Here is a 204,106-nt window from a genome sequence, read left to right as displayed (position 1 = left end):
GCGGACGCAGACTCAGACAACGGTACAGATATAAGGAACGTGCGTGGACGCGCGTGAATGCCTGAGCGTGCCCGTGGGAATGGGTGTGTGCGCACACAGACGTGCGTGTGATCGAACTCTAGCGTCCGGGATGCGTGGCGTTCGCGCTCACCTGGGCAGGACAGTAGCTACGACTATGTGTATATGATAATACAAGTGTACGCACGAGCCTGCTGGGAGTGCGGGAGCGTGTTCGCGTGAGCAATGAGTGTGCGTGGGCACGGGGGTAACACACCGTGGGAGGGTGTGCGTGGATGTCTGCAGGGTGGTATGCGTGTGGCTGAGCATGTGTGAGCACGGCATTTGTGGGGAGACGCGTCCGCGAGTGTGCACGGGAGCGAGCGTGAGTGTGCGAGCCGGGGCTCCCGGGGCTGAGTGGGAAAGGGCACGGCGTGTGGAACGAGCGTGCGGAAGCTCCTCGAGGGCGGGAGAGCGCCCACGTGAAGGGCGCCTCCGTGTGCCCCGCTGCGCGTGCGCGTGAGCAGGCGAGTGTGCCGTTGGCGCCCCCAGCCCCGCGGTCCGGGCCGAGCCCGAGCACACCCGGTGAGGGAAGCACGGCCCAGGCTCCCACCTGAAGATTGGCCCAGTCCTCAGGTTTCACTCATGACCCTGTGACATCAGCGGCAGCAGCTGTCCCCGCCGGCCGGCCCCCCGGCCAAGTCCCCCAGAGTCCCAGCCCCAGCCCGAGGTGGGCACGGCGCTCCAGGCTCGGCCGCAAGCACTCCGCTCCTGTCCAGCGGTGAGTACCGCACCCCCGCCCCGGCCGGCGCCCCGAGGGCCGGCCACCCCGAGCGAGGAGCCGGGCACCCTGGCCCCACGCCCAGCCTGGCTTCAAGGAAGCCAGCGCTTCGCTCCGGGCACCGCTGTCCTCCTGCCCACGCCGGGCCCCGCTCTGCCCGGGCCGCGCCGAGCTCCTTGTGCCTTGACCCTCCCCGTCCCCAAACTCGCCTCGTGCGGGCCCCCCCATCAGCTGCCCTCGGTGCCCCGGGCTGCCCGTCTTTGCCCCCAGCAAGGGCCCTCGCCCTGGTCACCCATGGCCCGGTGGCGAAGGCTCGGCTCCAGGCGAGCGCAGGGTGACCCCGGGGACGGGACGGGGCTGAGTGTCTTCAGGACAGGAGAGCAGAGGAGCCAGAAGCCCGTTCCCAGGGCCCGTTCAGCCTGTTCCGTGGCTCCGTGGCTCGGCTCTCAGAAGGCAGGGCTGTGGGGGGAGGAGAGCGGCGGGAGGCCGGGTGGGGGGTGGCGGCGGCTCCTTTGCTCTGCTGAAACAGGAATCTTCCAGATGCCAGCAGAGGACACATCTCAGGCTGCACGGCCCAGGCTCTGCCCACCGCCCCGGCCTCTCCCCGGGCAGCTTGTGGCAAGGCCGGGCTCCTTTCCTGGATAAGTGGGGAAGGCAGGAAGCCTGGCCCGAGGGGCAGAAGATGGGCCCAGGGCCCTGAGGGGCCGCTGGGGGCTTCAGGAGGGGACTCGGGCCACGGTGTGGGGCCGGGAGCGCGGTGCCAGGGCAGAGCGCAGCCCCCCACCCCCTCCCTGCTGGCAGAGCCGGGTCCCCGGGGCCGGGGCTGGGGGCGGGTGGGGGGGGTCGGGCAGCGGCTAGGGCAAGAAGCCGAAAGGTCTGAGCGGAGGTAGGAGACGGGGTTTGGGAGGAGTGTGATGCCACTTATCAGAGGGAGGCATTTGTTCCAAAGATTGGGGAGTCCCCACCTAGAGGGCCCTGAGGGTGGGATGGGGGCTTCTGAGGCTTTCCAGGAAGGCACTGGTGTGGCACAGAGGGCCTGGGCGCCTTCCCACTCCGAGCGGAGAAGTACCCTGTCTCGCGGCCCCTCCCCCTGCCCGGGGCACAGGGCCCGGCTGAGAGGGCTCACACTGCCCCAGGGTGGGGAGGGGGCCCTCCAGGTGGACACTAAACATGTCCCCTCCCACCCATACCACCTGCAGCGGGGGACCGGCCTGGAAAGAAATCACCCCAGAGCCTGGGATGGGCAGAGCCTGAAGCAGCCTTGAAGGCCCTTGAGTTTAGCCTCGATGGAGGAGCCGGCTTGAGGAGAGTAGCTCCAGGCCAGTTTGGGGCCAGTCTGGCTAGTCTGGAGAGGGGAAGGGGCTGACGGAGAGGTAGGGAAGAGCCAATGGTGAGCACTGTTGTCATTCGTCTGTGACCAAGGCTGTGACTGCCCCTCAGGGCCCTGAGCTGAGCTAAGGAGACCCCAGGGGTGGCAGTCGGGGGGGGCACAGGAAGAGGACTGGTTCTCCCAGGACCCTCCCGATTCTTCTGGGCCGTCCCCAGTCCCCTGGCCGTGGCTGGCGGCCTCCCGCTGTGTGGCAGTGTTGTGGACCGTTGTGGTTAACACACACGTCTTTAGAGCCACATCATCTGTGCGGGCGATGCAGGGTCCCAGACATAACCCAAGGGCCCACTCCTGTGTCCATCCCAGGCATCTCTCAGGGGATCGGCTGAGATTTTTAGTGGGGTTTGGGAAGATAATTAAGGGCCCTTCCTAGGTGCCCCTGTTCTAGCCTGGCTCTGCTTGTCATTTCTGGTTGGGAACTTGCCTGACGTGGGGGCTCAGGACTCAGAATCATCTTCCCAGCTCTAGGCTGGCCTGAGCATCAAGGCCTGCCTATGGCTTCCCTCGCCAGGGCTTCTGGGTCCCACCGCCGGGCCCAGGCCACGGGGAAGCCCTGAGTTCAATGCTGAAAGCACACATCTCCTGGCCGGACAATGGGGGTGGTCCTGACAAGGTCCCTGCCTTCGGAGGCAATTCTGGCCCACAGGACAGAGAAAAGTGTAGAGAGTGGCAGGGACGGGGTAGGGGGGAGTCCAGCTGGGAATGGAGTTCAGAGAAGTCTCCCAGGGCCAGGCACAGCCAGAGAGGAGACAAGGGATTGGACCTTACCGAGAGGAGCGGAAAGGCTCTCTCCAGGTGACGGGAGAGAGATGCATTGACCGGAAATGAAAAATCTGAGGCCTGAGGTCCCAGAGAGCAAGTGGGGAGAAGGGAGGGGACGTCAACACCCAGGTTGTGCAAGCCTTCCGTTCCTTGACTCGTCTTAAGGGAGGGTTCAGGCTCCGAGGGTCCTGTCACTTGCCTGAGGCACACGGCTAGTGAGGGACGCTGATGCTGGTGCCGGGCTGGGTGGGGGGGCGGAGTTCGCCCCTGAGACTTGGGGGCGGCGGGGCAGGGGGTTCCCGTGGGCAGCCCGAGGGCTGGGGCAGGTGCCGGGCCTCCTGCAGGGGTCCCCAGCTCTGCAGCAGCAGAGACAGGCCATGGTTCCCAGGGGCTCCTTTGGGAGGTGCTTATGGGGCTGGGCAAACCCCAGGTTCCCTCTACCTCCACCACCCCTGCCCCAGGCCTTTCATGTGCTCTGGCCCCCCTTCTGCCTTGTCAGCAACAGCTATTTTTATTCCCGGAGGTTTTCAGTCAACAGCCATCGCTGGGGGGATGGGGCAGCGGGAGGAGCAGGAGGGGCTCAAGGAGCAGACAGGGAGGGGGTGGCAGAGAGCTGTGCCCCTCGAAGGGCAGGCTGCCCCTTCCCCTCAGGCCTTGCTGCCCTCTGCCAGGAGCCCTAGCATAAATGCAAAGTACAGAACCACAATGGTCACCAGACCCCACTCCGCCTGCCCCGTCCCCCCTCCACCCCCCACCCCCTGCCCGATAGGTGCTAGAAGGACATGGTCCATGTAGACTTGAGTGGTGGTATAGCTTAGTCCTTAAGTGCCAGGCGCTCTTTCGAGAGCCCCAAGGGCCGGGTTTCCAGCCCCAGTCTACTATATAAATCACCTCCAGCAAGTGACTTACCTTCTCTGTGCCTCAGTCTCCTTCTCTGTCAAATGGAGTGATAATACTAGGATCATGGGGAGGATTAAAAGAGCTCATGAATGTGAGGTGCCCAGAACAATGCTTGGCAAGTAGTCAGTTCTACGTAAGTGTTAACTAGTAGTTAATTATCGTGCCTCTTACCAGGCTGTGACTCTGAAATCAAGAGCTCATCTTGTGGGGGTAGGGGGGAGGGAGCGATGGAAGGAGGGAGAGGAGCTATAGAAGGAGGGTCTGCCTGGCAGGAAGCAGGACAAACTTATCCGGGCACCCTGCATATCTGGGAGGAGGGCTCTGTTTTTTTCCTGTCTGGTCTCCCTCAGGTGAGGGAGATCCTGGTATAAAGTGGATGGCAGACCCCTTCCACGAGGGTCCACGGTTGACACATGTTTGCTGTGAGGACAGTGACGCCAAAAGCCAAGCAGAGTCCCTCCGGCTTTCATTTCAGTAAGATCTGCTCGTGACCCCAGTGTCTTTTGAGGATTGTAAGTTCTTGATTGGCCTTAGTTGGGGAGAAAGACCTTTTACCGGGGTTGTTGGTAGGAAAACATCCCTGGAGCAGTTTCTGGGGTAGAGCGAAATTCTCGGAGGTAGTGGCAGGGCCCAGCTGGCTGAAGGGGCAGAAAGAGTCCGCCAGCCTCCCTTGTGGGTTCCCGGTGATGGGGCTGGGGCTCCACAGGCAGTAAGAGGGCCACTCTTCCTGGGGCTGGTGACGGTGATCCCCAGCTCCCAGGACCTGGCAGGCATGGGGGGCCCACGTGGGGAGGGCTCAAAGCCCACCTTACCTGGATGGTTGGGGGTTGATGGAGGAAACGGGGAGCCAGGTGGGCTCTGATGGGTTTTGAACAGACTTCCTGTCGCCTTCTTGGTGGACCCATGGCAGGAAAGAGCCTGTCTGCCATGGTCTGGGAGACCATAAGAAGAGCACAGAGGCAGCGGTATCTTCCAGGGCAGACTGGAGGTAGGAACAGGCAGGGCAGGGGAAGCAGCCCTGTGTGCAGGGGGTGGATCTGCCCAAAGGCAGGCCCAGATGTGTACAGGAGAGGGTGTGCATGCACAAGTTTGAGGGGTGGCATCCATAGAACCCTGGTGGTCATGCTTGGGGGCTCCTTAGAGAGAGCCGAGCTAGCAGAGGGCAGGAAGCCTCAGGCCTGCGTGGAACTAATCAGCCTCTCCACCCTCTGGAGCAGCTGGGAAATGACTCATAGAAGCAGTGTGTGTGTGTGTGTGTGTGTGTGTGTGTGTGTGTGTACCAGTGGGCTGCAGAGGGCCTTAGGGGGTACATGAGGGTCGACTGGTATAAAAGAAAGTCTCTTTACCAAGTTGTTGACCTGTAACCCCCACTCCCACGATTCTCAACACATACGGCCCCAGGAGGCCCAAGTCTAGTCCTGCCAGGGCCTGCCAGACTCCCACCCCAGCTGGTGTGTTTTAGGGGTTTGGCCCAAGGACCCTGGTCTGCCTTTTGAAGAGGACAGAGAGGTGAGGGTCAGGCCAGCCCAGTCCCCCAGAGGGCTGGCGGGGGAGGCAGCGTTTGTAGGAGTAGGCACATGGATTTGCCTCAGAGAGCTGCATTCGAATCCTGCCTCTGCTGCTTGTCAGCTGGGAGGCCGAGCCTGGAGCGGTGCCAGGCACTCAGTGAGCACCAAATGAACGTATCCATGACTGCTTTCTTCAAGAAATAATTCTTCAGCCTCCGCCTCAAGGGCCTATGCATGTCAGCATGCTGGGTGAAGGGGTGAAATTTGGGGGCCGGAGGAACCAACCTCCTTCTCTCCTAACAGACTCTTCCCCATGCTGACTGAGGTCGGAATTCCACATCTTAAGATGAATTCCTTTGATTTGAGGCTCAGTCTTGGGAGGGGAAAGCCACTCGTGGGCCTTTGCTTCTAGGGAGAAAAGGCTTCCAGGGCCGTCGACAGATGAGCTGAGAGGGGTTGGAAGGAAGGGGGCACAGTTCACAGAACCCAAACACAGCCCATTTGAGGATTTATTTCCCATTTGTGGGTTTTTTATTTCATCGGGCCCCAAGCCAACGAGAAACACTCTGGGTGAAGGCAAAGAGTCAGGTTTGAGAGGAGGAGGCAGGTTGGCAAAAACTAACTGATGTTTTTTGAGAGCCGTTGGGGGTTGGCAGAGAATGGATCTGATTGTGGGGGCAGGGGCTGCTGACATATCCTGAACAAGAAAACAAACTTGGCATACAGTAAGTACAAAATAAATGTGGTCACCACTATCATACTTAACCCTTGTGGCGGACACATTATTAGGCTGGTTGATTCAGGTGCCTAAAAAAGGGGAGGCATGTTTTGGTCCAGTGAGCCCCATATGGAAAGCGTGATCATCATTAGCCCACCCCTCACCCTGGAGCACCCCTCATGTGCCCCTGATTGTTTCCGGAACTCTTGGGGCTCCTGAATGTCCGGAGGTTTCCACTCCCAGCTCTAGGCCTCCCTCCAAGACCTCTTGGAGCAGATTTCCTCTGCAGAGTGTTAGATCAGGAGGGGAGGGCACCCGGGGTGACTTCCTCCAGGGCCCTGGCCTGCCAACACCTCAGCCCTAAGTGCTGGCAGAGAAACAACACAGCTACCCCTTTCCCATCCCCACCCCTAGACTGCCCCAGCTGAGAAAAAGCTGTGACTTGAGATTTATAACTAGGGGGCATGGGGATCCATTTTGCATTCTTGGAGCAGGGCCACAATGGGAATGCAGGAATTTGGGAAGTAGGCCACCCGGATGCCCGGTGCTGTCTTTGGCCAGGATAGAAAAGCTTTGGTCTCTTCCAGTCTCCCAGAAAGTTCTGAGTCTGAGCCCCCACTGCAGGTGAAGCTTAAGGAGGGGTCTCCACTGGCCACATGGAGCTCTGAAGTAATCTTGCTTCCAATCCACAGAGAACCAAAACAGCCTGACCCTGGACTGCAGCTCTGCTGCAGATGAATGGCATGCTTGGTTGGCAAGAGGCCCGATGATTGGGGCCTGAGCAAGGCCAGAAAGCTACCTCTGCGTCCAGAGGGATGGGCCCTAGAGTGAGCAAGGAAGGCTGCGAGGGACAGGTCACATCCATTCTCAATCTTCCAGGAGAGTTTCTCAAAGTGGCTTTTATATCTCGGGCTGGTAAGGCATGGCTGACATTTCTCGGAGGATTCCAGCCCCATGCAAGTGCAGTTAGGTGGGTTTCTGGATGTTTAAAGGACTGTCTTTGAAAGCATGGTTTCCTAGGAGAGAAGGTTCTAGAAGCATGTGGTGGTGGGGGATGGTGGTAGTGACATCTATCCTGAGCCATGTTTGGCCAATAATTTGGGACAGTCATGATTACAGACACCTAGCTGTGAGGGTGTTGAACTGAGAGGAAAAATCAAGATCCAACAGGCTTTCACAAAAGACTAGAAGTGAAGAGGTGCAATGAATAAGAGGAACTTGTAGAATGTAAAGTCCAACACCTGGATTTATATTAGCCTTGTATCCTGAAACCATTATTACTTTCAAGTTTGGTTTGTTTTTGTTTGTTTTTTTTTGTCAATTCTTTCGGATTTTGTACATAGATAATCATGTCATCTGTGAACAAAGACAGTTTTATTTCTTCCTTTCCAATCAGTATACCTTTTATTTCCTTTTCTTATCTTATTACATTAGCTAGGACTTCCAATACGATTTTGGAAAGGAGTGGTAAGAGGCAACATCCTTGCCTTGTTCCTGATCTTAGTGGAAAACTTCTAGTTTCTCATCATTAAGTACTATGTTAGCTGTAGGTTTTTTATAAATGTTCTTTATCAGGCTGAGGAAGCTCTCTACCAATCCTAGTTTACTGAGTTGTTGTTACTGTTGTTGTTTTATCATGAATGGGTATTGGATTTTGTCAAATTCTTTTTCTGCATCTCTTGATATGATCATATGATTTTTCTTCTTTAACCTTTTGATGTGATGGATTATGTTAACTGATTTTCTAATGTTGAACCTGCCTTGCATACTTGGGATAAATCCCACTTGGTTGTAGTTATACTGCTTTTTATACACTGCTAGATTTGATTTGCTAATATTTTGTTTGGGGTCCACCTGGATTTAAAAGGGAAAAATCAATTGCACAATTTATAGGATAGGGAAGATCTAATTTGACTATAGTTCATGAGGAAAAGATCCAGGAGTGATTGCAAATTTCATCTTATGAGTAGGCTGCTGAAAGAGTGAATACTATCTTGGGATGAATGAATACAAAGGGTGTCTAGGCCAGGGAGAAAAGGCCTCTCTCTGTGGTCAGACTATGTCTGGAATTGGGTGTTCCAATCTGGCAGCCCCACAGAGAAAGACAATGCTGGGCTGGACCTGCTCCAGAGAGGAGCTGCCTCACCCTCCAGCGTCCTTACTCTCGGCTCCCTGCCTATGGACAGCTGGCCCCAGCCTGGCTCCCCGACTCCTGACCCTCCTTCCCCCACCCTCATCTCTGTCTGCTCACCACTTCCAGGCCCCCAAGATGGCCTGACTTTACTCACCACTTCCGCCCCAAAGTTCCGTTTCAGTGCAGGTTCCGTTGGGGCTTCTCACTTACTAAATGGGCTCTGGCCCTGGTGCTCAGGGAGCTGGGTTTTATTCTTGGCATGGCCTCTCATTTATCACTCTCTAAAATTATCTTATTTGCTTCCCTATTTATGATCTCCCTCCTCCCTCTGGAATGCAAGCTCAGTGAGGACAGGGGGTTTGCCAGGGCTATATTGTGGCTCCTAGAACAGAGCCCAGCGCAGAGCAGATGCTCAAGAAATGTTTGTTGAATGAATAAATGTATGATCTGGGGTGAGTTGCTGCTCCTCTCTGGGCCTCAGGTTCCCCATCTGTGAAATGAGGGCGTTGGACTCCTTGATCTCTTGAGTCCCTGCAACTCCAACATTCTTCATTTCAGTGGGAAGAGTTTGCCTCAGTTGCCACATCTGAAGAACAGACTGAGGGTGGAGGCCAGAGTCTGATCTCACGCTGTCACGTTGGTCCCCATTACTCCAGGCTGTAGCTGGAAGAGCCACGTGGAGATGTACCAGCATGACACCTAACCCATGATATGGGGCATTGTTGTGCTTGTCCCTGCCAGGAAGCCACCATGCACACATCCCCGACAACCTTTCACTCCTCCACTGGTGTCCACTGCAAACAATATAGCTTGTCCTGTCTATTCTAAACACATTGAAAGGGTGGGCAGAAGGCACATACATGCCAGCTAACTGTGGTCTTATCTCAACCCACTGCCCCTGCAAGGGGCTCTCCAAGGCTGCAGGGTGAAGTCCAGACTCCCAGGCCTGCCAATCAAGGCTACAGCCAGCCCCCAGCCCACCTTCCCCAAATCCCTGAATAGATTCTGTGCCCCAGAAAGACTGTCATAACTGCAGCTCCCTATGTCCTGCCTCTGTCTTTGCTCTGGCTGCCCCCTCTCCCTGGAGTGTTCTTCCCCTCCATTTCTCTGTGTTTATAACTTAAGCATCCTTTGAGGCCCAACTGAAAAGCCACGTCTTTCCTTCTCTGACCTGGAAGTAGCCATTCATCCATCTGAACTCCCATAGCACAATGACCTCCCCTCTTTAGGGCAAGCATCGCTTTCTCCTCATATCATAGTTACGTGTGCCCATGTCCACCTTCCCCCAACCACCAGCTCTCAGAAAGCAGGATGACCAACTGGTGCATCTTTGTGTCCTATTCAGGGCTAGCTCAGCTTCTGGCTTATAAACAGGATGGATGAATGGATGGATGGATGGATGGATGGATGGATGGATGGATGGATGGATGGATGGATGATAATGTATAGGAATCCATTTTATGCCTGGAAAGGTCTGTATCCAAGTCTTTCTCCACTCATTCTTTCAGCAAACACGTATTGAGTGCCTACTGTGTGCCCAGGACTGGCTATAGTGAGCTAGACAGACAGCTCCTGCCCTCTTGGCATTTCAGTCTAGTGGAGGACACAGACAAATAAATTAGGCAAATTACTTGTTTAAGTAATTACCAATGATGACATATGATGTCGAGGAAAACACAGGGGACTGATAGAGAGTAAAGAAGGAGAAAGCCACTTGGAGAAGAGACATTTGAGCCTTGACTAGGGGGTGAGATGGAAGAGCCAGGTGAAGAGGGAGGAGAGCAGAGGGCCGGATAAAGGCCAAAGGCAGGCATGAGCCCAGTGGTCCAGGAGCTGGAAGGAGGTCAGCGGGCCTGGGGCAGAGGGAACAGGGAGGAATCAGGAGACAGGGGTGTAGAGGGCGGCAGGGACTGGATCGCCTGGGCCTTGTAGGTCACAGTAAGACATTTAGGTTTTGTTCTAAGCACAACAGGAAATTGCTGGAGAAATTTAAGCAGAAGAAACAACATGATTAGTTTCTTGTTTTTAAAAGATCACTGGCTGCTCTATGGAACGGATTTGCAGAGGGCAGGGCAAAAGCGGTTAGCAGGAAACAGGCTATTGCAAGAGATTATTGTGATATGGCCCAGGGGGAAAAGGTGGAGGTCATGTATATTTTGGAGATGGTATTAATGGAACTTTGGATGGGCTGGATGTAGAAGGTGAGGGAAAAAAGCACTCAGGGAGGCACCCTGATATTTGACTGGAGCAACCAGATGGATGGATGGACATTTTCTGGGTTGAGGAAGACTATGGGTTGGACCAGTTGAAGAGCACAAATGCTTCATCCCAGATACTGTAGGTTGGGATACCTCTTAGCTATCCACATGGAGTCGTCCAGTTGGCAATTGCATACATCAGTCTGGAGTTCAAAGGAGAAGTGATGCTATTCCTGTAACACTATTTACAGTCCTAGGAATGATGCCATCCAGACCCAGATTGAGCCCTGAGAAACTTTAGAGATTGGGCAGAGAAAGAGGAACAAGCAAAGAAATTGAGAAGCAGCAGCCAGAGAGGTAGGAGGGAAACCATGGACGTGCTCTCATGGAGGCTGAGCGAATAGAACCTTTCCAGAAGGGGGCTGCAGCCAACTGGGTTGAATGCTTCTGAGAGGTTGAGGGAGGTGAAGACAGAAACGTGTTCGGCAGACTTGGCAGCAAAGAGGGTGCCAGTGACTTGACAAAAGCCGTTTCAGTTGAGTGGGGGGATGGAAGCCAGGTTGGAATGGGCTGGAGAGTGAACAAAAGGTAAGGAAGTAAAGACAGCTGGTGTAGACACTTTCTAAGAAGTTTCTCCATGAAGGGAAACAGAAAATGGGGCAATAGATGAAGGGAGGAGTGAGGCTGGGAGGGCGGTTTCTGTCACGACCGCCATTATTATCACGATAGGAGAGCCTGGTCATAGACAGGAAGAAGTTCACGGTGGTAGAGAGACGATAACTAGAGAATGAGATCCTTGGGAAGGCAAGAGGGGTCGGGACCGAGCCCACGTGGAAGGCCTGGCCTTTGGTGATTCCCCGTCTTCTGTTTAGCAGGATGGCGGGGGCAGGGGGCAGCGAAGATGGTTTTGTCAGTGAAATGGGGTGTGATGCTATGTTCTTATTGAAGGCTGAGGCAAAGTCACTGGCTGGGAGCACCCTGGGGAGGAGTGTGGGGGGTTGGAGGAAAGAAGAGAAGGCATGGGATGGTTTTGTCACCAAGTGGAGAAGTGAAGCCTCCAGAGAAACCTGCACCCCAGGGCAAAAGTGAGGGCACACGTGGCGTTTGTAACCACGACGTCAACTGTGACCCCAGCCCGGCCCCGCCTTTGTTCCAGCAGCATCCAGCCGCGCAGGGGCTGACCCAGGAACGGCACAACTGGGATGGGCGGGCTGCGGTTTCCCCAGATGAGTGCAATGGAAGGAGAGAGGAGGCCGGAGTTGAGAGTATTTTCGAGGAGGGATTGTGATGATGGCACTTATACTTGAGCTGGGCAAGTCAGAGGGTTCTGTTGGAGAGGGAGAAAGTGCAGGGACAAGGGGTGAAGGCCAGAAGAAGCCCAAGGATCACAGCAACGGGCACTTGACTGTGAGCTGAGAGGTAGGAAGTGAGGAGAGGGGATATCAGAGGAGATGTGGTCTCTGGTCATGATTTAGATTCAGGGTGTGCTTACAGGAGAAAGGGGGCAAAGGTGGAGGGCTCCTCTCATTCATTCACTCATCCATTCACTCAACAACCTTTTATGGGGCATCTGGCTGGCTCAGTTGGTAGAGCGTGCGATTTGTGATCTCAGGGTTGTGAGTTCGAGCCCCACATTGGGGGTAAAGTTACTTAAAATCTTAAAACACACACACACACACAAAACCCTTTTGTTCAGTATTAGGCACTTGGGTGGTACAAAGGAGAAGTCCACTCAGCCAGGGTGCCCAGGGAGGGCTTCCTGGAAGTAGTGGTTCTTGTGTAGGTTGAGTCTAGAAAGACAAATTAAAGTTCTCTGGGGTGACAAAAAGGAGGGGTGCCCCAGGAGGCAAGCAGACCATAAGCAAAGGCCTGGGGGGGGGGTTGTAAAACAGCTTGGCCCATTTGTGAGGATGGAGATGGCACGGCCAGAGGGTGGGTACGTGCGGGGCAGGGGAGGGTGATAAGGTAGGGATGGGGTCATGGCGAGCCTGGGGAGCCAGGTGGAAGGGTGTGGACACGCTACTAAGCAGTAAGAAGCCACTGAAGGAGAACGCAGGTTTGATCAGATTTGTGATTTCAGAAATGTGGATGGTGGATTACCGGGGAGCCCAGTGGGAAGCAGGGAGGCAGGTGGGGGGGATCTGGACAGAGCGGGTGAGGGGCGATGAAGGAGCAAGAGCCTGAAGGATGGAGAGCCTTGTGGGTGATGGACCTGGGAATGGACCAGGTGTACCACCAGCCAAAACCATGCCTCAATTGGCCTAGCCAGGGACAGCACTTTCTCCCTCTCATGACAAGACAGCCAGACATGAAGGGCCTTCAAGGCCGGTAAAGAGGGTGGGAGAGGAATTTGGGAGGAAGTGCAGATTTTGAAGGGGGAGATGCAGAGTCTGCCTGGGGCCGGCTGGGTTCAGCAGGAGGAGTTCACACAGCCGGCTGTGCCGTCTGTGGGTCTGGAGCCCGGGGCGGGGAGAGCCCAGGGGAAGGAAGAGGCGGGGGCCAGGCAGCAATCTCTAAACAGACATGTGCCAACGTGCCAGGCACCAGATGCAGTGATGACCCCAAACCCCAGGCTGTGTGGAGTCTGGCGGGGGAGACGGATACCAACAGACCCTCGTGCAAGCAGGGCATGAATTACTGCTGACCTTAGAGCTTTGAAGACTTCGTGCGCTGGGGGCCTCCAGGGACTCCAGCCAGTGTAGCTTCCACGAGTGCTGTCTCTGGTTCTCCGTCGTCCCACCTGGGGCCCCGTGAAGGGCAGAGTGGGCAGCATCAGGCCAGAGGATTGTTGCCAAGCGAGGCCTGTGAACTGGGAGGGCGCCCAGCAGCCGTGGGGTCTCTGCAGGGCCATCTTGTGTATGGGCATGTCTGTGGGGCCGGGGATGGGATGAAGGCGGGAAGGTGTGTGGCCAGCGGCAGGGTAGGATGGGGGGGGTGTGGGTGTGTGTACATGTGTGCTCTCGCACACGCACGCTCCCACGCCCACGACGGGGCGGAGGAGCAGCTGAGGGATGGGCTCAGCAGGGATGAGCAGAGTCATCCCCCTGGAAACACGACTCCCTGGGTGATGGTAGGGAGCAGCTGGGCCGCCAGGCAGGGGGGCGTGGCCGGCTCCGCCCAATGGCTCTGGCCTCTCCCTGGGCCGCCCTCCCCACCTGTTGACCAAGCCCGGGGAAGTGCTGTGCTGGCCGGGGCAGGGACGCTGCACGCCGAGAAAGGGCCGCCCTCACGTGGAGCCCTGGGAGCCTCTGACGGGGTCTGCCTGAGCCCCCTTGGTGGAGAGCTGGCTCTGGGGTGTCCATGCGGGCAGGCCTTGCAGTGGCTCGGGTGACTGGGCTGCCGTGGTCCCCATGTGCCTGCCTGCTGATGTGGGTCATTCCCCAGGGCCTTGTGGATAAGTGACCCACCACCTCCACTGGGAATGGGCTCAGGAGGGCTGGGCAGCAGCGGGGCCATCAGGAGAGGCCAAGGGACAGTCCACACTGTTCTCACAGGCCTCTGAAGCTCCGGGTGGGTGCGCCTTTATCCACCCAGTCCACACAGGGACCACCAGCCAGAAACAGTCCCTGGAACCTCTAGCCCTGCCCCGCCATTGAAACTCCCATGCCTTTGTCCCCATGACCTTGCCTTTGTGTCCTCCTCTTCCTCAGTGGCATCTGTAGGCTCTCCTGACATGCCCCCACCCTCCCCCCTGCACACACACAGCTTGCATCCTTTTGCTCCAGCCCCTCTGCTTTCACACGGGTTAGATCCCACAAGTTCCGTGGGAGGGAGCTGGTGGGACCCTCTGCAGAGCCTGGGTCCCTTCCTTCTTCCCTCTCCTCGCCCAACATCATGCTTCCCCAAGGCTCAGGACAGGGTGGGCCGCCCCCCCATCTTTCTTTCCCCTTCCCTCCAGGCCAGGGATGGCAAATACAGGCAGATTGGCTACATTCTCCTTTCTCGATGGGGTCTGCCCGCAGTTCTAGGCAGCCCACAGCAGCCCTTAAGACGAAATCCACCTGCCCTTCCTGCTTTAGGCTGCTCCCACCAGGCCCTTCATCTTGAGCCATCCTTGGGGCCGCCTGCACTGTCACCTTTGAGTCCTGTCCGCCTCGCTGCCGGCCTCAGGCCGCTTGAGCGTAGCCAGCTGTGGTTCTCTCTGTCCCCACAGGCCGACGCCGCACAGTTCTGGAGCTTGGGCCCAGGAAGCGGTGGAGGGCACTGGGGCATTGGCCCCAAGTCCCCAGCACCGAAGAGGACCTGGTGGGTTTGCTGTGGGTCCCAAGGGCAGCCAACCCCCTGCTGGGGAGAGTGTGGTGCAGGCCCGGGGGTGATGCTCTTGTGTCCAGCACCCAGGCCCTGCAGGCACAGCTCCCAGTCCCGACAGGCCTTGCGCGCTGACCACCCCGGCCTGGCCCCGGGGCAGGCAGGAGGTGAGTAGCAGACAGCAGGCCCAGGGCGGGGGAGCCGCCAAGCACCCGGGGGGCGGCACACTGCAGCCGCCCCGGCGACCCGCCACCCTCCCAGCCGCCGAGCCCAGGATGCGAGAATGGCCAGCTCATCTCTGCCCACCCTGGTGCCTCTGGGCCCTGAGAGCCTGCGCCCCTTCACCCGGGAGTCCCTGGCAGCCATAGAGCGGCGGGTGCAGGAGGAGGAGGCCCGGCAGCAGCGGAACAAGCAGATGGAGATCGAGGAGTCTGAAAGAAAGCCGCGCAGCGACCTGGAGGCCGGCAAGAACCTGCCCCTCATCTACGGGGACCCCCCACCGGAGGTCATCGGCATCCCCCTGGAGGACCTGGACCCCTACTACAGCGACAAGAAGGTCTGGACCCGGTAGGGTTTCTTCTCCCTGCCTGTCCATCATCCGTCTGTCTGCCTGTCCCTAGACCTCACAGCACTCTCTCTGCCACAGACCTTCATCGTCCTTAACAAGGGCAAGGCCATCTTCCGCTTCTCTGCTACGCCCGCCCTCTACATGCTGAGCCCCTTCAGCATCATCAGACGCTGCGCCATCAAAGTGCTCATCCACTCATATCCTGCCCAAGTGGGGCGAGTGCAGGGGCAAGAAGGGGTTAGGGGCGGGCAAAGCCAGGTGCTGTAGGCGAGGAGGCCCTCCGCCCACCTCCCCTCCCCACCTGCTGCTCCCTCACTTTCCTTGACCCTCCCCCTGACGCTGTTCAGCATGTTCATCATGATCACCATCCTGACCAACTGTGTGTTCATGACCATGAGCAACCCGCCTTCCTGGTCCAAGCACGTGGAGTAAGTCTCCTCCTCCTCAGAGGCCCCCTCCCCCCACCCCGCCCGGGTCTGGGACACAGCCCACCCCAGGGGTCTGCACCCCAAGGATGCCCCAAGTGGCACTTCCAGGAAGACACACACTGCAACTGTCCCCCCCCACCAACACCGTAAGACCCTAGGGTGGTGCACACTGTCACTCTCACCAATATCCTCAACCCCCCGGGCGGCATATTTCATTGTTGTGACCTCCCTCCTGGGAGGTCCATCCTCACCACCCCTGGCCCTGGGCACACTCTCCCGACCAGGTACACATTCACGGGGATCTATACCTTTGAGTCCCTCATCAAGATGCTGGCCCGGGGCTTCTGCATTGACAACTTCACATTCCTCCGGGACCCCTGGAACTGGCTGGACTTCAGCGTCATCACCATGGCGTGAGCAGGGCCTGGAGGGCATCCTGAGGTGGAGGAGGGTGAGGGAAGGGTGCCAGGCCTCAAAGAGGGCAGCTGAGGGGGCTGACCCTCTGGGAGGGGCGGACTGCGGGGGTGACGGGCAGGGGTGCGGCGAGCTGCCATTGCTGGGGTCTGGCGGGGAGGCTCTCCTGATGCCCCCTCCGTGAGCCTCCACACGCCGTGTGCAGCCACAGGCAACAGGGCTGGACCCCAATCCCACAGGCCTCTACCCTTGCCACCCCCACGCCCAGAAAAACTCCTGCACTGTCTTCCCCAGCTCTCAGGACCCAAGAGGAACCTTGGGGGGTCTGACCTGACCTTCCCCCCCCAACCCCTGTGGTTACCCCAACCACAAGGATTCCTCAGCAATCCTCATTCCGGGCCTAGAGAAGCTGTGATTTCTGCCCTCACATCCACTCCCGACTCTGACACAGCCTTCACCCCAACCCCCCTGCCCAGGTACCTGACGGAGTTTGTGGACTTGGGCAACATCTCAGCCCTGAGAACCTTCCGGGTGCTGCGGGCCCTGAAAACCATCACGGTCATCCCAGGTACTGGGAAGGTGCAGGGACCCTCTGCCTGAGCCAGCGGGCCTCCCCCCACCAATGCCCAGGCCTGGAACCTGACACTCAGGTCCAGGAGCCTGACCCAGGGTCACAACACTCTCACACCAAAACCTGGACACAGTTGGGGGGACCCCATGGCCAGGGAGGAGCAGGGGCTGGAGGCTGGAGGATGGGCGTCCGAGAGGCAGCACAGCAAGGTGGTTAGAGCACAGACCCTGAGCCAGACTTCTTGAGCTCAAGTCTCATCTCCACCACTTCCTAACTTGGACTTCGGGCAAGTGGTTCAACCTGCCTATGACTCAGTTTCCTCCTCTATAAAATGTGCATAATAATAGTCCCACTCATTGGGCTGTTACGAGGATTAAATGTGCATGGATGTGTGTTAAATAAAATGAGCAGACTGGGCAGAGCAGAGAACTCCACTAGGGAGAGACAAAGGGAATGAGTGATGGAACGTGCCGGCCCCGAGGGCTCAATAAGGAACATGCCACATACCCACTGAGCAGTCAGGCCAGGGCAATTCCAAAGTAATGCAGCGAGAAACATGAAATAAATAGAATCCTGAAAACCCAGGTCCTCAAAAAAGCACATGGAGAAACCAGACAAGGTTCACGAAAGGAGAGAAAGACGGTCTGAAAAGAGATGGACCCTGGGAGGAGGGGGATTAGGTCTGAGTGCTAGAAAGTACCATAATTTTCCCCTAGTCCAATGCCCTCAAACTGTGGCTGAGGAAGGTGACACCCTGACAGGCCCTGGGAGAGGAAGTGCTTTCCGAAGGCCATATTGCTCTCTGGCCACCGAGTGAAGGCCACGGTCCTCAACACCACGCTTCCAGCATCCTCCCAGCTTGGAGGGTTTTGATAAGGCAGCTGCTGAGCCCCTGTTTTCCACATCAGGATAAGAAAAGGAAATGAACTGGGGTGCCTGGGTGGGCTCTGTCAGTTAAGTGTCTGCTTCGGCTCAGGTCATGGTCCCAGGGTCCTGGGATCGAGCCCCACATCGGGCTCCCGGCTCGGCGGGAAGCCTGATTCTCCCTCACCCGCTCCCCCTGCTTGTGTTCCCTCTCTCACTATGTCTCCCTCTGTCAAATAAATAAATAAAACCTTAAAAAAAAAGGAAAGGAAATGAACTGATATGGAAGGGAGAGACACTCTGATTAGGCCCAAAGAAAAAGTTACAGCTCTTCCATAAATGATGGGAATCCATCCCTGGAAGTCTTTAAGAGTTTCTATGCCTTTGTCTGTCCAAAGGGGCAGGTTGCAATAAGATCTCCAGCTCAGTCCAGAGCTGCTGTTCCTTGGGTGTTAATAGGCATTATAAGAAAAAGTGTTCTGTTGTCAAGTAAGTTAAGAAAATGTGGTATTAAAGTGTGTGTTTGTTTCTGCAGGACTTGTCAGAGCCTTTGATAGGCTAATCTACAGTCATGCTCCAAGAGCAGAATCTAGAACTGAGCCTTTCCCAAACATTTATCGAACCCCTTCTTTTAAGGGCACAGCTGGGGAGATCAGTGTTGTGTAGAACACAGTTTGGGAGTGTTGACCTGGTGACATTCAACTCCACCGTGGGCCTGTGTGTTACTCTACAAGTCAGGCAACAACCTGGAAAGTCCTTATAGCTTACTCTTCTAGTGGCCGAGATTCTGTGGCCATTCAAAGGCTCCACATCAAGGATGAGATGGGAGAGGGGTGGGCTCATTTGGGGAGGCTTCAGGGAAGTGGTGCCCCTCATATATCAAGCCTTGAAGGAGATGTGTAGGCAAAGGCTTGAGGGGATAGGAGAGGGAGCTCTCACCCTGCGAAACCCCTACCCTCACCCTCCCTCTGGTCAGGGCTGAAGACGATTGTGGGGGCCCTGATCCAGTCCGTGAAAAAGCTGTCGGACGTGATGATCCTCACCGTCTTCTGCCTGAGTGTCTTTGCGCTGGTGGGGCTGCAGCTCTTCATGGGAAACCTGAGGCAGAAGTGCGTGCGCTGGCCCCCGCCCTTCAATGACACCAACACCACGTGGTACGGCAACGACACGTGGAACGGCAACGACACGTGGAACGGCAACAACACGTGGAACGGCAATGACGCGTGGAACGGCAATGACACGTGGAACGGCAATGGCACGTGGAACAGCCATGAGAGCTGGGCCAGCAACTCGACCTTTGACTGGGATGCCTACATCAGTGACGAAGGTAAGAGCGCAGGCTGGGGAGGCCGGGGGGATCTGTCCCAGCCCCTAGGGCAGCCCCTCACACGGGATAAGCAGCAGGGGGCACCGAAGCTTAAATCCATCGCTTACCAGCTTGGGGAACCTCTGACAAGTCACGTGGTCTCCCTAACCCTCAGAACCCTCACCTCTAAAACTGAGGCAACAGTGCCTTTCTCGGGCGCCTGGGTGGCTCAGTCGGTGAAGCGTCTGCCTTCGGCTCAGGTCATGATCCCAGGGTCCTGGGATCGATTCCCGCATGGGGTGCCCTGCTCAGCAGGGAGTCCGCTTATACCCCTCTGTCTGCCACTCTCTCCCTCCTCCTCCCCTCTGCTTGTGCATGCTCCCGTGCACGCGCTCTCTTTCTCAAAAAAATAAATAAAATCTTTAACAAAAAAATGCCTTTCTCAAAGGGTGAGCGTGACAATGAATGCCCCATGGCTTTGAAAATCCTCCGGCTTTCTCTATGAAAAGCAGCGGCCCATCGTCCCCATTCCCTAACCAACACATCCCTTATTTTCCCCCATAACATGACCTCCTGGCACCCTGGCAGGGCCACCACCCGCCACCCATGGACTCACCTGGTCACACCCCATACTCCACAGGCACACACACAGCCACACGTTTTCACGCAGCCACCGTTAGTCCATACAAGGCCTTCTGGCTAATTAGGAAAGAGTACCCCTTCTTCAACCTGGCCCCTGGATTCCAGCTCTCCCCCCACCTGCTCACCCCTCAGTCGGGCGTCCCACACAGACGTGCAGTAGCCGCGTGCAAACGCACACGCCGGCGGGCCGGCCCTCTGTGCCCCTGCTGCGTCCCGACCGCCCAGCCACACACCCGAGGCACTGAGCCGACACAGCTTGCAGCTGGGCTCCCTGAAAGGCATCTACCCAAAGACCTTAAAGGAGGGACAGGGGCAGCCAGAGAGCCTCCATTTGCTGCATGTGATGCACACAGATGTGCCCCCAGGCGTGCAGTGAGTGCGAGGGTCCACAATGTGTCCACGTGGGTGACACGTCTCCTCTGTGGCCTCTGACTCCCAAAGGGAACTTCTATTTCCTGGAGGGTGCCAATGACGCCCTGCTCTGTGGGAACAGCAGCGATGCTGGGTGAGTGATACGGGCGGCTGGGAAGAGGTGTCCCAGGGGTGTCAGGAGTCGGGAGCTGACTAGGGACAAGGACGTGGGGTGGAGGGGAAGGTAAGGAAAACCCGTGGACGTGAATGGGACCCTTCCCTGTTTGGGGGACGTGGACAGAACTATAGGATTTTTCCTCTTGGGATTCCCCCCATCTTTTGCTCGGCTGGAGTTCTCTTCCCTCCCTAAAGCCAGCAGCCCGTTTTATCCACAGGCACTGCCCCGAGGGTTACGAGTGTATCAAGGCTGGGCGGAACCCCAACTACGGCTACACCAGCTACGACACGTTCAGCTGGGCCTTCCTGGCCCTCTTCCGCCTCATGACCCAGGACTACTGGGAGAACCTCTTCCAGCTGGTACGACTGCCCCCGCCCTGCTCGAAGCCCCCCCGCCACCTGGCCCCAGCCCCACAGCCTCCTCAGGGCATGGCCGGACCTGTAACAAGGCCCCCTCCTCCCTGAGACCCCCGTCAGCGCCCCTGCAGACAGCTTCTCGGAGGCCTCTGACACTGGGGACCTGCCCACATCTGGCCACAGCCTTCTCTTCCTTTGCCACCTTCGCCTTAAGCGCTGAGATCTGGGCCTGGCACAGACCCCCCAGGCCTCACAGCAACCAGGAGGGTAGCTTAGAAATTCAACCGTGCCCCTACACAATTATTTAGCTTCTACCGTTTGCATGGTAGGCAGGTTGCGTCTGGAGCCGCAGTGCCTTCTGGTCCCTGGTAATGTTTCTAACACTGATGATATTAATGATAATAATAATAATGGCAACTATTATTTGTTGAGCTCTTATTAGATGCCAGGCACGGTAGCAACGGTAGGATTCAAGTTGACCCCAAAGCCCGTGTTCACTTTTTTTTTTTTTTTTTTTTTTTAATCCTGGCTCTCTAATCTCAAGATGTCTGTCTCAGGTCCTAGGGCTCTCTGAGCCAGGAGACCAGGAAAGTCTGGGTCCCAAGTGTATATTTTGAAGCTCCCCAGAATGTGGCTTAGCCGGCCAAGGATGGCTATCCCCTGCCTCAAGGTCCTCAAATCGCCAGGCTCTGTGAGCGACCCTCCCTGTCTACCTATCTGGGCAGTGGGTGTGTGGCGAGGGGTGGTGGGTGAAAGCAGGCAGGGGGCCATGGGACGCTCCCTCTCCCTCTCCCCCTCCTCCCAGACCCTTCGAGCTGCTGGCAAGACCTACATGATCTTCTTCGTGGTCATCATTTTCCTGGGCTCCTTCTACCTCATTAACCTGATCCTGGCGGTAGTGGCCATGGCGTATGCAGAGCAGAACGAGGCCACCCTGGCCGAGGATCAGGAGAAAGAAGAAGAGTTTCAGCAGATGCTGGAGAAATTCAAAAAGCAGCAGGAGGAGCTGGGGAAGGTCTGCACTCAGGGAGAGGAGGCCCTCAGCCTGGGTTCTCCCGGGCAGGCTGAGGGTGAGGGAGAGGCATGGGGTAGGGGCTGCAAGGCAGGGTGAGCACAAGGCCCCAGGCTGGGGGCTTTGCGGGGATGGGAGGCATCCAGGCAGTAGAAAGAGTAATCCGCAGCTCTGTGCCTCAGTGTCCCGATAAACAACAAGGCATCTGGAGTAGTTAAACCTGAAGTGACCTTCCAGCTCAAATATCTATGGTCTTGTGATTCTTTCTGGGCGGGATATGGGCCCGTGCTGAGGGAGAGGTGGGTCCTGGGGAGGTCCTGGCGTGAAGCCGCCCATTTCCTCACCACCTCCTGGAGCGTAGGGTCAGTCCAGGCTTCCGAGAGCTGTGGGTCTTCAGGGATGAAGGTCTTCAGTCACTTTGGTCCCTACCCTGTCAGTCCCGTCACCCCCGAGGTCGCCCCCCGAACCGCACCAGGCTCAGGACTTGGAAAGAAGCTCTGAGGGTCCGTTAGTCCATCCACCGGGCTCCAGGATGGACTCCGTGCCCACCATCCTTGCTGATCCACAGGCCAAGCCTGCCCAGGCTCTGGAAGGCGGGGAGGCAGATGGGGACCCAGCCCACGGCAAAGACTGCAACGGCAGCCTAGACACATCGCTGGGGGAGAAGGGGCCTCCCCGGCAGAGCTGCAGTGCAGACAGCGCTATCTCAGACGCTATGGAAGGTGAGTGCTTGACACCCCTCTGGACATCCTCCTCTGCTCATCCTGCCCATCAGGCCACTCGGGCTCCTGGGCGGGGGGCGGGCAGGTGGGGCCTGGCTGGGCCCAGCTTCGGAAGGACAGTAACTTCATATAGGTATCGAAGAAATGGCCGTGAGGAATATAATGCTGGCTTAGCCCGGCCCAGTTCTGGCTGCAAGGCCAGGCTGCTATGGGAACTGGGGGCTTCCGGGGGAGGACCTCGGGGGCTGCCAAGGCAATGGGGAAGGACAGGAGGATCATACTAACCAGGAAGGCCCAGGGTTCTGGAAACTGGAAATCCTGCTCCTCAAATGTCTTCTGGACAGAAGTTAAAGGCCAAAGGTCAAACTCTGCCCAGGTAGAGTCCCAGATTCCCTCAAATCCCCATACTGCCCTACAAGTGCCAGGGAAAGAACAGGATAAGGTAACAAGGACAGGGTGGATAGACACAAACACGGATGGATGGATGGATGGATGGATGGATGGATGGATGGATGGGCTGAAAGATCAGTGAATGGGAAGAGACATGGGTGTGTGGATGGATGAGAGGAAAGGGGGGAGCGAGGGAAATAGGAGGAGGGAGGAGAAGGGGAGGAGGAAGCAAAGGAAGAAGGAAATCTGACATGGAAGAGATCTGGTCCCCTTCTCAGGTCCCCCTCCCCTTCCTTGTGCCAGGAAGGACTGGGAGGGCCTAGAGAACTTTGGAGACCTCTGGAGGAGGTCACTCAACGCTGCCCTGTGTTTCTACCCTACTCCCAGAGCTGGAAGAGGCCCACCAGAAGTGCCCACCGTGGTGGTACAAGTGTGCCCACAAAGTGCTCATATGGAACTGCTGCACCCCATGGATGAAGTTCAAGAGCATCATCCACCTGATTGTCATGGACCCCTTCGTGGACTTGGGCATTACCATCTGCATTGTGCTCAACACCCTCTTCATGGCCATGGAGCATTACCCCATGACAGAGCACTTTGACAACGTGCTCACTGTGGGCAACCTGGTAGGGAGGGGACAGGGAGAGGTGTCACTCCCAGGCAGGACAGGAGAGAGAAGGGCCACAGGGCCCTATGGGGCCATCTGGGCTGTGTGGAAATACGGGGCACTATTGGGGGGCATATGGGGACAAGCTGGGCTTATTCTCTCCCAGTATATGGGGGGCAGGAGTTGAGATACACGGGAGGTACATGGGGTGACCCATGGGATGTGGAATTTGGGTTTTAGGGTATTTGGAGGCAGAGAGAATGGGAATGAGGTGCTAGACATTTTAAAATTAGGACTCAGGAGGTCTGGGGTCCAGGCCAGGCCCTGGAGGCAGAGGTGGGGGAGTGGGGGCATGGGTGACAGGTCTCCACTTTCAGAGGTTGATGTGGGCCTAAGAGGGACCAAGGGACCTGAAAGTGGGGGCATATAGCCCTGGGCACCCAGGCCCAAGAGGCCCCCTGGGCATTGTCCCCCAACCCCAGCGCCCTGCCCACTACCATTTCTCGAGCGTGGCCAGGCCAGCTCTGGGCGGCGGCCTTTCCTGCCCAGCTATTGTTGACATGCACTGATCCGCCTGCTTATCCCTGCCCATTAGGAGCATTATCACCTCGTTTCCAGCCCCGCGGAGCCTGACAAAGGGAAAAAGCCGCCTCATCCTCCAGCCCTGCCCTGCCCTTCCCCATTCCCTTAGAAATGTTTCCAGATGGCAAATGGGCCAGATGCTCCCCCCACCACCCTGAGGGTGAGGAGAGCCCAAGGAGAATAAGATTTGGGGGCCTGCGGCAGGATGAGGATGATATGGGTGGTGTGGGCATCAGACCCTGGACTCCCAGCCTGTGAGGCAGGCACTTCTATCCCATGGAGATGTCTAAGGCAGCCATGCCAGGCTGGGCTGGAGGGACAAGCGTGTGCTCTGGACTCACAGTGCAGCTGCCGGGCTGTGCGTGATGGGCCCAGCCTGCCACCTGCCCACCGCCTGCCCACCCCTGCCCGCACTCTGCTGCCGTCTGGGCACCTGCTATGGCCAGGGACAGCTCCTGGGTGGGGTTCAGCATGTGCCCGGGCAAGCTGTGGACCAGGGCAGCTGGTGCCCGGCAGGAGGGGGGCTGTGCCCCGGGAGCTTTCACAGGCTAGGAAGCCCTTACACCCCTGCGCCCGGCTTGTGGAGGGCAGCTCTGGCCTTCTCCTGGATCCCTGATCTTGCCCCCTTTTGGCCCCTACCCTAGACTTCTGAGTCCACCAAGGTTTGCTGAGTTCTGCCAATCAGGGTAGAGAGGGTAGGGTGTAGAGACAGGAAGACTGAATTAAGCACCCCAAGACCTGGGTTTGAGGTCTGACTCATTCCCATATGGGTGGCGTGAGCAAGCACTTGCCGCTTACTCTCAGAGTCTCAACGTTCTCATCTCTGGGACAAGTGACCATCACTCCCAACTACGTAGAAATTGGCATTCCAGTGAGGTCATCACGTGAACCGCAAAGGGCTGTATGAGTGCTAAATATTATGACTGGGGGGAGGCCCCCAAGAAGTGAATGACTGGCCCATGGGCACAAGGCCAGAAGCGGATGGGTTCAGGCCTCCCTCAGGGTGGTACCCACTGTGCCCTGGGGCAGGGCCATTCCACTCACGCACGCACACATGTGGGCCACGGGTACCACTGCCTGACCCCGCTCAGGGCTCTGCCAGGAGGTGGGAGTTGGGGGGGGGGGGGGCGACCCTCAAGGCCCTGTGCTCCCTGAGGCTCTGCGATGTGGGGCGCCCCCCACCCTGCAGGTCTTCACCGGCATCTTCACAGCAGAGATGGTACTGAAGCTCATCGCCATGGACCCCTACGAGTACTTCCAGCAGGGCTGGAACATCTTCGACAGTATCATCGTCACCCTCAGCCTGGTGGAACTGGGCCTGGCCAACGTGCAAGGGCTGTCCGTGCTCCGCTCCTTCCGACTGGTGCGTGAGGCCCAGGGGCCAGGTTGAGGAGGGGCGGGGTGGGGGTACGCAGGAAGATGGGGGGAGAGATCGCCAGGAAGGCACTTGTGCATGCCACTCTGCCACTCCACCACTCAGAACCTTCCTTACTGGAAATGGGGAGGAAGAGAGCCCCCTCCCTTATCACATAGGGCAGCCGGGGGCCAAAATGAGAGCCCTGGGAGCTGACATTTGGGCTTGACTCCTTAGTAACCTTGGGTGAAAGTGGAGAAGGCACCATATTGCAGACCTGAAGGCTGGGGCTCAGGAAGCTCATTAGTAGTGGAATCAGGAGTCCGGTTTAGTATCCTTTCCACCACCCCATAGGAACACTTTTTTTTTTTAACTTTATTATGGGACCTGTCATTCATCCACAAACATATAAAGTATACTGAACCTCTGTGTACCTATCACCCATTCCAACAGCCATCAACATTCTGTGGTTCTTATTCCATCTGTCCTCTACTTTTTATGGGGGGGGGAGCATGTTAAAGCAAATCCTGAACATATAATGTCACTTGTAAAATACTTCAGTCTGTATCTTTAAGATATAAGGACTCTATTTCTTTTGAACACAGAAAGAGGATGAGGTGATCAGATAGGAGTATTCCCATTTAAAATCTTTTTTTTTTTATTAAATGTTTTATTTATGTATTCATGAAAGTCAGAGAGAGAGAGAGAGGCAGAGGCAGAGGGAGAAGCAGGCTCCCCGCCTAGCAGGGAGCCTGATGCGGGACTCGATCCCAGAACCCCGGGATCATGACCTGAGCCGAAGGCAGACGCTTAACCATCTGAGCCACCCAGGCGCCCCAGGAGTATTTCCATTTAACAGAGAGGAAGGCTGAGGCCTCAGATCACTCATGGGGCGGGGATTTGAGTTGTTCTGGAGAGTTCTTTCTCCTAAGGATGGGGCTCCCTCGGGTTGGACCGGGTGGTGGGAGGGGGAGGCTGGGCCTCATTGGAGGAGGGGGGCCTGGACCTCATTGGACCCTGCTTGGCCCCTACCCTCCCCCTGCCCCGCAGCTGCGGGTCTTCAAGCTGGCCAAGTCGTGGCCAACGCTGAACATGCTCATCAAGATCATCGGCAACTCGGTGGGCGCTCTGGGCAACCTGACGCTGGTGCTGGCCATCATCGTGTTCATCTTCGCCGTCGTGGGCATGCAGCTGTTTGGCAAGAGCTACAAGGAGTGCGTGTGCAAGATCGCGGCCGACTGCAGCCTGCCCCGTTGGCACATGCACGACTTCTTCCACTCCTTCCTCATCGTCTTCCGCATCCTGTGTGGGGAGTGGATCGAGACCATGTGGGACTGCATGGAGGTGGCCGGCCAGGCCATGTGCCTCACAGTCTTCCTCATGGTCATGGTCATCGGCAACCTAGTGGTGAGTTAGGCCGGCTGGGTGGCTCCCCCCGCCCCCACCGCCAGGAAACCCAAGCGTCCGAAACATGTGCATTCAGTTATGTCCTTTAAATTGGGCTGTCCTTCAAGGGCCTTTGCCGCATGTGGTTAAATGGGATGAAATCAATGATACTGTAACGTATTCTACTTCCCCCACCCAAAAGGGCAATTTTATATGGTTTAACCCAGGGGCTCTCCAATTTTAACCTGCTTAAGAAGCACCTGGGAGTTTCTTAAAACCCAGATAGATTCCTGGCCCCACGTCCGCAGAGTTTGATTCAGCAGCTTGGGGGCCAGGGCCTGGGACTCTGCATTTCTAACCAACGCAGCTGTCGCTGGTCCAGAGATGACGCTGTGAGTAGTACCGTTGAAACCTAGTGTTTGGGGTAAAGTAACATGATAACTGGAGTCAGACAGACCCACGTTCCAGGCCCAGCTCTGTGTGACCTTGAACAAGCGACTGCTCTGTGGTCAGCTGGGTGCGGGAAGGCGGCACGCGGGGTTGGCATCAGAACTCCCCAGCCTCCTGTCTCTCTCTCACCCTCTCACCCTCCTCCGTTCCTGGAATTGGGCCCCGGGAGAGGGGAGATGGCATAAACTGCTTTCATCCTACCACTTTCTGTGGCTCAGGGCTTCCCTGTGGGGCTGGTGCAGGGGAGGAGCTGCAGGGGGGCCCATGAGGAGCAGGGGTGCAGGCCGCCCTCATGCTGACCAGCATTTCTGTGGCTGGGGCCTGGGGTGGCGTGTCTCCACATCCTGACGCCCACAACTCCTGCCCTGCTCAGGGTGGGTGACACTTCTGCCAGGAGCCCTGTGCCCGGCTGCCCCCTGCCGTGGCCGACGCTGCCCTGAGCAACGGCGGGAGGGGGGGGCGGTGCTGGGAAGACGCACGTCCCCACGTTCCGCAAAGGCCGGTGGAATCCTTAGGCTGCTGGGTCAGCGCTTCTCAGATATCGCTGAGCTCTGGCTGGGGGTAGGAGTCGGCTGGAGGGGAGGGGTGTCACCTCCACTGAGGAAGAGACCCATGGATGAGGTCCATGCAGTCCCACATGGTCTCGATCCACTCCCCACTCCCCTGAGCCTCCAGAGACAGCTAGGCAGGAGAACCCCAGCTGGCTGTCCCTGGGAGAGGGCCTGGGGCCTGGGGAGAGAGAGAGAAGATGCCCCAGCAGAACTTTGGGGCGGGATTGGGATGGGTAGGTAGCTCTGAGTAGAAGGTAAGTTTAAGGGCCCAGCATGACTATAAAGGTCTGTTGGGTTTCCATCTGTACGTGTGTAAACTCAAAAGCATTGCAAGCCCCTGTTTTGCCACTTACTGACTGGGAAAACTTGAGACGTTATTTAACCTCTCTCTGGCCTTAATTTTTCTCATGAGGAAAATGGGGATGGTAATGGTGGTGACCCCCTTCAGCGTGTGGTCTGAGCACTCAGCAAAGCACTTGGTCTACAAGGCTGGGGCCAGGGGGTGGGGTGGAAAGTGACGTTCAGGTCCTCACCTTAGGTGTCACCCCACCCTCCGCAAGGACTGGGCTCCTGCCCTGCGCCCGTCCCCGTGCAAAGGGCTTTACATGCGTTATCCCTAATGCTCTCCCAACCCTGGGAGGGAGGTCAGGTCCGCGCCGCGCTCCGAGGAGCCCCTGCCCCAAACCACACAGCGAGGGTGAGACTGAGCCGGACTAGAACCTGGGTCTGCGTCACGCCAGTAACAGCATCAGTAATAGCAGCGGGGGTGAGAATGACGATGTCAACGGGGGCAGTAACAACGGCGACAGTTGACCTCTCTGTGCATTTGTCCAGCATTCTGAGAGCTTTCTGTGTATCCATCTCCCGATGCTCACACCGCCTGACCGCGACGTGCTGTTTCTTCTCTGGTTTGTAGATGAGGAAGCCAAGGCTCAGGGCAGGAAGCTAGTAACCTGCACAGGATTGGAACCCAAGCAGTCTGGCTCCAGAGTCTGGAACCCCTCCACTGCCTCTGTGTGCCTGTCACATGTGTGTCACTCCCCACACATGCATGCACACGCGTGTGAACACACACGTGCACGCACACACACCGCTGCTACTCCTTCCCAGCCCACTCTGCCGCTCTGCTCTCTTGCTTTGCTCAGAAGGACTGGAGCAGCCCGGGGAGGCAGCACTGGCAGCTCCTTGGGCGCTGTCCCCGCCCACTGCCCCCCCAGCCCAGGCCTCACGGAAGCTGGTGTCTGCCAGAGGGCACTGAGGCATCCTGCCAAGGAGTGTGGGGGCCCCATGATCCCTGCATGTGGCACTTGGGCACTTCCCCTGGGTTACTAGAAGAAGAGGAAATGACAAGGGCGTAGGTAACCCACCCCTCAGAGCCCCTGGGGGAACATGATGTCCATCCCCCTTCCCTCCAGGCCTCCTCCCTACGCCTTGCCTGAGACAGCTATTTCTGTCCCAGGCAGGAGCCGTGTGCAAACCCTGCTGACCCAGAGAGCAGTTAATTCCCATCTCAGATGTGTTTCTGGCAACTGGATGCCTCTCCCCCCCACCACCCCCGACAAAGGGAAAGAAAGACCAATAAATATTGGTTGGGAGCAAAGGCAGAAAAGTAGCTAGGGGGCAGAGAGATGGGGAGGAATCCCCCCAGCACCTTCTCCCCCAGTGTGTATATATAGATACACACACACTTTAAAGACATTATGCTAACACGGTAGGTAAGGCGATGGTAAAAAGACCTTGGAGGGCCCCCGGTAGAAGCCAGGCTGCGAGAGGCACGTAGAGAAGTTGGTCAAAGGTGGACACATATAGGCTCCCCTACTCCTTCATGTCCACTCACACACCCAGCCCTGTTCCAAGGTCCCCAGAGTAAGACCTGGCCCTGCCTCTGGCTGACAGGTGCCAGGACCCCCCACCCCAGCTGGGCTTCACCTTCCTCCTCGTTCCCTGGTAGAAGGTACAGCCACCGTACTGTACAACCTCTGGGGCTGCCATTCACATTGTAGTCTAAATGAATGATATCCTCTAAAGTTATGCAATGACTGGACACCTGGATTCTAGTCCTGATTGTGCTGGATGTCATAGGGCACGTCCCGCTACCTCGCTGGGACTCAGTTTCCTTATTAATAAAATGCTGAGCTGGCCTCAGAGTTAATCGTACTCTTTCCTGTACCTTGTACCTTCTGTCCTTGCACACGTAACAGCCAACATGTTTTGAGTGCCTACTGTGTGCTCTACTTATATTGATCTTTTAATCCTCACAACAATGCAAGGAGGTGGGTACTGGAATCATCCCCACTAATACCCATGAGGAAACGGAGGCATAGAGCAGCGATATGATTTGCCTCAGGACACATCGCTAGTAAACTGGGGTTCAAGGCCAAGCAGCATGTGCACCCCAGTGTCTACTGCCATGCAAACCCACTGCATTGTATCTGATCAAACGTCTGTCTCTACTAGGTTGGAGCTCCCTGACACCACAATGGGAGAGGCTCAGCAAACATCTGCCTCTGGAAAATAAGGCTGGAGACTGGAGGGGTAGACCAGTTACCTCCTAAGTCTTTCAGTAGGGAAATGGGAAGAAAACCAGGTGGAGCAGGGAATCCCGGGGAGAGAACAGGGGGTGAATAGCAGTAGGGTATGCCCTTCCCAGAGCAATGGGGTACATGCATCTGAGCACCGGGGAGCACAGGCTCTATTAACAGACAGGAAAAGAAGGCTCAGCTGATTCAGGGTCCCAATAAGTCCTGGGAACTCAAAGACGAGAGCCCTGTTCTTTGTTCTGCCTTCCCCAACAGTGGAGGTGGAAGACAGAGTCCTAGAAAGAGCCCCTGTCACCCAGTGGGCCTCCCCAAACCCTGCCTCTGCCATGGTCTTGCAGGCTCCTATCATGTGCCTAAGGCTCTACTTCTTTTTCTGCAAAGTGGGGGTGATAGTAACACTCCTCACCTCCCCGAGCAGTTGTGAGGATCCCAGTAGGTGATATCCTTTCAAATGCCCCACCTGTGGTAGGTCTGATCTGGAGACCTGAGGCCCCTGGTGCTGGCTGAAGGTGGCACCCTTGGGGGGGCCCCCGAGGCTGAGCTGAGGTTCCTCCCAACCCCTGTTCCCCAGGTCCTGAACCTCTTCCTGGCCCTGCTGTTGAGCTCCTTCAGTGCCGACAGCCTGGCCACCTCAGATGAGGATGGCGAGATGAACAACCTGCAGATCGCCATTGGGCGCATCAAGTGGGGCATTGGCTTTGCCAAAGCCTTTCTCCTGGGACTGCTGCACGGCAAGATCCTGAGCCCCAGGGAAATTATGCTCAGCCTTGGGGAGCCCGGGGAGCCCGGGGAGGCCGGGGAGAGCGCCCCAGAGGACGAGAAGAAGGAGCCGCCGCCCGATGAGGGCGACAAGGACCTGAAGAAGGACAATCACATCCTGAACCACGTGGGCCTGGTTGACGGCTCTCCCCCCAGCATCGAGCTGGACCACCTCAACTTCATCAATAACCCCTACCTGACCATTCACGTGCCCATCGCCTCCGAGGAGTCCGACCTGGAGATGCCAACGGAGGAGGAGACCGACACTTTCTCAGAGCCTGAGGATGGCAAGGTGAGCCCATCACAGGACCTGGCTTGAGGGGGCCAGGAGTCAGATAGACATGGCTTCGAGTTGTGACCCTAGAGAAGTCACAAATGCTCTCTGAGACTCAGTTTCTCCATCTGTAAAATTGGGGTAATGGCACCTACCTCAGAGCATGGTCAGGAGCATCAGGTGAGATGCTGTGTGTAAGCACATAGAAGGCTCTCTGTGCATGGTGACTGACGATTATTATTCCGATGGGCCCTGCCTGTCCTTCCCCAGTGTCCCTTCGCTCTGGTTCCGCACCTCCACCTGGGTTCCTGCTCACCAGCAGGTGGTGCTCTTGGACAGGATGTTCCTACCTGTGGCACCTTAGCTCCAGGGTGGGGACCCAAGAGGCCTCTCTTAACCCCGCTCCGAACTTGAAGTCGCTCCCACAATCCCACTGGGGCTGGTCCCAACCTCCTAGTGTGGGCCAAAGTGCTGGGTCTGGGCTGGGGACTCTGAGAGGTGGAGGGGCTTGGGGGGCCAAGGGGTTGGGTACAAGGAGAGCAGAGAGCTGGGCATCTCAGCAGTAGCCCTGACCCACCCACACAGGAGATGCCCCCTCCTCCTGCCCCTTCCCTGCGAGGGTGACGGAGGCACTGGGAGTCACCCCCAGAAGCTCAGGCTGAGGCCAGACCTTGCCTGAGCCTCTCAGGGGGGGCGGACTCTGAGCCGCAAAGCCTATCCTCCAGCTCTGGCAGAAGAAGGACTAGCACCTCAGGTAGGGCAGGGCCCCCTTCCATCTCTACCCTATCGGCCCTGGGCCTGGCTGGGCACTGGAGTCTCAAAGAACTTTGCTCTGAAAGCTCTTGACTCCTTATTCCCCCCAGATATGTGTCACGCTGACTTACCAAGGGGCCGAGTGCCTGCCAAGCTATAAATACCCAGGGAAATGTGGCACTGACCTCGGTATGAGGAGCGGAGGTGGGGGAGGGCTGGAGAGCACCCAGGGCCAAGGCTCTGGGGACTCTCAGGGGGGCAAACAAGGCTCCAAGGGGGACTGTGGGAGTTGGGACACGCAGGCAGGGCAAGTGGCTTAGTGGGTGCCCTGGCTGACCTAATGTCTGCCTCGGTTTCCCTTTCTGTCAGCTGGGCACAAGGGGACCTCCGTAATTTTCTGGTGACCATTCTGGATCCAGAGGCTGCCCCCCAAGCTGTCCTCTCCATCTTCCCCTTCAGGGACCTCAACTCCAGCCACGAAGGGGTCCCCTTGAGGAGGGGGGCTAGGGCCAGGAACCTGGCTTGGGACAGCACCAGCTGAGGTGGGGGAGGCCTGGCCAGGCCAGAGCCCCAGCCTACCCACCCTGCCCCCCTCCCATCGGCTTTCCTTGGCCCCAGGCTGGAGCTTCTGCAGGGGAAAGTTTTCCATTCCTTCCGGGCTCCTCAGCCCAGCAGCCCCTGGGCATGGGAAGGCTCAGAACTTGACCCTGCACACCATCCCCTGTGGGCTATGGCAGCCCTGGCTCCATTCTGACCCCTTTCACGCTCCCTCAAAAGTCCCTTCAGGCCTCTTATTCCTCCGCTGCCCCCACCCCACGCTTCCCAGGGCCCCCAGCCCAGCTCAGCCACGCCCAGCCTCCTCCCTCACCTGAGGCCCTCACCTGCCTCCTTGTGTCCTCACATCCCTTCCCAGGCCTCGGCCTGCCCTGCTCCAAATCGAAGCCCCGCGAGGGCAGAACCATAGCTGCCTTGGTCACTGTGGTTCTCCTGCAGAGGCCACAGTGCGGGCTCCATAATCCGGGGCTCAGGGAATGAATGAATGATGAATGAACGAGTCGGTCAGCTCCACCCCCTCTTTCTCCTCTCCCATCTGGTCTCCCATCCTGCCCTCTGCTGGTTCACCTGGTGGGAGGACCCAGGGCTCACGTGACCCCGTGGTCCCCTGCAGAAGCCACCGCAGCGCCTCGATGGGAACTCCTCCGTCTGCAGTACCGCCGACTATAAGCCCCCTGAGGAGGACCCCGAGGAGCAGGCTGAAGAGAACCCCGATGGGGAGCAGCCTGAGGAGTGCTTTACGGAGGGTGAGGGCGAGCCCATGTGCGTGTACCCCCACCACCTCGCCTGGTGCCTCCCCCAGCCCAGCAGCCCCTGGAAGGGACAGACCAGGCCAGGGCCTTTGGGGCCCAACAGCCCTGACCCAGCCCCAGCCAAGTGCCTCCTCGAGGACATCTCAGGATCATGTGCATCACCGAAAGCATGCAGAACTTCCCGTCCCCCCCCACCTCCCCACCCCGCACCAACATGCTGCCCTGCCCTGACACAGCCTGGGGGAGATACAGCCCCAGGGAGGGGCGCCAGAGCCCGGATGCCTCCCAGCCCCTGAGCCCCTGAGCCTCAAGCATGTGCGGTGGGTGCACACCCGCCCCTGAGGACTGCCGTGCGGAATCCCCACGGGGCCCTGAGTGTGACCCCGTGCTTGGGGATGGCCAGTGCTTGGGAACGGCTGCTCGAAGACCGTTACCCTCCTCGGCTTCATCTGCAGAGAGAGGCCAGCCCAGCCCTTCAGGAGAGAGCCCTGCGGACACACTGTTGCCCCCAGGGCCTGGGCTGGGCAGCATGAAGGCCATCAGGGAGAGGTGGGGAGGATGGGATCAGCCGATCCCCGGCAAGGCGGTGGGCACACGCTGGCTGCACGTCCTGAGGCAGCCCCCAGTCCTGTGATGTGGTGCCCTGGCCCCTTCCCTCCCCCAGCCTGCGTGCAACGCTGCCCTATCCTCTACGTGGACATCTCCCAGGGCCGTGGGAAGATGTGGTGGACACTCCGCAGGGCCTGCTTCAAGATTGTCGAGCACAATTGGTTCGAGACCTTCATCGTGTTCATGATCCTGCTCAGCAGCGGAGCCTTGGTAAGCACCGCCCTGGGGGACGGGCGTGGGCAGAGGCAGGTGCCAGGCCCAAAGGAGGCCCTCCCAGGCTCCCTCCTTCCCACATCATGGGAGGGACAAGGCCCGGGCAGTCTGGACCCCAGAGAATCCTAAATGGACTCACTTGTGGTTGCCGGATATGACGTAGAAAATGTTCATTTTCTTAAAGCGACAGGCGGGGTCCCACTCTGTGTGCACCCCCAGTGATAGGTGCCAGCCAGGGCAGAAGTGGGAAGGCCCTGGGAATGTTGAGGTGCTTGGGTGGGGGGCGGTCAGGGTTGAAGATGTGTCATGGTGCTGGCCCCCAAGCAGATGACTGTCACCCCTGGGGAAGGGCTGCTGAGGGGTTTCTCCCCAGGGGTCTGGCACCCGTGGGCCCTGGGGAGTCTGGGAGAAGCCAGCCGCCTGCCCCTGGCCTGGACCCAGTGCCAGACCCCTGGGAAGCCCCAACAGCAGGCAGGGTGGGGGACGTGGTTGCTGCCCCGGCCTCCCGGGCCCCGGCCACCCCGGCCATGCTGGCGTCCCCAGGCCTTCGAGGACATCTACATCGAGCAGCGGCGAGTCATCCGCACCATCCTGGAGTACGCGGACAAGGTCTTCACCTACATCTTCATCCTGGAGATGCTGCTCAAGTGGGTGGCCTACGGCTTCAAGGTGTACTTCACCAATGCCTGGTGCTGGCTCGATTTCCTCATTGTGGATGTGAGTCTGCCCCGGGGGATGTGAGCCAGATCCAGAGGTGGCCCTGAGGCCGAGGGGCTTAGAAAGCCCTGGCCTTGAGGCCCTTCCTGCCCTGACCAGCCCACCCTCCCTCTGCAGGTCTCCATCATCAGTCTGGTGGCCAACTGGCTGGGCTACTCGGAGCTGGGTCCCATCAAATCCCTGCGGACGCTGCGGGCCCTGCGTCCCCTGAGGGCGCTGTCCCGATTTGAGGGCATGAGGGTGGGTGCCGAGGGCGGGCTCTGAGGAGGGCTAGGGGTTGGGGGAGCAGCCTCCGCAGAGCAAGGTGCAGGGGGCGCAGGTCTGTACTCCAGCCACCACGGGGGGGAGGAGAGGCCTCAGACTCTGGGCCCCGCTGAAGGCAAGATCTGAGGGCCCCCAGACATCCTCCCACACCACCCAAGGGCCCCTTCCGGCCCTCAGCCCCTCCGGAGCTCCTCCCTGCCACCGCTGGGGGACAGCAGAGGCTGCATCAGCTCCCAGGGGGGAGCTGTGAGGGCACGGGGGTAGGGAGGGAGGAAGGGAGGCAGGTCGATGGGTGTATAGGCATTCCTCCCCAGCCTCACACCAGGGCCGCCAGGGCTCTGAGACCTGGGTGAGCCGGTGGGTCCTGTGCCTGGCCTCTGAGCCTGCCCACCCTTCCCTCAGGCCCTTGAGAACAGAAGTGACGGTAAATAATAGAAGCTTTGGCTGAAACAATTGGGACCTCCCCAGCCAAGAGAGGTCTGTTGGGAACAAGACCCACTTGGAGGGACAGCTGGTCACAAGCCAACAGGGCACTCAGCCAGAGGGGCTCCCTCCTATTCATGCAAGGGGCCAGCCAATGCTGGGTCCTCCTGCCCCCAGAACCAGGGACCCCTCCTCCCCGAGGGGAAATGACCTGCCCATGCAGCTGGTTGGTGCCCCAGCCAAGAATAGAGCTACCCCGGGCCTTACCAGGTCTGTGCCACCCACTCTGTCTGGAGGTCATGAAACAGCATCTCCTTGAAAAAGCACAATTCTCAGATTTGGCCCAGCCTGACAGAGTGAAGTTGGCCTGTGCAGCCAGGGCTGGGGAGTGGGGCACAGGGTCCTGCCGCTTTGAAGACCCACGATGGCTTCTTTTCGGTCTCTGTGTCTCTAATACTGGGAGCAGATGAGGAGGGGGCCGGGTCACAGGGGCTGAGTTTCCTATGGGGGCCGAGATAGGAGTGTTTGTCTCCTGCCTAGTGACCCGTGGCCAAGCTGCTTCCAGAGAAGCCTAGTGCCCCGACTCTGGGCTGATGGCTCCAGCCAAGCAGAGAGCTCTCTTCAACCATAGGCCAGCAGCACCCCCAACCCTACTCCTCACTTCCCCACCCCCACCCCCCAACCTAGAGCCCAGCAGACTTCTCCCCCAGGCCTGGCTCAGAGTGACCCTCCTCCAGGAAGCCTTCCCTGAATAACAATGCCCAGCCTTGTCTGGTGCCCTGGTTAGTGTAGGTGGGGAGCCCTGTCCCAAAGGGGCCTGGGTAAAGACCTGGGAATGACCCCCCCCCGCCCCCCAGGTGGTAGTGAATGCCCTCTTGGGAGCCATCCCCTCCATCATGAATGTGCTGCTTGTCTGCCTCATCTTCTGGCTCATCTTCAGCATCATGGGTGTCAACCTGTTCGCCGGCAAGTTCTACTACTGCATCAATACCACCACCTCTGAGAGGTTTGACATCTCCGAGGTCAACAACAAGTCCGAGTGTGAGAACCTGATGCACACAGGCCAGGTCCGCTGGCTCAACGTCAAAGTCAACTATGACAACGTGGGTCTAGGCTACCTCTCCCTCCTGCAGGTGGTAAGTGTGACCTGCTGCCCTCGCACAAAACTGGGAGCACTCCCAGATTTGTGTTGTACCTGAACCCACCGTTACTCCTTGTTAGGAGGCCCCCACCTGCTCCCAGTGCTGGGTAGTATCTAGACCTCTCTGGTCTCTGTGTGACGCCTGCCCCGTGGGGCCCTGGGGAGGCCCAGGCTGGGGTGAGGAGGGAGACTCATGGATGGTGGAAACGGCAAACAGCCCCTCTCCTCACACCCAACCACACTCTCCCAGGCCACCTTCAAGGGCTGGATGGACATCATGTATGCGGCCGTGGACTCCCGGGAGGTGAGTGGGCCTCACCAAGACGTGGCCGGTGAGTGAGCCCGGGGAGAGGACGCAACCAGAGACACAGTGGCAATTCTGCCCATCCCCGGCCCCACGCCACCTCCTCAGAAGCCCCCAGACTCGGCAGCCTAGGGGTGGAAGGGCCCACCTCTGGGCCCCAGGCCCTCCTTGCCCACAGTGAGATGGGGAGCAGGGGGCAGCCAACATGCCCCCCCCAACCTCCCCATCCCACCCCGTCCCAGCCTGTCCTGTCCTGTGGCCTCTGCAGAAGGAAGAACAGCCCCAGTATGAGGTGAACATCTACATGTACCTCTATTTTGTCATCTTCATCATCTTTGGGTCCTTCTTCACCCTCAACCTCTTTATCGGCGTCATTATCGACAACTTCAACCAGCAGAAGAAGAAGATGAGTATCCCACCTTCCCTGGGCTCCATCCTCCCTCCTTCGCTCACCCGTCCCCTGGGATAGTCCCACGTGCCGCCTCAGCAGCTACTGTGGCGTGACTGAGGCAGCAAGCCCGGGTTCAGACCCTCCCCGGCGACCGTGAGAGAGGGACTAGGCCTCTGTGAGCCTTGGTTACCTTGTTAAGAAACGAGGCTGATGCTCCCTACCCAGCCGGGTCATTCAGAGGACCCATCGAGATACGATGGCGAGTGTCTGGCCCCAAACAGGCGATGAGCCGGTGCTGGTCCTCTTCCAGACTCTGTCACCCCGCACCCCTCCCTCCTTTCTCTGGACCCCGCAGACCCCCATCCCCTTCCTCCCTCCCTCAGCCCCCATCTCTGGCCCCTCCGGGTCCCCTGCTGGGGTGCGGGCTGCTTTAAGGGTGGGGCCTGAGGTGGGGAGGCCCTGGAGGCCGAGAAGAGGGGCCTCTGGCCTTACAGACACCATCCTACTATACTTCGGAGGGAAAGACATCTTCATGACGGAGGAACAGAAGAAATACTACAATGCCATGAAGAAGCTTGGCTCCAAGAAGCCTCAGAAGCCAATTCCCCGGCCCCAGGTACCGGCCCTCTGAGCCCCTCCTCCTGCGGCCTGGATGAACCTTCTGCCCAAGGGGGCCCCTGGGGGCAAAATGCAGGCTGTCCTCCGCCCACCAGGTGGTGTCCCTGGCGTGAGGCTGGGTCCCCATGCTGGAGAGCTTGCTTCTTTGTAACCGCCCTGAGGCACTGCGTGGGGGGGCAGCAGCAACCTGATAAACCCCAGTCGCTGGTTCGCCCCCAGTGTCGGCCCACCCCTTCAGCGGGTGGCCTCTGGGGCAAGGGCCCCTGGAAGCGGGAGGAAGAGGATGTCCAGACACCCTCCCTCGTGAGCAATGACTTCGGGAGAAGGATGAGAGGTTGCCGGGGGACCTTGAGAGGAGGAAGCGTCCTAGAGTGAGGAGGAAGCCCACGGACCCCCCAGAATGGCTTGTCCGGATGGGTCTCCCCTCCCTGCCGTGGCCGACTCTGCCACAAGCCCTAACACCTCCTCCCCCCCGTCTCTGTCTCTCTCTCATGCTGTTGTGTCATCCTGTGTCTCCTGCCTGTCCACATCCTGTGTGGGTCCTGACCACTGACCCCCCAAAATCCACCCACCTGCACCCCCGCACCCCTCCCACGCTGCAGAACAAGCTCCAGGGCATGGTGTACGACTGCGTGACCAAGCAGGCATTCGACATCACGATCATGATCCTGATCTGCCTCAACATGGTCACCATGATGGTGGAGACGGACGACCAGAGTCAACTCAAAGTGGACATCCTGTACAACATCAATATGGTCTTCATCATCATCTTCACCGGCGAGTGCATGCTCAAGATGCTCGCCCTGCGCCAATATTACTTCACCGTCGGCTGGAACATCTTCGACTTCGTGGTCGTCATCCTGTCCATCGTGGGTGAGCGGGGCCGGGCCGGGCAGACTCACTCAGGGAGGCCTACCGCTCCCGTCCTTGCGTTCACGCACCTGCTCTTGCACGTGGAAAGCTCACACATGCATGTACAAGGACACACGGGCTGCCTATGCACATCACACCTAATGCACAAAAGGCACATGGGCCGGGCTCACAGGCAGTCTGTCACCTGCACACCCACGCATACACTTCTAGAAACCAGTAGATGCACACTCGGGTGCCCGTGAGCCCAGTGGAAGACAGAAGATGGTTCCAGTCTCCATACACACAGAAGTGCACAGACGTGTGTAATCATGATAGCAACTAACCACCATTTACTGACCATTTACTATTTGCCTGACACTGTGCTATCCCAGGAGGTAGGCACTGTTACCACCTCTGCTTTACAGATGAGGAAACTGAGTCACAAACAAGTCACGCTCCGAGTCACACACACAGCTGTCCTCCCTCTCTGTCTCATCTGGGGCATCTACAAACAGCCTTGGGGGTCGGCTTACCCTGAACCCCATCAACTTGGGCACATCTCACCTCCTTCCGGCTGTGTCAGGGCAGAGCAGAGCCCCTGGCCCCAGGACCCTGGGGGAGCCCAGCCTCATGGGTCAGGCCATTTGGACTGTGCTTCTCTTGCTCGCTTCTGGGGAGGAGCATACCAGGCCAGGCCCCCTTGAGCCCTGCATTCGCCCCACCCCCCGCTCCCTGACCCCGCCTCCTACCCCACGGACAGTGCTCCTCACACTTGCTCCCTGCAGGCCTCGCGCTCTCCGATCTGATCCAGAAATACTTCGTGTCCCCCACACTGTTCCGAGTGATCCGCCTGGCCCGGATTGGGCGTGTCCTGCGGCTGATCCGTGGGGCCAAGGGCATCCGGACTCTGCTCTTCGCCCTCATGATGTCCCTGCCGGCCCTCTTCAACATCGGCCTCCTCCTCTTCCTGGTCATGTTTATCTACTCCATCTTCGGCATGTCCAACTTTGCCTACGTCAAGAAGGAGTCGGGCATCGATGACATGTTCAACTTTGAGACTTTTGGCAATAGCATCATCTGCCTCTTCGAGATCACCACGTCGGCTGGCTGGGACGGGCTCCTCAACCCGATCCTCAACAGCGGGCCCCCCGACTGTGACCCGACACTCGAGAACCCGGGCACCAGCGTCAGGGGTGACTGTGGCAACCCCTCCATCGGCATCTGCTTCTTCTGCAGCTACATCATCATCTCCTTCCTCATCGTGGTCAACATGTACATCGCCATCATCCTGGAGAACTTCAATGTGGCCACCGAGGAGAGCAGCGAGCCCCTCGGCGAGGACGACTTCGAGATGTTCTACGAGACATGGGAGAAGTTCGACCCCGACGCCACGCAGTTCATTGCCTACAGCCGCCTCTCAGACTTCGTGGACACCCTGCAGGAGCCGCTGAGGATCGCCAAGCCCAACAAGATCAAGCTCATCACGCTGGACCTGCCCATGGTGCCGGGGGACAAAATCCACTGCCTGGACATCCTCTTTGCCCTCACCAAGGAGGTCCTGGGCGACTCTGGGGAAATGGACGCTCTCAAGGAGACCATGGAGGAGAAGTTCATGGCCGCCAACCCCTCCAAGGTCTCCTACGAGCCCATCACCACCACCCTCAAGAGGAAGCACGAGGAGGTGTGTGCCATCAAGATCCAGAGGGCCTATCGCCAGCACCTGCTCAAGCGCACGGTGAAGCAGGCGTCCTACATGTACCGTCACAGCCAGGACGGTAGTGGGGACAGTGGCCCAGAGAAGGAGGGCCTGATCGCCACCACCATGAGCAAGATGTACGGCCACGGGAATGGGAACAGCGGCGTGCCGAGCACGGGTGAGGAAAGGGGCTGGACAGGGGACACCGGACCTGCCATTGGGTTCACGCCCATGAGCCCCTCGGATGCTGCCCTCCCTCCCTCCCCACCCCTGGGGCAGACAGTGCGCCCGGGGGTCAAAGAGTCTCTTGTCTAGTAGCAGCAGCGAGGTAGCCAGCTGAGCCTGGCACAGCCCCCCAAAACTCACTCATGGTACCTGCTTGCTGAGGGAGCAGGCTTTGAGTCTACCGCTGACCGGCTCCCTGTCGGGGACAGGTTGTGGCCACGCTGGGGCTGACACCCAGGCCATGGAAAATGGGAATTGCCCTCGGAGGCTCCACCCTGGGCCTGAGGCTCCCCCCACCTCCCCCCTGCTTCCCTGGTTTCTCACTTCAAGTTGCTCTCACCCCCTCACGGGCCTCTCCTCTTGGGGGAGGTTGGAACACCAGAGATCTCTGCCCCCCACGCGGGGGAGGAGCCAGCCTACAGTGGAGGGATGAGCTGTCGTCTTGCCACCAGAGTCTTAAGGGCTACAGGCCCCCCCAGGCCTCTCCCGGATAAAGATGTCTTAACTCAGTGAGAGCGGACACCTGACCCAGGGCCTGCCAAGCCTCCCCTGACTGGGATACAGCTTCGTCCTGCCAGCCCACGAATTTCCTGGAGAAGAGAAACGTCACTGGTCCACAAGTGGCTCCCCGAGTCCGATTGGCCACTGGATCCTGATGCATCTGGCGGGGCTTGTGGCCCCTGAAACCACATCCCGCTTTGTCCATTGTGCAGCCCCTGGCTCCCTGGCTGGCCCCTGGGGGAAGAGCTGGAGGGAGGAGTCCACTCAAGAACCATCTTCTTCTAGGAAGCATGGCGGGTTGATAGAGGTGGGGTCCCGCCAGCCGCATCACTGCACAGGAGGCTTCCTTGGCCAGAGCGCCCAGACCTGGGGCGGGGGCAGGGACCCTGGAGCTCAGGAGGTAGATTTCCCCGATCAGCACCACAGGGCTCTCTGTAGCCTCACCCAGCCTCATCCCCCACCACACCCATCTCTTCCTCCCTCCTCATCCTTCTCTCCCCCTCCTCAAAGTGGTCCCAAGAGTGTTGTCGCCGAGCCCATGTTAGACATTTCAACCCTGGGACATGCACAGCTCACCTGGCTCCGGTCCCGCTGCCTGGCACGCCAGGCAGCATCTTTGTTGGTACCACTGGTCTGGGTGTGGCCGTGCCAGGCCTCTTCTGTCGCTCAGAGAACGGACGGAGGCCGAGCCCAGAGGGGGCAGTGAGACACCTGCTCAGGCGTCACTGGATTTACTCACGTGCGCGTGTGCCTTGTGTCTGCTTCACGCCTGTGTGTACAGCTGCGTGTGTGCTCAAGCCCACGAAGCACTGTGTCCCGCCTGTGTGTGTGTGTATTGTGTCAATGTGCCTCTGTAGTCTGGTGTGTGTGTGTGTGTGTGTCCTAGGCAAGTGTGCCTGTGCTGTGTGGATGAGTGTGAACGTGTCTGGTAAGGCTTGCACGTTGAGTCCCCGTTGCCCTTAGTTCCTCTTCTCTCTCTTGTTTCTTGTGAACAGTTTGATTAAAACTCAGGAAGCAGCGAAACCTCCAAAACAACGTGGGTGTGTGGGTGTGGGTGTGTGTGGGTGTGTGCCTGTGTGCGTGCGTGTGCCCACAGGCTGGAGCCTTCCTTTCTGTCTGCCCTACTCTCTGGCCTCCTTGCCACCCATTGTCCCTTCTTCCTATTCCGTTCATCACACCCATTGCCCCAGCCCCACTCCCCGTCTCTTGCCTGTGTCCTCCGTGGAAAGGAGGCCCTACTCCTTCTACCTTCCTGCAACCGTCTGTCTCTTGCTTCAGAAGATGCGCCCTAGAGAGGGCAGCCTCCTCCCTGACCAGCACCCTGCCCCCTGCCCTTCCCTCAAACTGGGGCCCCAAACTGGGGTGGCCCAAAGAGCCTCTGCATCTGTTGGACTGGATACTCACCACTGGACTTCATACAGACTGCAGAGCCTCCCCTGCCTATGGCCCCCTCCCCTGCACACCCACACCCATTCCCACTCTGTCTGGGTGGGAACAGACCCAAGCCAGGCTGGCAGGCAGGCTCCTTTGTACAGTTCTTATAATAAACCTTCCCCGCCCACCCCCCTCCCCGGGTGCCTCTCATGTGCAGGCTTCTTCCTTCTGCACCTCCTTGTGTGGACGTTGACAGGGTCTGAGGGCTGCTAGAAGCAAGAAGGGCTGGTGGGGATTGGAGCCAAATGGGGAAGACTTGGGGGACCTCAGGGTGGGTAGAGGGCAAGATAAGGAGGGCCCCAACTCCCTTTCTGGCCCAGTCCAGCTCTCTCCTGCCCCCCCCCTCCAAAAGGAGACTTGGGTTTTGAAAATTAATAAAGGGAAGCCTCACTAAAACGGAGTTGGGAGGTTCAGCTGGGGGAGCTGTCAGGCTCCACCGCTCCTCATCAATTGCAGACCCAAGAGGAGGAGGTGGACCTTGCAGTGGCTACCACTTTACTATCTGGCAGGGAGAGGAAAGGCTTTCCTCCTGCCCTGGCAACAGCCCAGCCAATGAGAGACACTCAGAACTCAGCCAATGAGAAGCCACCACACTCCCTACTCCCACTTTCCTCCAATAGACTTTGTGTTTACAACAGCCTTCCCAAAGTCCCCCTTTCCTCTATAAAGGAGCCGGTTCTCCCCTTCGTGGCGGTGCCTCTAGTTTTGCCTAGCTTGCTTCTTTGGTCTTGCAATTCTCTGCTCTTCCCGAATTAACCCGTCTTTTGCCGGTAAGATAAGTGGCAGTTTTATTTTTAAGGTTACAGCTCCAACCTCTTAGCTGGAGTCCAAGACGCCAGGTGAGGTTAGGGGTCGTGGCCCCCTCCCCAACGGGCAGTGCCACGCTCCCCCCCCCCCCCCCCCGCTCCATGATGGTGCCCAGGAAATGGCGTTGGGACCGAGTGGCCCCAGCACCTCCTCTCTAAAAGCCTCCTTCGCTTCTCTGCGTCCCCCAGGGGCCTCGAGGTGCCTAAGGGACACCCCTCCTCACAGATACTGTCCCCCTAAGGACCCTACCTCTGGCCTCTGACCTCAGAGAGCCCAGGGTCCCGTGGACCTGTGACAATGAGTAGTATGATGTCGTGAGCTAAGTCCACAGTCCTGGTGGGTGAAATAGCTTTATATATACTTTTGTTTTCTACAACTTGATTTCTGACTCCCAGGGCTGTATTTGTCCAAACTAGGAAACACTTCGTCCTATACAAGATTTCTACACCCTCTTTTCCTGGCTCATAGCACCTGTGCGGGCGCGGGAGGGCCACCACAGGCTACCCTGACGTCCTTCAGCCATATTCCTGAGGCCCCTTCCCTCCTTGCTGTTCTCTATGCGTGGGGAGAGGGATCCAGCATCCCTGCAGGGTTCTGAGCTCTCCCACCGGGGTGCTGACCTCCCTCCCTGGGGCGGGGGGCTCCTTCTCACTCTGTTTCTCCACACTGCGCCTGGGGCTTCTCCAGCTCCAAGGACAGGAGAGCTTGCAGGGTGCCCTGGCCCACCCTTCCTCTGAGCCTTGACTAGTGCAGGAAGAGAGGCAAAATACTAGATGAAAAACAAAAGCCAATATTTCAAAATCATCCCCCCCATCAGCTATCAGCTGGCCCCAGTGCCTTTGCCAATGCCCCGGGGGTGGGGTGGGACCACTCCTCACTGAGAACCACCAGGTAACTTGGGGCGGCTTTCTGGCTGCTGCACTACAGGGCCAGGAATCAAGCCTACCTCCTTCTTAGCCAGCGGGCCTCCACCCTCCGCCACAGAACAGCAAGCCCAGCAGGGCCAGGCAGAGTGGATTGGGGGAGGGGCGGAGGTCTGAGCCCCTCCTTCCAAACTGAGGTTCTGCCCTCTCCCACCCTCCCCTGGGGTGCTGGGGGTTCCTGACCTCCTGCTTCCTCAAACTCCTAAGCCCCTTGTCCCCTCTCCCTCCACCCCCATCTCTTGTCTTGAAAGCTGCCTTCCTGGAAAGGGGAGGTGGAGGCTGCCAAATGTTGGGGTGTGCAGCCCAGGGTAGCCGGGGGCAGAGGCGGGAGCGGGCTTATGGGGCCTCCTGTTCCAGGAAAGAAAAGGCGTCACAACCCGAGACAGAACTCTGTGCTGTTGTCACCGGAGAAGGAACAGCACAGCCCCAGCTGTGACAAATAACCCTGCAGGCGGTGGGGGCCCCACTGCTTCCACCCACTCCTGAAAATGGATCCCTGCCAGGCATGAATGGGAATGAAGTCCAAAGACCACATCTGCATGCCTGCCCACAGGGGATGTGGGTGTGTGGGTGTGTTTGGAAGATGCCATCTGCCCCCCAACCTCCGTGCCCCCTGTAGTCACCCTGGGCCCCGGGCCCAGCTCCTGAGCAGGACCCACACCACGCAGCCGAGGCAACACATCGTGTGAGCATACACGTGCGTGGGCGCGCGCGCACACACACACAGATGTGTGTGCCCCAAGTCTTCCCCAATTATCTTCCCAACTTTGGGGGGACACTAGCTCCAAAGCTAACCAAGGTCTCCATCATGAGGAAGTACTTTGCTAAAGGAAGAAACCCCTGGATTTTCCCCCCATTCCTCTGGGGGTTCTCCTATCACCCCCCAACCCCAGCACAAGGGGCCTGTGGTCCCCAGGCTGACCTCAGGTGATGTTTATATTCCTGGGTTGTTTGTTCTGTGAACTGAACATCTGACGCCTTTTCAGAGAAATGTTTTTTTTTTTTTTCATTTGGAACATCTGGAAACAGCAAGAACATCTGGGACTGCCAGGAACGAGCTGTTCCTTGGGTGAAACCTAAACCCTCCTGTCACTGTTTTCTATAGCTCTGGTCCTGGCCCGCACTCCTTGGCGGTGGCCCCTACCATCCAGGTGAGGCCTGTGTCCACAAGGATTGAGGGGGTACCACCCAGACCCCTGCCTTTCTCATTGCCAACCCTGGCATGGAGCAGGTCCACGTCTCTCTAAACCCAAACAGACCCACCACTAATGTAGGCTGTTTGAAAAATGGAGGGTGGCAGGGAGAACGAGATATAGGCAGAAGACACATAGGATTCAGCATCCTTCTTGCCCTCCTGGGAGTTGGGAGAAAAGAGGGATTGAGGGGACAAGAGAGAAAAAGGGGGAAACATAAAACTCAGAGTGGGCTTGGCTGTGGGGCTGAGGTATGCAAGCCTGCCATGTGTGGTTGTGCAGGTTGTGCACTGCACAAGGGCAGCCCTGACAACCGCCCCCCCCCCCGGCCCCGGCCAAAGGTGCAAAAGTTATGTCTGACTCAGGGACACAGACAGGAACTCAGACAAGTTTCTGGACGCTATGATTCCATCCACTGCTCTACTGACTGGCAAGATAAAGCCAGAGAGCTTTTGAGTGTCAGAACCTGGAGGTTTCCCCGCACTAGGCTCCTGTCCCCTACCCAAGACCTGGGAGCTATGGACAACTCCCTGGAAGTCCCCTGATTCCTGAGTGGTGGGTTTTTTCTAAGCTGTCTCTACCTAAGTCCACCCCCTTTGGCAGCTTCTAGCAAATTCTCTCACCAAGTGAGGGAGGGAGGCCTCTTGCCAGGGTCTGGCCAAGTAGCTGCCACATCTGGCTCTTGCTCAAGAACTTCTGTGGCTCCCGGCCTCCACAGGGACAAATCATCAAGCCCCAACATGGCTGCCTGCGCTCCAGCCAAGAGGCTGCCCGCTGGGCCCCTCCAGGTGCCAGGCCTGGGCCCAGTATAAGTACCCCCACCATCCCCAGCACCCCTGCACCACCCTTCCTTGGTGCCTCTCTTCCTGCAGAGTGCAAGCCGGCCCAGAGCCGAGGAGCTGGGCTCGCATTCACCCCCAGGACCCGGGTGTCTTCAGCTAAGGGCCTGGGAACCTAGACTGCGCCATGGAAGCCTGGGGACCCCAGGACAGGACCGTCAGTGGGGTGGGGGTGCGGGGAGGGGAGCACAAGATGCCCTCGGATGACCCAGTGGCCCTTGCCTCCCAGAGTCATCCACTGTGGTGCCCTGTGAGCCTTAGCTGCACAGCTGACAAGAGAGCCCGCCCTCCCCAGGGTCCCAGGAGAGCTGGTGCCTCCCCTGGGTCCCAATTTGCATGGCAGGAAGGGGCCTGGTGGGGAAGAGGCAGGGAGGGGACGGGCTGCAGCCCAGGCAGTTACACGTTTCCCCCCAGGAGCCTCTGTCCTAGCCACCAGCTTGGGGTCCAGGACGGAGCGGTGAGCATGGCCGGGCTGCTGCGCCCTGCGCCTGGCACCTGGCTGGTACTGTTGCTACTTTCAGGTACGCCGCCCCCCTGAAGCGGGCCCCCACCCCACCCCCCACCCCCACCCCCGGGGGCTGTTCGGCCTTTCTGTTCTGTGTCCCCCTCTCTCCAGCCCCCGCCTTCTGTCTCTCCCACTTTCTGCCTCCTGTCTCCCTCGGACCGCCCTGGGGCCTGGGTCTGTGGGTGTCACCCCGCTCAGTAGCTCTGGCCTGTGGGGCCCCGGCCCCTCTTCTGCTTAGAGGGTGTCCGGCTGAGCTGGGGGCGAGGGGCTGGTGTCTAGGACGGGGACGGAAGAAAGGAGTATGGTTTACCCCAGTCCCTCGGGGGCTGTGTGTGTGTGTGTGTGTGTGTGTGTGGTGGGGGGGGCGGGGGACATGGGAGAGAGGCTGCCCCCAACCAGACCCTGGGATGTGCATGTTCCAGAAATGGTCCCCTGGTCTGGAAGACAGTTGTGACCTTCCTCCCATCTCATCCCGGTGTCTGCTCAAGGCCAGCCGACAGGCCCAAGGCAGGAGGGGGACTGGGAGGTGGATTTCTGGTGACTCTTCCCCACTCCAGTCTCTCCAGAGCAGTGCCAGGGAGGGCTGAGGTCTCTTGACCTTGATGTCCCTGGAGGAGGAAGTGGGTCTAGGAATGTAGGGGCCGCAGGGGTGGGGCAGCCAGTTTCCAGTGGAGAGCCCTGGCCCAGTCCCGCCTACTTCCTCCCACCCAGCAGGTGTGCCTGCAGCCAAAACAGAAGACAAGTACCCGGATCCCAAAGGTCAGCAACTTCCCCTGCCCCTTCTGGGGGCAAGTATGTGTGTGTCCAATGCTGGTCCTGGTCCCAGGGGCTGTCCCATGGTGGCCCCTGTGCTCTTGTTCCCCCGGATGTCCCCAGCCAGGACACCCATCTCTAGGCTTCCTTAGGGTCTCCATCTCAGAGGCCTGGTTCCGAGGCCCCCCCCAGCACCCCTCCTGCCAGCTGTCACCCTCATTAGACATAAGCGCTCCAGTCCCAGCAACTAAGGGGTGTGGCTCAACCCGGGGTGGGAGGGGGGAAGCCAGAGGGAATTGCACCGAGGACTCAGGCTGGGTCTGTCTAGCTGGGTCAGACTCAGCCTCGGAAGGAGCCTGTAACCCTAGGGGCTCCGACAGGCCACAGGGCCTCAGAGATTCCCAGGGGTCTCTCACTGGGAATGCTGGGAACAATGCAGGAAGGGGGCTTCTTGGAGCAGGTGGGTGGGAAGAGCTCGCCAAGCTGAGAAAGAAGGTTTAGGAATCAAAAAGTGGGAGCACCAGGCCAGGTGGGAGGCTGCCCTATGGGCAGAGGCCCCAGTGGGTGAGGCCTAGATCACGCAGCTGTATGGGCATGGAAAGGAATTGGAAGGTTCCAGAGGCCTTCTACAGGAAAATCAAATGTTGGGGTGGGGGCAGTCGGCAAGGGGCAGGACACAGTGGTTTGGCCTGCGGCCACTCATGGGGCTCAGCTCCCACACACCTCTGCCTCATGACTGTCCCATGCCCAGGAGCAAGGACAGACGAAGGGGGCAGAGCTGGGGTAGCGGCACGAGGGGAGGGGCCCACGGCGGGGCAGGCAGTCAGGAAGATGCTCCGCGGGATGCTGATCCCGGCCTTGGCGCCCACAGGAAGCGCTTGCTCCAGCATCTGGCAGAACCCACGCTTCATAGCCCGGAAAAGAGGCGCCACAGTGGAAATCAGGTGCCACGCAAAGGAGTTGGGAACCGTGAGCTGGCTCTGGAAGCAGAAGATGGAGTTGGAGCCCAAGCCGCTGCTGGACGAGGGCCGCATCCTACAGAGCCAGAACGGCTCCATCTTCACCCTCACCATCAAAGGCATCCAGTTCCAGGACAACGGCATCTACTTCTGCCAACAGAAGTGCCCGGAGGGGTCCCTCAGCAAGGGCTGCGGGACTGAGCTGCGAGTCATGGGTGGGTTTGGGACCTGCCTTCCAGCCGGGCTGGGGGGCAAGGGCGACGGGGCCACGGAGCCTTTGTAGAGCCATCTGCACCCCACCCGGCCCAGCTTGCCGCCTGAGGGGGGGGCCACACTGTGAAGGTGGCCGCGGCCGCAGATGGCCCAGGAGAGCCGCTGAGGAGGTCCGGAGGGGCGCAGGCCTGGAGGGGGCCCCCAGCCTCACCGCCCCTCGCCGCCTCCCCACAGGGTTAAGCACCTTGGCACAGCTGAAGCGAAGGAACACACTAAAAGATGGCATCATCATGATCCAGACCCTGCTCATCATCCTTTTCATCATCGTGCCCATCTTCCTGCTGTTGGACAAGGTGACCGCGGCAGCCAGCGAGGCGGCCATGGGGCAGGCCAGATGGGGGCAGGGTCTCCATCTCCCCGGCCCCAGAGCCCACCCATTGACTCACCTATGCAGTCTCTCCTTCATCCATTCAGTTGTTCTGAGTGCTCCTCACCCCCTGACGCCTGACCCCTTGCCCCCAATCCCTCTCCCCGGCCCAGTCTCCCCGGCGCTCCCCAGCCTGGCCCAGCAGTGGATGGGGTGGCGGGAGCTAACACTCTGCTCTCCATCCCCTGCCCCGCCAGGATGACAGCAAGGCTGGGATGGATGAAGATCACACCTACGAGGTAAGGAAGAGGGGGGCCCCACAGCGCTGAGGGCTGTGGGGTGGTCGGCGGCTATCCGCTGGTGTGGTCAGAGAGGAGCCAAGGCCTGAGCGCCATCCCGTGTCTCCAGGGCCTGAACATCGACCAGACGGCCACCTATGAGGACATAGTGACTCTGCGGACAGGAGAGGTGAAGTGGTCAGTCGGGGAGCACCCAGGTCAAGAGTGAGGGGCCGGCCCTCCCCATGCCCCTGGGCCCAGCCAGCCGGGCCCTCATTGGCTGTGTGAGAGCCGCCTCCAGCTCCCAGCTCATCCCCACTTCCCTGGACCTCGGTCAGCCTCTGAAGCTGGCCTGCCACATCTGCCTGCCGCCCCCCCGGCCCCTGGTCCCCAGCTCTTGGCGCAGAGACTGGAGTGGAAGGGCCGCAGGGCAGGGCAGTGATTTGGAGTGGGGACTTCTCTGGGGATAGACTGGACCCAGACTTCTGGGGGTGCTATGTGGGGATGCAGCCCATGTTCGGGACGGGGAAGGCAGAGGCTTGTCTGGAACCTGCAAAGGGACTCAAGCAGACCAGCTTCCTGCAGAGCCCGGGAAAAGCCGTGGTCCATCCCACTTGGCCACAGATGGGCCACAGAGGGCTACATGCCTCTCCCACCCTCTCCCACCCTCTTCCACCCTCTCCCACCCTCTCTCATCCTCTCCCACCCCAGGGGGCTCCTAGCCTTGATCCCATTCTCCCATGGAATAAACAGTGTGTCGAGAAACCACACACAGGCTTGTGACATCTATGGGTATGGGGTGGGTCAGAGTATCTCTCTGGGCACAAATGTTTGGACCTCTGTGGGCCCGGAGGGTGTGGGAGAGGATCACTGCCATGGATCTCATGGGCTTCTCCTGGGCTCACTAGGGCTTCTCTCTGAAAGCCTGGCTGGGATCTGTGGTTACGCCCTTCGGGTTTTCCCTGGCTGGGCCCAGATCAGAGAAAGGCTGGTAGCCCTTTTTAGCAGGAAGCCTTCATCCTGCATTCCCTTTAGCCCACAAGCAGTACTTGGGTCCTGCTCTGTAGGGCAGGGGTCTCAGCCTTGAAGGAGCTTGCCCTTGCCCACCCATTCCCAATCCTTCTGTCCCTGAAGGCCCTCCATCTGCAAGAAGCCCTCCCAAATATCCCCAGTCCCTGCCCAAGCCCCGTTCCTGCCTTGTGCTGCCCATGCTGGCCTTTGTCTCCAGTTAAACTACTCCCCACCATGCCTGACCCAGAGCCACGCAAGAAAGAGATTCCTAAAGAAGGAGGCTTTGCAGTGGTGAAGTTTGGGGGTCCTTAGGTGACTCCCTTCAGCCTTTCCCAGCACCACATTGGAGGCCCCCTAGAGCCCCAACATCCCCACAAAATGATCCCTAGGGCCCTACAAATTAGGCCCCAGTGTGCCGGCTGCAGGAGGGACAGGAGCAGTTCCCAGCTGGGAGCTTAAGGGCAATGAACCTCCGTGTGCAAAGCCAGGCCTCGCTCCACTTCCTATGGACCTTGGGGGGGGGGGCGCCCTGAAACACCTCTTTGCCACTCATGCTCTAGATTCAGGCCAGAGAAATCCCTGCCCCCAGGGAAGGGCCAATTTAACTGGAGAAGCAAGACCAGCGTGTGGGGACCAGTAAGAACAGCCACCAGTTGTTACCAGCTTCCCCGCTGGACCAGCAGGTGGGGTGGGGCAGGGGGCTAAGCTTCCTGCGCCTGGGGTTTCCAACAGTCCATGTGTGCGTGGCTCAGTGGCGCTCACCGGGAGCCAGGCTGGGCAGGCCAGGCAGGGCCCGCTCCCTCCGTGGCCTCCGTGGCCTCCGGGTGGCCCTGAGGAAACTGGTTTGTTTTGGCATCTGCCTCCACTGAGCTGGAGCCCTTCCTCTCCTGCTGCTTTGCATAGTGGCGCTAATTCTGTCCTCCTACCTCCGCCAGGGACCCTAGCAGCCGGGCTGGGGGTGGGAGGGTGTCTTCACTTCTCCCCCCAGCAGGGTCTCCCCTGACCTGGGGCTGCCCTGAGTCTAGAGAAGCCCTGGCTTTACCAAAAGACTAATACTTTTGGATCACTGAGTTTTCCTAGCGCTTCGCAGTGCTGTTGGCCGAGACTTACTTGAGCCGCAAGCCCTGCCTCCTACCCTGGACACCCCTAGAGGGTATTTGCCCTCATGGTCATGATGTAGAAGCCCTCCCTGGTCTGTTTGTCTTTTTTTTTCCTTTGTTTTTGTTTTTGTTTTTCTGTTTTAGGGGCTTATGCTCTGGTTATTGTCCTATCTATATTAGGGGCCCCTGGCCCCCAGAACTGACTGAGGCAATGCCGATGAAACTGCGTGATGCTGGTGGGGGTGATGAAAGTCTCAGGTCTCAGTTGCTTTATCTGTAGAATGGGAATCATAAAAACTTGTCTGAGGGAAGGGAGTTGAACCAGATGCTGTTCTTTTTCTTTTTTTGCCATACAGTAACATTGACTTTGTTTTCTTTCAGTATACAGTCTGATGAATTTTAGCACATGTGCAGATTTATATACCCCCCCCCACCAAAATCAGGATACAGAACATGAACCAAAATCTTTTATTGGGCCCCTAAAATACTTACATATTGAGCACCTCTGAAATGCCAATAAAACTGTATCGAACAGCCCCATATTCATGTACATAATCTTGCATAAGCCCCAGCATAACCCTGGAAGGGGGCAGCATCATCCCCATTTGATAAATGAGCAAATCAAGGCTCAGGAAGATAACAATGGGTCAAAGTCATAGCTTCTGGGGGATTGGACGCCTGCTGATGCCAAACCCAGCATTCTTCCCGGTACCTCGCCTCTGCCTCCCTCGGAGGACTCTGCAGCATGGAGACATTGAGGAGGAAGTAAAGAAGGAGGAGAACCAGGGAGGAGAGAATCCTGGGACAACACTGGCCATCTGCAAACATTTCCCATTGTTCCCAAGTCCCAACACACAAGGACACGAGTCCCAGCCTGGCTGGAGTTCGCGCCACGGGGCCATCCTTCTAGGGGTCCCGCTCTGGCCAACTCCCCCAGGCCTCCCCTTCCACAGAACACAGCCCTGAGGTGCCTTGGTGGGCACATGCCCCACTGCCCACTGGGGGAATCCAACCGGGTCCCTCGGGGCCCTGCTGTAAGCATAGGCTGGTTCCTTCTTTGTTCTAGCTTGACTTCCGGCCCCTTCGATGCAGGTGCTGCCAGGCCTGGGGTGCTCTCTGACCTGAGGGTTTGGGTGTTTTTTCCAGCAGAATCAGAGGTGACAGAAAAACAAAACAAAATGTCAAAAGCTGCCACTGTGTGGGTGTCACTGGTAGGTAGTGTTTGTCCCTTAGCAGGTGTCTGAGTCTTCTGCGAAGGGGCCGCAAAAGGCCCTCTTGGAACACAGGGTTTGGGATTCCCAGTTCTGTCTGCGAGCGTTCTGCTCTTTAGATGACCCTCAGGGCCGGATTCAGAGCCCACATCTGTGAAATTCCTGGGTGAGTCCGGCTCTCCACGGTGCTCCTGGTTCCGGCACCCTCAGAATCTGCCGGTGACTCAGCTGCAAACAAAAAAAAAAAACCACACCTTCTACTTGGGATACCTCAGCGACCTCTCCAAGTCCAAAGCCTCTACCTGGAAACTTAGATGACTCCACAGCACACAAAGATTAACTAGCGTTCAATCCTGAATTCAAAGTGTAGTTTGTTAAAGTACATTTAGATGGATCCTCGTGCGTTTCTTAAATTAAAAATAAATAAATAAAGACCTCTTTCTCTCCAACTGAACACCACTTTCTCTGGTGGTGAAAGCAGGGGGGAGGGGGGCGGTGCCAGACACCTCGGGAGGTCCCGCTTAGGGCTCAGGTTCTGCAAGTCATGAGTCCGTGTAGAATATTTGTGATCAGCATCTGCATACTGCCTTGTCTATTTTTTTTTTTCATTTAAATTTTTTTCATGCACGTAGTGCCGTGTATCGCAAGATCTTGTACTTTTTATGGTTTTTTGGGGGGTACTTCTCATTTTAAATTCATTCTCTGAGAAGGACATGGAGACACAAGGTGGCCTACCTTATCATTTCCGGGTGGGTGGGTATTTGAGTTCTTCCCTTGGCATCGTCCTCGCATTTGCTCACCCCACCTAGCACGTGCTGGTTGAGTTCCTGGCTCTGGGACTGGGCCTGCTGTCTGTCCCCCCGTCTTCCCAGGCTTTGCTCTCACCTCTCTATCTTAGCTGTTTCTTTCATGGCATTTTTGGCAACGTGAAATTTCCTTGTATATTTTGCCATTATGTATTTGTTTGCTCTTGTCTCTCTTCCCCGTAGACCGTAAGCTCCAGCAGAGAAAAGATGGTGTCTTTTTCATCTGGGTATGCCCATCTGCCGGGTACGATATCCGGCACATAGAAAGAGCAATGACTACTTCTAGAACCAGTTAATGCATGAAAAAGAGAATGAGTGAATGAATGAATCGATGAAAGGCATGAATCCAGCCTCGAAGGGTTTACAGTCCCACAAGGGGCATAAAATGTCCATAAATAAGCACAGAATTAGGTAAAAGGAGTCAGAGGTGATTTCCAATAAAGGGCACCAATCAGAAAAGCACCCCAGACTTCCCACAGCTGCTGGACACACCTGGGTACTCACTACTTCTTTTTCTTTTTCTTTTTTTTAAAGATTTTATTTATTTATTTATTTGAGAGAGAAAGAGAGAGACAGAGAGCAGGAGGAGGGGCAGAGGGAGAAGCAGACTCCTCGCTGAGAGGGAAGCCCCACTGACGGGGGTCTCGATCCCAGGACCCCAGGATCATGACCTGAGCCGAAGGCAGCCACCCAACCGACTGAGCCACCCAGGTGCCCCTCACTACTTCTTTATCCATGGGACTGTCTCCCTGGGGAATAATCCCCAAAGTGGAAATTAATAGGTCCAGTTATGGAGGCTGTTATGCACTTGTAGATGGTTCAGAGATTCTCAGCCAGGGTAAACAACACCCTTATCAACCCACAGGAGTGCCTACCCCTATGCTACCCCCCACCCCCAAGCCCTCCAAGGCCCTTCCTCCCTGCTTGAGCCCTGTGGCAAACCCAAGGGTCCAAAGAGATAAAGGAAGTGAAAACATGATGCACACTGAAACGTGCAATTCACATGTGAAGGATGATGTGATTTGGTTCATTAAATTGGGTTACATCGGGTTGTTTTTTCTGCAGCTTTTCTTGGTGTCCGTGGACCTCATTCTGGGGTGAAGCTCCTTCCGTTCAATTCCCCCCAGCTTCACTGAACATCTGAGCGGGGATTTGACCCTCCTCTGCTAGCTTTGTGCTGAGGAAAGTTCTGTCCATGCCCAACAGCGCCACTGTCTTTCCCGGATGAGGGTTCTAAAGAGTTCCATGTGGTGGGAAGATGGGGGCCTTGGGCAGCTATCACTTAGGAGCCAAGAGACTGTGGGCAAACTACTTTATTTCTTTGAGTCTGAGTGTCCTCCTCTGAAATGGGCCTCCCACCCCAATCAGCCGGGACGGAGCCTCGCACATGGTGGGCACTCAGAAATGTTGATCTCCTTCCCCACCTCCCCTGACGAAGCCTTTGGGAACCCCCACATAACATTCTCTAGAGACCTTGACCCAGTGCTGGATGATTGACGTGGTGCTCGGACTCCTGCTGGAAGCAAAGGGGAGGCGGAGTTATATCCCAGGGGTACCCAGCCTCGGGCCTCAAGGAAGACAGCACAGAGTTCGTGGTGGGAAATGTGAGCCTCAAGTGACCAAGGTGGGGGAAGTGGGAAGAACGGTTACCAGTCTCTCTGAGGCTGGCCCTAAGGCTGTGGTAAGTACGACTCCAAAATAAGTCGGCCCCAAACCCCGTGGATTGAACCTCAGAGGGGTTCCTGAAGCCTGAAAGAGGCCACTTTCTGATCAAGAGCAGATCCATGAGCTTCCATAATAGGTACAGAAAGCCCCAGATTTCAAATCTGAAAATATGAAGGGCTTCCAAACACACTGAACTTCATGGATTCCAAGATGAGGGGCAATTCATCTCGAGTCTTTTGAGGCTGACCCCAGACATGCTAATCACAGCCTCTTCCTACCGGCCACCATACGGAGGCCATGGTTTGACAATCTCTGAACCTGGAGAAGCCAGGGGTCTGGCCCTTTGGTGCCCCAAGAAAGCATGGATGACTCGCCAGCACCAGAGGGAAAATCCCAAGTCTACCTCCACACCCTTCCATTCTTGCTGCTACCATGGTAACCCCAAAGGGGTATCCTCAGGGACCTCCAGAGTCCCGTGAGCTGATCTAGTTCTGGGGTCAATGGAAGTGGGTTTGGTGAGGAGAGAAGAGCCCCTCCCCTGATCTGGCCAGTTCCATCTGTTCTTGGCAGTACCCTGCCTGTGGGGAACCTCAGCCACACTTCCCCCGTGCTCACCTTGCGTGGTTCTTAAGCAGTCCCCAACTTGGGCTCCTGTACCCTCAATCCTAGGGGAGGCCTGACGCTTCACCCGTGGTCCACAGTTCACATACAAGTCCCCCCACCATGAGCTAGAAACTGGTCATGAAGGGTTCCACATCAGTCCTCCTCCACAGGGTGGAAAGAGGGGGGCGAGGAGGTAGAAGGCTGTGTGGGCCTCAGAGAGCTTCCTCCATTTTGCTCCTGGCCCCTCCTCTGTGGTAGAGCTGCAGGGAAGAGAGGAAAGTCTTCCCCACGCTCCCCTTTTCCTCAGGCCTCCATCTTTAATGATAGCCCACTCTGATCCTCCCTCAGCCCTCCCTGGGGAACAGCTCCATGCGTCCAGTGCCTTCCCCAACAGATAGTGAATCAGGGCACAGTTGGGCAATGATTCCAGAATGATGGGAGAAAAGGAAGCTGTATCCTAAAAGTGGGAGGTGGCAAGACGCCAGTACTCCTGTCCTGGACCACGAGGGTGTGACTTTTCAACGTTGGTTGTCAACACCATAACCAATGACCTCTAGAAGGGTTTGCTGGTTCATTTGTTTGTTTTCCCACAGGGCAAGTGCTAAATGTTCTCAGACTCAAGGGGTGGAAGGTTTACACGGAGGGGAATGTGTTCTTTCCTGCTCTTAGCCCTGGGGGTGATCTGTTGCTGGTGGCCTGCAGATGCCACAATGTCCCCAAGCCTGGGCACCAGGAGGCTGGAGGGCGGCTGTCCTACCCAAGCCTTCCCGGCCCCCGCCTTGCAGGGCTACCTGATCTCCGACGTGCACCCTGTGTCTCTGGGCCAGTCTCGCCTCAGAAATGAGGAACAAAAGTCTGCCTCGTAGGGGAGGACAAAATGAGGCAAAGGGACCCTCGTGATGAGGGGGCAACACAAAATCCCTGTGTTGAGGGGGATTTAGAAGATGAAATGACCGAGTGGCCCACCCACTCTGCTCGGGAGAAAGAGTCTGGGATGATCAACAGGGGAAGAGCAGGGTTTTGGAGGTCAGCTTCAGCCGAGGTAGCTGGCGCGAGCAAGCCTCTCTGAGCCTCGGTCAGCTCCTCTGTAAAATGGGGAGTAATAATACTGCCTTCACGAGATGGTTGTGGGGGTCAAACGTGTCACAACGTGACGAGCTCTGTACGAATATTTAAAGGGGAAGAAAGACTGGGAGGAGACTAGGGTGACTGGAGAGAGCATCTGTGGGGGTGCTGTACCCGGAGTTCCAGTGCTGGGGACGAGACCCAAGCCCTCAAGGCCTCTTCCAATCTTGAGATCATCTGGCGGTGCCTGGGCTTGGGGGGCGGGGGGAAGCACTTGGGGCCTGGGTCTTTTCACTTCTCTCCTTGGTTTGCATCTCTGTAGCAGGTCCGAGGAGCAGGGGGGATGCCTCCAGTTTGGGTCCTTTGCCCCAGCCACCTGGGGGTGCCCCCACGTCAGGGAAAAGGGGGGGAGTTGGTGGGGAGTGGACAGTGTGGAGCTGGGGCCCCCTGGAGGTCAGCGTTCAGCACCAGCTGCCTCAGGCCCGACCAGGTGGTGGGATGGCAGGAAAGGGTGGGGGATGGTGACAGCAGCAGAAGCGGAATCTGGGGCTGAATTGTGCCCAGAAACCTCAGGATCCATGGCTGTTCTGGGCTCCCTTTCCCTAGACACACATTCTCTCTGGTGGACAGAGGGGAGCCGTGCGGGGCGGAGGATCGGGAACAGAGGGCGAGGAAAGGTGGCGCAGCCCTCCCAGCACAGCCGACCTGACACAGCCCCGCTTTGGGGGACCGGTTTGGGTCCTCCTCACCTGGGCGGACCACCCCATGACGGTACCCGAGCAGAGCGCGCCTGCCACCTCCCCCTTGAAATGAGGACCGATTGGGTGGTCCCTCAAGCTGAGACCCTGTGTGCAGGGCCGGTGACATCGGAGAGGGGAAGATGGCAGGGAAGGCCTGGGGGACATGACCCCAAGAAGAGCGGGAACAGGACAGGAGGGAGGAGGCTCTAAATTATCCATCAGTACAGACCGGCCAGTGGCCCGATGCATAAATGTATAGAGAAAATAGGGGGGGCGGAGGGGGAGAGAGAGAAGGGACCAGGGTATAAAAAGGGCCCACGAGGGACCAATTCCAGGATCCCAGCACCCAGCTCCCCAAAGCGCTCAAGGTCCTGTGGACAGCTCACCCGGCTGCGATGGCTGTAGGTAAGTCCCCTCGGGCTGGGCGAGGCGGGGGCCCTGCCAATGGATGGGGGCGCTAAGCCTGGGCTCTGGGGCTGCTGCAGGGGAGCACAGAGGTCTGTGCCCGGACGTTTGGCCAAGCGTTACATGTTCTCAGTCCTGGGGCGGGGGCAGGGGAAGGGCTGGGAAGAAACAGGCCTCTCTCCATCTGGGCCCCAGCCTTGCCCTCTATGTCCCTGTGTGTCCCTGTGTGTCCCTGTGTAGGCCCTCAGAACTCTGTGCTCCTGGCCTTCACCCTGCTCTGCCTGCCCTGGCCTCAGGAGGTGGGCGCCTTCCCGGCCATGCCCTTGTCCAGCCTGTTTGCCAACGCCGTGCTTCGGGCCCAGCACCTGCACCAGCTGGCCGCCGACACCTACAAAGAGTTTGTAAGCGTCCCAGGAATGGGTGCTGGGGGGGGGGTGCAGGAAGGGGTGAGGAGTTCAGGGTGATTTCATCAAAGCGAAGAGGCTGTCTGCTGAGCACAGCCTGAGGGGCTTCCGAGTCAAGCAGTGGGGCGGCCCTGGGCGGGTGTCCTTGTTGCAGGAGCGTGCGTACATCCCCGAGGGCCAGAGGTATTCCATCCAGAATGCGCAGGCCGCCTTCTGCTTCTCGGAGACCATCCCGGCCCCCACGGGCAAGGACGAGGCCCAGCAGAGATCCGTGAGTAGGCCAGGGCGGGCCGGCCCAGGGGCAGGGGCCTCCCCCCTTCCAAGAAGGCGGCCCCTCCTCTCCACAGGAGTCGGGCCCCTGGGGCGGGAGGGGCGCAGGGTGGCAGGGTGGCAGCGGGAGGCCCCCAGGCCCCCAGGCCCCCAGGCCGGTGCGCCCACCGCCCCCTCCGCCCGCAGGACATGGAGCTGCTCCGCTTCTCGCTGCTGCTCATCCAGTCGTGGCTCGGGCCCGTGCAGTTCCTCAGCAGGGTCTTCACCAACAGCCTGGTGTTTGGCACCTCGGACCGAGTCTACGAGAAGCTGAAGGACCTGGAGGAAGGCATCCAAGCGCTGATGCGGGTGGGGATGGCGCCCTGGGTCCCCTCCTGGGGGGCCGTGCCCGCCCTCTGCTGGGCCTGGTGGCCCCGCTGGCTCAGACGAGGGGTGGGGGGCTTCCAGGGGCGACGGTGCCCCTTCCTTTATAGTCAGCAGTCAGGCCTTGACCCCTGAGAGCGCTTCCTCGGTCCCCCCACCCCCCGTGAATCCTCCGTTCCCTTCCCTGAGCCCGGAGGGGAGGGCCGCACCCGCAGGGACCGGGAGGAGCAGCGGCCGAGGCCTGCGTCTCTCTCTCCCTCCCCGCCTTTTGCAGGAGCTGGAAGACGGCAGCCCCCGGGCCGGGCAGATCCTGAAGCAAACGTACGACAAGTTTGACACAAACCTGCGCAGTGACGACGCGCTGCTCAAGAACTACGGGCTGCTCTCCTGCTTCAAGAAGGACCTGCACAAGGCCGAGACGTACCTGCGGGTCATGAAGTGCCGCCGCTTCGTGGAAAGCAGCTGTGCCTTTTAGTGGCCGGGCCTCCCTTTCACCCCCTCCCCTGAGCCTCCCCTCACCCTGGAAAGGGCCACTCCCTGTCCACTGTGCTTTCCTAATAAAATAAAGTTGCATCACAGCATCTGAGTAGGTCTCATGCTGTTATGCGGGGCGAGGGCCAGGCCGGGAAGACCACCGCGGGCATCCCGTGGGATCTGCTGGGAAGGGTAACTGACACGATTCTTCCTGGGCTAGAAAGGAACGGACACACTCACTCCTGTCTGTCGCTCATCAAGTCCCCTGCCCAGGCCCCGGGTCGCAGCTCTCTGGGCAGCCGTAGGTCAGGCGCACCCCCATGAAGTCTCTGGAGGTGTTCCTTCCTCCCCCATGGGCCCCACAACACCAAATCTAGCCCCCAAGAGCGGGAAGAAGTGGAAAGCAAGACAAGCTAGTGAGTACAGAAGCCAAATGCCCCAACATGGGAGAAAACAATCAGAGAGATCAGAATTACTTTTGTGCAGAAAGTACACATTAGACGTGCCTGCTTTTGGAAAACAGGAACGATGCAAAAGGCTTTGGGACAAACAGACCCAGAATATTGGGGATCTGAACGGTCGCAAGGGAAGTGGAGGAAAGACACTAAATCGGGGTTGCAAATTCAGCACCAGCAGGTGCCAGGTAGATAATTAAGAAAGTAAGGAGGGCTGGGCGTGAAGGGATAAGTCCTGACTGACACGCCGCTTCCTCATCCGGGGTACAACCCAGAACATGGGGGCCAGAGTAACCTGGAGAACTCAGGCCTTGGCGCCATTCAGGACCACAGGGCAGGGCTTCCAAACCTCCTGATTTTTAAGACACGCAGGACATCCAGACTTTCACGTGAAATCTGATTTTTAAACATTGGTGACTAATTCACATTGAAAACATTTTAAAAAATATTGTACTTCTTTATTTATTTTAGAGAGAGAGAGAGAGCGAAAGTGGGGGAAGGAGCACAGAGAGAGACAGGATGGGGGAAAGCTCTCAAGCGGACTGGGCACTGAGCCCGAAGCCTGACACGGGGCTCGATCTCACGACCCTGAGATCATGACCTGAGCCGAAACTAAGAGTTGGACGCTTAACCCAATGAGCCACCTAGGCGCGCCCATATTGCAAACATTTTTAAGGTCAAAAATGAACCCAAACGCATTTGCTCTTCGAGTTGTCAGTGAGTGATTTGTTCTAAGGGCAGTGGATTGGAATAACTTGTGAGGGAAAGAATCAGAAATATTTGGACTTGAATTTAGGCTCAGGAGTAGATTACTTAACCTCTCCGGGACCCAGTTTCCTCACCCATAAAATGAGATGATAACATATCGCCTTGCAAGGCTAATGTCAGGATTAGATAAAATGGTGTTTCCGAGGTGTTTGACCCATTACAGCCCTCAAGAAATTGCAGCTCTTTTGCACTGAATTTTGGAGCGTCCCGTGTTTTCTGATGGAATGTTTAAATATTTGTTATTGAATCAAATTCTGTTTTGCTAATCGCTTCTCAATTGTTTCTTTCTTATTTCCACATAAACTTACAAGGGCAGTGGTTAACACTGTAGAATGAAGTCTTTGGTCACCCAAGCACCTTCGCTAAGTAGTGACCTATAAATCAATACTTAGATGCTCAGAGTAACTCTATTATCCAAACATGATTTTACAGAATCGATGATTCTTTTATAATACAAAAGTCAGTGTCCTAATTAATCTTGAAAAGTTCAAATTTGTATATGCTGTGATGAATTTTCTTTAAAACAAGACCCATCTGTATTCATTTTGGATACTTGACATTTAGTAAGTTCTTGGGGAGTGGTTGAGAGCTGGGATAATCAGAACCCAGAGCTCCATTTCTTAGCTCAGAAACCATTCGCCTGCCATAGATCATTCTTTTAGTGTCCGGCTTAAAATCATGGACTTTGGGGGTTAGAAGGGGCTCATGGGTCATCCTAATTCATTCTAATTTAGGAGTCTTACTCCATAGCATCGCCTAGAGATAGCACTCACTGTGTAGCACTAGTATGAGGGAGTTACTATTTCGCAAGGCAGCTCGCTCTATTACACCGCTCTGGTTTCAGAGAAGTATTTCTTACATTAAGCTGAAAAGCAATATTCCTGTATTATCCCTCATTGGATCTTAGAATTATTTGGAAAGTTCATATTCTTCAGAAGTTGAGGTAATGAGCATAAATAGAAGGATCTCTTAGCTTGGATAAGTGTTTTAGAAGGAAACGTGACCATTCTTTAAAAAGTACGGTGTTTGTTGAATGAATGTGGCAGAAGTGTGCCTTCCGAGCGGTGTTAACAGCTGCTAGGGAGAGGGTTCTACAGTGGGCTTGTCATGACAGCAGTAGCCTGCAGGGGGAGCCACAGGCCAGGGAGCATCCGCTCAGCTCCTTCTGGGTTTAGCAGAATCCACTCCACCAAAGCTTGTTGAGAAATTCAAAGATACTGGTTGATTTTGCAAAATTTTAGAATTTAAAAAGACCTTAAAGACCATCTCCCCTAAACTTTTTGATTTGACCAATGTTATTCTGCCTTTCAGCTTTTCAATTAAGCAGTGGAGACCACGCTCCATTGCAAATTAGAAACACCTGAAATGTTTTCTTTTTTTTTTTTTTTTAAGATTTTTATTTATTTATTTGACAGAGAAAGACACAGCGAGAGAGGGAACACAAGCAGGGGGAGTGGGAGAGGGAGAAGCAGACTCCCCGCCGAGCAGGAAGCCCGATGCGGGACTCGATCCAGGGACTCCAGGATCATGACCTGAGCCGAAGGCAGTCGCTTAACCAACTGAGCCACCCAGGCGCCCCCCTGAAATGTTTTCTAAACAACTCTGGCAGTAGCCTCCACTCTCTGCAGTTCTGATTTCATTGGTCTGGAAGGGATCCAGGAAGCAGTCATTTAAAAAACTCCCCAGGTGAGTCTAATGTACAAACAAAGTTGAGAACCAGTAAGTGAGGGACCACAAAGATGAGATATCCGGGTCCACCGGCGATGAAGACCTGGGTCAGTTGTGGCTCTGTCTGTTTCTAATTCTAAACAGTCCTCTAAAAATGTTCTAATAAGCCAGTAACAAAAGACAAGTATTGTATGATTTCTCTCTATGAGGTACTTAGCGTAGTTAAATTTATGAAGACAAGAAAGTGGAATGGTTGGTTACCAGGGCTGGGGGAAGAGGGAATGAGTTGTTGTTGAATGGGTGGAATATCAGTTTTGCAAAATGAAGAGTTCTGGAGACCGGTTGCACAGTGTGAATGTACTTGACACTTAAAAGTACTTAAAATGGTTAAGATGGGGGGTCCCCGTCTGGCTCAGTTGGTAGAGCATGGGACTCTTGATCTTGGGGTTGTGAGTTTGAGGCCCATGTTGGGTGTAGAGATTATTTAAAAATAAAATGCTTTTTTAAAAAAATGATTAAGATGGTAAATTTTATGTTCTGTATATTTTACAACAACTTTAAAAAAATTTTTTAAATTTCTAATGAAAAATCTTCCCAAAGGTGAGATTGGTGAGATTTGCCGAAGAAAGAGTTCAATAGCCAGAGCTCAGGTAATCTTGAACCCCCCTGGAATAACGTTTTTCGGACTCCATGTAATCTTTTAAATTTACTCTAACCTCAAATGACCTAAATTTACTCTAATCCGAATTTCTGTGAAAATTAATAAAAAGAAACCTAGTTTAGAATGGAGTGGGGAGGCCAGCAGGGGGAGCTCTCATGCCCTGCCACTTGGCGATTGCAGACCCAACAGGAAGAGATGGACCTTGCAGATACCACTTTACTATCAGGCAACTAGAGGCAAGACTTTCCTCCGCCCCAGCAACAGCCCAGCCAATGAGAGACACTCACAACTCAGCCAATGAGAAGCCCCCATACTTCCAACTCCCACTTTACTCCAATGGACTTTTTGTTTACAACAGTCTCCCCAACGTCCCCCCTTCCTCTATAGAAAAGGTGTCCTCTCCTTCGCCCTGCGGACTTGCCTATGGTTTTGGGGTAGCGTAGTTCCCCTAAATTGTGATTCTTCGTTATTCCCATATAAGCGCGTTTTTGCTGGTAAAATAACTGGCATTTTGTTTTTAAGGTTAACCTTAGTGATCATGAGTGGGATGCAGAGAAGCGCCCCAACAATTCTGGGCTGGGGAGCAAACAGGCGCTGGTACCCGCAGAGCCAGCCGGGCGCACGGACTCCTCCAGGACCTTGGCGTTGAAGGTAAGTTTTCTCCTGGATTTTGAGCTCTGCTCTGTGTTTGAGCTCTCCAGTCTTTATTCCGGATGTGTTTTCAGATCTCGTTTTTTTCTGAGAGTGTTCGCTTGGCCTTCCGTCTGACTCTTGTTCTGAACCGAACTGTTCCTTTTGGATTGGGCTGCCCTTCGGTCTGACTCCCATTTGGAACCAGACTGCTCCTGGTGGAACCGGGGCTGTTGAAAGTGTGTTGGCCTTTGGTGTGGCAGAAATCAGACTCACCACAGCAGAGTCGTATCGTTTGTTCCTCTCGGCCCAGCTACCATCCTCTTTATGAGCAACATCTGCAGGTGATACTGGCCGAATCCACAGTGCACCTCCCAGCAGGATTCAAATAGATCCCTCAAAATCTCTTCTCAGAATGAATCGGTACCGTATAAAGAAGCCCTTCAAGGCATCAAGGCTATAATAGAAGATTGCAAGGCTCGGAGCCTCATTATTCCCTGCACTCGTGCCTATAATACCACTGTTTTACCGGTGAGGAAGCCCCAGTAGCTCCTCAGCTCACAACTCAGGATGGGGGTTTGTCCCCGACCTCTGAGCAATAACAACATTGTTATCCCTTGGCACCTGTTGTTCCTAAGCCCCATATGCTACGGACATCCAGTCCCACTGAAGGCAAATTTTTTTTTTAAAGATTTTATTTCTTTGACAGAGAGAGAGTACAGATAGGCAGAGCGGGGGGGGGGGGGCGGGCAGAGGGAGAGGGAGAAACAGGCTCTCCGCAGAGCAGGGAGCCGACGCAGGTCTCGATCCCAGGACCCTGGGATCATGACCTAAGCCGAAGACAGCCGCTTAATCGACTGAGCCACCCAGGCGCCCCTGAAGGCAAATTTTTCACTGTATTTGATCTATGCAGTGCATTTTTACCATCCCGTTTGATAAAGATAGTGCCTTTTTGTTTTCACTTGGGAAGAATGGAAATGCACCTGGACAGTAAGCTCCAGGGTTGCATACACAGTCCTTTTTACTTTTCACCAACCTTAAAAGCTGATTTGGGTGATAGAAAGTTTTCTGCAGGCTCTATTTTGTTACAATTTGTATATGATTTACTTCTCTGCTCCCTTTCTCAAACCTCTTCACAGGAGACAGCATCCACCTGTTAAATTTTGGCCTTAAAGGGACATAAGGTCTCCAAAAAAAAAAAAAAAAAAAAGCCATTTGCTCAAACTGAGATGCAATACTTAGGGCATCTAATCTTGAAACAAGGACTACATTTAGACCCAGACAAAACCCCTCACGACTGCTTAACACTGACAGATAACCTTTTGACCCTCCCCCATGGAAATATACAGGAAACACCTCTAACCAATGCAGATTTTTCATGCTTTACTGATATTTCTTTTTTTTTTTTTTAAGATTTATTTATTTCAGAGAGAGAAAGTACACGTGAGCACAAGTTGGGGGGAGGGCAGGGGCAGAGAGAGAGGGAGAGAAGGTCCCAAGTAGACTCCATGCTAAGTGCAGAGCCTGATGTGGGGCTCGATCCCACGACACCAAGATCATGACCCGAGCTGAAATCATGAGTCAGACGCTTAACCAACTGTGCCACCCAGATGCCCCTTACTGATGGTTCTTATTTAAAGGATGGTAAATATTGTGCTGAGTATGCTATAGCAATTCCTTTTGAAGTCGTTGAGACAGGAGCTTTACCTTTACAATTCAGCCTTACTCCAGCTTGTAACTTAGCTGAGGATAAAATCGTTACCATTTACACTGATAGGCGGTATGCTTTGGGGGTAGCTCATGACTTTGGAATGTTATGGAAACAGCAAGGTGTCTTTACCTCCAATGGGAATAAAATTAAAAATGGCTTCTATGTCCAAAAATTTTTAGATGCCATACTTTGCTGGCTGCTCTGGCTATTACTAAGGGTCCTGGGCATTCTAGACTCAACTCACTGGAGGCCAAAGTAAACCACTTCACTTATATTTCTGCCAGAAACAGTGCTCCCAAGGAAACAAAAAGCTAAACCTCTGTCATGTTCCAAAGTGATGTTCTCCCAAATGATAACTTGGAAAAATTGACCAGAGATACCGAACAATTGGCCCCAGAGAGGGAAAAACACTATTGGAAATCTAGTCATTGTTGACTCAATAAAAAGGGGGACTTCTGGTTTGGACCAAATAACAATCCAGCCCTACCAGAAATTCTAAATTTTCCATTCCTTAGCGCTGCACATGCATTAAACATTGGTCCACTGAGAAATAATAGCATTCACGCACCAATATTGGTGGGGAAATATCAACAAGGTCACAAAAAGTACCTTCCTCTCTTGTCCCACCTGTCTAAAGTATAATCCAGGGAAACCTGTTTGTACAAATGGATTTGATACAGCTTCCCCTTCTCGTGGATATAAATGTTTTAGCCATGGTTTGTATGTTTCTCACTGGCACGATGCTTTCTCTTGTAGACAGGCCAATGCTGCTTCTGTGGCTAAAATTCCATTAGAAAAAAATATCCCTACCTGGGGAACCGCTCTCATGCTGCATAGTGATCAGAGAACCCATTTTGCCAGTCAGGTGCTCCAACGAGTCTGTGCCATTTGCTGGTTTCACAGCACTTTTCATTGTGCATACCATCCTGAGTTCTCAGGGTTCGTTGAACAGACTAATGGCACCGTTAAGACTCAACTGGCAAAATTTTAAGAAGTCCTTCAAATACACTGGCCAAAAGCACTGCCGTTAGTCCTAAATCTCAGATCTACCCTGGAACTCGTAGACTCTCACCGTTTGAGGTAGTCCCAGGACGTCCGATACCCTTGGCCCCTGCCTCCCCTGACCCCCAGTTGACAAAAGAAGATACACTTCAGTATTGCAAGGGCCTAACTGCTTCGTTAAAATAACCATGCTTTGGTACAGCTGTCTTTTCATGGTCCATTCCTGGGAGATGATAATCTTAAGCCTCACACCTTGCAACCTAGAGATTTATTTCATCTGTTGGAAAAGACACCTCCGGAAAGGCTCTCTTCAACCTCGCTGGAAAAGACTTTATCAGGAACTTCTAAACAACCCTTATGCCACCAAACTCCAGAGCATAGCCTCTTGAATTCACGTGACACATCTAAAGAAAGCACCAAACCCTGACTGGACCTGCATGCCCTCTGGTGACCTGAAGGTAAGATTGCCCAGAATCGAAGCAGGTGGCATCTGATGGGACCACTTTTCCAAGATGTCAGGGCAGGCCTGTAGATGTTTTTCTCACTGTTGCTTCTTTTTTGTGTGTGTGGAAAGATGATGCCCTTGTCTGCATTTTCTAAGTCCGTGCGAAAGGGGGAAACCTCTTTTGATTATGGGCTTTTGGAAACAGCCTCATGATGATCCCAGCACAAATTAATCTTACACTTGTTTTTTCTGAAGGATTAGAAGGTTCAGAATTCACAAAGGCTTCTTTCATCTGAACTGTTAACTGAATTTAGACTCTTAGCCAAATTCATGGTCTCTGAACTTCATGGTCTTTGCAACCTTAGAGGCTGTATTATCAATAACACGTTTGTTTCAAACAGTTCTTTTGAGATAACAATACTGTTTTTTGTTTTTTTGTTTTTTTAAAGATTTTATTTATTTATTTGAGAGAGAGAGAATGAGAGAGAGCATGAGAGGGGGGAGGGTCAGAGGGAGAAGCAGACTTCCCGCCGAGCAGGGAGCCCGATGCGGGACTCGATCCCGGGACTCCAGGATCATGACCTGAGCCGAAGGCAGTCACCCAACCAACTGAGCCACCCAGGCGCCCCAACAATACTGTTTTTAAACAGCTTTCAAAGTTTGCTGTTTTGCAAAAAGTTCATCAGCTGTTGCTCCATGCTTCTACCTGCACTGTCTCTTCCCCACCGCCCTGGGTTAATTCTCTCCGTGGGCTCTTGCAGAATCCACGATTCCTCTTTCATGGTTGCTTTAGGTGGAGACTTTGCCTTCACAGGGAGAACCTTTCTCCCCTAGGTCTGAATAAGTGCAAATAAATTTCTCAGTTAGCTACTTTCAGACCTAGAGTCCTGGTTTAGAACCATCATATGATGTGGAATTGTTAATGTTACTTTTTCTGTTTTGTATCATTATTTTGAGTTTTGTATTTTGTTGCCTATCAGACTTTTAAAAGCAATGTACCCAATAAGGTGATGCTGGCTCAACCCTTGGGGATGATCTCCAGTGCTTACAGTCTTGATAAATCTGGACGACAGGTGGGAAGTACCTGAGAGCTCTCCCTCTGAACCTTCCTTGTTACTCAAATGTGGCTTGAGTGGTTTCCAACTGCTAGGCACTTTCCCGCCAACTTAGAACATGACAACCGGGAAGGCCCTTCGTGGTACTGAGGGACAAAACCATGAAATGTGGAGAACCTGACTCTTGATCAGTGATGCTTTCAAAGAAAGATCTTGATCAAAAAGGGGAAATGTGAAAACTAATCAAAGAAAATCTTGTTTAGAAAGGAACTGGGAGACCGGCAGGGGGCGCGCTCATATCCTACCACCTGACGATGGCAGAGCCAACAGGAGACACACCGTGCACCTGGATATTGCTTTACCAACCGCTGAAGAAGAAAGGCTTTTCTCCTCCCCCAGCAACAGCCCAGCCAATGAGAAGCCACCATACTTCCAGCTCACACTCTACTCCAATGGGCCTTTTGTTTAGAACAGTCTTCCCAACGTCCCCCTTTCCTCTATAAAGTAACTGGTCCTCTCCTCTGTTCTACAGACTTGCCTAGGGTTTGGTACATGTAGCTTGCTTGTCCTGGGTTGCAATTCTCTGCTGTTCTCCAATAAACCTATTTTTGCTGTTAATATAACTGGCAGTTTTATTTTTAAGGTGAACACTCACATCAGCATTGCTGAAACACATATATTGTTTTGATACTTTATACACATTTGAGAACAAAACTGACACTTTCCCCTTTCTTCACAAGTCCTCAGAATGACAGGACCTGGTCATCTGGGTCAAACAAACATGACACTTTGCCTCGCAGCTTTAATTCAGGAGGCCCCAGCAAACATGAGAAATACTTCAACTAATACCAATATTAGGGTCATCAACTCCTCCCCATCTGCATGAGACGACTAATTTTAGCATCTCAGAACACCTCAGCTCAGCGCAAACTGGTACAACTGATCATCCTACTAGTAGTCCTACATCGTAGGGCACAAAAAAGGGGAAAAGTAGAGAAAGGAAAAGGGAAAGGAATAGAAGAGAGAACACAATGGAAAAGAGAAAGGTGTCCGTGGGGTATGTGACTTTTGATGGCCCTCCTTGGCTGCCATGGGTTTCTGACCCTTGCTTTGAGTTTATGATGATTACGGGTATGACTAGCACCAGCATTATTAGTGTAGTAAGAACTGATACTGTGTACACATGCACAACACCATGCTAGTGTCTTTTATAAGTACTATGTCATTTCTTTCCAACTATAATCCTGTAATAGGTAACTAGTATTATTATCCCTATAGTAAGAAGGCCCCACTGAAGAATTAACTTAGTTTCTCTCAGGTCTATAAAGACACCAGAAAGTCAACTTGACTTTCTTAAGAGGATCAATTTATGGAGTATTAAAGGTAGCTCTCATTCCCTGAAGATAATCAGGGTAGCTGCAGTTAAGTGTGAGCTAATTGTTCAGAAAAAGAGTATATGCAAACCTTTTAGGGGTGGGGCTCCCTGAAGACAAGGCAGCCACCCTCAGAAGAATGGGCAGAGACCAGCTTTATTATTCTGGAAAAGAGATGTAATGAGATCCTTTGTACTTTAAGAATTCACTAGGAGGGGCTGCCTGCCCCCTGGTTGTGTGGATCCCTGGGGAAGGAAAGAGAGGGAACAGATGTTCCAAGTCTACATAGGGAAAGGCCTACCAAAATCCGAAGAGCCTTACTAGACGGCTAATCTAAAGTAGTGAGGTCTGTAACCCTGGAAATTCATGCAAGGAATCACCCCTAGCTAGACCAAGCCCGAGGAAACGAATTATCCTCCCTGAAAGCTCCATGGCAGCGGACCCGGGAACCTGGATCGGGGGAAGCACGAGGTTTTATGGCCTGTGTAGGACTGTCAACAGTGACACCAAGTGGCAGTGAGAAGCAAAGGCAGGAGCCTCTAGGCTCTCCCTGGCACCTCCACTGTGCCTCAGGGTATGAGGGCCTTGAGGTGGGGTTTGCTCTGTGGGGTAACTACAGACCTGATGCAGCTGATCCCAAGACACTGAAAATGGCTGGAGATTCCTGGATTAGGCTGCTCTGTACTCTTTTCTTTTAAACCCACTTCCTTATTTCCCTAAGTGCTGAATTCAGAAAAGTGAGTAATTTTCTCACATGATGAGAGAGCAATGGCTATTGTATTTAGTGGAAAAATTGAGGCTGAGGTCATTTGATGCAAGGCAGGGGTGATGCTGTTCTGAAGATCAAACAAGGTATTTCAGTCTCCTCCCAGGAAGCCTCCCTTGATCCTGAGTTAGGCGTTTTCATAAGACCTGTGCTTTCCCTGTTATGGGAGTTAAGGTACAATTGTGATTTCCTGTTGACTTGCTCTGGATTCCCTCGTTGACCAGAAGCTTGTAGAAGGCAGGGACACTGTTTTGTTCACCACTGTATCCCTACTGCCTTGTATGTTTTGAAATCAAAGGGTTATTTTTATACCTGATCCATAACCCAGACTCAGGTTAAGGTCTGAAAAGAATGAGTTTTTTTCACTTTGGTGCCTGATGCTGTATTCTTTCTCATCATGTCTACAATTTGGAAGGCTGCAGACCTCTATCTGGAGGTCTCAACTTTAGTTTTAAGGGCAGGTCAAACAGGCTGCTGCCCTGAGCTAACGCACCACCTGCCCTGGGCTAGTTGTTCGCGCTACCAGCTTAACATTCTTTTCTTAGAAACTGTACTCAAAATGCAACCACGTGGCTTAATAAGAGTTTTCCAAAATGACACAGAAGAGAAATACTTTCAGATATCGTAAAATCACTTTTATTTTTTTACTATATACAACATTTCAGTGACCCATACATGACTGATTTGGGGGAAAAGATCTGGTTTTATGACTCCTCATATCTTCTGTATGGGTGAATATATATTTTCCAAAGAACAGAGAAGGAAGCTGAATCATAAGATCTATGGTAAACATTGTCACAGGAGGAGTTGTTCTGAAGCTTAAAGGACATAGTTTGCAGACATATGAAAATAAATACTTCTTTATGGAAAGGGAGAATAAACACTGGAACTCTATCCTAAGAGCCTGCGTAGATTAAAAAATTAGTATGTCAAATGTGAACTCACAGATGATTACTTTATAGTTGATTATGAAAAGGAATTCATAGATGTTTGGCGCCCATAACCTATGAGGCCAGTTTAATGGAAGAACTCTAATGTCCACTTCAGGGACAGAACATGGGGTTAGGGAAGCTGCTTGTCTGACCCAATATGGAATTTATGACTTTTACACTCCTCCAAGGCACACAATAGGTGGTTAGTGAGTTGAAGCCTAACCACCCACGGACCCTTAATGGTGTTATCAAATTCAGCTCTGGGAGCCAGCACTCCAAAACCTCAGGTTAGGGGAGCAGGGGAATGTGTAGGCAGGAATAAGCTTCTGATTCCTATCTCTTTGGTATTCACTCCCTTTGAAGTCCTGTCTGTGGACTAAGAAACTGGTTCCCACCTACTCATAAGGAAACCAAGAGAAATGAGTTGCATTTCTGAGATCTTTTCTTACTATCTCTTTAGTCTGATGTTTGGGAGCAAAGGTAGGGATCTTTTTTGAGTCTAAGAGCGAGTGGACTGATTAAGCACACAGTAAGGAGCAAGAGGCCCTCTCATCAGCTGGACACTGTGAGTGAAATTCCTAGTGACTAGAGTGACTTCAGAGGAGCTGAGCTTGCGGATGATGAGATACAAGGGACGCGGGGTCTGAAACACCTGTTTTATGGGACTGCAGAACACAAAGGGTAATGTCTCCTCCTTTCTCCTCCCCCCCCCCTTTCCTCCCTTAGGAAACCCCAGTAGTAGAGGTTGCCTTCAACCAAATAGCTGTTTCCATTTAACAATTATGTGCATTGCACTTTTCTGCTTGCTGAACAGCAAACTGGCTTTTCTCCTCTTTTGTTCTTCTCTTTCTGCCTATAGGGCAATTTCCGCCTCTCTATTTTGCAAGGCCGGTAGTTCAGATACAGTGCTATGGTGATTACACCCACTCCAAGGGCGACAATAACGATGACGAAGATGGTGGAGCTGATTCCTTCATCCAGTCCTGCCCAAGCACAGAAGACAAATTTCGGGAGGGTTACAGGGCAGAGAGAGTCCCTGCCTCTCCCAGCCTACCACACCCACCTCTCAGTTTCACCCTCCCTCCGCCCACTGGAAGTTTTCTTCTTTCCAGGTTTGGATAAGAATCCCAAACCCCTGGGGGATTTCCGTCCTGGGCCTGGCAGCAGGGGAGAGCCACAGTCACCTTGAACGATGACAGCAATGTCTTTGCTGACGGAGCCCAGCTGGTTAGTGGCTGTGCAGCAGTAGGTTCCCGTGTGGTTCTGGGTTGCCTTCTGTGGCACCTCAAGGTGGAAGATCACTCCATTCCAGGTACACACCAAGGTTGGAGTTGGGTTTCCCTTTGGGACGCATGCAAGCATCTGCTCTGTCCCTTTGACCCATGTCTGGTTGCCAGGGCAGTCAGATTCCTCTAACCGAGGCTTGTCTGGAAGACAGTCCCCCAGAGAACTGAGCTCAGTGTGCCACATTCCTTCCTCACCCAGAGGCTCAGCTCCCCCTCCTCCCCTAATCCAAATACTGTGTCCCTTTGACCCAACAGCTTTCCTTCCTGAGGGAAGGACCACTGTTCCCTGCTTTGGGCCATGTTTGTCTTTCCTTCCCTAGGGGTGAGGAGTCTGAGACACATCAAAGGCATTCTAATGGATTCAGACTAAATGATCTGGGTTGTTCTATCAATGGTGGCTTCCTACTTCCCATCTTTGCTTCTCAGTGAGTGAGGAGATGGGTAGGGACGACCCCAGAGATGAGAGATTTTCTACTTTTCCAAAATACAGATTTTTATATGAAAATTTCCCTCCTCAGCATAAACTCCCAACTATCACTTTCTGTGTCCTCAGCCATCAACCCTCAACTAATACCACTTGATCACCTTGTATTCTCTTTTCCATTCCCAGTTCCCCCTCATGTTTCTCCCAGCTCATTTTCCTGGGGCTAAGGTAAGCTTGGGAAGCTTTAATGTTATTTCCTTCTTTGATTTTTTTATTTTAATGAGAAAAATGTGGTAACTCTAATAATGAAGTTGCTGGCCAAGACCTCTGGAAATGAGAGACTAATAATAATCCTTGTTTGACCAGAAAGATCAGTCTTCTACTCACATAAGACATGGAGCTGCATTGCAGTGGTTTTGATCAACCGTTGACCCTGAAGCTCCAAAGAGGCCTCACAGGAGAAATTTCGGCCATTATCTTCCTCCCTGGTGGTAAGTAAAAGCCAGGCAGGCTCCCCAGGGGCAGGGAGGTCTGGGGCTCCCTTCAGCCGAAGAGTAGGGCTGGGTGATGTTAATACATGCCCTGAACAGGTCACATTAATGTCTGTCCCTGCCAATGGGTATAATTCTTCTATCTCCAGGATTGGTGGAGGGAAGCCTATAAGAAAAGGAAAAAGAGAACCAAACATATTTCTCAAAACTCACAGCCACTTCTGTACTCTTGCTGCTGAAGGTGTGGTATCTAGGCAGACAAGACAGGAAAGACTTTAGATACCCTCCTGCCTCTGTGCTGAATGGCAGGAGCAATGAGATTTGGGAATTTGAGAGCTCTTCTTACAACAAATGCAGGGTGCATACATTTGGCTATGCCTCTGTGGCAAGGACAGCAAGATGGCTTTTCATCTTACAGATTCTTCCTCTTTACCTCAAAAGTTGTTCTAGAAACAAGTTGAAGGACCCACAATCACTCTGTAAGTAGGATGGCCTAGGGAAACAGGGTGAAGGCTGAAGAGAACTACTGTCCCAATGCGTGTCTCCAACCTGCCTGCACTCATCAGAGAAAACTCACTTGAGAGTATACCTGGGAAAGGTTAGTAGGGATATTTACTGTCGAATCACCAAGACTTTACTGTGGAAGATTTCAGTGGCAGAGAAACCCGTTGCGGAAGGGAAGAGGCAGGTCACTTACTATAGACACGCACTGGCTCTCTTGTTTTCTGTTCCATTGGACCCAGAGATACAAGGCAAGACAGCTCCTGATCACCAGTCTCCATGGCCCGAACGGTGGCATTGGCCCATGCTGTGTCTCCTTTCCAGGAGACAAAAGGGCTCAGCTCCTGGTCTCCCAGGAACATGTGGAACATGACCTCTCTGGCTGGAAACACCCTAGACAACTCACAGCTCACAGCCTCTGCCATCCCAATCTCCAAAAGTGGGGAGACCCAGATTTTGGGGCTCTGAGAGAATTCTGCCAAGAAATGAAGAAAAGGAAAGAAAGGAGGAAAACCAGGATAAATCATGTGCTATGTAGAACTCCACAATGTAGGAAGGAAGTGTGGCTAAAAGCACTCTGTCCCCCAGGGTAAGTTTAAGGCCCAAGTAGAGGTAGAGCTCAATTACCCTCAAACCCTCATCTTAAACTTTGTGGGAACTTAGTCCCAAGGGCCAAGGTAAGACAAGGAAAATGAGCCTCAGGATCCTTCCACACCTGGGCTCTGACTCACCAAATATCCGGAGTACCTTGATGGCTGAACTACTGTGAAAGAGCCCTCCACCATGTGAACTCAAGTCCAGTTCTGCACGGCATGAGAAATTACACCTGTCATCTTCCCTTTGGGCTTTGACATTGATGGTGACCTCAGCTCTTTGGGAGGCCACAGCCAAGCTCATAAAGTTCCTTCTATGTAGTTCCTGGTTACCCTGGAGAAGGGTAAGGGTGAGGTTTTCCAGGGGTGCTACACTGGGCACATGGCACTTCACTGTAAAGGCTTCATCCATGGCTACCCATGCAGGCTGCAGCTCCAGGATCACCTGCTCTGGTGGCTCTTTAAGACAAAAAGGTGGGCTTGATGAGAGAAGGCTACTCACTTCTCCAGAAAGAAATGACACAGGAACAGGCAGCTTGTGATACAAGGTGACTGTTACCCTTGAACCGTCTGATCAGCAGTGTCAGCTTTCTGCCAACCCTGCCCTACATGGAACGAGTCAGTCTTCTGACTCGTCTGCTCATGAAAGGTGGCCAAAGTCACAGCCAAGAAATATGACTGCTGAGGGGGAGTCCCTTGGGTTGACTGTTGCTGCCATTCTGGAGAACTTTCTCTCTTCCAGAGGTGCTTCAGAGGGACGAGCAGCTTCTGAGGAGCTCCTCAGCATCACACAAAAACTACACCCTAGTCTACCAAGCTTTTACCCCACCGAGGTCACACTTACTCTTATGGCCGTATCCATGCTGGTGCTATTTTCCCACCTGTAAGACCTTCCTCACCCATCCCCATCACTTCAAATCCTTACCATTCTGCAGCAGGGAAGCTCAAGAGCCTCCTTTTCCATGGAGACTTCTCCAACTATCCCGGTCCATAAAGACCCTCCTTTCTCCAAACCCTATTTATTCTAAGAATTTGTGTCAAATAATTTAGCACTAATTGTATACTTTTTTGATCATTTATTAGCTAGCATTACTGGCATACGCCTTCTGTATCTGAACATATGCTCAAGCACAATGTCTGGATGCCCTCTGTGGTCTGCTCCTAATTTAAAATCCTACACCAAAGGGAAATAGAAGTAATTAGCCCTAGAATTCCTACAGTATAACAGAAATCTCTATTAAGGTCCTAATTCTCTCCCCTAAAAGAAATCTCTAATTTTTCCCTAAATAAGGCCTCGTCCTGTTCCTCTACTCTTCCCTTCCTCCTCAGCCCTACTCACGATACACAGTGATGCCAAGGCTTGTGTCCTTTTGGATCCCTGCACAAGAGAAGAAGCACTGCAGAAGAGAATTCTCTGTGACATCCTCCAGGAGAAACTCCTTCCACTGAGGTCCTTTGTCCACCTGGGTTTTCTTTAATAAAGTCTCAATTCCACTGGGTCCGGGGTCTGGACAGGTAGTGCTGCAGTTGACCATTAGAGAATGTCCAAGCTTTACCAGGGCCTGATCTGGCCAAACAGAAACCTCAAATGTCTCTTCAGTAGCCCCTGAAATGATCAACCACATAGGCCAAAGACTTTGGTGAGGAACACATGACCCAAATAAAATACAAAGCTGATTCTATTTGATGGTTAGAAATAGGAAACCTAGGGGCGTCTGGGTGGCTCAGTTGTTAAGCAACTGCCTTTGGCTCAGGTCATAATCCCAGGGTCCTGGGATTGAGCACCACATTGGGCTCCCTGCTCAGTGGGAAGCCTTCTTCTCCCTCTCCCTCTCCCCCTGCTTGTGTTCCCTCTCTCACTGTCTCTCTCTCTGCCAAATAAATAAATAAAATCTTACAAAAAAAAAAAAAAAAGAAAGAAATAGGAAACTTAACCTGAAGAAAAAGTTACAAGGAACTAGACAAGAAAAAGACCCTTAATAAACAAATTAAAACCCTGATTCCACCACCATTCCCTCCACTCATCATCTTTCTAGGGATCTTGATTTCCCTAATAGTGTCATCTTGGAAACTATGGAGTTCTTAAAACTCATGCCCAGGAAACCATTCTCCTCCTGAGCTTCCAGAGGTCTTGGAAGCTCCCAGGATTGGCTGCTGAGGGCTCTCAAGGTCTTATCAGGCCCTGGAGAAAAGAGCTTTGTTACTTCTACCTCAAAGCAGTGTTTCTTTGAAATTATGGTCTAAGGACTGCCTTCACCAGAATCACCTGGGGTCCTTGTAAAACTGCAGATTCTAGCTTTACCTCAGACTGAATGATTAAGAACTTGTGAAAGTGGGACCTGGAAGTAATGCAAGTGAGCAGAACGAGCATTCCTGATGACCCATATGCATACCAAATCAGAAGAACCACTAGCCTGAAGGTGACTCCTAGGGTCATTCATTTCCCAGAGAGCTTTTCACCTCTTCTCAACATGAGACTATTCCTTTTTGCTTTGGTACTAAGGCAACAGATGTTTTTGGATGCTTAAGAGTTTAGTCTGTTAGGGAAATCTCAGGTGCAATGAGAGAGACATCAGGTAAATTTTAGATGCCTGACATAGGTGAGAGGCAGTCTTCTGAAAGCTTCCCTACAGGTCCCTTTTAGCTACTCCATGTCCACCATCTGCTTCGTCTCCCAATACCAGTCCCATCTAGGAATACACAACTCATGAGGCCGAGTTACCTACTAAGGCTCCAGTTCCTTTCTTGCCATCCAGAGAACTCACTCCTCATAACTGAGCTATAGATAGGCCCTCTCCTATCGAGACCCTATTGTAGCTTTTCATGACATAGAAGGTGGCAACAATGAAGCAAAAATATTCTCAAGAGTGGAAAAATAAGACAGTCCTGGGGCAGCAGGGAGCCAAGGAGACAAGGCATATTTCTTAAGGAGAGTTCTCTCTAATGGTCTATTATCCTGTCCCTCAATTCGCGTTCCCCAATTATAAGCCAGAGATACCTACAGATTCTGTGTCCTAATGATCCCAAAATAGGAATCTCTCCCTAGGGTCCAGACAAGTGTCAATTTTTGCCCTGAAGTACTTCTTATCCTCTTTCTCCTTGGCCATCCATCTGCACCCAGGTACATACTGACTAAAGAAACTGTCCCCAAATAGCCTCACCTGGGAAAGGGATCAAGGCCAGCAGGGCCCAGACACGAAAGAGCAGCACTTCCATCCTTGTGAGAAGGGCCAAAAGCTGGAGAGAAAGGAGAAAACAATGCTGGAGAAAGTGATCAAAGAAAAGCAAAAGGATATAGAAAATTATTTCTTTGATATTATTAAAGGTCAGCCCCTTTCCTAAAACCTTGCATAGTCTGGAGAAATTGTAGCAAGAGTAACAGTGGTATGGTGTGGGTGTACTAAAAGGACATAGGAAAATAATAGAGGATATTAGATTGAGACTCTTGTAAAGCTTGTATTGCATTTATCTGTTTACCTATTTGCCTCCATCTATTTGATCAATAGAAGGCTGTTAGCATGAAAACAAAAAATGAAGTTTAGAGAGATGAGATCGGCCAATGTATATCTAGCATTGTTCAATGGAAAGTGACCCTGAATCTAGAAAACATGGTCGCTAGAGTCCCATTCTCTGATATAAGGGAGAAATGTTTTATCACGGCTCTCTCCTCATGACCTCTTTGAAATATCCCTCAAGACAATCCATCTCTTTCTGATCTGCCTCCATGTTCACCAAGCAACCTTTGGATTATTAATTTGGCTAAGTGTAAAGTGTCTACTTCTCTTTTCTCCACACCAAGTTTTTTTCTTTCAAAACCCCATTCAAGTTAATTTCTTCTAAGAAAGTTTCTTGACTAACCCTGTCCCACTTCACAATCCCTTACTTACTACACGTGGTACCTCACTTTATGCCAAACACGATTTCTGAAGCTATGTATATTAAAATGCAATTCACTTTAGTGAATTATTTTTAATGATGAAATTATTACTATGCTAGGAGTTCCCTAAGGACAAGAGACTATAATTTATTTATCTTGCATCTCCACCTAGCACAGTGCCTGGCATGTTATGGGTATTCCATTAAATGAATGATTACCCTCTAATTCTGTATTTGAATGTTCATGCATTGGGTTTTACACAGGTGTACCTTTACGTGTATGCTGGTCTGAAAGAGGTTGTTTTCTTGGGGGGGGGGTGTCTTTTTTTATACATGCATAATAGGCATATCAAGATTTATAATCCCAAGTGAATGTTACTCTTCAAATACTTTGGGAAAGCAATACATTTATTCCAGTAATGACACCATTATTCAAAACTTTTTTTGGAAGTGATTTAGAACTGGCTTTTAAGCTACATAAGAAATATCAGTCTCTTTCTTAAACTATTTTATTATTCTTTGAGCAAAAATGATATGACTCAGACACCTTATTCACCAGACTTAGCTCTGAGTCTCTTTCCAAGGAGGGTCTCCTATCATTGAAGATATTCTAAAGTTACCCTAGACTCTGAAGTTTTAAGAGTTTTAAGTAATAACAGCTCTGTTTGAAAAAGTATAAAAGCCCCGAGTGGAATTGCTTATATTCATACATTATTCCAGCAAACAATTATTGAGCATCTATAGTATTCCAGGCTTTTAGTGAGGTGCTGAAGTTACCAAGATTCATCCAATGACAGTAGGAATTCCTGGAAGTTACTAGGAAGGACAAATATAAATAAAAATAAGAATATTATGTCAAGTGTTATTTTAAAAATTCCCAGGGGGGAGGGAGTAAAGTGAGAATTAAATGACTTAATTCAAGCCAGTGTTTAGCTCAGTTCCTGCTAAGATTTCAATAAGTTAGTGTTGATGCTCATTGTGTCACTGTTGCTGATGCTGTCAATAATGACAAATTGATCAAGGAGCATTGAGGAGGAAATCATTACTTCTCTCTGAAGGAGTTGAGGTTTCTCAGAGACACCTCCTTTGAACTGGTTTTCTATTATGACTGGAAGTTTATTAAGGAATGAAGTGATATGGAGAAGAGGTCAGGCCAGACTTAACAGAAAATTCAAGAAGTTCAATATGGGTAGAGGGTAGCTTATAGGGAAAAGAATTTGGGTAAAGTTAAGAGAAGTAGGTATACAATTAAGTAGGCAAGTAGGAATTTACAGAGTTTTTAAAGCATGGGGGTGGGATGATCAGCTTTATTTTTCAAGATGACAACACTGGCAGTGTGTGGAAAAAAGAAAGATGACGAGAAGATTGGTGGCCATGAGATCTGTTAGAAGGCTACTACAGGGCGCCTGGGTGGCTCAGTTGGTTAAGCGACTGCCTTCGGCTCAGGTCATGATCCTGGAGTCCCTGGATCGAGTCCCGCATCGGGCTCCCTGCTCGGCAGGGAGTCTGCTTCGTCCTCTGACCCTCCTCCCTCTCATGCTCTCTGTCTCTCATTCTCTCTCTCTCAAATAAATAAATAAAATCTTTTAAAAAAAGAAGAAGGCTACTACAGTAATCCAAGGGAGATATGAGAGGACCTGAAGGCAGTGATGGCTGCAAAATTTCTATACAGATGACGTTCAGGGGGTCTCAGTCTGGTTGGAAATAGAGGCTAGAGGTTGTGTTTACATAGTACACATACTGGATTTACTTAAAATGTATCTTACAGATCAATAAAAATAGCATTCGAAATATTTTTTCACATATTTAGAAAATATCAATTATTCATATCTAGTATTTTGAAAGTGGCATGGAAAAGGCGGAGGAAAATGGCATTCCCACTGTTTGAAGGGCATGTATAACATTCATTCAGCTATATAATTTTTTAAAAATATCAGTCACATTAACTTGGACACTGCAGAATTCCCATTTATTCTTGTATTTCTTTTTTTTTTTTTTTTTTAAAGATTTTATTTATTTATTTGAGAGAGAGAATGAGATAGAGAGAGCATGAGAGGGAGGAGGGTCAGAGGGAGAAGCAGACTCCCTGCTGAGCAGGGAGCCCGATGTGGGACTCGATCCCGGGACTCCAGGATCATGACCTGAGCCGAAGGCAGTCGCTTAACCAACTGAGCCACCCAGGCGCCCCTATTCTTGTATTTCTTGAGGTAAACTGCTCTCTTCCTAACACCCACTCCAAGGTAGGCACTCACGACTGATCTGTATCTCACTTCAATGACTCTTTCTCAATCACATCTTGTCTAACAGCTTTTAACATTAGTAACCATATACTATGTTCCAGGCTATGGAACTATGCTGAGGGGTTTACTTCAGTTATCTCATAACAATCCTATGATTATTGCTAGTTTTATAGATGAAGAGATGGAAGCTAAGAGAGGTAAAGTACCTTACCTCAAGTCACACAACTAATTAAGAGGTAAAGCCGCGATTCAAACCCAGACATCTTGACTACAGGGCAGTGCTTACTATTTCACTGCCTTTTTATATTCAGTGCATCTAGATGATCTGTGCTTTGATGGGGTCACAGTGCCACAAATAATACCCCATAGAGGTTAATCCAAGAGCTCCTTCTATTTTAGTCATCTCTCCTTAGCTTACTCCTGCTGCCTTTCTCTGCAAGCCTAATCTTGCTGTGAATGAATCTCATGATTATATTCTGCTCCTAGAGCCTTAGCTAAAAGGCTTCCCATCTTTGATGTCTACAAGCCAAGCCAGTTGGTTTTCCCTTGTGGTTGCCACTAGCATATGCCACACAGATGAAAGAAAATGGGGTGGGGAGAGTTGATTTTTTTGTTTTAATACTCCTACACTGACCATACCTTGTTCTGTGTTAAGTGCCCCAGTGCCCCTCCCCCCAACTCTACCCACAGCTCTACCCTTTCATCCCTGTTTTCACGTGGCATGTTATGATCAGGTACTGAAACGTGCACTTTTACATTCATTCATTTTCTTAAGAGAGAAAGCAGCATCCCTAAGGGGAGATGATTTTTAAATCTTTTTTAAATTCCTTTGGCTTACTTGCTCCGTAGATGATATCCCCAAATTCCAGGTTTAAAGCGGCTGAAGTCCTAGACCTATAATCAGCCACTAAAGGGTTGCAGGGGAGAGCGCAGGCAGTTGGGCGAGGGCCACAAACACTGATCGGCTGCTGGGACTGCCCTGGCGCTGTAGCCAACCTGGACTTCCAGTCCAAGTCTGGGGCTCTTCCAGCGTTTCTGGCACTATCTTACACACATGTGAGTCCCACCCCACCCTCCGTGCTCTTTTCCCTCGAATTCCCTGGAATTCGCTTCCTGCTCTGGGGACACCCCCTTTCCCCCCGCCCCGGTTCAGGATACCTTGGCGAGGGGGGCCCAGCACCCCCTCCCTGCCTCCCACCCCCAGTGCCCAGGCCGCAGCCCGCGCTCCCGCTTTCTCGTCTCGCAGGCCGCTCTCACTCCCTTCTCAGGCCTGCTAGTCGACCCCCCCCCCCCGCCGGCTCTGTTCGCCCCGGGAGGGCAGGGCATCGCCAGCTCCAAGGGACGGAAGGACGAGGCGGATACAGTAGTTACAGATGTCGGAGGGCGGGCGGGCGCCCGGCGCTCGGACACGGCGCGCGAGGCCCGCTCCCGCTCGGAAGGAGCCTCCGGTCTCGCGTGCACACAGTGTGGCTCCCACGCTCTCGGCCCGACAGGCCCGGAGGCCTTTGACGGCAGACGATATTGAAAACATGAAAAACACGCGGGGGAAAAAAGTACTTCAGCGAGTGCTCCTCGCGGGTTTGCGGGCCGCTACCGCGTGAGAAGGCGAAGCCCGCCACACGAGGTCAGACCTCCGCAGACTTGACGGAAAAGCCGGGCGGAGACACCGGCACGAACCGAAGCACACAAAGCCAGACCTAAATCCTCACTGAGGGCCGCTGCTCGCTGCTCCGGTCACTCCTCGGGTGGCTCGACCGCCTCGCCTTCTCCGCTGCCTCGCCCGCGCCGCTCTCAGAAACCCGGCACGCGCTCAGACCGTTTGGGAGGCACCGCCAGGAGGGGGCGCGCGAGGGAGCGCCTGGCGGGAGGATTTCCTGATCTGCCTAGAAACTCGTGACGTCACGCAGAAACTTAGCAAGGGTTGGCTGGGACAGGTGGGGGCGGGCCAGGAAGCTAAAACCACAGGAGGGGTTTGCGGGGAAGATACGGGTAGAGAAGCCTGTATCTTGCTTGGTAGAGAGCGCATGTTTGACCCAAGATAATAGCTACCTGGCGAAACAAAGTGAAAAGAAAGAGAAAGGGTTATTGTAGCAAGTAATGGCACTATAAGAAAAACAAAGGGTGGTGCGCCCCTGTGCCTGTTTGTCATGTGGTACGGCCTGAACACGTGAGGCGCCGCGCGCGGGAAAGGGCTGCGCGCGCAGGGGTCGCGCAGCTTCTTGGGTGTCGGATCTCGGTGCCTCCCTCGGTTGGCGAGTGAGGATCTAGCTGGCGTGGGCGCCTGGGTGGCTCAGTCGTTAAGCGTCTGCCTTTGGCTCAGGTCATGATCCCAGGGTCCTGGGATCGAGTCCTGCATCGGGCTCCCTGCTCGGCAGGAGGCCTGCTTCTCCCTCTCCCACTCCCCCTGCTTGTGTTCCTGCTCTCGCTCTCTCTCTGTCAAATAAATAAAATCTTTAAAAAAAAAAAAAAAGAATCTAGCTGGCGTCACTACGGGTTCTTCCTGGGTGACCTGGGAAATGGGTTCCACGGGACTTTTTGGCAATATCCGAAAAGACCTTTTTGTGCCCCGCCCCCCCTTTCTCCAAATACAAATAACACTCTTGAGTGAACGAGCATTCCCTTCCTCACTTCCTACCAAACGTGCCCGCGCTCTCGCTCCCGCGCCCAGGAACTATCAATAAGCCGTAAAAATGGGGATGAGTAAATCCTCTGTTGCATCTCTCCACCCGAGACCCTTTTCCTCCGCTTTTATGTCAGACGTCTTCCGAGGCTCGTTTCTCAAGAACACTCTCCTGCGTCCAAATTGGGCCGTTCTCAGGGGCGCCCTGCGGTGTCCTTGGCTCTCCCGCAGTCCTTGTCCGATCGTGAGCCATGGGCTGAGTGAGTTCCTTGGTGCAGTGAACTTTGAGGATTTGGGAGTTTGTTTTCCGGGGACCAATTTCAACGTGCAGTCCCTGTCTCATTTACTTAACTCCTTTGAGGGAGGCACTATTAGCAACTCCATTTTATGGATGAAGGCTTATTTCTTTGGTATTATGAGTGAGCGGCGTCTTGTCCAAGAAGGGCAGCCGCCTTTCGTGTGCCCTAGTTGTACCAACGCTTTGCCTCCTTCCATACTGACAGTTTGAGGGAGAATGTCCCGAGAAATAGAAGCTCTGGGGCCAGACAAGCCTGTCTATGAATTCCTCTTCGATGTCTTACTAGCTTTGGGACTATGGGGAAATGACATAACTTCTAGTTCCTCTACTGTCAAAAGGAATGACAATTGGTTTATGTATGTGAAAGTGCCTACCATTGCTTTTGACACTAAATAGGTGTTCAATAAATGGTAGTCTGTTTTCCGTTTGCAATCACAGAAAGGCCTTTCCTGACTACCCACCCTAAAACGGTCAGGGTTTATTCAAGGCTGGTTTGTAAGACCTATCATAGGCACCCCTTCAAGCTACCCTCATTTCTCTTTTATGGCTTTGAATGGGTTTTGCTCATTCGTGTTAAATATTTCTGCAGAGTGCTACCAAATCAACATCATAATCACCCCTTGCTAGAAACCAGTCTCTGCCCTTATACTTAGCAGGATTTTTCTCAGCTGCTTATTTTTATAAGGTACTTTGGAATGTTGTATTCTATTTTGTCATATGCTTACATTTTTATTGTCCTTTCCCCAATTCCTCAATGGCATTATCAACCTTAACTTTCATTTCTTTGATTAAAATCTTAAATTTTAGGGCGCCTGGGTGGCTCAGTTGGTTAAGCGACTGCCTTCGGCTCAGGTCATGATCCTGGAGTCCCGGGATCGAGTCCCGCATCGGGCTCCCTGCTCGGCAGGGAGTCTGCTTCTCCCTCTGACCCTCCTCCCTCTCGTGCTCTCTGTCTCTCATTCTCTCTGTCTCAAGTAAATAAATAAAATCTTTAAAAAAAAATAAAATCTTAAATTTTAATATTTTAAGGCTGTTAATATAATCCCATCTAATAAAAATAGGTGTATTGTATAAAAATAGTTCTTAAAAAATTATAGTACTTTTATAAATTGGTCCATAGTGAATTGAATTTTGACAAGTGGGCTTGCTCCAATTGACCCATTTCTTTATGTGAAGGTACTTTCCCAGGGAAGCAGAGAAATCATTCCTTCAAATGGATAATTGCTTTGGCCTGGGTGGTCATGGTTGTGGGAATGGGTTATAGAAGCAGTAGGTTTGAACCTGACAAAAATGGGAAACCACAGCTAGAGGAATGTCCTCTTCTGAAGTGGCATTTCCCTTTTGACTATTTTACTTTGTTTCTGGGCTCCCCAAATCTGCTGCTTCCCTGATCCCTCAAGATTATTTCTCCCTTACCTGTTTGTTATTCCTGGGGCTGTCAATGCCTGGCTCATAGGCATATTGTTTATAGAAGCTACATGGTTGTTTAGGGTCAGTACAGTCTTCACCAGAATTAGAAGAACAGAAAATTAAGGGCTCAAATCAGGAGTTAGGGGGCACCTGGGTGGCTCAGTCATTAAGTGTCTGCCTTCGGCTCAGGTCATGATCCGGGGGTCCTGGGATCAAGCCCCGCATTGGGCTCCCTGCTCAGCTGGAAGCCTGCTTCTCCCTCTCCCACTCCCCCTGCTTGTGTTCCCTCTCTCACTGTGTCTCTCTCTGTCAAATAAATAAAATCTTAAATAAATAGATAAATAATAAATAAATAAATAAATAAAATCAGGAGTTAGTATTAAGTGAATCAACCTTGGCCAGACCATTAGAGTCAGGGTGAGGATAAGATCTGGGCTAAGAAGTAAACAAAGAAAAATCCAAGAATCCAGGTGGAAGGTCACAAATCAATAAAGTTTAAGAAAGCAAGAGCATAAAGCTTGAGAAAGATTTGGGTGCCAAAGTTAACTGTTACAGCTAAGCTGGTTTTAGCCTTCTGCCCTGATGGGTTAAGTCCTAATCAGGACTGACTTGGAACAGAGTTCTGGCATGGGGAAGCGGAGGTAACTTTTATCAGAGCTATTTCCTGAGCAGGCATTGTTTCTGCACTGTCCTTGTCCTCCTAGAGTTCACACTGGAGGGGTGTGTGAATAGAGGCAGAGCCCTAAACAAAAGCCACAGCACAATATGATGATTACTCTTACAGAAATTTAGACTGAGTATTATGGAAAGCAGAAAACCAACAAATTGATGATGGCAGTTGGAAGGTTGGGATAGAAAGTCATGGAAAATTCCAGAGGCAGTGACATTTGAGTTGGCCTTGAAGAATAAACAGACACTTGCTTAGCAGGGAACTGGGGAGGAACACTTACTCTTTTAATCAATATGAATTGAGTACTTAACTTTGTGCCAGAACTATTGTTCTAGGTAGTGGGGACACAGCAGCAAACAAAGCTCCAGCCTTGAAGGAGCTTACATTCTAGTGTTGTCATAGGCAGAAGAATCACAGCATGGAAGAGCTTGGTATGTTCAGGGAAGGGTGAGTTCAGTTGGGATGTTGGTGGAAAATAAAGCTGGAGAGGTAGGAGGAGGACAGAGTAAGAGCCACTTACGCCATGCTGAAAAGTTTAGAGACAGACTCTTCTGCAAGCCCTTGCCTTTTCAACGTGTCAGAGCTGTGGAAACCTTTCCACCAAGGAATCCTGCAAGGTCACTTAATATATAAAACAATAAAAGCAGAACTCCTTGTTGAAGCAGGGATGAGAGGTGGGGGAGGGTGGGAGAGGATCTCTCAGTGCTTCCCTCCCTTCTCACTCTCAGGTCATCGCAACAGCTCGGAGAAACCCAAAGGACCACAGTGGGTTTAAAGCCCACTGCTGAACATAATGGAGGGCAAATATAGGAAAATGGAGAGATGTGATCACATTTGCTGCCTTGGGACAAAATTGCCAGGGAGGATGGGGTAGGACGGCTTATAAGGAGAGAAACTAGTTGGGTGGATTACGGAAGAGATGCTGACGACCTGACCTATGGTGGGTAGGATAGATCCAAAAAAGATTTAGGAGGTAAAACCAACAGAACTTGAAGACTAAGACTGAAGGGGAACAAGAGTCAGAGGAGTGAAAGATGATTTCAAGATCACAGAATAGAGGTCCTTAAGGCTTTCTCTGTTCTGTTCACCTCTTTGATTGCAGGTGTCCTGGGCATCTGGTTGGGTCACTCCATCTTTGGCTTTCATCTGCTAACAAGACCGGTTTGAAATGTCTCAGCAAGGCAGGGTTGGCCCTACACCATGTCCTCATGCCCTAAGTCAGGATAGATACAGGAGAGAAGACTGGGAGGGAGGACAATGAGACCTTGATTTTGGACAGATGGGTATAAATGACCTATGGAGCATCCAGCAGTGAATTGGAAATATGGATCTGAACCTTAGGAGAGAGGTGGTAATTGGAGTTAGAGATATAGGCTCATCAGAAAGTAGACAGTAACTGATGGGATGGGAATAGATGAGTATGCCTGGGTAGGTCACATATACAGAAAAGAGCTAAAGATAGAACCCCAGAGGGCGCCTGGGTGGCTCAGTTGGTTAAGCGACTGCCTTCGGCTCAGGTCATGATCCTGGAGTCCCAGGATCGAGTCCCGCATCGGGCTCCCTGCTCGGCAGGGAGCCTGCTTCTCCCTCTGACCCTCCCCCCTCTCATGTGCTCTCTGTCTCTCTCATTCTCTCTCTCAAATAAATAAATAAAATCTTTAAAAAATAAATAAATAAAGATAGAACCCCAGAGGACAAGCACATTTATGGACCCAGTGGAGACGCTTACCTTATCTTTCCTCTGTCTTAGTGGTCTTTTTTTCGGTTATACTGGTGGATCTGAGTCCAAATTCAGGAGCCAGGAGGTCACCTCTGAGAAGGTCTGGGAAGTGACCAGGGAGAAGACTCAGACCACAGTGCCACCCAGGTCTCTGAATGCGCTATAACCCTCTACCTTGCATGGGGAGAGAACAACTGGTAGAATCATGCCCTAGACCATGGCTCCATAGATTTCAGGAGTGTCACCTGGGCTGTAGACCTGAAGCTCACCTCTTGAATCCTGGTATCTACTCCCACTACTGGAAGACATTATTCTTAAGGTTTACCTGCTAGACTGTGTTGACTATGAAAATACGTGTATTGAGAACTGTGACTATGTTATGCACATAGAGAAGGAGCTTCCATACACTTGATGATCCAGCAAAATCGATGCTGATTCTCTTCACCCTGTACTGTTTCATGCCTTTGAGCCTTATTCTGTTTTCTTTGCCTAACTCGTCCGTAGCCTTTTTTGCATACCGTCCTCCAAGAAGTCTTCACTAATCCCTTTCCTTTGTTAAAGGCCCCTCCTCTGTTTCCCCATGGTACCTTATGAATACCTTTTACCTTAGCAATTGTCGCATGGAGAAATGGTCTATTTCTGCATCGATCTTTACTAGAAGATGTCAGAGACTGGCACATAGAAGCTGCTCAGTAAGTGCTTCTCAAATGGAGACTACAGCAGCTGCTGCTTTGCCATCCAGGCTTTGCGCTGCTCTGACTGGGCAGTGCCCCAGGCCTACCTCACCACCACATCCATTTGGAAGTCGGATACGTCGCTGCTTGGGGTCCCACCTAGGACAGGCTCCTGGTACAGCCCCAGCAGTGCTGCCATTGTGGTAAATGTTTCCCCACCAAGACCTGACTATCCACATTGCTTCTTCTGAAATTCCAACCTTCTGAGGGCCATCATAGTGAGAAGTGATCCTTTGCTGGCCTGCTTTAGGGGAAGCCCTTTCTCCTAGGAACTCCTTGGGAGCTGTTTTGCCCACCACACAGCTGGGTGAGGAAGCATAGAGCCCACACTGGGAATTGTCTTTTTGGCTCAGGTTTATTAAATACTTTTAAAGTACTTTAATAGGGGCGCCTGGGTGGCTCAGTCGGTTAAGCGGCAGCCTTCGGCTCAGGTCATGATCTCAGGGTCCTGGGATCGAGCCCCACATCTGGCTCCCTGCTTAGTGGGGAGCCTGCTTCTTGCTGTCCCTCTGCCTGCCCCTCTGCCTACTTATGCTCTCGATCCCTCTGTCAAATAAATAAATAAAACCTTTAAAAATAAAATAAAGTACTTTAATAAATACTTTAGTTCCATTAAGTCTCTGAGTGTCTGTAGATGCAAAAGGGTCAGAGGTTATAGGAAAGTCCCTCTTCTGAGACCAAAGAACGTTTCAGAATGAAATTCTGAAAAGTGGTCAGTGAGTAAATATCAAGGGAAGAAGAGAGGAAGAGAAAAAGGCATTCCAAGTCAAGGGAATAAAGGCATGGGAATGCTGCCTCCATGACTGCAAGTCCTGTATTTGGCTATAGCATTAGGTCCTATGAGGGTGGCAGTAGGAATGGCCTCCCCTCCCCTCATCTCTTTCAATTCTTGAGCATTAACTCAGTGTTCTCTTTTACAAGGTCTTGAATTGCCCCTAGTGATATATCAAATCCTATTTGCCTATTGTGTGACCACCAGTGGTATATCCTTCAAATCAAAATGCTCCAGAAAACCTTTTTTTTTAAAGATTTTATTTATTTTATTTTTGAGAGGGGGGAGGGGCAGAGGCAGAGGGAGAGAGAGAATCTCAAGCAGACTCCCCACTGAGTGCAGAGCCCGATGCGGAGCTCGACCCCACAACCCTGAAATCATGACCTGAGCAGAAACCAAGAGTCAGAGGCTCAACCAACTGAGCCACCCAGGCGCCCCTCTAGGAAATCTTTCTAATTAATCAGGTTCTGCCAATTAACCTCCTTTTCTCTGAGTCCCCACAGAACTTGCTTTTCAGTTTGAAAGCTTTCTTTCCAAGTAAAAACAGACCAGAGGTAATAACAGAGAAATAACAGCAATGAACAAGAAGTCACATATAGTAGTTAAGTGTCTGGATTGTGGATTCCAAAACCAGGTCAGAACCAGGTTTGAAGCCTAGCACCATCACAGTGAGAGTAGGGGAAGTAACTGAATCTCGCTGCCTTGATTTCTAAAATAGAAGTAAAATTAGTATTTACCTCATATGCGTTGTGAGAGATAAAAGAGGTAATACATACGTAAATACTTAATAAATGTTAGCTATTTTCTACCTTCTGTATAGGAAATCTTTATCCCTTAGATAGCTCTATTTCCTCCCTAATATCTTGAGGATATTTTTTCACAGCAATTAACTCATTGTTGATACTTTGTTTATCATTCTCTCTCACTACACTTAAAGATCATTCACTTATTTAAACACATTTATCAAGTAGGTTATGACAATGATTGAGTGACACAATATATCCTAAATAATTGAAAACAGGTACTCAAACACACATACATGCACATTCACAGCACAGCACTCCTTACAATAACTAAGAGATGAAAACAACCTAAATGTCTATGAACTGATAAATGGGTAAGCAAATTATGGCATATTCATACAGTGGAATATTACTCAGCCATAAAAAGAAATGACATACTGGTACATGCTATAACACGCATAAACCGTGAAAACATTATGCTAATTTTTAAACATTATGCTAATTGAAAAAAGCCAGACACAGAAGTCACATGTTATATGATTCCATTTATATGAAATAATTGGAATAGGTAAATCCATAGGGACAGAATGCAGACTGGTAGTTACCAGGGGATAGAAGTAGGAGTGAATGGGAAGCAACTGCTTAATGGGTATGGAATTTTCTTTTGGAGTGATGAAAATGTTTTAAAATTAGGTAGAGGTGTTGGTTGTACAACACTGTGAATGTATTAAATGCCAATGAATTGTTTGCTTTAAAATGGTTAATTTTACATTATGTGAATCTCACCCCAATAAAAAAAAATAATAAAGAGAGAAAGTTCCTGCCTTCATAGAATTTGTATTTTAGCAAAGGAGCCAGATCAGACAGTAACCCAGTTCACATATAAACAAGCAATTATATATTGTGATAATCACTTGATAGGAAGTAAAGTAAGGGGAGAGGGTGGAAAAGCTAAGAAAGAGCTGGAAGTAGAGAGGCTCTGAGGTTGGAAGGGGCTTAGCAGTTTGAGAAATTGCCAGGAGAACCTCTGGACTGACTCTTAAAGAACCAAAGGCAGTGATCTGAAAATGAGCCCAAGGAGATAAGCAGGAGCCAGGTCCTGTAGAAACTTACATGTCATGAGAGGGAGTACGACATTCAATCTAAGAGCAATGGGAAGCTGTGGAGGGATTTAAGCAAGGGATAAAGAAGACCTGAATTACATTTAACTTTTATCTTTTTTTTTTTTTTTAATGCACTTATTAGCTTGTCTGTTTTCTAGAGGAAAGGTTCTCAACAAGGCAGGTTGTATCAGAATTCCCTGGGGGGCTTATTCTGTTATGTTTTTAAATTTTAATTCTAGTATAATTAACATACAGTGTTATATTAGTTTCAGGTGTAAAATACTGGGAGGCTTATTAAAATATAACACTGGAAGCCATTGTATTTGTGTGTGTGTCTGTGTGTGTGTGTTGTGTAGGGGATTGGCTGGCAGGGATATTTTGAAATAGCTCCCCAGGGGATTTGCCCCTACTACTTCCTCTAGAACTCTAGAGTTGCTCTAGGAGCTTGAAAGGCTTGAAATAGACATTAATTGCATTATCATGAATTCTTTACCCACTTTTCAGGGGTGGGAAGGGTCCCTGGTTCAATGACTGTAACAATTCCAGTGGCCTACTCTCAGACTGGCAGGTAACGCACTTTTAGGCAGAAAGAGGAGAGTGAGCTCTGTGAAGACTAAGGCAGGAAAGCAACAGCAGAGCAGGGTTCATCACTGGAGGAAAAATACCAGGAAGTACAGGTGAGCAGAACTGATTTCCAAAAAGGGTTGGAGGACTGAACTATAAACAGGATCTGGGGTGCTACGGTGCAAGACTAGGTTAGGGATGAAAACAAAGCAGGGAAGTTATATAGTGAAAATCAATCTAGGCTACTCAAAATTGTTGTCTGAGTAGCAACAGCATTGCTTTGGAGCTCTAGAAGCAATTGCACTACTAGGTGTTTATCCAAAGGATACAAAAGAGTGGGGCACCTGGGTGGCTCAGATGGTTAAGCATCTGCCTTCGGCTCAGGTCATGATCCCAGAGTCCTGGGATCGAGTCCCGCATCGGGCTCCCTGCTCCTTGGGAGGCTGCTTCTCCCTCTGCCTCTCTCTCTCTTTCTCATGAATAAATAAAATCTTAAAAAAAAAAAAAAGATACAAAAAGAGTGGCTGGAAGGGCCACATGCACCCCAGTGTTTATAGTAGCAATGTCCATAACTGCCAAAATATGGAAAGAGCCCAGATGTCCATCGAGGGATGACTGGATAAAGAAGATGTTATATGATATATATCTCAAATGGAATATTACTCAGCCATCAAAAAGAATGAAATCTTGCCATCTGCAACAATGTGGATGGAACTAGAGTGTATTATGCTAAGTGAAATAAGTCAGAGAAAGAAAAATACCATATGATTTCACTCATGTTAAATTTAAGAAACAAAACAGATGAACACAGGGGGAGGGAAAGAAAAATAAGATGAAAACTGAGAGGGAGGCAAACCATAAGAGACTCTTAACTCTAGGGAACAAACTAGGGTTGCTGGAGGGGAGGTGGGTGGGAGGATGGGGTAACCGGGTGATGGGCATTAAGGAGGGCACTTGATAAAATGAGTACTGGGTGTTCTATGCAACTGATGAATCACTAAACTCTACCCTGAACCTAATAATACACTATATGTTAACTAACTTTAATTTTAAATAAATAAATAAATAAAAGAAATGCAGAAGCTTGAGCCCTGCCCCAGACCCCAGGCCTACTGAATCATAATCTGCATTTTATTTTTTATTTTTATTTTTTTTAAAGATTTTATTTATTTATTTGAGAGAGAGAATGAGAGAGAGAGAGCATGAGAGGGGGGAGGGTCAGAGAGAGAAGCAGACTCCCTGCTGAGCAGGGAGCCCAAAGCGGGACTCGGTCCCGGGACTCCAGGATCATGACCTGAGCCGAAGGCAGTCGCTTAACCAACTGAGCTACCCAGGCGCCCCCATAATCTGCATTTTAAATAAGAGCCCCAGATGTTTCTTATGCTCATTAAAGTTTAAGAAGCACTGGTCTGTATGATGGGGAGAAAACCCCAGATGACCAGAATGTAGGCTTTGTGAAACAGCTGAAGCACTTTATTTTGAATTCCTTATGATACAGGACAGTGGTTTCTGAAAAGGTATTGAGTTTTTTTTCAATTAAGTACTATAAATCCTGGAGAAAGACCTTATTTAACTGCAGGGAGTTTTCTCATAATGCAAAATTCCTCCCCCTAGAATCATTTCCTGTGGAGTAAAGCACTGGGCTTCCTTAAAGTGAGGCAAAGCCACTTTAAAAATATGCGATAAGAACTCGGCGCTTGGCCAAGTCAGCCCTTCACACAGCTGGATCGGGTCTGGGGCAGCTGATGTCCCTTGGCAGCTCTGAGCCACCAGGATGCGCTTTTAAACAAAGTCAAGTTGGCGGCTTTTCTGCCTCAGGGAACAGCTCTCTGTTGAGTCTTTAATGCTGAAAATGTAGAAAGGAGACTTAAGAAAACTACTTTCAGGGAGCGTACCTGGGAGACTCGGGGAGTTGGCTACAATAGGGAGAGATCAGCAACCACCCATTCCCTGTTGAAGCCCTAAGTGACCTTCAACCTCTGACCCCGCGCCTTGCACAGCGCTTCCTGCGCAGCTTTCCGCCCCCGCCCCTCCGGCCAAGGGCTGGTCCAAGGGGTGTGGGCGTGGCTCTGGGGGCTGGCGGTTAGGGGTGCTGCCTGTTAGGGGCGGGTCTCGCGAGGGGCGGGATTTGAGTAGGCATCCTGGCATTGGGCTGCTGGTTCTAGGCGGGGCCTAGCGCTGGGCTTGTTTGGGCGGGGCAGGGAGTTAGTTGCCGCCTCCCGGTAACTGGACTCCGGCGGCCAAACCTCCGGAGGCCGCGGGCGGCAGGCGAGCCTGCAGCAGATCCCGGATCCGGAATTCCCCGCTCAGGACCGGAATCAGGATCGGCCCTGCCCCAAACCGAGGCTGCGAGGAAGTCGAGAACTTGGATTGGGAAATCCCGGAACCCGGATCAACAAACCCTAGAACCCGGAATTTAGATCGGAAAATCCCGGAGCACGGATCGCGGAGCGGACTCGACACGGAGTCCGGAGCCCGGATCGCGACAGCGCCGGACGGGAGGGAGCGATGTCGGGCCGTGGCGCGGGCGGGTTCCCGCTGCCTCCGCTGAGTCCTGGTGGCGGCGCCGTTGCCGCGGCCCTGGGAGCGCCGCCTCCGCCAGCGGGACCCGGCATGCTGCCCGGACCGGCGCTCAGGGGGCCGGGGCCGCCTGGAGGCGTGGGGGGCCCCGGGGCCGCCGCCTTCCGCCCCATGGGCCCCGCGGGCCCCGCCGCGCAGTACCAGGTGAGCGGCGCGGATGGGCGGGCGGCGCCGCGAGCACGCCCGGGGCTGGGGGCGATGGGGGGCCTCGAGTGAGGGCCCCGGGGCAGCCACCTGGACACAGGGCACAGGGGCCCTGCGTGCGGGGTGCGCGGGACACGGTGGAGGGCAAGGCCGGGTGGTGGGGCAGTTGGGGGAGAGGGTACCAGCGACTCGGGTGGAGGGTTTGAAGCGGTTGGGAGGGTCTGGAGGCTTTCTTGGAACCGGGATTCTGAGTAACTGAGAGATGGAGGAATCGGAGCTAGTGAGTTGTGAGCGAGTGGGTTGAGAAGTCTGGTGTAGATCTCAGGGTAGGGGGTTCAGGGAAGCACTGAGAAAGTTTTGCAAAAGGCCCTCACTGAGAAACCAGGGTTACCCTGCATTGGCCTTGGTCCCACTCTTGGTCTGCGCTGGGTTTTGTTTTTTTTTTTTTCTAGTTGGGAACTGGCAGAGCTCTAGCTGTCTGAGATGGCTCCCAGCTGCTGAGGAGGAAGAAGGGCCTGGCTTCCCACGGCATGGGAGGTCGAGCATAGAGCAAGGGGATCCCAGCCTTTGCCGGGCAGGGTCTACTCCAGGTCAGGCCCAGGAGCCCTCGCATGGGGTGGCTCTGGGTTCGACCAGAGGTGGTGATGGCCAGGCCTGAGGGAGGCGGAAAGCCCAGCCCACTCTGGGCAGACTCTCTTTTTGGCGCTTGGCCTGGTGTCCTAGTGCCCAGGAGTTGATTAGTCTGCAGGAGCGGAGAGGCTCCACCGAGCCCTGCTGGTCTGGGGCTGGAGGAGCCTGCGAGAGTTGCTTCGAAGAGTTCTGTCCTGACCCCTTTGGAGTTTGGCTTCGGAGAGAGAGCTCAGGTTGCAGCTTCAAAGGCCATTGAGAGCCCCCCCCCCCCCCGCCCCGTCCATTATTTCTGGTTGCCCCAGAATGATTGGGAATGGTCCCCATCCTTTTTCCCACTCCCTCTCCACTTTTATTTAGCCTTTAGGTTGTTTCTAACAATGCCATATCCCACCCAACCCATGTGACCCAGCATTTGGCGCACTGGCTTCTTTGCTCATCTCCCAGGGAAGCTGGGCCTTACTCTGTTCCCTGAACTTCATGTCTCCACTAAGATCCTCATAGCATAGGGTATGCATATCTGTCCCCCACCCCAGTTCTGGTCCCTCACTTTCTAAACAGATGCTTAACTGGGGACAGTGATTTTTTTCCTCTTACTCCTCATTCTCCCTCCTCCCTGTAAAAAAAAAAAAAAGTGTCTGAGTATTGACAGAGATAGACCTGGTCGCAAGGGCTCCATCTTTCCCATCTTGCTTCCCCCTTTGGGGATTCATGGGTCCAAAATGATGCTGAGGGGCCCCTGGGCCGGCTAGCTGAGGACTGGCCTTGGAGTCTCCCTGTGGGTCTTTGGCCTGAGAAGGATCTAAGGAAGAGATAGGAGCCTCTCCAGTGTCCTCTGCTCGAAACCCGTGGGCAGTGTGGCCTGGGGAAAGCCCCCGGAGAGACCAGGTTCCACAGCCCTGTGTAGGGAGTGCTCTAGGGCCGGTGGCAAGGTCCAGCTGACCGGCTGGGTAGCCCCCGGCTGCTAGGTTGGGGACCAAAGGGAAGGCACTGAGCCTCTGCTGCCGCAGGCTTCCTGTCCCACCAGCTTTACATCACCTCCTCCTGCTCTTCCAGGGAGGGGGGCGGTGGAGGTCGAAGGGGAGAGGGAGGACCCAGTTCACTCTGGTCGAGTTCAAGGAAGATCCTGCTTGGCCTCTGCAAGTCCAGTTGTGTGACTTCCAGGAGATGGGACTTGAGATCTGAGGGGCAAAGGGGTTCCTGTCCGTTAGGGCACATGAGGTGAGCTAGAAGAGCGAGGGTTTCGGGGCCCAAGCTGGGTAAGTAGGGGAGCCCCTGGAAAGAAGGGAAGTGATGACCCACCTCCCGCCACACCATGCTTCTAGCCGTGGATCCTACAACAGAGGAGCTTAAGGAAAACAAGAAATGAAAAAAACAGAACCCAAAGAAACACAGAAATTGTTGGGTTCACTCCAGAGTTCAAAACAGGTTCTGCTCGCGGTGGGGTATGTTCTCTTCGCTCAGGCCGGGCCAGCGGCTCGGAGGCGGGGCGCCGCGTGCTCTCTGGAGGTGGTGGCCTCAGGCCCGGCCACGTGCCCCTGCTGTCCTGGGTGGGAGGTAGAGGCCCACTTAGGACGTGGGCTGGTGCCGGGCTGGGGGGAGGGCGCCCTCGCACACTTCCGAGGTTCAGGGCGCTGAGCCAGGCCTACCTAGTTCTGCGGGCAGGAACTCAGAGCCTGGGAAGACCCGACCTGGGTTTGTTTGGTTTTTTTTCCCCCCTCTTGGGTTTTTTATTTTGAAGTGGAGTTACTGGTGCTTCAAAGAGCAGGTGTGGAGCTTGGCAGGACCAAGCTGGGACTTCGTGAGCTGTAACCAACCTTCCCCTGGGCCCCTTCTCTCTCTTGGGGGGGGCCTGGGGCCTGGGCGAGCCGGGGGCTCTGTGCCTGGGAAGCGGGAGCAGATGTCTGGGAGGAGCCCGTTCCAGGCCCTGCCTGTACCGCGTTGACTTGGGCTTCCTGCTGCCGGAGCACCTGCCTGCCAGGGGTGGGTGGCGACCAGGAGGTTTTGGGGACCGCCCTAGTGAGTAGCTTCCCGGGGACCACAGGAACCTAGCTCGCTCTCTGCACATCCCCCTGCTTCAGTTGTTCCTCCGCTCAGGCTCAGGCTCAGGGGGGGGAAAATCGGTCCGGGATGTCTGGGGCCTGGACTTGAGGCTGTGGCCACACTGAGTTTTTTTTCTGTAATTTGGCCATGGCTCATTAAGGCTGAGGAACAGGCTTCCACCTTTCAACAGCTCAGATGAATCTTTTCCTGGTGAGGAGAAATTGCAGCAGGGCTCCTGAGGCCCCGGAGCCCCCTGCCTTTAACTCCATTCTCCCAGATGCTTCTACCACCTCTTCCTCCTTTGCCCTTGCCTACATCTCTGGGTCATTTTTCTCCATCTCTGCCTCTGGTCAGGAGTCTGGCCCCCTGTGCTGAGACCATGAGTTCAGTGCCAGATGAAAAAGTAGGGGAAGCATCTCATCTCCACGATACTGGGCCCGGGTGGGAGGGGGGGGGGTCCTCTGATTTGGTGCAAGTCCCCACCCAGCCTGGCTTGGTCGGGTAGTTGTGTGGGTTGCATAATCTGGGCCCTGGGGCCAGCCCCGTGGAGCTGCCAGGGACAGCGTGTGCGTCGCAGAGCTGCCCGACAGGCTTTGCTGAGGGGAGGGGGGCACGGGGCCGGGGGGGCTCCCAGAAATGTTGGGGAGCTGGACCTCGGTGGAAAATCCTTCTGCGGGCTTCTAGAGAAGCCGTTTCTGTCACCCAGATTCCTGGTGACCCTATGACTGACCTTGTATCGCAGGATCATCTTACCTCCGTTCTCCAGTTTGGGACTGTGCGGGCTCAGTTAAGGCCCAGGGGGCCCCAGCGGCCAGGTGGTGTGTGGAGCACAGACAGAGGCCACCCAGGGGCCGCAGCTTTCCTCTTGGGGTCTTCTGGCATCGGGCTGGGGAGCAGGGCAGTAGGGAGGTAGAGAGAAGGGTCCAGGTCTGGGTTGTAAGTAGGGGCCATATGGTGACCAGATGGTCTCTGGACTCTGCCTGAGGCCACCGCCACCAGTCGGGACATGCTCCTGCTGGGGCTTGCTCACCTGCGGGCCCGCTGCCTGACGGGCATGCCAGCCCCTCGGCCCGTCTTCCTCCCCTCGGTCACACCGCTGGGCTGGTGCCCAGAGATGGATGTTGGCGTTTTGCCTACTCCTGTCACCCTGCCTCCGTCCACCCGGCTGTGACCCTGCCCCCGTGCCGTGCTTTTCTCTCTCACTGGGTGGGAGAGCTTGGTGGGGCCACGGGAGCCCGTCCGGAGTGCCTCGTAGCCGGCTGGCCCCAGGGAGCGGGGCATGGCGTGCGGGGGCTGGAAGGCGGTGTGGGGCGCCGAGACACTCCCGCAGGGCAGGCCGTTCCCTCGCGGCAGGCCTCTCCTCCCACCCCCGGGACTCCGGCAGGCCTCATTTGCTGGCCCCGATGCCAGGGCGGGTGAAGGGGGCAGGGCAGGTGTGGTTTGCATTTCTGCTCTCAGGCATCTGCGCCCCTTTGTTCCCGGCCCTCCGACCTGGCCTCTGCGGTGTGCTTCTTCGGGCCGACCTGGCCCAGGAGAAGGATGGAGAGAATGGGCTATGGGCCCCGTGGGGCCCTGCCGCTGACCTGTGCACCCCCATTGCCTTGCCTCCCCCAGCGGCCTGGTATGTCACCAGGGAGCCGGATGCCCATGGCTGGCTTGCAGGTGGGGCCCCCCGCCGGCTCCCCATTCGGCACAGCTGCTCCCCTGCGACCTGGCATGCCACCCACCATGATGGACCCATTCCGCAAACGCCTGCTTGTGCCCCAGGCCCAGCCCCCAATGCCCACCCAGCGCCGGGGGTAAGACCGTCCTGTTTCTCCTCCCTCCACCCAGCCCAGCTGTAGTGGTAACAGAGCAGTTCCTTCTGTCCTAAGAGCTCTGATGATTGAGGGGCACTCCTGGTTCTTCTGGGGGCGGGTCCTAGGGGCTGGAGGGGTGGGTGGGGGGTGGTATGTTTGGACCACTGACATCTTAAGTGAGTTTTCGTCTTCCCTAGATTAAAGAGGAGGAAGATGGCAGATAAGGTTCTACCTCAGCGAGTGAGTATGTTGGGCAGGGGCCTAGGAGGCCTGCCCAGTGGCTGGTGGACTGTGGGTGCAGTCAGGCTCCCCCAGTCCTGGGATGGGGGAGCAGGGAGCCTGAGCTGCAGCAGAAACAAGCCGAATTCCTCCCTTCCTCCAGATTCGGGAGCTTGTCCCAGAGTCTCAGGCGTACATGGATCTCTTGGCTTTTGAGCGGAAGCTGGACCAGACCATTGCCCGAAAGCGGATGGAGATCCAAGAGGCCATCAAAAAGCCTCTGACGGTGTGTGTGCAGCCCTGGCCAGCCCTGGGCCTTCCCAGACTTCTCTGCCTCTCCTTGGCCTTGTTTTCTGGAGGCCAAGCATGGGGCTGCGATTTCTCACACTGCAGGATGCAGCCCATTAGTGGAGCATGAACTCAATTCAATGTGGTGGGGTGGTGGGGCCAGCATGGTTTTTTTTTTTTTAAGATTTTATTTATTTATTTGACAGAGAGAGACACAGCGAGAGAGGGAACAGAAGCAGGGGGAGTGGGAGAGGGAGAAGCAGGCTTCCCACTGAGCAGAGAGCCTGATGTGGGACTTGATCCCAGGACCCTGAGATCATGACCTGAGCCGAAGGCAGGCGCTTAACGACTGAGCCACCCAGGCGCCCCTGGGGCCAGCATGTTTTTAACAAAATATAAAATAGAAATTATAATACTTCACAGTAGGGTAGTACTTACCATAGAGGTATCATTTAATGACATTTTGTTTCAGATGTTTATATATGTATGTGGATCGTGGGTTGTGATTTAAAATGTAAACGTTATAGATCGTTATAGATCACGGTCAGAAGTTTGCAGGGCAAGACTAGAGGATAGATAGGGGTAGTTCCTATCTCCCCCCACACCTTTTTAAAAATAATAATCCAGAACAGTCCCCTGAATGATGAAAGCTTCCAGAGACAAGGATACTTTGGGGCCACGATGGGTGTCTGAGTTGCGTTTAAAGTGTGAGCTGGAGACTTCTGATTTGCCCGACAGCACCCTCCATGTCCCTGTCACACCACCAATCCCACTGTGTTGGAATTGTCGGTAGTCCATGTGTCTCCCCCATAACTGTGAGTTCTTCAGAGTCTGGGACCGGGATTTCTGACTCCTGATTTCCCGTGCCTGACAAGGTGCCTGGCCCCTTGTCTACCCTCAGTATTGATGTGGGAAGATTGGGTAGCATTGTCTTCCAACTTGTCGGCCCACCTCTAGCTGGCTGTCTTTCTCGCTCTTCAGCAAAAACGAAAGCTGCGGATCTATATTTCCAATACGTTCAGTCCCAGCAAGGCAGAAGGCGATACTGCGGGGACCACAGGGCCCCCCGGGGGAACCCCCACAGGGGACAAGGTGGCTTCCTGGGAACTCCGAGTGGAGGGAAAACTGCTGGATGATGTGAGTTGGGAAAGGTGGTGTCTGGAGGGGAGGTGGCCTGTGTGGGGTTGAGACTGGGGTGAGACACGGGGGCACTTCTGGAGAAGTCCTGCCTGAGGGAGAGGGCTCTGCTCAGGCTCACAGCTCCAAGCCAGTTAGAGGTTGGAGATTGAAGATTTGTTTGCTTGTCACCATAGTTATCCTGAAGGTGGCCGTGAAGCATCTTAAGGAAGGAAGGGGGTACCCCTTTCTAATTCAGTCCTATTGGCTACCAGCGGGGTTGCACCCAGAGCCCTTTCCTGGCCCCCAGTCTCATTGCTTCCTTCAGGGCCCCCGTCTTCAGTACCCCGAGCTTCAGAGTTGAAATAGCCCTCTTGTCGGGGGCTTAGCCTGGGTTAGGTTTGAGAGCCCAGCAGCACCCCCAGCTCACAGCCATGACTGTTCCCCAGCCTAGCAAACAGAAGAGGAAGTTTTCTTCGTTCTTCAAGAGCCTCGTCATTGAGCTGGACAAGGAACTGTACGGGCCTGACAACCACCTGGTGGAGGTGAGAGGCCCCGGGGCACAGGGAGTGCAGGCTGACACGCCGGGGGGGACAGAGGAGGGGCCTTGGTCCCTTGGAGGGCCCAGTGTGTACACCCCTGCCCGCTCCCTTGGTGACGAGGTCTGCTCCCCGCCTCCCTGCCAGTGGCACCGGATGCCCACCACCCAGGAGACTGATGGCTTCCAGGTGAAACGGCCCGGAGACCTCAACGTCAAGTGCACCCTCCTGCTCATGCTGGATCATCAGGTGACATGTGTCTGGGGGAGGGGGGCAGGTTCCTGTTGTAAACCCTCCCTGTCCTGCCCCGTCCTTCCACTTTGGTTTCTCACATGAACACAACCCCACCCCCAACCCCCCCGTCAATTTCCAGCCTCCCCAGTACAAGTTGGACCCCCGACTGGCAAGGCTGCTGGGGGTGCACACACAGACCAGGGCGGCCATCATGCAGGCCCTGTGGCTTTACATCAAACACAACCAACTGCAGGACGGGCACGAGCGCGAGTACATCAACTGCAACCGGTACTTCCGCCAGGTGAGCTGGCCGTCCTCCCCACGTCCTCCCCACGCCTCGCCACCCGGGCCCTACCCTCTGCTCTACAGCCCCGCGGGGCAGGTTCCTGGCCACGTTCTCCACACTGACCCTGGGGTGGTCCACTTCCCTCTGTGCCCTCAAAGGCATCACCAAGCCTTTGGTACTCTCTAGATCTTCAGTTGCGGCCGACTTCGTTTCTCCGAGATTCCCATGAAGCTGGCTGGGTTGCTGCAGCATCCAGACCCCATTGTCATCAACCACGTCATTAGGTAAAAGAGCCTGCCGTGCCCCCCCTTTCCATTTCAGAGCCATTTACCTTTGGCTTGATCTAAAAGCCAAAGAGAAGTAGCCAGTTTGGTTTCTTGCTCCCTGAGCGTGTGCAGGTTCGGCCCAGGTGGGTGGGATGAAAGTAGCTGTGTGCTTACCCTTCTCCTGTGTCCTGCCTATAGCGTAGACCCTAACGATCAGAAGAAGACGGCATGTTATGACATTGATGTGGAGGTAGACGACCCACTCAAGGCCCAGATGAGCAATTTTTTGGCCTCTACCACCAATCAGCAGGAGATTGCCTCCCTTGATGTCAAGGTGGGCCCTCTGCCTCTGCAACCTTCTCTGGGACCCAAGGTGGGGGTGGACAGGCTCTGTTGGGCATTTCTGTACGTGTAACACCTTGGGATGGGATCTGTGAGTCCTTTGGGGTTAGGCCTGGAAATAGGGCTCCCTAAGAGTGGGGTCCAGTCTGACAACATGGACTCCCTTCTCCAGATCCATGAGACCATTGAGTCCATCAACCAGCTGAAGACCCAGAGGGATTTCATGCTCAGCTTTAGCACTGACCCTCAGGACTTCATCCAGGAATGGCTCCGTTCCCAGCGCCGAGACCTCAAGGTGTGGTCCTCATCCTGAGGTTGATCCCATCCTAGGCCCTAGGGGATTTTTACCCCCGTCACTACGTCCACTTCCTGGGGCCCCTTGCGCTGCCTACAGCTCTCCTCCTGGCTCTCTGCAGATCATCACTGATGTGATTGGGAATCCCGAGGAGGAGAGACGAGCTGCTTTCTACCACCAGCCCTGGGCCCAGGAAGCAGTGGGGAGGCACATTTTTGCCAAGGTGAGGCTCTGCCCTGTGTGCTCTCTTGAGCTTGTGAGCAGAGGCCTGAGTCACTAGTCTCTCCTCACTCTCTCTCTCCAGGTGCAGCAGCGAAGGCAAGAACTGGAACAGGTGCTGGGAATCCGCTTGACCTAACTGCTCAGGGACCCCCTCCTCTGCCTGGAAGGGGACCACCCTCTGGGGCCAGAGACACACAGGCTAAGGATGGGGTGAGGGGTGTCTCCTGTCACCCTCTGCTCCCCAGCTATAGTTTCATAAATGTAGCGATAGGATTCCTTGTTGCTTGGTCCCCCCAAAGCCTTATACTTATTTTCTACTTCGGCTTTAACTGGGTTCACAAGAGATGCCTCCTCTGCTCCCTGCAGGCCCAAGTCGGTCCGCCGGAGGCTGTTCTTTGACATTGTCACGGAGACCTTTCAGAACCGGGCCCGCTGGCTTGGCTTGTTTACAGACTCCCTTGGGGCCAGTGTCCGACCTGGCTCTGGGGCGCTGGGTCAGGAAGAGGAGCACAGCTCAGGCTCTTCCTAGCCTTTCTAAACCAAAGTTCTTGGCCATTCCTACCAGCCCAGCCTTGCTGCTGGTTTTTCCTTTTCTTTGGGTATTTGCACTATGTGGGAAGCAGGTTTTTCTATGCGGGAACCACTTTTTTTGTACAGGGGTAAGTTGGGGTTTTCAGGGAGCCCTGTTTGGTGCCTCCTTCTGTTTTTTTCTTTCCTCAATCTATGCAAGCGGCTCTGGCCGCCATCTCCTTGGACACCAGGGGGCTGCACCCCAGCTCTTGAGCCCAGGGTGGGAGAGCCTCCTTGGAGGGGACTCCAGTTCTCTAGCAGGGCCTGAGGTACGGGTGTGCGTGCTTGGTGGAGGGCGGGGGGATGGGAGGGGGAGTGGTGGGGAGGACCATTATTGCCCTTTGGAGCTTGGAGGAGGGTGGACCCCAGGGCTTGGCAAGGGCCACTTCTGGCAGGTTTGGAAATTTCCAAATAAATCCTTGTTTATTGGTGGTACCTGGATCTGGTCATTCAACAGTGTGGCCACGCAGTAACACACTAAAGTCCTTCAGGGCTCGTCCCGCAGAGCTTTATTTGAGGGATCCACCCAAAAGACAAGCACCTCACTTCCAAAGCTTCTTGATAGACATATTTTTCTCACTATCCTTCTGCATGACCTGGAGAGAGAAAGCATTAAGTTACAAACGGAACAACGAACACACACTCTACCCCCCCAGTCGAGAGTCCGTCAGCAAGGGCAGAAAGACAAGCCTCTACCTTGGCTACCGCCATCTCGAAGTCCTCCTGGGTGACGTGGACACGCCGCTCCCGCAGGGCGTACATGCCGGCTTCAGTGCACACCCCCTGGGCAGAGAAAGGAAGCCAGGCACTGTTGCTGTGTCCTGGAACCCACACCTTTCTGCCGTGGCCCCCTTCTCCTTGGGCCCTCCGATTACCTTCACTTCGGCACCTGATGCCCCAGGCATGAGCTCAGCAATTTTCCGCAGGTTGATCCCCCGGGTCAGGTTCATTTTCCGAGAATGAATCTTCAAAATATCTAGCCGGGCCTAGAGAGGGGACAGAGAGGAAAAGCTTGAGCCCTGTGGCCTACCTCCACAGCCAGAGTCATCCGCAGCTCGGCCCCTCACAAACCTCCTCATTGGGGGGTGGGAATTCAATTTTTCTGTCGATGCGCCCGGGGCGAAGCAGCGCAGAGTCCAGGATGTCAATCCTATTAGTAGCCATGATAACCTGAGTGGAGAAAGGGGGTGGTGGCGGCATCAGCCAAGCCCTTCCTTGGGCTGCACCTCGCCCAGGGCCTTCCCTTGGATGCCACCTCACCTTGATATTCTTGGTGGCCTCAAAGCCATCCAGCTGGTTGAGCAGCTCCAGCATTGTCCGCTGCACCTCACTGTCCCCCCCAGAACCCCCCTCCAGCCGTGAGGAGCCAATGGAGTCAATTTCATCCATGAAGATGATAGATGGAGCGTGTTCTCGTGCCATGACAAACAGCTCCCTCACCATTCTTGCCCCTGTGCAGAGGCCAAGCTGGCGTTAAGGGGGCAATGAGCTCCATACCCTCACCTCCACCCCCTCACTTCTGCTTGGTTTTCAGGTTTCTAGCCAGAGTTACCTTCCCCAATGAATTTCTGTACCAATTCAGAGCCGGAGACACGAATAAAGGTGCAGTCTGTGTGATGAGCCACAGCCCGGGCCAACAGTGTCTTCCCAGTGCCTGGGGGTCCATATAGCAGCACCCCCTAGAAAGAAACAGCAGGACTCAGGGCAGAAACCAGTCCCCACCTTACACTAGGGAACATTTACCAAGTGCTCGCTTTGGGCTAGGCCCTGTGCTAGATGCTGGGGTATAAGTAACGAACGTCGAGGTCCTTCCTAACGCTTTTCTCAGAGCCACCTCCGTGCCCTGGCAGCACTACCCCCGGCCCCTCTTCCGTGGGGAGGGCCAGTGTAAGTGGCGTCTAGAATGTCCTGACACCTCCCCTGAGCCCCGTACTCACTTGGGCTGGGGCAGAATGTGCCAGTAACAGCATGACCCTTACACAGAAATCTTGCTTCTCACCTTGGGCTGCGCAATGCCCAGCGCTTCAAAGAGCTCAGGATGCTTGACAGGCAGCTCGATCACTTCTTTGATCTCCTTAATCTGCTTGTCCAGTCCACCGATCATCTCATAGGTTGAATCTGGCACCTTCTCCACCATCATCAGTGACACTAGTGGGTCTACCTTGTTGGGCAAGATCTTGTGCAGAGTGTAGCTGTCGTTTCTTAGAGCCACCCGGCAGTTGGGTGTCACCTGGCCGAGGGGAGAGTTTCAGGAAGTGGTGTGGTGAGAGCTAAGCCCAACCTCCCACCTCACCTGCTGCACTCACGTCGTTGATGTCGATGTTCTTGTCCACATCTACGACAAACTTGCCTTCAGGATGCACCTAAAGAAACGAGGGCTCATTACCTTTCCTGACAGCCACTGAACCACCCACCTCGCCCAGAAAGACCCATGAGCCCTAAAATAACAGAACAGTGTCCCGGCAAGACTACACACAGATGCATGGGAACGCACCAGGCATTAGGCTGCTCCCTGGGGGTCATGGTGCCTTTACCTTAACCAACACTTTTTTCTTATCCATGGCCCGGACTACTTCCCCCACATAGGAGCCCTGCTCCTGCAGCAGCTGTAGCTCTTCCCGCAGTAGGCGAACTGGATGGGAAAGAGACAAAACGGTCACCCAGCTTCTTTGGTGTCCCCTCTCCTACGACTCAATTCAATAGGCATGAATGAAGCACCATTCTGAAGTTTTAGAAGACCACAAAAATAAAGTCAGAATTTAGGTCTCTAAAGGGATAACAATGCAGCTCGGGAGAGGCATGCATGTGAACAACCATGTAACAGTGCAAAGCATAACCTTAGACTCTGAGAAATAAGCACCAAACATGAAGTCTCAATTTAGGGAGATTCGAACAGTCAGACCTCGGACAGACTGCCCAAATGCAGCCTTCCCATCTTTCCCTCCTCACCTTTTGCATTAAGCTCATTCCTCTGTGCCTGCAGCCTCCGGAGATTTTGGCTCTTATCATTTACAATCAGCTATGGAGGACAAGAAACAGAGCAGAAAACACTAGGAGGTTAAGCTCTTGGCCAAGATCCTCACAGGCTGGTATGAGCTGAGTGACAGAAGAGCAGAGGGCACCTGCATGTTCCAGATTGTGCAATAGGATTCTAAAGACCCTGTCCTTTCTTCTAAGAGTCCCTCTGGGGCCTAGGGCAGCCATCAAAAAAGGCTAGTTGTCCTAACACACTGGTCCAGAAATAACAAGCCCTAATGGAGAAAAGTTACCGCTGCCTCACATAGTCAATTTCTTTCGAGACAATGACACGGTAGAGTGGGAAGATCACTGAGTCAAAAGCCTAAGTTCTAACCCCACTGCTGCCAATTAACAGGTAGGTGAAACTAAGGAAAGCCTTTAAAAGGTCAAGATCTCTTACCAAACCATAAGTAGATACAGCGTCACCTACCCTGCCTCTTTTCTGGACTCTTGTGAAGAACAAATGACATCACTTATAAGAGCACTTCAAAGATGATAAACCTAATATGATAGCTACAAATGTACCAGGAGTTTAGAAATCACTCTTGTGACTTTCCTTCATCCAATTTACATATTTTCCTTATTGCTGGGGTCCCTGCTCCCTCTTTAGGCTAGAGGACTAGATTGCCCAATTCCTTTTCATTCAGTCCCATGGAATCATTGTGCAGACCCGGCAATTCTGTCTGCCCTCCCACTCTCACCCTGCCCCAGCCCCAGTGTGCTAAATCTCATCTGAACCTTCGTGTTCCCTTATAAAACAAACCCTCACATTCAGACTTCTAGACGAATGGCATTTGGCTAAGAGTACCTTTTAGGTTAAAATTTGACTCTTCAGAATGGGTAATAAACTCTGAATACTGATTACCTTCAAAGCAGTAGGAGTTGAGAGAAACAAGAGACTTAACTTCACATACTTCCTATGGGTGACCGGTTACTTCTACTGCACCCCCAATGGAATAATGTGGATTTATAGAAACATACTCATTCAATCCTTCATCCCTCTTCTAGCTGCCTCTGGACCTCTGGAGTCCGTCCTCACCTGGAGTTCTTCAATCTTGGACAGATAATACTGGCGGAGTCCACTGCCTGCCTTCCCCTCTTCCAGCTCCATCTGAAAACACAGTGTAATTATTAAACAGGCCAAAAAAACCGCAAGGGAAATACCCACTTCCAGCTTGGACTTTGGAGGAATAAGATTTGGGTTCGAATGCCCCAGTCCATCTCTTTAGAACCCTCCGCTTCCCCGTGACTAAACTAAAAGCAGAATGAGAGGCGCCTGGGTGGCTCAGTTGGTTAAGCGACTGCCTTCGGCTCAGGTCATGATCCTGGAGTCCCGGGATCGAGTCCCGCATTGGGCTCCCTGCTCGGCGGGGGGTCTGCTTCTCCCTCTGACCCTCCCCCCTCTCGTGTGCTTGCTCTCTCTCATTCTCTCTCTCTCTCAAATAAATAAATAAAATCTTTTAAAAAAATAAAAAATAAAAATAAAAGCAGAATGAGAATGCCGCCTACCTCCTAAGACTTTCAGGAGAATCAAGAGACAATATACACGGGAGCGCTTTGTCGCGAGTCAAGCGATGTAAAAACCCGAGGTATCATTACTCGAGGTGGAGCCACCATTAGGGACCGGGCCCTACCTCCTGCGACTCGCGGACGGGCCGGTTCCCGCTCCCATCGTTCCCCTCACTCTCTCCGCTTCCACGGTGTCTTCCCCCCTCGGCCCTGCTCTGACCCGCCAGGGGCGGCGCTGACACAGCAGATCCGGTCCCAGGCAGGGCCCAGTCTGGATTGGCCCACCCACCCCCGACCCACCCAACCCACCCGACCCTCTTGCCCCGGCCAGCGGCCCACCTCAGATCACGCCTGATTGTCATCGAGCCCCCGTTCCCGCCCGGCCGCCGCAGGCGCCATACCTGCTCCGGCCCGTCAAGCGCCATCTTCCTTCTCTCACGGAGACCGCCGGCATCCGAGCCGCCTTGGCGCGCAGGCGCAAAAGCAAGGGCTTAGGGTCCAGCGACACTAGCAGAGAAGAATTCCGGGTCAATGGGCGGGGTGTGCGTCGAGACAATTACAAAAACAGAGGCCATGATAGGAAGGTGGCTGCGCGAGGTCAGGAGCTTGGAAAGGGATGAAGAGACCACAGAACGCCTACATGTTACTCTCTAGAAACTCGGTTTTAGTTCCGGTAATCGGCTCACCTGGCCCCAACTTCTAACTTATAATACTTGAGAACATAGAGAAGAATTTGCGGCCACGCTCAAAATGGCGGACACTTGGAGCCGGGGACGCAAGCGACGCAAGCGGAAGCGGAAGTACGTATGCTGCCCACACGTGCTTCTCCTAGAGTGGTGAAAAAGGCGCTGGTTACGGGTAATTGCAGAAGCAGGTAGGGAACGGAAAGCGGAGTTTAGTGATCTGGGAAGAGACGTTCCAGTTTTTACTCTGTCCGCAGATTGACACTCCCCCCGTTTCACCATGGGCAAGAAGGGCAAAGTCGGGAAGAGCCGGCGAGACAAGTTCTATCACCTGGCGAAGGAGACCGGTGAGTCAGGGTACGCGCCGTCTGCGAGCGAACGAATGGCCTTTTCGATTTGCTCCCACCTTTCCGAATATTGAGTTCCTGTTCCCCAGAAGGGGTGGTGGTTTGTGAAGCCGCACAAATCCCCATGGGAAAGCGCCCCGCCGAGTTTAACATTTTGTCGGTGCCCCCAGGTTACCGCTCCCGCTCTGCTTTCAAGCTGATCCAGTTGAATCGCCGCTTTCAGTTCCTGCAGAAAGCGCGAGCCTTGCTGGACCTGTGTGCTGCCCCAGGGGGATGGTGGGTAACACCCGGCACCTCTGGCTCTTAATGGCTGCTTTCTGGGTTCGCCTTGGATGACTGAGAGTTGCGTTGGGGGGAGGGAGGGAGGGGGGGAGGGAGAGATACAGTAATACCGGTCTCAAAATTCTCCCTAGACATAGATCGCAGAAAAAAGGTTGGAAACGTGTACGTTACATGTTCCGGCCACTGCACTTGGTAGCGGCTCTTAACACGCATGGTGAGAGAGCCTATTGCCAACGGAGGGGAAAGAACGGTCCTGGGTTATCTTAATCGGTATTACTCTCTTATAGGCTGCAGGTGGCTGCTAAGTTTATGCCTGTATCCAGCCTTATTGTAGGTGAGTAACAGGTGGGCCGCCCCTGAATGTTAAAAGGATGGGAGAGTGAGGTACTAATTGTGTTCTACATTTCCTTTCTCCTTGCTTGAGGCGATCTTTCGGAACTCTGACCTGATTTCTTCCAGGAGTGGACCTGGTTCCAATCAAGCCTCTTCCCAATGTGGTGACACTCCAGGAGGACATCACAACAGAACGGTGTAGGCAGGTAATAGGAATCTTTTTTTTTTTTTTTTTTGGTCTCCTTTATATGCAGACACACACGTCTCCGTCTCACCACCCAAATCCTCCAGAGGCAAGCTTTCTCAGTTTAACACGCCTTGAGCAGTGCCTGCCATAGTCTGTATGACAAGGCCCATGACGCCCTTAGTCTCTACTCCAGGCTTTATTTAATCAGGAATGAGGTGTTTGGAATTGGAAGAAGTGCAGAGATATTGTTGAAATCTTTTCCAGTGGGCTCACTAGTAGACTGTAAGCTCCGTGAAGATAGACGTGTGTTGTTGTTTTTTAATTGTTGTATTCCGTGCCTGGCACAGGATTTGGCCCATTGTGGGTATTCAGCAAGTGACTGGGTGGACAAATGGCTGAATGAGGGATTGCTTTTATAGCCATATTTGTGTTTCTGCTGCTATGATTGCTTTTCTTTTGTATAGGCCCTGAGAAAGGAACTGAAGACCTGGAAGGTTGATGTTGTGCTCAATGATGGGGCCCCCAACGTTGGGGCTAGCTGGGTCCATGATGCTTACTCACAAGGTGCTGGGAGCGGGGGGCATGGAGATGAGGGTGGAGGTGGCCTTGCCCGCTCAGGCTGCAGAGGTCCTCAGCTAATTGTTTTCTCCCACAGCCCATTTGACACTGATGGCTCTGCGTCTGGCTTGTGATTTTCTGGCCCGTGGAGGCTGCTTCATCACGAAGGTTTTTCGTTCCCGAGACTATCAGCCCCTACTCTGGATCTTCCAGCAGCTCTTCCGCCGTGTCCAGGCCACTAAGCCCCAAGCTTCTCGCCATGAATCTGCAGAGATCTTTGTCGTCTGCCAGGGTGGGCGTTGCTTTTTCTTTCTCATGAGTCGGTTTCTTAGCTATCAAAGCACGCTTTCTTATATATCCTATCGTCGTAGGATTCCTGGCTCCTGACAAGGTTGACAGTAAATTCTTTGACCCCAAGTTTGCCTTCAAGGAGATCGAAGTTCAGGCCAAGACTGTTACTGAATTGGTAACTAAGAAGAAGCCAAAGGTGTGTTTGGGGAATGGGGCCACTCTCAGGTCCTAGAGCTCGAGGGAACTTGGGCCTGGTGGGTCCTGCACACGCCTTAGAAAGGACTTCTCACTCTTCCTTCCTTTCCCTCCCTAAGGCTGAAGGCTATGCTGAGGGTGACCTCACGCTCTATCACCGTACTTCAGTCACTGACTTCCTCCGAGCTGCCAACCCCGTTGACTTCCTCTCCAAAGCCAGTGAAGTGAGTTCTCAGTTTTGAGGGGTGCAAGGAAGCTCCAGAAACACGTCCCCAGAATCTCCCGACTCGCTTCTTTTCTCCCAGATTTCACTAGATGATGAAGAGTTGGCACAGCATCCAGCTACCACTGAGGACATCCGGGCATGCTGTCAGGATATCAAAGTGCTGGGGCGCAAGGAACTTAGGTATGCAGTGGGGGCGGGCACAGGTACCAGGAGTCCCCAAGGCAGGGAAAGGCCTTTGAAGACGCAGCAGCATTGTTTTTCCTGAGGGGACAATTTGAGGAATTCACCTAGCGTTGGATCTTGGGGGACAGGATGCTGCTGTGCTAGAGATTTGGGAGGGGGGCCTAAAAAGGGGACAGGGACAAAGAGGGAAACGTCAGGGTCAGTCATGGTATTTCTGGGGCAGGTCCCTCCTGAACTGGAGAACAAAGCTCCGGCGATACGTGGCCAAGAAGCTGAAAGAGCAAGCAAAGGCACTGGACATCAGGTGAGGCGGGAATCAAACCAGGGTAGGTGTTGGCTGGGGTCGGCGGGGTGTATGAGAAAAGAAGCAAACTTCTTGCACTGTTTTGTCAGCCTCAGTTCAGGAGAGGAAGAGGACGACGAAGGGGGTGAGGAGTCTAAGGTTGGGACTGGGCAGCAGCCCTCTGAGGATGAAGAGGAGGAACGATTAAACCAGAGCCTGGCAGAGATGAAGGCCCAGGAGGTGGCAGAATTAAAGAGGTAAGAGGAGTGGGGAGGAGCTCGGGGAGCGGGAGTCCCACCACAGAGTTCCTCTGTGTGAAGATGGGGGAGAGGATGAAGGCTCGGATGGGGAGTCTTTCGAGCTGGGGTGGGGTGAATTCCTCAAATTGTCCACTCAGGAAGAAAAAGAAGCTGCTGCGTGAGCAGAGAAAACAGCGGGAGCGTGTGGAGCTGAAGATGGATCTTCCCGGGGTTTCTATTGCAGATGAGGGGGAGACTGGCATGTTCTCCCTGCGCACCATCCGGGGTCACCAGGTGAGGTGGGGTTAGGGCAGATTTGGACATGGGGGGTATTGTAGTAGAGGCCTTTTTTTAAGTGTGCTGAATGCTTATGGCTCATAGTTGCCGTGTTCCCCTGTAAGCTGAAAGGTGACTCTTTCAGTGAGAGGATACTGTTGGAAAAACCGAGTTTTGTGCCTGAAAGGCCAGGAAGAAACAATGTATCTAAAACAATGAGATTAGGAACGTTTATGAGTGTGCTATGGATTGATTATGGTAGAGCTAGAACATTAGAACTAAGAAGCACTCTATGCAAGAAGCATAGGTTCTAGTAGATGCAGCCCCCAGGGTACCTGGGATGCCAGGGTGTGTGGAGGAGGGTTTTCCTCAGAGGAGGGCAGTGTTCTTCGGGTCACAGAGACCAGGTTGGCACCTTGCTGCCATAGGCTGCATTTCCTGATTAAAGCAGCATCGACAAGTGAAATGAACTTCTATGGTTCCCGCGGGAATGGAAACCCAGGTCCTCTTTGTTACGAGAACAGCAGAGAGAGCGTAGTGGTTCTTTGCCTTGGTTTTCTCATCTGTAGGAGGGAATGATAGAACCTACCAGCTAGGGTTTTGGGGAGGAATTTTTAAAGAGGGTTTAGGTGTAATCCCTGATAACGTAAACTCTCAAGCACTAACAGCTAGCTTTGTTATGAGGAAAATAAATCTTGAGGTTGACAGTTTTTAAGTGAAATAGTAGTTGTTAGATGTGTGTTGCCTGGGTTCCTCTATTCAGTGGAAACAAAATCCGTAGGTTGTTATTCTCAGGTGATGTGCTTTTTTTTTTTTTTTAATGTGCTTTCTGGGAGTAATTTTGTAAGAAAAAATGTTTTAGAGTATTTTAAGATTGGATGTTATATAGGCTTGGGGTGTTTTTCTGCTACCACTTCAGACAGACAAGTGGGATAGAACAGTGACCTGACTTAGAATGGGATTTTTTTTTTTTTTTAAGATTTCTTATTTTAGGGGTGCCTGGATGGCTCAGTTAAGCATCTGCCTTCAGCTTAGGTCATGATCCCAGGGTCCTGGGTTTGAGCTCTGTATTGGGGTCCCTGCTCTGCGGGAGCCTGTCGCTCCCCCTGCTTGTGCTTGTGTGCGCTCAGTCTGTCAAATCTTTAAAAAAAAAAAAAAAAAATTTTTTTTTAGAGAGTGCACATGTGCTCTGTGACTGGGGGGAGGGGTAGAGAGAATCTCAAGCCAACTCCCTCTGAGCAAGGAGCTGGATGTGGGGCCCCATCTCATGATCGCCGAGATCATGACCTGAGCTAAAACCAAGAGTTGGACGCCCAGCCAACTGAGCCTCCCTTTTTTTTTTTTTTTTTTTAAAGATTTTGTCAGCGCATAAGCAGGGGGAGCTACAGGCAGAGGGAGAGGGAGAAGCAGGCTCCCCGCTGAGCAAGGAGCCCAATACGGGACTTGATCCCAGGACCCCCGGATCATGACCTGAGCCGAAGGCAGACGCTTAACCAACTGAGCCACCCAGGTGTCCCGAACGGATGTTTTAAACACTTAGCCCCATCATTTCCTTGTCTGTATTTGCCACAGTGTATTTTATTTTTTTAAGATTTGACAGAGAAAGACATAGCGAGAGAGGGAACACAAGCAGGGGGAGTGGGAGAGGGAGAAGCAGGCTTCCCGCGGAGCAGGGAGCCCGACGCGGGGCTCGATCCCAGCACCCTGAGATCATGATGTGAGCCAAAGGCAGAGCTTAACAACTGAGCTACCCGGGAGCCTCTCATACTCATAGTTTCTTAAACTACAGAGTGTTTTCAAATGTTGCTAAGGTAACAGATACGGGGGGAAAAAGCGTTATGTGCCTCATAAGAATCCTTGACCTCTTTTTTCTCTGTCAAACTCCAGTTGTTAGAGGAGGTCACACAAGGGGATATGAGCGCTGCAGACACATTTCTGTCTGATCTGCCAAGAGACGACCTCTACGTATCAGATGTTGAGGAAGACGATGACGATGCATCTCTGGAGAGTGACCTGGATCCAGAGGAGCTGGCAGAGGTTGGAGGATCTCCGTGTCTAAAGGACCAGAAGCGGTAAGTGGGGGGGGGGGGGTTCATGCATGCAGGGGCATTGACCCTCTCTGTGAGTACGGAAGCAGAGCTGGGCGCAGGGGTCGCAAGTGGGAGTCGGAAAGCACATCTCCCAAGCCCCCACCCATTTCTCTACAGTGTACAATTTGCTGAAGTAGATGAAAAAGGAGGAGAAGAAGGGAATCCACTGCTGGTACCATTGGAGGAAAAGATGATACTGCAGGAAGAACAAGCCCGTCTGTGGTTCTCTAAGGTAAGAGGTTGGGGGCCCAGCCAGCCAGGGACTTAGTATCCCCTGGGAGACGGGTGGCTGAAACTTCCCCCCGTCACAGGATGGCTTCAGAGGGATTGAGGAGGATGCTGATGAGGCCCTGGAGCTCGGTCAGGCCCAGCTGTTGTATGAGAGGCGTCGGAGGGGGCAACAGCAGCTGCCATCCCCACCTTCCGGTTTAAAGAGTGAGAAGAAACCTCCCCAGCACCAAGAGGCGGGCCCTAAGCGGCCAGAGGCTCCAGCAGAGGCCAAGAATGCCCCTGGGCCTGATGAGGAAGGAGAGGGCAGCTCGGACAGCGACAGCAGCAGCAGCGAAGAGAGGTGAGTGGCTGCAGCTGTTCTGACCACTTGTCCCCGTTTGGGGTTTTCACCCTTGGCTGTAGATAGCGACTTAAAAAAAAAAAGTGATGATTCTGAAGTGAATCAAGTAGTCTGTGGTATAGCTCGGGGGGCCTTTCAGGCCAAGTTTTCAATAGGAAGCGGGGTTGAGGTGAGGCAGGAGTGGGTCTGGGGACTGGTGGAACTGACAACAGTCATCCCCCTTCTGCAGTTGGGAACCAAAGCACGGGAAGAAGCGAAGCCGTGGGCTTAAGTCCGATGACGGGTTTGAGATCGTGCCCATCGAGGACCCAGGTGAGCCTGGTACCTTGTGAAATGGGAGGCGACAATGGAAGTTTGGGTCGATACGGAGCTTTGACTTTTCCCTTTTCTCTTTAGTGAAACATCAGATACTAGATCCTGAAGGCCTTGCCCTAGGTGCTATCATTGCCTCTTCCAAAAAGGCTAAGAGAGATCTCATAGATGACTCCTTCAGCCGGTAAGGGGGCCAGGAAATCATGAGACGTGGCCCTGGGAGGGGGACGGGGGATGATTTTGGCTGCTGTCCTCTCTCTAGGTATACATTTAATGAGGAGGAGGGGGAGCTTCCAGAGTGGTTTGTGCAAGAGGAAAAGCAGCACAGGATCCGGCAGCTGCCTATTGACAAGAAGGAGGTAGAACACTACCGCCGACGCTGGCGGGAAATCAACGCACGTCCCATCAAGAAAGTAGCCGAGGCGAAGGCCAGAAAGAAACGGAGGGTAAAGAGTGGGGCCGCCTGTTATCTGTGTGCAGGGGTGGGAGTGGGGAAGAGGTCCGCCTGACAGAGCCACCGTGCACCGCCCCCCCCCGGCAGATGCTGAAGAAGTTGGAGCAAACCAAGAAGAAGGCAGAGGCTGTGGTGAACACCGTGGACATCTCAGAACGTGAGAAAGTGGCTCAGCTTCGGAGGTAAAGGAGAGAGAGGTCACCCACAAAGGTACATGGGGTTAAAAAGGATGGCTGGAAGCCTCTAATGTCTTCCTTCCATTTACAGTCTCTACAAGAAGGCTGGGCTTGGCAAGGAGAAACGCCAAGTCACCTATGTGGTAGCCAAAAAAGGTGTGGGCCGCAAAGTCCACCGGCCAGCTGGAGTCAGAGGCCATTTCAAGGTGGTGGACTCAAGGATGAAGAAGGACCAAAGGGCACAGCAAAGGAAAGAGCAGAAGAAAAAACACAGACGGAAGTGAGCAGAGCCATGGGGTCCTCTGAGAAGACAGTGTGAGGACATGGAGGTGTGATTCCAGCCCCCACCCCATACCAGCTGCAGGCTGGCTTGCATTGTAGTCTGCTGGAAAGACAGGTGGGGTGCCTAGAACTCTCACGGGGTGGTCCTGAGTGTTGAAGGAAGGTCTCTGACATGTCCTGTTGGTGCTGTAGCAGAGCCCCTAGCTCCTCTGTTAGGAATGTGGAGTACTAGACGAACAGTCTCCTAGGGGGAAGGTCAGTGTCCGAGTGGCATTCACTCTATTTCTGGGCAAGCCAGCCTCTCAGGTCTTCCCCCATCCTCTTCTATTATCTGAATAAAACCAGGGTATTATCTTTTCTGACATTTAGTTCCCACTAAGTGCTAACTCAAACATCTGGGTGTTCACACCATGTACTGCACAGTTATAAATCATAGTATGTACTCACTGTGAAGTAGAAATGACAAACAATCCACAGGTCCCAGTAGTAAAACATTTACTAGAGCAAGCAGAAAGGAATGCACATCTTAAAGAAACCTTCACAAAGTCACAAAATTCGAAGTATGTATATTTCCTTTTATAAACAAGATAGAACAAAAATCATCAAAATCATTTCAGCAAAAGATTTTCTACCATTGTGGCAAGTTAAAAAAAAAAAATACAATGAAATAGAAGACACTTTAAAAGCTGTCGTTTTTGTTTTTTTCAATTTAGCAATACTTCAGACCTGGAGCAGTCTTGTTTCTCTTTGAAGGTAGGGGCTCTCTGGGTCTGGCGGGCTGCTGCTTCCTGTCTCAGGACTGGACACAAACCTGGCTGGGGAACCTGAGCACGGACTCTCACTTACACATTGCTCTTCCCTGCAAAGTCTAGAAGCACCAAAATCCTTCCCCAAATCTCCAACAAATGCTTCAGTAGGTTGGGTTTGCAGAAAGCCAACTCCTAAAGAGGGAACTGCCTGGCCACACAGCTAAGAAAAGAAATTTTACTTGTAGATGTTTATAAGGTGACATTTTAGTAAAAAATATAACACTACATATAATAAAAACCTAGAGTGAGTTTTGTGCCCTAGAAGGCCCTTTCTTTCAAGGTATTCTCAACTGACCTTCACAACTCACCTAGAGCCCAATAGGAGGTTCCCAGCTCTCACTGCTTTCAAGGACCAAAGCAGCTTCCCAAGAAGACATCCGAAAACTGATCCAGATGAAAGGGTAATGTCTCCAAGCTCCAGCTAATCCACTAGGGGCAGGGGGTCCTTACACCTTGGGCCCCAACCCAGCCCTGAGACGCCTAGTTACCAAAAATCTTTCTAAAAATAAAATTAAAGACAATTGATTTCACACTGTAGCACATACCCTCTAACTGTCCCATCGACTTTTCTTGCGCTTGGGTGGCTCGGGGACAGCGAAACCATCGGCTGTCTTATCTGTCTTGCTGTCCACCTTGTCCATCTTGCTGTCCACCTTGGGGTCCACCTTGCTCTCACGATTACAACCCTCTTTCCTGCTTTCACCATTCCGACCATCGTTTGCACCTCGGCTCTCTCCATGTCGGCTGCCACCTCCTCCGTGCCTACTCTCCCCATGACGGTGGCCGTCAGCATGACGGCTGCTGCTTTCGGGGTAGCGGTATCCATCTCCATGGCGACCACCCTCTCCATGACGTGGACTGTCGCCATGCCGATTGCCACTCTCTCCATGACCATGACGGCTGCCACCCCGGTTCTCCGTGTATCTCTCTCTCTTCCCATTGCCTCCCCCAGGCCCTTCTCGGCTGTTACTCCCTGAAGCTGTATTGTTGACTCCCTGGGCTCCAGCAGAAGGGTAGGTCACTGGAGCACCGCTGAGGTTCCCAGTATTGCCAAAGCCTGGGATGCCCTTGGTGGCACTGCCAAGGGGGCTGTCTGGACTGTTATGGCCCTGCTGGGCTGAATTAGTTGGGACGGAATTCAAGCTCCCTGCACTAGTCCATCCACTTGCGCCAGCAGCAGAGCTTCCCGCCTTCTGGTTGCTTAAGCTGGCAGCAACAAAGTGACTCTTGTACTGTGACTGAAAGAGAGACAACAAGAGTTAAGACAGTGGGTTCAAGAAACTTGGGATATGTGAAGCTTGGTAATGAGAAAGTACACAGAAATTCTATGCTACCCTGGCACTATGAGCATCCCGATGGCCCCACAACCCTGTGGTTTCTATGTTCCTCTATTAATGAGAAGAAATCTAAGGACCTAGCTGAAACATCAGTCTGAAGGCAGATAAAATGCATAAATTAAGGCTCAGCTGGTTAGCTTGCTAACTGGAGGGGTGGAAGGATAAGTATACATGGGTTCAAAGTTAAGAGCTCCAGAACCAAACTTGTCTTAGCTAAAAAAAAAAAAAGGTAATTATTCTCAACCAGCTTACAAGAGCCTTAGAGGTGGGCAATGCTGTCGGCTGTTGAGGCAGGGCGGGACCGCCAGCCCTGCTACAGTACCAACAGTCCCAAGCTCTGGGATGACGGATGTCCCTGACCAGATTTCCTAGCTTCTACACCTGCAGCTCTATGTAAGCTATTATGAAGTTGACATTCAAAACTGAAAGCAGTGAGAAGCCCTTAAGTCTAGCATCAAGCCTACAAGCTCAGCTACCCTCTCTGAAAGACTAGGCCCCTCATCACTGTGCAAAGCTCTTTTAGCTAACTCCTTAATTTCAGACCTGGAAAGCTGCTTTCATTGCTGTCAGCCGATCTCCCATGGCTCCTGTGGAGGGCTTGTAGGCCTCATAATTGCTCATCACATTATTGTTGTTTCCTCGGTCCTTTAAAAAAAAAAAAACACACCCATGAGGACAGAATGAGCAGGAAAGCTCACTGCCAGACTGGGCCTCATGTCCTGGAAACAAAGTGGGCACTGCAATGGGAACAGGATATATTTTGTGGGAAAAGGTACAGTAATAAATACTTAAAAATGCTTATGCCTTTTAACCCAGTAATTCTGTTTTTAGGAATTAACCCTAACCCCGAAGTCAGATTATGCCCAATGCTGATCATATGGTTTTATTTACACACACAAATACAATGTTTCTATAATTCTGTAAAGCTTTACATGCTCAGGATGAAGAGGCCACAAGGCAATATATAGCATATGCATATAGCCTATACATGGCTCAAGCTCTGAATTCACTCTTAAAAGCCCGAGTCTCAGTTTCAACACTTACTGCAGTATAACCTGGGTGCCTCTGTTTCATGATCAGTACACCTGTGCTCACTGGGTGGTTGTGAAGACTGAGTTAACATGCATGACTGCTTGCCATGGCTCAACATTAGCTATCACTACCAACGGTGTCCTGTGCATCGTTACTGAGAGGTGTGAGCAGATTCTTTATCAGAGACACCAAGTAAACAATAATGCTCCACAAATAAAAAGACTGGCAGCTTTCTTCTTTGGTTTAGGAATCAAAGTGACAGGAAACAGGCAGTTAAGAAAGCCAGTAAGGGGGCGCTTTCATTACCTGTTTTGTGAGAAAAGCTAGCTCTCATTTCTGATGCAATTTCCCACAGAGTGTAGGAAGCATTCTGGAGTCAGGGTTCCCAGCAGCAGACTCTAGGCCAGTGCTGGAGGGCTTGTCAAGTTTTTGATTCACCAGGTCTGGGGTGGGGCACAAATTTGCATTTACTGCTGGTCCAGGGACCACAATTTGCAAACTGATGTTAATCTAGACTGATTTCCTGAGCATATCTAGTCACCAAGTACACAAAGGTGCTTCTCTAAGACAAAGTCACAACATTCCTTGTAGACGGGGTTCTAAACTCACTGAGGCTTTCTCAGGTAGAGGAGGACGGTCATAACATCCTCCAGGACTTGGGAGCAGCCCAAAGGGCACTGCTGCAGTCTGGACTCACCGTGTTCTCTGAGCCTAGGCCAGGCCGCTCCCTGTAGCCTAGGCCGCCTCCACCAATGTTCAGCTTTTTGCCTTTTCCTCCTTTAAAGCGGGATTTCCGAAACCAGGCATTCTGCATTGAACACAATTCAAGGTTAGGCCATGGGAGGAAGAGGCAGCCAGAGAAGGAAGAGGCAGCCAGAGGAGGACATCATCAGAAATGAAGTGGGAGGGAAGAACGTACTGGTTCATCTGTAGCCAGTGTATTTATGGCAACTGTTCACAGGAACCACAGACGAACTTCTTTTGGGAGTTTAGTCTACCAAATTTGTCAGGAGGCCCAGCTCCTTATCTGAGGCTTCCATTACTGCTGTTTCTCAGGGCCTCCAGGAAGGGAAGTGAGTAGATAAGCCTCAGATGGAGAGCACTTACTCTGGCCACTTCTAACTTCCTAGAGGAACCTTTTCTTAATCTAGACATACTACTGGATATACACGTTTGGAGCTTAAAAGAGGGCTCAGAAGTGAAAGAAAAAGACCATGTGAAGTGAGGTTCACCAGAACTGGCTCTAGGGGCAGATGTCCAGGACCACTAGCAACGTAACTGAAAGTTTTATGTACCCATAGCCTGAAGCGTCCCTTGAACTTGATCGCTGCCAGCACCCTATGAATCAATTTATGTTCTTTTCACAGAATGCAAATACCAGTGGGAGAGGTAGCCCTTTATCTAACAATCACACATTACAATCTAAGTGAAGTACTTGAGAGGTAGGGCTGGCTTCAGAAAGGCACTGACCAGGGAAGCTGATCACACAGTGTGAGAGCACAGGAAGCCTAAGGCACAAAAGAGACATAGAAAAAGCCAAAGACAAGATACATCCTGTTCAAAAATGCAGTTTACGATGGGCTCTCTGTACCCAGGAAATGGAAGGAAACATTATTTTACTCCTTCCTGCCATGCAAGTCCTCTACTCCCAGAACCCAGAGTATGGGCAGTAATACCATACTGTAAGTGCAGAACGGATTAACCATTCTGTGCGCTGACTTATGAATCTAAAAAAGACATAAATTTAGGGCGCCTGGGTGGCTCAGTCGTTAAGCGTCTGCCTTTGGCTCAGGTCATGATCCCAGGGTCCTGGGATCGAGTCCCACGTCGGGCTCCCTGTTTGGCGGGAGGCCTGCTTCTCCCTCTCCCACTCCCCCTGCTTGTGTTCCTGCTCTCGCTATCTGTCAAATAAATAAATAAAATCTTTAAAAAAATAAAAAATAAAAATAAAAAAGACATAAATTTCTACTATCAGAATGTGTATACTGAACCCATTTGTAATTTGGGGACTCCATATATTAAGATGACTCAGTATTTACTTCAGTAGAATGTCCAGCTTAGTTTTAGATTGGTAATCAAGTGGTTTAAGGTCTGAGACCTAAATCAATGAGAAATAGTTAAATACATCGTATTTTCTTAAGATGTCACACATTTTTAGCCCCTCAAAAAGACTGGGAGAAAGGGCAATAAGGGGAAAATAGCTATCTTTGAGATTAAACTTACAAGTGTGCTATGGGGCAAACAGGCAGAAATTTCAGAGGGACAGATTTTAGCACAAAGAAAGGAATAAGCTTTTCAAATCAATGTTGCTGAAAAAAGAGGTAAGACAGACCAGATGAATTTTAATGTCCTACAGTACCAATCTGTTCCTCCTAAGCAGTGCCCCCACCCACGGCTGTAACTTTTCTGTCATGTGTCTATGTTAGCTCCTCAGGCTTGCTGAGTTGTTGTCTTTTTTTTTACTAGTTTTAGAACCTCGAGCCATCCTAAGTGTACTCAGCCCCTCACCTGCATTGCCAGATCTAGGAGTTCCTTGGAAACATGCTGATTGGCTCCTTCCAAGTTCCGGACAAGGTCACCAGCAAAATTGCTGTCCTTGGGGGTCAGTAAGGTATAAGCCACGCCTTTCTCACCCGCTCGTCCTGTGCGGCCAATCCTATGAGTGTGAGTATCAATGTCTCGTGCCACGTCATAGTTAATAACAGTCTTAATTGAAGGAATGTCCAGACCACGGGCTGAAATAAATACCAAATTCTTTTATCCTTCAGCAGGAGTCAAAACACCAAAGTAACCCAAAATGCTAGCCCTCTAAGAACGCACATTCCTCTTGGTTTGGTGAGCTAATAAGATCCAAGCATTTATGGGACGCCTGGGTGGCTCAGTCAGTTAAGCATCTGCCTTCGGCTCGGATCATGATCCCAGGGCCCTGGGATCAAGTCCCACATCGGGCTCGCCGCTCCACGGGGAGCCTGCTTCTCCCTCTGCCTCTGCCTCTCTGTCTCTCATGAATAAATAAATAAAATCTTAAAAAAAAAAAAAGATCCAAGCATTTAAGTTGCCCTTCTATGATGCTAGGCTGTCTAGCGTCAGGGACACAGGCCTTCTGCCATCAATAACCTGCCATGGCCTCTCTCTTGCTCTAGGAATGTGTAAAATAATGAAAGCCAGCATCAAATTGGCTTGAAGCTGAAAAATTATCTCCTTTTTGGGGAAAAAATACCAGTTTTAAGGGTAGCTATTAAAACTGAGAATAAAGCCAAAAGTCATACTTCAAAAAACTTTTTTTTTTTTTTTAAAGATTTTATTTATTTTTTAGAGAGCGAGCGAGAGAGAAACAGCATGAGAGGGGTGAGGGTCAGAGGGAGAAGCAGGCTCCCCACTGAGCCGGGAGCCCGATGTGGGACTTGATCCCAGGACCCTGGGATCATGACCTGAGCCGAAGGCAGACGCTTAACCATCTGAGCCACCCAGGCGCCCACAAAAACCTTTTTGATCTTGAGTGAAGTATGCCCGATCAATATGACACTGGCTCAACAATTTTTTTCCTCCGAGTATCTTTTAACTGCAGGGATTCTTTCTTCAAAGAGAAACATTAAGTGCAAGTAGTACCCAGAGCTCCAGGTTGTGGTCAATGGTCTGAGCTCCATTCAGTGTGGGGTGGCCAGCCAGGCCAGTAAAGTGCCTCCAGTCAGACTGCTCAGTGCTCTAGCTCTTTTTTTTTTTTTTTTTTTTTTAAGATTTTTATTTGTTTATTTGTGAGAGAGAGACAGTACAAGCAAGAGGGAGAAGCAGGCTCCCTGCTGAGCAAGGAGCCGGACTCAATCCTAGGACCCTGGGATCATGACCTGAGCCGAAGGCAGATGCTCAATGGACTGAGCCCCCCCCCAGGCGCCCTCAGTGCTCTAGCTCTTACATGGCAACACAAAACATCCTTACTGCGCAGGGCCGTGAGGTCACCGGGGAAGGTCATACTCTACCTGCAACATCTGTGGCCACCAGGACTGGGATGTCCTTTTTCTTAAAGTCTGAAATGACCTTGTTTCTTTCACTCTGATCCATGTCCCCATGAAGCAGCCCAAGATTATGACCCTCCTGCTTAAGGTTATTGGCTAGCTCTTCAGCATTGGCTTTTTTAGTAACAAACAGGAGGACACTTCCTGAAGAGGTAAATTCCACCAGACGCCGGGTAAGCCAGTTCCATTTACTAGGCCCAGAATGGAGAATTTCTACAATCTGTGTCACATCTTCATTCGCCTGAAAAGAAACAGATGACTGTGACATTTGTATCAAAAGGCACCTGAACAAGGACCAGACATCATTTTCCACCCCCATAGAGAAGAACCTTAAATAGTCCCTCTTCTCCTCGGGCCTTCTTTGAGCAAGTCAAGCGCAGCTCGAAACCTACATCCCTTCTCAAATCACTGGGCTCTACCTAACTATTCATAAGCCCCAATACTCTGCAATACATTGTTAGAGGCATATTCAGATTATTTATTACTAATAAATTTAGCTCCTTTTCTGTCCTTCCCACTCACTGCTCCTAGTACTATTCATACACACATAGAAGGCACTCAAGAATGAAAAGCAGACAATGTCAGAACACCAACTAACTGCACAGAACTTTAAAAATAAACATGGTAAGCAACTTCAGGAATTCTCAAGGGAGCCAAATTTTCCACATAGGACATATGCAAAGGTAAATACCATGAACTCATTTTCACCAGGCCTTTCAAGTCACCTCACTCCTCCTCCAATCATTTAAAATGTCCGTTCCATCCTGTCTTCCAGGCAAAGCCTGCTTCACCCCGCAGCAAAGTTTTTTTTTAATTTTTATTATGTAAAATTTTAAACATTCCAAAAAAATGAACATAATCACCTCCTATGTACCCATCACCCAGCTTCAACAATATCCATATTTTGAGAATGTAGTTGTCTTATCTATCCTCCTAACCTTGTGTTTTTTAAAACAAATCTGATGTATAACATAGTAACATGTTTTCCCTCTCAACAGTGAGAAACTAATTCCATGTCTCCAAAATATGAAAAATAACCTGTTGGGGTCCCATCTAGCCTTGCTTTTTAGGGTTACCTCTCCAATGTCTCCCTGCACCACACGAATAGGGTCGATCAGGATGTCTCTGGCCAGTTTTTCAATTTTTTTCCGAAAAGTTGCACTGAATAAAAGAGCTAAAAGGTAAAGTAAATTCTGTTAAAGAAACAGTGTGACTTCGTTTTTGAATACCCACTAAGCCTCCTACTGATACTCAGAATTATTCAGTTTTACAAAATAAACCCACCTGAACTTTCAATTTAGTTTCAAAATTGATTCACTAAGGAAAAAAGCATTTTCCTTTTTCTATTTTTATACATTTTCAGTTAAGACAGGGACTGTCAGCATGGTTCGAAAAGGCTCCTGACTTCCTATCAGCAGCCCTGCACTGTGCTTTAACCCCACGTGCTGATAAAACCATGTAACTTGGGACAGGTCATTTCATTCTCAGGCTTGGATTATCATCTACAAAAACAAGTGAGTTATATCTGATGATCTCTAAGGTTCTGTGCAGCTCAAACTTTTTATCTCCTCCTCATGGTTCTCACCAGTACACACATGATCATTTCTGCTGCCATACTGTGAGTGCTTATAAAATACATAGGTGTTTAATCTGAACACAAATGTGACTTAATAAAACTGCTTCATACATACTCTGTCTGTCAGGACGGACATGACTTGCTATGGATCGCACCTGGTACTCTGGAAGAAGTAAAGCAGTAAAATTAACATTATAACTCTATACGATGGGTTGGGATACCTGGGAAAAAGTCCTTTTACTAAAACTCTTCATATGAGAAGTTGTAACTATTAAGGAAAATGTGAAACTCCTAGGCCTATCATTCAGTATGAAACCCAGAAATCCTTTCCCCTCCACCCGGCTAAGCTAGGCCCAGTGGTATTTTAATCAATAAAGATGGGTTATTCAGAATTTCCACACAGTTGGGAGGACAGAGAAGCAAAGAGCCTTGAATGATATGACATCTACTACTAAGAACACAGACCTTGACCTCCACAATCAAAGGCATATGAATAAAAATAAAGCATAGAGAAAATATTCCCCCTATATACAAAGGCACTTTCAAAATGTCTGTAACCCAGTCAAGCCTAACATACTTCCTGAGAGAACACCTAAAAATAGTTAATGGCTTAGCTATATCTCTACGGTCTAATCCTATACAACAGGAGTATTTTTAGCATCTCTCATAGAAAAAAAATGCTAAGTCTAGAAAGACAAGAACAAACCAAGTATCATGAGGATGGGGACAGAAGAAACTGGTATTAAAGCATACCAAATCCCATGTCAAACATGCGATCTGCTTCATCAAACACAAGGTAAGAGACTCTTTGAAGATTGGTAGCTTTCTTCTTCACATGATCAATTAGTCGACCCTATGAGATCCAGAAAATGAACAGTTAAGTATAATTAAAGGCACTTACAAGAACTTACAAGAACTTTCTCAATTGTACCCCTGGCAAAAGTGCTAATACTCCAGTTGTCAACTGTAACAGACACTGGGTCTGACAGACTCAGACTTTATGCACTACAGAGCATAAAAGAACAGAAAATTTGAAAACTTAGTTTTGGGAACATGGCCAGAACTATTTTGTGGGGCATTCTAAAATGACCTAATTTAAAACCTTATTGATGGGTTTTAATGTTTAGACTACACTCTTTTAGGAACTATGACCAAACTCCAAATTGTATGGTCCAAAGACCGTCTTCTTTTTGATTCTCAATGCTCTCAAGTAACCATAGATCCATTTTCTAGGAAAGCATTAAAAAAAAATCTGAAGTAGAGGGGAATCTATAGCTACTAACATACATGTCAGAGAATCTTAATGGATTGCTATTCTAGTCAACCAATCAAAATTAAACCAATGCCACAGGCTGTCATTTATCAGAGTATTCTTGACCCTGCTTTACCCCACATTTTGGGGAGCATTCCATTCAATAACTAACCCTTTTTCCATACCAAGAGTGGCTAAGAAGCCATTTGAACCCAAGACATACTTACTGGGGTACACACAACAATCTCTGCCCCTTCCTGAAGGGCCTTGGCCTGCTCCCACATGCTCCCTCCTCCATATACAGCGACTGATCGAAGATTATATGCTTTCCCAAACCGCTTACATTCTGCATGGATCTGCAAAGTTGTTGACATAATGACATAACAAACCAGAACACTGACCAATACCCAAAAGGGAGTTCTAAAAAAACCCAGAGAATGTGATGTCCTAGAAAATCAAAAGCTAGAAATAATGCTTTATAATCACATTTTTATTCATAAAGTAAATGAACAGAGCACCACTGTCACATCCCAACAGGCTACCTGCAACCTTGTCTTGATTACTCTTTTTTTCTTTTAAACTTTACTTCCTGACCTTGTCATTGCCTTTTTACCCAAGCAAAATGAATTAACCCAGGAGGAAAACACTGGGAACTTAAAATACAAGTAATTCCCATATATTTTTTCTCTTAACACAGTTCTAGGGAAAAATATGTGTTTGGTTGTATAGAAAATATATAACATAATATTTTCCAAAAGTTTCCTGGTAGCACAACAACGTGAATGTTCTTCATGCTGCAGAACCATATACTTAAAAAAATTATTAAATTAATTATTTTAAAAATTTCACATTTTTAAAAAGTTTCCCAGTTAATTCTACCCTCTTGACTGACTAGTCCCTTGCTAGTTCACATACAAAAGGGGGCATTCTACACAAAGTACATACCTGCTGGCAAAGCTCCCTAGTAGGACACACTATCACTGCAATTGGCCCATCACCTGGTTCCAATTCCTTCTGGTCCATTATATGAATCAACATGGGCCAGATAAAGGCTGCAGTTTTTCCACTGCCGGTTTTGGCAATACCAATCATGTCTCTACCACTTAATGCCACAGGCACACCCTAGATGAAAAATAAAGTATATCCATTCTAAACTTTCAATTTTAAAGATGTACTGAAAGAAATCCTGGGGAAATCAATGACATTCATTTCCAATGAAACACAAATATCCTGATGGGTTATGCTGGCTATAAAATAAAAAGGAATACCTGGCATTTCCATAAACTTCTTTATAGGAAATAATATTATCATTCTCTACATGTGGATCATCCACTATTTACAAAATATGAATGACTCCATATGCCTGAGATACAGAAATGAAAAACTGCAATGTATACTGTAAGTGGGTTGCTAAAATAAAAAAATTTTCCCCTTGAGAAGGTAAAGACTAGGTCACTCATCCACATACAGGAAATTCTTATATTCTGTGTAGGAATCAATAAATCCCATATATAAGTGGAAAACAGAAGTTATGACTTCCAGTTATAAGTGAGAATTTTCAGGTCACAAAGGAATCCTAATCACTGACAGTGTGTTGTCTACACGCAAATATTTTTTAAGTTTAGGCCTAACAAACTGCTTTCTTCAGGTCATATTTTCAAGATATTTAGCAGATACAAAAGAATATTTCCCAGCCCCTGTAGCGACATCTTAGAATGGTCAATAATTCATTTTTTTTTTTTGCTCTTTGATTTTTAAAGGTTTCAAAAATACTCTTGGATTTCATCTATGTTCTCTTTTCCCCCTTAAAGCAAAAGTTGGAGACTAAGCCAGAGAGGAAATATTTAGATACCTTCTATCTATGCCAATATAATTTTGGGCTATACGCTGTTTTACTGCTTGGACTTGTTTGTAAAATAAATATGGTTACTGAGTATCATCCTACTTTGTTTTTCTTTCACTATGTTTTACTTACCTGGCACTGTATTGGAGTGGGCTGTGTGTACTCAGATTTCCGAATCTGGTGCATAAGTTGTTCATCAAACCCAAAGTGAGCAAAACTACTTCCTGGTCTAGGAGGCGCAGCACCAGAGACCTAGAAATAAAGACAACCCCCAGGAGTGACTCGTACTTCAAAATGAGCAGCATCAGAAGTTCAACAGTGTTTACCTGTAGCTTGTACTTCATTTGAGTATACAGAAGGGAAAATAGGAAGTCTGTGGTCAAAAGTGCACACTGTTTGAAAAGGTAGAACTTGAGTGATAATGGATCTAAAGCATTACATAAAAAAACTCCATGATATAATATTCCTGAGATAACTGTCATATGATTTAAAATGATTAAGTGCCTAGAAATCTCTTAGATCAGAATTTTCTTATAAGAAATAAAAATATTGCTCAATGAATTGGAAGAAGTCATGAATACTTTTTTTTTTTTGCCATTTTGCATAACTATTAACCAGATGGTAGAAAAAAACAAAATATACTCTTGAAATAAAATGAACTCCAAACAAGACATGTCTATACCCACTGGTTACAATCTACTGTCTCCATTTTCAATTCTGCCTAAAGAGTTAGTGTCCCACTTAATGATGGGCCAGCCACCATCAAACATTGTTCAAACTGTACCCAGGTGAAGAACGGGGCTTATAATCTCCATGTTGACTTCAACAGTAGTAACCCTGCAATGCTTCTAATACTGATTATGTCTAATCAGGATTTCACTTAAAAGGTTTTTTTTTGGGGGGGGGGGGATTACCCTTGGAAAATAGACACTACATGCATATGCACACATCCTTTCTCAGAAAACAGGTTCAAACATCACACAGAAATTGGCAAGGCAGACAGAGGCCAGAAAGCTGTCCGCACTAGAGTAGATATTACTGTATTATATGTGTTTCACTTAACATCTAGCAGTACCCTAAACAATGTAGCTAATGGGCAACCCAAAACTTTTTGGCAGACAATTAAAAACTATTATTCTGAAATCAGTGCATATTTTAAGAAGGTGTTAATTTCTTCTAATATTTTAAAAAAGTGTGCTACATAATTTGAGAAGTATGTCTTAATTTTAAAATATTCTAAGACTTCACATACTGTTTACATCTATTAATCCTGTCTCCTCTTCTGATGATGGGGACTCTTACCCTTCATTTCCAGCCCACCCAACACAGTTCCTAGCACACAGTACTCATTGCAGTAACACTTGCTGATTAATTTTAAGGTCACAATGACTTCTTACTCCAACACAAGATACAAAATTGACTGAACATGTACAGTAGTCACATGTGTTGCATTAGAGAAAAAACAATCCTATCCTAAAATAGCTGGAAGACTAAAACAATAAGATCAAGACATAGGGGCCTATAGGATATAGTTATTACTCTATCAAAGATAGTCCAAGAACCATTAGAAAAGAAGGTTATTTTAGTTTGGATAAGCAACAATACTAACCCTGGACTAACTAACATTAATATAAGAATATATGGCTTAGGGGGCGCCTGGGTTGGGCTCAGTTGGTTAAGCGACTGCCTTCGGCTCAGGTCATGATCCTGGAGTCCCGGGATCGAGTCCCGCATTGGGCTCCCTGCTCGGCAGGGAGCCTGCTTCTGCCTCTGACCCTCCCCCCTCTCATGTGCTCTCTCTCTCTCATTCTCTCTGTCTCAAATAAATAAATTAAAAAAAAAATCTAAAAAAAAAAAAAAAAAAAAAAAAAAGAATATATGGCTTAGGGACGCCTGAGTGGCTCAGTCAGTTAAGCGTCTGCCTTCGGCTCATGTCATGATCCCAGGGTCCCAGGATTGAGCCCCACATCGGGCTCCCCGCTCAGCAGGGGAGTTTGCTTCTCCCTCTCCCTCTGCAGCTCCCCCTGCTTGTGCTCTCTCACTCACTCTCTCAAATTAATAAATAAAATCTTAAAAAAAAAAAAATCGGCTTAATGATTGACTTACCCGAAGATTGAGCTTATGACGGAGATCTATTAGCTGCTGAGGGGTGAGGTTGGTTATCTCTTCATGCTCATTGTAAAAATTTTTTTCAAATGGTGGATAGTCAATCTGCAGGTCCAATTATTCAAAGTTAGTCTAGAATTCAAGAGTCAATCCTGTAAGTTTGATTTTAATGCAAAATAACCTTTTACACATATTACATAAGTAAAGCCTTAACCAGCAAGAGAAGACAAAGGAATTCACTTATTCATGATACACATCCCAAATGTACAGCCAGTATCTTTTTCTATTTCCATTTTCAATATAAACACACACCAACCTACTTCCTAAAGAGACTCAAGGACACCTCAGATTTGAACCACTGTGATGCAGACTAAGGAATCTCTATAAAGCCAAAGGCCTCAGAAGACAAGTATTTTTTTTGTTTTATTTATTTTTAAATTTAAATTCAATTTACATATAGTGTATTATTAGTTTCAGAGGCAGAATTCAGTGATTCATCATTCTTATATAATACCCAGTGCACATTACATCACATGCCCTCCTTAATGCCCATCACCCAGTTACCCCATCCCTCTACCCCCTTCCCCTCCAGCAACCCTCAGTTTGTTTGCTATGGTTGAGAGTCTCTTGTGGTTTGTCTCCCTCTCTGATTCTGTCTTGTTTTACTTTAGAGGATAAGTGTTTCAAAGACATTCCAGCTTATAACACTTAAATATATTTTGGAATATGCTCTTCACCTAGCTCTAGCATTTAAAAACATTTCTAATAGTTCCTTTGAGAAGAGCTCTGCCTTTAGAGGGAGTTCTATTCTTTTTAAAAACATGAAACTCTTTATGTAACTTTTAAAAAAATGTATGGCTAAGTATTTCCAATTCCAAAGAAATCATTCCTGTTACTCTTTTCATAACTTACTCTACTGAGACTATAAAAATAAGCCTATCACCACTTATGAATTTGGCTAAATGATTCTCTTTAACCACACAAGTGGTCTACAATAAATTACATTAATTCTGGCTATAGCCTAAAATTATCTTTCTATGGTATTATCAACAAAAAAGAAATGGAAGTTTTAGAAGTTCTCCTTTAGCACCACGAATAGGCAGAACCTTTTGTTACGTTCCCCACCACACCTGCACTAAGCTAGAACAGTATTTTCCTCAGTTCTCTTCTCTTTTTCATAACGGAAGCTCCATGAGGGCAGAAGTGTCTTTGTTCACAAACTGTATGTACAAATATGTAATTTTTTTGTTATACATATGTATGAAATGGATAAATAAATAAATATATGAATAAATACATGAAATGAATGTGAAGAAAGCTACTTAGAGGCAGAAGGGCTATCCTTTCCTTACTTCTGGTCTCTCCTGGCAGACTGCCCACACTACCTGAGGACAACTGTGGGCTCCCCCAGCAGGATGATGAGGTTTGAGAGCTTCGTCAAGTATCTCAAACATCTTATTAGATGATTATTTCAAGTACTTGTGTGTTTTCCCTTATTAGATTTTCATCCTTTATCATGGATGCTTCCTCCCACATCAGTTTCACAGATTTAGTTTCATTTGCCACATGTAAAATACCAAGGTATTATTTGGTAGCATCTGTGCAAAAGGAAACATTTAAAAAATTGAGTATAACCCATACTCCAGTCTAGACCGGTAGCTCTCAAAATGTGTTAGTCTCAGGTACCCTTTACACTTCACAAAAACACAACAAGCTTTTGCTTGTGTGGGTTTTATCCACTGATGGTTACCATATTAAAATTAAAATTGAGAAAATTCTTTAAGATTTATTCATTTAAAAATAATAAAACACCATTACATTTTAACTAAAAAAGCTTTAATTTTAAAAAAGTCATAACCTTGCTTTACATTTTTACAAATCTCTTTAATGTCTGACTTAAAAGAAAATGGTCCCTACTATATTCAAATTCTTGTGATATATTGCTTTGACTGAAGCCTACGAAGAAAATTTGGCCTCACAAAGGTATGTAATTAGAAAGGGAAGAGAGTATTTATTTTTAATAGTCTTTCCAAATTCTTGTGGATTTTTACTCCTTTGATAGTATACTGCGCCTTAAAAAGTGGTCACTTCTTAAAAGGTATTTTCATTGTATAATCTGACACCACATAAATAATCTTTCCACATTGTTATATTATAATCCATGGGTCTATCACGCACTTTGAATGAAGACTTTACTCACACACGATTTCATAAAATTATGCATTGACTATTTGAAAATATTGGTTCATGGAGGTAGTACACAGATCATCCACATGGTGAAACATTTCACAATACAATAAAAAAAAAATACTTGTTTATCACCATTAATTTCATTACAACAGACTTTAAGATTGGAAAGCTGTTAAACTCTGTCTAGTGAATAGAAGTTTCCCAAATTCTAATTTTCACTTGAAAGTTTGAATTCCTACCATTGGCAATAAACATTTTCAATTGTTTCCTTTGGAAAGTCATTCATTTTCTCAAATGAAAATGGTGTTCCATGAAAAAAAGCAAGTGAGGTCAGCTTACAACTCAAATACCTATGTGCTTTTCCTAGAGACAACTATCCTGTTCTGGCATGGAACAGAAATGCTTTATTCGTACTTCTCGTTTTGTCACATGGAATAAAAAGAACCTAACACAAGGGTCAAGATTTAATAAATCATAATTTTTAGTTTCATCAAGGATATTCTTAAGTGAAGCTGGTTTTTTTTTTTTTTTTAAACTGTGATAGTGTGACAGGGAAGAACATAACCACTATTAGAAGAGTGGTAACACTGGCTTGATTCATTCGTGCTAAGGTTTCAGCAGTGCGACCTACCCGTGCTTTTAGCTATCAATGCAGATGCTGATGTATTGGAAAAGGCAAATTATGCTGGATTATGAAAATTCTTTTGACTCTGCAGACTCCCTGAAAAGATCCTTGTAGGAGTCCTTGGACCACACTTTGAGAACCACTATCCTACATCTAGACTAAGGCATGCAAGATCTAGTCTGATATTTAACCTGAATGGAACACTTTTTTTTTTTTTCCTTCAAGTGGGTATACTGATATCCTCATTCTCTTTTTCCTGACTTAAGGAAACTATAATTCCTGGCTCCACTTTGAAGGAATAGCCTCTCACCTGCCCCAGATCTGAGAGAAACAATAAAGATTTACAGCAATTAAAAAACAAATGCAGGCCCAAGGGCTCATTTTGAAAGGTAAACGATGGTCTGGAAAACAAGTGCAATTGCTTAAAAAATATTCTTAGCCTAAAATCTAATGGGAGCGAGCGATTCAGCTGTGGCTTGAGTAACATAAGCTATTAAACCTTCACTTCCTGACTCAACCACTTAGCAGAGATGAGAAGATCCCAAAGAACAAATATTTTCATGACATAAGGAGTATGAATCAGGATTACTCAGATATTGAGAAAACCTAAATATTAAAACTGAAGAGAACTATCAGCTTTTGAAATAAGAATCAAATTCAGCAAGAAACACCATACCTCTGAATGATCAATGGGAGGAAGAGGATCAATGATTTTTTTGGAAGGTGCAATTGGATTTCCATCACTATCATATTCCAAATTATCTTCTTCCTCCTCCTGAACCACACCAGCAGTTGGGTTCTCTGCCATGTACCGAAAATAAGCTTCCTGCAGGAAAGCACAAGAACATAATCATACCCAAATACAACTAAGAACATCTCTGCTCCTGTAATTAGTGCACAGAGTGTACCAGATGACTGCACAGTTTAAATACCTACCAAGTAAGGCAAGACTTATACTAGCAATGATTCCTTTAACAATAGCAGTATTCAGAGGGACAATCAAAAGAAACGAATGAGACAATTAGTACTACACAATGATTTCACTTGTTTAACAAGACTTACAAAGCTGTCTAGCCCACAGCCTTCCTGGGGTGGGGTGTCTACCTACCCTGCCCAGAGCTGTGGAACATGCTGTGGACTGACCAATCCAAGTTTGGAAGTTGACACTGATTAGAAGGGTCACAAACCTGGAAAGGGCTACTGTTCACTCTGGTTCCCTTCTCACCATCCCACAACCGAACAATGGGAACAAAAATACTGAAGGACAGTCATTAAATTAATGTGCCATCTTGAGATACAAGAATCACAAACAGAACCCTTAGAAAGAGGTAGAGGTTAGATGTTGCTAGAGGCCATCAGGAGATCCCACACTACTTCTTGATTTAGAAGCATAAACAGTAATTTTGGAAAAAAAAAAAAATCAAGCTGAATAAAGGTCATATTTGTTTTTGATGTCATAGTTGATGAAAAGTTCCATCTTCAACATGGGGGAAAGCTATGTGAATTTTTCTATTACCAATCAGTCATACATGTAGAAAAGGAGGAAGTCACATGACATTCCCTGGTGACTGTCAGGAATGGCCATTTCAGTGAAGGCAAGCTCTAGCTTGTCCCCAGTACAGACTTTGTGGGGTAAAAATAAAAGATAGAAATACTGCATAGGAACTCACTTGGTCATCTTCCTCTTCAATGTCATCTCGAATACCCCTGGAAAAACAAGCGGAGAAACAAACTTCCCTGCAAATGTTCCACATACCCAGCTCCATACTTATAGCAGATTAGTGTTGAATTCCATACAGCACAGGAACTCTCAACACTAACAATAACAAAGCAGCAATAAGCAAACTGTACACTATCCATCCATCATATATGTGTGACTTCACTCTGTAAGCTGCAGTTTGCACTCTTTTGAATGGGATGATATGGTACCCTAGAAACATCAATTACTAAAGAGGATATAAGGAGTAAAAACCTTTGCAGATAGATACCCAAGGATCCTAGCTTTGACAACCCCATAAGACAAACACCATGCCGTTGTGAAAGGCATTTTAAAAAGAAACTGCATTTTATATATATTAAAAAAAACAAACAAACCAATAAACCCTCTATTTGGTATATGCTAAAAAGAATGTCACAATTTTCTTAATGTCCCCCAGAGTTTCTAGCTCTAGAGTAACTAGATTCAGCCAAAATCCTTGGGGACAGAGAAAAACTACCTCAACTCTTTTGTAAGTTTGATACTAAAACTCCTAAGCAGTTCTTGTGGAGAAGGGGGCCATCGCGACTTGCAGCATCTCTCAGGAGCTACAGAAAGTACGGCTGCGTAGTTCCCACAACCATCTGTTTCTAAACAGACTTTCTGCCTAACCTAGAACACTTGCTGTTCTCAAGGCAAGCAAAGTCACCAGTGTAGGGCAGCTGGAAGAGGATACAGCACACAGTAAGCACCAAAGAGAGGGCTGAACCTCCATATGGCGCAGGAACCTTGGGGAGGGCCTGAAGCACTGACTGACAAGTAGAGGGGAAGTCCAACCATGCCTACCTGTGCCTGGTAAGCAAAAGCCTTAAGAGGAGTGTATTCAGCAAGGGAAAGAGAAGAATTCGCTTTCCCAGAAAATAAGGTATTTCAAAGTTCTGATCTGTTGCTAAAGCATATCACTCCTTGAATAAACCAGGTTGCATTATTTATTAATAACATACTTTATGATATAATCACCATTAATTATTCCTCATAATCAATTACATAGGCATTAACTTATTTTGTATTAATTATGGGACAAAACTCAGAACAATGAGCCCAAACGTTAGTAATTATGCTCTTTTAACTCCCACTGTAACTCACTCTTACGTCTACTAAAAAACTATTTATAATGAAACACTAAATACTACTCTGCCAAAAAGAATGTTTTTTAATTATTGCAAATGCAAAGACTTTTGTCATCTCTGTAATAAGATACAGGGGTAACTCCAAGTTAAGACATTTGTATATTTTAATTTTTCTCTACAAACTTTGGGGGAATAAGCTTTGCAATACTTTAGCATTTTTCATGTAACCTTTGTGAGGGAGAAGAAAACAACTTACTTTACGTTTTTTCTTTCCTTGTCCTTTTCTTCAAGCCTTTTCATGTCTCTAGCCGCCTGATCCTAATGAAACAAAAGGCCATATGGAATCATATCCACTAAACACATTAAAAGGGGAATTTCTTTACAAAGAACTTTTAGTGGGCGCCTGGGTGGCTCAGTTGGTTAAGCGACTGCCTTCGGCTCAGGTCATGATCCTGGAGTCCCTGGATCGAGTCCCGCATCGGGCTCCCTGCTCGGCGGGGAGTCTGCTTCTCCCTCTGACCCTCCCCCTTCTCATGTGCTCTCTCTCATTCTCTCTCTCTCAAATAAATAAAATCTTAAAAAAAAAAAAAAAAAAAACTTTTAGATTCAAACAAGTACCATCACACTTTTAGCTATGCATTTCAACAACTACATCTTGAAGTAATCAAATTGTATTTTGACACTTATTTTTTCAAGAGAAATACTTAATGTTCTAAAAACTTGGCTACATGTGGATTGCATAATTTTTAGCTACAGTATTTACCACATATGGAAAAGCTACAAAAAATGCTTAGTCACTTTTAAAAAAAAATTACAGCTGTAAAAGGCCTTAAATTCTGGCAAATTAGCCTTTCTCAAAGCATAGCTTAAGACCATTAACATCAAACTACCAATGGAGCTAGTAAAAAAAAAATGGCAAATTTCTGGATCTGACTTTGGAAAGACTGTTCTCAACCTGGGGTGATTTTGTCCCCAGTGAACATTTGGCAATGTCTGGAGATGTTTCTGGTTGCTTTTGGGGAGTGAGGGTGGGGGGGCGGTTGTTACCAGTATCTAGTGTGTAAAGGCCACAGATGCTGCTAAACATCCTACAACGCACAGTCAGCCCCCACAGCAAATTATCAAACCCCAAATGTCAAAAGTCCTGAGGTTGGAAAGCACTGCTCTAAATCTACCAAATCAGAATTCTTGGGGGTGGAGTTAAATGCATGTATTTTCCATTTTCCAAAGGTAATTATTATACACAGCGAATTAATAATCACTGATCTCTTTGTTTTATACATGTGAAAATCAAGGTCAGAAGAATTAAGTAATTTTTCCAAGGTAAAACACATACTGCACTATCGTTTCTTATTATAAAGCAACATGAGTTTTTCTGGTTTCCTTGATTCAAAAAAATGTCACTAACTATAACCTGGCATGGTCAGGTGTTCTAGCTAATCGAATGTTCCTGATAAAGAGGAGTTATTTTAAAACCCAATTTTACATATAAACAAATTCACTTTTTAAGAAATTCAGCCAAATATACAATATACTCAAGACTACAACTAAAAGCAACGTAATATAAGGAATGGGTCGCTAACATTTATAGAACATATTTTTTAAGCCTACATAAATCTTTTTTTGAAAAAATGGCTAAAAATAAGTCTTCATCTTAAGTTCAAACACTAGAGAAGTTTACATTTTCTAGTAAAGAATATACCTGAGATCAAGGATTAATGCAATATTGTGACAACACCACTCTGTCCAAGATCAGACAATATCCAATCTCTGTCCTAAAATGAGTGAAACCCCCTTGAATATTATACCAAAAACCACCCTGAAGAATGATACTGTATCAAAGAGACTTACCCTCCTACAGCTTCAACTACTTGAAATGCCAAGCAGGAGAATCTGGGCCATTCTTGGATACTCCCACTCAAAAAGGGTTACACCAAGTTGCATTACTAAAAATTAAATCTGAATTTAAACCAAGAAAAATCAAGAAATGATTCTTCTTATTCATCACTAGGGATTGTAAGATACAATGAAAAACAGCCCTTTGGGAAATGTCTGTATCTCAGAGGGAAAAAAGATCCATATAAGACACCTCAAACATGACATAACATTTATTGCCTTTACTTGCAGAGAGAATCATTTAACATACTTAACTAAATTGCTACCACGTTGCAAAGCACGTGAAACTTGGTGTTATCCCAAAAATACAGTGCTACAAGAACTTAGATATGGAATGACATAGCAGAAAGAAAATGGGATTTGGAGTTGAACTCTGGCTTTGCTACCTATAAAGTGCATACTCTTTAAGAGGCAAATAATCTGAGTTATTCTAAATCAAAGATGGGAAACAGTAATGGGTACCAATCTGGCAATGAAGGAAGTAAACCAGGATAAGAAGTTATTTTGATACAGATGTGCTTTGCTTACACTTTAATAAGTAGGAATATTCCGAAGAAGCATGCTGCAATTTTTCCTGTATCACATGATCCTGAGTCTTTTATTTTCTGTATTTGATAAGACAGAAAAATATTTCCCCACTGTAAGAAAACTAAACACGTGTGATGATAAATAGTTGTAAATGGTAGCCTCAATGTCAAGAAGATAAAAGGGACTGACAGTAAGGTGAACTAGAACAAGCAAGCCCTATCTATCTAAAGCAGGCAGCCATTTGCTCAGCACAAAACTATTTTTGTATTGCAAGAATAGAATGCAGGCTTAGTTTTGCCAGTGTCCACTTTTCAAGAGTCTGAACTTTTAGATAAAATCTTCTAATCTTAAAAATTTTGCCCCCCCCCCCAATTCTGGCCCACATGTTTAAAAAGCAGTACCTAGACCAAAGAAAAACATCTATATTGGATTCCTTCTCTCCCTCCTTTCTTAGAGATGAGATGTGTCTGAAGACTTTAGGTTACAAGTACCTGAGGAATCTGGAAGGACTTTATTTCATAAACAATGAAGTGATAGTTTTTGAGCAAGAGGAATAACATGACAAACAACATGCGTTAGTCTAATTACTCTGTTTCTGTATACCACATAAATGTGAGAGCAGAGAACTGAAGGCAGGGAGAAAATTTACACCAGGAAAGAGTTAATGAGGGGTGCCTGGGTGGCTCAGTCGCTAAGCGTCTGCCTTCGGCTCAGGTCATGATCCCAGGGTCCTGGGATCGAGCCCCACATCGGGCTCCCTGCTCAACGGGACACCTGCTTCTCCCTCTTCCACTCCCCCTGTTTGTGTCCCCTCTCTTGCGCTCTGTCAAATAAATAAATAAAATATTAAAAAAAAAAAAGTTAATGAGAGTGTAAAGCAGGCTGACTATAGTGGAAACAGATGCAAAAGATACTATAAAGATTGAGAGAACTTGCCAAATAAGAGGAAAGGTAGCATGATGTACTAGAAAGAGCTAGGTTCTCAGGACTACTAAGCCAGAAAAATCTGGGTCCCAGCTCTGCCACAGGGTACCAATGGGATTTGGGGCAAGGGATTTGAATTACCACAGGGCTCAGTTTTCTTATTAGTTAAAAAAAAATTGTATTTTTTTTCCTGTCCATTCCCCATTGTTATTCTGAGGATTAAATGAAGTAACTCATGAACGTGATTGATCTTCTGGCATTAAGAGGTATATATGACAAAAGAAAGACCTGGTTGAGGAATAAGACTCCAGGGGGATGCCATCCATGTAAAAATGGTCAATGTGATTTAGAAAAGCAGAGCTGAAACCGAAGAGAGACTGTGAGACTAACAACATGAATTATTCACATAGAAGTTAAGTTTTCAAAGTGGACGAGGTCATTAGGGATGTATAAAGAGTGAACATAGCAAATCAATATAGAGAACTACAGGAATCAACATTTTTTAGAAATTGGTAGGGGATCATATAGTTAAGATGAATATGTAATGAATTTTTTTTGGTACAATGATATGGTAGTTATGTTTTTTAAATGTTACAGAGATACAGAAATACTAATGGATGAAATGATATGCCTGGGATTTACTTTAAAATAATTTAAAAGAGGGAAGAGGGGTTAGATAACACAAGACTGGCTAAAAGTTGTTAACTGATAAAGCAGGGTGAAGGGTACATGGGAGCTCATTTTACTATTCTACTTTTGTATGTATCTGAAATTTTTCATAATAAAAGGTAAATAAATACAAAAGAAAAGTTAGAGAGATGGGAGAAAAAGGACAAAATACAAAAATCACAAAAGCCTAGTGAGAAGAGTTTTAAGAACAAAGTGGTTACAAGTTTCAATTTCTACAGGAAGGTCAGGATGCTGGTAATGTTGATAATAAGAAATAAACATTGAAAGTACAGAATACAGAATTCATAATTTTAGCAAGTTCCTTAGAAGTTTAATTGCCTTTAATGCTAGACTGAAGGAGGTAATCATCATTCCATTTAAGAATAGACAAAGAGGGCGCCTGGGTGGCTCAGTTGGTTAAGCGACTGCCTTCGGCTCAGGTCATGATCCTGGAGTCCCGGGATCGAGTCCCACATCGGGCTCCCTGCTCAGCAGGGAGTCTGCCTCTCTCTCTCTGACCCTCCCCCCTCTCATGCTCTCTATCTCATTCTCTCTCTCAAAATAAATAAATAAAATCTTTAAAAAAAAAAAAAAAAAAAAGAATAGACAAAGAAATATTAAAACACACAATACAAATTTTGAACTGCCCTTGTTTAAGGGTCACAGTTCAAACTTCCTGAAAATGCTACAGGGTGTGTGGACATATGTTTAAGAAACTACAGAGTACGAGAGGCACCTGGGTGGCTCAGTTGTTAAGTGTCTGCCTTCGGCTCAGGTCATGATCCCAGGGTCCTGGGATGGAGTCCACATCAGGGAGCCCGCTTCTCCCTCTCCCTCTGCCTCTCACCCTCTCTCTGTCAAATAAATAAAATCTTAAAAAAAAAGAAACTATAGCATATGAGAGCAAAATTCTCCCAAGAGAGGGCCAGAAAGAAGAACTAGGTCAATCTGATCTATTTCTAATTGCTGTAACTTAACAAAACAGCCTTGATACTTGCCTCCACTTCGGCCATGAATGCCTCCAAGGGATCGTCATCGCTGTCAGAATCCGCTGGCTTGGAATGGAACTGCTGACGGGTAGGTGAGTTTTCAGCAGGAATGTAAGGTAAATCAACATTGCTAGAGTCTTCTTCCTCATCTTCAAAATATCTGGAAATTAAAAAATACATACATCTGAAAATTAAGATGCATGATTGATAAAGTGAATGTTTAATTTGGGGTCGGTGAATCCTTCATTTAACAGAAATTTTTATTATGGTATATGTATGTTACTATTAAGAGATCTGAACTATACTTGTTAGAGACCTCCAGGCTTTGGCAAATGACCTACTCTTTTCTTTTTTAAATTTTATTTATTTGAGAGAGAGAGCAAGAGCAAGGAGGAGAGGCAGACTCCACTGAGCAGGGGCTCCCCGACGCGGGGCTCGATCCCAGAGCTCTGGGATCATGACCTGAGCCGAAGGCAGACGCTTAACCAAATGAGCCATCCAGGCGCCCCTATTATTGTTTAATACATGCAAAATTCTAATACTGCAAAAAAACAGTCACAGCAGATTCTCTCATTTCAATAGTGTCTATTCAAATCACATTTCCAGTTCTGTTAAAAGGGATGAATTTTCAGTAAAAATTTAGTATATCACTGTTGAACAGATACAGCAAATATTAAAGAATGTATGCTATGAAAAAATTACTTTTGTATATAAGTATTAAAAACCTACTTTTTTCTTTATAATCCTTAAAAAAATTTTAGCAATATATTCATAAGGCTAGGGACTTTCTTCAGAAGTTCTGGACTACTTTCTGAGGACTGACAGAAAACTTCAAAGATTAATAATAAATGCTCAATCCAAAATCATTCCCCATACTTCTTAAATATTCAGAAAAGACAACTTCATAGCTCTTTATAAACTAAAAACAGAAACACTGTTTGGACCTTATCTCAAAATTAAATAAAACAGTAATACAATGAATATTAAATAAATAATGACTGCAGCTTAAAATTTTAAAGCATTTCAGGTCTTCATGGGAATTATTTAAAAGCTCTGACAACTGTAATGTGCTACATACACATGCATACTGATTTATACAGGTTTCATTTAACTAATGAAAAAGTATCCCTGAACTGGTAAACTGCTCTCTAGAATACTGATCCTTGACTTTGCTAAATCTTAAACATCTACTTCTGTATTTCATCCCTGCAACATACAAACCTTTAAAAATGCCGGTGAGTGTCCCATCTTGAGCTCTTAAAACAAACAAATAAAAAACAACTCAACTTTCCCCATCTGGGTTGGAAATAATAGCAGTAAGAGATTTCTTCACTTTCAGCAAAGAAATTATCATCTATAGGAATTAGAGTTCAAACCCTCAAACCCTAGCTTTTTGTAACAACCACTCTATCAGATAATCAAGTTAAAAAAGTAATTGTTAAGTATGTTTCCTGAGAACTTTGGCAAAAATCTGAGTAGCTTTTTCTCCCACTATAAGATGTTACAACATAATCGTTTTAAGACCTGGGTGTTGAGACAAACTGTGTCTCTACCAGTTTTGACTGCTGCTTGTGTCACAAAACAACTTACATGGGGTCAATAAAAGACTTCAACAAAGGCCATCAAAACCACATGAATTATTTAAAACTCTTCAGCCATATTTAGGTTTCAATAGCCTCAAATCTTTTTTGGAACACGGAAAGATAAAAGTAAGCACACAAGCATTATGTTCCTCACAAATGGGTAAACTCACCAATTTAACTTATTAGGAACAATACAATTCAGTGATAAGCAATTAAAGAAGTCATATTATTATTCGGGGAAACAAATGGTTTCTTTACCTCAACATCTGTTGATAGAATGAATATCTCAAAGCCCAACCTTGGCTAAACTACCAGGATTACCACTTACGCATTTTCTTCATCAAAGTTGGCCCGTTTAGATCCAATTTTGTAGAAAGAAGGGAGCTGTGGTGGAGCTGACTTTCCAAATCCAGAAGAAGAGCTGGTTGCCCCAAAGGCACTGTGGGACTGTTGTGGGAGTTTGGGCTCCTCCTTCTTTCCAGCACTAATAGCAAAACCTCCAAAGCCAAATCCCCTCTTGGTGCCAGGGCCACCTTTATTCCAGTTCATGGTGTCAATGACTGATCTGTAAGGAAAAAAATACGCTAATAATAAATTTAACCTTATAAATAGCCCACTGATTTTTATGTCTCTTCCCCAACTTCTGCCTACACTTCATTTTCAACTTTTGCCTCTAAATTAAAACTATTTAACTTTGGGGGCGCCTGGGTGGCTCAGGCAGTTGAGCGTCCGTCTCTTAGTTTGTATCTCAGGGTCCTGGGATTGAACTCTGCATCAGGCTCTGCACTCAGTGCAGGGTCTGCTTGAAGATTCTCTCTCCTTTTTCCTCTGCCCTCCCCACGCTTGCACGCGCTTGCTCTCTAAAATAATAAATCTTAAAAAACCCCACAAAAACCAAAAACCAAAAATGACTTAACTTTGTACTTCAGCTATGTGATATGTCAACCCCAACAGAACAGTCACATTTTCTAAAAACACTAAAGAAAGTGCTATTCATTTTTTGGGATCACAGTCTAAACAGGAGTGTGGTATTTAACATTATCCCCCTCAAAAGGATATGACTGCTGTGGCACCTGGGTGGCTCAGTCGTTGAGCATCTGCCTTCAGCTCAGGTCATGATCCCAGTGCCCTGGGATCGAGCCCGGCATCCGGCTCCCTGCTTAGCAGGAAGCCTGCTTCTCCCTCTCCCACTCCCCCTGCTTGTGTTCCTGCTCATGCTATCTCTCTGTCAAATAAATAAAAAAAACCTTAAAAAAAAAAAAAGAATAAGACTGCTAATTTAGCATCTTTAAGCTGCCAAAAATACTCACAAGACAACAAAATTTTTGAGGATCTGATTTGTGCTAGGCTTGTGTTAGGCAATTAAAGATACCAAGATGAAAAGACTTAATCTCATAATATTTATTCCCAAGTTTATATTATAGCCTACCAGGAAAACAAATGATGAACCCCCCCACCCCAAAAAATAGAAAACAAAACAACCTGCAATTACAATATAATGTAGGGCTTGCTGTTACAGAGGCTGAGGTGCTATCAGCAAAACTGTCCCAAAATGAAAGATTATCCTTTGGTAATGATATCTGGAGGAATGAAAGAATCAACACTTGAAAGATAAATCAGTTACTTGTAGAAAGTATCTATGTAATTGTCTCTGAAGGGTACTCATGAACAATGCGCTTATTGGGCAATGCCCACTAGAACACTGGCCAGGAAGAAAAAATGATTCACTGATAGTAGTTGCCTGAAGTACTCAGACTATGGTTAAGAACTGCAAAGAAATTTCCTGAGCATTGATCAAATCAGTTTAAAAACAATACTGTATTATCTTACTAGTCTTGGCTCCAAAAAACCTTTTTTAATGACACAGCTACCTAAGTTTTTATAGAAAAGCAGAAAGACCAGAAAGCAAAAAGGAACAAAATTTAAAACTACTTGAAATTTCCTCTCCTAGGTATATAATTTTGTTATCTTTTGCTATTTTCTCTATATGTATATACACACACAAAATTTAAAAACAAAGAAACCATACTGTATGTATTGTTTTAGTTACCAATTTCTTCACCTAATGATACACTATGAACATCTTTAAATGTCAATAAATACATTTCTCCACTACTATTTTTATTTTTTAAAGGGTTTTTAAAAAAAGATTTGAGAGAGCCAGAAAGAACATGAGTGGGGAGGAGGGGCAGGGGGAGAGGGAGAGAGACAGCATCTCAAGCAGACTCCGTGCTCAACGGAACCCTACACGGGGCTTGATCTCAGGACCCTGAGATCATGACCTGAGCCAAACTCCAAAGTCGGACGCTCAACCAACTGAGCCGCCTAGGCACCCCTCTCCACTACTGTTTTATAATGTTGTGAAACATAGCTGAATCTTTGTGCTAAAGAGGAAAAGCCAACAGAGATATAAAAACTGAAGATGTAGGATGAAAGGAAAATCCTAAGAACAAAGTCCTGAGGAGGAGACTGAAGAAACAAGATACTGGATAGGCGAAAAGGATGGGCACACACATAAATTAGTCCTACTAAAATCAAAGGGCTCAAATTACAAAAGCAGCAAATCATATACTTGGTGTTACAAGTTCAACTTCTGCTACAAATAGGCAGGTGGTGTGATTTTAGCAGGTAAGAGTCAATGGCTTTCAGACCAAACAAGATGCAAAATATGCAATATCTTTTTCTTTACTCTTCTGAGAAATGGGTCAACCAAAAGATTGAACACTTCAGAACCCTCAAGCCTTTTACTAGCTCATCTAGAACACACTGCCCATTTTCCCTAATTTACTGCCTCTAGCAAGGCCAAACAATTGCACTTTCTGTAATATCGCACTGACTAGAATGTTAACTCCATGAGGGCAGGGACTCTGTGTGTTCTGTCCAGCACTGCATCCATCCTTAGAGCCTAGTATGTGTGTAGTACTCAAAAATTTTTTGTTGGATGAATAAATATCATGCATTCAGGTTCTTCAAAATTCACCCCCGTATTTGTGAAAACCATCATCGTCCATTATTACAAACCTTGCCATCCAGCCTTCCTGATGAAATATCTAAGCCAATCATCCTCAATGCACCATTAATTCCTTACTCTTGACAATAATCCTTCCTATTAAACTATGTAGGCTATACTATATAGGTGTATGGCTACAGACCCTTGACCATCACAGAGGTTTGAGGGATTGATATACTGACGTATAACAAGCAAGACAGCCAACCTAATCTCTATGTTAAAAAAAAAAAAAAAAGGATGACCCCGCCCCCCCGTTTAGGATATTAAAATTAACTTGCATTCTCTAAACAAACATTTTTTGGAGAAGAGACATCTAGTAAACAGTTAAGAAATAAATACAGTGAGAATATTTTAAAATTAACTATATTCCTGCTATTTGTGGGTCTTCTCAAAGCTCCCTTTATTTGGTCTTAACACATACGCATGCACTTCCAGGCCTTCTCTCAGATAATAATATGCCTGCTACACCCTTCCTACCAAGCTGGCAAACTCCTTTCAGACAGCTCTGAAACTTCACCCCTGCCTCCATAAACACTTCTCACATTGACAAGAAAAGGTGAAAACATCCACTAGCTTCACTGCATGTAAAATCACCGCATGGCTTCCACACCCAGGTGAAGTTCATAGACTTCCTGAAAAACCACCACCAACCAAAAAATCTCAAACAATCCAATTTAAAAATAGGCAAAGTACCTGAACAGACATTTCTCCAAAGATATATAAATGGCCAATAAGCATATAAAAGATGCTCAACCTCACGAATCATTAGGGAAATGTAAATGAAAACCACACCTCCTCACTCATTAGGATGACTACTAAAAAAAACCCCCAAAACAAAAGAACAACACAACAGAAAATAACAAGTGTTGCCAAGGATGTGGAGAACCTGGAACCCTGTATAATGCTGGTGGGAACATAAAATGGTTCAGTCACTGTGGAAAACAGTATAGTATGGTGGTTCTTCAAAAAATTAACCATATGATCCAGCAATTCTCCATTTGGGTATACACCCAAAAGAATTGAAAGCCGGGATATCTGATCCATGATCTGAGCAGTACTATTCACGAAAGCGAAAAGATGGAAGCAACCTAAGTGTCCACTGATGGATGAGCAGATAAACTATGAGATATATCTACACGTATGTATACACATACACACACATATCAACAATATTATTTAGCCTTAAAAAGAAAGGAAATTCTGACACATGCTACAACATAAATGAAACTTAAGGGCATCATGTTAAGGAAATAAGCCAGTCAAAAAGGACAAATAGCGTATGATTCCACTTATGGAGGTAGAACAGTCAAACTCAGAGACAGAAAGAATGGGTTGCCAAGGCCTGGGGGTACGGAGGAATGGGGAGTTATTGTTTAATGGGTACACAGTTTCAGTTTTACAAGATAAAAAGAGTTCTGTGAACACTATGGTGGTTATGGCGGCACAACAATGTGGAGATAATGTCACTGAACCATACACTTAAAATGGCTAAGATTTTTTAACGTGTATTTTAAAAACAAAAAAAATAATGAAAATTAAAGGATTAGAATTCCATTTGCATATGTCTTTTTACATTGCTATTTTAACCAGTTTATGAGGGAGGGATGATGCTATCTAGACCTCAGTCTCTACTCTGAGATGCAAACATGTTTGTGGAAATTCAATTACCTTTTTTCTTGAAAAGCTTGCATTTTAAAAATTTCTAATTTGAAAAGAATTAGCTGTGTAAAAGAAGCATAAACAAAATTTCATGAGCCTTGCTTTAAAGAGAACAACCTAAGTTTGGTCTTAGTAATAACTAACATTGTTTTATACTGACCGCCAACTACTTTATGTGTCAATTCTATGAGGGACACCTCTCCTTCCCACTTCCATCTCCACTATAGCAATATTTCCTAACAAGTCCGTTATCCAGCCGTTATACCATTACCAGAGTGACATAATTCAAAATGTATTGAGTGCCTATTTTGCTAGGCACTGTTCTAGGTGCTTTGGATAAAGTAACACAATCAGACACAGCCCCAGCCCTCAGGGAGTTCAGTCTGGTCCAGGAGAAAGAAAAACCAAATCATAATTTCAGGTACCAAAAGTGCTACCAAAACAAAATAGGAAAAAGGCAAGCAAGAAGAGGTAAGCTATTACAGAGAGAAAAGAAATCAGGTAAGGCCTCTCTGAGGTGACTGGTATTTGATATTTGACATTTGACAAGTAATCCTCCACCCCCTCAACTCTAGCGTTTTTAGAATGCCTTTTTTTGTTTGTTTGTTTTAAGATTTTATTTATTGGGGCATCTGGGTGGGTCAGTCCGTTAAGCGTCTGCCTTTGGCTCAGGTCATGATCCCAGAGTCCCGGGGATTGGGCTCCCTGCTCAGTGGGGAGTCTACTTCTCCCCCTGCTCCTCTCTCAAGTAAAATCTTTAAAAAAAAAGATTTTATTTATTTGAGAGAGAAAATGCACGAGCATGAGTGGGGGAGCAGAGGGAGAAGCAGACTCCCCACTGAGCAGGAGGCAACGCAGGGCTCAATCCCAAGACCCTGAGATCATGACCTGAGCAGAAGGCAGACACTTAACTGACTGAGCCACCCAGGCGCCCCTAAGAATGTCTGTTTTATTGGAAAAGTCATGGTGATGTACTTCTAGAGGCTGCATCTACAACTAGCAAATATTTCATCATCTATGAGAAGTGACTCTTTGTGGTAAAGTATAAAATAATGAAGTAATAGGGAGCCAGACATAAGTAGCAAAGGAGAAAATGAATTTCGACCTCCTTTGGTTTGTTAATACTGTGCAACTAGGGAAAGTCACACCCAAGGGCGGTGAGCATTCATATGCTCAGCAACAACCTTCTTCCAGGTTCTTTCAGATCCTGGCCCCAAACCTTCCCGCTGCACATTTCTCATTCGGTCATTCCCTTCAATTCAGTAGCTCTCCAGTTAGGCAATCAAGCTGGAATGAAACTCTCCACTGTGGCAACAAACTACACACCTCACCATTCATATCTCCCAGGGTTTCCCCACATGCACTGGTTTTCCAAGAAAACCAAGTACATTGGTAAATGCTCTTCCCTTTACCTGAATTCCTTCCCCACCAAATCTCTCACTATACCTATCTACCAAAGTCTTATCCTTCAAAGCCCAACTCCTAGAGCTATGACATGAATGACTCTCCCAGAAAAGTGGTAGCTCATTCCTCAATCCCTTTCAAGTCTTAAAATACCCAACATTTAATCATAACTATTTGTGCTCTAATTTTCTCTCTCCAACTCTGTTACAGGTTTCACAGGTGAAGAACCAGACTTTTTTGCTTTTTTTAATCTCTTCTGTTTTCCACAGTGTGTACTCACTGTTTATTCAATATGCAAGAGTCCCAAGGAGATTTATAACTTGGCCAAGGATACAGCATAAAGTCCCACTTGGTATGGTTCTAGGTACTAAAATGCTATGATTTAGTAGAAAATCATAACAGCATAGTAAAATATAACAGACTATGGAGCCAGGCTATGTTCAAACCCTAGCTTTGCCACTAACTTGATGTGAACCTCAAGGGAGTTATTTAGTTTCTCTGGGTCTGTAAGATGCTGAGAATATCACCTACTTGACAGGGTCAGTGTGAAAAATTGAGTTCATACACAAAATTACACTTAGAACAAAGCATGGCACATACAAGTGCACAATACGTATTGCCGTCATATTTAGCATTATTTCTCCAGAAATCAATTTCTCCACTAATAAATGGGGAGTATCAAGCTAGACTTCTCTTATCTCTTTCAACTCAGGGATCCCACACATACATGCCACATGACACTGAAGATGTCAGAGATCACGAAGAGCTGACAAAGTGCGGATGGCTTTATAAGAAAGCTAGAACCCCAGGCTAGGCACAGAAGATGCAAGCTGATTAGAGAAGTATGAAGGAAGAAGACATTTTTTTTTTTTTTAAGGTTTTATTTATTTATTTGAGACAGAGAGAATGAGAGAGACAGAGAGCACACTGAGAGGCGGGAGGGTCAGAGGGAGAAGCAGGCTCCCTGCCGAGCAGGGAGCCCGATGCGGGACTCGATCCAGGGACTCCAGGATCATGACCTGAGCCGAAGGCAGTCGCTTAACCAACTGAGCCACCCAGGCGCCCAGGAAGAAGACATTTTAAGAGAGAGAGCTAGAAACAGCAAAGGCTAGGAAGAATAAGCAAAGGCAGAATAAGAGTGGAACATAAGGAAAATAATTTGTCTAGAGTTTATGTTTTGGGCAATGGTGGAAAATAAGATGATCTAAATGCCTTTAAAAATAGTGGACTACAAAACAACTGATTATAAAACCTTGTTACTTTATCACTTGTGTTTCTGGAATAGGAGAAAGTTCTGGTGACAGTTGATTAGCATCTACTCTATCTAATAATCTGCCTTGAGAGCATCTCACACACTATAAACTGGGCAATTCTTTAATGAGAATCTGTACAAAACCTGAGAATTTCTTCATTTTCTCCTAAAGCCAAGTACAAGTAAATTCTGGTTACACTTATTTTGGAAGCATCTCTTTCCTCTCTGTTAGCTTAAAGAAACTAAGATGATTATATGAATATGAATTTGATAAAACTAAAATAAGAAAAAATGCACTCCTCCATGAATTACACTAAATCATTACAACTTAAGTCAGATCTTACCATTTCTCTGCTCAAAAGCCTCAGATGATTTTCATCTCAGGCAGAGATAAAGTGAAATCCTCCTAATAGCCTGAAAGTTCCTGGTTGTTCTGGTGCTCCCTCCCCCAGGTCTTCCCTGGCCTTATCTCCTACTACTCCTCCTTTGCTCACAATGCTCTTAGAGCACACTGGTCTTCTAACTATTCCTCTTAACAGGCCAGCATTGTCCTCTTCAAGGTCTTCTACATTTGCTGTTCCCTCTGCCTGGAATGTTCCCTTCCCCAGACACTTGCTGGGCTCACTCCCTCACCTCCTTCTAGGCTGCTTAAATATCAGCTGATCGGTAAATATCTCCCTGCTTGCCCTATTTCAAAATGCAATACCTCCCCATCCCTCTCTCTAGCCTTTTTTTTTTAACCTAAGTCAGTAATCGTCTTCTAACATATAGTATAATTTATTATCTCTCTTTCCCCAACTAGAAAGTAAGTTTCAGGAGGGCAGTGGTCAGGCACAGAGCAGACGTCAATAAAAATACTCCTTGAATGAATTGCAAATCAGACCATATAATGCCCCTTCTAGGTAAAAGAAAATACAACCTACTTTTTTTTTCCACCGCTGAAAATCTAAGTTAATTTTTGTATGAAATACATATTGCTCACCTCCTATGTGCCAGAACTGGGCTTGGCTCTGGAAAGTTAGAGTGGATTAAGAAATAATCTCTGACCTTTAGGAGCTCTGGGGTGGGCATATGGAGAATAGACACAGAAACATCACTTACAAAACACAATATACAACCAAAGGAAATTGAATGTCTACCTAAAGGAGTGAGGAGCAAAGGGGGAATGCTTCACTGAAGTGATGAGGAAAGCTGTAATTCCCCCAAACTCTCAACTAGCAAGATAATTCCTCCTTATATTATTGGTGCGTATGCTTGCAACTCCATATAAATTATTTACCCGCATCAAATAGGCTCTTAAATAGGCCGCAAAAAAGTTTGTGCGACAATAGTGATGTACTCAAGGCTGCACAAAGATCACTGACTACGTTTTTACCGTCTTCCGATTTGGCAACTTTTACCTATCGGGTCCCCCTGATTTGGAGGCTTGCATCTGCCAACTGCTGCCGACTTCGGTCAGAACCCTCCTTGTGGCTATCCCTAACCGGAGCTCGGCACCCTGCAAATCCCTTTCTTAGCGGGGCGGGCGGGCGGGTGCCGCCTCCGGAAAGCCGCCAACTGGGCCACAATGAGAGTTATGGAAGAAGCGGGAGTCGTGGGAGGGCGACGAGGTTGGGAAGGACCCCTGGAGGCCTCTGCCTCGCACTCCCACCCCTCCCGGACCCCTGGGCCTCCGGTGCCCCGAAGCTCCGCAGACTCTTTTGTTAAGCGAGGCCGCGGTTCCCTGGTCCCTGCTAGGCCCCACAGCTGTCTCCAGTGGCCCCAAAGGTAGCGACCCCGAGACCATACCCACCTCGCACAGACCTGCCGCTCTAGCTGCAGCGGCACCTGATACTACCGCCAACGCGGAGAGAATCCCACCGCCAGAGTACGCGCGGTCCAGGCCGCGTCCACCGCGCTCCTTCCTCTCCGCCCCCTTCGCCGCCGCCGCCGCCGCCGCCGCTTCTCGGCCCGTTGCTGACCGGGGGGAGGGGAACGCAAAGCTGACATGCGCAGTGCAGAGAGCGCGGGCCGATGGGCGGGGCCTGGGGGACTACGGCTCCCGGAAGGCGCCCTGGGCTCCGGACCTTAAAGCTCCAGAACGCTTCACAGACTTCTCACTCACCAGACACAGCTGCTTGGGGGGATGCTGGTAGCCCAGGAGGTGGGCCTAGGGGTGAAGAAAGCGTAGCGATGACAGCCGTCTAGAAATCCCCCCAAAAAAGGGCTTGGGCGGAAACCACATATACATAAAATTGTGGACTCCCTAAACTCTGATCCTTTGCAAATACGACCTAGGCAACATTTTTCCGCATGCCTCTGGCCACGTGGTCTCATAGAGCATGGCCACCTTTAGCTTCCGGAGCACCAGTTTAGAGTGATGACAACTTGACTGAACCCTAGTGGAGAAGGCTGGGATCGGCGTGGACAGTTCCGGCCAGGAGGCCGGGATTATGTAATTTTCCCAGCAGCCCCACCTTGCCTCCGCTGGGCGGGGGAGGAGGAGGTCTCGCGCGGTTCCTGGGGCCGCATTCCGCTCCCGGTTCCCCCCCGCCAGCCGCGCGCAGGCGCGGACAGTCCGCACGCATTCTACGTAACGGATGGCGGAGACTACGTGAAGAGTGGCTCAGCGTGATTGATCTACCTGATCCGGCTGTGTCCTAGAGGGATCGGGGGCAGTAAAATCGCGGTGATCGCTCAGGTGGCAGTCGGGCCGAGAAGCGGCGGCCGCAGGAGCGCTGGGCCGGGTTCTAGCCGCAGTACAGGTACGAGACGGGCCATGACGCGTTAGTCGGTGGGGCCGGGCCAGGCCGAGCGGTGACTTTAAGTTGCGTGGCCTAGCCGGGTCCCGTTTCCCACCCAGCCCCCCTGAGTCAGGCCCGGGGTGACATGGATCGCGCCTTCTCACCTTTCCTGACCTTCTTAAAAACAGAAAACAAACTTCGTCCACCCCAAGGCCCATTTTCTCTTGGTCTTCGGGGTTGAGGTGATTTTAACGGTTTTTGAGAACTTGCTCGCAGAGCCATGGGCATATGCCAACTAGAAGGGCAAAGTTACAGGAAGCTTACAGTGTGCAACAGGAAGAATGGAGTATAACCGTTAGGATGAATTGATTCTCCGTGGTGGGAAAGACTAGATAGACCCCAGTGGCTGTTATTAACAGAAGCAACAACCTCTGTGGTCAGTCTTCTCAGGTTTTCTGACATAAGACGGTTTTTATCCAACGGGTGTAAGGAGACTGGAGAATGTCTACATGTTTTCCAGAAGTCTGGTAGTCTGGCAGTTGTCAGAAAGGCCTAATCTAAAATGACAACAAGGAATGATTTCCCCACTTACTCCTCTTCAGGTTTTTAAGTCCAGACCCAGTTACTCAGAGACTACCGAGTGAGTTAGGGAGATAATCAAACCAGACTTGTCAGTGCTTGTGTTCCCTGCCCCAGGACTCTCAGGACTGGGTGGCCTGGCAGGGAGCTGTGCCTTTGAAAAATGAGATGACAGGTGCAGCAGAGAAACTTCACAGAAGGAAGGCCAAGATATAAGTGGCTTGGATAATTTTAACTTAAATAACCTTGAAGAGGCCGTGTTACAATGCTGAGTTATCTTAGAAATGTTTCTATGTGTGAACATTCTAAGTGGAAGTTCAATTTGAAATGATCAGACTTTTTGGCAGTTAATCAAGTTGTCTGTGCCAATGTTCATCTTTATTTGCTTCTATTTGAAAAGGTATAAAACTGAGATCTGGAAAGGGGAGCACTAAAAGTTTTTTAAATCTTAAAGGGTGTTCATAGGCACAGGGCTTGAAGGAAGTAATGAGAACTAATATTTATTGAATGCCTTCTATATGCCAGGCACATATCTCCTGTAATACCAACTACAGCCTTATGAGACAAATACTGAATAGGTGTCCCTTTTTTATATGTGAGGAACAGGGAATTTTAAGTAATTAGTCCAAGATCATATGGCTTGTAAATGGTAGAGCTAATGTTTTAAACCAAATGTAACTCCACCAAAGTTTGTGCACTTTTTCATATTTCTTCCACTTTTGAGTATAATAAAAGATTATTAAAGGAACTAGAGATGTTTGGAGACATATCACAAACCTCTTTAAGGTTAGCGTTGAGAAGGCAGCTATGTTTTTCCATAAAATGTCCCCTGGTGCTGGGGTGCCTGGGTGGCTCAGTCGTTAAGCGTCTGCCTTCGGCTCAGGTCATGATCCCAGGGTCCTGGGATTGAGCCCCAAGTCAGGCTCTCTGCTGGCGGGAAGCTTGCTTCTCCCTCTTCTGCTCCCCCTGCTTGTGTTCCTGCTCTCACTATCTCTCTCTCTCTCAAATAAATAAATAAAATCTTAAAAAAAAAGAGAGAGCTCTGTTCCCTTCTTAGAAATATGCTTCTCCTTTTACTTCTATGATACCACTTTGACCATAGTCCCTTCTTCTTTCTTTTTTTAAAATTTTTTTCTTGTGATGAGAACTTTTTAACATCTACTCTTTTAAAAAAATTTTTAAAAACATTTTATTTATTTATTTGACAGAGAGAGAATACAAGCAGGCAGAGCAGCAGGCAGAGGGAGAGGGAGAAGCAGGCTCCCCACTGAGCAGAGAGCTCAGGACCAGACCCAGGACCCTGGGATCATGACCCAAGCCAAAGGCAGATGCTTAACTGAGCCACCCAGGAGCCCCTCTTCTTTTTTTCTAACCATTCCTTCTTAGTTTCCCATTCTGCTTCTTCCTATTATGCCCATCTCTTAGCTGTTATGATTTGTTTCAAGAGTTTTGGTGTTTGTTTTTTAACCTAATTCTTAATACTCCCTGGGGATTTCATCTATTCCAGCACCATCTCTATTTCCATCTTAGGCTTCTGTCCTAAGAACTCCAGACATATTTCAAACTACTTTCTTTTCTCCCTCTATAAAATTGGTAATCCTTTTTATAGGGATTTTGTGAAAATCAAGAGATAAATGTTAATCATCTAACATACTACCTGAAAACACTCCAAGCTTTTCAACAGGTACTAAATTTAATTTATTGCCTCCCCCCACCCAGTTTTTCCTCCTTTATTCTTTATCTCAAGGATGACTTTGTTTAGCTCTGAATCAAGCCAAAACTTGGAATCATCTGGATCTTCCTTTCCCATATTCCTATATCCAGTCATTTTATGCTGACGAGTATAATTCTTAGTATCTGTCAAATTGTTTTCCTGTTCATCCCCAATAGTACTGCCAGTTCAGTCTTGTTTTATCTCTTATCTATCTCAGCCACTTTTATTTTTCCTGCCTCAGGTACCCTATTCCACCTGAAGCCCAGTACACCCTATGTATGAGCTATCTGGGTTAAATTGCAAATCTGATAGTGCCACTCTCCTACCTAAACCCTTCAGTTGATTCTAAATATCCAAACTTCTTAGTGTGGTATTTAAATAAGGATCATCATGATCTGGCTCCTGCTGGCCTTCCTAGCCTAATTTCCCTGACTTGGGTCTACGAACCCAGTGCTCCATTATACCAAACTTCTAAAAAATGTTATTTCAGGGCTTTGTGGTATAGCTCTCCCATAGACTGCAGCACCTCTTCTTGAGGACAGGAACCAGGCTTTTATTTTATTTATTTTTTTAAGATTTAATTTATTTGTCAGAGAGAGAGTGCGTGCACATGTGTGTGCACACAAGCAGGGGAAGCGCCAGGCAGAGGGGGAAGTGAGCTCCCAGCTGAGCAAGGAGCCAAATGTGGGCTGGGATCATGACCTGAGCCGAAGGCAGATGCTTAACAGAGTCACCCAGGTGTCCCTTACTTTATTTTTTTTAAAGAACTTATTACAAAATCACATTATAGGTAAATTAAAAAGTAAAGGCAAAATGCCCATTATCTTACCATACAAAATAACTACTTATATATAGATATACGCCCTTCTAAACCTTTTCGTTTTTGTGTATTTGCTTTTTTTTTTAATATTTTTAAAAAAATATTTTATTTATTTATTTGACAGAGAGAGAGCCAGCTAGGGAACACAAGCAGGGGGAGTGGGAGAGGGAGAAGCAGGCTTCCCGCCAAGCAGGGAGCCCGATGCGGGGCTCGATCCCAGAACCCTGGGTTCATGACCTGAGCCAAAGGCAGACGCTTAACGACTGAGCCACCCAGGCACCCCTGTGTATTTGCTTCTAAAACAAGAGGGGTTCTTACTTCATTTGTAACAATTTTTAATGGACAAAAAATAAATTTGTTTTTTGTATGTACCCACAGTTTAACCCAACAGTTTCAAATTTTTTACTATCACAAGTAATACTGTTAGTAACACATATCCTTGAAGCTAAAGTATCATGCAAATTTATGATGTTTTCCTTCTCTGGGCATAGTATTTGATGTGGTGATATGTTCAGTGAGGGTACATTTGATTAGATATGGTAGGATCATCTAATGGAAAGCAGTGAGAGCCAGAAGAGTTTATAGTATTCTGTAGGAATTGGTTAGCCTTTCATGGTTATTGAATTTTTATGTAATTTAAGTTGTGTTTTAGGAAGACAATGTGGTTTTTTTGGAAGAGAAGTAGGAAGTAGGGAGAGAGTTGAGATGGGGAGACCATTTAGGATAACACTGTGATTCTTCAGCAGGTGATGATAACTTGGATTATCATGGTGGCTTTGGGAACCAAAGAAGGAAACATCAGGATTTGATGTCTGATTAGATATCAAAGGGAAAAGAAAATGAGAAATTAAATATCTTGCTCTTTTCAACAAGTAAGACTGGAAAAATAGGATTGATATTAACATAGAGAGAGAGAGATTCAGGTACCTGTTGATTTTTTTTTAAAGATTTTATTTATTTTTTTGATAGAGAGCACAAGTAGGCAAAGAGGCAGGCAGAGGGAGAGAGAGAGAAGCAGGCTCCCTGCTGAGCAGGGAGCCCGATGTGGGGCTTGACCCCAGGACCCCGGGATCATGACCTGAGCCCAAGGCAGCCACTCAACTGACTGAGCCACCCAGGCACCCCAGGTACCTGTTGATTTTGAGATGATTGTAGGGCAGTGGTCAGCAGACTGTAGCCTGAGAGACAGACTGTCTTTGTATAGCTTATGAACTAAAAATGGTTTTTACATATTTTTAGAGGGTTGTTTTAAAAAAGAAGAATGTGTAATGGAGAACAGTATGTTGTACACAAAACTTAAAATATTTATTATTTGACCCTATACAGAAAAAGTGTGTAGGGCATGAAAATGGACATGTCTGTTACACAACATGTCATGTAACATGACTGTTACACCTGCTATAGGGCTGGCGTTTAGATGAGAAGGGAGGGCTAGAAATACAGCCTAAATAGATTTGATAGTTTAAATCTAACTACTCTTCAAACTCTAGATCATATGTTCTCCTTTTTTGGTAAAGCCTTACTGGTTTGGTAAGATGATTTCATTGTCCTCTGTGTTTTCATATCATTTGGCACATTTTTGTCACAAATCTGATTTCATTATATTTGTTGGTTCAGAAACTTTTTTAGATGGTGGAATACCTAGTGTTCTTTTCAGAAAGCTGTGTAATGCTGATGTATTTAATTCCATCATGTACACTAGGAACAATTTTGTTAGAAAAAATTACTACTTTAAGCAAGTGATGTGAAATCACAGCCACTGGCCTACATTTGAGAAGCAGCTTTGAGAAGTGGTTCATAGTAGGGATTCTGGAGGCATAACTGGCATCAAATCATAGCTCTATGCCACTTGGTATTTGTATTACTTAGCATCCCCGTGCTTCATTTTACTTATCTGTGAAACAGAGATGTTAATGTTACTTTTCTTCAAGGGTTGTTATGAAGATTAAGTTAGTGGTTTTTTGTAAAGCCTTTAGGACAGGGCCTAGAACTTTTGTATCTTAAACATTTGCTTTGATGATGATGATGTCCACATATCCACACATAAAGTTGATCTAAGGACGAATGGCTTTTCTATTCACGTATTACTGCTAACAGGTAAATAGTTGCATTTCATTCTTATTTCATTATACTTCCTCCCAGTTCCTAAATGCTTATTGAATACATGGTGTTAATGGAAACCAACCTAAAGGGACACCTGGGTGGCTCAATCGGTTAAGTGTCTGCCTTCGGCTCAGGTCATGATCCCGGGGTCCTGGGATCGAGTCCCACATCGGGCTCCCTGCTCAGCGGGGAGCCTGCTTCTCCCTCCCCCTCTGCCTGCCACTCCCCCGGCTTGTGCTCTCTCTCCCTGTCTCTCTCTGACAAATAAATAAAATCTTTAAAACAAAAAAAAAGAAACCACCTAAAGAAATTAAATGACTTGTCCAAGATTTCACAGATAACTAGTGACAGAGTCCAGACTAGAACCCAGACCTCTTGACCCTCACCTCATCGCTCTTTGCATAACGCTACCTGAAATGAATTGTATTAAATTTTTAAAAAGTAGGAGAGAGTCACAGATTTATTTTTTAACTATTTATAAAATTTGATTGGTATGTATAGAAGAATGGCTGTCCATTTAGGGTTTTGGTTTGTTTGTTTGTTTGTTTATTTATTTATTTATTTATTAACTCATTTTTAGATGCAATGAAAGCCTTCCTTGCTTTCTGTATTGTCCTTTTGGTGTTCGGGAGTGTCTCTGAAGCCAAGTTTGATGATTTTGAGGATGAGGAAGACATAGTAGAATACGATGATAATGACTTTGCTGAATTTGAGGATGTCACAGAAGATTCTGTTACTGAATCTCCTCAACGGGTGATAACAACTGAAGATGATGAAGACGAGACCACTGTGGAGTTAGAAGGGCAGGATGAAAACCAAGAAGGAGATTTTGAAGATGCAGATACCCAGGTGAAGTTCTTTTTCTTGATTTCTTGGGAAAGTGGAAGGGTGGGAAGATTTGTAACTGGTACTTTGCCCAGACATTAAAAGTAACACCCAGCTCTAAGGAGATCTTTATTCTCTGCTATCTTAATTTTTGTTCAGTAGGCGGAGCTCTTCTAGATGTTTTGTGGTATGTTCCATCTTTTCTTCTCTATAGAGAGCCTGGCTGGAAGGGGTGGAGAATAGATACCATGTGTGGGTGGGAATTGTATCAGAGTTCAAATGCATGGAGAGTTACCATTTGTTACAAACATGGAATATTTCTGTGTTCTGTGCTGCTGCTTACATGGTCTGTTTTCCTCTACAAATATGGCCTACAAAAATGAGATGCAATTGCTGGCCACATTTGTAGGGGAAAACAGATTGTTCCTCGTTTTTGTAGGAGGGAGATACAGAGAGTGAGCCATATGATGATGAAGAATTTGAAGGTTATGAAGACAAACCAGATACTTCTTCTAGCAAAAATAAAGACCCAATAACAATTGTTGATGTAGGTATACAGGATTCTGAATTCCAAACTAACCAACAAAATATCTGGCTGTTACTAATCCCAGAAATATAATTGGTGACATATAGCTAGTGTTGATGTAATAGCGAGAATTTGACATCAATTATTCTGATAAAACTCCACACCTAGAGAAGCAACCCCTATCATTCTAGCCCTCCTAGTTTTATTTATCAAGGAATGATGAGGAGACTAGAAACTGGGTTTATTTGGGGGTAGACTCAGAATCAAGTTTAATACAAAGGTCCTTCCAGCATTTTATTCCATTTGTCCTCCCATTTCCTTAAAGAATCTTTTCAAAAGCTGACCTAGAAAACCAAAATGAGCATATTTTTCAAAGTATGACCGTATTCAGTGACAGTTATCTAAATTATCAACTTCTCTCATGCTCCTTTATCCCATGAGTTAGACTCCATCCTTCAACCTCAGCCAAGATTAAATGGAATGATTGTTCATCTTCAGGTTCCTGCACACCTCCAGAACAGTTGGGAGAGTTATTATCTAGAAATTTTGATGGTGACTGGTCTGCTCGCCTACATCATGAATTATATCATTGGGAAGAATAAAAACAGCCGCCTTGCTCAAGCCTGGTTTAACACTCATAGAGAGCTTTTGGAGAGCAACTTTACCTTAGTAGGTAAGTTAGGCTAATACAAGTCCAGCTGTATGCTTGAACACCACCTAGTAAAAACTGTTTATTCCCCTCAGTATAAGCATCTGACTGCTTTCATGGACTGCTGAAGAGGATGCAAGAAGGATCAAGAAGGATCCCATTTTTATTAGGCCTTATGTACTGAATTAATTGCATTTATAAAGTAATTTTCTAATTTTTCATTAATCAATAATTGCTAGTTAGGGTTAGCAATTATTGATTAGTCTCTTCTGATTAGCATGAGATAGTGCTATTAAAACAAGTTGATAGAAGTTTGGCTGAAAACAAGGAATTTTGACATTTTAGGTAGCTTGATAAATGCTTTCATTTCATCTTTGAGAAATTAGAAATCCCTTAGAATTTCCTCAAGTTCTGGGAACTTTAGTTTCGGATCCACTGAAAAGGTATACCTTAGAGGAAGCCCTGTACTTGTGTAGTGGAGGGAGTAAGGCGAACTCACCCCACCTTCACCTCACTTTGGCCTTTCACACTTTTTTTCCTTTTAGTAAGCAAGTACCCATCTGCTCAGCTCTTTAGCAGACTGTTTATATGTTATGCTAGGTACTTTGCATACATTGTTGCTTATTTAATGTTTGTAACAATACTGTCAGTTGGATATATAGTTTCTGTTTTCTTAAGGAGGAACTAAAGTCCAGAAATGTTAAAATTTGTCTAAGTTATTAAATTGCAACCATGATATTAGAACTTGGTCTACCTGCTTTCAATGTCCATGCTCCCTCTCTCCACTGTACCGTAGTATTTCAGAGTACTTTTTGACTTGGAAATTAGGAAAAAAATAAACAGCCTTTAACGCCTTCCACTTCCCCTTAATGTGTTTTCTTTTGGTGTGTTGGTCTGCTTTACCTTGTGACGTTGAACAATTTCTTTTGTACACTTAATGAATTAAATGAAGAGAGGAAATGATTGGAATTTGAGCTCTTTCTAGATCTAAAATTGAACTCTTAATGGCACTATTACCATGTTGCTGTTGGAAAACCAAACTTGGTTAAAGTTAATCCATAGGTGACACAGAAGGGAGTGGTGAATAGTTTGTATTAATGGTATTTTTTATTCACTGCATAGGAGTTTTTGTTTTTAACCTTTGACAGAGACATTTAAACTGACTTTGCTCCATTTTGTATCTACTTTTGAGAAATTTATATTCCAAGCTAATCATCATTAACAAGTAACACTAGAGTCCATGATTATTTTTTTTTAAGATTACATTTTTAATTAATCTCTACACCCAACATGGGGCTTGAACTCACAACCCAGAGATCAAGAGTCGCATGCTCTACCAACTAAACTAGCCAGGCACCCCTAGAATCCATAATTTTTTGATGGAGACAATAAAGAGTATTGAAAGGAATGATGACCATCTGTTCTAATGTATGTCCAAAGGAGAGTTCTGTAAGATCGTAAAGTATTGCTTCCCCAAAACGATGATCATTTGGGTGTCAGAGTGGAGGAAGTGTGGTGATTAGGTCCCAGCATTTTCAGCAAATCACATTAAGTGGTTTTACCCCTAGGGGATGATGGAACTAACAAAGAAGCCACAAGCACAGGAAAGCTGAACCAGGAGAATGAGCATATCTACAACCTGTGGTGTTCTGGCCGAGTGTGCTGTGAAGGGATGCTTATCCAGCTGAGGGTAAGTATGGAATTTCTGGTACGATGTATATCCTCTTTAATTGTTTTCCACTGTGATTCCAAATTCAAGTTCATGGTCTTATCCTTTGTTTTTTGGCTAAAAAAATGATGTAAAAATCATCTTTTGACTATTTGGCAAATGTAGAGTATATTTCTTGAAACATTTGATTCCCCCTTCAAGGTCTTTTCTTTATAGTAATAAAAGTTGCAACTATTCTCTTGTTTTTTTCAGTTCCTCAAGAGACAAGACTTACTGAATGTCCTGGCCCGGATGATGAGACCAGTGAGTGATCAAGTGGTATGTATTCTTCCTGCTGGTTTTCTCTGTACAGACTGAATTCTTAACTTCTTAGAGTTTATTTCATTCCTTGCCTGGATTCTGTTTGAATTTCAAGCAACTTGTGTCCCTTGTCAAAAATGGACTCTTTTCTATTTTGATGGATTGTCTTCTACTTAGTGTACCAACCATGGAGAGTGGGGAACGTGTGCTTTTTGTAGGGAAGGAGATAATATTCTCTCACTAGGTAAATTCGCTGAATCAACCTGGGTGATGGAGGGAAAAATAGTTGTCACAGTTTGCTCTCACATCTTACTCTGTGCCTTGTGAATGCTTTTATCTTTGATAGTAAGGTGGGTTTCTTAAATATTGTTCGTTTCAAAGAATACATCTTGAAGTTCAAATCATGATCTGGGGACCTTATTGTTTGGTATACCTTCTTCCCTTTATTTAAATCAACATGTTGATCTGCAAATTGTATCCTTTGTCAGAAATGCCAAATCCCCCCCCCTTCATTTATTCAACAAATAATTGTGCTGGCTCCCACTGCTGCAAGAAACCAAAATATACAAAAATATACAGTCTCTTTTATATAAACTAGAAGAACAAGAGATGTCTGCATATATGTCAAAATACAAAGTAGTATTTGGTTAATAAGTACTGTATTAGTAATATGATTAGATACTTTGAAATGTCTTTGGATTGAAACTCATTGTTATTATTTTAAAGGTCTCATTTTTAGTTGCAAATCTGTATCTTTTATTCATTTTAATTTTTCTCATATGGCCACTAATGGTTTAATCCACTAATATTTATTTATTTATTTATTTATTTATTTATTTTTAAAGATTTTGTTTATTTGACAGAGAGAGAGAGAGAGCGAGAGAGGGAACACAAGCAAGGGGAGTGGGAGAGGGAGAAGCAGGCTTCCCGCCGAGCAGGGAGCCAGATGCGGGGCTCGATCCCAGGACTCTGGGATCATGACCTGAGCTGAAGGCAGACGCTTAACAACTGAGCCACCCAGGCGCCCCTAATCCACTAATTTTTAAAGCCTCATCAGTTAAGAGTCCTGTCATTCTTTCTCTTACTAGATACCATCTTATTAGGTAGAAAGGAGGAAATTTTGATGCATCTTTAGCTATCCTTTTGTGGAAATTATTCTTTAGAGTGTTGTTTTAATCATTTTCTGTTCTTTCTTGAGGTAGATTTAGTATCTTTTCCTGAGTCAGCCATCGTTTTATCTCTTATTTTTTCTGCAAAGACAAACAGCCTCAACAAACACGATTCTGTGTATTTTTTAGCCCTTTTTCTGGGTTTTGTTTAAGTTGTTTTGTATAATTTCTGCTCAGTGATGGAAGAGCAGAAAGCCTTTCCTTTTAGAGCTGCCATCTTGCCAGGTTTTTGCTATATTTCCCTACTTTAACACTTCCCTCTACATACTGATAATTTTTTTTTTTTTTAAGATTTTATTTATTTATTTGACAGAGAGAGATAGCGAAAGCAGGAACACAAGCAGGGGGAGTGGGAGAGGGAGAAGCAGGCTTCCTGCCGAGCAGGGAGCCAGATGTGGGACTCGATCCCAGGACCCTGGGATCATGACCTGAGCCGAAGGCAGATGCTTAACGACTGAGCCACCCAGGCGCCCCAATACTGATAATTTTTGACCCAGATATTTTAAGATATAGTTAATGTGACAAATAGTGCTATGTTTTATCATACCAGACTCGAGGTTTATAACTTTATCTCCCTGGTCCAATGCAGTGTATTAAAAACTGTTTATCTGTGGCGTTTCCCAATATGAACAGCCAGTTCTCTGGTTATCCAGATACTAGCTTTGTGTCCAGTAATTCAGTTCAGTTCACATCTGACTTGGAGTTAGTGCCAGACTCCACAAGTTAAAGGTCTCAGTTCCATAAGACTACTCACACTTCAGATGCCACTTGCAAGTCCCAGGCAAGTCTTGTACTTTTGAGACTATTTGGCTATAAATGAAGAGTTCCCATGGCCCTTCTTTCGGGTTCAGTAATTTGCTAGAATGGCTCACAGAACATTTTACTTACATTTACTGGTTTATTATAAAGGATACAATTCAGGAATAGCCAAATGGAAGAGAGGCAAGGTATGGGAGTGGGGGTGGTATGCAGAGGGCTTCCAGGCCCTCTCTGGCTACATTGTCTTCCCAGCAAGTCCAAATGTTCAAGCAACTTGAATTTCGAGAGCTTGGGGTCCTCTTTTCAAGGTCATTTAGGTTGTTGACAAGTCAGGTCCCCATTTTCTTACTGTTTTTAAGTTTTAAGTCCCCATTTTCTTACTGTTGCCATCTGGAAACCATTCAGCTCCTAGAGGCCATTCTGAGGTCTTTGCCACATGGTCCCCTTCCCCCCCCATAAGCCCTTTCTCAATTCAACTCTTTTCTTCAACCAGGGCCCAGTCCCTTTTGAGGGCTCACTTGATTAAGGCATTCCAAGATAAAGTCCCTTTTGACTCAGTGTCATCTGATCAGCAGCCTTCTGCCACATGACACAACATAATCACGGGAGTGATAACCATTATACTCACAGGTTCCTCATGTTCACGGGGAGGATGTAGACACCGGGGGGTGGGACTCTCGGGGGCCATCATAGAACTCTGCCTATCACAGAACCTAACAGGTGAGTTTTGTTGTTGTTGTTTTTAAAGCAAATAAAAGTAACCATGAATGATGAAGACATGGATACCTATGTGTTTGCTGTTGGCACTCGGAAAGCCTTGGTTCGACTCCAGAAAGAGATGCAGGATCTGGTATGTCTCATTCCAACTCAAATACATGTAGAACTGTTCTCTTTATTACACAGGCATTCAACTTTAGAGCATAGGGTAGTTAATTATATCACTTGAATTATTAAGCACCACTTTGAAATAGGTCAGAACATATTCTCTTGAGGAAAAAAAAGTTTGTGCATAATAAAATATCATGTCTTACCTTTAATTACTTCTTCCTTTAGAGTGAGTTTTGTAGTGACAAACCTAAGTCTGGAGCGAAGTATGGACTGCCAGACTCCTTGGCCATCCTGTCAGAGATGGGAGAAGTCACAGAGGGAATGATGGATACAAAGGTAAATGCAAAAGAAGACATACATTTGCAGACTGTAGCGATTACAGGGCACTCCCCCTAAAAGTCACACTGCACAAGTTCTTCATTTTATGACACTGCTCTATTCCTTTCCCACACAAACATTAAAATACCTTCTTTAAGCAATAGATTAACTTGTCAAAAGAGACAGTTTGATTAGTCAAATAATTCTCTCTGAATCAAGAGCAAATTATTCCTAGGATTGCTAATGGCTTTCAAGTTTTTGTAAAAGGACTACAGCATTAATCCTTATCACCATGTCATTTAGTCCATTTTTTCCTAGCTTCAGTTAGTGTAGAAGAGAAATGTATAGAGAACCATTTTTTTCTATTGGTTATGGAATGGTAACAGCAAGCACATCTTAGCATCATAAAAATACAGAGTAGCTCAAAGACAGTTCTAATGTAAGTTCAAGGTGATGTGTTTATGGAGAATCCCCTGAAATTATTTTAGATTTTATCTTCGTGCATTCATTCTTGTTCAGAACATTATTTTGAGATATATTTTCAGCTGCTCAATAAGAAGAAATTTGATCATTGGTGTGACTAAAGAAAGGTGCTAGTTTCATTGTAGAGAGATCCCTCATTTAAACTTCATTTTTTAAAAGCTTTAACTGTAATGCTGTTGTGAAAAATCAAGGAGGACTAAGGAGTGAATATCTTTATGAAAAAAGGGAAATGCATCAAACCCTACTTTAAAAAAAATTTTTTTTTCTTTATTTCAGATGGTTCACTTTCTTACACACTATGCTGACAAGATTGAATCCGTTCATTTTTCAGACCAGTTCTCTGGTCCAAAAATTATGCAAGAGTACGTATGAGATAAAAATACTGAAATTAACCGTCCCCACTAGCTTTTTGTGTTGAAACACCTGCAAGGTGCTTTTGCAATTTTTCTTACCAAATGAGTGAGGGAAGTTGATGACAGGCATTCTAAGTTTTCCTTTGCTTTGACTGCATGTGTCATGAAGGTAATTGAAATCCTATGGGAGACAAACAAATAAGCCCCCGAGTTTGCAATGGGTCACCGCATGTATGCACCAGCCATTCAGTGAGGTAGATGAGACTCTTACAGGATGGCAGATACTAAGAAAATGCAAATTGCTAATCTCTTTGTCCTTTGTAGTCGGAAGTTTTTTTTCCTCCCTTTTTAATTTATGATACGAATCTGATTTTGATTTATGTTTGATTGCAGATCTCTGCATTTTATTTCATGGCCTTTTCTGACTTTCTTCTTTGAATAGTTGGGTGATTATATTCTTTCCTAGTGTATTATCAGATGCTCTCAATATGCAGAGTTTCTGGCTTTTTGGATGTTGATATTCACAGCTTAAATTTGTTGTTTGAAATCACATCCTATCTCAGGAGCGCATACTTATTTAAGTTTACCGTTGGTGTATAATTAGTTCTGACCTAAATTTTTGGTTAAGGGCTTCTCTCTCATAATCTGTGGAGTTAAGTACAGTTAAAAGCCAATCTGGATTTTAGTTGTAGGTCAGAATTATTCAGGTCCTTACACCTGTGGATCGTGTTGCATCATCCTTGCCTTGCTCAACTCAATAACAACACTGTGGGCAGAGTATCACATTGTGACATTCATGGAGCCTTTTATGTGTGAGGGGAGGAGAGGGGGTTGATAGTTAAAGATTACGAAGGAATCTTTGATGAGTCAGAACTAAATTATATATGCTATAGTAGATCATTTCTAAATTTATTCTGAGCCTGACTCAAAAATAAAGATGCTTCATTATAGGAAGATAGAGTAGGAGTTGGAAATAAAACAAAAATGCATCAAAATAAGCAAAAATATTATTAAAATACAGGCCTAATACTTAAATAGGCTCATTTCTGGCTCCCCAGGTGAGAGAAATATATCCTGCCTGGAGGTGTTCAAGTATAGGATAAAGATCACTTGGGAATGTATCCATCAGATAAGACAAGTGGACCAGGGGACCTGTAAAGCTCCTTCAGGCTCTGAGATTATATTTAACTTGGGGATGCCAAGCCAAATACTGTGCTGATTATCTGCAGGAATCTGTTCCTCTAAGTGAATTGGGTGACATACGTGAATGGAAAGTATCTTTCTTGTGTTCTTTCTAAATAGCCTTTCTTTTATGGCAGGGAAGGTCAGCCTTTAAAGCTGCCTGACACTAAGAGGACACTATTGTTTACATTTAATGGTAAGTGTTCTCTGGTCTTGCCTGGGTTCTTCATTTTCTGTGAGAGGATCTTAAGGAGAGTATTCCCTCCTAAATGATAGCCATAAAAAACTACATTAAAACCAACCCCATGCCTGCCTGCTTATTGGTTTTGGGGTTTCTTCAATAAGAGATCCTTTTATTTATTTTAATTTCTATTTTCTGCTGCATTTTAGCTGCCTAAGACACTTGGAGAAAGGAGTCTATTAATAAAAAAGGAGAGGGGGGATTAAATAAATAAATAAATAAATAATAAATAAAAGAGTTGGGTGACCCAGAAGCATTAATGCTGCCATTAACTCAATAGGAAAATGGCTTTGTTTTCCAGTGCCTGGCTCAGGTAACACTTACCCAAAGGATATGGAGGCTTTGCTGCCCCTGATGAACATGGTGATTTATTCTATTGATAAAGCCAAAAAGTTCCGACTCAACAGAGAAGTAAGACCCACAACCTTTATTATAAGTTGGCACCTTTTATTGTTGTTTTCCTCCTCGGGGGAGTCAGAGAGCAATGATTTCAGCGATTTTATTTTTGCTAGTTTGCTAGTTGACCTGAAAGTGCTAAATGGGAATAGTTTTTTTTTTTTTTTTAAAGATTTTATTTATTTATTTGACAGAGAGAGACACAGCGAGAGAGGGAACACAAGCAGGGGGAGTGGGAGAGGGAGAAGCAGGCTTCCCGCCGAGCAGGGAGCCCGATGCGGGGCTCGATCCCAGGACCCTGGGACCATGACCTGAGCCGAAGGCAGACGCTTAACGACTGAGCCACCCAGGCGCCCCTAAATGGGAATAGTTTTATAAAAGAATACTAAATGGGACTTGGTTCTGTTGGATTAAAATGGATTTCTTATGAAACGCCTTGTTTCTTGGGGAAAAGGGCAAACAGAAAGCAGATAAAAACCGAGCTCGAGTAGAAGAAAACTTCTTGAAGCTGACACATGTGCAAAGACAGGAAGCTGCACAGTCTCGGCGCGAGGAGAAGAAAAGAGCAGAGAAGGAGCGAATCATGAACGAGGAAGATCCTGAGAAACAGCGCAGGCTGGAGGTAAGACAGACTTTTCTTACCCTGCTTTGTGGTAAAACTAGGATTTAGAAGGGCACCTATTATGCCATATTGACCATAAAGGTAATTCTGTGTAGGAATGTACACAGACATAAAAGTTTAGCATTTTCTCTGCAGTTGGGACATTATTACTTAGCTGATAGCACTATTAAGAAGAATAAATAATCCATCTTTTTTTTTTTTAAATATTTATTTATTTGAGAGAGAGAGAGCACATGAGAGGGGGAAGGGTCAGAGGGAGAAGCAGACTCCCCGCCGAGCAAGGAGCCTAATGCGGGACTTGATCCCGGGACTCCAGGATCATGACCTGAGCCAAAGGCAGTCGCTTAACCAACTGAGCCACCCAGGCGCCCATAATCCATCCTTTTCAAACCAGGTTAGCTTGAGTCTGTGATCCTGGAGAATGATATAAATTATCCTTTCCCCAGCACAATCCCATTTTGAAAGTTCCACTATCATCTTTCAAGCCAAACACTTAACTGAAGTAGAAGGAAATTAGGAATTTTAATAGTAGTCAGCACATGTGCCCTATGGTCCAATGCATCTTGTTTTATAAAATATTTAATTTGATTAGAGAATTAGAGAATCCTAATATTTTTTGTTTGTATTTTTGTTTTCTATTTTGTACATAACCAGAATCTCAAACTCAAAAGAGCTTTTTAGGTTGTAGTATGTTATGTGTGAAACATCAGCATGTTCTCACATTTTTGTGAAATAAGATGCCACTGCCCAGCTCTACAATTTTAAACCTTGTAAATGCTGGTCAAAAAAAGAAGAGAACAAACTTCTGGGAGATGTGAGTTCTAACAAGAATAATCTTGAGAACTGAAGAAAATCCTTAGAAGTGGAGGAGACCTGCTGCCAAGGAACAGACAGTACAAATCCTTGGCAGATACACATAAATGTTATGATGAAAGTTGGGTTACTGTTTCCTGGGTATAGGAAAAATCAGAATAACAAAGTTGCTTAAATGTAGTGTTTAGTTTCTTTCTAACTTGAGATTTTAGTTACCTTTACTTCATTTTAAGCTAATTTTCATTAACCAACATAGATATTAGCAATTTTTATAACTGTCTTTTGGAAAGTTATTTATGGTACCAGACTAGGTTTTTGAATAGTAATATAGGCAGTATTTTAGTTTTGGTTTTTTGTGTGTGCTTAGAGCTTAGTTTGGATTCCCTTTCTTTCTCTAGGAAGCTGCCTTGAGGCGTGAGCAAAAGAAATTGGAGAAGAAGCAAATGAAAATGAAACAAATCAAAGTGAAAGCCATGTAAAATCATCTCAGAGACCGGAGTCCTGATGCCAACTGTAACTCTGAATTCACTGGAAACAAAAAATACCAGTCCATTTCTCATCTTAAAGTTCAAACACTCCCAAAGTGACTAAGAAATCCTTATTTCATCATCTGTTCTGTTTTTGGTTCGGAGTTTTACAGAGGTTATAGATGGAATGGAAGGGCTCTGTTTCAGTAATTCTCTTCCAGATAACCAAATTATTTTGATTACTTTATAAAAGGAATGATATATGAGATCTGTGTAGTTTTAAAATATTTTTAAAATTATAACATGAATCATCAGTGCTTTTAGTGCTTTGATGTTTGAAGAAATATCATGAAATTTATAGATACATAATTAGATTGTTGCTTTTTGTTTAAACTGGGTAGTTGCAAAGGCTATAAAGACTGACCCTAAACCAAGATTCCACAAATAACTATTGGAATTGCACAATAAACATTGCTTGGTATTTTCTTCTGTGTGTACATTAACCTTGTAAAAAAGTAAAATTTAGAACACTATGTGGTATTGAAATTTCAGGGACTCAAAACATAATGTAGTTCAGTGTATGTTTTGTAGCTGGGAGGTGCTGATGACAGTGTTGTATCTATAGGGTTTAGGATACTTACGTGTACATGGAAAATTCTAAGGATAGGTAGTACAGGAGCACAGTTTTTTCCTGAGCTGATACCACAAGCTAATGACAATGTGAATGCTGTATTTAAGTGGTTGTACGTTTTCCTTGAGTAACAAATGCATGAAAAATTAACTGCTTCACCTAGATCCGATCAGTGGTCTATGTGAAGTTACACGTTTTTCCTTCTTGTTTGTTGCAAACTATTGGATGTTCATAGAGAAGCTCTATTCTCTGTGTTATGGCTGTGTCCCTTTGCTTTTCCTTCTGCTTTTATTTCTTCCACAGTTGAGGCTGGGTATATTCTTTCAAAGAAATAGCCATGAATATGCATAAATATACTTTTAAAAATGAGCTTTCCTAAACTATTGAGAGTTCTTTCTGCCTCTTGAGGAGGGAACTCTTGGGGGAGAGGCCCATCTATCTGCACGAGCATTTAGCTTGTTCAGATCTCTGCATTTTATAAATGCTTCCTAAAGAAAGCATTTTTTAAGTCACTGCTTGTACCAGGTAATTTTTGCTGGGGATGGGAAAAGGTTGGGTTTTTTGGTGGGAGAGGGGTGGGTGGATATTTTTTTGTTGATGCTTTATGTGCAGGTGTGTTCTGAGGCAATAACAAGTTGCTGTGAAAGCAGTATGTGCTGCTGCCTTTGTAACTGCATGGGAACTTTTCACATGGATTTTTTTCTAAGTTAATGCAGAAATGTGTAAACTGGGAGATGCAAATGTAATATTTTTTTTAACAGTTCATGAAATTAAGTTATTAAAATAACAAAAATAACCTAAGATTTAATTACTTTAATGCTATATAATTCTAGAATTAGCCTTGTTTTACAAAGTTTAAAAATACATTTTAGAAATCAAAGTTGATATGCTTAGCTATCTTTTGATTAATAAAAGCTTTCTTAAAGTCCCACACATTTGGACCATGGCAGCTAATTTTGTAATTTAAGCATTCATATGAACTACCTATGGACATATATTAAACTAATTGACAAAAATCTCAGAGTGCCGCCTTTACTTTTCTGGGGTTGCCCTTCAAGAGTATAAGCCCATAGGAATGTTCTTCTTTCTGTTCAACGGAAGTCAGTGCTGAAATGCTTTCCCTTCAAAGGAGTTGACTTTGATAATAATCCCTTAGTTTGTTACCGTTATTTTTAGAATGTTCTATATTTTTAGAGGCATATATATTATTAATGGGCTCCTCCCCAAAGTCTACCTCTTTAGTTAAGATACCATTATCTCTCCCATGAATGAAAGGAGAATACTGTTGACTGCCACACATTGGAAAACCACTAAGCCCTCCTTTTGTGCATTGCATGGGCACTTAGCAAGGACAAAACGGGCACCGAACTGGAAGATAACGACCTGGCTATAGTGCCAGCAAAGTCAATACTAAGCACTTGACTTTGGGCAAGTCAGTAACCTCTTTGAGTCTCTGTTCCGTTCTTCTTCCTACAAAGTAAGGATAGTAACTATTTTCTTCCCTACCTCACAGGTAGGTCAACACCAAGAGATATGTGTGAAGTTCTCTCATAAACTACAGTACTTTAAAAATGTGAGGTATCATCTAGGACTGTTCTCCAAGTGGTACATTTTTGCTTTATTCTCTTTTGCTTTCCTTTCTCCCAATGGAAACCAAGCAGATCCTTTCAGAGTTCTCTAACTTTATCTGCAAAATGTGACAGGGTATTTTGGAATGGGGGTTGGGGCGACAGTAATACCTTTCTGTTTCCTTAGTAATAGAACTTTTTCCTGTGATGCACTAGAAGTTGAAACTCTTCTTTAGATGAGACTTAGACCAAAGAAAAACATTGATTGGTATTCTCTTTCCCCCGTCCAATAGGACATGAAACTTATTTAGAGCAGTGTTATACAAAGGATCTGTTGGTTTTGGTGGGATGGGTGAAATACTGAACTTTATCATCCCAGATTCTTTCCTTATTATTCCTGTTTCTACTCATTTTGAATGATTTGAAAGGATGAAATAATCTGAAAGGATGTAAAAGGGAGGAGGCAGTTATACCCAATAGGATGATACCTCACATTTTTAAAGTACTGTAGTTTATGAGAGAACTTCACACATATCTCTTGGTGTTGACCTACCTGTGAGGTAGGGAAGAAAATAGTTACACAGACAACATGTGTAACGCTCTTTGACATATAAAACGTTCTACAAATTAAATAATCCTGCTCAATTTACTAAACCAAAGGTCATAAGCATTTCCCTCACTTGAGTATTCAAGGCAATTAGTTTTACCTTACCTTTCTGACAATTTATATGGTATCTTGGAGGCCAGTGCATTTAGTTTAAACTGGATGCTTGGAGTTCAATGCAAAACTTGCTCATCACAAGTCAAAAGCAAAGCAGGAGTCTTTGTAAACTCTGAAAGTTGACTTTTCTTTACACTGGCTTTCTAAGTTATCTGGATTTAGGAGGTCCATTTGCAAGAAAAACTAAAGTGAATGTAAATTTGCTCCTTGAAACAGTCACAACAGAAGCTGGGCCAGAAGTTTCTCCCACTAGCTTTTATGGGCGGGCAGTCACGAAGATGGTGAGACCTTAACATCCAGTTAGAGAATGACATGGCTGCTGGGCCAATGGGCTGGGAAGAGCCTCCATGTTTAAATTCCCCATAGCGATGGCTGCCTCATTGGGCATCTTTTCAGGCACCGACCTTTTCGGCACCCTCAATTCCAAAGACCACATGTGAAGAAGGTCTTTTCTAAAGAACATCGCCAAGAATTTTACTTCAATTTTTACATCTTGCTTTTGTCAGTTTACCGTTTGCTGCGGAGAGAGGCCTCTTATTTTGAAAATGAGAGAAAACTGTGGGTCCTGCTTTAGAAAGTTAAAGCACTAGGTAAGATCAAAGTGATGTACATGAAACTGAATGAGGTCCTGAGTCACTGGCAAAGTTTACGTTCACATTCGCATATTTCCGTCAGTTTGGATGTAGCTGAACTTCGCTCCCATCTTGGCAGCTGGGCCAGTATAAGTCTGTGTCATGGGTCAGAGCCAGTGTTCGATACTTGACGGGATAAGGAACCTGAGGCACAGAGAAAGAGTGGGTTTTCTCTTTGCAGCTGGTCAGTCTGGTGCTGGAGGGGCGTTAGGGATGTCTTCAAAGAAAAGTGCGAGACCGCTTTTTCCATTGCAGTCCTACCACACGAAATGAAAAAAATAAATCTCTTTTTTTCAAGTAGCCAAGTCATCACTGTGTTTGTTTGCCTTCCTCTAGTCCCCCCTGAGTCTTCATTATTGAAATCATCCTACTTCCTTCCTGCTGCAGGGGCGGGGAGGCTCCAGGGAGCCCTTGTCGGACCCCCAGGCCTCACCGACGCCAAGCTACGCCTTCGGCTTCCACACACTTGAGGAGAAGGACCCCTTCTGTTAGAGACCGCATGCCCTCCCTCAGGAACGCGCTGCGCCGACCGAGCTAACTTGGAACCGAAGGGGCGCTCTCCGCGCGGCGGGCGCCGGGGGTCTGCAGCTGGGGCCTGGCGCGCCCGACGCGACGCAGGACGCGCTGGGGAGCGGCCCCACCCGCTCGGAGCTGAGGGACGGGGGGCAGGGGGCGGAGCTTCCTCACCCGCTCCGCGGAGGAGCCGGGGCGGGGCGGAGCTCTCCACCCGCCTTACCCCGGTCCCGCTACTGCGCATGGCACGTTGCGTACCTCCCCCAACCCCCAGCAACCGGCCTGGCGGCGCGGCCCTAAACTAAGGAGGCGGAGCTGAGACGGGGTCGGAACTGCTTGCTAACTCCAGGACCAGGTACCGGGCCGGCGGAGCCGCCTGGTGCGCTCCAGGGACCAGTCCCTTCTCGCCCTGATGCCGATTCCATCTCCTCAGGGGCGGGCCTTCGTCAGATCGGCCATCCCGCCCCCCCCTCCCCGCCCTGCACGGGCCCCTTTTCACCCCGTCCTCCTCGATTCCCGTAGTGAGGGGCTGCAGCCTGAGAGCAGAATAGGCTTGGGCCTGCCCGGGAGACGCCAGAGCGGAGTTGCCGGGCGAGAGAGGCGACCGCCTGCTTTCCGTATCCATCTTTCCCCCTGACTCCTAGGTGGGGAACCTGGGGCCCAGGTGTCAGTTTGCCCTGCCCAAAGAGGCGGCCGATCCTGTGCTGACCCCCCTCCCCCCATCCCACAACCCCAATTCCCATCTATCCCAGGCTGGACAGGCAGCGAATCAAACCTTCTTAAGGAGAGAGATTTAGGTGACTCCCTGAATCAGCAAAAACAAAGAGCTTCTAATTGTCTTGTTGTTTTTAAAGAATGTTTCAGTGCCCACAGTAGATCTGGGGTGGAGATGGGCGGTGGGGGTAGGGAAGTGAGCGCGAGAGAAGGGGCGTGGTTAAATAAAATTGTTCAAATTTCCAGGAAATGGGGGACTAATTTTTCTGCCCAGCCTTCTGTTAAGATAACCTAGCATATTCTAACTCGACTTTCTCCGAAGAGGAAAAGCCGTTCGAACTGGTCCTTTTCTTACTGTGTAATACCTGTTGAAGTAGAACCGTATTCCAGTATGTATTTGAGGCATTAGGACAGTCCTTCGTTGACTGATTCATACTGTCTAAAGACACCCAAGACTGTTTCTTGTTTCTGAGAATTGAAGAAACCGAGTCTCATCTGGTTACCTGCCTTAGGCCAGGAACCTGTTCAGCTATTAGTTACAGTGCTGAACTTGTTAACTCTGTTCCCCCACCTTTCAACCAGGTTTCTGAGAATATCGTGACTCAAATGCAGTGTTTGTAGTTGTAACCCCAGACATGGAAGAAGTTTAGAAAAACAGTGACAAGAACAGGGAAAAAGGAAAAAATAATAATAATAAAGCAAGGTAAACGAATTCTTTCCTATTCTATTTGGCATCTGGTCAGCAGCATTGTCAAATCAGGCGATGTCTTCTCAGTCAGTCATCATTGTATCTTTGCAAACACAGTCTTGACACTTCTCCCTGGACTTATCTGTAATCACGGGTTTCTAGAGCACAGGCTTTGGAACAGATCTGACTGGTCCTCTACCAGTTGCCTGTGTCATTCAGGGCATTTAACCTCTCTGAGCTTTAAGTTCCTGATCTGTAAAATGAGGAAGATAGTACTCATAGTGAGCTGAGCTCTGTGAAGCATTTAGCACAGATCCTTGCACATAGTAAGTTCACCATAAGTGCTTGCTGCTTTTATTATTTTTGCTATTAACAATTTAACAGATACGGGAGTGCCCATTTTATGTGTTGGGCACAGCAGCCCCTGGGAATGCAATAGTGAATAAGATGCGCTGGCAATGAACATTGTGGTATGTGTAAGGGTTGAATACAGAGGCTGAACACCTGACGGGGGAGGGAATGGTAATCAGGGAGGACTTCTGTAGCACAGGGTACCTGAGATGAGTAAGTAGTAAGGAACGACAGGTCAAAGTTAACCAGGTTGGGGGAATGAAAGTGGTCCAGGAGGGGAAGCAGAATCTTTAAAGTTTTTCCTTTAGACTTCATTTCCTACCTGCCTTCAAGCATGATGTCCTAAATATGGACCTATCCCAAGGCTTGCTTCCCAGCCTTCTGCTTTTTTCTCCCCATTTTCTCCTTCAGTGCATTTGTCACTTGTAGAGCTTTGGCTGCCAACTCCCAGGTCTACATAGCCATCTCTAACGTCTCTCTTACTTTTCTTTCTTTTTTTTTTTTTAATTTTTTTAAAAGATTTTATTTATTTATTTGACAGAGAGATAGAGTACAAGTAGGCAGAGAGAGAGGGAGAGGGAGAAGCAGGCTCTCCGCTGAGCAGGAAGCCCGATGCGGGGCTCGATCCCAGGACCCTGGGTCATGACCTGAGCTGAAGGCAGCCACTTAACTGACTGAGCCACCCAGGCGCCCCCAGTCTTACTTTTCTAACTGACTGCTCTGTCTTCTCACTATAGATAGATAGATAGACAGATAGATAGATAGATAAACTATTTTCTCAACCTCAACATGATTTAAAAACTCGAACTCATCTTCCCACCAGAACCACTTCCACCTCTGAGTTTCCTGTTTTGTTGCTGACACTACTCTTTCCCAGTTACTTGGGCACAAAAAAAAATCAGAGTCATCAGAGTTGTCCATGAGTAGAATGGGTTCCGTGATAAGGTAGTGAGTCTCTGGCCAGGGAAGTTTTCAAGCAGAGGCTAAATAACCTTACATCCAGGAGTTTGTAAAAGCTGTTCCTCCGAAGGGTGGAGGATGGGCTAGATGACTTATGGTGTCCTTACTAACTAAATATAATTTATTTTTTCTTCATCCCCTATCCATCTATTTCTTAGCATTCCTTTTGCTACAAGCTCTTATCACCCCAAATATGGTCCACTATAGTTGTGTTCTAACTAACATTCCTTTCTCTGGGGATTTTTCACCTCCCATTCTCCCATCCATTTGCAGATTAATATTCCTTAGAATGTTTCTTAGAACAAGGCTTCTCAAACATTAGTCAGTACGACGGGCCACAGATCAGCAGCATGACCGTCATGTGGGAGTTCGTTAGAAGTACCAGGCCCCACTCCAGATCTTCTAAATCAAAATCTGCACTTTTAACAAGATCCTCAGATTATTTGAATGCACAATAAAGTTTGAGAGACACGATCTTAAGACCACTGTTTTGTGTTTGTCACCTTTCTGTTTAAAACCTACAGTGGCGTCCCACTGCCTGGTGAGGAGAATCCATACTCTAGCATGCACATGAGGCCTCTTCATTGTTCTCATCTATCTGGAGCTGTGCTTCTATAACTGGTTATGCAAAATGCTAACGTACTCCTCGGTATATTTGGTCAGTCAGTCAGTCAACATTATTGAGTGCCTGCTATGTGATAGGCACTATTCTAGAAACTGGAAGATACGTGTGTGGACAAAACAAAGTAAGTGCTAAAAATGAGCAGCTAATACCATTTCATGCTTGGAATTCCCATTTTCAAGTCCTATTTGACACTGAGGCCCCGCCCCTTCAATAAAACCATCCAGATCTGTCCCAGCTTATAGTAATTGTCTTTCCCTTTGCTGAACACCCGCTGACTTGCCCGTTTCTACTTGTGCATTCCCCAGACCTGCTGAATTAAAAATTTTTGAAGGTGGGAGTTTGAGCATCCATAGGTTTTTATAACTACGTGAGTTAATTTTTTTTAAAGATTTTATTATTTATTTATTTGAGAGACAGAGAGAAATAGCATGAGAGGGGAGAGGGACAGAGGGAGAAGCAGGCTCCCCGCTGAGCCGGGAGCCTGATGTGGGGCTCGATCCCAGGATTCCGGGATCACGACCTGAGCCGAAGGCAGTCACTTAACCAACTGAGCCACCCAGGCACCCTACATGAGTTAATTTGAAACCCATCCTGGTTTGGGAACCCATGTTCAGATAATTAATGAAGCTGTTAGTGTGGTAGCCTGGGACCAGTTCTTAGGTTTGTTATATTAATTTATATGGTGTTTGGGGATTGACTTTATTTTCTATTTCCAGTATTTTTCCAGAGCGTAGACAGTTCCTTCTGCAGATAAAAATCATCTTTTAATCTACATTAATATTCTCTTTTCTGTTGTAGACTACATATGGATATGGACGCTGCTTCCTCTTAAATTTCTTTTGCACGATGCTTTGTGTTTAATGTTATTAAATAATGTGCACTCTAATAATCTTTTTTTAAAAAAAATTCAGATAATATTTTTACTATTTCATGCCAGGATAAATGATTCTCAACATGGTGATGATCTTCTATAAGGTCTTCTATAAGAAGATTAGGATAGGGGGCGCCTGGGTGGCTCAGTCGTTGGGCGTCTGCCTTCGGCTTGGGTCGTGATCCCGGGGTCCTGGGATCAAGCCCCACATCGGGCTCCCCGCTCCGCGGAGGGCCTGCTTCTCCCTCTCCCATTCCCCCTGCTTGTGTTCTCTCTCTCGCTGTATGTATCTCTGTCAAATGAATAAATAAAATCTTTAAAAATAAATAAATAAATAAATAAGATTAGGATAGGGGTGAGGATAAATGCAATTTGATAAAAATCTATAGATGATTTTGAAGGGCCTCCTCTCTCCCCTGGATTGAAAACCATTGCTTTGATTTCTCTGAAGCAGTTCTAAGGATTCCAAGAACTCCATGTATCTGATTAAGTTCCCACTCCCATTGCTATACTATATACTACCACAATCCCTCAAAGGAAATGTGGCAGGCATTTTTTCTAGATTCTTCAAAAGTGTTTCTGATTATTTGTTTTACTTTTAAAGTCATTTTGTTGAGATATAATTTATATATATATATATAAAATGTTTCATACACACACACACACACACACACACACACTCTCCCAACTTGTTTATTTTCTTAGTGGTGTCTTTCGAAGGCAGAAGTTTTTAATTTTCATAAAGCTTAATTTATCATATTTTTCTTTTTTATTTCATGCTCTTGACATTCTTTTTTAATTTTTACTTATCCCAACATCATGAAGATTTTCTCCTCTGTTTTATTTAGTAGTTTTAACTTTTTCTTTAGTTCTATGATCCATTTCAAGTTAATTTTTGTGTATCATGTAAGGTAAGGGTGAAAGTTCATTTTTTCTAAATAGATACTAATTTGTATCTAGATTACAGATACACCCCCATGGAATTACTCTGGCCCCTCTTGAAAATTAATTGACCATACATACATGGATCTATTTCTGGATTCTCTATTCCATTTCATTGATCCATTTGTCTATCCTAGAGCAAAGTATACTGTTTTGATTACTGTAACATTAAAGTAAGTCTGGAAATCAAGTAATGTAAGTCTTCTAACTTTGTTCTTTCTCAAAATCATTTTGGCTATTTCAGGTCCCTTGTATTTCCATATAAATTTTAAAATCAGCTTATCAATTTCTTTTTAAAAGTCCGCTGGGATTTTGATTGGGATTGCACTGAATCTATAGATCAATTTGGAGGGAGTTGACATCTTCACTTCAGTGAGTCTTCCAATCTATGAACATAGCATGTCTCTTATTTAGCTTATCTTTAATACCTCTTAGCAATGTTTTATAATTTTAAACATACAGTTTTAAAAAACATACAATTTTAAAAAAATTATTCCTAATTATTTTATGTTTTTGTTGGTATGGTAGATAGTTTCATTTTTTAAAATTTCATTTTCTAATTATTCATTGCTAGTACATAGAAATACAATTGGATTTTGTAATTGACCTTCTTTCTAAATTCATTTTTTTAGGTCTAATGATTTTTTTTGTAGAATACTTAGAATTTCCTACATACACAATCATGTTGTCTATGAATAAAGAGTTTTACACCTTCTTTTCCAATCTGTATGCCTTTTGTTCCTTTTTTCCCTTTTTGCATTGGCCAAGACCACTAGTACAATGATGAACAGAAGTGATAAGAGCAGACATTCTTGTTTTGCTTCTATTCTTATAGGAAACTCACTAATTCCTTTTGTTACTAAGTATGATGTTAGCTATACATTTTTCATAATATCTTTTTTTATTTTATTGTTATTTTTAAAGATTTTATTTTTTTATTATTTGAGAGAGAGAGTGTGAGTGGGGGGAGGAGCAGAGGGAGAGGGATAAGCAGTGAGTGCAGAGCCTGACACGGGACTTGATCAACCCTGAGCCAAAATCAAGAGTCTGATGCCCAACTGACTGAGCCACCCAGGCACCCCCTTCATACATATCTTTTACCAAGTTGACTTGGTAAATTCTATTTCTATTCTATTCCTATTTGACTTATTCCTAATTGACTGAGAGGTTTTTTAAAATCATGAATTGATATTGAATTTTTTCAGATGCCTTTTCTCTATCTATTGAGATGATTGTATTTTTTTTTCTTGTTCACTCAGTTACTCTGGTAAAATTACTTTTTTTTTTTTTTTTTAGATTTTATTTATTTGACAGAGAGAGTGAGCGAGCACAAGCAGGGGGAGCAGCAGGCAGAGGGAGAGGGAGAAGCAGGCTTCCCGCTGAGCAGGGAGCCCAACGTGGGGCTCCATCCCAGGACCCTGGGCTCATGACCTGAGCTGAAGGCAGTTCCTTAACCAACTGAGTCACCCAGGCGCCCCGATTCTTTTTTTTTTTTTTTTTTTAAGTAAGTTCTAACGCCCAGCATGGAGCTGGAACTCATGACCGTGAGATCAAAAGTCACATGCTCTACCTACTGAGTTCATTTTTTTTTCTGCCCACACCACTGTTTTTTTAACTCCTTAAAATTGGTTGTTTTTTATTTGCAAGCAACTTTGGACAAAAACAGTATGGTATACATTGATTCATTTTTTAGTGTTAAAACAGTCTTTAGTTCCTGAGATAAACCCCACTTGGTCATGATGCATTATGCTTTTAGCCATTCTAGATATAAATTTTTTTTAAAGATTTTATTTATCTATTTGAGAGAGAGAGAGATCACAGAGGCAGAGGCAGAGGGAGAGGGAGAAGCAGGCCCACCGCCAAGCAGAGAGCTTGTGGGGCTTGATCCCAGGACCCTGAAATCATGACCTGAGCTAAAAGTAGATGCCCAACTGACTGAGCCACCCAGGTGCCCATCTAGATATAATTTTTAACTATAAATTAAGCAAACATAAAACAAAATCAGGATGATATGAAAAAAGATACATTTGAGAAATGGCAAAAGCTCTTGGAAGTGTGTAACCAAAATTGAAAAATTAGTAGAAGGGTTAGAAAATAAAATTGAAGAAATCTCTTGGAGAGTTGTAAAATAGGAGTGAAACAAGTACAAATTAATTCTAGATAATTCTAGAAGTATGTCTTTATTAGGAATTTTATAACATGAAAACAGAAAAAGTGGAGGAGACAAAATTATCAAGGAAATAATACAAGAATATTTCCCAGAATTGGAAGATCCAAATTTCCACACTAAAAAGGCTAAGGTAGGGGAGCCTGGCTGGCTCAGTCGGTAGAATATGCAACTCTTGATCTCAGGGTCGTGAGTTTGAGCCCCACGTTGGGTGTAGAGATTACATAAAAAAACAAAATCTTAAAAAAAAAAAAAAAGGCTAAGTGCAACTGGCCTAGAAAGCAACTAGTCCGGATTGCAGCAGGGGATGGAAGGCCTTGGAAAGGCAATCTCTAGGAAAAAATCAGAATGAATGAGTTCGAATGTATAGTAAAAGATATTGACTGATAAGACAAATAGCAAAGATGGAAACTTGGAAAAAGTTGGTAATAGCTATGTGGGAAACCAAACAAGTAAAAAAAGTTTGAGTCCATTATCAACTCTAGGAAAACAAATGGCGTACAAGAAAACAGACGTGGTCATCTTTGTTTGCCTCAGCTCTGAACCATGTTTCCACAGTCATAACAATGTAAATGTGGACTATTGATTTAATTAAACATTATGCCAGAATTGTGTTGGGAGAATGAAGGCAGGAAAGTAGGGTGCAGGAAGGTGATGTAGGAGAGCTTAGTCTTCATCTACCATAGTAGAAAGTTAGTAGATAAATGTCTAAAATGGATAAGTCATGGCCATATAAACATTATTTAAGAATGATAATAAAAAGCAAGATAAACAGCCAAAAGAATTGAAGGTTAATTGCTTCTGGGAAAGGATCAGTGGGGAATTGGGTCAAGAGAAATTTAAAAATTAAAGATGAAAACCATATTAATAACAAATCTGTCTTTTCTTATAGAGATTGCAGTATTTCCAAATGTACTTGGCCAGTTTTATTGTCAGTGAAAGGTTCTCTAAACCAGTCTTTAGAATCTAGAAATTTATAGGTCTGTACAGTGCTTCGACTGGTAGACTCATAGCAAGTTTTTGTTAATCAAAAGGCATTTCTATAAAAGGAGATTTGACTAACCTGTTTCTATTTTCCTTTTAGGTTTAAATTTTTGAAATTGAAGTAGGTCTACACATTAGGAACTCATGTCTTTTCTTGTAAGTAAACCAGAGCGAATTAGGGTGAGTGTTTCTATTCTTCGGCTTTACTATTTTTATTTTCTGTAAAGTAATGTGTTTTGACAGATACTGTAGGTGGTTTTTTAATGTGATGTTCAGAATCCTGTGTAAGTGAGGCATGTAGGAAGTAAAGCAGATATGGCAACCTCCACTCCTGAGAAAAGAGCTTGCAGGCAGAGGCTGACCAGAGACACCAAATACACCCACCAGCTTGACTGGTAGAGAAGAAACGGTCGCTTGTTTTATGAATATCACTCATGCAAAATTAAATGAATCGATGTCCCTTTTCACTACAGATATGTAATTGCTAATAAGCTGCCTATTTCCAATGTATTTTCAATGAGTTTGTGTGTTTTAAAAATCAGTATCAAATTGTCATTATTGGAACACTTTTTCTAAGTATAATCATAGGTTTTAATTAAAGACTTTTTGAACATGAATAATGTTATTACACCTGAAAACTTTACCAGCTAAAGTGACCTCAAGAACAAATGCTGGATTTAGCTTCTTTATAAGCTTCCATGACTTCTTAAAAGAGCACTGTATTTTATTTATTACCAAGTATTTATTTCTAAATGCAGTAGTAATTATTTGAAAATTCTGTAACAAGGAAGAAGTGCTATATGACACATGAACATACCACTTTCTTTAAATATTAAAGCATATGTTATATTTTGTGATACAGCACATATTATTTTTTTATACCAAGTTTTTTATTTTGGGTGTTCTTTTTTTTTAATTTAGAAAAAAATTGATAGAAGACAGAAAATGATGTTATAGTTCCAATTCATAACCAATATTATGCAACTTATTTCTGAATATTACTTAATACTCTTTTTTCTTGTGTTTGTGTACATAAGAATAATTTATACTGGAAAGAGTAGACTTCACTGTTAAGTAAGAGGAAAAACAGACTCTCTCCTTAGCCTGAACTCTGCCTGGTGGAAAGAATGCCCCCAAGCCAAACTCGCACACTAGTCCTTAAGTGAAATTCAATCTTGATTCCATTACTTTTACATACGAGCTTCTTTTCTGTGTCAACCTCGCCTGATTCACGTGAAACCAGACCACTGATCAGTATTAAGGAAATCCAATACTCATTTGAAATAGGATAGTAAAGTGAACCATGATTGGTGAAGTTAGTGTAGTTCTTGTAAACCTGGTAGAAAATATAAGTGGTGATGTCTTTAGGAATCCTAGTGGATGAAAGAATATGCAGCTATTTTCTTTTACAAACAGAGGCTTGTGAAAAACTGTTTCATCTCTATTTTCCGTATTATGAATTCCAGTAGCATTTTTCACATTGGCATTCATGATCCAAAGCATCTGTAATAGACAGCCATTGATTGAGTGAGTCAGATGGAACCAGAAGGTAGTTTCATGTGTAGGAAAGACAAAAAAACCTTCTTCATTATTAGGGCCAGTACTATGTTTCTCATCTGTCTGTCAAATTTAAGAATTGTTTAACAAATTAGGCAAAAAAGAATAGAGAAAGGAATTAACCTATTGTTTTCAGTTGATTTAAATCCAGGATTCTTTTTAAAATTGTTCCATAAAAATGCATCTTAACCGTACTGCATGGTTCTGTTTTTGTAGTTTATTTGTCTAATGACTGATAGCTAATTTTTTGTGGCTTGGAAGAAATACTAATTCTCTTTGGGGTTTTCTTTTTAGCGGTGGGTCTCGGAAAAGTTCATTGTTGAGGGCTTAAGAGATTTGGAGCTATTTGGAGGTAAGTACAGTATGGCATTTAGCCATCACTTCAGGGTAAATGTCACTACTCTTGTTGACTAAATCAATTTCTAGCAATTAGCAATTGTAAGGACAAGTGTAAACAAGAGTTGTTCTATTTGTTTGGCTCCATTTTGAACCCATGGTTTCCCAAAGATTTGAGGACTTATCTGGCAGTTGACCTTGGCCTGTCTTGATTGTTAGAAAGTCAGTATTTACTTAAAGGCATATTTATTTCTTCTAAGTATTCGTCCAGTTGAAAGACATATTCTTAAAGGAAAAAAAAACTAAGTGTTTAAAAGCTCTAACCTTGAAATTTTTAAAAATAAAATGATTAGTCAGAACTAAGGTAGCAGATGTAATGTACGGGGATTAACATAAGAATAAAAAAAAAAAGAACTAAGGTGGCAATGATATAAAAGTTCTGGTTTACTGATCAATCTAGTTGACTCATCTTTTCATGGTAGAAATTATGAGACTTAAGAGAACTAAGGAAAAAAAAATCTGTCAGGACAAAAATACTGACTTCCTGTTGTAAAATCTACATGCTGATTTTGGAAGTCGTAACCTTGCAATTTTGAGATTTAACAGGGCCTGTCATTTGCCTTTGATTCTTTCCGAATTGAGCCTTTTTGAGAACTGCGATCTTAATTTAAGGCAAAGAAAATTCTTTTCTATACAAATAATAATAGTAGAGCCCCATTCTTTGTGTCTGAATACCAAGACACTCTCTTTAGCTAAAGAAAAAAGTTATCAGATTGAGTGCATTGGTTGACTGATCCAAACAAAATACCCTCAGATAGACTTAAGTCATTGAGAACTGAGACTTGTTAGTTACTAGGTGATACCTGTTATATTTATTTTCCTTAATGCCACTTAAAGACCTTCCAGAGGAATATTATCTGTTATGTTTTAGACAGATGAGAGGTTAGAAAAATGATGAGTTATTTTTGTTTTAGTTCTAAAGAATAAAAATTAGCTGCAGAGTAAAGGAAAAGCTAATGGAAAAAAATATACTATATTCTGGTCCTGTTCTCATTTTCTTCTCATCATTAATGGGAATACCATGGTTTAAAAGTAAACATTGGCATTGATAAAAATTGAGTTGAAGAGTCCAGTTTACAATTAATTAGTTAAAAATATTCCAGTATATGTAAATTGAATTGAGGATTTTGGTTTCAGCGTCTTGAGTGCAGGATCTCTGGAAGTCTTTTGACAATTTCCTAGTCTCTGATCTGAGGAGAGTGAAGGGATTGTTCTGTATATTGTTTACAGCTTGATGAAGTATATATTATCAAGTTTTATACAACTTGGAATTTGGCTTCTGCTCTACAAGATTGGACTTGATTTCCTTTTATCTATTCAACTTGGCTTCTTACCTTTAACAGACTGTCTTAAGCAAATGCACCTGCCATTTGTGTACCAGAAAACTAATGTCCAAGGCAAAAAAAAAATCTTGTTTTGACAAATTGAGGCTAATTTACTCTGCAGCCAGTCTCCTCTAACAATACAGTTGGATGCTCTGATTTCTAATTTAAGATACTTGGAAATGTGTGATCATTCCAATACTTTCCAGTTAAAAATCGACTTTGATGATTTTTCTCACTTTCATAGAATGATGAAAATAAAAAGTACAGATACAGAATTTGTCTGATTTAAGGGAAGAAAGTTGTATCAGTTGTCCTTTGCTTTATTTGTTTTCACCTAGAGTAGCAGAGGGCCAAAAAACCCTTGCTTTATTTGTATTCAGAATAGAGTGCATGTGACTGGAGAATCTAACTGGGTAATGGTCCCACATATACATGTTGCTGTATTAAAACCTTCTTTGCCCTTTTTTTTGAAAGCCTATTTTCAAGTCCCTGCACTTTCTGGGAAATAGCCAACCATCTCTATAACTTTATAATGAATGTTTTGTTCACAGTATAAGACTCTGAAACCAGCCTATTGAAAGTAATACTGTGTGCTGATGGAAAGTAAATATAAGACTAGAATTATAGCAGTTGAGTTATAGTTGCCAGAGAATGCCCAGAGAATAGTAGCCTTGCCATGTTTTGAAGAGCCAGAGATACATGTTTAAAACCCCATCTATGTATAGTGTTTTGACTATGGGTTTCTATGTGTGTGTGTGTGTTCATATGTAACCCTGCGGGCACTTTTACCATAATGACTCTTAAGTGGTTTCCATAAAGAAATGTAGTCCTAAGTGCAATAATTGCTGTTGTGAATGTGGATGTGTCTTCTGCTAAAAAACAAAATGCCAACAATCAATTTCTCTACTCCAGAGCAGCCTCCGGGTGACACTCGGAGAAAAGTAAGTGACTTTCTAGGCTCTAGCACTATGGCTGTTGCATGGGGATGACTTCTTGTGGAAATTCGTGTTTTTGGTTGGCTTATCATTTTATGTTTCTGCTTATCTCAATGAGTTTTATTTGTAGTGTAATTCTTTCATTTGTGGAAATTCAGGTTTCACCCTGGAAAGATTTTAATGTGTACTTTGGAAGCTGAAAAAGTCTAAGGCACTTTTTGTCTCTCTCTTGAGGATTAAGGTCTCCTCCTCGTCTTGACCCTACCAGTCCCCCACCACCCTCTCCAAAAAAAAAAAAAGAAAGAAAGTTTCAACAATCTAAGGTGTGGTTATCTTTTAGTGGCTAGTGGTACTACATTTTCCTTCCTTGGTCTATTGCTAATCAATTTCAGCCCACAGAGATCATACAGAGCTCTACCTAGATTATAGGCAGTGCCTCAAATCTCCTACCTTAAAAACAAAACCCCACATTAAAAGGTACAAAACAGAGATGCATTTTTTTTTATTGGCAAAAGTTGAAAGACTCCTGCCCTGCCTTCCAGTCTTATAGTTAATTTTACCAAAGTAAGTAACACCAGATGTGCACAGTGTACCAAGCTATTTTTGATAATGTGAATCAGTGTCTTATAAAGAGAGGGGATAAGAACCCTTTTCTCAATAGACTTCTTAGTCTTTTCCGATGATAGGCATCTGCGCCTTTTGCAGGCAGCCCCACAGTTGAAGGAGGGTGATGTTGACTAGGAATTTCTCTCTGAGTGAAGCTCTGGCAGATCGAAATATGTTCCAGTCAGGAGACTAAAAAACATTCCCTGTACCATCAGTTAGATATTTTTCCCGAATAGAATGCCTGTTATATATAATTTTTATATTTTTACAGCTGCCGGTGTTATGCCAAGAGTTATCCTGTGTGAAACCTGGTTGGGGGGGTGAATATAGCATTTCACAAATATTGTCTCTGTGTGCTCTACTGTACTTGGTCTTAAACTCTTTAAACAAAGTTATTTAATGGTCATTTCTGGCTATCAGTAGCTTATGTATTTTCCAAATGCTTCAAAATGAATAAATGCTTTTCCTGATAGGGGAAACTAAGAAGCTTTGCTAGAATTAGTTTCTCTAGACAATTTGAGATTATACATCACACTAATACAACTGTGCCATGCTGTGTTTAAAGAGAATGGACTAAACATTTCATCCTTTTCATCTGAATTTTGGCCTTTTCTAACTCTGAAACAGTATACTGAACTAACCCACCTCTCTTGTGGCAATTTCAGACCCGAACTCTTCCTTTCAAAATACCGTCTTTGTTTGTTTTCCTAAATAAAGGTTGGTTTCTCTCTGAGTTCAGACCTACAGAACATCCACAAACTAGAACTTGCCCATTTTAGGATCATTGCCAGTGAGATGGGGACAGCAACCACTAGACTAGTTCATCTCATGCAATTCCCGATTGCCAAGAACTCACATTCCCAATTACCTAAAGAATTTTATTTCCTAAAACTAACACTTTTGAGTCATTTTCTATAGTCAACAAAGATAGTAGAAATATTTGCCAAGTTACTAACTAATCATACCAGTAGTTTACTACATCATTTCCTACCCAGGCTCAACAAGAGTGTGTCTTTAGTGTATAGCCTACTAGGCAGTATGTCTTCCATGCACTTGTAGCAAGGAAAAGGGATATAGGTCTTAAAAAAGTATCTATCAGTAGTTTTTCCCAAGGGAGTTATTTAAAATGCATTTAATAAGTACTTTCATCTCACAACTCCAGCTGTCCTTCATAGTCTCTTTTTCAAATAGAGAAATATTAAGGAGTTTGCCTGGAAATCAAAGGAGAGAAGACCTTCAAATATATAGTAGTTTTAGATTTGTTCTCATTGGGACTATATTGCTACCTGCTAAAAAATGCAGTACTTTCTCACAGGCAGGTACCAGATTCTGATCTATAAAGTGCCCCTAGTAACAAGGGATCTAGTGAGTGTGTCGCATGAGGGCAGGTGTTTCCAGTCTAGATCAATATGTTGAACTCTGTCTCTGGTGGAACTGGCTGGTACATGTCCTCCTCTTCAGCTCAAGGCAATGACAAGCTCATGAGCAGGAGACCTCAGTTTAAACTGGACCCATGCAAACCTGTTCGCATGGGTTAAGTATAGCAAGTTGGGGATGTGGGAAGGGATGAAGTCATTAGAAGTAGGCAGGGGCTGAATCACGTGGATCCTCACAGGCCAAAGTAGGGACTTAGGGTCTGCAAGCCACTCCCTGGGTTTTGTGTTAACTCATGACACCGATTTTACTGAGGAGTAGATTAATACTTGAGAAAACAGGATCCACAGAAGAACAAGAATAGGTGCAGATGGTGAGAGGTAGGAAGTTAAGAAGATGGGACTCAAGACTAACTTAGCTTGCAGGTTGTCAGTTCTAAACACATGGTGAGTTGCCATTTCAGAGCTCCTGGTTTGGGCTTTTTGCTCACATTTTTCCCTTGGTTGTGTATCTCTCACCTGTCTGAGGTGTTTGGGATGTAGTAGCCAGTATCTTAGGATTATTCTGAAGACCAGACAGTGTCAAGAAGCTATAATGGCTATCAGTGATCCTAGAGTTTGTTTTCAGAGCATTTGAAAACACAGATAACTGTAAAAACCAAAATCAAACCAACCTTAACTATTTATCGAGCTCTTCTTAGGATTCTGTTTTCTTCGTTTTCTCTGTTCCATCTTATGTGTTGAAGGAGAGTGACCGAACAATAGGCAGCAAAGAGGGAGGAGAAGAATAGAATTCATATTAATTGAATACATATGAGGCACCAGGTAGCGCTAAGCTCTTTACATACTTCATCTCATTTAATCGCCACAACAACCCTATGAACTAGAAATTATTCCACTAATGAGATAACAGAGATCCTAAGAGTTTAGAGTGACTTTGCCCAGGGTCACAGAGCAAGTGATAGACCAGAGTTCAAGTTCTGGTCCTTCAGCCTATAGTCTTTGTATTATACCATTTGTCTTACTTAAAATAGCCTTTCCCAAATTATCTTTTCCAAAATTTAACAAAAGGTTCTCGGGATGAGTGTTTTGGGAAATACTAGGTTAAACTAAGTTAAACAAGTTTCCTTACTATAAAACTTGCCAAAGCTTTTATATGTGAGCACGTCTTATGATTCTCCATGAGAAAGAAAATGTTGCATTTTCTCATTTAATTGAACGTGTAAACTGTTTCTATGTGTTAACTGCCAAGATCAGTGTTCCAGGGGGCCTACTTTGGGGAAATCTTGCATTAGAACAACCCAGTAGAAAAATGGACAAGAGACACAAAGAGGCAGTTTCACCTAGGAGAAACCCACACGGCCGATAAATACATGAAAAGATGTTCAACTTCGGGCGCCTGGGTGGCTCAGTCGGTTAAGCGACTGCCTTCGACTCAGGTCATGATCCTGGAGTCCCGGGATCGAGTCCTGCATCGGGCTCCCTGCTCAGCAGGGAGTCTGCTTCTCCCTCTGACCCTCCTCCCTCTCATGCTCTCTCTATCTCATTCTCTCTGTCTCAAATAAATAAATAAAATCTTAAAAAAAAAAATGTTCAACTTCATTAGTAATCAAGGAAATGTAAATCAAACCCACAATGACATTGGCAAAAATTAAGTCTGATTAAGTGATAGAGGAAAATGGATCAATGAGAACATACATACGATGCTGGAGGGAGTGGAGATGGGTATAACCATTTTGGAAAACAATTTTGCATTAGTTTGTTAAGTTGATTGTTCATTTACTCTGTAACCTAGCAATTCAATTTCTGGGCATAAGCTTTAGAACAGCTCTTGCATATACACATCAGGAGATATCCAAATGGGTTTCTAATAGCACAGTTCATAATAGCAGAACCGAAAACAACCCAAAAAGCCCATCAACACTGGAATAGATAAACTGAGATATAGTCACGAGATGACTTACACAACATGGGTGTATAGCATGGCTAAATACAACAGTATGGATGAATCTCAGAAAAATTGATTGAATTAGAAATTTGCTGACAGGGCTCTCTTTTGCTTGACGAGATTCCTCTTACTGTCATAGTAAGTAGTGCAAGAGGAAGAACCCTACATGGTTTCTTTCCCCATTGGCAGCATGAACTCTTGAAACCAGATGTGCTTGAAACGTCAGGGACCCCCAGCAAGGCAATACCACTGTGTCAGAACATTCTCAACTCACTCTCTTCTGGCTAGTGCCGAGGCAGGGGCCGCTCATGTGTTCACAGAGACCTTTTCCTAACTAGCGCTCAGCTTTAGGAATATAGCATATGAAATTTGAGCTGGCCTAAGGTTCTCCATTTCAGTAGGACACACATCTGAAGAAAGAGGATCCCAAAGAAAGAAAAACCTGGCCCCAAAATCATGCAAATACATTTAGGTCTGGAAGAAGGAAACAGAGCCTTTTGAGCTGAAGGAAGAGCTGTTCGTCTGCCATCGATTTTGCTGGGCACTCTTCTTCCGGACCTCAAAGGCCAGAGGTGTGATGCCCACATCCTAACTAGCTGGAGTCCAGCTTCATTTGCGGCAGGAAGGAGGAAACAGGTCACTTCCACCACCTGGGATGAGACCCAACGGCTCTGTTCCTTGCCTATGTGTTGGCTGGGGTTTTTGTTTTTGCTTCACTTGGAAATATCAGAGAATAATTGGTCTGGGCTCTTGGTTTGCTAAAGAGAGGACTTCTTATGGCCACATTTTCCTTACTATAAAACTTGCCAAAGCTTTTATATGCGACCTTTGAAATCTTATGGTCAGGACCTTAAAATAGGACCCCCCCCCCCACTTCTCCATCCCCTTTCTCTTTTCTAAACATGGCTTTCTTCAGACATCCTTTCCCCAGATAAGAATTTCATGGTTTTTAGCAAATGAGCCAGTTGTTGGGAAGGACAAGCAAATCAACAGTCGACTGAAACTGGGCCTGTCCCCCACCCCCATTCCTAGATGGTGCTCACACTTACTGGCTCTGATATTAGAGCTGGTGACTACATTGACCATCTGGTGTTTCACATTTCTCATCGAATAGTACTGGAACAATTTCTTTGACCCAGAGTCAGAATTTGTATGTTTAGATGCCAGTCTCCTCATGGGTCTGAATTACCACCTCCCACTCCCATCCCACACCCAGTATTCTCTTATTAACCTATTTTTCTTTTTCTTTAGACCAATGAGGCGAGCTCAGAGTCGATAGCATCCCTCTCTAAACAGGAGATCATGAGTAGCTTCCTGCCGGAGGGAGAGCGCTATGAGCTACTCACCGTCATAGGTAAAGTCCAGGGACTGCCATTCTCGGGCTCCAGGGCACCGCCACGGCATCCTCCGTACCCCCAATGCATGTGTGCCAGAGGCTGTCAGCTAGTTAGCAGGAGCCACGGTGACAAAACAGCCTTTGGTGGGTCTCCTTTGCTCTTGTCTTCCAAGTGTGGGAAAAGAGATCGTGTTACCAGGAGAGCAGCTCTTTTGCAATTTTTTCTTTTTGGCTTGTACGATTCTGATGCCCTGGGCCATAGTCAGTTCAAATGGTTGGCCGAGAAGGAACTGGTAGGAGACAAATCAAGAAACATCAGCCACAAGGGTAACGGTAGTGACAGTTTTAACTTGAATCTTCTTTTTAGATCAAGTCTCTTCAAGGCAGCCTTTGTTGCTGTTGTCCTTGTTTATGGCATTCCCTTTTTCTTTTAGGCAAAGGATTTGAGGACCTGATGACCGTGAATCTAGCAAGGTACAAACCAACAGGAGAGTACGTGACGGTACGAAGGATTAACATGGAAGCTTGTTCCAATGAGATGGTGACGTTCTTGCAGGTAATGAACTGTGAATGGGGCACTGGAAGGGTGGGCTCTTAGTTGCAGTAGTAATCACCAGGCGTCTCTTACATCCATCTTCTGAAAGCAGCTGGCAGAAAACGAAGGTGGACCAAACCAAGACGTTACAGAAGCTCATCATGAAAAGTCGTGGGCATCTGGCAGTAAGGACTCTATAAAGCTGCTCAGGCCAATTTATAGTCCCCTCTTCTCCAAAGACTGCTTTGTGGCTCATTCATTCCTTTGTTATTCTGAGAGGCTAAGTAACTTGCCCTTGGTCATACACGGGATTCAAACACAGGCAGTCTTGTTCCAGATTCAGGGCAGCCTGCTCTGCTGCGAAAGCCATCTGCTGGCGCTCATGGTCCTGTTGGCCCAAGGTTCCCTTCTGTTGGAGAGGCAAGTAGCTGCCCTCCTGTTAAACAGGGAGAGACCACAGATCTAGTAGCTGGCCGGGGACCAGACTCTCCGTCACTGACGCAGGTTTGCACTGGGAACCCGATTCAGGGCCTGGGTCAGGGTATTTACAGTGGCAGACATGCAGTCTCTCCCCCCTGCTTCATTCATAACGTGTCTCCGAATTCATGCTCATCTGATGGTGCTCTAATGCCCACCCATTCATGTGGTCAGAGTCTGAGGATGGAACCGAGAGTCAGTCCTGGCTTAGGTATTTGGGAAGAAAGATATCTGAGTTTATTCTAGAGCATGTTGGACTTCAGGATTCTTTTTTAAATTCTTTGGAGTGGTGGACAGGTAGAAGGTATTGCTTCTTTGGCCTTAGCTCATGTCCCAGAGGCCAGGACTCCGGAGTTTCTGTAGTTCTTTTGTCCAAATTTACTTTAAAATCCCATAGGTCTGACACTTTCCGTAGCTGCTCTCTCGATCCCAGGTTGCTGGAGAAGTCCCTTCGGATATCTCGTAGTTATCGTTTGCTCTCTGGTGCTTTGTTTCCTTGTTCTATCGAATACAACACTTTCCTTTATAATAGGAAAACATTTTTTGTTTTCTTATCTTAAAGAGGAGTTCTGTGCCTTGGCCCTTGAAGTGGAGCTCAGCTCTAAGCGTATTACTTCCTAAGTCTTCAGTCAGCAGTTGGTTCTCATCGTTTCCGAGGTGGCGAGCTGGGACCCTCTAGTGTATTGTTGGCGGTTTCCCCGTGGGTGGGGAATTTTTCTTGAGGCTCTTTAAGATCGGCTGGCGGAGCCAGACTCAGGTGGAAGCTGGCAGAGCAGTGCTGGCCTCCCTGTGGAGACCGCAGAGCCTGGCTTCTCTCCTCTGGCTGGCCACCGGCGTAGGCTGCTCCCAGGACTTGAGAAGAGCTTCTGGAAGTACTAGGTCCCCATGTTACTCATGGCATCCCACGCCCTTGATTCTGACTTCCACTTACCATTGCTTTCAGGGGGAGCTTCATGTCTCTAAACTCTTCAGCCATCCCAACATCCTGCCATACCGAGCCACCTTTATTGCAGACAATGAGCTGTGGGTTGTCACATCATTCATGGCGTATGGTGAGTGGGATAGGGGTCCTGGCAGAGACGTGTTCTGAGAGCGCTGTTGTCAGCCGGCTCACGTACGGTTTCCCTTCTCTGTTACCCTTCCCCTTGCCCCCACAACCGTTTTCTTCAGGTTCTGCCAAGGATCTCATCTGCACACACTTCATGGATGGCATGAATGAGCTGGCGATTGCTTACATCCTGCAGGGGGTGCTCAAGGCCCTGGACTACATCCACCACATGGGATATGTACACAGGTGCATTCTTAGGCATAATCGCCCTTTCCAAGAGCAGGGATCTGGGCCCATGAGCCCTCGAGGAAACAGTTGACTGAAGTTAGCGAAGTCAGAGTTTAACCCAAGGCTTGGGATTCTGTCCTTGCCTCTGACTTGGTAGAAAGAGCATTTAGTCTGCCAGTGCTGACTTTCTCTTTACTGAGCGGCTTGGTCCTGAATACTGTGTGCGAAGAACCTCTAACATGGACCTCTGCACAGCCCCCTCCTTCCTTAGAGCACCCAAACTGGTGTATGTGCCCCAAAATCTGCCCTATGCCGAGGGGCTAGGGGGAAGGCAGGTTGCTGAGTAGATGGTATCAGGAAAAGCAGCTCACAGTAGGGAAGATAATGAAACCGGACCCCTACCTAACTCCACAAACAAAGGAGCCCTTCAGATGGCCTCAATGTCCGATATAAAACTACAGACTTAGATAGAAGGAAATGTTTCTGTGACCTGAGGCATCAAAGACTGTCTAGATATTTTAGAAGCCCAAAACATAAGACAAAAAAATTGATGGATCTGACTATATCAAGATTAAAGATCTTTCTCCAATGAAGGACACCATGAACAAAATTAAGAAATGGGTGACAGCGTGCGAGATGTAAGCTTTGTCTAAAACACAGAGGAGATTTGTAACAAGGAAATCCTGCGAATCAACAAGAAAAGGACAGCAAAGCAATAGAAAAAAGAGCAAAGGGTTTGAAGTTTATAAAAGAGGAAACACAAAGGACTAACTGTTGTATGAACAGAAGCTCAAAGCTAACAATAATCAGAAAAGCAAATTAAAACAGGAGGATGTCACCCTGTACACCTGAGACGGGTGTTATGTGGAGGCTGGATGAGGCCCAGTGTGGCGAGGAGGTGGGGTCTCCTGTCCGCACAGCGGAAGATGGCCTGACACGGCCAGGGTCACTCGGGACTGGGACCATCACTGCCGCTCTGGCTGGACACCCCAAAGAAGCCCTCACACAGACCCCTCCGGGGGTATATGTGGGAGTCATCGTTCACATTCATGGGGGTTAGAGGCAGTGTTAGTGGGAGAGTGGATGAGTAAAAGTGGTAGAGCCCACCCCAGCTTACAGGTGGCAGTTAGGAGCAAAGGTTGCTTGTATGCAGGTGGCAACACGGATCTTAGAAAGAGCACCGAGAGGTGAAGCAAGAATGGGAGGCATAACACAGCACCGTCAGGTAAACTGAAAATATATGCATACAAAACCATGCTACACGTTACAAGAATACCTACAAACAAAAAGTACAGATTAAAAGCATAGATGGTAGGGGGAGCAGTGGTCTGTGAGCATAAAAGAGAACTTTAACAAAATGTAAGTAAGCTTTAAAATCTGTTGATAAGTAAATTGGGTCATGCTGTTTTCTCTTTTCTCATACATGTGTTATAGGTATAAAAATGTGTGTTTTGTATAAATGGCATGAACATACACATGTGTAAAACACACATCCAGACGCTGCCAGGGAGAGAGCTGACTGGAGCTAGTATGTGACGACCAAGGTTTGTGGCATGAGGGGCTCCTGCTGCCCCATGACACCCTCTCTCCGCCCCCCACCCCCTCCCAGGAGTGTCAAAGCCAGCCACATTCTGATCTCCTCTGATGGCAAGGTCTACCTGTCTGGTTTACGCAGCAACCTCAGCATGATCAGCCACGGGCAGCGGCAGCGTGTGGTCCACGACTTTCCCAAGTACAGTGTCAAGGTTCTGCCTTGGCTCAGCCCGGAGGTCCTGCAGCAGGTCGGTGGACTGAGTCCCGAGGAGCCCCCATCCCTCACCAACTCAGTTTCCCAAGGGAGCCTTTGGGAATTTCCTGGGATGGGGGTGTTTCGCTTCTGAGTGGAGTAAGGGGTTCCACCTGTTGGCAGGTGGGCCTGGGGGGCCTCTCAGCGTGGGTGTTAGGGGCCCATTGCAGATGGTGTTGTTCCCCTCTCTGGGGTCCCAAACTGGACCTAATGCTATTTCAGTTCCCTTCAGAGACCTTCCCATCTTATAGGAAGAGTGAGCATTCTGGAAATATTTGGTGCTTTCCACATCCCTCCACTAAGCAGGAGCGTGGGGCCCCACCCTTCTTCCTGCTTGTTACACAGCATCAAACATTCCTTCCTTTAAAATACCAGCTACTCTTCGGTAGTACAGGCAAGGAAAGTGGGCCAGATTGGAGACAGGCATTCTGTTCTCTCCCTGGATATCGCCCCGTGACCTTCTCTTCTAAGAACAACCAAGACTACAAATGGAGTGATCTGTGGCTTTTTTTCTCCTGACTTAGAATCTTCAGGGTTACGATGCCAAGTCTGACATCTACAGTGTGGGCATCACAGCCTGTGAGCTGGCCAATGGCCATGTCCCCTTTAAGGATATGCCTGCCACCCAGGTGAGCCTGCAGCCTGGTTTCCTTCTTGCCTGCCCCCCGCATGCCTTCCCTGCTGTGGGAGGGGATCCCAGGGGAGGAGAGCCCAGGAGCAGGCCCACTGCTCACCGCTGTAGGGCCTGAAGCAGGAGTGCAAATGGAGGCCCACATGCCGTGTGTCTGTTTAGACGTATAAATCAAGTTAACACATTTTTATAAATTTGTAAAATATATTCTATCCTCCTACCTTGATAAATATACCTGGAAGGCCCGTTTCTAATTTATAGTTCTCAGACTTCTCAGGTTCTGTGCTACCACATTCTGGCCGATACCTTTGGAACCTCTGTCTATAAGTTCCAGTTCTTTTCATGCCCCTTACAACAACTGCCCTTTGGCCACTCCTTGGCACACACAGCCAGTGGCATAGTGTGCCTTTGGGAGACAGACCAGGGGAGAGGCTTATCCAGGCCTTATCAAGTCCAGGAAGCAGACTTGGGATATTTGGTCAAGGATTACCTGAGTCCTAAGTACCTGGAGCATGATCTAGAACTGGGAGGGGGTTGGGGCAGGCTCTGAGCGAGCCTCTCCCTTGAACCTACAGATTGCCCTACAGGAAGAGGGGAGGGTAGAGAATGGCCAGAGGGGAGCTCTGTAGAGCAGAGGGGCCAGGGAGTCTTCTGGGAGGAGGTGGCATTTGAGCCTCGAAGGCAAATAGGAATTAACTGTGTGAAGAATGGGAAGTAGAAGGAAACTCTCAGGCAGAGGGAACAGCATGTGCAAAGACCCAGAGTCAAGAAAGGGTAAGATCTGGGGAATGGCGATAGTTACAAATAGCTGAAGTACAGGCGCTTCCAGGGGGCTGCTGGGTGATGTGGCTGGAGAAGGAAGCCAGGGCAGATCCGAAGGACTTTGTGTGCCACACCAGGGCATTTGGTTCGTGGCCCAAAGCATGTGGAGAACTGCTGATGGCTTTTGAGCCCAGGAGCGACAGCCTCAGACACATTATTGTAGAAAGATCACTACAGCAGCTGGAATAGACCTAACAGACTAGGTAGGAGGGTATGGAAACCTACGTAAGGCATCTAGAAAAATCTAAGGCCGTCACAGAAAGGAGCTCAGGAAAAGTGAAAGGCTACGTGAGGTGAACGAGAGGTACGGATCCAGAAACAGCACGGTCCAGTAGCACTTTCTGGGATCGTGGGAATTCCTTTTCTGTGCTGCCCAGTATGGTGGCCACTGGCCACCTGCGGTTGTTGAGCACTTACAGTGTGGCCAGTGAGACCGAGAAACTGCATTGTAAGCCAAATTTAAATTCCCTTAAGTATAAACAGCTACACGGGATTGGGGGCTGCCGTATTAGGCAGCACAGCGCTAGAGAGCCTTCCAGGTTTCTGGCTTGGAAGCCCACGAGGACAGCCGTAAGGACAGCAATCCCCAAGGTGGGGCTAGTTTGGCACACGTGGAGTCCGAGGACTTCGGCCCAGCCGCCGAGCTGAGCCTGCCCCCGGGCACGTTGCTGCCGTACGACCTGCCACAGCAAGAGCCCAGGGCCAGGCGGGGCGGGCGCCACATGCCGCGCCCCTTTGGACCCACCTGGGCACCACAAACTGGGGCCGGGCTCCAAAGAAAGTGACCCGATGGCCGCCTTCACCCTAGGGAGAGGGCTCTATGGTTAAAAGGATGTGATGATGTCTTTAAACGGGAGAGGAGACGGGGAGCCCCTTCCTTGGTGGCCATGGTTGGGGTGCATTTTCGCAGGCCCTCTCCTCTGCACGTTGGCCTAGCTAGGGTATCGCTGCCGAGCCAGTGGCCCGCGCTGCTTTGAAAAATTAGACCTATCCCACTTCTCTTTTCTCTACTCCCCCCAAACTACTTTTGTATTTTGGGAAAAGTGTATTTGTAAAGAAACTCTATAGACCTCCCAGTGGGCCCCCCTCCAGCCCAGGTCCCGGCTCTGTCCTCCCCAGATGCTGCTGGAGAAGCTGAACGGCACGGTGCCCTGCCTGCTGGACACCAGCACCATCCCCGCCGAGGAGCTGACCATGAGCACCTCGCGCTCAGCAGCCAACCCTGGCCTGAGTGAGAGCCTGGCCACCAGCACCCCCAGGACCTCCAATGGCGACTCGCCATCCCACCCCTATTACCGCACCTTTTCCCCTCACTTCCACCACTTTGTGGAGCAGTGCCTTCAGCGGAACCCAGACGTCAGGTATTTCCTCTGGGCTGGGAGTGGGCTTTCAGGGGAGCGTGGGGGGCTGGGGGGCCGAAGGCCGAGTTTGAGAGGATGCATCTGTCCTGTAAAGGGCTGGGTTCCTGGAGGAGTCCCGAGCCCCTGTGGCCAGAGGGATCAGCACAAGGGTTTGCTAAGAAGCCAGCCTGGGTAGCTCTGGCTGTCATTTTTGGGGGCTGCTGAGGGAAGAAGTAGAGGATGCTTGAGGATAAGGTATAAGCCGCAGGCTTTGGAAAGTCTGGGGCACAGGGGTGATGGTGGTCTCTCTTCCCCTTTCTCTACAGACCAAGTGCCAGCACCCTTCTGAACCATTCTTTCTTCAAGCAGGTAACACAGCACTTTCCCGAGGCTCCCTGGGTTGGTTGGTTTTTCTTGCCTGTGCTTCTAACTACCCTGCACCTCCTTAGCCGCAGGGTCCTCTTCCCTTTGAATCTGAGAAACGGCCATGTTTCTGAAGCCCCTTAAAGGCGCTGCTCCTTCCTCTCATAAAGGTTTTTGGCTCTAACAGGCCAGCTGTCAGGCGGCCACTTGCCCCACGGTGTCCTGTGACCCAGAGCCACGGGCTCCACCCCCAACTGTCTCTCCTCCCTCAGATCAAGCGACGCGCCTCAGAGGCTTTGCCTGAGTTACTTCGCCCTGTCACCCCCATCACCAATTTTGAGGGCAGCCAGCCTCAGGATCCCAGTGGAATCTTCGGCCTGGTAGCAAACCTGGAGGAGCTAGAGGTGGACGACTGGGAGTTCTGAGCCTCTGAAGGATGTGCACGTTCTCTGTCCCGGGACACGTGAACCCCGGGGGCCCTTCCTGAGGGCTGGCCACATTCCCACCCTCCTGGGTGCAGATTGGGTAGAAAGGACATTTCTGCCACGACAGTTGGCCGCTTACTCACTGGGAGAGAAATTCCTGGAGAGAAACCTTCTTTACTGCTCCAGGACTTCGAGACACAAGGGAATCCCAGCAACCAGTGATCAGAGGCCAGGAAGCTGACATTCCATCCTGGGAGCTCAGGCGACCTCTTCAGAAGGAAGAGATGCTGTTCTGGCCCTGGAGGGCTGAAGGCCAAGCCCAGGGTTTGACTCTTCAACCCAGGGGACTGTGTGACTTCCTCTTTTCACTCTTGCTGTCCTACCAGGCTGTTCCATTCTCTTCCTCTGCTCTCAGATCCTACAGGTCCATGGAGGGGCAAGCAATAAGCAACCTGCCCCCCACCCTAGTCCCCAGACCTCGCCCTAATAATTGAAGGGAAGGGCATGTTTTTGTTAAGCACCAGGTTAAGGCTGGGGCAGTCCCTCCTTATCCCTCTCATTGCTTGGACCGCAACACCTAGAACCTTCCCATAGTTCATCTGTGTGGTTCATCCCTTTCCCACCAAGAATCTATCTTACTGCCTCCTGCCGGCCACCTTGAGGCTTTCTCCAAGGCCACAATGTCTTGCCTAGCCTGAGGACTTAAGTCCTTATGCCGCTTTAGTTTCATTGCCAGAACAAATTAAAATTTTTGGAGAATCCATTGGAGAGTGTCATTACTATGTGCTGCCATCCAGGCTCAGACAAGAGTCACCCAGCCCCACGTTCTGCCATCCCGAGTGCATGCGGAAGCCTGGCCATGACCGCTTTTGTTAGAGAGCCCCACAACACACATAATAGATCTGTCTCCTCACCATCCAAAAACGTGAGACTATTCATTTTAGCCTGTGGCCATCAATCAAACCACTTTGGGGCTGGAAAGGTCTAGGTGCTGAAGACTAGCCCTTCGGCAGGACAACTTCCGGGCCACCAGGAGTCCGGGGAGAAGAGGCTCATCTTTGGCAGGAAAGGAGGTGGAGGCTTTTCTTCTGTAACATGACTTGCGGTATCTCCTTACCCCTGGAACTGACACTCAAAGATCAGGTAACCTAAGAACCAGACCTGTCCCCTCTCTGTCATCCGGGCTGGCGGCCAGCGAGGCTGGGCAAGGGGGTGACTCTGACTTGGGTCTCCATGGTGCTTCCCAGCCTGCATGGGCACCAGCCTGGCACCGTCCCCCCTGCCGGTCCCTCAGCGGGGAGGCCCTCCTTCTCTCGCTCAGGCACTAAACGTGTCAGATTAAGGAAGTGCCCCTCCCTCTTCCCTGAAGCTGCTCTGAACCCTCAAAGGCTCTCACTTTCCCTTCCCTCTGAAATTTTAACACCAGTTTAAAAATGAAAAATAAAAACCCTCTTCCTTTGGGCAGTCACAGGGGATGAGGTGAAGGGAATGGACACCCCCTACGGGGCGGAGTGGGGAGGCCAGGTCACCTTTGTTTCCAACCCCCCTCCTTACCCCTGCCCAGCTCATCTTTTCTTTAAACCTCAAGATCCCTTTTCTCAACACCATGGTCAGCCTGTTTTCTTTCCTTCTGAACTGCTTTCGTCACCTTGCTGTCCATTCATCCTCTGTGCCCAAGCTGCTGCTGCTGGGGGTGCTGCCCGTAGTTGCCCCCGCAGGGCCATCCTGGGCAGGGGAGGGGGCCTCTGGGCGCAGGGGGCCAGACAGCCGTCCTGCAGGCTGTTCCTCGGGTGGGGGAGGGCCACACCTTCTTGCATCACTGCAGCCGCCTTGCAGAATCTGGTGACGGCTGTGCACACTGCCAGGAAAGATGCACAGGGACAGTTTCAGAAGTGACACACATACACACACCACACCCCCACCCCCACCCCCCCCGCAGAGGGAGTCCTGGGCCTGCACCCCCACCCAAACACAGATCTTCCTCTGGAGAGGGGCAGGAGGCTGCGGAGAGAAAAAGCATAGCGCAGCGTGCGCGCCCTCCGGAGCCGAGGGCACAGAGCCGGGGGCCCAGGCAGCCGGCCGCCTCGCTGCCTCCCTCCGCCGCCAGGCACGCGGGCTTGTTCTGCTCCCTGACACGTGTGTGGGCCGTGCTCTGCAGCCACTGGTTCTAGTCCTGCCCCAGTGTGGGAGCCAGCTCTGTCCAGGGCTGCGTTTGGCGGCCCGGCTTGCAGCCAGACGTCAGGCAGAGCCCAGCAGTCCCTGCGGCTGACGAGGCCCGGGCCCCCAGCGGAGGCGCCGCCGGGAAGCCGCCGCCCCACGTGCGCAGCGCAGCTGGGGCTCTACCCCCGCCAGTGGGTGCCGGTCACCTGCGTCCCGTGCGCCTCCCACTGTCCACCTGTCGTGCGCTGTGCTGGGGCCAGGGCAGCCGCTGGCCCACAGGGGCCGGGAGGAAGGAGCCGGGGGCAGGGGGCTTCTCGGCTTCTGGCGCCAGCCCTGCTGCTCTAGCTTTGTTCTTTGGAACCAGGCGCTTCGGCTCTTCAGGCCTGTCTCCCTGTGTTAAGCTGGGTTAGGGTGCGCCGAGATGTGCTTGTTTGAAGGATGGCAATCTCTTCCCCCGAAGGGAGTACCCTCAATTTCTCAAAGGCAGCAGTGCCCGCCCGCAGGAACCGGGGGCGGGGGGGTGACTAAGGCCACGAAGACCGGCCACAGAAGCGCTTTAGGACGGCGGGCTTCGGAGCCTCCCGGGACCCTTGTCTATGGGGTCGCAGGAGAAGGCGCCGAGGGGTGGTGGTCCCGCCGGAGCCCTCTTGCAGACCCGCGCGCGGTGAGCCGGCGGCCCGAAGGGACAGAACACGGGGACGCCGTGCCTCGCAGCCTCGCGTGGCGAGACCGCGTGCCGGCCGCCGCTGCCTCCTTCCTCCGGCGGCCGAGCGGGGGCGGCCTCTGGCGGCGGGAGGACTCCGCGGCCGGAGGGGGCGTGGGATCCCGGACGGGGCCGCCCCCGCGGGGTCTGTCAAACCGCAGGGCCCACGGAGCGCCGGGCGGGCACGAGGGCCAACCGAGGGAAACTGAGGCAGCGAAAGGCCCAGGAGCACCCCGCTGATCCTTTCCCGCCGCAGGGGCGTCGCCGGGAGCGCCATCTGTCCCGGGACCCTAGGGGTCTCAACCTGAACTCGTCCTCGCCCTGAGGCGTGCGGTACCCTCCCGCTCCGGTCCCTGCCTCGGTCCCGAGCGGGCCGACAGGGCTGCCGGCTTCCCGAGGCCGGCGAGCGCGGGGCCCGCGGGGATGGTGCGAGTGCCCGGAGCGCGGGGTCGGGGCGGGGGGCAGACAAAGGCAAGTGACGGAGAGCGAGGGAAAGACAAAGCGCAGAGGGGGTCGGCGGCGGCGCCGGGGCCCCGGAGGCGGCTCCGGGCGCGGCGGAGCCAATGGGCGGGCGCGGGGCGGGGGCCGGCGGGGGCGGCGCCGCGATAAGGCGGTGGCGGCGGCGGCCGCTCGGGGACCACTGGCAGCGGCGGCAGCTCGCGCCCGCGCCCTCCTCGCACCCGAGGCGTCCCCCCGGAGAACGACCCCCCGCCCCGCGGCCCAGGCCGGGGCCCCGGTGAGACCCGCGGGCGGGCCGGGGAGGGGGCCTGCATCCGTCTCACACACCCGGGCGCCAGGTGGGGGTGCGGGCGCGAGGGCCGCCGCCCGCGGGGTCCCGACGCTCAGCGCCTCCGCCCGTCGCTCTCGCCAGGGGCCCCGAGGCCAGCGGCCGCCCTCCCGGGCGGGCCTCCCAGCGGGGACGGAGCCGAATCCCCCTGGCTGTGTCGGCGGGGGTCCCGGGTCTGGGGTCCCGTCCTCGCGGGCCCCGGGGCGGAGAAGCGGGGCGTGCGGGCGGTGGCTCGGCCGAGCGGGGCGGGCGGCGCAGCCCGGGAGCGCTGTCCAGGGACTGGGCCGGCCGAGCTGGGGGCGGGGTGGGGGGTGGGCTCCCGCGGCCTCGGCAGCGTCGGGCCGGGGTCAGGCGGGGCCAGCGGATTCTCACCGAGGCCCCGCCCGGCCCGCCCCTGACCTCCCCTCATCCAGGCGGGGTCCCGGGCCGCGGGGCGCTCACGGCGGCTGCGCGGCGCCCCCTCCCCCGGCCGCTCCCGGCTAACTCTGTCCTTTCCCCGACACATGGTTCCACTCAGGGACCCCTGTCCCTTGGGGAGCAGCGAGGGGGGCGGGCGGGCGAAGGGGGAGGGGCGGAAGTGGCAAGACAGGGAGCAACAGGAAATGACTTAGGGAAAGTCCCAACCGCAGCCCCCTAGCCCCCTGCCTGTAAACACTCCCACCCCACCCTGCAGGCTGGGGAAGCGCTTGTGGGGCCCGACCGACCGACTTCCCCTTGCAGAACCCAGCGGGTGCCGCGTGTCCACCTGGGGCCTCCATCACCCCCACCGAGCCATGTTCCAGGCTGCAGAAGCCGCCCAGGCCACCCCCTCTCATGTAGGTGATCAGCGGGGCGGGAGGGCTCCTCTCCCGCAGGCATCGGCCCTGGGGGTGAAGGGGTGAGGGGCGGCAGATTTGCCACCCTTCCCCCCCCCCCCCCCCCCCCCCCCCCGCCCCTGGGATCTGGGCTGGTGACCGCAGCAAAGGTCTGGGGGCATCCCTCTGACCCGGCCCTGACTGGCCCTCTCCCTTAGGAAGCCAAGGGCAGCGGTGGCAGCAGCACTGTCCAGCGCTCCAAGGTAGGGCCCCGAGAGTGGAGTGTTGGGGGGAGAAGGGACGGGCATGGGCCAGGCCCCTGGCTGACTCTCTCCCGGCACAGTCCTTCAGCCTTCGGGCCCAGGTGAAGGAGAGCTGTGCCGCCTGCCAGAAGACCGTGTACCCCATGGAGCGGCTGGTGGCCGACAAGCTCATTTTCCACAACTCTTGCTTCTGTTGCAAGCACTGTCACACCAAGCTGAGGTGCGCCTTTGCCCTGCCCCTGCCCTCGCCTGCTAGCCCTGACCTGACCTGACCACAGTTGTTCTGCTTCTGCAGCCTGGGCAGCTACGCGGCACTGCACGGGGAATTTTACTGCAAACCCCACTTTCAGCAGCTGTTTAAGAGCAAAGGCAACTACGATGAGGGCTTCGGCCGGAAGCAGCATAAGGAGCTCTGGGCCCACAAGGAGGTGGACTCCGGCACGAAGACTGCCTGAGGCCCCCCTGCCGTCCACTGTCTCTGTAGAAGGCGGCCTGGAGAGGGGCAGTGGGAAGGGTGGGAAAGAAATTGGACCTGGTTGGGGGGCAGGGTGGGACAGGGATAAGGCCATCTTGCTCAGGCAGAGGATTAGGGGGGCAGGGCTCTGCTCCAGGATTCCTTCATTCTCCTTGGGGGGGGGTGGTTTGGGAACCAGGATTGGGGTTTGCTCACCACCCTGCTTCCTACTTCTTTCAGCCTACCCCACCTCACCCCCCGGCCCCCTGGGAGGCCCCCAAGCCCAGCTTCCCTATCTAGGTGCCTTTTCTCCAGCAAGGAGTCACCATGCCCCCTCAGGGTCCCAAGCTCCCTCACTGCCACCTGGGGCCCTCTGGGGACCCCTTTTCTCTCCATCTACCTCTGCCCTTAGCCTGGTCCTGAGCCATGGAGACCGGAGGAAGGAGAGCCAGCGTGCCCTCGCTGGGCCTCACAGAATGCCCACCAAGGCCCTGGGCGGGGGGAGTGGATTAGCCCTGTCCTCCCCTGAAAGGCGAGGCAGGGCAAGCCCAGTGGGGCTTGGGACCCATCTTGCACCACCGGAGTCAAGAAGCGGAAGCTCAAGCACCCGCCAGGCTGAGAGCCACAGAGACTGGCTGGGGGCTGGTGTGGGCCACGCTCCTCTCCTCTTCTCCCCTGTTGCTGCCGGTTCTGACTGTTGTGATCAACCCTGTTTTAAACATGTTTTAACAGATTCTGACTCTGTATTATGTGGCCTGATGGGGCTGGGCGGGGTGTTCTTTGTGGCAGGAAGGATGCAGACTTCTCATGCAGAGGTGACAGGGGACATGGTCAACCCAGAGCATTCCTGGCCTTGATTGGGATGGGGGATGGGGCTGATGATAGGTGCCAGGGAAATGACACCAGCCTGCGAAAAAGAGGGGATGCTCCCTTTTCAACAGCCAGGCCTCCATGCTGTCATACCCAGAGTGGTTTTAGAACTGAAATTCCACTTTGCTTCTCAGCCTTGTGTCGGTTAAGAAAGGGTCGGGATGGCTGGCTCAGTCAGTAGAGGATGCAACTCTTGATCTCAGGGTTGTGGGTTCAAACCCCACATTGAGTGTGGAACCTACTTTAGAAAAAAAAAAAAGAGAGAGAGGATCAGGCCATCAGTAGGTGATGGAGCCTGGCCTCACTGCACTTCGGTATACTGCAAAGCAGAACCCTTCTGCCGAGTCCTTGTCTGGACCCCCTTTGCCCTGGAAATCAGCAAAGGGTGGTGGAAACCAGCAGATTCAGCAAGTGCTGTTGAAGGTTCTCTAGTTCGCCATGTCCTTCCCCATCTGTCATCTTCCCCTTGCTTTTTCAAGCTCTGGGGAGTGGGGCAGCCATGGTCACCATCCCAGGTATTCCAAGGAGAAACAGCTTATCTGCTCCTCTGAGGGACAAGTTTATAGCAGGGCAAACATGGCCAACTTGGGTGACCTGAG

The 204,106-nt window shown here is 48.8% G+C and overlaps 11 protein-coding genes across 33 annotated transcripts; 8 read left to right on the top strand and 3 right to left on the bottom strand.

Moving 5' to 3' along the window:
* Window positions 1–545: 545 nt before the first annotated feature.
* SCN4A (sodium voltage-gated channel alpha subunit 4) lies at window positions 546–43,072 on the top strand. Of its 2 annotated transcripts, XM_064583649.1 has the most exons (25): window positions 546–778; window positions 14,539–15,189; window positions 15,280–15,398; window positions 15,540–15,629; window positions 15,914–16,042; window positions 16,520–16,611; window positions 18,455–18,805; window positions 19,868–19,931; window positions 20,173–20,314; window positions 21,117–21,326; window positions 21,892–22,045; window positions 22,823–23,061; window positions 24,814–24,987; window positions 26,029–26,385; window positions 30,477–30,956; window positions 32,860–32,992; window positions 33,663–33,817; window positions 34,364–34,537; window positions 34,655–34,777; window positions 36,082–36,360; window positions 36,616–36,669; window positions 36,938–37,075; window positions 37,572–37,676; window positions 38,281–38,551; window positions 39,316–43,072. In XM_064583649.1, exons 2-25 carry the CDS (start codon window positions 14,917–14,919, stop codon window positions 40,539–40,541), a joined length of 5,532 nt encoding a protein of 1,843 aa, XP_064439719.1. In that variant the 5' UTR covers window positions 546–778; window positions 14,539–14,916; the 3' UTR covers window positions 40,542–43,072. The 2 variants fall into 2 exon arrangements, with proteins under 2 accessions (XP_064439719.1, XP_064439720.1); XM_064583650.1 differs by lacking the exon at window positions 34,655–34,777.
* Window positions 43,073–46,408: 3,336 nt separating this feature from the next.
* On the top strand, window positions 46,409–50,769 carry CD79B (CD79b molecule). Its single transcript, XM_045888018.3, has 6 exons — window positions 46,409–46,669; window positions 47,368–47,412; window positions 48,278–48,580; window positions 48,813–48,931; window positions 49,203–49,244; window positions 49,354–50,769. The coding sequence occupies exons 1-6, from the start codon at window positions 46,612–46,614 to the stop codon at window positions 49,450–49,452; spliced, it is 666 nt and encodes a 221-aa protein (XP_045743974.1). The 5' UTR covers window positions 46,409–46,611; the 3' UTR covers window positions 49,453–50,769.
* Window positions 50,770–57,119: 6,350 nt separating this feature from the next.
* On the top strand, window positions 57,120–60,314 carry LOC123853442 (somatotropin). 2 transcript variants are annotated; one of them, XM_054510607.2, is made up of 4 exons: window positions 57,120–58,236; window positions 58,352–58,504; window positions 58,690–58,851; window positions 59,141–60,314. In XM_054510607.2, the coding sequence occupies exons 1-4, from the start codon at window positions 58,036–58,038 to the stop codon at window positions 59,339–59,341; spliced, it is 717 nt and encodes a 238-aa protein (XP_054366582.2). In that variant the 5' UTR covers window positions 57,120–58,035; the 3' UTR covers window positions 59,342–60,314. The 2 variants fall into 2 exon arrangements, with proteins under 2 accessions (XP_054366582.2, XP_064439581.1); XM_064583511.1 differs by having other exon boundaries at window positions 57,120–58,230; window positions 58,388–58,504; window positions 58,690–59,144.
* A 10,234-nt stretch (window positions 60,315–70,548) lies between these two features.
* LOC123853443 (intercellular adhesion molecule 5) lies at window positions 70,549–77,337 on the bottom strand. Of its 2 annotated transcripts, XM_045888020.3 has the most exons (7): window positions 77,263–77,337; window positions 75,441–75,707; window positions 74,240–74,560; window positions 73,705–73,983; window positions 72,904–73,173; window positions 71,991–72,233; window positions 70,549–71,789 (listed from the first exon to the last, which is right to left on the bottom strand). In XM_045888020.3, the coding sequence occupies exons 1-7, from the start codon at window positions 77,315–77,317 to the stop codon at window positions 71,587–71,589; spliced, it is 1,638 nt and encodes a 545-aa protein (XP_045743976.3). In that variant the 5' UTR covers window positions 77,318–77,337; the 3' UTR covers window positions 70,549–71,586. The 2 variants fall into 2 exon arrangements, with proteins under 2 accessions (XP_045743976.3, XP_064439752.1); XM_064583682.1 differs by lacking the exon at window positions 73,705–73,983.
* A 15,725-nt stretch (window positions 77,338–93,062) lies between these two features.
* SMARCD2 (SWI/SNF related, matrix associated, actin dependent regulator of chromatin, subfamily d, member 2) lies at window positions 93,063–102,856 on the top strand. Its single transcript, XM_045888669.2, has 13 exons — window positions 93,063–93,575; window positions 97,860–98,044; window positions 98,242–98,284; window positions 98,427–98,549; window positions 99,533–99,688; window positions 100,117–100,212; window positions 100,354–100,455; window positions 100,580–100,741; window positions 100,913–101,010; window positions 101,191–101,326; window positions 101,507–101,629; window positions 101,751–101,852; window positions 101,934–102,856. Exons 1-13 carry the CDS (start codon window positions 93,360–93,362, stop codon window positions 101,985–101,987), a joined length of 1,596 nt encoding a protein of 531 aa, XP_045744625.1. The 5' UTR covers window positions 93,063–93,359; the 3' UTR covers window positions 101,988–102,856.
* A 51-nt stretch (window positions 102,857–102,907) lies between these two features.
* Window positions 102,908–107,472, bottom strand: PSMC5 (proteasome 26S subunit, ATPase 5). 4 transcript variants are annotated; one of them, XM_045888672.2, is made up of 12 exons: window positions 107,350–107,472; window positions 106,479–106,550; window positions 105,371–105,440; window positions 104,956–105,053; window positions 104,728–104,784; window positions 104,421–104,651; window positions 103,974–104,100; window positions 103,682–103,872; window positions 103,493–103,591; window positions 103,297–103,407; window positions 103,118–103,204; window positions 102,908–103,017 (listed from the first exon to the last, which is right to left on the bottom strand). In XM_045888672.2, exons 1-12 carry the CDS (start codon window positions 107,371–107,373, stop codon window positions 102,964–102,966), a joined length of 1,221 nt encoding a protein of 406 aa, XP_045744628.1. In that variant the 5' UTR covers window positions 107,374–107,472; the 3' UTR covers window positions 102,908–102,963. The 4 variants fall into 4 exon arrangements, with proteins under 4 accessions (XP_045744628.1, XP_064439185.1, XP_045744629.1 ...); XM_064583115.1 differs by lacking the exon at window positions 107,350–107,472 and adding an exon at window positions 107,288–107,310; XM_045888673.3 differs by lacking the exon at window positions 107,350–107,472 and adding an exon at window positions 106,949–107,128.
* A 50-nt stretch (window positions 107,473–107,522) lies between these two features.
* Window positions 107,523–120,696, top strand: FTSJ3 (FtsJ RNA 2'-O-methyltransferase 3). 5 transcript variants are annotated; one of them, XM_045888664.3, is made up of 21 exons: window positions 107,523–107,748; window positions 107,889–107,978; window positions 108,149–108,254; window positions 108,548–108,594; window positions 108,720–108,799; window positions 109,245–109,344; window positions 109,436–109,630; window positions 109,710–109,825; window positions 109,944–110,048; window positions 110,130–110,230; window positions 110,457–110,537; window positions 110,627–110,773; window positions 110,914–111,049; window positions 112,919–113,103; window positions 113,239–113,353; window positions 113,433–113,692; window positions 113,922–114,004; window positions 114,089–114,188; window positions 114,267–114,450; window positions 114,546–114,640; window positions 114,726–115,632. In XM_045888664.3, the coding sequence occupies exons 2-21, from the start codon at window positions 107,912–107,914 to the stop codon at window positions 114,916–114,918; spliced, it is 2,496 nt and encodes an 831-aa protein (XP_045744620.1). In that variant the 5' UTR covers window positions 107,523–107,748; window positions 107,889–107,911; the 3' UTR covers window positions 114,919–115,632. The 5 variants fall into 5 exon arrangements, with proteins under 5 accessions (XP_045744620.1, XP_064439180.1, XP_045744622.1 ...); XM_064583110.1 differs by adding an exon at window positions 120,561–120,696 and having other exon boundaries at window positions 107,706–107,978; window positions 114,726–114,963; XM_045888666.3 differs by having other exon boundaries at window positions 107,706–107,978; window positions 114,726–114,963; window positions 115,630–116,262.
* On the bottom strand, window positions 115,395–163,402 carry DDX42 (DEAD-box helicase 42). 5 transcript variants are annotated; one of them, XM_045888663.3, is made up of 18 exons: window positions 163,307–163,402; window positions 141,443–141,679; window positions 139,541–139,691; window positions 134,782–134,843; window positions 133,370–133,406; window positions 132,376–132,525; window positions 128,885–128,989; window positions 126,911–127,030; window positions 125,881–126,057; window positions 125,163–125,291; window positions 124,437–124,536; window positions 123,799–123,846; window positions 123,184–123,281; window positions 122,072–122,348; window positions 120,603–120,829; window positions 118,792–118,902; window positions 117,606–117,707; window positions 115,395–116,963 (listed from the first exon to the last, which is right to left on the bottom strand). In XM_045888663.3, exons 2-18 carry the CDS (start codon window positions 141,661–141,663, stop codon window positions 116,274–116,276), a joined length of 2,805 nt encoding a protein of 934 aa, XP_045744619.1. In that variant the 5' UTR covers window positions 141,664–141,679; window positions 163,307–163,402; the 3' UTR covers window positions 115,395–116,273. The 5 variants fall into 5 exon arrangements, with proteins under 5 accessions (XP_045744619.1, XP_064439176.1, XP_045744618.1 ...); XM_064583106.1 differs by lacking the exon at window positions 163,307–163,402 and adding an exon at window positions 150,544–150,711; XM_045888662.3 differs by lacking the exon at window positions 163,307–163,402 and adding an exon at window positions 150,232–150,436.
* Window positions 151,004–168,526, top strand: CCDC47 (coiled-coil domain containing 47). The gene is made up of 13 exons (XM_045888671.3): window positions 151,004–151,183; window positions 156,959–157,227; window positions 157,643–157,750; window positions 158,228–158,402; window positions 159,947–160,068; window positions 160,300–160,365; window positions 163,024–163,125; window positions 163,329–163,439; window positions 164,181–164,266; window positions 165,577–165,635; window positions 165,982–166,091; window positions 166,531–166,698; window positions 167,910–168,526. The coding sequence occupies exons 2-13, from the start codon at window positions 156,964–156,966 to the stop codon at window positions 167,988–167,990; spliced, it is 1,452 nt and encodes a 483-aa protein (XP_045744627.1). The 5' UTR covers window positions 151,004–151,183; window positions 156,959–156,963; the 3' UTR covers window positions 167,991–168,526.
* Window positions 168,527–172,263: 3,737 nt separating this feature from the next.
* STRADA (STE20 related adaptor alpha) lies at window positions 172,264–198,239 on the top strand. Of its 6 annotated transcripts, none has more exons than XM_045888680.3 (14): window positions 172,312–172,398; window positions 175,281–175,502; window positions 180,446–180,501; window positions 182,197–182,254; window positions 184,536–184,564; window positions 189,737–189,839; window positions 190,256–190,377; window positions 191,777–191,885; window positions 192,004–192,127; window positions 193,719–193,890; window positions 194,420–194,524; window positions 196,468–196,709; window positions 197,015–197,057; window positions 197,324–198,239. In XM_045888680.3, the coding sequence occupies exons 3-14, from the start codon at window positions 180,490–180,492 to the stop codon at window positions 197,474–197,476; spliced, it is 1,272 nt and encodes a 423-aa protein (XP_045744636.1). In that variant the 5' UTR covers window positions 172,312–172,398; window positions 175,281–175,502; window positions 180,446–180,489; the 3' UTR covers window positions 197,477–198,239. The 6 variants fall into 6 exon arrangements, with proteins under 6 accessions (XP_045744633.1, XP_045744635.1, XP_045744636.1 ...); XM_045888678.3 differs by having other exon boundaries at window positions 180,446–180,525; XM_045888677.3 differs by lacking the exon at window positions 175,281–175,502 and having other exon boundaries at window positions 172,264–172,398; window positions 180,446–180,525.
* A 2,254-nt stretch (window positions 198,240–200,493) lies between these two features.
* On the top strand, window positions 200,494–203,370 carry LIMD2 (LIM domain containing 2). Of its 4 annotated transcripts, none has more exons than XM_064583121.1 (5): window positions 200,494–200,810; window positions 201,847–201,941; window positions 202,139–202,183; window positions 202,264–202,403; window positions 202,479–203,370. In XM_064583121.1, the coding sequence occupies exons 2-5, from the start codon at window positions 201,900–201,902 to the stop codon at window positions 202,636–202,638; spliced, it is 387 nt and encodes a 128-aa protein (XP_064439191.1). In that variant the 5' UTR covers window positions 200,494–200,810; window positions 201,847–201,899; the 3' UTR covers window positions 202,639–203,370. The 4 variants fall into 4 exon arrangements, with proteins under 4 accessions (XP_064439191.1, XP_064439187.1, XP_064439188.1 ...); XM_064583117.1 differs by lacking the exon at window positions 200,494–200,810 and adding an exon at window positions 200,925–201,075 and having other exon boundaries at window positions 201,800–201,941; XM_064583118.1 differs by lacking the exon at window positions 200,494–200,810 and adding an exon at window positions 200,937–201,075.
* Window positions 203,371–204,106: the final 736 nt, after the last annotated feature.

This window comes from Mirounga angustirostris, unplaced genomic scaffold, assembly GCF_029215605.1.
Source record: "Mirounga angustirostris isolate CCGP_5_RB_7025 unplaced genomic scaffold, mMirAng1.0.hap1 SCAF_17, whole genome shotgun sequence".
Classification (NCBI taxonomy): Eukaryota; Metazoa; Chordata; class Mammalia; order Carnivora; family Phocidae; genus Mirounga; species Mirounga angustirostris.
The sequence above is the reverse complement of the archived record's forward strand: the minus strand, read 5'-3'. Positions and strand labels throughout refer to the sequence as shown.

What these genes read in the sequence shown, in the direction of transcription:
- SCN4A (XM_064583649.1), top strand. Translation starts at nt 14,917, where the DNA reads ATGGCCAGCTCATCTCTGCCCACCCTGGTGCCTCTGGGCCCTGAGAGC. An exon ending in CAGAGCCTGAGGATGGCAAG is followed by an intron (nt 30,957 to 32,859) that starts GTGAGCCCATCA and finishes GGTCCCCTGCAG; the next exon opens with AAGCCACCGCAGCGCCTCGA. An exon ending in ACCTCTCCCTCCTGCAGGTG is followed by an intron (nt 36,361 to 36,615) that starts GTAAGTGTGACC and finishes ACACTCTCCCAG; the next exon opens with GCCACCTTCAAGGGCTGGAT.
- CD79B (XM_045888018.3), top strand. Translation starts at nt 46,612, where the DNA reads ATGGCCGGGCTGCTGCGCCCTGCGCCTGGCACCTGGCTGGTACTGTTG. An exon ending in TCTTCCTGCTGTTGGACAAG is followed by an intron (nt 48,932 to 49,202) that starts GTGACCGCGGCA and finishes CTGCCCCGCCAG; the next exon opens with GATGACAGCAAGGCTGGGAT. An exon ending in ATGAAGATCACACCTACGAG is followed by an intron (nt 49,245 to 49,353) that starts GTAAGGAAGAGG and finishes CCGTGTCTCCAG; the next exon opens with GGCCTGAACATCGACCAGAC.
- LOC123853442 (XM_054510607.2), top strand. Translation starts at nt 58,036, where the DNA reads ATGTCCCTGTGTGTCCCTGTGTGTCCCTGTGTAGGCCCTCAGAACTCT. An exon ending in ACGAGGCCCAGCAGAGATCC is followed by an intron (nt 58,505 to 58,689) that starts GTGAGTAGGCCA and finishes CTCCGCCCGCAG; the next exon opens with GACATGGAGCTGCTCCGCTT. An exon ending in GCATCCAAGCGCTGATGCGG is followed by an intron (nt 58,852 to 59,140) that starts GTGGGGATGGCG and finishes CGCCTTTTGCAG; the next exon opens with GAGCTGGAAGACGGCAGCCC.
- LOC123853443 (XM_045888020.3), bottom strand. Translation starts at nt 77,317, where the DNA reads ATGGAAGTGCTGCTCTTTCGTGTCTGGGCCCTGCTGGCCTTGATCCCT. An exon ending in GGCCTTGATCCCTTTCCCAG is followed by an intron (nt 75,708 to 77,262) that starts GTGAGGCTATTT and finishes TGATCATTTCAG; the next exon opens with GGGCTACTGAAGAGACATTT. An exon ending in CCTTGGCATCACTGTGTATC is followed by an intron (nt 74,561 to 75,440) that starts GTGAGTAGGGCT and finishes TTTGTCTTAAAG; the next exon opens with AGCCACCAGAGCAGGTGATC.
- SMARCD2 (XM_045888669.2), top strand. Translation starts at nt 93,360, where the DNA reads ATGTCGGGCCGTGGCGCGGGCGGGTTCCCGCTGCCTCCGCTGAGTCCT. An exon ending in ATAAGGTTCTACCTCAGCGA is followed by an intron (nt 98,285 to 98,426) that starts GTGAGTATGTTG and finishes CCCTTCCTCCAG; the next exon opens with ATTCGGGAGCTTGTCCCAGA. An exon ending in AGGGAAAACTGCTGGATGAT is followed by an intron (nt 99,689 to 100,116) that starts GTGAGTTGGGAA and finishes ACTGTTCCCCAG; the next exon opens with CCTAGCAAACAGAAGAGGAA.
- PSMC5 (XM_045888672.2), bottom strand. Translation starts at nt 107,373, where the DNA reads ATGGCGCTTGACGGGCCGGAGCAG. An exon ending in ACAGAAATTCATTGGGGAAG is followed by an intron (nt 103,873 to 103,973) that starts GTAACTCTGGCT and finishes GCCTCTGCACAG; the next exon opens with GGGCAAGAATGGTGAGGGAG. An exon ending in TCCCACCCCCCAATGAGGAG is followed by an intron (nt 103,408 to 103,492) that starts GTTTGTGAGGGG and finishes TCCCCTCTCTAG; the next exon opens with GCCCGGCTAGATATTTTGAA.
- FTSJ3 (XM_064583110.1), top strand. Translation starts at nt 107,912, where the DNA reads ATGGGCAAGAAGGGCAAAGTCGGGAAGAGCCGGCGAGACAAGTTCTAT. An exon ending in TCCTCTCCAAAGCCAGTGAA is followed by an intron (nt 110,049 to 110,129) that starts GTGAGTTCTCAG and finishes CTTTTCTCCCAG; the next exon opens with ATTTCACTAGATGATGAAGA. An exon ending in TGTCTAAAGGACCAGAAGCG is followed by an intron (nt 113,104 to 113,238) that starts GTAAGTGGGGGG and finishes ATTTCTCTACAG; the next exon opens with TGTACAATTTGCTGAAGTAG.
- DDX42 (XM_045888663.3), bottom strand. Translation starts at nt 141,663, where the DNA reads ATGAACTGGAATAAAGGTGGCCCTGGCACCAAGAGGGGATTTGGCTTT. An exon ending in CATGTTTGACATGGGATTTG is followed by an intron (nt 123,847 to 124,436) that starts GTATGCTTTAAT and finishes TACTTCTTCCAG; the next exon opens with AGTACCAGGTGCGATCCATA. An exon ending in GGTGGCCACAGATGTTGCAG is followed by an intron (nt 120,830 to 122,071) that starts GTAGAGTATGAC and finishes TATTTATTTCAG; the next exon opens with CCCGTGGTCTGGACATTCCT.
- CCDC47 (XM_045888671.3), top strand. Translation starts at nt 156,964, where the DNA reads ATGAAAGCCTTCCTTGCTTTCTGTATTGTCCTTTTGGTGTTCGGGAGT. An exon ending in GGATGCTTATCCAGCTGAGG is followed by an intron (nt 160,069 to 160,299) that starts GTAAGTATGGAA and finishes TGTTTTTTTCAG; the next exon opens with TTCCTCAAGAGACAAGACTT. An exon ending in AGTTCCGACTCAACAGAGAA is followed by an intron (nt 166,092 to 166,530) that starts GTAAGACCCACA and finishes CTTGGGGAAAAG; the next exon opens with GGCAAACAGAAAGCAGATAA.
- STRADA (XM_045888677.3), top strand. Translation starts at nt 180,490, where the DNA reads ATGTCTTTTCTTGTAAGTAAACCAGAGCGAATTAGG. An exon ending in GTAAACCAGAGCGAATTAGG is followed by an intron (nt 180,526 to 182,196) that starts GTGAGTGTTTCT and finishes TTTTCTTTTTAG; the next exon opens with CGGTGGGTCTCGGAAAAGTT. An exon ending in ACCATTCTTTCTTCAAGCAG is followed by an intron (nt 197,058 to 197,323) that starts GTAACACAGCAC and finishes CTCCTCCCTCAG; the next exon opens with ATCAAGCGACGCGCCTCAGA.
- LIMD2 (XM_064583121.1), top strand. Translation starts at nt 201,900, where the DNA reads ATGTTCCAGGCTGCAGAAGCCGCCCAGGCCACCCCCTCTCAT. An exon ending in CCCAGGCCACCCCCTCTCAT is followed by an intron (nt 201,942 to 202,138) that starts GTAGGTGATCAG and finishes CCTCTCCCTTAG; the next exon opens with GAAGCCAAGGGCAGCGGTGG. An exon ending in CACTGTCACACCAAGCTGAG is followed by an intron (nt 202,404 to 202,478) that starts GTGCGCCTTTGC and finishes CTGCTTCTGCAG; the next exon opens with CCTGGGCAGCTACGCGGCAC.